General features: G+C 42.1%; 1 protein-coding gene across 1 annotated transcript; it reads left to right on the forward strand.

The window, feature by feature from the left end:
• The first annotated feature begins 67,503 nt into the window (after positions 1 to 67,503).
• On the forward strand, positions 67,504 to 193,028 carry LOC126273055 (retinal homeobox protein Rx2-like). The gene is made up of 4 exons (XM_049976461.1): positions 67,504 to 67,686; positions 144,021 to 144,250; positions 180,782 to 180,872; positions 191,575 to 193,028. Exons 1-4 carry the CDS (start codon positions 67,536 to 67,538, stop codon positions 192,096 to 192,098), a joined length of 996 nt encoding a protein of 331 aa, XP_049832418.1. The 5' UTR covers positions 67,504 to 67,535; the 3' UTR covers positions 192,099 to 193,028.
• The last annotated feature ends 95,330 nt before the right edge of the window (positions 193,029 to 288,358 follow it).

The following is a 288,358-nucleotide window of genomic DNA, read 5'->3' on the forward strand; positions in this document are numbered from 1 at the left end:
GAAATAAAATTGTCTTGTAAATTCACGTCAAACTTACCATACCTTAGTAACATACGTTAGGGTATGTTAGCCTAACTCTAAGGTATATAAAACCCAACTCTAAGGTATATAACACGAAAAATGTGGCTAGACAACGTGACAGGCAGTGTGATGTAGAAATTTACGTGAAATTTTACACAATCAAAAGGTAAAGATGTCAGCGCTTTACAGGACAGAAAGATAACAAAACATGTGCTCGCCTACTTATAAATTATGAGGGTTTGCAAGTTGTTATCAGCGTGACGTATCTTCTAATGTGCCACGCCAGCCGATCTGGTTGAGCGCGCAAGTATTTGTGGGCACGTAAGACCTAACGGTGCCCATACTAAAAACTGTTTGTCCCACATCCGATTAGTATGTGCTTACTACTGAGAGCGCGTTTTTGACACAGTGCTGTATAGGCTATCACGCTTCCAACAACGCGGTGGAGATATCCGGTCTCCTGAGTGTTAAATGCTACGGAGGGGCTAATGAGTAAGTCCTGTGAACTGCGAATAAAATTTCATATCACCGGTACCGGTTATCGTAAGATGAGTACTTAAAAATTATAATTAATGTTAGTCTGGTTGGGAATTTAGTAAGCTAGACTGGATACCCGGTGAAACAGTTGCGCAGTAATGCAAGGTTAACGTCCTCAGATAGCTCACAGCTTTTAACCCACTTTTGTGGCCTTGAATATCAGCACCGCTTTCAGAACAAATTAATGCAACAACATTACACGCTGTTTTCAGTTTTGCTGAGTGTATAATGTAGCAAGACTGGCACGCCTGCTTTTTTATACAACTGAAGACCTTAATTTAGCACGGGCGAGATCAGTAGGAACTTGGATCAGGGTCGCACACCGACAACGTAGTGAACACATTCTCACCATGTGACTTTTTTTTGTAATACCTATTCTGGCAGTTCAAACGATGATGAAATTGCTTACAGAGATAGCATTATGTTATAAAATTAGCAGCGATTATTAAAAGAGCTGCTTATGATTAATAATTTGTAAGAAAATTGGCATCAGGCAATCAGTATAAACAACGGCAGTGGTATACCCGTAGACAGGAGAAAGGTCCAATATTAAACACAGCAAACAAAAAAATGTTTCATCAGGAAGCATCAAGCTAACACCGTGTCACACCACCCCTAGCGTGATAGTGACCTCAATTCGGTCAGGAAGAAACCCCTTACTGTTATTCAAGTATATCAAGACGAAGCCATTCACTGATGATTGAGTTCCGTTAACTGACAAATTTCTGGGGCGTTGGTTGGTTCGTTTCACTCCCGGTCCTCAGTAGTTCCCCAAGATGCTACTCCAGGCGGTTGTAAAATGAATGTGCACAACGGAGAATAACACACGCTAAAATGAAGAGTTGGCCCTGTCTGACTACCCCCGCTTAATTCTATAAATTACAATCCAAACATAAATGAATGATGAAGGCAACTAATCCCACTAAATGATAAACGTTGTTCCTGGTTATATATTTATTGTAGATTAAAGAAGACCTTTATATTACAAAGTTTACATTTCCTAAGTAAAATTACTGATCAACTGCCCAACTCTGCCCCTTATTATGACTGCGCGGTCGAATATCAATAACGTGAAATGACTGACATCATCTACATACCAAACACTAGAAGACACTACTTTCAAAGATGATCTATGGTGGTGTGGAACCTCAATGGAAATAAAGTAACGTGATCATAGCTGTTTAGCTTTTATAGCCTTTACAAGCCGAAGAAATTTGCGATGTCTCCGACCGTACTGCGTCCGGTGCGTCGAAGTGATGGAAGAATCCAGCCACAAATAAACTCTTTCAAACACTAGGACGGCAGAAGGCGGTAATCTGACTAATATACTCTAATACTGTCTTCTCCTCTCTCAGTTCTGCAGAAGAGAAACGCTAGATGCTATTTTTCTTGACTTCCGGAAGGCGTTCGATACAGTTCCGCACTGTCGCCTGATAAACAAAGTAAGAGCCTACGGAATATCAGACCAGCTGTGCGGCTGGATTGAAGAGTTTTTAGCAAACAGAACAGAGCATGTTGTTATCAATGGAGAGAGGTCTACAGAGGTTAAAGTAACCTCTGGTGTGCCACAGGGGAGTGTTATGGGACCATTGCTTTTCACAATATATATAAATGACCTAGTAGATAGTGTCGGAAGTTACATGCGGCTTTTCGCGGATGATGCTGTAGTATACAGAGCATATTTACAGCATTAGAAAATTGTAGCGAAATGCAGAAAGATCTGCAGCGGATAGGCACTTGGTGCAGGGAGTGGCAACTGACCCTTAACATAGACAAATGTAATGTATTGCGAATACATAGAAAGAAGGATCCTTTATTGTATGATTATATGATAGCGGAACAAACACTGGTAGCAGTCACTTCTGCACAATATCTGGGAGTATGTGTGCGGAACGATTTGAAATGGAATGATCATATAAAATTAATTGTTGGTAAGGCGGGTACCAGGTTGAGATTCATTGGGAGAGTCCTTTGAAAATGTACTCCATCAACAAAGGAGGTGGTTTACAAAACACTCGTTCGACCTATACTTGAGTATTGCTCATCAGTGTGGGATCCGTACCAGGTCGGGTTGACGGAGGAGATAGAGAAGTCCAAAGAAGAGCGGCGCGTTTCGTCACAGGGTTATTTGGTAACCGTGATAGCTTTACGGAGATGTTTAACAAACTCAAGTGGCAAACTCTGCAAGAGAGGTGCTCTGCGTCGCGGTGTAGTTTGCTCGCCAGGTTTCGAGAGGGTGCGTTTCTGGATGAGGTATAGAATATATTGCTTCCCCCTACTTATACCTTCCGAGGAGATCACGAATGTAAAATTAGATAGATTAGAGCGGGCACGGAGGCTTTCAGACAGTCGTTCTTCCCGCGAACCATGCGAGACTGGAACAGGAAAGAGAAGTAATGACAGTGGCACGTAAAGTGCCCTCCGCCACACACCGTTGGGTGGCTTGCGGAGTATAAATGTAGATGTAGATGTAGATGAACTCCCAACCACAAGGACGGAGTTCAGATGACGTCTCAACGTAAGTATAGGTAGAGGAAGTGCTCTCAATTACTGAACGCTGCGTACTCAACGACGACTTCCAACCTGGAGGTGAAGTCCAGAAGCATATAGGTTAGCAACAGTACAGTGCCTAACTGTTCTAACTATAAATTCTCCAGTTGGCCGGTGTGGCTGAGCGGTTCTAGGCGGCTCAGTCTGGAACCGCGTGACCGTTGTGATCGAAGGTTTGAATCGCGCCTCGGACATGGATGTGTGTGATGTCCTTAGGTTAGTTAGGTTTAAGTAGTACTGATGACCTCATATGTTAAGTCCCATAGTGCTCAGTGCATTTTTTTTATAAGCTCTCCTGAGAGCTTGGTCATTAAGTGTGTCTGTATCAACAAAGCTGTTATCGAGCGACCGTCACACACTGGCGCACACAACTGATGACCATGTCTCTCTACCGCTGGCCTCCCGGCAAGGCTCGGCTTCCCACCCTCGTAATTCCGAAAACGAATTATATTCCCGAATATTCTCCTTCTCTACAGATTCTTCCAAACGCCGACTAACCATATTTTAGTCTTTCGTCGTCAAGCGCGGTAAGTACGCGAGGAAAAACCTATACTCCTACAATGGTGCGCTTCTGAGTAAAAATCCTTTTAAATAACCCAGCCTGTGTGGTTCCCAAGGTGATGCTCCCTCGTTCCTCTGAGCTGCGTCGAAGATTTTCTTAGTTCCCGAAGTGTAATCCTTCCCGTCCAGCTAGAAACTGCCCGGTCGCGACTCAATTATTGTGCCCCAGCGCTCAGCTGTCCCAATGACCGCCTTGCTACTTCCTGTGTTTAAACAGAACCAACACATCTGTGTGGGCCTTCCACCCAGGACCTGAGTTCCGTCTGCCGTTTCATTTCCACTGTCGTTCCAACCTCTACCAGTATGATAATAAAGAGACTCCGTCACCTTTCATGCAATACGCGTTAAATGTGACCATGTCAGTCTCCTTTATATATTCATATATACGACGTACAACCTATCACATGACGTCTAATTGTGTTTGGATGGGTGCTTATAAGGTGATAAATTATAGCCACCTTACAGTTCCACACATTTTCAATAGGATTAAGATCTGGTGATCTAACGGCTGGTGGTAGTGCGATAGGGTGTCTAAGTGTCCTTCAGATCTGGAACTTAAGCGTGCAGCCCTGTGAATATGGCTGTTATTTTGGAATATGAAGAAGAAAGGGGACACCAAGAACGTTGAAGAAACTGGTTTATGTTCTCTGTGAACTAAATGAGCGGCCCCAAATCGTAATAGAAAACATACCACCAACATTCCAAAAAAAAAAAAAAAAACACTCCGCCCTGAATCTCATCCGCTACACCCTGCAGATTAAACACCTCGTTGTGCATGTTGGTACACTCAGCATGTTATTTAACACGACTCGTTGGACGACACTAATCGCTTCAATAGCTACTGTCCATTTTCAGTGTTGTTTGGCCCAATCAAGAAATGTAGCTGTAAGGCTTTTTTTCAGGTAACTGACTCTAAATGTACGGGGAGCATTCAATAAGTAACGCAGCACATTTATTTCTCGTCCAGCTTGGGTTAGTGAGGACTGTGTTGAGGGACATCGTGGAATATTCCCGGTTCAGCCCTTACAGTTCCAGGAAATTCCGATAGAAGGAGGTATTGCAATAGCCTTCAAAATGGCGTCTGTTCTTCCTCATCCACCCTACAGCCGCAGTATCACACCTTTCGATTTCCAATCACGAATGCACTCTGCGGGAGGCAGTACGTGGATGATGGTGAGATTACCGATGCTGCAAGACGTTGGCTCCGACGTCAGCTCAAACGTCGACCAGTAGAGTGTTAGCATAGAGGCCATCCCAGTAATGTGGCATAAGGCCGTTGCATTGAACGGAGGTTATGTTACAAAACAGGATTTTGTAGCAAAATAGGGAATAATATTGTGTGTTAGAATCCTGAATAAAACCAATCTGTCTTCAGAAAAAAGAGTTGCCTTCGCAATGCTTGCTCGGGATCTGGTTTAAACTGACAAGCATTTACTGACAGCAGTAAGAACATGAAACCTATTCACATCGACAAGGCGTCCCTGTCACTTAGGGTCATTTACCACCACTGCGAGTTGTAGGTACACCATCCTCGTAGAAACGCTGGCCTCTACACGATCAGACATCGGCACACCGGGCCAATTAATTCACTTTGTGGTGACGAACACGGTCTGTCGCGACAGGTTCTTCCTGCAGCTCAGACACGTTTCCATGTTGACCCGTCTTAGCTTGCTTATTCTATGCAATCGACCAACACGTGCCACTACTTCACAGCCATGCAATATATCAGAGGTCAAGAGTCACACGTCCACCTCGTGCCAGCTTTGCATCATATATAGTGCTCGAAACGCACGTGTGCTCATTCAAGGGTGATTTATATTTAGTCCGGTGAGCTTATTTAACTGTTTCCTCGTCGAAACTAGTAACAGCTACAGTAACTAAAACTGGAAGATGATTTAATCATCAGGGCTGTGTCATAGAAATAAAATTTTTTATGAGAGATGTCACAGGAAGGACAAAGAGTTTCGATTAATGGTTAAGTCATGGAAGGTACTTGTTAGTCCCACCTAATGCATACGATTTGATCATGAACATAAAATTAGGGAAATGCTAGCTTGCACGGAAACGTACCGAAAGATGTTCTTTATGTTCACTATGTGTAAGTGGAATAAGACAGGGGCAAAATGATAATAGGTTACTCACTTTTTGTCACACACCATACGGTGACTGGCAATTCTCGATTTACAGGCAGTAAATCCTTAAGGGGGAAGTCTCCTATGAAAGTTTCGAAAAATAGCCTTTTATTTTTTGCTTGGACTTAATGTTCTCTGGGATGTCTACTTTATTGTGGCGTTCGTCCCACGTTCGCCAGACACTCGAGTTACAAGGCGATTTGTGAAGAAAGGTTTCCGAAATCATTCACAGCGAGGAAAAAATAGTCGACTTGTAATTTCAGCGAGGGCCTAACAAGCATTATGGAAATTACGAACGCGCTCGAGGTCGACAACTACAGGGTGGTCCATTGATATGCGTTATGCCTTTGGTTGTTAAATTCATGCCGTTTTATCGAAATCTTCGAAAAATGCATTCACTCCCCAAATGGCCAAAACATGAAAACACGTATGCAACATGTATTTGCATGGAAGTCCAAGCTCTAATTATGAAATATGAAACATAATTATGTTCAGCTGAATACCAATTAATAAAAAGATTTATTGCAACTGAGACGAGCTTTTGGAGGCAGTTTGTCATGGATATCCAGGTGACAAAGGGTCAGAAGCGAAGTTGTCAAGTATAAAATGGGTGTCATAACTTCCAATATTGTTTTGTGGAAGAAAAACTATCTACGTGGTACGGGTATACAAAAAAAGTGTCAGTAGAGAGATTTCCACGACGAATTGCAGCCACCAACACGGAAGAAATGACGGATAAATTCAGATATTAACTGCAAGAAGAAATATTGAAAAAAACAGATAGGCACAAAAGAAGAATGAAAATTATATTTGATGTATGATCCAGGGTTATCGTAAAACGTAAATACGTTGTAAAACCAGGAATAATAAAAATAAAATAATAATAATAACAATAGTAATGTAAATTGAAACGATAGTATGGTGTTATTGGCTGCGAGGCCCCATCTGAGGACATTCGTCCACATAGTGCGTCTTTTTTTTTACACCACTTCAGCGACTTGCCTGTCTATAAGGACGAAATGATGATGAGGACAACACAACAACAAGTCCCCAAGTCGATAAGAGGTCTGAACCGACCGGGAATCGAAACCCAGGCCCCACATGGCAGTCAATCGCACTGACCACTCAGCTACGTAGTCAAATACTGTGTAATAACAGTACTTATACTAGAATTCTGCTGCACGTAGAGCACATGAGGAGGAAAATACCATACCAAACCATTCACGAACCACCAACGAATACCGACCAAAAAGAAATGAGATCTCTTGAATTTGTCGCGGCGAACTGGTGCACAATTGTTTTCGGACCTTGAATTGGGCTCTTACGACATCAGCGTAGGAAATTATCTTAGTCTGAACCACTAAAATCGAACAAACACTATTTTACTATACGGGGCTGTGTCTGTTTTACTATTCACCGAAGTCAGTTATCTGTACAACTCTGTATTAGTATACAATCAAAGTTTGGGGGTTAACGAATCAAATGACTACGTAAATAGAACTCGCTGAAGAAACAGTGCAGATTCACAAGAGATATAAGTGAATTATTATGTGGCAAAAAGTCAAACACTTGCGCGGAACAATATATCTGATACATTAAGTACCTACAGAGTCATATTTGCCAAAATAGGAGTTCCTGTGCTGTCGTTCATTCTTCCTTTACTTGTCTGCGAAGGCTAATCTTTATTTTCGATGAAGTGATTAAATCATTATTGACTGGAACAGAATGCGATTACAAGAAGTTTCTGCTTTTCTTCTACTGCAGGGCGGATACATCGAAAACGATATTATATAGGGTGGTCCATTGATAGAGACCGGGCCAGATATCTCACGAAATAAGCATCAAACGAAAGAACTACAAAGAACGAAACTCGTCTAGCTTGAAGGTGGAAACCAGATGGCGCTATGGTTGGCCCGCTCGATGGCGCTGTCAAACGTCAGACGGATATCAACTGCGTTTTTTTTTTTAAATAGGAGACCCCATTTCTTATTACATATTCGTGTAGTACCTAAAGAAATATGAATGTTTTAGCTTAACCACTTTTTTCGCTTTGTGATAGATGGCGTTGTCATAGTCACAAACGTATAAGTACGTGGTATCGCGTAACATTCCGCCAGTGTGGACGATATTTGCTTCGTGATACATTACCCGTGTTAAAATGGACCGTTTACCAATTGTGGAAAAGGTCTATGTCGTGTTGATGTATGGCTAATGTGATCAAAATGCCCAACGGGCGTGTGCTATGTATGCTGCTCGGTATCCTGGACGACATAATCCAAATGTCCCCACCGTTAGCCGGGTAGTTACATTATTTAAGGAAACAGGAAGTGTTCAGCCACATGTGAAACGTCAACCACGACCAGCAACAAATGATGATGCCCAAGTAGGTGTTTTACCTCCTTTCGCGGCTAATCCCCACATCAGTAGCAGACAAATTGCGCGAGAATCGGGAATCTCAAAAACGTCGGTGCTGAGAATGCTACATCAACATCGATTGCACCCGTACCATATTTCTATGCACCAGGAACTGCATGGTGACAACTTTGAACGTCTTGTACAGTTCTACCACTGGGCACAAGAGAAATTACGGGATGATGACAGACTTTTTCACGTGTTCTATGTAGCGACGAAGCGTCATTCACCAATAGCGGTAACGTAAACCGGCATAATATGCACTATTGGGCAACGGGTAATCCACGATGGCTGCGACAAGTGGAACATCAGCGACCTTTGCGGGTTAATGTATGGTGCGGCATCATGGGAGGAAGGATAATTGGCCCCCATTTTATCGATGACAATCTGAATGGTTCAAAAATGGTTCAAATGGCTCTGAGCACTATGAGACTTAACATCTATGGTCATCAGCCACCTAGAACTTAGAACTACTTAAACCTAACTAAACTAAGGACATCACATAACACCCAGCCATCACGAGGTAGAGAAAATCCCTGACCCCGCCGGGAATCGAACCCGGGACCCGGGCGTGGGAAGCGAGAACGCTACCTCACGACCACGAGATGCGGGCAAGCTGAATGGTGCAGTGTATGCTGATTTCCTACGTAATGTACTACCGATGTTACTACAACATGTTTCACTGGATGACAGAATGGCGATGTACTTCCAACATGATGGATATCCGGCACATAGCTCGCGTGCGGTTGAAGCGGTATTGAATAGTATATTTCATGACAGGTGGATTGGTCGTCGAAGCACGTTCACCGGATCTGACGTCCCCGGATTTCTTTCTGTGGGGAAAGTTCAAGGATATTTGATATCGTGATCCACCGACAACATTGAAAACATGCATCAGCGCATTGTCAATGCATGTGTGAACTTTACGGAAGGCGAACTACTCAATGTTGAGAGGAATGTCGTTACACGTATTGCCAAATGCACTGAGGTTGACGGACATAATTTTGAGCATTTATTGCATTATTGTGGTATTTACAGGTAATCACGCTGTAACAGCATGCGTTCTCAGAAATGATACGTTCAGAAAGGTACATGTATCACATTGGAACAACCGAAATAAAATGTTCAAACGCACCTAAGTTCTGTATTTTAATTTAAAAAACCTACCTCTTACCAACTGTTCGTCTGAAATAGTGAGCCATGTGTTTGTGACTATTACAGCGCCATTTATCACAAAGCGAAAGAAGTGGTCCAACTAAAACATTCACATTTATTTACGTGAAACACAAATATGTAATAAAAATGGGGTTCCTATTTAAAAAAAACGCTGTTGACATCCGTCTGACCTATGACAGCGCCATCTAGGAGGCCAACCACAGCGCCATCCGGTTTCCCCCCTTCAAGCTAGAGAAGTTTCGTTCTTTGTACTTTTTTCGTTTGACGCTTATTTCGTAAGATATTTGGTCCGGACACGATCAATGGACCACCGTGTATTAAATTTCAGCATATCAAACTTGATTCATAACTAAACTGGTGCCTTATTTAGGATTGTCAAAATGTGAGTTTGTAATCTTACAGAACACATCAAATAGGGTGCCAAGATTGGGAGACTACATACAACACTGCATTCACAAAATAATACACGAAGAACGTTGAAACATATCCAAGAGGAAATTACCCACAAATAACCGATTCAATTTTCACCCAAGGACGTTACGTTCGTAGCACAATCCTGTCCGTCATGAAATTACCACACACTGGTATAGTTAATTCATACTAACTCTCTGTGAAATCCTCCCGAAAAGAATAGCTGAGGGCTACTTTGATGCTTACATTACATGCTTCAAGTGGTCAACTTGGTTTACACAAAGAGTGTAACTACACAATAATTTTGATAATTAAAATAAACTACATCGAAACGCAATTTACAAAAGAAGAACCTCGAACTGGTTACTATCGTCTTACTATTAACCTGATGGGTCAAACAGTTGTATAAGCAAGTGGTACTGGTCTCACAAACTACACCCTACGTGGGTTGAACATAAAGAAAAGTTACTATATTGAAAAATACTGTCAAGACGAGACGTTATAATATCACGCACATTCGCATTTAAGATTGGTGATCTTAGTTAGAATTACTGATCAACACGTGGTTCCATTTTTCTCACAAAGTAGTGACAAAGCAACTACCGGAAAATATTCTGAACTTCACACTCGAATTACACTGTGTTGCAAATTAAGATAACATTAGATATTTTAGAGCTAGACCTGAGATAAAGGTGATGAAATTTTCAGTTGGGCTGAACGTACGAAATCCATTGTCGTACGGACTTAGCAGACATGCGCTTAGCCGGAGATCTTATTACCACTTCAGATGCTCGGCGCAGACAGAGTGTCCTGGGCCCTTACCGAGCGTGCTTAACAGATACAAACGGAACTGACCAGAGAGGCAGCTTCCTATACCAACATGACAAGGGACGGACAGGACAATACTAAGAATAGAAACCTCTCTGCTTTTAGAAAGCGTAGCTACCTGTTCTGACGTTGGTCCTACTTTTCTCTAGCAGACAGGCTTGTCTGCTAACATCAAGCATGCAACTAGAAATACATTTGCTCATTCATCCTTTCACACAGAAGGGAAGGGGGATGACAGTATCTTACCATATACAGTATATAAAAGAAAGCGGATGTAGGTTCCGTATGAGACTGTGTGGCATGAATTACATATAAACTGTGCTTTAAAGCGTAGTAGTGTGACAGATCGTTCTTGTTTATGTGTAAAAGTAACACGTTTCACTGCTTAGTCTCCTCCCAGATAGTCAGAAACACCACAGTAAGTTTAGAAGAGGAATTTATGCCGTAAATGACAACAGATTTATGAAATTAACATGAAAGGAATCCAACAGGGACCTTTCAAGCGCACGCAGAAGCAAGAAAGGTGCAAACACGAAACTTTGCAATTTAGCACTGTGAGACCAGATATGCAAAGAATCAAAGTTCGTTGCCAATGTGAATGCCCACAGACCCTGCAATGGCACTGCAATCGGGCAGGGAGCCCTATTTAAACGGCGTATAGTGGACGAGTCATGTGCGTGATGATCTCATCACGATTCAAAGAGTACGTTAGCAGGCGCAGAATGCAGGTAGACGTGTTGGATGAGATTTCTCACAATTAAGCCAATTTGAGAGGAGCCTAATCACCGGGCTGGTCGATACACCGTGTGTCTCGCCACGTCGACCGTTCGGAGTGTTCCGTCAGACGATAATGGGAGCAGTGGACAGGAGATGGCACCCACGTGTGACGTATAGGGTCTGGAGCGACCAGGAAGACTACAGAGCGAGAGGATATAAGGATAGTGCGGCAAGCGTTTAGGGATCCTACTGTGCCACGCTCCACGATACAAGCAGATGTAAAAGTGCCACTTGTTCGACATATCATTTCCAAACGCCTTGCTGATGAGAATTTGCAATCCAGGAGCCCTTGTGAATTGCAGTTAACATCTTGTGCAGTGGTGTTAAGCCATATCGACACGGAAGCCATATCGACGTGGACTACCACATATTGGTAAAACGTGGTGTTTGGTGATGAATTACGATTCGTTTTGGGGACGGACAAAACCGCATACGGGTGAAGAGGTAGCCTAGCGAACAGTTTAGCTCCACACACACTGGCGCGCGCCATACCGCCCGCACAGCCTGCTTAATGGTTGAGGGGGCCGTAGCCTAAGACAGACGGTCCGCATTAATTGAGGTACTTGAAACATTAATGAGACAAAGTTATGTTGATAACAATCGTCATCCCCATGTGGGACATTTCCTACATGGTAAAGCAGGGGCACTTTTCCAGCAAGGTAATGCTTGTCTGCATACAGCCCGAATTGCTCAAGACTGTGTCATGTGCCGACTCTTCCATGGTGGGCCTATTCTCCGGACCTGTAGCCTATAGAGCGGATCTATTCCTCGGAAGGCCAGATGCCTCCGTTTCACTCTATGCATGATCTGCCTGTCCAAGATTTGTGGGCCAATCTGACTCAGGACAACATGGGACGCCTAATCAACTCAATGCCGTACCATGTTGCGGCATAAACTGCACCAAAAGCTGGTCCAACACGTTACTGATGCTGCGCTGTGCTTGTCTACTTGCACTCACTGTATTTGTATACATGCCTTGGTTTTGAGATCAAATGAATCTCTCATCTAGACCACTGTGTCTAATAAATTTCAATTCGATGCGATGCCCTATTTTCAGTGTTGCTGAGCTTATTAGTCTAAGGATTTAGATTTTAGAAAATTAAATGCTTGTAACATTGGATAGATTCGTTAAAACAATCCAACTCGAAACTTTTCACAGTTCACGAAATTCTCTCACAACTCCGCATTTGGTTATCGGTTCAGATTGTTTATGGAGTGTTTATGGGACCTTTGTGACCCATACCAGATAAATAATTTACAATTCTCTTGTCCAGTGATTGCAGGAGTCTGCCATTTCAAGCGAAAAAGAATCTTTACTTAAGTCTCCACAATGTGATTTTATTGTACAGTATAAAAGGGAAACGTAATTGTGAGACGCCCTTCTATTATATAATATCACCGTTCACCGCCCTTCGAAAACGATCATAAGACATGACCACGTCTTTGGAAAGTCAACAGTGAATACTCTTTCCATAACAACATTGTTGAATCGCTAAAAAACATCGTACTCATGGCTTTACGGAACAAGAACTTCTCAATAAATGATATTTGTCAGCACTGCAATATAATGAAACAAGCATTTGGGAAGAATTAACGCGGAGGGCGTAAAGAGATATGCCACACCAACAGCATGTAAAAGTTGCTTTCATAATGACATCTCCTAGCATTAGCCGACCTGTGTGGCCTTGCGGTTCTAGTCGCTTCAGTCTGGAACCGCGCGACCGCTACGGTCGCAGGTTCGAATCCTGCCTCCGGGATGGATGTGTGTGATGTCCTTAGGTTAGTTAGGTTTAAGTAGTTCTAAGTTCTAGGGGACTGATGACCACAGATGTTAAGTCCCACAGTGCTCAGAGCCATTTGAACCATTTTCTCCTGGCTTTAAAATTTCCACACCCAGAAGAAACAAACCTGTCCAAATTCAGAGGAATTAATATTACATTCGAGCCAAGAAAACAGAAAACTTTACTTAGTGAGTGAAATTTTAATGATTTATAACAACTAGTTAAGTTTTGATTATTGCGTGAATGGGTATAAATATATGAATCTATGGGTAATTTATAATTTCGTCGTAATCGGAAGAAGCAATTTCTATAACGCTGAGGCAAATGACTGAACTACTCGAAATAACGAGATGCTGCATTGTATGACACTCTTGACTCACATATCGAGGAATGTAGTTCAAATCTCTGTACAGTCATCTAGATTAGAGCTTTGTGAGGATTTACTAAATCTTTTAAGTCGAATGCTGACACAGTTCTTTTGAAACGGATACACACGATTACTGTCCCTTTTCTTTATTCAAGTTTGTCTCGAATGGACTCATCGTCATCAGAATAACAAACCTTAATATTCCTTCCTTTTCCTTCTAAGTTTCATTTGCCCTTGCTGTTTTCCTCCTGCGTTATTCCATGAGGAGATAAGTTGACTATTTGGGGATGCCGTAGCAGATGACACATTAGCAACTTCTTCTAGTTAGTATATACTATACACTAGTTTATCTATTATTTTTAGAAGCTCTTTGTTTTTTAATTATATCCAACCATTTAATTGTAACATTCTCTTACGACTTTCTTGGATGAGATTATCTTTGTCAAAATATGGAAAGATAAGTCTGGAGAGATTAAAATCAGGCCATTGAGATTTATTGTAATGCTTGTGTTATGGTTGTGATCTTTCGCCCGAACACTGGTTCGGCGCTGCTCTCCATGAAAGTCTAACCTTTCCAAGTTTCTACATCCTTCTGAATCTGTTTGCTGTGTTCATTTCTTGGTCTCTCTCAACAAATTTTACCCACCACACTTTCTGACGTTTCGTTTGTGCCCCAGGACGTGTCCTGTCAACCGATCCTCTCTTTTAGTTAAGTTGTACCATAAATTTATTTTTTCGCCAATTCGGTTCCGTTCCTTCTCATTAGTTATTCAGTCGACCCATTCAATTTTCAAAATTCTTCCATAACATCACATTGCGAAGGCTTCTATTCTCTTCTTGTTTTAATTGCTTACCACTCAAGTTTCACTTCCGTCGAAGGCTAAACTTCATAGAAAAATCCTCCATAAAAAGTTCCTATTATTTAAGTTTATATTCAATGTTACCAAACTTCTCTTTTTCAGGAAATCTTTTCTTCCGATTGCCAGCTTGCGTTATACATTCTCTCTACTTCGACTATCGTCACTTATCTGGTTTGGTTTTTTAACTCTGAGCCAATTGGTGTAATTTGTATGGAATGAGTTCTTATAAATATGGACGGTCTAAAGTCCTTTACCGATGTGGCGTTTTACTCTAATTTTTATTACCTCAGTACTGCTCCTTAAACATTGTCACAGTGGTTTCACTTTTCACCACTTCCAAAAGTCGTATTTCACAACATACTCATCGCAAAAAATCGAACACTAAAAACAGAGAAAAATAAATGAAAAACGCTCCACTTTATACTAGACATTGCTCGTGTACAATTAAAGCAGTTTTTTTCTGATTTATTTTTTATAATCTAAAGTGCTTTGTGTAGTTGTGCGGGTGATGCCAAGACTGTAATGGAATGAAAGGGAAAATACTGGAAATTGTGTTAACATTTTCAGTATCTTAAGCTTTCCGCGATGATGAGAACTTGGAAATCTGGCTACTTTCAGTCGTTAACGTCGTTTCCTCCATACGGTCGAGCGTAAATTCCCTTTACCTGCTACCCATTATCTCGGGGATGTCATGTTGGCGGCTCGCTCTTCCGAATCTCATCGGCAAACAGTAGCTGGTCGCTCAGCATTGCAGGCTACCTACGCCAGTGTACCGTTAGACAGGGCCCATTTCCAGCGGCTTGATTCATCTTCTCAACTGTTGGTTTCATCACACCTAGTGTGACTCAGCGGCTGAATGGGTAAGTCACACACGACATACCTGAAGGTTCGACATCTCCAGTTAGTCGTAAGATTGTTATACGTCCCATATCGCGCTTTGTGTGAACATTCCAAATTACACTTAGGTTCGGATTTCGCGTAGAACTATAGGTCCTTTCCTAAGGGATAATGATTATCGGCTTACAGGTGAAAGACAGGCATGCCGTTTATGACAGGAAATAACTTCGATCATACGAGAGGGAGCTATGAAGAGTAAAAACTGTAGAGAAAGATTTAGATTGGAATAAATCCAGCAAATAATTGAGGACGACTGCGCTTATAACAACCTTCCGTATTCACTTTTTTTTCTCTTGTTCGCGGGCCTGCCGAGAGCAGTGTGCATCGAGGACTACACAATACCACGCCGTCGAGGATTATGTGCAACAAGAACAGAAATTGGCACTCTGTTCTGTTAGACGTACTATGCCCGTGTCGGACAACACAAGGGGTGAACGATGACTACGGTTTCAACATCTTGTAACGTGGAAGACATTAGGGACGGAACATTAGCTGAAGTGGTCTAGGGATGGGAAGGAAATCGCACCTGGTGTTGTTGGAGAAACCACTCTCGCAATGATTTAGGGAAAGCAAGGATAAAGAAAATCACGAAAACTGGACGAGGGTCCGAACACTACTCATTTAGAACTCGTTTCCAAACAGCAATAATTAGTAAACACCGAGAAGTAACTTTACACTATACAAATTATTGCAACATACTGAGAAAAGTTGTCAGAAATTCAAGAAATATGTATGTTACAGATGAAATTAACAACACTGGCAATAAAATCAAATCAATATGGAATGTTGTCAGAAGGGACACAAGAAAAGTAACCTCTGGTGTAGGTAGTAATACTATTAAAGAGATTGAGACCATCTTAACCAACAGTATACAAGTAGCTAATGTATTTATCAACCATTTATTAACTGTAGGTGACATCTCTAGCAACATATTAAAACAATGTGGAGCAATATCAGCTGATATCCTGAGTCACATATGTAATGCAACATTACTAGCAGTTTAAAACATGCCAGTGTCAAGCATCTCTACAAAAAAGGGACACCACTGATGTCAATAATTAATGGCCGGTATCCTTACTTACAACATTTTCAAAAATCGTCGAGAAAGTAATATACTCATGAGTTGCAATATACAATTTCACTGCCCACGTAACAGTGTCTTTAAATAGTAAATTGTAACCAATTAGAATTTTCTGTGACTTATCCAAAGCATTTGATGTGTGGACCATGACATTATGTTATAGAAATTACAATTTTACAGTATAAATGGAACAGCAAATGAGTGGTTTAAGTCATATCTACAGAAGAGGAAGCAAAACGTTTCTTTGTATGCATTAAGTGGTTTACTGAAGTTTTCCACTACATCTAAATGGGGTGAAATTACATTAAGTGTTCCACAGAGTTCGAACACGGGTTCCCTTCTGTTCTTGATACATGTGAATGACGTCCCTTCTTATCTGTTTGCTTATGATACAAGAGTCATTATTAATCCAGTAAAAGAAACTCCAATAGAAAGTGATACAAATAATGTCTTTGCAAACGTTATTGATTGATTTTCTGCGAATGGGCTTGCTCTGAACTTTGAAAAAACACAGTACTTCCAATTTTCTGCTTCAAGGAGTACAGTTCCTTCAATAAATATAACACATCAACAAAAGTCAGCAGCCAGGGTGGAGCATACTAAGTTCTTGGGTGTAAACATGAATGAGAATCTTAATTGAAAAATTCATATTTTGGATCTGTTAAAGCGACTAAGTTCAGCAACTTTTGCAATCAGTATAATTGCAAATTTTGTGGATATATAAATTAATAAGCTCACATATTTTGCATATTTTCACTCTCTGATGTCATACGGAATAATATTTTGGCGTATCTGAACACTTAGGCAAAAAGTATTCACTGCTCAAAAACAAGTGGTTAGAATAATGTGTGGGGGTCATAGTCGCACATCTTGTAAGGCATCTGTTCTTACAAGAGCCTCACAGTACATTTACTCAGTAATTAAAATTTGTTCTCAACGACTTCGACTTGTTTAAAAACAACAGTGGCGTTCATGATCAGAGGAAAGAACGTCTTGCACTGTCCTCTACGTAACCTATCTTTGGCATAGAAAGGGGTAAAATGTGCTGCTGCAAAACTTTTCGATAAATTACCAGATGATATAAAATGTCTGACAGACAACAGTAATAGAATTGAAAATAAATTGAAATTATATCTCCTTGACAACTCCTTCTATAGCATAGACGAATTCTTGAACAGGAATAAATAAATCTATAGGTATAATATATGCATCTTGTGCCATTTTAGGAAAAGGGGTAGATAATAAAAATTTTAAGCTTTAAAAGAAAAAAGCAAGGAAATGATTCTTGATTCATGTTTGCATTTCTTATGCACTTGATAAGTCCCACATCATAGCGGTTACTGTGAGACTGATCAATGAAACACGTAACTAACTAACATGAAGACAGCATCATCTAGCTCCACCCCTGAAAACATCTGCGAGCTCCTGTCTTGGCATGTGAGTGCCAACCTTTACATCTCAGAATATCTTTTGTATTCCAAAGCCTATCTGTCTCTACAGTTTTTATACCCTTCTCACCTTCCTCTAGTACCATGAATTTATTCCCTTGTGTCCTATCATCCTGTTCCTTCTTCTTGTCAGTGGTTTCCATATATTCCTTTTCTAGCCGATCCTACAGAGAACCTCCCCATTCCTTACCTAACTTTCATTCTTCTTCTGCAGCGTCACATCTTTAAGGCTTCAATTCTCTTCTTTTTCGGTTTTCCCACAGTCCACGTTCCACTACCATATAATGCTGTTCTCCAAACGTACATTCTCAGAAATTTCTGCCTCGTATTCCTGTCTATGTTTGATTGTCTTTGTCACCAATGACCTTTTTGCCAGTGCTGTTCTGCTTTTTATGTTCTTCTTGCTCCGTCCATCATGGCTTGTTTTCATCTGCTTCGTGATCACCAATTCTGATGTCAAGTTTCTCGGTATTTTAATTTCTGCTATTTCTCGTTACTTTCGTCTTTCTTCGAGCTACTCTCAATCCATATTCTGTACTCACTAGTCCGTCCATCAAATTCAATACAGCCTGTAATTCTTCTTGACTTTCACTGAGGATACCAATGTCATCAGTGAATCTTATCATTGATATCTTTTCATCTAGAATTTTAATCGCAAACTTGAACCTTTGTTTGATTTCCGTCATGTATCTATACTGTTCAGATTGACTGTTATGAAACTTAAAAGATAGAGGGATAGAGAGACTATTGCAATACTTAAATTATATTTATGTAGCTTCGTCTAATATTAGTCCATCATGGACTTCAAAATTGCATTGTCAATACTGAAATTAACGATTCGTAGACGACAGGGTAATTAGAGACGGGAATCAAGACCTGACTAGGCAGAATGTTGAAGGCTATCGTGTGACATTATCACGTGATGTAATTATGCTAGATTATCTGCTCTCTTCCAGCATCAAATGACTATTGCAAGCATTGTAACTATGCTTCGTCGACTGCTTGAGAAGTAAGGCCACTATTCGTAATAGCCGAAATTATCGCATCCACTTTTATCTGCTTAATCAATTATCATGGTGTGATTCAAATTGTATTATTTGCTTTCCCTTCCAGAAATTATCTCCAAAATTACTAAAATTTGTTGGAAGTCAGAACAGTTGCGTAATAGGTTTTGGGATGACAGTTTCTACGAACCAATTCAACAATCTCCATATGACAGTCGATGCATGAGGTCGTAAGGTCTCGATACAGGTAATTTCTTTCAACTAAACAACGAAATGGGTCTATAACTTTGCCAGATTTGTAATTTTACTATAGTGTGTTTTTACTCCTTCTACGTGCTGATTTGGTGGGCAGTGCACTAGACACCAGCCCCAGAGATCCCGGTTCAGCGATGCACCCCCTCCCCTAGTGCCGCAGTGAAGAAAGGCTGCGCTCTACCAGCAGTCAGGCACGGGCTCGGTGTTACACCACGGGCTTATCCCTTGTTAGGCCCTCCAACCACCAACAAGCGCTGCAACACACTTTTTTCTCGGCCAGTTTCGACTGAAAACTATTCGGAGCTTGTGGGATATCAAGGTATATTCGCGCTTCAGCCCCTATAGTTTCGTAAAGTTCTGATAGGTGGCGCCGCTGTACGTAGCCTTCAAAATGGCATCTGTGAGGTGCGTTCCGAGCAGAGAGATGGAGCAAATCTAGACCACAGACAATGATCATAAGCGCTTGCTGAATGTCTGCAGAGACCTGGTAGCGAAGAAAAGCACAGTTGGACGAGACGGCTGTCACCATCAGAATAAGTTCGCGCCATCCTGTTCGATCTCCCGCTTGCCGGCCGGCCGCACGCAACTGTGACTCCTGCAATGTTGGAACGTGCGGACACTCTCATCAGAGGTGAAGTCATGACGACGGTCTTCTGGGATTCTGGAGGGTTTATTCCCTTAGTTGTCCTTCCTCATGATGCAAGGATCAGCTTTGACGTTCATTTTCCTATCTTCAGGAAATTCAATAAGGTACTTCAGAAGTTCGCCACCGCAAAAAGCAAACGAACTTCTCCATCTCCTTAAGAACGCAAGTCGTCTCCGCCCACCTGAAGGAGCTCACTCCACTGGACTGTTCTTCTTCATTCACCCTCTAGCCTGGATCTCGCACTTTTCGACTTCCATCTGGTTGGTCCGTTGAAGGATTACACTCCTCAGGAAGCAGTAATTGGATGAAGGGAAGGGTACTGATGCAGCAAGACGTTGGCCAGTGGATCAGTGCAGTGGGACCATGCGGGTATGCAGCCTCTGCCGGTAAGGTGGCACAAGGCCGTCGCATTGAAAGGAGATTATATTGAAAAATAGGGGTTTGTAGCGAAGAGGGTGAAGAATAATATCGTGTACTGGAATCCTGAATAAAACTAACCTCCTCTCAGGAAAAATATGTTACGGTACATATTGAACGCCCCTGGTGCCATAAATATGGTTTTGAACCGAACTGCCTTTCCATAGGGGACCCTGAACTCTACTTTTATTCCCTGAACCATACTGACAACTGGCCATTAGTGTTGTTTGAAATGGCACAAATAATAATTTCATACTTAACATAGTACCGGTATTTCTGACACTGCGCATGCCTGAAGCCATAATAACGATGTGGAAAATCATCGGAATGGAAAAAAGCTGCGGTAGTTCTGAGCGACAGCCTCAGATAACACTGGTCTCTTCATTTCGATAAAAAGTAAAAAAGGAGAAGCAGCAATAGTAGAGTGGACAGCTCAGTAATTTCGAAGGTGGGCTGGTCGCTGAATGTCACCCGAGTAACAGATCAACTGGGGACATTTCAGTCCTTCAAAAGCTGTCCTGGTCGACTGTTCGTGATGTCACTGCGAAGTAAGAACCACAGATAAACAAAGGCCATGCAACCGCGTGTACTGACGGGCAGCATTGAGGAGGGCGATTGTAAAAAATCATATGAAATCAACAAAGGAATCATTCTGGATTTACAAAAGCGCTTCCAGCAGTCCAGCTAGCCCCATGACTGTGCGTGGGGAGCTAGAAAGAATGAAGTATAATGGTCCAGCATCTGTTGATCAGGCACACATTTCTACAGTCACGTTAAGAGACACTCCAGTTGGTGTAACACGGTGGCGCCACTGGGCAGTTCATGACTGGAGAAGAGGGTTTTGGAGTAAAGAATCACGCTGCACCCTGTGGCAGTCCGATGGAGGAGTTTGTGGTGGGATAATTCCTGGAGAACCTTAGCTGCCATCATGCGTAGAGGCAATAGTGAAATATGGAGTAAGTGGTGTTACGGCATGGGGGTGTTTTCGTGGCTGGGATGTGACCACCCTATCACACTCAAGAAAACGCCAAATGCGGAAGCATATGAACACATTTTATAGCGTTATACACTACTTATAGCAAAAAAACAGTTTAGCCACAATGATTGCAGAAGTGGGTCAGTGCATTGTGCCCCAAAGGACCATGTGTGAGGGACTGGCTTGTGAACAATAACATTTCTTAGACCGGCGTGCCCAGAGTCCCAACTTGAACCCATTGGAACATATTTTGGATGACTTCGCTCCAGACCCCTGCAGCCAACATAACTACCTGCCCTGGAATCGGCGTTTGAAAGAAAAGGGTGACCATTCCTCAACACACACTCAGGGACCTCACTGAAAGTGTTCCCAGCAGAGTTCAGGCCGTAATGAAGACGAAGTGTGGATAATCCCCATATTAATGACCACTAATAGGTGTCTGGATACTTCTGATCAGTGTATATTCACTGGAATGTTCACTTGAGAGACTACTGAATAAGACTCTCGCATTTTATGCTAACAAATAGTAAAACGTAAGTTGATTTCAACCTACTGTGTCATTTTCAAAAGAACCATTCAGACATCTGTCGTAAACCACTTAAAGGAATTGCGGAAATCGTGAAACAGAATGCTCGAAGGGGTCTGAAGCTCCATGCTTCCGGATCCAAGTCTAATGTGTAAACCTCTGGAACACTGCCCTCGGACCATGAGATAAATAAATATTCATATGTGTGGATATGAGTAAACTTTAACTATATTAAATTTCAGGCTCAAGTTGCATAAACAAAGAATCTTTAACTAGGATTCGGCTATAATAATGTAGCCTTCTTCAGAAATGTTACAATAGAAAATTAAAATTAAAACATGCCAGATACTGACCTTGTCAAACTTAAAATGTTTCTACTACAGTACATAGTCATAAGACTGTATCACTTCTATTAATGTTTTGTGGATAGGCCACACAAACCGGAAGAGACAGGTAGATCGCTGGCGCTGAATCGACGACTCATTATCCTGGTATCTAAATTAATCACACACGTTTTTGTAATTTTATGTTCGTGTTACTGGTATTGTTTGAAATTCTGGTATGCCTAGGTAATGTATATAATACCTGATGGTTTTATGCAAGCTATGAAATATAAGTGTCGGCTGTTGTGACCGGGCTGTTCTAGGCGCTTCAGTTCGGAACCACGCGACCGCTACGGTCGCAGATTCGAATCCTGCCTCGGGCATGGTTGCGTGTGACGTCCTTAGGTTAGTTAAGTTTAATTAGTTCTAATTTATAGGAGACTGATGACCTCAGTTGTTAAGTCCCATAGTGCTCAGAGCTATTTGAACCATTTGAAATATAAGTGACGACCGCTGTGGCCGAGTGTTTCTAGACGCTTCAGTCTGGAACCGCTGCGGTTGCAGGTTCGAATCCTGCCTCGGGCATGGATGTGTGTAACGTCCTTAGGTTAGTTAGGTTTAAGTAGATCTACGTCTAGGGGACTGATGACCTCCGATGTTTAGTCCCATAGTGCTTAGAGCCGTTTGAACCGTTTTCAAATATAAGTTTTTCTTGAAAATGTTACTGAGCCATCGCTGCTCATGTTCATGCCGTTTATTGTTTGGCATCTTGTCATTGCGGTTATGGCAGCTCGCTTCTTATTCTATTTACTGGCTTCACTAAGTTGCTGGCTTGTCTGCCTTTGAGTGGCAGCACCAGCGCTTATCGATTGCGCATCATGTGGTACCATGCCTCTAGTTTTTCCGTGTCGTCATGTGTCGAGCGAGTTAAGATGAGACGGATTGGCTATGAGGTCCGGATAACCAGTACTCCCCCGACTGCTGGCGACACAATGCACTGTCCGACAGACAGATGTGGTCGCGAGAGTGCACGACCACGTCAAGGACCAGATTCAGCGAGTTCTAGTTGAATGGACCGTGATATACGAGTAGCGCAACTTTTACCTGTATGTGTGTCTTGTGGTTTTGAATGAGCAGTTATTTTAATGCTGTCTACATACTGGATTTGGTGAGGAGTTGCGAACAGACATCAGGTCAGTTGGGGACACAGCAGCGAGCATGTGCATGCAGCGTGAGGGCAAGCCAGGGCCGCTGGCAGCGTTCTGCCACTGCCGGATCGAGGACGGTAGCTGCGAGAGCGATGACTTCGTTGCACACCAAACCATGGACGTTTGAGTGAAGAGTTAACTGATTATGCAACCTCGACTATTCTGAGATCTCGCCTTTGGTCAGCGGGTTGTTGCTCCCAGAGCCACTGTGCCAGGAGGCAACGAGTAAAGTGTTTTGAGGTGGTGAAATTTTGCAGCCGTATTTCCTTATTTGTTATTCGTCATTGAATTTAGTATTATTTTTATTAGTGAAGTGCCACCAGCGGTATTTTCTGCCTTGTGGCCGCTAACGCCCCAGTTACCTGCCCTGGAGGTTAGTGTCCCTTTCCTCGTGTTGAGGCTGTCTAGCATGGCGTGTAGTTCGACGGCCTCTTGTATTGTACTGTGCATAGTTTTTTTTGGGAGGTCTACCTTGGTTCTAGTGTTTCCTTCGGCATTGGGTGTAGTGCTGTCTGTCTCTTCACTCTTGCCTAAAAATATGCCATCATTGTACTGGTGATGGGACGTTAGGCGGATTGGTTAGTCGGTCGGTCGGTGCTTAAGCTGTCCCTACTTTGAGTTGCCATCCTGTCATGTGAGTATAACTCTTGGCTGCGTGTCTCACCTTATGTTTGAGTTATATTCCCAGGCCGACCCTTGGAACACTTGCTGAGAACTGCTTGTCCTCATTCCATATATTGTGATGTTTGTTTTAAGAATATTTGTAATTATCTAATTATTGTTGGTATGACCTTCAAACGAGCAATAATTTCACTTTTTTTATCATAACGCCTTCAGCCGAGTTACAGTTTGTTGTAAAACGAAGTATTTATCTTAATATGTGCTATTTGGAATTTTTCTTCTGATTCACCTCTTTCAAAAAAAGGCCTTCGTCCATGTTGCAAGAACGTTTTTGTAGGCAAACTTGTTTTAAAAGCAAAGTATTTGTTGAAATTTGTGCTACTTCTAATTGTTCTTTTGACTTCTAATTGAGGCCTTCAGCCATTTGTTGTTTGAAGTTGTGTGTGACCTTCAGTCGAGCAATAATTTCACTTCTTTGGTGATAAGGCCAAGCTTTTAGTTCGGGAGAGCCAGACGGCACGCTGGTCCCTTCAGAGGACGACTCAACACCTATCTACGTCGGCCGATGGCAGCCGGTAGAGCAGACAGCGTTTGCCCGAGTGAAAGGAAGAAAGACCCCATGTTCGGCTTAAAAGCAAATTCCGCTACATTGTGTGGGAGCGCCCAGCCTACGCATTCTTTACAGACAGCATGCAGTTTCAGAGGTTTTCACAGGGAGACAGCAAACGCCAAACGCCGATGCTACAGATTTCCGGATTGGTCGCCTTAAACAAAACGTCATTCTCCCGTTTTAGAAGAGTAATGCTGATTGGCAGATGATATCCTGACCCCTTGAGCTGAAGGAGTAATGGAAGAGACGGAAAGATATACCCCTTCATGTCTGGCGTGGAGAGGGGCCATTCCATTGTCGCTCTTGGAGCGAGAACACGTAACGAGAGCGTGTGTGCTTATATGTGTACTCAAAGAGCCAGGAACAAGTCTCTCCTCAGTACATCACTGGGAGAGCACCTCTGTCGAGAGCGAATCGGAGTGCGACTCTATATTGAGTCCTTGCGATTAAGCGTTGTTCACTGTGTTGGCCGCCACACTTATTGTGCGGTGTGAATGAACAGAGTTAAACGCCTGCGAGCGAATTTTTGAGTGGCATCGCGATGGACTGGTTATCTGACCGGTGGACCACGCCAATAGTTACACTAGGGGCGAATAGGAGTCCTTGACTTCATCAAAGCGTACGGAGAGTTTGATTGGCGAAGGTCAATCCAGATAGGACAAGAGTTAGCTATTTGTCAGCAGGGAGCGGTACAGACAGCAGTCATCGCAGCTTACGGTGTCGTTCGCTACAGCTCTTGTGAGCCCCATATTTCTCTCAAAACAGTACACTTCACTGCGTTTCACAAGCGACAGCCTCGACCGTACCTAGCAACATGCTAACGGATAATTATTCGAGTAGGCGCGGTTCTCAGTGATTCTGCCAAGCCAATAACAATCTTAAACTTTGTATAGAAATTTCGTTAGCAAATCCCTATCCTTAAGAGGTAACTTCACATTCCGAAAATAACCTGGAAATAACTTGTTCAATTCATAATTAAAAGTGCCATTGTGATTTCTCAGAATTTTTGCAAAATAAATAGTAATTTTCGTTAGTTTCATGTTTTTTCTTACACTAATTACCACTACTCTAGTACCCAAGTATCCCACTAGTTATGTAAGAGTTACATAGTTGGGGCGGCTGCTAAAAATACTTCTTGATCGCAACAATCAAATTTTCAACAATTGTGACCTACAACAGAAATCACCATAACCACTTACAACTTGAAAAATCATGATGGAATAAGGAAAAAGATTCCCACTACCCCAGGCCCCAGTGAATTTACTGGATTTTCCTGGTCATCGGATTCTGTGGGTCCAGAAACATCATGAAATTGCGAAGAGTCGGAGCTTCTCGAATCTTATCGGAAACACTAAACTGGCACACTCAACACCAATACACTGATTAAGATAGGCAAAATTAAGCAGCTTACTGATGTACTTGAAAAATTTCACATCAAAACCCTCGCAAGAGACGCGTTTTACTGACGAGAACCATTTCAACACGGAAAACTACAGGATATACAAAGGAAAACCTGCTGTCAGGCAGGGAACACCAACAATGTTTGGCACAGGACTTGCAATACATAAATCTGTCACAGACAACATCATAGATTTCAGTTCAATATCAGATCTCCACAATAACCGTCAAATCAGGAAACAAAAGATACACAATCCTAAACGCACTCGCACATACAAATGATCACAGCAGGAAGAGATCATAAGAAGTCGAAGACTTTTGGGAAGACATGGAAGAAATGACAAACAAAATACCAGAAAGACTCGTCAAAATTGTGCTATGAGATTTTAATGCATGACTAGGCAAAGAAAAGAAGTACAAGCAAATCACAGGCCCACATAAACCACACAAACGCACAAACCAGAATGGGGAGCATTTCATAAAGTACTCTCAAAATTTCAACTTAAATGTTATGTTTACACAATTTCAGAAAACAAGACGAAAACTTACAACGTGGAGAACGCCCAAAAACATATGAGGAGAATTCCAAATAGAACACGTAGCCATAACAAGTAAAAATATAAGTGAAATTCTAAATGTGAGAACTCGAAAAGGATTCTTCGAGTCTGACCATCACTTGCTACAAGTAAAGATTGGGCCACTTCCAGGGAATTGAAGGACAACACAGAACAAAATTATAAGACCAGATCCAGAACACATAAAGATAAACAGATACAAAATTATCGAAGAAATTAATCAAAATACAACAGACCTGGCGAAGAAAATTCAGAAGGTAATGCGAGGGGGTCAGCCTCCCAGGAAACACAAACATAGATAGTGAAATGCAACTTGTGATATGACAGTGGAACGAAGAGTTAAGGCATGGAAGAAGTTTAGCAGCAACAGAACAATAAAAACATGGCACAATTTCCACAAAGTTCAAAAACAATTCTCGACAGATATTAGAGCGGTGAAAATGGCATACGACAAAAACAGACTAAATGAAACTGAGAATGATTTCAAAGAAAATAATACGAGAAATTTATACAGAATATTCAGGGAAAATATAATGGGTTATCAGTCTCAAATTATCTGCTTCAGAAGAACAAATGGATCTCTAGAAACAAACACTAAGGAAAATTGGAGTATTCTTAAAGGATACATTGATAAACTCCTCATCTATGAGAAACCCAAAGAAAAATTATCCAGACTCGAGGCCGCTTACAGTTACAGAGATAGAGGAGGTAGAAGAGGTTATAAAACAATCAAAGAACAACAGAGCACCAGGGGGAGACGGCATTATCGCAGAGATATGGAAACTCACAGTCCAGAATATTACAAACAAAATTCATAAAATTCTCTTGGGAATATGGATGACAGAGAAAATTTCACGGGAATGGAAATGCGCACTGATTCACCCATTCCACAAAAAGAGAGATAGGGCAGACCTAACAATTAGAGACGGATCTCATTATTACCGATCACTTTAAAATTCTTCAAAAAAGGTGTTCCTGAACAGATTGGAACCACAATTGGATACAAAGATATGTGAATACCAGTCAGGGTTCGGAAAAGGAAGAACCTGTAATGAACAAATTTTGAACCTGCGCAGGCTCTTGAAGATCAGCCAGGCGAACAACACTGTAATTGCATTTGTGGACTTTAAGAAGGCCTATGACCCCATTGACGGGTAGACTCTCTTTGACACACTAGAACAATAACGAACAGACAGACAAAATAGGACACTGATAGAACATACGCTCAGTGCCATCACACCCAAAATAAAATTTATGGGAGAAATCTCAGAGCCATTTGAGATACATACAGGGGTCAGACAAGGGGATGGTCTCTCACCACTTCTATACAACATGGTCCTGGGCAAAATTATCAAGCAGTAGGAAGAAGAAGTAAAAGGAATTCAGTTAGGAAGAACACGAACAAACAAGACAGTCAGAAAATGACTAGCATTTGCATATGACTTGGCAATACTCAGCAACAACAGAGAAGAATCGTAAGGAGCCTTGTGTTATTTACATGAAGTCTCTGCAAAAACGGGGTTACAGATATCATACGAGAAAACGCAACATATGGAGAGAAAGAAAAACAATACGCAAGTCATGCACACAAAGTACGGATTGGTTACGGAGCGGAACAATTCAAGTATCTTGGAGAATACATAGAAATAGGAGGATCAAATAACGCATCCAATACAGGACGAACAGAAAAACTTCATAAAGGGTACAAACTCACATGGACGCACTGCAACAAAAGCAGCATCTCAATACAGGAGAAATTCACGCACTACAATACAGTTGTTCTACCAGAAGTCCTCTATGCATCAGAAAAGAACACAATCGGGACATCAGTCATCACAGAGACAGAAAAGATGGAACGTAAAATCCTTGGAAAAATTTTTGGAGGAGTGCATAGAGAGGCCAACCAAAGAACTACACGAACTTACTGACAGACTCACAGACATAATCAGAAAACGTCAATTAACATTCTTCGGACATATACACAGAATGAACAACACCAGACTTACAAATACTTTCTTTGATGTAGTAAACAGCTCAATCAAAAAAACCAACTGGTTTCATGAAATAAAAGACCTAAAAGAAGCAGGAATCAATAAATAAGTGATAGATGAAAGAGACAATTACGGAAAAAAAAATTATGAACACGAAATTTGAAGTAAAAAAAAAGGATGAGATCAGAAAAAATATGGACAAAACAAAGAAAACACGAACACAGTCAAAGAATGAAGAGATTTTGGGAAGAGAAGAAAAAGAAGAAAACATGAAAAGAAGGGGAAAATTGAATAATCATCCAAGTTCAATCACTATCTTAAGGGCAAAATTGTATAATAATAATAATAATGCTGTGTAGAGCACTAAGTAGCTGTTATGTAGCTACCGCTGCGTCGTGATTTTAATCAATTCATATACAGGGTGTAGTCTTTAACACTGGTAGCATGCCGCGACAGCGTGGACGTGAACCGTATGCGCAGTTGACGGACTTTGAGCGAGGGCGTATAGTGGGCACGTGGGAGGCCGGATGGACGGACCACCGATTTGCTCAACACGTGGGGCGTGAGGTCTCCACAGTACATCGATGTTGCCGCCAGTGGTCGGCGGAAGGTGCACGTGCCCGTCGACCTGGGACCGGACCGCAGCGACGCACGGATGCACGCCAAGACCGTAGGATCCTACGCAGTGCCGTAGGGGACCGCACCGCCACTTCCCAGCAAATTAGGGACACTGTTGCTCCTGGGGTATCGGCGAGGACCATTCGCAACCGTCTCCATGAAGCTGGGCTACGGTCCCGCACACCGTTAGGCCGTCTTCCACTCACGCCCCAACATCGTGCAGCCCGCCTCCAGTAGCGTCGCGACAGGCGTGAATGGAGGGACGAATGGAGACGTGTCGTCTTCTGCGATGAGAGTCGCTTCTGCCTTGGTGCCAATGATGGTCGTATGCGTGTTTGGCGCAGTGCAGGTGAGCGCCACAATCAGGACTGCATACGACCGAGGCACACAGGGCCAACACCCGGCATCATGGTGTGGGGAGCGATCTCCTACACTGGCCGTACACCTCTGGTGATCGTCGAGGGGACACTGAATAGTGCACGATACATCCAAACTGTCATCGAACCCATCGTTCTACCATTCCTAGACCGGCAAGGGAACTTGCTGTTCCAACAGGACAATGCACGTCCGCATGTATCCCTTGCCAGCCAACGTGCTCTAGAAGGTGTAAGTCAACTACCCTGGCCAGCATGTTTGGGACTGGATGAAGCGTCGTCTCACGCGGTCTGCACGTCCAGCACGAACGCTGGTCCAACTGAGGCGCCAGGTGGAAATGGCATCGCAAGCCGTTTCACAGGACTACATCCAGCATCTCTACGATCGTCTCCATGGGAGAATAGCAGCCTGCATTGCTGCGAAAGGTGGATATACACTGTACTAGTGCCGACATTGTGCATGCTCTGTTGCCTGTGTCTATGTGCCTGTGGTTCTGTCAGTGTGATCATGTGATGTATCTGACCCCAGGAAAGTGTCAATAAAGTTTCCCCTTCCTGGGACAATGAATTCACGGTGTTCTTATTTCAATTTCCAGGAGTGTACTTTGTTACCGGAAATGTTCGAAATGTCCTCCGTTAGCGAGGATACATACATCCACCCTCCGTCGCATGGAATCCCTGATGCGCTGATGTAGCCCTGAAGAATGGCGTATTGTATCACAGCCGTCCACAATACGAGCACGAAGAGTCTCTACATTTGGTAACGGGGTTGCGTAGACAAGAGATTTCAAATGCCCCCATAAATGAAAGTCAAGAGGGTTGAGGTCAGGGGAGCGTGGAGGCCATGGAATTGGTCCGTCTCTACGAATCCATCGGTCACCGAATCTGTTGTTGAGAAACGTAAGAACACTTCGACTGAAATGTGCAGGAGCTCCATCGTACATGAACCACATGTTGTGTCGTACTTGTAAAGGCACATGTTCTAGCAGCACAGGTAGAGTATCCCGTATGAAATCATGATAACGTGCTCCATTGAGCTTAGGTGGAAGCGTAGGTGACGAAACTAAAATGAGCTCTAACGTGGAAATCAAGCGTTTCCGGACTCTTGTCCACATAACATCTTTTCTTTATTTGTGTATGAGGAATGTTTCCTGAGAGTTTGGCCGTACCTTTTTGTAACACCCTGTATATATCTGTTTCAAAGCGCATAGTAAAGCAATCTCTGAACTACTGCAGGTACTACCAACTACTTGAAGAAGACATTTTCTTGAGATATTTAGCATTTCTTACGCATATCTCTCATTTTCATTATTAGCAATGTAAGATATAAGGCACAACATACGTGTGTAGTGTGTGGACTGTGTGAGGAACCTGTAACCTCCATCGCATTACTGCTACTTATTGAGAAAAAGTAATTACTGATAACTACATAATCAAAATTAGAGTCTTACAAAATTGTGATCATATTTTGAAAATAATTTAGTTTCGTGGCTGAAACAGGATCTAATTTCATTTTATCCCTCAGGGGGTAATGACCCCCAGATTGGGAACCACTGTTCTGTAGGACATTGCAGAGTCTGTGTTGCTCAGAAGTTGCTTGCAATACTCCTTCTTACATGCATGCACGTCCGAAGGAAGAGGCACCGCTGTGACTGCAGCCGTTGTGGAATACATTCAACGTATTCGCTTTTGCGAATATCGACAACAGCAACTGTATAATTGAATGACGACAGTGAAAATTTGAGCCCGACCGGGACTCGAACCGATAAGTGGAAAATTCGGGTTAGAGTCCCGGCTTGGAACAAAATTTCAATGGCACCTTTCCATTATACAGATAATGGTTGCTCATATTCGCAACTGCGAATACATTTTGTGTGGAAGAATAGATTGGTTGCAAATGGGTAAGGAAAGTAATTTCAGTTGTATTACCCACGGTTGCATTCGGCTATTTGCATTTTATTTACAGAACACACGGGAAAAGTATAAATAAAGGTGACCGAATGGTTTGACCAACAGATAAGGATTATTTCCCGTTTAATCAGTTAGTGTCTTTCCAGTCTTAATTAAATTCCTTTCGCCGTTTAGCGCTGAGAGTTATAACTCCAGTCTTCCTATCACACATTAATAAAAATCGAAAAGTGGGGCACGGACGCTTGAGATGGGATTTTCAGAGAATTCGTTTGCATTTCTCAGGCATTAAATGTTTCTTTAAGAGCTTAAAGCACATACATTTTGAAGTACTTCTATATAAAAAAACTTGGTTCTCATTTAGGTACTAACCAGAATTTTTTCACGAAACAACGCCGAATTTCAGTTACAGGTGCAAACGCTACCCGTCTCGTCGGGGGAAGGCTTAAGCTTTTATTAAATCACTCTCGTTAAACAGCGTTTTCCTCTCTGGAGAATCCCTTACGTGGCCCGCGAGCACGCGCTCCCGCCGATGCGCGGCTGTGCAGCTAAGCAGCTTACGATCGGATTGACTAGAAGCTTAACGCTTCCCAACAATAAAATTTCTGCCAGTGTTAAAATTTCAGCGTCCGTTTTCTCCCCCTGGACCCATTTAAAATCTGTAAATCGCCGCTCTAGCAGCTTGGAAGCAAAACAATTGCAAATCGAAACAGTTCTGCTGTTATTTGTCGACATCACATTCGTGAAGTAAAAGTACACTTGCTTTAAAGTCTGAGAGCTGCCTCATGCAACCCAAGTGGTTGGAGAAGTACGACTTTACTATAAAGGAATATTAAATGGCAACTGTCAGAATATTAGAAGAGAGATTATTTTAAAAATGCGCTTACGGCGAGAAAATACATATCATAGGACGTTCTGTGCAACGGACTTCATGCCTCATGGTTTACTAATCGCTCACAGGGTACGTGGCCAACAACGTCCTCTGCGACCACTGTGTTCTCCAGCGGCAGTGGTTAGAACCATCTGTCCCATCAACCGGACAGACTTTGTTTCCTTGCTTCCGGAATGGGTCTCGAATCAAGAAGGTACTTTACTATCTACTTTCGAAGACTGGTGCAGAAACACCTGAATAGCTTTACGAAGCATCACTGGATTTAAAGGCGCTTAATGTGTGGAAAAGAGAGAAATGTTCTTAAAACATTTATCAAGCAAACACAGTATGGACCACTTACGAGTGGTTAAAATCGCATTTTCCACCAGGAATCGATTGGAGATCTTGGAAAATAGGACGTGCTGCACTAAAAAAAATAAGTTGTTGATACACGTCATATTTCAAAGTCGTATGGCGAGGTTGCCTGGTAGCACTAAAGGAGTTCATTCAGCCATCCAACTGGAAAAGTTTTTCCACCTTGGCGCACAATGAAATCTTCCCTACGCGTCGTGTTGTGAGATTCGTGTCTTAAGTTTATCTATATGAAATGCATTCTCATTTGCGAGTCACCTGTATAAGGGAATGAGGATAATGAAAATATTTGCCGAATCGGGACTCGATTCCAGGTTGCTCGCCTCACGCGAGGGATCACCTTAAGCTTTTTTATATTTTTTACCATCTTTTTTACTATTTTTTTCAATATTTTTAGGAAGATAGGAGAAACAAACCTTTATTATCCACAGAACCATAGTATGTCCTTACAACATTATAACTGTCCTGGAAGGACCAGTAAAGCAGGGAACAAAGTTTCCACAGGCTACCTAAACGAGCTCAGAACTGAGTCACTACAGGTAGAGCCTCCTGAGTAGGCATAATTTTCGTCAGGAAATAGCCCTCTGACCATCTCTTCACTCGTTGGCCCCGCTTCAGTCAAAACAAAGAACCAGCGCTGAGCTTCTCTTCTTAATGCAGCGTCTAGTAAACGGGGATGAATCTTAAACAGGCAGGAAGAATCAAAGAGATGTTACACTCAAGGATATAAACCATGTTCGAACGCATTCTTGTTAACACGCATAACCTCTTGTTTGAGCGAGCAACAATTTTGGCCTTCGTTTCAAAATACTGGTATTCAGCCGACAATAGAGCTGTGGAGATGAGAAGATGCGTTAATAACTTTCGCATAGGTACTCGTTAGGCATCCAGCTGTACTCGAAGACGGGTGCTAGATACGGAGAGACGATGGAACAATATGGCTCACACTTTAGAGATAAATGTAAATTGCAATTTTCAGGGATAAAGTATCGCTGCGGCCAGGATGAGCTCTGCTCACGAGGGAAACCTCTGCTGGTTTCACATTTGAGTTTGTGTTATCTAACTGAAGCTGACCAATTGTAAGCGGGGATCTGTCAGAAGAGAGAGATTCCATTTGCTGAATGTGATACGATAGAGGTTAAAACTGTAGAAAGCTCGAAATTTCATCCGAGTTTCAACCGTTAATTTACCCATGAGGTTTTAATTCGTGGCAGAAATTTATATTTGTGAAAATGGAGCATTAATTTTGTTTGGTGTCCACAGCGTAAGTCAGATTAGAAAACACCCTGAGGTCATACTGCTTAAATGACACAAGGATTCTGTGTTACTATAACGCTGACAATGAGATTGTATTCTAAAACAGTTGGTTCAAATCTCTGTCCATAGTGCTCTTTTCAGGATCTTGTAAACCATCGAAAAATGAAGCAGTGGTCCCCGCATGCGTGAAACTTTATTTATCGATTGTACAATTTGGGCACCATACATTAAACAATTGCAATAGCGTGCTGTGGACACAACGCTGCCATTTAGAACGAGATAGTATCCGTTTAGAGAACAACAGTTTTGTCGGTAGTAGAGGCTGCCATACATACAGTCTTATTTAATACTACTTCCTGCTATAGTCATAAATGCTCGAGAGATTCTGCTAGCAATACAGACCAAGTAATATCTTAATATACATAGAAGTGATAAAAGTCATGGGTACCATCTCTTGTTGCCTGGCGTACTGCAGCAGCTACACGTGACATGGACTCAACAAGTCGCTGGAAGTTCTCCGCAGAAACATTCAGCCATGTTGCTTCTATAGTTGTCCGTAATCGCAAAAGTAAGCTAGTGCAAGATGTTGTGCACAAACTGACCTTTCGATTATCTCCCATAAATTCTCGGTGGGATGCATGTCGGGCTATATCGGTGGCCAGACGGTTAGCTCGAACTGTCCAGAATGTTCTTCAACCAGATCGCTAACAACTGTGGCCCAGTGACATGGTACATAGCCCTCTAGATTAGCTTAGTTTTTCGTTCCATAGATCCGTGTTCAGGATATCCTCGTTGATGTGGAACATATCAATTTTTTTTAAAGTTGAAATAACAATACTAATATTATGAGTATATACATCATTGTTTTAAGCTGAAATAACAATACTAATATTATGAGTATATATAATACAACATTTGTTTCTATTTAAAAAATCGTCAATAGAGTAGAAGGAGTTGGCCACCAGTAAGTCTTTCAGGCTCCTTTTAAACTGATCTTTATTTGTAACTAAATTTTTTATGTTTGCTAGCAAATTATTGAAGATGAATGTTCCTGAGTAGTGGACCCCTTTTTGAAGTAAGTGCTTTTAAGTCCTTGTGCAGATCATTTTTGTTCCTGGCATTGTATGTATGAACTGAGCTGTTTGTTGGTAAAAGATATATATTATTTAGGACAAATTTCATTACGGAGAGGCTGTAGTTAGTAGTTAGTATAACCAGTTCTTTGAAGAGGTTTCTACAGGAGGTCCGTCAGTTTACTCCACAAAAAATGCGTATTACACACTTTTGGCCTCTGAAAACTTTTGTTTGACTTGAAGAGTTACCCCAAAATATTATACCATATGACATGGAATGAAAGTAGGCAAAGTATGCAATCTTTTTCATTTTTATGTCACCCATGTCTGCTAACACTCGAGTTGCAAATACAGATTTGTTAAAGCGTTTCTGCAGTTCTGTGGTGTGCTCCTCTCAACTGAATTTATTATCAAGTTGTAATCTCAGGAATTTCGTACTTTATGCATATGCTGGGTGGAAACCTCTTACAGGTTCTGAATTGCATATAGTGAGTCTTTTCAAATTTTAATGTCAGTGAGTTGGCTTTAAACAATTTATTAATATCCATGAAAATATCATTAGCAGATCTTTCTAGAACTACTCTCGATATACTATTTATTGCAATACTTGTGTCATCTGCAAGCAAAACGAACTCTCCTACTGGCAGTGTAACTGATGAGGGATCATTAATGTACACAAGAAAAAACGATAACCCTAGGTTGGATCATTTGGGGAGACCACATGTAATTTCTTCCCATTCTGATGATGACTGATGACTTAATTCACTAGTCCCTTGCACTGGCACCCTTTGTTTCCTGTTAGCGAGGTATGACTTGAACCATTTTGCAGCACTGCCGGTGACACAGAATTCTAATTTATTTAAAAGGATGTTGTGGTTCACACAATCAAATGCCTTTGACTAATCACAGAAAATATCTGCTGCTTGTAATTTGTTATTTAATGAATTAAGTACATTTTCACTGTAGGTGTAAATAGCCTTCTCGATATCAAAACCCTTCAGAAATCCAAACTGTGTTCTTGGTAATATGTTATTTGTGGTCAGATGGTTGAGAAGCTGCCTGTATATTACTTTCTCTCAAATGTTTGAGAATGCTGCCAAAAGTGAAATCGGTCTGTAGTTTAATGGTATCTCTTTATCCCCTTTCTTGAATAGAGGCTTAACATCTGCATAGTTTAACCAGTCAGGAAATGTCCCTGTTATAACTGACTGTTTACACAAGTAACTTAGAATTGTACTAAACTCACAAGAACATGTCTTAATTAACTTTGTTGATATTTCATCGCAACCTCTAGAATGCTTTGTTTTTAAAGCTTTTATTATGGAAGTTATTTCTTTTAGTGGAGTGTGTGACATACTCATGTACCTGAAGCTATTTGTAAAGGCTAGTTTCAGATATTCAAGGGCATTATTTACCTATCCTGACAATCCCATTCTATCAGTAACAAAGTACTTGTTAAATAGATTTGCCAAACTATGCCCATCGGTTACTAATGTGTCATCTGCCCTTAATGCTATTTGCTCCTGTTCCTTATTGGTTCTACCAGTCTCCTCTTTCACTATATCCCATATTGTTTTTATTTTATTCCCTGATATTGCTATCTTCTTCTTGTAGTGTATTTGTTTGGATGTCTGAACTACTGTTTTTAATATTTTACAGTATTCCTTGTATTTAGCTATATCATCAGCATTGGAGATATTCTTGGTCGACAGATAAATTTTCATTTTTGTCTTACAGGAAATTTTTATTCCTTGAGCAATCCATGGTTTTATTATACACTTGTTTTTAATTTGAGTAGCTTTTGGTGGAAAACAGTTTTCAAACATGGTACTGACATTGTTCATGACTGTGTTATATTTTTCTTTCATGTCATGAGCACTATAAAGCTCTTTCCAGTTCATATCTTTGAGCAATTTTCTAAAACAATCGATTTTTGGTTGATTGACTACTCTCCTGTACTCAGATTTAGCATTATCTGCTTAGAATTTACATCTAAAACAAGGAGCTGCATGTCATGATCTGATAGTCCATTTATTACAAGTTTTATGATTTTATTTCGTTCCTTTGATTTGTCTACAAAAATGTTATCAATAGCTGCTCTTGAGAATTTGGTGTTCCTACTAGGAAAGTTTACAGTGTGAGTTACATTGAAAGACAACATTACTAACTGCAGTAAATGTTTACTGGAATACTGCATTAGGAAATCTGTATTAAAGTATCCAACAACCAAAATTTCTTTGTTTTTTTCCTGTTAAATAACCCAAAAGAGCTTCTAGATGATTTATGAATATATTATAATTTCCTGCAGGTGCTTGGTAAATAGTTACTATTACATAGGATCTGTTATGGAACTCTACTTCTGTTGCACATGCTTCTAGATGCTGCTCTAAACAGAATTTATTAATTTCAATGTTCTTGAAGTTTTGGCAGTTTTTAATAAATGTGGCAATTCCTCCTCCATCCACATCTACTCTGCAGAAGTAGGAAGCTAGCTTAAATCCTGAAATGTCTAACATATCCATACAAGTGGTCACTCGATGTTCAGAGAGGCAGATTATGTCAATTTGGTTAGATGAATTCATTTCATCAATACAAATGAGTAGTTCATCAACTTCATTTCTGAATCCCGGAATGTTCTGGTGTAATAAAGATAACTGATACTGCATACTAATGGGATTATAACTGCTTTGGCGAAGATGAACTGGCAGTTTCTGATTATTTTCTGTTAAAACATTGTTTAAATGGAGGCTGTATGCTAAAATCTGACTCCTGTTCATGTGTTTTCTCAAACTGAGTGTGTCTGTCAATCTCTCTTAAAAACTCGTTATCTTTCCTCCTTCCCTATCCTAAAAACGGCATCCTTCTGACACCTGTGACCACTGGTATTTTACCACTTGTGACAGTGTCCCCCCTTAAGTTTTCTGCAATCAAGCAAGACAGTTTTCCCTTCCCTTTCCTATTGAGGTAAAGACCACGCCTAGTGTAGTCCCACCTATCGATAGCATCCACAGGAATCAAACCAATATGGGACCCTATATCCGTCCTAAGCAGCCACTCTAACTCCAAGTTCACCCTCCCGACGGAAGAGTTCAAATGAGGCCGATCATGGCGTCTCAACACAGACACAAATCCCACACTCGTATGCTTCGTTGCTGATGCTATCCTCACCAGGTCACTCTCTATGGAATATTCAGAGTCTCTGTCAATGCTATTTCTTGGACCACCCACTATAACCACGCCATCCTCCTTTGTGAAATCCTTGCATAAAGAATTTACATCCTCTTTTACCTGACCCAGATCTGCACTAGGATTGAAAAAGTTTGTGACCTGGTACTCTGGACCTAGATTTTCCTGCAGTAGTTGGCCAACACCTCTACCATGGGAACTACCTAACAACAGAACTTTCTTTCTTTTTAGAAATTTCTCTACCTTTTTCAAGTCCTTGAAAACTTGTTGTGCCCTTTCTACATCTTCGGCTACACGAGGCTCATCTGATTCTGACGCAATAGGTCAAATATATTTTCAATATTTATGACAAAGCTGTCTGATGCTCTCCTTTGCCTGTTACCCCTATTAACTGTTGCCGCTTCACACCTCTGTTCACCCTTCTCCCTCTTTAACCTGTCCAGATCCTCCTTTGCCTTGTCTAAGTCAGCTAGAAGAGCTGCAATTTTCCCTTCCTGTTCCAGTATTTTCCTATCTCTACTACAGATCCTACAATACCACTGGTGAGCCTCATTTATGTCCCTATTTCCCACGCCACTACATTCGCCCCAATGAGAGAAACTACAGCACCCATCACACCACACCCCAGAACTAACGAGCCTACGTCATGTCACACACTTCTCACTCATGGTAAAAACAGAAATCGTATAAACTGATTTAAGTACTTACTAAAACGTAAACAAAGGACCCTATAAACTATTCAGGCAGATATAAATAAAGTTAAAGTGTACTGAATTTAAAAAAAATTGATGATTTCATATAAGTTTAAGTCGCTGTTTACTTACGATACGCGTGCATGAAATTAAGCCTAAAATCGGTGCTATAGACGCGAGAAGGAAAATAAACTTCTTACCCCGTTAAATCTTCTTTAACACTTCACTAACATTTCCACTAATGTAACAAAACTTATATTATATTTATACCAAATGGAAACGTTTATCTATATGTTTAATTCACTGCTTATTTACGATTCGCTCGTGAATTTAGGTCTAGAATCGTGCTACAGGCGCGAGAAGAAAAATAAAAATTACATCGTTGTTTAGATAAATGGAGTCCATGACTGGCTGCAGATGGTCTCCAAGGAGCTGAACATAGCCATTTCCACTCAATGATCGGTTCAGTTGGACCAGAGGACCCAGTCGATTTTATGTAAACATAGTGAGTGTGTGTGTGTGTGTGTGTTAGGAAATTTTGGTGTTACGTAATATCAATGAACGGATCGAGATAATCTGTTTACTCACACTGTGGCCATAACAGCACCAAGAGGAAGATCGCAGAGAGAAGGCTGAAATATGGAATTTCGTCTTCCGGAACTATGACCCTCTAAAATATTGAAATATTGAATTAGGATTTCAATGACTCCTAAATGAAACAAGAATCGCTGTTAATTCGGTTTATTACGATAAGGTGACTCATAAATCATCTGACTAGCACTAATAATACTACTAATAATAAAGTACAGCCTTTTTACGTCTGATAAAGGGGTATGCAGTAAGATTCTAATAATCGCGTATTAAAGGGAACAGCTGTAGTCATAAAGTTGTACGGTGATTGTCGTGATGTTAGTATAACAGACAGATAATATTAGAGAAGGGAACGTGTTGCATCTCTGGCCAGAGGTGTAAGGAAACTAGATATCTGAATCTGAAAGCAAGACTTCAGAGACAAGCTTGACGTTACAGAAATTCTACAAAAATTAGTTTACTGTCCCTATGCATCATCTCTCGGTTACGGTTCGATCTCAGCATATCAAATGGTAGATGGAGGCTGAAGCAGTTGCAGAGCCAGTCATTGGCGCCACTTCAACGACCCTCACCAGCGTCCAAGTCACAGCTAAACTTTTCTAAGTCTCTCAGCTCATCTGCTCGGAGATGGACCCTGGTGGCATCGCTAGCTGGTGGAGACGAAGTCTGACGATGGAGAATTCAAGGGAACCAGTGATAAGAGATTTTGCACCAAATGCTGACTAGAAGGAAAACTCGTATTCCTGCGTTTTGCTTTCTTTAATCTGTTTAGACTGACTGGGGTTCAGATATTCTGAGCTCCGACAGGTAAAAACGACTCTTAGAAAATTGTGGTCCCCTTCTCTGAGTTTTTCTTCAGGCAAGTAACCAGTAACGCATGTCCTACCATTCGATTCCCGGCTGGGTCGGAGATTTTCTCCACTCAGGGACTGGTTGTTGTGTTGTCCTAATCATCATCATTTCATCCCCATCGACGCGCAAATTGCCGAAATGGCGTCAAATCGAAAGACTTGCACCAGGCGAACGGTCTACCCGACGGGAGGCCCTCGTCACACGACATTTCATTTACCATTTAGTGTTGTAAACAGGCATCTCAGTCTCTTTCTATCTCACTATGTGACCAATGGGGCTGGTCCTTGGCAGCACAGTCGAGTTTCTCTCTCTAGCTTCCACTTTTACATTACTCAGCTCTGGCAGCTCTTATATTGCATAAACATTTAGTTTCTTTGAAAACAATGTTCGGCAGCATCACGTGATTTCCATGGCGCCTCGAACTTCATTTTCTAGATGTTATCTGTAGCATCTTGTTTGTTTCAGTGAAACACAGCTTTCTATATTTTGTGCACATTAGCCTTGCTAAAAACAACTTTCTTTCTTTTTGCGATTCTGAGTTGCATAACAGTCAGCTCTGGAAGCCTTACGCTACAGGAGATCGAACTTGTGTTACCTGTGATGCTCCCGGCGTCCAATTACGGCAATATAAATAGTCCAGTGGGCTGCGTGGCATTGACCTGCGACCCTCATGGCGTGTCCCTTTAAGAACTGCCCCGTGCGTAGTCCCTTTCTCCACCTACGTGGCGTTGCTGCTCATGTGAGCACTGTCACCTCATTCAAATGTACTTCCAAATTCCTCTTACTTAAATAAAGGATGCAATTTAAATTAACTGTCAACAATCACTGGTACTAATATGCATTAAATTTCTCGGTGTTTATTAATTATTCTGATCTAATGGGTCTTTATGTTCTGATTTCGTATTGGTTATGGGGCAGTTTCGGAAAAAAGTAGTCACTTGCTATATGACTGTGGGGGATTGTACTACTCCCCTCCTTTCACTCAAGAAACGAATGCCGAAATGACAGATATTCAGGGAAATGTTCGTGGAATAGGAAAACGACAACAATTGCTTACTATTGGAAAAACATCAGGACAAGATGAGATATCTGTAAGATTCTACAGAGACTGTGAGAAAGAACTTGCTCTCGTTCTAGCAGCAGTTTATTGTAGGTCTTGGACTAATAAAGGAAACCTAGCAACGTGAAAAAAAACTCAGGTCATTCTCATTTACAGGAATTTTCGTAGGACAAATGCACATTATTATATATCAATACTGCTGACGTCAGTCTGTTGTAGAATGATGGAACAGTTTTTATGCTCACGTATTATGGTGTTTTTGGGGAACGAAAATCTTCTCTATAAAAGTCAAAATTGATTCTTCAAACAGAGATGTTGCAAAGCTCAACTCACTCAGTTCCCCAAGAGAAACACAGCTCTCTGGACACGAGCACTCGTTTCAGACTACGTTCCCTGATTTCAGGAAGGCAGCTGATACAGTCCCGCAGTTTACGGGAAAAAACCAAATACCGGAATAGTTTTGTGACTGGATCCAAGACTTCCTTGTAAAATGAAGCCAACACGCCGCTCTTAACGGATCAAAATCGACAGGCGGAGAGGTAATTTCAGAAGCACGTCAAGAAAGTGTAATAGAATATTTACTGTTTACAATATGGATATATAAATGATTTTTGTGGGTAACGCTGAAAGCTCTGTAGGGTTGTTCAAAGATGATGTGGTTGTGTGCAAGAAGGTAGGACTGTCAGAAGACTATAACGAACTGCAGAAAGACCTGCAGGGGGTTGATGAATGATGCAGGGACTGGCAGTTAACCCTGAACGTAAAGGAATGCAACATACTGCATGCGCGTGGGAGAAGAAATCCACTACTATACAATTACCCAGTTCGTGAAAAATTCCTGGAAACAGTACCTACCGTAAAACCATCCGGAGCTACTTAAAGTAGAATGACCACATAAACAAAATACCAGGTAAAGAAGATGTCAGACTGAGGTTCATAGGAAGAATCTTAAGGAAATGTAATTCATCTACGAGAGCAGTGGCACACAAAATATTTGTTCTACGGATTCTTGAGTATTGCTCGTCAGCCCACATCCAACACCGGGTTGAATTGATAGAAGCGACCGCTAAGCTCCAATGATGAGCGACGTTGTTCGTCTTGGGATCGTTTAGTATGTTCGAGATCATTACAGAGATGCGCAACAAACTCCAGCGGAAAACGCTACAAGAGAGGTGTTGGACATTACGGAGGGTTTTATTACTGAAATTACGAGAGACTACACTCCGTTAGGAGTCGGACAACACATTAAAAATGGTTCAAATGGTTCTAAGCACTATGGAACTTAACATCTGAGGTCATCAGTCCCCTAGATTTAGAACTACTTAAACCTAACTAACCTAAAGACATCACACACATCCATACCCGAGACAGGATTCGAACCTGCGACCGTAGCAGCAGCGAGATTCCTGACTGAAGCGCCTAGAACCGCTCTGCCACAGCGCCAGGCGACAACATATTACTTCCTTCCGTATATGTCTCACGAAATTACTCCAAAGAAAATGCGAGAAATTAGAGCAAATACGGAAGTGGGTGACTGTCTGTTGTTGTGAAACATGTTGAAATTAGAATATTTGTTAGCTGTTCAGTTATATGTCTATTCTCTACCAGTGTCAATTATTACAACCAAGTTTACCGGAGAAAACCACCGTACATTAATTGATGATGATACATTTTCGTTAGATATGACGCAACGAAGTTTAGAACATACACAGTTGTCATTAGAGTCTGCCTAACACATCCATATAAACGTGCTGTACCTTGGCACAGTTACAGTATCGTACCTACCCCTGGTGAAGATGGTTGTAATAACTAAAAGTGGCAGAGAGGAAACGTACAGTTGCACAGCTGATGGCAAAAGTATGCTTTTTCTAGTACGGAAGGTTATCAACAATCACGCTGCCCAAACGCTATTCGCGAATGGTACAGGGAAGGGGGGATCAGACAGTGGTACAGGAAGAACTGTCGCGTGGCTTGCAGCTTACAGATGTTTAGCAACGTTGTCGATGCAGTATATGTAGCAGGTCAGGACTTCACGTGAGATCTCGTACTGGTCGTCAGCGGTACAGACGATCAGCGCATGAGCAAAACGCGCTGTCGTACTGCGTGTGGTATAGGTCATGGTGGCCGGAGTGCAGTGACCAGCTTTCGTCCAAAGAGCTGGGCGAGTTCATTTGCTAGTTGAGAAGGGGAGGCTGACAAGCTTTTTCCGCTTTTCGGAGTGTCGGCAATGACAGAATCGACGTGCACGCCCTGAGATCTTTCTCAAACGATTTTACAAAAACTATTCAGTAAAAAAATTCATTTTAGATTTATTTGTAGCTTTATATGTCAGGTTCGTTACTCGTCATGGTTACTGTGATATTTACGTGGAAGACAGACACTGCGCGAAATTCAAAAAAGTTTGCAATGAAAAATAGGGGGCGCTATGATTTTGCGTCTATTGCTTATTACATAATATGCTGTTGCGTATGAAATTTAGCTAACATATTGAATTTTTCTTTAAACCGGCGTCTTTGTCAAGATTTTTCCCAAGTATAGGTGGAAAACCGCTGCGGCGAAAATTGACTGTCGTGATCGTCAAAGAGATCTCCATCGACGATCGCGGATTACACTCCAGTTCCATACCGGATAACATCAGGTGGTGAGCAGCTGTACCACCCAGTACCACCTGACCAACGCTGATGCAGAAAACACCGCCCCGCACATGTACTTCTGCTCACTTCGTGTTTCAGGCCAATGGCACAGTCTGATGCCAAATTCTACAAAGCTGCTAATGTGTTTCACATCAGAATTACGTTAGTCAGAGAGTTACTAAACTCTGAGGCTAGCAATGATATTCGCATATGATTTAATTTTGAGTATAATTCGCTTTGTTGCGAGGGTTGTCGAAAGATATCAGACAGACAGTAAGCATTCCCTGACGTAGATATATTGTTCATAATTTTTGCTTTAAAAAAGATAGATAGTAACAGCTGTAATGTTATTTAGTTACTATTTTCGGTGCCTCGTTGGCGCCATGTTCAGGACCTAATACTCGAAACCAAGTAAGTCATATGTGTTATAGTAGCGATCATCAGACTTCTTCACGGTAGATGTGGATCCTTCTTACCTCTAATGACAACTCCCCAGAGCGATGCAGTAATCCACTGCCGACCTGGTGCAAGCATTTGTTCCCTTACAGCATGTTCACTGGCGATTGCAACTTCCGCACAACAGAAAATCGAAGTTGAAGGTTTATGCATACCTCCTACACCCGTAATTTTAGTGACGCTTCGGCCCGCAAAATTATTCAGAAATAGTCATTTTCGCCTTAGTAATTTCATTAATAAATCAATCATTACAGCACACTTTCTTCTAATGTGATATGTAGTTCAAATTCTAAATATTTGTACAGTTCGAAAGAGTTCGTAAGGATGGACGAAGTATTAGCAACTGCGAAAGCTCCAGATACAGACGATGGTACTCACCCCTAATTTTGACCTCTACTATATAATTAATACCGATCAAATCAGCTAAATGGCTCTGAGCACTTTGGGACTTAACATCTGTGGTCATCTGTATGCTAAGTCAGTCTTTTAAGGCAAGTTGAAAAATAGAGGAAGGGAGATAGGAAGATATATACGAGTGTATGAAACTGAAATTGGTGGTAAAGTCTTATGGGACCAAACTGCTGAGGTCATCGGTCCCTACGGCTACACACTACTTACTCTAACTTAAAACTAACTTACGCTATGGACAACACCCATGCCCCAGGGAGGACTGGAACCTCCGACGGGGGGAGCCTCGCGGACCGTGACAAGGCGCCTCAGACAGCGCGGCTTCCGTCGAAAATTTCTCTCCTTCTTATCTCCTCTGTTCTAGCACAGATGATGGGTGAATGATCTCATTTGTACTAAGCCTGCAGTACACGCGAGATGCCTATCTGCTTCCACCGCCCTGAGCAGAATACATAAGTTCTAATAAATGTTCACCAATCTGCAGTCTTGTATAGTTGTTGTCCCCTTGGCGGAAAACAGCATGTAGGTCATGAATCGTTTATCTTGAGACTGTAATAAACTTTTAGCGTGGAACAAATGCTCTAGAAATAATTAAATTTCAAATTAGCTTGTTTATAAGGGATGCACTCGCTTTTCACTAGCAGATCACGAGAAACTGCACAATTACATTCCATTTTTGAGTCACAAATAGTTTCCATTCTTCAAGTTACGAACTGCGTATTTCCGTAATTGTTATCGCGCTAATACCAACTACATGTCCAGATAACCAGAAGTTGCTAATAACGTCTTGACTGACGTCCACGCGGCAGACAACATGTCTGTCCTCCGACACTGACAAACAAGCTCTGATTTACTAACTAGGCATAGCTATTTAAGTCTTAACTGATACCGAAGGTGATAGACAACATGTCTGTCCGCCAGGACTGCCGAAGTAGCTCTATCTTACAGCCGAACCACTTCGCCCGCCATCCATATTAGGCGCGGTCCGAAGATCACCTAAGTGCTTCGTCTTCATTTTCGTTTAGCAGTTGTTTATTATTCTGCTAGTTATTAATACTTGTGAAATAATCGAATGACAACACGCTATTGAGAGATGCTTTAATATGAAATGCAATAAATACGCTGTTTAGTTTTTTCTAATATTAATAACAGAAGATTATCATATCGGTGCGCAACTTCCGAATGCAACAGCCAATCGCGGGGAAGGACCACAATTTAGGCGGTCTTTCTCACTATACCCGTACCGAAAAAAAAAAAATCTGTCATCGGTACCTCACACCACATTGTATCATAACCCTCTGCTGCCCTCTCTATTGCTCTAAGAAGAGCTACTTGTAGCTCAATACGACGGCTACAAAGCCGAAAATATTACATCTTCCTCCCATCACATGTTTCATGCAGCCATTTGCCTTAGCTTCCCTGCGCTTTCTACACTCCTGGAAATGGAAAAAAGAACACATTGACACCGGTGTGTCAGACCCACCATACTTGCTCCGGACACTGCGAGAGGGCTGTACAAGCAATGATCACACGCACGGCACAGCGGACACACCAGGAACCGCCGTGTTGGCCGTCGAATGGCGCTAGCTGCGCAGCATTTGTGCACCGCCGCCGTCAGTGTCAGCCAGTTTACTGTGGCATACGGAGCTCCATCGCAGTCTTTAACACTGGTAGCATGCCGCGACAGCGTGGACGTGAACCGTATGTGCAGTTGACGGACTTTGAGCGAGGGCGTATAGTGGGCATGCGGGAGGCCGGGTGGACGTACCGCCGAATTGCTCAACACGTGGGGCGTGAGGTCTCCACAGTACATCGATGTTGTCGCCAGTGGTCGGCGGAAGGTGCACTTGCCCGTCGACCTGGGACCGGACCGCAGCGACGCACGGATGCACGCCAAGACCGTAGGATCCTACGCAGTGCCGTAGGGGACCGCACCGCCACTTCCCAGCAAATTAGGGACACTGTTGCTCCTGGGGTATCGGCGAGGACCATTCGCAACCGTCTCCATGAAGCTGGGCTACGGTCCCGCACACCGTTAGGCCGTCTTCCACTCACGCCCCAACATCGTGCAGCCCGCCTCCAGTAGCGTCGCGACAGGCGTGAATGGAGGGACGAATGGAGACGTGTCGTCTTCTGCGATGAGAGTCGCTTCTGCCTTGGTGCCAATGATGGTCGTATGCGTGTTTGGCGCAGTGCAGGTGAGCGCCACAATCAGGACTGCATACGACCGAGGCACACAGGGCCAACACCCGGCATCATGGTGTGGGGAGCGATCTCCTACATCTCTGGTGATCGTCGAGGGGGACACTCAATAGTGCACGGTACATCCAAACCGTCATCGAACCCATCGTTCTACCATTCCTAGACCGGCAAGGGAACTTGCTGTTCCAACAGGACAATGCACGTCCGCATGTATTCCGTGCCACCCAACGTGCTCTAGAAGGTGTAAGTCAACTACCCTGGCCAGCAAGATCTCCGGATCTGTCCCCCATTGAGCATGTTTGGGACTGGATGAAGCGTCGTCCCCGCGGTCTGCACGTCCAGCACGAACGCTGGTCCAACTGAGGCGCCAGGTGGAAATGGCATGGCAAGCCGTTCCACAGGACTACATCTAGCATCTCTACGATCGTCTCCATGGGAGAATAGCAGCCTGCATTGTTGCGAAAGGTGGATATACACTGTACTAGTGCCGACATTGTGCATGCTCTGTTGCCTGTGTCTATGTGCCTGTGGTTCTGTCAGTGTGATCATGTGATATATCTGACCCCAGGAATGTGTCAATAAAGTTTCCCCTTCCTGGGACAATGAATTCACGGTGTTCTTATTTCAATTTCCAGGAGTGTATTTATTTCATACCTAAGTGGCTTTTATTCTGTATTCCTGATTTCCCTTAACATTTCTATACTTTCTTCCATCGATCAACTGAATTATTTCTTCCGTTACTTATTGTTTCTTCGCAGTTACCTTCCTTGTACCTACATTTTACTTTCCAACTTCTGTCATTGCCTGTTTTAGAGATGTCCATTTCTCTTCGACTGAAATGACTAGTTATCTATTCCTTATCACTGTATCTACAGCTAAAGAGAACTTGAAGCGTGTACCTTCGTTCTTTAGTACTTATGTACCATTCTTCTTTGCCCACCGATTCTTCCTGACTACTCTCTTAAACCTCAACCTACTCTTCATCACTACTAATTTGTTATCTCAGTCTATATCTGCTCATGGCAATGCCTTACAATCTAGTACCTAATTTCGGTATTTCTATGACGTAGTCTAACTGAAATCTTCCCATATCTCTCAACATTTTCCGAGTATACCTCCTCATCTTATGATACTTGAACAAAGTATTCGCTGTCACTAGCTAAAATTTATTGCAGAACTTAATTAGCCCATCTCCTTGCTCGTTCCTAGTATCAGGTTCATATTCTCCCGTAACCCTTTCTTTCATTCCTCCCTCTAAACGGCATTCCAATCCGCCATGACTATTAGATTTTCAACCTCCTTTACGTATCGAATTACCCATTCAGTATCCCCATAAACTTTATCTCTTCATCTTCGGCTTGTGATGTCAGAATGTAGACCTGAACTACGGTTGTCAGTGTTGGTTTGCTGTCGATTCTCATGACAACAACGCTATTAATGAACTGTTGACAGTAACTCACTCTTTGTCCTTCCTTCCTACTCATAAAGAATCCTACTCCCGTTAGACCATTATCTGCTGCTATTGATATTACCCTACACTCATCTGACCAGATGTTCTTGTTTCCTTTCCATTTCACTTCACTGACCCCACTATATCTAGACTGAGCCTCTGCAATTCCCTTTTCAGGTTTTGTAGCTTCCCTATAACGTCAAACTTCTGACATTTCACGCCCCGACTCGCAGAACGTTATCCTTTCGTTTGTTAATAAACTGTTTCTCACGGTCACTTTCCTCTTGGCAGGCCCCTTCTGGAGAGCGGAATGAGGGATTAGTCTGAAATCTTTTGCCATTGGAGAGATCATCATGGCACTTTTCCAATTACAGGCCTCAAGTCCTGTGGATACGCTTTATATATATTTCATGCACTGCTTTCCATTGCATTCTGCATTCTCAAGCCGTTGATCATTGTTTATTCTTCCGCCTTTAGAGGCAGTTTCCCACCTCATGGCCAGAAGGGTACCCCGTAGCTCTGTCCGCTCATCCACCCTCCTCCACAAGGCCATTTTCTAAATGAGGTTGACTTCTTTATTCAAAATGTAATCGGTGGCGGTGTTTGAGAACATTTTGATTACTAATCGAACATCCTGCCCCTGGATCACGGGTGTAACTCCCACAACGTTCCTAAGAGTCATTAAAATACGCGATTAACAGGCCTGATGGTCCCTTTCTCACATACCTATGTGAACACAACACAATCACTGACATACGCCGCGACTCGCGATATGTTGTGCATAAAAACATCACGTGTTGTTAACTACGACTTGTAGCCAACATTTAGGGACCAGCATCAGCGGTTCAGAATGGCTTTGGATCAGCAAGCATCTAGGGACTTCACCTGAATTGATGGAGAAAATCGGCAGTTGCCTGTGCTATTTCAAAAGACACTTTGGGTTTGGATTGCTGTTTGCTGAAGTATCTTGTACTATTTTGGGCTGCACAGATAGCCTACGAACTAGTGCACTTGTTGTTACTGAAATATGAATATTCGTTGAATACTGCGTGTTCCATTCCTTCGCTCACAGGTTGGGTAATAATACGATGGGAGTTCAATAACTAATCCAGCACATTTTTCTCAAAGCGCGTTGGTTATATTCAGAATTCCAATACACGTTATTGTTAACCAGTCCTTTGACTACAAAACCCTATTTTTCAACATATCGCTGTTCAATGCTACGACCTTAAGCCATCTTACTGGGAGGACCCGTACGCCCTCATGGTACCACTCTACTGGTCTACTAGCGCCCAGCATTGCTGTCTCTGGATCACGGGTTCCCGTTCGATTCCCGGCCAGGTCGAGAATTTTCTCCGCCCGGGGACTGGGTGTTTGTATTGTCCTCATCATCTCATCATCATTCGGGAAGAGGCGAGATTGAAACTGGTAAGATTGGGAACTTGTACCGGCGTTTATAGCCGCGATGTTGAGAGCCTCACAAACCAACATCATCTTCATCATCATCGTCTACTGGTAGACGTGGGAACCAACGTCTTGCTGCATCAAGAACCTCCTCATCATCCACGTGTTGCTTTCCGTGGAGTGCATTCTTCATTGAGTCAAACAGATGGAAGTTGCGAGATCCGGTTTGGAGGGTGGATGACGAAGAACAGTCCAATGAAGTTTTGTGAGTGCCTCTCGGGAGCGCAGACTTGTTAGAGGCACTGAGTTTTCATGAACAAGGAGAAGTTCGTTTGCATTTTCAGTATCGCGAGGGCAGCACAATACACTTCCCAGGTGGTCGTTGCGCCATTAGGGAGGACATCAAATACAATAGCCCCTTCAAAGTCCCAGAAGACCGTGTCTATGATTGTACCTGGAGAGAGTTGCGACTTTCAACTATTGCTTCGGAGAAGAAGTGTTGTGGCGCCACTCGATAGATAGCAGTTCTTTTCCGGTTCGAAATGTTTCATCACCTGTAACGGAATTCGACAGTAAGTCACCATCCGCCTCCTAACGCGCAAGCAATTCCGCACAGACAGTCCTTCGTTGCTCTTTAAGGTTTGTTAGGCTGCGAGGGACCCTTACGGACACACTTTTCATTAACCCAACTAGTGAAGCACTACCGGCAGAGACGTCCAGTTGTACAGCGAGGTGTTTGATTGGGATCCGTCGATTGCCTCGAATGAGAGTGTCCGCGCGTGTCAGCTTCGCAGGAGTCACAGCAGCACGCGGTCGGCTGACATGCGAGAGATCGGACAGGTATGCTCGTCCTTGTTGCAATGACGCCAGACGCCTCGCCCACCGACTCACCGTACTTTTGTTTACTTCCAGGTCTCCGTAGGCGTTCTGCAAGCGCCTAGAAATATCTGCGATACTCTGGTTTTCCGCCGAGACAAACTGTACAACAGTCTGCCTGGAATGTATCTGCCACGCGGGGTAGCCGCGCGGTCTCAGGCGTCTTGTTACGGCTCGCGCGGCTACCCCCTCGGCCATGGGTATGTGTGTTGCACTTAGCGTAAGTTAGATTAAGTAGTGTGTAAGCTTAGGGACCGATCATCTCAGCAGTTCGGTCTCATGGGAATTCACACACATCTGAACATCGGAACGCATCTCCGTTACAAACACCATTTTGAAGGCCACGTATAGCCTCGCCAACTATCGGAGCTTCATGAAACTACTTCATGAAACTATAGGGGCAGAAACGGGAGTATTCCATGATGTCTGTCAACAGATTCCACTTTTTTTTTTCAGCCGAAACTGACTGAGAAAAAAGTATTGCATTACTCATTGAACGCCTGTACTAGTTTGAGAAACACTCCACAGAGGAGAGGGTGGTCGTATGGCCTAGATCACCTAGCCTGTGTGCCACTGACCCTATCAGGTACCCATCGAGGGAGCTTAGAACACTTCTCTGATTAATCTCTGCGTTTTGTGAGCGGCAGGTGAGGTAACGTAAATCAGGATGGCTTTTGAACACTCTCGATAGCTTTGGATCCAATGTTAACTGCTCTGTAAACCATTGTGAATTGCATGGAAGAGGAGACTTCCATCGTACATCATTTTAAGATCCACTCCCGCTCAGAAAGTGTGTCTAATAATAGCTCTAATCGTATCTCTGTCGTCTCTACGGGAGCGATACGCAGGGAGTTGGAGATTCTTCGCTTGTTATGTCCCATAGTGCTCAGAGCCATTTTTGGAACCAAATTAAGTTGTATGCAGCTAGAAACTAAAGCGTTGTGTGGAACCGAAGGCATTCTTGCGCAAGCCGACCAATTAAAAATGAGAGTGTCGTGTGTAACCATAGGCATTCTTGTGCAATCCGATAACTGAGAAATGAAAGGGTCGTATGGAACAAATTAACTTGTGTGAACCCAAGTACATGAGAAACAAAATAAAAGGCCAGGCAGCGGAATAGCTAGAGGCAGAGATTCAGATGCAGATTCAGAGCCAGCGCCGGTAGTTTGGAGATTCCGCAGAGAGACGCCAGCGGGGGCCGAGTAGGCTCATAGCAGCCGAAACAGCTGATAAAGACTTCAGCTACGAGAAGACGGTGGACACTCAGGAACTGCAGGTCAAGTAGGATTTTTAGAGTTTCATCGGAATAGTGTTAAACAGAGGCTGTCAGTCTTTGTCTCAATTACTTAGAGAGATTTCAGTGCTAACCAAGAACAAGTGACTGTTTTGTACTTGTTTCTTATATGCGCTGGCAGTTAGCTTTGAAGTAGCAAGTCCAAATAAATAGACTGAATCTTACTAAAGGGATTATGGTCCAACACTTCACACAATTATAAGTGAGAATAAACTTGATAGAAGCTAACCAATCTTTTCTGCCTGTTGGAATTCTGTAACCTAATTTCAGGAAACTTATTTGCTTCAAACCAAGGAGATTCTCTCCCTCTCATCTCCCATATAAAGGTTGACAGCAATTTATAACTTACCCATTGCCGTTAACGTCCCGATTGCGCTACACAGTTCGCACTTACTTCATTCTGGTATAGTGAGGCTGTGCCAGGACGCGACACCATACAAATTCTGTCAGTCAGTTATTTTTAAGGGTTCACTGATTCCAATTGCGATTCGTTGATATAGCGTCTTGTGGTCAAAGAACAAAACATTTTGTGTTTCGTGTAGTGCATAATTTTTCACGGCCGGCCGCGGTGGCCGAGCGATTCTAGACGCTGCAGTCCGGAACCACGTGGCTGCTACGGTCGCAGGTTCGAATCCTGCCTCGGGCATGGATGTATGTGATCTCCATAAGTTACTTAGCTTTAAGTAGTTCTAAGTTTAGTGGACTGATGACCTCAGATGTTAAGTACCACAGTGCTTAGAGCCATTTGAACCATTTATGAACGTTTCACTTCTGTATATTCAAAGGAAGTGGCCAGTCTTTGCACCACTTTGAAATTTTGTTGAGTTCTGACTGAATTTTGTGTACCTTGTTTTAGACGGTATTTTAAAGAGGCGTTCAGTAAATAATGCAACATCTTTATTTCTGAATGCATGTTTGTTTTATTCAGGATTACAAAACACCATATGAGTCCTCACTCTATTTTCCAACATAATCTCTGTACAATGCGATGGCCTTACCCCACCTTATTGGGAGTGCCTGTATGCGTGGTACGACTCTACTGGTAGACGTCGGAACACACGTCTTGCTGCATCACTAACCTCTCCATCACCAACGTACTGCTTCCCGCGGAGTGCACCCTTCATTGGGCCAGACAGATGGAAATCGGAAGGTGCGAGATCCAGACTGTAGGGTGGAAGAGGAAGAACAGTCCAATCATATTTTTTTTAGTTCCTCTCGGGTGCGCAGCTCGGCCAACAGAGGCGTGCAGTTGAGCAGCGGGATTTAAAGGAATCACAGCTGTGCGCGACCGGCCGGCCGGCACACTAGAGACGTACAGGTATGAGCGACTTTGTATCGGTATTGAGAGACGCCTCGCCCAACGGCTCAACGTGCTTTCGTTTACTGCCACGTCTCCGCAGTCATTCTGCAAGCTCCTATGAATATCTGGAATGATCTTGCTTTCCGCCAAAAGAAACGCAGTAACAGCTTTGTGCTTGGAACGCACCTCAGATACAGACGTAATTTGATGGCTTTGTGTAGCGCTGCCACCTTTCGGAATTTCCTAAAACGATAGGGGCTGAAGCGGGAATATTCCCGCTCAACAAATTCCGCATTTTTCAACCGAAACTGGCCGAGAAAAAAGAAAATGCGTTGCATTACTTATTGAATGTCCCTAGTATTACAGATAACTGCATCATTTGAAAAAAAAATGAAGTTACTGTACTAGTGTCTGCAAGCTCATTAGTATACAACACGTACGACAAACGTCCCAATAGACATTCCTGGGCCACGCCGAGATTCTTTCTACTCTTGTCGATGACGTTCCATCCAAGATAACGATCTCCCTAACGAGAAATACTCAGTCCAATCACTTATCGCTTGCATCATCCGGGCGAAGGAGAATGCTTTGTGCCTCTAATTAGGTGCGTCTCGTCCGATTCCCAACTAGTATGTTGAAAAGTAGCCACACCTACGGCTGAGCTCGTTTCAATCTTTCGAACTTCAGGTGTGCTTTCAAGTACCAGCTTCGAATCGCCCCGCTTTGGTTTTCTGAATTTTAATCCTGCACAAGTTCAGTGATATGCCTTGAAAATTCGGTGCTTAGCGAGAGCCGAACTTTGCTACTGATAAGTTGGTTTCCGGTTAAATAACTACAGTATCTCCATACGACGAAGCACTGCCTAGCCCACGAGAGGTTCGAGATTCCAACAACAGATAGCGCAGCGAGCTCTTCGCCCGCTCCCCCTGTTCGCGCAGTTCTTTTCTGAGCGCAACGGCTGCTGAGGGGGTTGGGAACGTGGAGGGGGACGAGGCAATTAAGGCAGCGTAACCTACCACGTTACATCTCAGTAACCAGGTTCTGAGCTTGGTGGAGGGGAGAGTAACTCATGTTAGAGTCGCAGAATAAGGATTTCACGGCGCTTGCTACTGATCAGTATCCACTACACGTTCTGGCAAACCAATACATGTTTGGTGGGGGAAGATGTGCCTATGGTTTTCGTAACCCTTTGAGTTGTGAGGAAAGACAGCTGCCTCGTTGTCCCTCGCAGGTATGCCCTAGTGACTACCTTTGTCACTCTCTTTTCACATCACTGCGAGAGTGGAGTGGCTGAAAGGATGCCTAGACGTTATGACTTTGATCCTACGAAGAGAATAATAGCTTCAACTGTCAATGTTCTTTATTTTGGACGAAGATGACCAAGGACATGATTTACTGCTTGATAAACTTCTCATGGTCGGGGTCCACTGTCACGTTAATTTTTTAAAGGACATCGTATTCGCAATTTCCGTCTTTGAGCCATTTTAAAATGGTACCGCAAAACATTTTGCTTTAGCACATGTCAGATTTTAAAATTCTCTGACAACCGTCAAAACTAAGCCCTTACACTGAAAAAACACAGTAACTACGTTCGAGTGCGAAGTTCCGTATACCGTGAAGTGATACGTATTACATAAATTGGTACCAATGATAAGATCCTTCACATAACTCGCTAAAAGCCAAAGTTCTAACACACTGTTCACATGTGAACAGCGGTAACAGTTCAAGTAATTTACACCATTTCAAGATGTACAGAGCCTTGCATTCGTTTGATGTTACTGTATTTCTACATTGGAAAGGCTTACTTTTGATGATGACATGCGTAGCATGTTGAACTATGTTGTTCTCCAAACGTACATTCTCAGAAATTTGTTCCTCAAATTAAGGCCTACGTTTGACGTTAGTAGACTTCTCTTGGCCTGGAATGCCCTTCTCGCCAATGCTAGTCTGCTTTTGATGTCCTCCTTGCTCTGTCCGCCAAGGATTATTTTGCTGGCTAGATAGTAGAATTCCTTGACTTCTACTTCGTGACCGTCAATCCTGAAGTTAAGTTTATCGCTGTTCTCACTTCCGCTCCTTCTCATTACTTTCGTCTTTCTTCGATTTACTCTCAGTCCATATTCTGCACACAGTAGACTGTTCATTCCATTCAGCAGATCATGTAACCCTTGATTTTCACTGAGGACAGCAGTGTCATTAGCGAATCGTATCATTGATGTCCTTTCACCTTGAACTTTATTCCACTAATGAAACTTCCTTTTATTTCCGTCATTACTTCCTCGAGTGAACAGTTGGGGTGAAAGATTACATCCTTGTCGTAACCCTTTTTAATTCGAGCGTTTCATTCTTGGTCTTCCACTCTTGTTATTCCTTCTTGACTCTTGTACATGTTGTATATTTCCCGTCTTTCCCTATAGCTTACCCCTATTTTCGTCGGAATTTGGAACATATTGCACCATTTTATATTGTCGAACGCTTTTTCCAGGTCGACGACAAATCCTACGAACGTGTATTGGTTTTTCTTCAGTCGTGCTTCCATTATCAGCCACAACTTCAGAATTGTCTCTCTAGTGCCTTTACCTTTCTAAAACACCCTCAATTTTCGTTTACATTCTTCGGTAAATTATTCTTGTCAGCAACTTGGGTGCACGAGCTGTTAAGCTGACTGTACAACTATTTTCACGCTTACCAACTTTTGCTGTCTTCGGAATGGTGTGTATGATATTTTTCCTAAAGACAGATGGTGTACCGCCAGACTCATACATTCTACACACCAATGTGAATAGCCTTTTTGTTGCCACTTATCTCAATGATTTTAGAAATTCTGATTGAACGTTATCTATCCCTGCGGCCTTATTTGATCTTAAATCTTCCAAAGCTCCTTCAAATTCTGATTCTAATACTGGATACCCTACCTCTTCTAAATCAGCTCCTGGTTCTTCTCCTATCACATCAAACAAATCTTCTTCCTCGTTAAGACTTTCAACGTTCTCTTTTCACTTATCCCTTCTCTCCTGTGCAATTAACACTGGAATTTCCCTTGTACTGCTAATGTTACCACCCTTGCTTTTAATTTCACTGAAGGTTGTTTTAATTTTCCTAAATGCTGAGTCAGTCCTTCCGACAATCATTTCTTTTTCGATTTCTTCACATTTTTCATGCAGCCATTTCGTCTTAGTTTCCGTGCACTTCTTATTTATTTAATTCCTCAGCGACTTGTATCTCTGTATTGCTGAATTTTCGTGGACATTTTTGTACTTCCTTCTTTCATCGATCAACTGCAGTATTTCCTCTGTTAACCATGGTTTCTTCACACTTACTTTCTCTGTACCTCTGTTTTTATTTCCACCTTCTGTGATTGACCTTTCTGCAGATGTCCATTCACCTTCAATTGTACTGCCTACTAAGCTATTCCTTACAGCAGAATCTATAACCTTCGAAAATTTCAAGCGCATGTCTTCATTCCTTAGTACTTCCGTATCCCTCTTCTTTGCGTATTGATTCTTTCTGATTAGTCTCTTAAACTTCAGGCTACTCTTCATCATTATTAAATTGTGATCTGAGACTGTATCTTCTCCTGGGTACGCCTTAACATTACCAGTACCTGATTTCGGAATCTCTGCCTGGCCACGATGTAATCTGACTGAAATTGTCCCATATCTCCCGGCCTTTTCCAAGTATACCTCCTCCTTTTGTGATTCGTTAACACAGTATTCTCAATTACTAGCTAAAATTTACTATACAACTCAATGTCTTTCTCATTCCTAGTATGAAGCCCCTATTCTTCCTATAGCCACATTCCCCTTCCCCAATCCTATTAGATTTTCATCTCACTTTCACGTACTGCATTATTGGTTCAGTATCCTCATAGACTTCCTTTATTTCTTCATATTCTGCGTGCTACATTGGCATTTGCATCTGAACTATTGTTGTCGATAGTGGTTTGCTGTCGATTCTGATGAGAACTACCCTGTCACTCAAATGTTCACAGCAAATGTTGTGGTTGGCAGGAGAGCCAACACCGTGTTCCTAGAGGAAGCCGAAAGGCACGCGATTTAGCTCACGCAGGCTGGCGTGAGGTCTGGAACAGGACCAGGAAATTAGAATTTAGAAACAACGGACGTAGCTGGTGGAATACTTAACTTTAATCAATTAATGACGAACGTCGGTATGGACGGTACAAATTTCACAATATCAATAGCAACGGATAATGGCGCCTTGCTAGGTCGTAGCAAATAACGTAGCTGAAGGCTATGCTAACTATCGTCTCGGTAAATGAGAGCGTAGAAGTCAGTGAACCATCGCTAGCAAAGTCGGCTGTACAACTGGGGCGATTGGTAGGAAGTCTCTCTAGACCTGCCGTGTGGCGGCGCTCGGTCTGCAATCACTGATAGTGGCGACACGCGGGTCCGACGATACTAACGGACCGTGGCCGATTTAAAGGCTACCCCTAGCAAGTGTGGTGTCTGGCGGTGACACCACAGTAAGATACTAGCTGACTATTCATAACGAGTCCTACTCCTGTTACACCATTTTCTGCTGCTGTTGATATTACCTTATACTCATCTGACCGGAAATCATTGTCTTCTTTCCCTGTCACTTCACTGACGTCCACTATATCCAGATTGAGCGTCTACGTTTCCCGTTTGAGATTCTCTAGCTTCCAGACCACGTTCAAGCTTCGGAAATTCCACTGCTCGACTCGTAGAACGTTATTCTTTCGTTAGTTATTCAATCTTCTACCATGATCACCTCTCCTAGATATCAGAATGAGGGAGTATCCTGAATCTTTTGCGAATGGGGATATCAACATTAAGAATGTAAATATTTAGTATTGGGAAAGGGAGTTATCTTGGCACAGATAGGTGGATACATAAAAACATAATTTGCAAATGTCATGATATGGCCAACGATTGTGGGAAAGGTTAATGATTTAAGGAAAATTTTCTAAAAATGCATGAACGAATACTAATACTCTTTCCTAAGAGCATGATGGGTTCAACTAGCTGACTGAAAATTTGATCTGCAACATGAGCAGGCCAGGGTGGCCAAGCCGTTCTAGGCGCTACAGTCTGGCACCGCGCGACAGCTACGGTCGCAGATTCGAATCCTGCCTCGGGCATGGATGTGTGTGATGTCCTTAGGTTAGTTAGGTTTAAGTAGTTCTAAGTTCTAGGGGACTGATAATCTCAGAAGTTAAGTCCCATAATGCTCAGAGCCATTTGAACCACTTTTTGCAACATGACACCTTGATGCATCCCCTTCATTTCATTGACTTCAGCGATGCCCCATGCTCACCACTTTTAAGCTGTATGAGTAAGGAAGACGGCTGCAGTAACGGCCGAAAATTGTAAGTCCAGCTCGGCCGCTGTATTTTGGTATGGAAACTTCATTCTGAAGCTCTTATACACAGCATGCTGCCTCAGGCTCTGGAACAAGCATAATCTATGGTGCCCCCAAACCAAGGGTGTTCTACGAAACTTAGCTGGTTCTCCCAGTGTCAGGATCCTGCTCGCCAATTGCAGCAGTCCTTGCTGATTCTGACCAGTGATAATTTTGTAAACATGCTTAACCATTTCCTGCTCTTGAAAATGTCTCTTAGTTAACCAGTAAGATGTGGCATGGGGAAGAAAGCAGAAATTCTCTACCACTACATGACTGATTTTCAGTCACGGCCAACCAATACCTCTGCACGCACACACGCACATGATCCCAACCCTTCTACCAAAATGAACACAACGAGCCAACCAGAGACTCCCATACTACAATCTGAACAGACATTCCAGCAGGTCACGCCTGACCTTATCGGCTTCTCCCTGGCCATGAAGGCTTGCATTTTCACCTCCCTTCAGATCTCTACATTAACTAAGAAATATTTCTTTTCACTTCTCGCACAGTGTAGTTTTTTGTGGCACGCTGCATGGCCTCCTCAATGCTAGGCGGACATGGTCGACTGTGTTTCCTCTGTTCTTTACCTGTGCGGAGATCGGTGTTCAGCACCAAACCAGTTTTGGACTCCCTGAGCTAATTTCCCTTTCATGAACAGCCAAAACCGCCAAGGCTGCTGAAGTAGAGAGGATGCAGAAATAATTAACAATGCAGTCAGTGTCAGTAATGAACATAATATGCAGTTTTCATGCACCCTCAATCATTTGACTTCATTGGCTATTGGGATCTGCATTTAAACTTATAAAATAGTGTAGGGACAGTTTGGGAATAAACTGCCACGTAAAAAATCCTTCCACTCATCTGCAAACCAGATTAATACGGGGTTAACCAAACTCTGCCTTTGTGATGGCTTGAATTCTTCTGGGGGTTCATTCAGTGAGATGTCTGAGGAGAAATGTCAGTCCACCCTCCCTCAAGAGCCGAAACCTGACAAAGAGGTGGTGTTGGGCACTGTGGTCTCGAACGAAGTCGTCGTTCTAACTCATCCCAAACCTCTTATGATGGATTGGTGTCAGGATTCTGGACAGGCTAGTCCATTTCAGGAATGTTATTGTCCACCAACCATTATCTCACAGATGCAGCTTTACAGCAAGGTTCATCGTCATTGTCGTGGTGAAACAATAATCATCTCCGACCTGTTTCGCTACTTTATGTGGTACACCCTATTATAAAACGTGTTCATATCCTATCGCAATAAATTGCAATAAGAGGACCACATCCTGATCACGGAAAATACCCCCATATCGTAACACACCTCTTCTATACTTCATTGTTGGCATTACATAAGTTTGCAGGAACGTTCTCCCGGCATTCGCCAAACCCACACATCTCCATCGAATTGCCACAGGCTACATCGTGATTCATCGCTCAAAATCACTGGCGTCGCTCTTTGCACCAGCTCAAACTTCGCAGTCACTACAGAAATGTGTGGCTTATGAAGACCACTGTGTCCCGTTCCTTTTAAAGTCCTATGCACAGTGATGGTGCTAGCTAGACTGTTGGCATGTTGTTGGACAGCGCTAGTCGATATCTTCCTCTGACTTCATGCGACGTCCTACAACCACCTCCCACAATGGTTGACAGTGTCAGTTAGTAAGCCTACATCAGATATGGCTGGTCTAGTGCAGCTAGGGTTGCTCCTCCACACTTAGATTGCCAACAGTCCACTTGGACAGCTTTAGAGAGGTTGTTACTCAGGTGACACCTAATGTCTGGTCCATGTAACTAGTCACTTAGCTCTCCCAATCAACTTGTTCTTCGTTACAGCTTTTTTAATGAAAACACGATATTCCCTGCCTCCTTTTTTACTGGTGGGTGCACCTCCTGTGACATCTATTGGTCAGTTCTGCGTTAGACAGTGATGTCTGGACACTTCTGATCGGATAATGTATATAACTGCCTTCATCAAATGTGACATTCAGGCTGACGTGTACTGCGTTTTGCAGCTCGTTGCATCCAGTAGGTCCAACAGCACACCATAGCATACATTGAGCGAGACATAGTGACTAGCATATTGAGTGCCCATAGCCTTCCTTAAGAGTTCCTGCTATATCCTTGACGGGCTCCATTACCCCCTGAAGTTGATGTTCCACATATCCATCTCCGGTTGTGTCTGGACATGGGAGGAAAATCGACCACAGGCTAGAAGAACCTCATGCAGACTCTGAGTCATCATCCGTCTTTTTGGATGTAAAACTCGCCGAGCATCAGGTATCCTACGTCGATTTATGTGAAGGAACAGGAACAACCTTGCGTTACTACCAAGTAATGAATGTACGAGGGTTGGAACTTGAATAGTGGCAACTATTTATTCACAACCTATACAAAAGAGTTACATGTTTGGACCTGTTACTGTCCTTCTAAGTAGTCACCAGCGTTGTGTAGAACCCGTTGCCAGAGATGTGGAAGGCGTAGTATACCGTTAGCAGAGCCTGTTCTATTGATGGTGCGAATGGAGCGGTATAAAGTTATGGTGATTCTCGTGTACGGCTGTGATGGTGTTATGCTAACGCATTACGTTCCTCCGCGGCGGATCGTCAATGCACAATATTAATGTTCGCTTTCGGAGCATCAACTGCGACCAGCATTGCGAAAGAAGCGGCGACACTTTCTGCGCAACCCACCCATTATCTGGCAAGGCAATGCGCGAGCGCATACAGCGCAAGCTGCGACTGCTCTGTTCAGTCGATGGAACTGGAAAGTACTGTGGCATGCACCATACTCCCCGGACTTAAGTCCTTGTGACTTTGATTTGATTCCGAAGATGAAGGAACCACTTCATGACATTCGCTTCAGAACTGTTCCATAGATTCGACAGACAGTAGGCCGCACCATTCACACCATCAACAGAACAGGCTCTGTTAACGGTATACTACGCCTTCCATATCTCTGGCAATGGCTTCTACACAACGCTGGTGACTACTTTGAAGGACAGTAACAGGTCCAAACATGTAACTCTTTTGTATCGGTTGTGAATAAATAGTTGTCACTATTTTAATTTCAACCCTCGTACTTATAGTACATATCTGCCTCTGAAGAATTGAAAATAAAAAATAGATAAATGGTTCAAATGGCTCTGGGCACTATGGGACTTAACTGCTGAGGTCATCAGTCCCCTAGAACTTTGAACTACTTAAACCGAACTAACCTAAGGACATCACACACTTCCATGCTCGAGGCAGGATTCGAACCTGCGACCGTAGCGGTCGCGCTGTTCCAGACGGTAGCGCCTAGAACCGCACGGCCACTCTGGCCGGCAAAAACTAGACAGCATGGTGAACTGTCTCTAATTCTATTTGGTTGTGCTACAGAGAGGATTGTCAGAGAAAGAGAAGATGAACGTGGCAGGAATACTGGGCCAGTCACATTAGAGGTACAAAGGACGGTATTAAGATGAAATGTCTTGTTTTTCCTGATGAAGTGTCAGTTCTTTCCAGAAAGATAGGAACAGCAGTAGAAGGGGTAAAACTGCTAACTGAGCACGGAGGAAGAGCTAGACTCTACAATTTTAAAAATAGATAAAAGCACGAAAAAACGTTTCATAGCAAATGTCACATCAGCGCGTTGATAGCACAGTAAGAGGGGGCGCTTTAAACACGTGTGGGAGACTGTGCAACGTGGACGCTGTGAGAAGGAAGCCAACAACGTCACCCCAGACCAGGCGGCTGATGCTTTTCATAGATCTATTTACAAATTTTAACTAAGAACACCGTCTCTGGACAAATCCAGACATTATAGAGTATCCGTACGCAAGCGAAACCTTCCAATTTTGGGTAAAGGCATTACCAGAAGCCGGCCGGTGTGGCCGAGCGGTTCTAGGGGCTTCAATCTGGAACCACGCTACCGCTACGCTCGCAGGTTCGAATCCTGCCTCGGGAATGGATGTATGTGATGTCCTTAGGTTAGTTAGATTTAAGTAGTTCTGAGTTCTAGGGGACTGATGACCCCAGATGTTAAGTCCCATAGTGCTGAGAACCATTTGAACCATTACCAAAAGAAACATAGGTGGTTGAAACGAAGATTCTTCGGCTAATAATAGTTCCGAAGGCTGCAGATAACTGGTAAAAGCTGTCAGGAAAAAATTATTTCTACTAGAATAACGAACATAGTTCAGTTAACATACTTAACTTATATGGACAACTCTACAAAACGGATAAGATGTGATGGAGAACACAAATTCCAGATATTTTATGAAAAGCTTCAAATTGTTCCGATAGGTTCGAAAAGAGTGTAGCAAGATCGGATACAAAGAAGGCATCTCAAACCGAAAAGAGTTGGGGTTATTTGTATTTTTAATTATATGTTTCAGAGGATTAGCTATATATTTAGGTTTAACTTACATTAACCGAAGCTTTGCACCTTGACCAGGTGAAGGAGTTGTACTTGAAATGGGTTGTTATTGTAAAATAAGTGGTGAGAACACACGAACCTTAATTTAAAAGCAAGGCATTTTTCTATATTTATAACAATTTGTCCATTTTATTTGGACTGTTGAGCTCCGTGGCCGTGGATAATGATATTTTACTATAAAAATACAGCGACCAGCCACTTTTTTATATTTTTTATATTTGTATTTTGATGACATTGCTCCATACTTTTGGCGCAATAAGTATTTTTATAAGTTACTGTTTAATCTTTAGTGCATACATAACAAAACCACAAACTTAACGCAGGAAAGTACTGATCACTGTGATACTTATTTTAGTTATTCAGTAAATGTGATTGCAAGAAATTTATCACAACAATTTATGTGTGTTATGTTTATCTTTTTCTGCTTCACATAATTTTAACTTTGCAATATTTGTAAATACATTCGCTGTATCGCCAATTGAAGCTTCGATTTATGTTGTTTGTTATCAGTTCTTTAATAAAGGACTTGCTTTCATACCGTAGTATCCTTAACAGTATAACCGATTTAAACAAATGTCTTTGTAATTAGAACGCCCTTGCTGTCAATGCTTTCGCGGATCTTTACAGCTATAGATGTGCATCTATAGATGAAATAACGTACTTCGCTTACGTTAAGGTTCATGTTATTTAGCTACGTTCTCTCCTCTGGATATGAGTGGTAGTGACATTGGACAATGGAGGAAAGAGGACGTTCTTATTCATCCTAAAGAAGCTCCATTGGGCTCAGACAAAACCATTTCAGGAATTTTACTGTAAGGAAATTGATGTCTCACAGATGCTGCTTTATAGCACAATGTATAGTCACGCTGATAGAAACAGTTTTCGAACTGTTCCTGTACAATTACAAGATGCTGTCTCCGCGTTCGTATTCTTCCGCATTTAGCGTTTTAGTAACCGTAATAAAGTTGCCACACCCCAAACATGAAAAAGCTACCGTAACACCATCCCCGTCGTATTTCACAGTTGGCACTACACGTCACACATTTTCGACTGCCTGCTCTTGGCTTGGCTATGGTGGTTCCTTCGAGATTCGTCTTTATAATCACGTCAATAACAGTCGCCTTCGGCAGGTTTAGAAGAAACTTCCCTCGTGGATTTGTCAGTAGGGGAGCATCGAATGACTTCCTCGTTCCAAGTCAATCAGCTCCCCTTACAGATTATTTCGGCTGTTACTGCTTCTCTGGTGTTAATAGAATACACTCCGCCTCATTTTACACTGGCGTGACATGTACTGGCTAATTCCGTACTACATAGGAATGTGTGGATTCTTTTTAACTGATAGTGTAGAACACAACAAAGTTCGGAGATATGCAATCCTAGTATGATCACATTGCAGTGAAGTGCTAATCAGATCATCTGAAGTCCTGCTGATGAAGCTGTGACTTTAACATGTACTTAAACGTAGTAAAAGGCTATTAAAAGACAATAGACGGAGTTTACTGGCGACCTTACCGTTGCTTTCACTGTATTGGTTTTTGCCAACAATAGCCACTATCGGTGTAGCTACTGGGAAATAATATGTATTACTAGTAATGAAAATATGTATCGTCGACTGTGAAAACTTTCCACTTGCAAGAGGATGGTGGTTGGACAGAGAAATAGGAGAAGTGTGGAGTGATAGAAAGTAGAAACTCTGGACAGCGAAGAAGATCTCCAACAGCACAAAATTGTGGCATCGCACGAGAAATGATCGTCTAGGCCGTATGTGGGTCGCATTCTTCGTGTGGAAACGCGTAAATAGAGGTGTAGATACAGTCTGAGCGATTATTATCGGCTTTTTAGTCGGCCACAATTTTATTGAACCTGTATGTGTATTTGCTTCAGGCGAGTAATTGTACGTTTTTATCACGGTATTTCTCAATGACACGCTTGAACCATTTGACAGTATACCCACAAATATCCTGAAAGCATCTACAGGGCTATGCGTTTTCCTTAATCACTGATGTACTTGTTTACTGTAAAGTCACCGCGTATTTCCCTTAACTGTCGCGTGGTCCGAGGCGTCTTGTCACGGTTCGAGCCGCTTGCCCCGTCGAAGGTTCGAGTCCTCCCTAGGGCATGTGTGTTTGTGTTGTCCTAAGCGTAAGTTAGTTTAAGTTAAATTAAGTAATGTGTAAGCCTAGGGACCGATGACCTAAGCAGTTTGGTCCCATAGGAACTTACCACAAATTTCCAATTTTCGATAACTGTCGCGGGAGGCCAAGTGCAATATTATCATGGTCTGGTAGTACACGCCAAGTTGGTATTCCGATGTTCTCCAATCGGACGTTCACTTGTTCTTCTATCGTTGACTTGAGCTTATTTACAACCGCCCAATGCGAAAAAAGAAAGAAAGCTATACTTTTTAAGGTCGAATAACCAGTACACTGTATTCTACTGATTTTTGTATATTTCAGACTTCAGGAAACAACTGACTAGCGCCTGAATGGGACACTAGTTCTTAGATAACCTAACTTTATAGGCAAAGAGTGCAACAAACTTGTTTTTTAATGTTGAAATTACAGTTTCGTCAATGGACAATGTTAAGAAGAATGAACAATTAACTACACAATATCACAGATTAAATAGTTATAATGTTAAATTTTGTAAGGTCTTGACATTGGCTGAGAAACTGTTTAACTAAGCACTCTTCATTTATGTAGTGCAATAGACGTGTTTTTTAACATTGGGAACTAAACTTCAGGCAATGGGCAGCATTATACACAGCAACTAAAATACAAAATGTTACAGTATTACCGGCTACGATACCATAGTTTATGTGGTCATGACATTGGTCGAGAACTATCTAACTGAACGCTAGTGATATACGTTGTCCAAAAAACATGTTTTGCATTGTAAATTAAATTTTTATGCGATGGGCAATATTAAACACAGTACATGGTTAAAATAATAGTAAAATATTACTAGTTATTGTTATGAAATTTGTGGGCGAGTAAGGTAAAGGATAGAAAATTTTATCGTGTTTTAATTTTATGTAGCAGTATATTTATGCAAATTAAACAGAATAGAATTTGAAACTTCCTGGCAGATTAAAACTGTGTGCCGGACCGAGACTCTAACTCGGGACCTTTGCCTTTCGCGGGCAAGTGCTCTATCAACTGAGGTACCCAAGCATGACTCACGACTCACGCTTTACTTATGCCAGTATCTCGTCTCCTACCTTCCAAACTTTACAGCAGCTCTCCTGCGAACTCTGCAGAACTAGCACTCCTGAAAGAAAAGATATTGCGTAGACATGGCTTAGCCACAGCCTGGGGGGATGTTCGAGTCTTGGTCCGGCACACAGTTTTAATCTGCCAGGAAGTTTCATATCAGCGCATACTCCCCTGCACAGTGAAAATCTCATTCTGGAAACATCCCCCAGGCTGTGGCTGAATTTTCTATCCGTTACTTTGCTTACCCAACGAACTTCAACGATGTAAATTATAATACTATAATGCTGTGTATATTAACAATGTACTGTGTATAATGTTGGCCATTCCATTAAAATGTTAGTTACAATGTAAGACAATGTAAGACGCGTTTCTTGCGCAACATAAATGATGAGTGCTTAGTTTAGCAGCTTCTCAGCCAGCGTCAAGAACTCACAAAAATTAGCATTATAGCTACTTAACTTGTAATATTGTATAGTTTTTATCATATCTTGTGCTTAGCAATGTCCATTGCGTCCATTTCAGCGTCAATAAATAAGCTTCTTGCACAACACTCTACGCAAGTGGTTGTGTTTTTGCCTATACTGTTTGGTTACGTAAGAACTCGTGTTCATTTCAGACGCTAGTCAGTTGTTTCCTTAAGAAGGCCTAATGGGCCGAAAATTAATTTGAAAATCAGTAGAACACAGCGAACTTGTCATTCAACAGTAGATATGGAATTGTTTTATCAAGAAGTAACGGATGAATCCATAAATAAAAAAAAAGAAGCGGTAGTTGTTCAGAAGCTTGTTTACACCTGTTGCCATGAGGACGGGCGGTTAGGACCCGTCACAGCGGCAGGTCGCGTCGCAGACCTAAGCGGCGCGGCGCGTCCCGCCAGCGTGGCAGCCGCAGCCGCTTCCTGCAGCCAATGAGACGCGGGGCGCGGGCGCCGGCTCTGTCAACAGCGCCCCTCCCCTGCGCCGGCACGCGGTCGCTCTGATTGGGCGCGACAGCCGCGCAGCGGCTTCCCATTGGCCGGAGCCGCCGCAGCCGCCGCCGCCGCTGCCGCCGGCGAGAGGGAGTCAGTTCTTACCGATAGCGCGTGATTAAAGAGAGACGGCGGCAGCGGCCACGGCTACGGATCGGCGACGCGGCGAGGGGTGAAAGGGTGGAGGGGAGGGGGACAGCGAGCGGTTCATTATCTAAGTGAGTGCGCGCCCGCGAGGGGGGAGGACGAGTCGGCGGGCCCGCAGTGCTGCTTGGGCGACGGTGCAGCGATGATGGACCACCACGTGCAGCAGCAGCAGCCGCCGGCGCAGCAGCAACAGCAGCAGGCGCAGCCGCCGCCGAGGACTTCCGAGGAGCCCGCCAGGCCGCGCGGGCTCTACAGCATAGACCAGATCCTGGGCACCGCCTCCGTGAAGGAAGGTCAGTCCGCGCGCAGTACTTACTTGTCGACACACCCTGCAACACTTGCTCTGTTCTGCGGGGCCTATTGGTGTTTGATAATGGACAAATAATACAGTTTTCAGCAACAGTTTCATTGTCATTGCATTACACTAAGCGTGTAACTTACCATTTCATCTTCATCTGGATTACCAGTCCTTTACCTCCTACGCAATTGTTCACAGACGACTACTACTGCGAAAGCAGAATCTTTCGTTTCAACGTCAAAACGCTGCTTTTTCTGCGCTCTTCATGTTCGAGTACTTCACACAAGTTTTAAGAGAAATTATTCTTGTTGTCATGTACGATTTCTTGCTAAATGTTTACTTCTTAAGGGTAACGCTTTCTGTGACCATAAGACACGGAAAAAAGTTCAGTTTAATACGTCAACAGGTAGCAAGAAAGCATTTGTCAAAATGGAATTATTTCTCGAAGCACTTCGTGTGTAACAGCAGTTAAATACATAAAATTGTGGTAGCCGCAGCTAAAGAATTGATCTTGAGAACAAAACCAGATGGCTTACTGGCATTGTTAAATTTAGAGTTTCATTTGTGGCAAGTAGGCAACCAGGTTCGTCCTGAATATAACGTCTTAGATATGCCACTGCCTACCTGTAAATATCGCATGTACGTGACAGATGTGACACTCAGAACCTGATACACCAAGTATCTACCAGAGCTTCAATTCGTGAAACTAGGAATTGTTCACTCGCCAACCACGATATTATTTCTTAATGTGGAAAAGTTGAGTGTAGCGTAGATACATTGTTAGTCTCCATCAGCCAGTGTGCTCCAAAATTTAGTTGTGCCACCTAGACATCGACGCCTGTTTCTTATTTTTCTTCTCGCGGGAAGTATTTGCTGACTTACAAATTCCGCAACCATATATGGAGCCAGAGAAGTGATGGATACGGTTCTCGGACGACATCCGTTGCTGTCTGTAGCAAACAACTGCGCATGTCCGTGCATGCAAGCAGCTGACGGCTGGCGCATAAGGGTTGATGTCAAATATTTTGATGCCAGCGCCTTATGTTCCGTCTTACACCGTAATAATGCTTTCACTGGCGAATGCTTTGTCTTTATCTCTACTGTCCTGCTTTCAGCTATTTACTTTCTTTTTGTCTTCAGTAGCGTTGTAAAGCATACTTCGAGATAAGAGAAGGCTGAAATGCTACCGTTGTATTTCAATACTATGGCATATTTTCGATCATAATAAAGTATCTCTATCCCACCTGCGATCAACTAGACAGGAGTAAAGTGCCTAATCTTTTCACGGAGTCTCATTTAATTGCTACATTCTGTTGAAGGTTACATTAGTTGTGGCATCTAAGACTACATCTCACTAAGAGAAATACGAATAATTTTGTGCTCGTTAAAAGGAATGTTGACATTATTAACGTATGTTACTCCATGGAGGGAATAAACCGTGTAACACTTAATTTCAGAGATGTATTTTTTCAATTTCAATTTCCCAATATTTTGATAATCACTTGTCGACAGCGTGAAGTTTCATTAATTTACTAATTTTAGTTGCTTCTAGCCGTATACTGAAGTGAGTGGACGTACAACGCTTGCGGGTTTCATAAATGACTCTATTTCTAATGCTAGCTTCCATCACAGTTACGGGGTTGACTTTGTCTTTTTTTACGCAACTAGTCGCATGTTGAGATTGCAATAGCTATTTTTGAACGTCCTGCTTATGTGTAGTCACTTGATTTCCTCCATTGTTTAGGAACATCAATTCAACTGTCCATGAATTCTTTCCCTGATGACATACTGTTACATACAGTACCCGCCAACGGTTTTCATGGTTGAAACCATTATTCTGTTTGGAATTTCAGTATAATTCGAAAGATGTAGGTCACTCTACAGGACGCTGTAGTAATATCTATTAGTCCTAAGACAGTATTGACTACTCGTTTATACACAACATTCGCGCTGTATGAATTGCAGAAACGATCGAAATTGCACCAGAGGACGTCAACCAACATTCGCGTGCTGTAAATGGGTGTCTTAAAAGATCTTCGGAATTCAGTTTCCTAGCAAAGCTCTAATCTATTTCTCGAAATGAGACGCTGAATATTGATGAAATTCAGATTTCTTCGCGAGAAGTATGTTCTCCTTCGTGCGTTATTCATAGATGTGTAAAGCTTGAGGCAGCAGGTTACTGCGGACTACTACAGCTACGTGATTACTCTGCTTTTCACAATAAAGAGACTGGTAGAGGGTTCAATGACAAACGTGAAAGCTTTTGTGGAATGTAAATCATCCACTGTTGTTCCATTTGGCCGGCCGGCGTGGCCGTGAGGTTCTAGGCGCTACAGTCTGGAGCTGAGCGACTGCTACGGTTGCAGCTTCGAATCCTACCTCGGGCATAGATGTGTGTGATGTCCTTAGATTACTTAGGTTTAATTAGTTCTAAGTTGTAGGCGACTAATGACCTGAGCAGTTAAGTCGCATAGTGCACAGAGCCATTTGAACCATTTTTTGTTCCGTTTGTGTACTTTCTGACATCCTTAGCCCTCACCTGACTAGACTAGTAAAGTTTAAACAAGACATACAAAGACCTGCTCCGGAATTTTCACAACATTCTCTGCGTGTCTGTTACGGAAAATATGAGTCCGCTTTCCACGTTACCTTGTGGTTGTCCCCGTAATGGTCTGTAATGTCGATCTTGTCTTCAGAGAAGGTCTAGGATTTCTGGTTAAGAATGACGAGGACTGGCGGAACACTGTCATTACAACATCCAACTTTCGGATTTTGGATTCCATCAGTTTTACATCATGTGGAACTGTCTTTCGGTCATATGTTTTATGAACTATTTGTCTTCTTACCATGTGGCTTTTATACACTCGTGTAATGTATATAAAGCTAGGGCACAGTGTTTGGTAACCAAGTGCTTCAGTTTACATATATAAACACAGACTGAAAACAAAGCGGATTACTCTGCCTGCTTAATTAAATGTCGGGTAGGAGCCTAAGGTGAATCAATCAGTCTATAGCTTCCCGTTGCCACCAGGCATCATCTTTCATAAAAACAGTACCATTTAAAATACCCTCAACTGTATCTCCCGATAATTCCTGAATTTTGTGTGACGTTGGTGTTTGAATTCAGTATTTTCTTCTGCCAGCTATGTTTCCTTATTAAATCTAGTTTAAGTAGTTATACGAGTTTCACTCGTTAAAACAGATCTTACACCTGTAGATTCGCCCTCACCCTTGCCCATCCCTTCAAAATTCAGTAGCCATTATCTCCCACATATCATTAGAAATGATTTTGATAATTGCTGACCGCAGACCGTTTTAAGAAGTTAACATGTCCTAAATAAATTTCCTGGAACACAGGTTGTTATACTGTAATGAACGGCCATTAGATAAGTTCTTACCTCTTGGCTACTTATGTAATACCTCCGAGACTTTAGCGTCAATGGTCTTAGCTCATTCAAGCTGCTTCTGAACAAAAAGAAACACTTCATTTCTTGATTATGCCGTTTTAAGCTTTTCTATTCGAAAGTAGTCACCATTAACCCAAATTGTCAGTGCAACTAAGAGTAAAAAATAAAGAAATGACAAAGAAGAAACCGATGGCGACTCTTTTACCAACAGATTGTCGGGGTTCTACGGAAAATAATTTAGAATAACCTATACTTCCCTAACATGTTGGACCAGGACGGTAAATTGCTTAAAGTTGGCTTTATGTTAATAAATGAGAAACATTTGATTCAAACTATTCTAGTGCGCTCATAATTATTCTACCACGTAATACGAAAGTATATTCAAATGGGTCGGGTGCTCGGATGTTTCCCCCTGGTAGTGTTCTTAGGATTCGGCTTGCAGATGACTTCACAGCCTTTGATACAGATGTCTGTGAGATGCTAAAGGCATTGAAGCAGATGAGGTTCAGTCGACGGAATAATTTTGTCGTCTGATCTGATTCTGTAAGCACCCTACAAACTAGTTATTTAGTGCGTCCAGCAGGCAATGTAGTCCAATACGTGAGAGACACGGTTCAAACGCTACAGAGGCAGGAGTATGAAGTATCACTCCGCTGGGTAGATGCCCATGTGGGAATCGAGGGAAATGACCAAGTGGACATGGCAACAAATTAAGCTTTCAAAGAAAGAAATTAGCTTCCCTGTACTGCCCTCTTGTGTACTACTATCTCGTTTCTGTGTAGTAGCTGTGTGTCAGTATGAAAGTAAGTGGATGGAGGTTCCAAATAACAAAAATTAAGGACGGTGAAGCCCACAGTTCCATCGTGACGAACATGTTCCGTCACACAGTCCGAAAGAAGTGGCATTTATGCGACTATGAATATATCACCGTCCTCTAACACGCAGGCACCTTCTCCGTCGAGACGACCCAACGGTGTGATGTGCTTCCTGGACTGCAAGTGTCGGAGTTCAAGATTTCATTAGATTGCATATTACGTTTTTGACGCGACGACAGCGGTTTTTCTTGCTGGCGGCTTTTCTACTTCTTTAAATAGCATAGACAGGATGGTGAAGAGGAATTTAAGGTTTTATGCCTTGTTCACAGTAGTACCTATGTTGCCGGATATGATATTTTATTCTCTCTTTAGTCAATGATAGAATCAGCCTCGATTATCTGTATCATAGTTTGACAATTTTCACTGTGTCCATACCTCTCTTATTAAATGTATTTTTAACTGACACTAAGATTTTTATTTAAGCATTTTTAACATCCATATGAAGAACTTTCAACAATAACTGACTCTCCTACTATTTCTGTTAGTGGTTAGCCAACCACATGCACCAGAGGATGACTTTCAGCATTGTTTTTTCATTAATTCTCATTTTATTTATAATTTTGTCCTAAGTCCATCACAGTTTCATTAAACCGTGAGGAAAGAGCGCAAATGTGCATGTAGACACGCAATTACCAATTTATTTTCATTAGCCATTTTAATATTTTGATAATTAACTGTTGCCTTTGTTATTGCCACACAGTCCCAAATTTCTATGGTGTGTCCACAGGCCAGGATGAATTTTTACGTGTACGACTTCGTTCGTCTCACTAAGAATTTAAACAATGTTTGACAAAGATGGTGGTAGCAATGTTGTTGAGCGCCCGTCAGTTTTCCAAACCTGATATGAAATGTTCCATCGAAGAGTCCCATAAATGGTCGTTGCGAGGGCAGTCCTCTTTTGAAAAGATGTCCCAAAACATCTCAAGTGACACACACACACACACACACACACACAGAGAGAGAGAGAGAGAGAGAGAGAGAGAGAGGGGGGGGGGGGGGGGAGAAGCGAGTTAAGTCTCGCTGGAGACGCTGTTTTCGTTCACAAGAATCACGTTCCTAATCCAGTTGTTCTGTATGGCGAAGCCCGAAACATGTTTAGCTGTGTGCGCCCTGCAGTAACGGGCCTCAAGGCGCGCTCCCCTGTGACCCTGGGCTGTGGAGGCCGCGCCTGGCTTCGTGCTGTCCCCTCCTCTGCACAACTCCTCTCGTCGTCTACTACTGTAGGAATCGACATGGATTCCGGAAACAGCGATCGTGTCAGACCCAACTCGCTTTATTTGTTCATGAGACCCAGAAAATATTAGAGACAGGCTCCCAGGTAGGTGCTATTTTCCTTGACTTCCGGAAGGCGTTTCGATACAGTTCGGCACTGTCGCCTGATAAACAAAGAGCCTACGGAATATCAGACAAGCTATGTGGTTGGATTGAAGAGTTTTTAGCAAACAGAACACAGCATGTTGTTCTCAATGGAGAGACGTCTACAGACGTTAAAGTAACTTCTGGCGTGCCACAGGGGAGTGTTATGGGACCATTGCTTTTCACAATATATATAAGTGACCTAGTAGATAGTGTCGGAAGTTCCATGCGGCTTTTCGCGGATGATGCTGTAGTATACAGAAAACTTGCAGCATTAGAAAATTGTAGCGAAATGCAGGAAGATCTCCAGCGGATAGGCACTTGGTGCAGGGAGTGGCAACTGACCCTTAACATAGACAAGTGTAATGTATTGCGAATACATAGAAAGAAGAATCCTTTATTGTATGATTATTTGATAGCGGAACAAACACTGGTAGCAGTTACTTCTGTAAAATATCTGGGAGTATGCGTACGGAACGATTTGAAGTGGAATGATCATATAAAATTAATTGTTGGTAAGGCGGGCACCAGGTTGAGATTAATTGGGAGAGTCCTTAGAATATGTTGTCCATCAACAAAGGAGGTGGCTTACAAAACACTCGTTCGGCCTATACTTGAGTATTGCTGATCTGTGTGGGACCCGTACCAGGTTGGGTTGACGGAAGAAATAGAGAAGATCCAAAGAAGAGCGGCGCGTTTCGTCACAGGGTTATTTGGTAAGCCTGACAGCGTTACGGAGATGTTGAGCAAACTCAGGTGGAAGACTCTGCAAGAGAGACGCTCTGCATCGCAGTGTAGCTTGCTGTGCAGGTTTTGAGAGGGTGCGTTTCTGGACGAGGTATCGAATATATTGCTTCCCCCTACGTATACCTCCCGAGGAGATCACGAATGTAAAATTAGAGAGATTCGAGCGCCGACGGAGGCTTTCCGGCAGTCGTTCTTCCCGCGAACCATACGCGACTGGAACAGGAAAGGGACATAATGACAGTGGCACGTAAAGTGTCCTTCACCACACACCGTTGGGTGGCTTGCGGAGTATAAATGTAGGTGTCATGCGGGAGAGGAATCCTCGTCGTGGAGCCTGTGTCCCAGTCTAGGTTACCCACAATGTCGCGAAAACAGAAGCTTGTTGAATAATAGCATAAGCAGCGACGCCAAACTGTGATTACTTTGAATTACTGTCGTACTAGAATTCCAGACGGTAACATCATTGCAATTTGCGATCGATAACTTTCAGCCAAAACTCTACAAAGACAAACGTTTAGGGCTTTGTTCTGGTGGTTCGCGATAAGCCAGATGCAGATACCACGAAAAGATAATTGTTACTTCCCGGGAAGTGAATCTTGGGTGGTTTTACAAACATAAAGCAGTACTTTGCACACAGCGTACCCGTTGCCATGATCCCCAATCGGTTCTTACTAACAGACCATGTACGGGAAGAATGACTACACAGTACTATACGGGTTCGAGTTTATCCAGTTTACTTATGTGTTCAGGACACGACATAGCTGTGTTAACAAGTTATTTTTATTTATTTAACCTGATTTGATTGGAGCCATCACCCTCTTCCTTATATCGCCCCAGCGTTCCACACATACAGTATCCATTACATCGAAGTTACTTAAGAAATAACAATTTTAATGTGACAACTAGTATTGAAATGATTTGAGTGCCTGATGTGACATTCTGAGTAGATTGTACCATGAACTAATAAGGTTAATATTGGCATTACTTGTACTACTGCAGCTGTAGTCACTAATAACGATAATAGTAGTAATAACGAAAATAATAATGATGGTGGTGGTGATGATGATGGCAATAACTGTGACGTTAATAATAATAGTGATAGTGACAGATACAAGACGAATTTTCAAGTCTACAAAAGAGGTGTTTTAAGATAAAGTGAGTTCTGGATACTACATCGGCTATGGATACTGAGAAAAGAGGGAGAAAAAGTTGCAAAGAGGGATATACAACGGTAACGGATATGTACAGCAACAATGGTAGTCTTATGGTTGCTTCAGTATATACGTCATTACCTGTCTTCTGAAGCTGGAGATGTTATTTAGTTCTGTAACATAATGCGGAAGGTTGTTCCAGATTTGGGTTTTCGCTACTATGGAGGACGCAGGAAAATTGTTTTTTGAGGGGATACGAGATTCTGATGATCACTTCTGTGATGACATTGTACTTCCACGAATTCGCCCAGTGAACCACAGTTTCCTATCAGTTTGCCCAAGAATGTCGATGCGAGGTTCCCTCCCAAATCCAAAAGATAATGGCTGAAGATTTTACTCAGTATACGTTCAGACATTGTATTAAAATTCAAGCCGAAAGGATACCAATGATAAGATTTGCTGATATTGCTATCGACATTGAAAGTGAGGAAGAACTGAAGGTCCTGTTGAATGGAATGAGCTAATGAGCACAAAACAGAGAGTAAACCGAAGGAAAAAATGGTTCAAATGGCTCTGAGCACTATGGGTCTTAACATCGATGGTCATCAGTCCCCTAGAACTTAGAACTACCTATACCTAAGTAACCTAAGGACATCACACAACAACCAGTCATCACGAGGCAGAGAAAATCCCTGACCCCGCCGGGAATCGAAACCGGGAACCCGGGCGCAGGAAGCGAGAACGCTACCGCACGACCACGAGCTGCGGAGAAACCGAAGAAAGACAAAAGTAATGAGGACTAGAAAAATCGAGATTCGTGATAAAGTTAAACTGAAAATTGTGGACAACGAAGTGCACCCTTGAAAGAACTCTGCTAACTTGGGAGCAAAATATGTTGCGGACACGGCAAGGAAGAGTAAAACACAGACTAGAGGAGGGAAAGAGGGCATTCCTGGCCAGAAGTCTGCTAGTTTCAAATACCGGCATTAATTTGAGGAAGAACAATATGAGAATGTATATCTGGAGCACAGAATTCTGTGGAAGTGAGTTATGGACTGTGGGAAAATTAGAAAAAATGAGATTCGGGAATGTTTGAGACGTGGTTCTACGAAAGGATGGAGAAAAGTGGACTGCTAAGATATGAGGATGTTCCCCGGAGAATCGGTAAGGAGAGGAATGTGTGGAAACCGTTCACAAGAAGGGACAGGATGATGGGACTTGTGTTAATGCATCATTGAATAACTTTCATGGCACTTTACGGAGCTCAAGAGGGTGAAACTGTAGAGGATGACAGAGATTTGAATATATCCAACAAATAAGAGGACACTGGCTGTAAAAGTTACTGAGACGAAGAGGCTGGAAAAGAAGAGGGACTCGTAGCGAGCAAAACCAGTCAAACTGACATAAATAAAAGGCGTTTCGCAGGTCATTTGTAGAGTTCCTGTTACTGACGTGGAGTTGTTGCATTAGGTTCCCGGTGAGTGTGGCAGAAATTTCTCTGGTGGGAACCTGAGGGGCGGCGACCACTCACCCTCGTGGGACCAAACGCGTAGTTGCTTCTGTAAAATAACCATCACCATTGAAACGCGGATCCCGAACAGCCGTCCACAACGACAGAAGTCATACGACATTTCATAGATCAGTTCTTTCTCCGTTTCCTTAAATGCGTCGCCCATAGAAATGCGCTGCTAACATTATGCGCTGTACCTCCAGCACGCATTGAGAATAGCGGAAATCCCAATACTCTTTCAGTGAGGTACAGACGATGCTACTTTAGCTTGTGACATCGCTCCATCCCTAAAATGAAAGTCATAATTCTCAGTCGGAACCATTTTTGGAGTATACATTTGAGTTATTTTTGGCTTGCAGCCGAAGCCACACACAAAACAAAGCGCAGAACGTGCTTCATTGGAATACTTTCTGTAAGGTACACTTTCAACACGAGGCGTCAACCTGTGGGTAAACTTACAGCCGTCCCTTGCCTGTTGCTAGTCTGTCTGGAGGCATTATCAAGAGGAAATTATTAGCAGGAATTTAGAGTTCAAAGATAAATTGTACGATTTTTTACTGTTTTATTCACTCTATGTAATTGATTTACAAGTAATTTACAAATTACAACGGGTAATTTACAAGATAACAGTGACAAGTCGGACAACAGATAGTTCTAGAAACATGTTACTCCCTTCCGCCTTGTACTTAGAATAAGGACTTGGCTCACAGTGGTAACTCTGGAGGAACGTTAACTAATACAGTTTCTTTTATTGTGTATAACATGTATTTGGGATAGTAGGGAAAAAGGGTGTCAAGAACAAAGGCTTTTATGAATGTAAGAGCATACAAAAATTAAAATTTGCTTATTCCCGGTGTGGATCCGAAATGCCAAAGTGAAAATCGTATTTTACAGAAAAAATTCAAAATTAAAAGCATCTGTCAAATAACTGACTTCCATTTGTTCGTTGTGCTCATTATAAGAGGTTAACGATTGTTTCAAATACATTGACAGTTGACACTAGTTCACTTGTAGTTACAAGGGTGCATCAGTAGTGACTCCACCCAGGAACAGTCTTTTCATTCTCTACAGATGTGCCTTGTTAAACAGATGTAATCTATATTCGTACTGTAGCAGTCCTGAAAGCCGCATTATGCTTCATACCTCACTGATTTCGTTTACAGCGAAACCTTTTTCTCCATTACTGCGTTACAGCCAGAAATATTTTTAGATGAAGCAACCAGTCATACTTGGAGGTTTTTGCCATGCATATATTCACTAATTCTATGCTTTTTACATGTAATGCTTATGTCTGGTCTACGTATTTACATGAAGGTCATATGTACTACATTCAGACTTTGCTTGGTATGTTGTTGCTTTCAACATAATTTTCTTCGTGTATATATTAATACAATTATTTGAAAAACTGACACCATGGATACTCTAAACATTCTCACACAGCATTTCTTTAATTTTGCGTAGAGTTGGAATTGCACAAAATCGTTTTCCAACTCTCGTTGATGCTTAAGATATTGACATGTTCTTCGTAGTATTCATAATTTCTATTCTTTTAAATTTTGCGAGGAATTTTATTATGATAACATTTTGAGATCCTGTACGCTTGAGAGAATGTACTAAAATCGTGAACAATTGATATTGCTACCTCTACTTTTTTGAGATTGTCCTAATTCTGAAGATTTGTGTTTTGCAGCTCTCCGTAATTGGCTGTCAGGGACAAGCCAAGCACAAATATTGCAGCTTATGTCCAGTTGAATCTACTTACTGTATTCGAGCCTTGGTTTCGCTGTACGGTTATTACGATACCCACACTTCCTCACATCACAATACTGACGAATCTTCCAAGTCTCATGATGTGTCCTGACAACTTATCCCTTCCTTTAGCCACGTTGTGCCATAAACTTTTTTCGCCCAGTTTGATCCAGTACCAACTCATTGGTTATTCGATAAATGATAATTTTCAGCATTCTTCTGTAGCACCACATTTTAGAAGCTTCTGTTTTCTTTTTCCTTAAATTATCGTCGACGTTTCATTGCTGTACAATGATTGTTAGCATGCGTTTGATAACCGATATACTGAGGTCATAGATATTTTGTTGCCTAAATAGCACAACTCATCTACTATTTTTGTGTCGTACTTCGTAATCTAATTGCCTCGGCATTGCCTCATTGTATTAATCCTACTCCATTATCGTCATATTACTTTATTTTTACGCCTGTCTTATAACCTCTTTTCAAGATACTATCCATTCGTTCAGCTGAATTACATCATCGGTTAACCGTAAAGTTCTCGCTGAAATTTGATAATCTCTTTCTCGATTTATCTTCGGTATTCTTGACAGCTTGCTAGTGTGCAGATAATATAATATTAGGGATAGGATACTACCTTATTTCAATCCCTTCAAACTACTACCGACCTCTTATGTCCTTCTACTCTTATAACTACAGTTTGGTTTTTGTACATATCTGTACAGATATCTCGCTCCCTGTGTTTTACCCCTGCTACTCTTAGGATTACATTAGTAATAGAATGTTGGATATTTGCGAGGTAACATTTGTAATAATTCGCGCAGACTCACGGTCATTGGTAAAACAAATAGTTACAGTGTAATTTTAGGAACTTCTACGCTATATCGTGCATGTCCTCACAGCACTGCCTGTGTTTGTTTACTATTATATACATATCCACTACTGTTGGAGACTACTGAACACTTGTCGCAATTATTATTGCAAAGGGGAGTAATCATGTGTACTACGTCCTCCGTATAATCTTGTTGCTACGTCTCTAGGCCAAAATCATCTAGAGAGCGGCGACTTTCGACGCTACTGCTTCGACTAACCTTCTCGTCCCCGCACTTTGCCAAAGCGTTTTAAGTGCTCTGAAAAAATAATGGGACACAGAGCTTATCATCAGCTCAGATCGAAAGCAGTTCTCCCGCATAGGAAATGAGGGGTTGGCGCGGAATCAGGTAATGGCAGACAGCGCGGCAATCACTTCACACTCGTGCACGCACGCGGAAAATAACAGCAGGGTTGCCACAGAGGAAACAAATAAGCAGGCTGTGGTGATAAATACCACGTCGCCAATAACACCTTCTCGTTTCAGACCAGGCAGTGGGCTGTTTTAGCGAACGCATGTTCTACGTCCAGGGAAATGGGAACAACATATGACGAATAGTGCTTTTCCATCATTGACACTGTGTGTGTGTGTGTGTGTGTGTGTGTGTGTGTGTAGGAGCTTCTTGCTGTTAGTAGCCAGAATTCTCACAATTATCATGTTTTAAGACTCAAGAAAGTAATATAGCCCAATTTGGAAACAGTTTCTTCGTATCTGAGTAGTTCGTGTGCCGTATCTAATGACACTGTGAGTTTGTCCTAATATTAACGCGAAGACTTATTAGCACACACTTGCAACAACTCCTACATTTTTCAATACATATATCTTTCGGTATTCACGTTTAGTCTCATCCTAAACTAAGCTATCGTATGATGGACCTAGTGGTATAAAATCTCTTCTCGCTATTTACAGTATCCCGATGTGAAAATGGGTTATGGGAACGATTAATACCGAAAGTGTCCCTATTTACGTAAAAATCGATACGCCAAGAAAGAAATTAACCAAGAAACTTTCCATTGATAACTTTCAGACCTAGCAGGTCTTTTTAAAATCAACCACCGACTAGGAGATACATCAAAGTATGTCTGCACTAAGGCGTCGCGGATATGGTGTACGGTTTTCCTTAGTGAACTTACAGATCCTGCCTGCCTTTCTTGCGATAACGTAAGGGCCCAATCATCCACTCTAACGCGAACTTGTCATACCGTATGTTCTCGCACTTCCAGGTAGTAAGTCGTAGTCACCTGTAGTCCAGTCTTCGGCAGAAACAGACAGCTACTGAGCAGAAATGTATTCTGCAAAGACGCACTTGTATTAAGCTACGAAGCAATTACTGACATTGTGTAAGGCTAACTGCTTTTGTATTGAAAACTACTACACGTACATGCTTCTAGAAAAGAAGTCGCCACGAAACTGACGCTGGAATTCTCTCCAGTGGTGTATATTGATACCGCCATGTCATTAGTGTTAATTAGTGCCCATTTCAGAAAAGGAGACCTTGCTCAAAATTTAATGTGCAGCTTATAACATTGCTTTCATTGTTGGTACAACTTACGGGAATGCGGCCAGGCGACGTCGACAACAGCCGACATTGCGACAGGTGGCCAAAGCGACATTTTCAACAAAAAAACTTCAGCTGCTGTCGACGACGTCAGCGGGCTGCGTGCCCATAAGTTACTTGAACACTATATACGACGGAGGAAAGCTGGCTCTCATTACTTTCATTCTTATACTCGTACTTTGCTTAGGGTTTTCTCAGAGCCACTTGTCCAAGACTGTCATTTTCCCAGAGTCTGACAGTTCAAAATGAAACAGAATATGTAAGGAACACTATATTAGTAAGAAATAACTAAAATTTGGTTCCTCTAATAAGTTACAAGGAGGATCTAATGGATCGTGACATTCCATATGAATCACTGTAAAGCTGTTTGCATATCAGATACATAATTGATGTTTTCCAAAGATCTCATTAGATTTGAGTTCGTTACCTAGAAATCAAAATACATTACTCGTACTCAGGCTTGGCTCTGCTGCTGTGAAATGTAAAGAATTTGGCTTGCAACCTGTATTACGTACATTGGTGAGTTCATAGGAGTTTCAATTATCGTTTCCAGAGTATTTTCGATACCGTAAAAGTTAATTATTAATTCGTCATAAGTGGCATTTCCAAGCGAAAAGACATATAACCTCAATGCTCTAATCTTCTTTCAGGGCTCACTGGAATCCGAAAGGAAGCATATATTAGCTACTTGGCTTGTATCTGAGTGAGAGCTACCGGACGCTACGTAAATATTCAATGAAAGGACCTAAGGACCCACCATTAGAATGTAACTACACATGTCTTATACTGTAAAATGTTGGAGCAGAATCGCACTTGTTCTATTATCTAATTTATTTATAATGTAATGTTCCCCACAAGTGCACAAAGAAATCACATTTGAGGACAACAGCTGTCAAAACTGAAACAAGAGAGGTTGCTTTAGATAGTCTTGCCAAGATCTGATGGGATATTTTATTTTTTTTCTGAAAAACCCTTATAATGAAATTAGAAATCGGGGCCGAAAATAACAGCTGGGGAAAAATTCTTTGGTAGCAAAGAGTACAAATGGTACAAATGGCTCTGAGCACTATCGGACTTAACATCTATGGTCACCAGTCCCCTAGAACATAGAACTACTTAAACCTATCTTACCTAAGGACATCACACAACAACCAGCCATCACGAGGCAGAGAAAATCCCCGACCCCGCCATGAATCGAACCCGGGCGTGGGAAGCGAGAACGCTACCGCACGACCACGATATGCGGGCAGCAAAGAAAACAGCTGAAATTGGTTACTTACGAGAGCTGAGTGAATATCCTGAGACTGTTTCAGCAACAACCACTACTATCCTTAACCCCTGAAGGAGACAATAAAGAATAATAGGAAAAATTCGTTAATATGAGTAGCTACTTTTTCGTTTGGTGCATAGGTAATGCAGAACGTAAGATTCGTGCCATTTTGGTACTGGTGGTAGTATATTCGATGCAGAAATATCCAGTTTAGCTGTCTTTATTGAATTTATCTGACGGAAGATATTGGAATTCAAAGAAACACTGTTGCACATAGCAGGTCGGTACCGTTTCCACTAAACTGTAAATGAAATACTCAACGAAGTTAGATGACAATTTTTGGGTGAAAGTGTCCTCATTTCAGTAAATCTAAGGCTTTTAGAGGTAGACGATACAGCAATCCTACTTCCGCAAAAATAATAGTTTACCGTGTGTGTAATCTTAGCAAAACGTGGTCTACACTTTACTCTGAATTGTGGCATGGCGAATGTCTTTGTGGATTTAAATCGAAGTGGTGGGATTATTATAACACAAACAGCTACCCACAATTCTTGTGGAGTTAGGATAAGGGAGCAGCTCTGCAGACTACACACATGCATGTGGGAAATGTGACAGGAGTAGTTACAAACCTGCTCAGACGGTTTCGTCCCCAACAATTAGTTTGGCTGAATGCAACGGAAAGTGTGAGATGACTGAGGATTTGCGATCTGGTGGACCATGGTTTGAACTGTTGTTTGGCTATGCAGGTTAAGTAAGTGTCATTTCTTTCTATATTGAGAACATGCCTTAAGTTTTGCTTTCGAGCTGACTCGAATGATTTCTACGCCGAAACACTCGCACTGTATTGTTCAGTTTATAGAAATTTTTACGTTACCTCGAATTGAAAAATTCATGAGAGCTCTGTCGTAAACAACTGACGCTATAATTGAGTTGGAGCAAGTAGATCTCTGAAAATTGCACTGGACTAGGCGCTGCAGCTTCGCGCGACTGCCTCAACGATTTTGAAACGTCTCTATGGCAATGCCTCAGCGTTCTCACACCTTGATTACTGCTTTCGCCTACAGCCGCTCTCGTTTCGCAGTTGGAAGCTGGCAACAGCACTGGGAGCTGTCAAGGATTTTCTTACGCCGTCTCAGGCACCGATCTAAATTGCTTCCAGATGACTAATTTGAATAATCAGTCTCTTTGCACGCCTATATGAACTCGGGTAGAGACGAGGGTCAAATGAGTCTCGTTTTCTTCTGGCTTGCTTTGTCTCATAAAGTACGGTCGGAGAGAGCTGGGTCTCATTTCCACACTGTTTTCTACCTACTATTCGAAGTATGCATACAACTGCTTCGAAGCGGATCCTCGTGTTTCCTAACTTCTTGATAATTGAATATTTTGAGCTGTAATGCGGCCCGCGTGCCTCCACATAACGAGGCCATCCTTGAAGCGTAAGTGACAAATACGTTGGACACGTACGAGCCTGTTCCCGTGATCGTTATAGCCCCATTATCGTGTTTGGGCACCGTTACATAAAGTCAGCCAGAAGGGGTGGCAGCATGTAAATACGGCTGCGTTTCTTTCTCGGATAATAACTCTAGCCTAATGCATTAACTGCTAGTGTTACTGCGACAAGGCTAACCAAACTGTTTCATGCTCCGATCGCAGCTGTCTATAGATGTCGAGGGGAGTAAAAGTGTTGGGTAACGGCTTTTGTCTTACGTACAGTAGTTTCGCAATTGCCTTGGAAAAATCCTGATATCAGTTGTGTAGTAAACTATTAACACAAATGACTCTTCAGGGAAGGTGGCTAACGCACGCTGGTGAGGTAGCCTTCGACCGGAGGGTAGCGTTCTGCTTCTGGAAGAAATTCTCTCCACCTGTTTCTTTGGTGGCGAGTTCTTAGAGATGTGGTCCACAATTGACATACGACAATGTCTATTATGCGTGTTCCATTAGAATTATAAGACACACATCAGCAGAAGCTCGGCATCTTCCTCTGTGCTGTTCTATAGGTCATATCTCAGCAAAGGCTTTTCCTGCCCCTCCAACATCAGTGATATCATGCTTTAATGACTTTGTCATAGCAGTCTACACTATTTACTCATGTTTAAGGGATAACATGCTCCTTAGAAGCGGAAATAATTAAAGTAATCGAACGAACATTCCAGTCGGAATATATCAACCAGCAGTGCCATTCAACGCCAACTGAAAATCTTGCGTCTATTAGGAGAATCAAAAGTAAAACAAAATTCCGTAATGATAAAGTTACATTACTGTTTCAGATGTCTAGCTGTGGAAGATAGATGAACCCGCAATAACAGCATTTGTAGTTTTGGAAAAGGTTTTTGACACTGTTGACTGAAATATACTCTTCGAAATTCTGAAAGCAGCAGGGACAGATTGGTAGCAGGGACAGAGAACGAAAAAATTGTTAACACGTACAGAAACTAGGCAGCACTTACAAAAATCGAAGGTCAAAAAGGAGAGTGCCGGCCGGAGTGGCCGAGAGGTTCTAGGCGCTACAGTCTGGAACCGCGCGACCGCTACTGTCGCAGGTTCGAATCCTGCCTCGGGCATGGATGTGTGCGATGTCCTTAGGTTAGTTAGGTTTAAGTAGTTCTAAGTTCTAGGGGACTGATGACCACAGCCGTTAAGTCCCATAGTGCTCAGAGCCATTTGAACCAAGCCATTTAAAAGGGAATCAGTTGTTGAGAAAGGAGTAAGACAAGGTTGTAGCCTCTCACCTATGTTATTTAATCTGAGCGAGCACTAAAGGAAGCAACGGAAAAATATGGAAACAGAAATACTGTTCAGGGAGAAGAAACAAAGATCTCTCCGCAGCACAATCCCATCAACCTCATTAATCGAAGGTGTCCAAGTACTGTTGCCACATAAGGTTGCCAATGAAAAATAACGCCCATTGCCACCAAATGACAACACTTGTTCTTAAATATTGGAACTGCTGCCAATACTCAGCACTCTCGAAAGTGGACGTAACTGCGACAATATTGTAACCTTCCGTACGTGTAATTATCTTAATCAACCCCTGAGGACCACAGTCTTACCTTCGTAAAATGTAGTCCCAAAGTGATGATTTCGTTCTGCGTGCAGCAGTAAGTAGTCAGTTTCGCAAGTTTTAGTCGTCTGAGCGAACGTGCAACATTTTGTCCATGCGGATGTTCAGCGCCCTAGTTATCGAGCGACGTCTGTTGCCCAGTCACAGGTAACAGCTCTCATTCTGCCTTTTCCGCTGCTGGCTGGAGCTCTCTATCCGTGCTGTTTGTGGTTTGACACCTCCTAATGTCCAGAGAAATTTGTGTGCGGTAGTAGACATAATATTTCCCAGAAACTCTCGCAGTAATATTCTTAAAGTTCTGGAAACCTCGCACAGAAAATTCCGGTTAAGTAAGCTCAACTTTTCAGCTAATGGTTGACGAAAAAAACTGTATTTCAGTCCACATATGGTCCGGACGTCTCTCTTCGAAATCTGGGAGATTAAGTGCAGATACTTTGGCCTTCGTACGGTTGCTAATCTTGGAAACAAACGGCTCAGTTTCCTAATAAATCTTGTTCACTTTCACTCATTACTCGCCTATGGTATAATTTTCTAGGACAACCAAGCACTGAGAAAAAAAATTGATTACACAAAATCTAACAGTAACAATATGTGTTGTTTACCAGAAATCGTCTTCTAGGTACCTCTTCAAGAAGTTAGACATTTCCAATTGCGCCTCCAAAGTTTTACAGATACATACATTCACTAACGAAATTTCGTCATACATAATCCAGTATGAGGAGTACAGCGATGTCCACACCTATAATATTAAAAAATAGTTGCTCTTTATTATTCATTATAACGGTTGCCAGTAGCTCAAAAAGTAATTCACTACACGTCAAGGAAAATTTTTGATGATCTGGCTAACATCATAAAATATGCGTCAGGTAACGCAAGTTTTAAAACTAGCCAAAATCATTTCATCTGGACAACATTTTTAAGTCACAGTGGAATTTACTGTAAACTGGAAGCCTGTAAAAGAATCCTAGTTTTGGTGTAGTTGGGTAAACAAGACTTAAAAATAATACTTTCATTAGCGTTTAATAGGCCAGTGCCAATTAGGAAATTGTAACTGACCAACATGGAGTCATCTACTGATGGTAATCATGAATACTCATAAAAAATTGTTAAAATGACCTACGGAACATGTAACTAGCCTACGCTCGTGTCTACGATGTAAAACTCAATCCAATCTGCGGCACAAGTAGAATGTTTAAAATCACTCCTACAATTCGACTTTGGGTCAGATAGCTATGACAGGTCATTTCTTTAAGCTCAGAAATTAGTTGCTACAGTAGGTGCAAAATCATGCATTGCTACAAATTTGATCCTCGACGCTTAATACATTTCCCCAACTCTTTTATTGCAACTTTTTATTCTGCGTCACACTATTGATCTGTTAGGCAAAATTATATTCCTACGTATTATAAAAATGGATGTCTGTATGAGTGTGTGCGTGTTCCATATCTACTCCTAAACCACTGAACCGATATGAACCAGAGTTGGTACACATATCCTTTTGTCAGGCAACAATATTTGTCGCGGTAATAACCGTCTACCTATCATATTTCTGGAGATATGTCATAAACAATGAGATACGTGAAAAATGTTGCATTATGCATGACGTTTAAATTTATTACTTTCGTGCTACTAACTCTGTTCGCAATAAATTTCGCAGACACTAGCCACATATGCCGCTACATCGGCTAAAAAGTACATCATGATACCACACGAAGTTCAGGAGAGACGATGTCATAAACACTGAGACATGTGAAAAAGTGTCGCATGATACATAAAGTTTTAATACGTTCGTTTCTACTAATACACTCCTACAGCCGACTCAAAGATATCTCTGACATCTGGCAGCGTTGTTGACAGTTTTTAACTGCTAAGCGCAAACGTGTGTCGAAGAAAAAACAGAGCTTCTATAGAGCTATGAAAAAGCGTTGGTATAGAGACGTCGAAACAAGGCCCCGGGAGTAGACCACATTCCATTAGAACTACTGACAGCCTTGGGAGAGCCAGTCCTGACAAAACTCTACCAACTGGTGAGCAACATGTATGAGACAGGCGAAATACCCTCAGACTTCAAGAAGAATATAGTAATTTCAACCCCAAAGAAAGCAGGTGTTGACAGATCTGAAAATTACCGAAATATCAGTTTAATAAGCCACTGCTGCAAAATACTAACACGAATTCTTTACGGACGAATGGAAAAAACTGGTCGAAGCCGACCTCGGGGAAGATCAGTTTGGATTCCGTGGAAATGTTGGAACACGTGAGGCAATACTAACCCTACGACTTATCCTAGAAGCTAGATTAAGAAAAGGCAAACCTACGTTTCTAGCATTTGTAGACTTAGAGAAAAGCTTTTGACAATGTTGACCGGAATACTCTCTTTCAAATTCTGAAGGTGGCAGGGGTAAAATACAGGGAGGGAAAGGATATTTACAATTTGTACAGAAACCAGGTGGCAGGTATGAGTCGAGGGGCATGAAAGGGAAGCAGTCGTTGGGAAGGGAGTGAAACATTGTTATAACCTCTGCCCGATGTTATTCAATCTGTATATTGAGCAAGCAGAAAATGACACAAAGGAAAAATTCGGAGTAGGAATTAAAGTCCATGGAGAAGAAATAAAACCTTTGAGGTTCGTCGATGACATTGAAATTCTGTCAGATATAGCAAAAGACTTGAAAAAGCAGTTGAACGGAATGGACAGTGTCTTGAAAGGTGGATATAAGATGAACATCAACAAGATGAAAACGAGAATAGTGGAATTTACTCGAATTAAATCGGGTGATGTTGATGGAATTAATTAGGAAATGAGACACTTAAAGTAGCAAATGTGTTTTACCATTTGGGGAGCAAAGTAACTGATGATGGTCGAAGTAGAGAGGTTATAAAATGTAAGCTGGCAATGGCAAGGGAAGCGTTTCTGAAGAAGAGAAATTTGTTAACATCGAGTGTAGATTTAAGTGTCAGGAAGTCGTTTCTGAAAGTATTTGTGAGGAGAGTAGCCATATATGGAAGTGAAAAGTGGACGATAAATAGCTTAGACAAGAAGAGAATAGAAGCTTTTGAAATGTGGTGCTACAGAAGAACGCTGAAGATTAGATGGGTAGATCACATAACTAATGAGGAGGTATTGAATAGAATTGGAGAGAACAGAAATTTGTGGCACAACTTGACTAGAAGAAAGGATCGGTTGGTAGGATATGTTCTGAGGCATCAAGGGATCACCAATTTAGTACTGGAGGGCAGAGTGGGAGGTAAAAATCGTAGAGGGAGACCAAGAGATGAATAGATTAAGCAGATTCAGAAGGATGTAGGCTGCAGTAGGTACTGGGAGATGAAGAACCTTGCACAGGATAGAGCAGCATGGAGAGCTGCATCATACCAGTCTATGGACTGAAGACCACAACAATAACAACATAGAGACGTTTACAATATCGCGTTGTAGACGCGCGAAACAGCTGCGCCCAGGGTGCAGAGACTGTACGGGAATACGTGTGAGATTTTTATTTTTAGTAATAGAAAATTGGCAAAATACGTGCACGGCCAATGCTGTGTTTGTCAGTTAATATATATGTAGTTGCTTCTCTGTAAATATAAATTAATTATATTAAACATACTGTAAAAAAAGTTCGCTCTACGCTTTCGAATTTTACGCGAGATCAGCTTTATTTGAGATATTTCGTAGTGTTCATTTTAATCAGTGGTTACTGTCAGATATCTCTGGAATTCGGCGATGCTATGTTACGTATGTTTGGAGGAGTGAGCTGGTACACGTCCTTTTTCGTGTCGGTGCACAGCTTCCGCCGCGATAGGTGGCGGTCGACGAGGATGCAATCATGCGGCTCCTAATTTCGCAGGCGCGGGCGAAAAATGACCTCGGAATCTTCCGAAAGATTTCCCATTAGTGGCATATTACACAGAAACTCCATTTATATCTCATTCCGCCTTTAATTCGTTTTGTATTAAGTAATGGAAAAAGTTAAAGCGAAGATTGGCCAGGAGAGAATGGGGGCAGGGCGAGGAAGGCGCGGCCGGCGTTTTATTGGCTCCACCTGCAGCCGGTCCGCCTCATTAGCGCCCAGACACAGACAGCCGGACGGCGGGCTGGATGCTGCGCACGCCGCGAGCATTCACCGCCGCTCCGTCCCGATGCCGGATTCGTACGTCTGCGCACTAAACGCACAGGGGCTCGCCAGAATCAGCAGTGCAACATCTGAAATTCATTCTTGAGCTATTCTCGTTGTCATTTGTGACTTCGTCACATCTCTCGAAAAGTTCAGATAATTTTCGGCCCTGTCTCACCCAATGCATCCAACAGTTCCACTTGATAGACAGCGTCACAGCCGTTTGAGTAGGCATACATGACAAATTAAACTTACAGCCCAAATGATACCATTCTCTACGAACACTTGCCTTCAACTTTGATTCGCTGCACCAAAACCTTACAGGTATTATAACAATCGCCAGCCATATTTGCAGGCTAGTGCCACGTGACCATGTTCTAAGAAAGGACCTCAAAGTGATACACTGTTTTAGGATAATTAACCTCAAGAATTTATTAGTGACGTGTTTTGAACCACTAGTGCTCATCATGAGACATCTATGCATTAAATTCACTTTAACATAGCTAATAGTATTAGTAACATACAAATGATTTGTGTGCCTTGATGCTCGATGATGAGCACTAGTAGCTAGAAACACTTCGCTAAAAAACATCGTTACTGGTAGATATCACAATGTTTATCGTGCGACAGGTTTCGAGCCGCTGGTGCTGGCCATTGGACAAGAACAGCTGTATAGAAAGCCTCTATTCGTCATAGCTTCGTACACCACTTTCAAAAAACTAGATAATCTGATGTTTTGAAAAATGTTGGTACAAACTGTTCAATAAAAACTCAATGGATATTATTTTACCCAGGAAACTTTTTTAACTTGCTTTTCCACTTTACCACATCTGCAAGGCTACTGGAAAAAAGTCAGTGATAGTCGGCCTGTGTCGACTGCTCTTCTTACGGACAGTGGAGAGCTAGCCAGGTTTAATTCTATGTAGAACCCTAACATTAGATTACCGTGAGATAAGTTACAGAGACGGTGACCTATATGTGAAATATGAATCTAAAATGTCTCCCTATTCGCCTTCGTGTTTTATGATTAAATGATACCATTTTCTAGATAATCACAATTACAAATTGCAGTGGATTGATTAAGAAAACCTACAGTCCTTGGCAAACATGAAAATTGCGGCAGGTCTTGCCTTAACGACCCCAAAGTGTACCGAACCACAGGAAGATTTACCCTATCGAAAAGATCTACATCTACATGATTACTCTGCGATTCACAGTTAACTTCGTGCCAAAGGGTACATCGAACAGTCGTTTGTCTACTGTTCCATTCTCGAAGACCGCGCAGGATAGATGAACACTTAAATCTTCCCGTGTGAGCTCTGATTCATTTTATTTTATTCTGATGATCATTCCTCCGTATGAAGGTGGGTGCCAGTAAAATATTTTCACACTCTGCGAAGAAAGTTGGTGATTGAAATTTCACGAAAAGGTCCTGCCGCAAGGAAATACAGCCCTATTCTGATGATTGCCACCTAACTTCGTTTATCATATTTGTGGCACTCTCTTCTCCTGTTACGCTTTACCTTCTGGTTTGGGGTATCCATCAAGGATATCTTGTAAAATAACATTACTTTACGCAGAGGCTGATAAAATTATCATTACAGAACAAAACTTAATTAATTAAAGTAAGCCATGCGAAAGATTTATGTCGGAATTATATGCTTAAGATGTGTCTGGTACATCTATGACTGACAGCGTCACACTTACTATATTTCTTAATTGCTGGAAAGATAGGAAGGCCGCCCCCATCCTCATGTAAAGCTTACTAAAACGTATTGCGGATGCAGTAGTGGTGCATTTAACGCAGAACACGCTTTCTAGCTTAATCATACTGCCAAAAGCAAGTGCATGGATAAGTGCTGAAATGAACAAAAAAATTGAGATCGTGGTTCCTTCGTGGGTATGCGATGAACAACTGTACGTTAACTCAGACGATGTCCAACATACCCTTTTGCAAATTACGTATGACTTCAATAATATGATGCCAAACAACCGTAAAAAATCAAATCTATTTAAAACCTGTGCGAAAATGTTCAGCACTAAGAAAAAATGAATGTGGCATGTGTAACTAACGAAACAGATATAAATTACTCACAGGAATTGCTTATGCGCAATTATGTTCATAAGAAAGAGCGCCTGAGCAGAACATGAAGAAGAAGAAGAAGAAGAAGAAAAAGAAGAAGAAGGCTACTGCAACTACCGGGATATGCACTCACGGTAGGTGAGGACGCTAAGAGCAGAACGAACTTAAGTCATTAGATGGAGTTTTGTGGAATTCGTAAGAAGTGTCAGATTCCAGGACAAATATAGAGACGCAGATGTTGAACAGTTGGGATGGGAAGGTCGTCCGTTTAAAATTTCTGTAGCTATTAAAAACGACTTAGCAAAATTATATATATAATCTTAGGCAAGTTATTCCAGACATGACGGCTTTACAGAAGTTTATACTCTACAGAATTGCCTCTGTTCTTTGAGACCGATTTGTTTCTGACGAAAATATCTGCACGAAAAAAGTGAACGTAAGAATGCTAAAGAATATTTGTACACTTAAATACAGGTAGTTCTCCAAACTTTGAGGGAAATCTGTACTCTACCACAAATGCTTTATTACTTAAAGCACTTCCATTTCACATCTTTTGGTCTCATCGTTCGGTAGCGTTATTTGATTTTGTGTAAAATTCAACCTCCCCATTTACCGTATCTAGTCTTGCATCAAATATTTTGCCGAAGATAGCATCTGTTTCATAACTCATTGGTCGGATGTATCCCATTCCAAACAAAATATGTGGACTAAGCTTAGAAAATTACTCTACCTTTTTTTTGTAAGTGTATTAGGTGTGGAGACGTGTTTGTAACTGTCGTTCCGCGTCACTGCTGCCAGCTGCAATTTCTTGTATCTAAATGCAGTCAGAAGCATGGATCGATAGTTCTTCCCCACGTTGAGTAATATAGTCGTCTATTTCAGCATCCAGTCCGGCAGCTGAAGAGTACGAGAGAAATCGAGGTTTCACCACCTGCAAGACACGTGACCGTTACTTGGGTGTTGTTGATCCTTCATTGCGTTCCTCGCTCAAACAGTAGGCAGACCGACCAGGTGGGAGACAGAACAGCAACGGACAACTGCGCTGCCTGTAAACACCTATGATAATCTCAACAGAGACGTTTAAAGAAACAGATTACAATACACGGACGTATACCACATAGGCTCAGGTATCTATCATACTGAAATGCAAACAAGAAGTACATTTACTACTCCAAATCATGAAGCTTGCCAAACTGTGCACTAAAAATTGTTTTAAATTACGAGAATCGGATAATGCTTGGCAGCGAGTAATTACATAAAATGAAGGAACCAATGACAGAATTGCGTTCGATAAACGTCATCATGAGATTATATGTAGGAAGATAAGCGGCAACATATTGATATATAGATCTGTACGTTCCGATATAAACCGGAATTTTCAGTTACTCTAAAGATGTTTCCTTAGGTCCCAACATAACCACCACCACCACACAATTCGGTACGTAACCTGATAAAAAGAACTGAACGCCTACGTTATCCACCACTTAATGTCTCACTGCAAACCAAAGTTATTACATTTTTATTGAAAAAATATCCCAACAAATCGCATAAATTTTCCGCTAGAGGGGCTGCATTTGCGACGATTCTAATCTAGCTCGTGTGGAAGAGGCGCTACCTCAACCATTATTTATCTTTGCCAACCTTCATTCCGTTCGGCCTAATAATGTTTAGCTTTATCGCACGATGGCTGCATATGGTTTTAAAGGACATTATGTACACGAACATAAAAATAAAATTATTCTTACCGCAGTAGTCGGCAACTGAAATCTGTAGACTGGATGCTCCCCTACTGGTTGTTCATTTTTACCAGTACCAACTTCCTTCCCAAGTATGACTGTGCTTTACAAAAATCTGAATTTCGAATTCCATTTTAAGTCTCGCAATTAAATGAAATAAGTCCTGCACGTCAACCAATATTCAAAACAATTATTTTCTTTCAAGAGTCAATAAAATTTACACTACTTTTCATTAAGTTACTATACATAACGATGGGAATTAATGGAAGCACTGACGACCTAGCCAAACTCTGAAGTCCATTGCCAACCACACACCGACTCGTCCGGCATATCTCCGCACTGACGCAGATCACTACATATGTCCACACTGACACAGATCACTATCTTTGCGTAGCGTCTTCCTAGAAAGCCTCTTATCTATGAATTATTAGCCACACCCATCTTTGCCCGACACAAAGCATACTCCATCCAAATTTAATCCTCCTCCTAAATTCGCTGGACGGCCTGTATAGCCGAGCGGTTCTAGGCGCTTCAGTCTAGAACCGCGCAACCGCCACGGTCGCAGGTTCGAATCGTGCTTCGGGCATGGATATGTGTGATGTCCTTAAGTTAGTTAGGTTGAAGTAGTTCTAAGTTCTAGAGGACTGATGATCTCCGATGTTAAGTCCCATAGTGCTCAGAGCCATTTGAACCGTTTTGTAAATTCGCTAGTGTAAATGTGTGAATGCAGTTCGATAATATTACTCCGGATGCTTAAATGAAGATAACATAAATCATAAAATTGGGCCGCACGACAACTGAATTCGGTTATTTGAAATAAACAAAACAACGAAAAAGGCCCAACAGGTGATAAATCGTTCAGTTGTTGAAAACAAGTGTCAGAGAATCATGTTGCTTGCATTAGAGCTAATATTCCGCTGATTCCTGACATTCTCACTTATAGCTCGTCACATGAATGTTCTCTAGCATATAATGCAACACAAAGAACTAAAATCAATTTTTAATCGTTTAAGAAGATGATTCTTGCAGAAGCCCCAATAAGTCGCGGTTTATTGCGTAAAATATTTATTTGCCCGTAAATGAAGTTTGTCTACAGCAGGCTTCCCTCAACCCCGTCTCTCTCTCTCTCTCTCTCTCTCTCTCTCTCTCTCTCTCTCTTTTGTCCCTCCCTCCATCGCTCCCTCCCTCCATCGCTCCCTGTCTCTGTCTCCTGATTGAAAAGTCCCGCAACGAGTTCCTCTGTCGTACCGACCTCTTTACATCGGAGTAACACTTACAACCAAGATCCTCAAATATTTGTTCGATACATTCCAAGCTCCAATTCCTTCACAGCGTTTACTGTTTTCAGATCCTTCTGATACCACGGGAGCTACCCCGATGTCTTAAAACATATTGTCATTCTGTCCCTTCTTCTAGTTAGTGTTTTTCTTCATACTCCTTCCTTCGCCGATTCGGCGGGAAACCACCCATTAGTTCCAAGTCCCTCTGTGGCACATCTCAAACGCCTAGATTCTCTTCTTTTTCGACATATATTCTCAGTGATTTCGAACACCAATTAAGATCTAAGTCTGATACCAGAAAACTACTTTTAGTGATAGGTGCATCCTTTGCCCCTGGTAGTCCGCTTACTTCGTCAGACTTTAATTTGCTTCCAAGACAGCATAATTCTTAACTTGGTCAACTTCGTAGTCCGTCATTCTGTGATCAATTTGATCGCTAATCTCCTTACTGCTACTCCCTATTACTTTCGTCCTTTATTGGTTTCCTGTCTATCCATATTCTGTGCTTTTTACACTGTTTACTCCGTTCAACAAATCCCGTCATTCTTCCCCAGTTTGACTGAGGATAGCAATGTCACCAGCGAATTATCGTTTATAGCCTCCCCCCCCCCTCCCAAATTTTAATCCCACTCCTGAACTTTGCTCTTTTATTTCCGCCACCGCTTCACTGGCTTATGGATTGAACAGTAGCACACTTCCTTCTTGATCTTCCATTCTTATTGCTCCTCATGATATCTCTGCAGTTTGTATGTCGATCCGTGTTTCTTCAGAGGTTATACCTAATTTTCTGAAAATTTTGAGTATTTTACGTTGTCGAGTGTTTTCTCCAGGCTGAGAAGTCCCACGAAGGTGTCGTAATTTTTCGGAAGTCGTGCTTCAGTTACCACCCGATTCCTTAATCCAAAGTGGTCGCCATCTATCAGCTCTTCAGTTTTCTTTTCCACTCTTGTATACGCAATTCTCGTCAGCAGTGTTTATGCATGAGACACTAAGAGATTTTGTCAGTCTTTGTTATCATCGAGAGTGTCTGCATAATGTATTTCCGAGCGCCTGATGATACGTCTCCAGTCTCATAGATTCTGCATGCCAAATTGAAAAGTCGTTTGGTTGCCACCCCCCCCCCCCTTCCCCCATTATTATTATTATAGAAATCTCGAAGGAATTTTTATCTACCAGTATACTTTCTTCATTGCTGTTCAAAAATATTGCTAAGTTCTGCCAAACTCAGGCTTAGTTTCTAGAAACACTCATTTCTTCTGTCGCGTCAGCACACATTTCATCCAACTCTGAGACCTTCAATCTACTCAGTGGATCTACCCGCTTTCTCTTCTGCGCTTAAAAGTAAAATTCCCCTTCTACTCTTAAAGTTGTCATCAACGCTTTTAATTTCAATAGGCTGTTTCAACTTTTCCGTAAGTTGACCATTTCCCTTGTAATTTCTTCATATTTTTCCTGCAGCCATTTCATTTGAGCTTTCCTGCACTTCTTATTTATTTGATTTAGACGTGATGTATATTCAAGTATGCTTGAATTTCCTCGAAGAGTTTTGTAGGCCTACTTCCTTCCATCGGCTATAATTTAAGTATTTCTCCTGTTACCCAAGGGTTCTTTGAGTTACCTTTCTCGTAACTATGTTTGCTCGTCAACTTCTGTTATTGTCGATCTTAGGGATGTCCATCCCTGTTCAACTGAACTGCCAACTGTTTTAATCATTGTCGCATTATCTAGACATTCAGAAGTTCAAAAGTTAGTTACCGTTCCTCAATAATTTATTACGAACACATTATGTTATCAATCACGTGGAAATTTTCGGGTTACTGCTGAAAGCTGTAAAATTGAGAAACAGTCTGCCAAGTTTTTCAACATTTTTTATTTTGTTTTAATTACGTGACATAGGATGCAGAATTTTGTGCAAAATTTGTCTTGAAGAGGCACTATAGAACCCATTAGGTAAGAGATCGGTTGAATAGCGTTGAAAATGTGTATGGTTTACTATAGTATACACTTCTGCTTCAAGGCTTTGGAGATGACATAAGAAAATATCGATACGTCAGAATTTCAGTCGAATATTAGATTTCCTACTGCTAGGTGATAACTTACAACTTCCCTTACTTCAAGTATTAGTAAGCATTATAAAATGAAGCAAAATATTCTGCTGAATGTTTACTTTAACTTTTGTTGGTATTATTGTTAATGTTGCTGTATTTAAATTTTGGTATCTCGTAAAGGAACGTTTTGATATTTTTGGCATATGTTCTTACAATAAGTTCTGAATCTGTAACGACGTGTGGTACAAATGATTGACCAACAGAATAAAACTAATATGTTTCAGTGTTAAACAATTTCCAGAATAGAAAATCTTTAGGTGTATGGTACTTACATTCAGGAGCTGTGTACTTCCAATGCAGATATTCTGTCGAAGGTGGAGACTTTAAAAAGTGAGTTACACATCATTAAGGTAGGCCGGGTAACTTATATTGAATGCTGCACTACACATCAAAGAAAAAGAGATACATGATACTATTTTTCGATACGGTCACGTTTAAAAACAATGGTACGTACTTTCTCCCAGTCTTTAAAATTTTCGGTTGTTGAAATACGCTCCTTGGTCATAGAGCCAGCCATTCCAGAAACTGTGTGAATGTCCTCGTTGTTGGAAATTCTTTCTCCCAGATGCTCTCCCAGCTTTCCGAATAGATGGAAATTAGTACGGTGCAAGATCTGGACCTCGGTGACCATCAGTCGCAAGGGTGCGGCATTGGTCAAATTGTTGGCTCTTTTGACTGCGGCTGGGTGCGAAACTGCGTTTGGTCCATATACTGCCAAAATTTCACTGTGAACGTGTCTACAGTTTCCACCTCTTTCCCCCAAGACTCATACTGTACCGCGTACTTCAGCTTTGGAGTACGTTTCCAGTTCCCGCATCCTCTCTATCGCACACTGTGCTACACCTATTATTCGTACTACACAATAACTTTGTCTGCGCGAAACCTGATATATGGACACTTTTGTTGCGCATTGTTTATAGCGTGGGGTAACATGTAACATCCTCTCTGAATTCCCAATGTAGGAAAAACTGGAGTGGAGCATTGAGTAATATATCAAGTCCAGAAAGTCTAGCGCGACGTAATTATGAACATGCTAGCGATTGACCGTTTAATTATAGAAAAATTTGCTGAATTTCTGACAAAACAGGCGTATTTAGTATTACGTACAGATATAGAATTGATAACTGTTGGATATGATAAAGATAAACCATTTTTTTTTCTACTGACTGGTTTGATGCGGCCCGCCACGAATTCCTTTCCTGTGCTAACCTCTTCATCTCAGAGTAGCACTTGCAACCTACGTCCTCAATTATTTGCTTGACGTAGTTCAATCTCTGTCTTCCTCTACAGTTTTTTGCCTCTACAGCTCCCTCTAGTACCATGGAAGTCATTCCCTCATGTCTTAGCGGATGTCCTATCATCCTGACCCTTCCCCTTATCAGTGTTTTCCACATATTCCTTTCCTCTCCGATTCTGCGTAGAACCTCCTCATTCCTTACCATATGAGTCCACCTAATTTTCAACATTCGTCTATAGCACCACATCTCAAATGCTTCGATTCTCTCTTGTTCCGGTTTTCCCACAGTCCATGTTTCACTACCATACAATGCTGTACTCCAGACGTACATCCTCAGAAATTTCTTCCTCAAATTAAGGCCGGTATTTGATATTAGTAGACTTCTGTTGGCCAGAAATGCCTTTTTTGCCATAGCGAGTCTGCTTTTGATGTCCCCCTTGCTCCGTCCGTCATTGGTTATTTTACTGCCTAGGTAGCAGAATTCCTTAACTTCATTGACTTCGTGTCCATCAATCCTGATGTTAAGTTTCTCGCTGTTCGCATTTCTACTACTTCTCATTACCTTCGTCTTTCTCCGATTTACTCTCAAACTATACTGTGTACTCATTAGACTGTTCATTCGGTTCAGCAGATCATTTAATTCTTCTTCACTTTCACTCAGGATAGCAATGTCGTCAGCGAATCGTATCATTGATATCCTTTCACCTTGTATTTTAATTCCACTCCTGAACCTTTCTTTTATTTCCATCATTGCTTCCTCGATGTACAGATTGAAGAGTAGGGGCGAAAGGCTACAGCCTTGTCTTACACCCTTCTTAATACGAGCACTTCGTTCTTGATCGTCCACTCTTATTATTCTCTCTTGGTTGTTGTACGTATTGTATATGACCCGTCTCTCCCTATAGCTTACCCCTACTTTTTTCAGAATCTTGAACAGCTTGCACCATTTTATATTGTCGAACGCTTTTTCCAGGTCGACAAATCCCATGAACGTGTCTTGATTTTTTCTTCATCTTTGCTTCCATAATTAGCCGTAACGTCAGCATTGCCTCTCTCGTGCCTTTACTTTTCCTAAAGCCGAACTGATCGTCCCCTAGCGCATTCTCAATTTTCTTTTCCATTCTTCTGTATATTATTCTTGTAAGCAGCTTCGATGCATGAGCTGTTAAGCTGACTGTGCGATAATTCTCGTACTTGTCAGCTCTTGCCGTCTTCGGAATTGTGTGGATGATGCTTTTCCGAAAGTCAGATGGTATGTCGCCAGACTCATATATTCTACACACCAACGTGGATAGTCGTTTTGTTGCTACTTCCCCTAATGATTTTAGAAATTCTGATGGAATGTTATCTATCCCTTCTGCCTTATTTAACCGTAAGTCCTCCAAAGCTCTTTTAAATTCCGATTCTAATACTGGATCCCCTATCTCTTCTAAATCGACTCCTGTTTCTTCTTCTATCACATCAGACAAATCTTCACCCTCATAGAGGCTTTCAATGTATTCTTTCCACCTATCTGCTCTCTCCTCTGCATTTAACAGTGGAATTCCCGTTGCACTGTTAATGTCACCACCGTTGCTTTTAATGTCACCAAAGGTTGTTTTGACTTTCCTGTATGCTGAGTCTGTCCTTCCGACAATCATATCTTTTTCGATGTCTTCACATTTTTCAATGGCTCTGGGCACTATGGGACTTAACATCTATGGTCATCAGTCCCCTAGAACTTAGAACTACTTAAACCTAACTAACCTAAGGACATCACACACATCCATGCCCAAGGCAGGATTCGAACCTGCGACCGTAGCAGTCGCGCGGCTCCGGACTGAGCGCCTAGAACCACAAGACCACCATGGCCGGCTTCACATTTTTCCTGCAGTCATTTCGTCTTAGCTTCTCTGCACTTCCTATTTATTTCATTCCTCAACGATTTGTATTTATGTATTCCTGAATTCCTGATTTTCCCGTAACATGTTTGTACTTCCTCCTTTCATCAATCAACAGAAGTATTTCTTCTGTTACCCATGGTTTCTTCGCAGCTACCTTCTTTGTAACTATGTTTTCCTTCCCAACTTCTGTGGTGGCCCTTTTTAGAGACGTCCATTCCTCTTCAAATGTGTTGCCTACTGCGCTATTCCTTATTGCTGTATCTATGGCGTTAGAGAACTTCGAACGTATCTCGTCATTCCTTAGAACTTCCGTATCCAGCGTATTGATTCTTTCTGACTAATGTCTTGATCTTCAGCTTACTCTTCATCACTACTATATTGTGATCTGAGACTATATCTGCTTCTGGGTACGCCTTACAATCCAGTATCTGATATCGGAATCTCTGTCTGACCATGATGTAGTCTAATTGAAATCTTCCCGTATCTCCCAGCCTTTTCCAAGTATACCTCCTCCTCTTGTGATTCTTGAACAGGGTATTCGCTGTAAACCAATACAAAGATGATTAAGCAGAGTTCGATTTCTTATAAAATTTCACCACATCTCCTCCTTCCCCACAACCCACCTACCCAGAGCGGAGATTGCTCCAATCAAGAAACTGGTCCCATGCCCCTAATAGCGCCTTGTCTTGTTGCTGTGATATAAAAACCTACTCTATCAGTAGAGCTGATGCATTACTTCTTTTTTTGGTTCGAGGAGGAAGGTATGTATGACACCGCCCCTTATTTTGCAGACACGGTGTGCAACAAATATAGAAGAATTTAATTAATAGAGATCTGATGTAACTACATTGTCCTGGTGACATACTGAGTCGGACGATTGAAAAAGGACAATCAAGATGGACTGAGGTGTGGAGTTAAGTTTGTGTTAGAAAGGGCATTTGACTAGTATATTCCGTCCAAGTGTGCTAGTCACAATGCCAGGATGATGTACTGAATGGTACACGTGCATAGTAAACAGGAGACTGAGTTCAACTCCCGGCCCTTGCACAAATTTTAATTCATTACTTCAGCTTCTATTCTTTTCGAAGATAATTGATATAACTTCATGCATGATGTAGCCCAGTGATGCCTGTTCTGTATTAGTTTGTTCGGATGATAGCGACCGAGTTGAATGCACATTATTTTGATACGCTTCCTCATTGCTAGGTGCCAGTATTCCCGTTAAAATTCGCAGAACCGTTACTTATCATCCTTAAAGGACTCCGGAAGGCCTTTTGCACCCTCAAATATATCCCACCACCTGACAGTACATGTTGTGATCCGTCACGCTTCTAGACCTCCTGTATTGATGCGCCCTGCCCTCTCCACCTCAGACGGTCGCTTGTACCTCCCCATGTCTTTGATTATTTGTCAGATGTTTTCCAGTTTGTGTATCCCTGCAGTTTTTGGCCTCTGCGGCTCCCTCTGGTGGAATCCTATTTTTGATATCTCGCAACATGTCTTGTCATAGTGTCTCTTTCTAGAAACCCCTTTCCTCTTCACTGTCTTATCATGCCAATTCTTGTGTAACTCGTCGTTGAGAAAAAAAAAGTATTTGTTGCACAAAAGCGTCTACTACGGGTTATGTGAGGATAACGAGTGCTGTCCACTCCAGAACCTCTTGAATACATCTCTTCAAACAGCTGGGCATACTGAAAACAGCCTCACAGCAGATTTACTCTCTTACAGTCACTCACAGTTTGAAAACAACACTAACATTAATAAATATAATACTGCAAGGAGAAACGATTTATACTGCTCATCACTCAGTCTTAGTTTAGCACAGAAAAGCAGTCAAGAGAAATCATTCCCCACCTACCTAGTGGTGTAAGGAATTTAATGGGATAATAATATAAAACTGAAACCCAAACTGAAATGTTTTCTGCTTGACAACTCCCTCTACTCCATAGAAGATTACCTGATTCCTGGATGTGTACCAGTATTTGTGTGTGTGTGTGTGTGTGTGTGTGTGTGTGTGTGTGTGTGTGTGTCAGATTTCCTCGGATATACAAGAAATAATCAGGGTACTTCAGTTACTTTATTTACTTACCAAAACATGATTGCAATTTAATTTTAATGTTTGCATGCAGTAATGTTCGTCTATTACCCTTTTGATGGATGATGAATGCATTGTATGTTGTAATGGAAAAAAAGATATTTTTTACCTCATATAATTACAATTGAACAGTTTCGTGTCCCTTTTTTTACTTTACATGTACTGTGAAACCTTGATTCTTGAGGAATTTTAGGATTCTACAGGTTTTGATGAGTGGGTTGGTGAGTTTCAAATTATTTTACACAAATGGTCGTATCTTTTTGCTGGATTGACTCACCTCACAATTACTACATTGCCAAGAGACCATAAACCGTAAGATGTGACATAAATTTGAAGCTGATACGTCTGTCCGTTGCTTAGAGAAACTGTTCTTAATGGTCGAACAGACACATAACAGTGCAATCGTGTAAGGATTGAGTTTGTACAGATTGATACACACAACCATAAAAATCCTGTTGGTGGTCAGATGTTTTTATATTTCCCGCTACGAATATGTACTATAAAAGTGGAACTGACTCGGAACATATCTTAGCGAGAGGTCGCAGTTGTGAGTCACGGCACGTGTAAATAACAAGCAAATACTTGTGGACTTGTGAATGCGGTGCGGATACCACTTTTGTTGTCCGCCCAGACCTGTATCCGTACGTAGACTGAATGTACATTTTCGCTATGGCCACTACACACTGTGCGTCATTTTCCTGTAAGGCCTTGAGAAGAGTGAATACGTTTGCGAGCAGACGCTATTGCCAGGGAAGGGCGACAGTTCCTCGCAGTAGCGCTTGCTTTCTAAAGACGTCTTTGTGGTCTGCAAGCCAGTGTCGGATTCATGGCAGCAGGCGAGCCTGCCGAAAACACCTGTAGGCATGCAGCGCTGTACAAGAGGAGGACACGCCGGAAGAAAGGCCCTCAGCCCTGCGGGCCAACCCTTTGTGGCCCAGAGAGCGCCGGACGGACCGCGCCTCGGGCCGCTGGGGCCCTCTGCTGCAGCCCACCTCTACCTGCCGTGTAGCCTGCGGGCGCTGCCTGTCTGCTGCGGTCTGCAGCCAATGAATGCCAAAGAGCTGAGCAGCCAATACGTAACGGTCCTCCTGCGATCCGCTTTTAATATGTTGCTTGCCCTTTACCAGCGCTGCCATTGTCCGGTATGTGGAGCTTCCCGTCCTTTCTCTGTGGATTGCGGTTAGTGAACTATAGCGGCATATTGCCCATCACAAGCGGTAAGCTACCCCTTCCTCCACGGACTGCAGCCACTACCGACAGTAGTATCTTTGACGGCGAATGCCACTTGTAAATGCAGGGCGTGCTTGAAGTCTAATCCTTGTTACAAAAATTTCTTTTCTAAGGAATTATCCTAAATACATCTGTGCGGTTTGTTGCAAATGGTAACTAAACTCATAAAATGTTAAGATCTCCACATTTGCTCAGTTTGTTGCCCGTAGAACGTCTAGGAGATAAGTTCTCTCCGTGTCTTTGCCAACATCTCTTCAGTCACCGTCTCTGGAGCGTCTTCGTATTCGTGTCGTAACGGTTTGCACACCAGAACTGGTGAACTGAACAATTCATCCTTGACGTAACTCCACAAAACGATGTCGAGAGAGGTTACTGAGACGTGGGACACACGCTCAAGGATACAGCAACTGAATAAAGACTACACAATAATTACTAATCAAACACAAACTCTGGCTTGTAATTTCCAACAGATTTTATTTAACAATTGCATGGAAATAGCAAACTGTTTTTACCCCAGAATAATATACATAACTGACCTAGAATTTAAAATATTACTAAACAGACGAAATGTCTACGGGCGTCAAAGCCTGCCCCAATCATCATCTGCATCGATTCGTTCCAGCATGTTCCTAGCAAACTCCGTACCTGTACATGCAGATTGAAGTCAGCTGATACGTGTGCCTGCTTAAAGGAAGTCCCTCTAAGTAAATAATCCTCTTCAGAGGGCATCAGGTTTCTAAGTAGAGAAGGAATTAGCATATTTCATCAAAATATGACATATTTGAGATAAAGTTAGTGAACTGCTTGTAGATGTTGACTCGGACATTATTTGTATAACGGAGTTTTACTTGAATAATTTGACAGTTCAGAGGCTTCCTTTACCAGGATACAGGTTAGCTGGTTGTTTTTCAAGCAGTTTCTTGCAGAGTGACGGAGTGGCCATGTATGTAAAAGACAATATTCCGTTTGAGTCCATAGATGTATCACGGCACTGCACTGAACACATACTTTACCTCTGGACCTAGGTTACAAGGCTTGTAGTTGTAGCACTGTGTGCGCGTAAAACTTCGCTACAGTGGTCTGTGGTATCCCACCTCCTCTGGAAACACGGCGCTTCGATTTTCGCGGACTGAGATGAAATCGTGTACACACTATATCAATAGTGCCGTCACTCACTCCCGTTCTACCGCGTCTTGCTTGGTCACTGACGTTGCCAGTCTGTCTCTAAATTCTTTCGTAAGGTCCTTCGATGGACATATCGCATAATGACCTTAGGTACTTCGGAACTTTCATTTCACTGTGATATGCGACCGTGTTTCATGAAACCACAAAACACACTGTGCTTTCTCCTGCATTGACGCCATTGTGACACCAGTACTCCTAAATTACGTTAACTGTAACGACAAAGAGAGAGAGAGAGAGAGGGGGAGAGAGAGAGAGAGAAGAAAAGAGAAGAAAAGAAATCAGATGCTGTCAAAGGCCTTGTGGAAGTGTATTAGTAAAAAGCTTTGAGTTAAACTACCACTTATAAGAGCCCACACAGCTGCATCCGGCATAGTTCCTTAGAATTCTTTTGCAATCGGGTAAAGACTTTCTGTTATCTCTGCACGTCATCACAGTCTGCCTCTACGTATCTCGTCTCCTGCCCCCTCCGCTTACATGCTTGTCTTAGTTTAATTAGAACTGCGCAATATCATAATACAGTAATGTGGTACACTTTACTATATTAAGCGAGATCAGCCTAACAATGGAGGATTACCTTTCCAAGAAACTCTTGAACGGTAATACTACACTGTAATGTAGTAGGTCAAACAACACCTACTGTATTTAATCAATACTAATTAGAAGCTTAGTGAAGTTTATGACTTGTGTGTTCCCGCCTTGATTTTCGGTGTCAAAGTACAGTGCTTGGAACACATCTCTCAACCTGGGCCACTGTGCTACAGTCCGGCCTTCACAAGCAGCAGGTAGCGGCTTAGCGGCGCTCTCGGGAATCTGACGTCAGCTGTTGGCCCGAGGTCCGGTGGAGTGTCGCTTGGCGCCGCCTCCTGTTTGTTGCACCTCGCCGAGTGCGGCCTGCGGTATTTCCCTCTCCGACCCTTTCAGAACTTCGCTAAGCCCCTCGGGTGCCAGACGCTTTCATTCCCTGTCAGAAATAATTAACTGCCTTTTGAAAAGCTCCTGCCACTTCTTATAAACACACGAAATTTCCGAGAAGGAATTCTGTTCTTAGAAATCTATCCGTTGTTTGCGTGGGTGAAGTTTTCCAGAAAACGCAGATACCAGATTGAAAAATATATACAGAAATTTTTCATATACAACATGACAGTTACCTTTCTGTAATAATGTATAGAGGAGAGAAGTGATAATTTTCAAGACATAGAAGAAACAATACAATTAAGTGACGGATGCTTCCAATCCCGGGAAATCACATAAGTGTACGGCTGTGGATAAAACGAATTAATGCATCGGAAAGGCTTCATAGATATCAGAGCATAATAAATACATGTACTGAGGATGAACAAGTAAAAATTAGGTACACTATCAGAAAATTGTAGTTAAGATACAGTAAGTCTTGAAAAAAAAAAAAAAGGTTCAAATGGCTCTGAGCACTATGGGACTTAACTTCTGAGGTCATCAGTCCCCTAGAACTTAGAACTACTTAAACTAACCTAAGGACATCACACACATCCATGCCCGAGGCAGGATTCGAACCTGCAACCGTAGCAGACGCGCGGTTCCAGACTGAAGCACCTAGAACCGCTCGGCCACCGCAGCCGGCCAAGTAAGTCTTGAAGTCCAGAAACCTTTCAAGAAGGAAATTCTAGAATTGCTCTGTGTGTAATGTACGAATTCCTTAGTTAATAATGTGTGTACAGCTACACATGTTAATTTATTGAGCCAGTTAGGTCGGGGTCCCATACTTCAATACTTTTCTTTACTTTAACCCGAATTTTGAGCCAGCTACTTACCCATTCCATTTAAGAGTTCACATCGATCGTTCTGAGCTTAATACGAAATGACTTGACATTATCTTCTCTCTTTCTATTTGCATTCTTCTGCTAACCATTTTAATTCACTTCAAGTGTCTTTCACCTACGCAAGCTAAATCAAAAAGTGACGAGATAAGTTTCTTTCTTGTTAGCAGCAGCACATTTTTTTATGATATCAGAATCGCTTACTGCTTGTGTATGACGCAAGTGTCACTATGATTTACGTGGGATTTAGGAAATAGCTTAGTGCATAACCAGAGCACATGACATCCGGAAAACAGACTGTCGATCAGTAGTACATACGAGTTTTCGACAGTGGTTTCTTCCAGAACTATCACACGTTTTTGGCGTAACATACGCTCAATACTTTCCTGCTTTTGGACTGATGGTTATGGTCGTCAGAGAACTTGGAAGAGATTATTCTTGATTTCATGTGAAAATTAAGAAATGAACTATAATGTAGCACTAATTGTTTTATATTTGAAAATGTCCGTTAACAATGTTTTTGAAATACAAAAAAAATCCCAAATGACTCTGTGGTAAAATGTGAGTACATATTTCAAAATTCAAAAGGGGATTGTGTGCTACAAACTTCCGAATGTGTTTTGCATTTCATGTTACAGCAAGTATTCATAGTCTTTACAAATGGTAAAGATCAGAATTTCTTCTTGGATACCATCTTCTTCTCTTATTGCCTATCGCACTTCTGCCGTCTTTCCGAACACTTCTTAGTAATGTTAGGTTTTTTATTTATTGATTTATTTGTCCTGGCCAGATTACGTCTAGTCAGACATTCTTCAGATTTTGCCGGCTTGTTTATTACGATACATGTGACTACAGATTTCGTACATAGAGCTTAGACATATTGACAACAGAAAAAATAATGATTCGGTAGGAATAAATGAAAAAAAGCCTAACTGGAAATAGTATGCTTCTTTGCGTCACTATTAAACTAAAAGAACATAATTGGGAGAGTAATTCCAGAGACGTCAAAAGCGCTTCAGCTTATAGCGGCAGTAGTGGAAGGTAGCTTGTTTCAGAGGCGGACTGCACCAGTGGAGATGATGAATGCGAATGTTTTTGGAGTTTTCACTGCTCGTACCATGATGATGGATTACCGAGCTACTGTACAGACTCGACAAACCGAAAGACTAAACAAGTTTTTCTCTATGATTTAACGGTGTGTTTGTTTAGACCACAAATATTTTACTGCTTTCCTGACACGTTTGGCTACTGACCATCTTCAAACGTACCATTTGTACCGACAGTCGGAAATCAAAGAAATATCTGTGGTCACAAAAATCGCACAGTTAAATTGTGCAAGGGCAATTGTGACCTCTGCACCTCATTTTGCGTTGATGTAATGCAATTCAAAAGGAAGGTTTTGTTGTATAATCTGTGCCGATATTTATGAAAAGACAAGAGAAAGTATTCCTGCAAGTATTGCAGTGTTTCCGGCTTAGATACACGAAGAGTCTTCGTTGTTAAATGATACGATTTTGGTGTACTATCAAGAACAATGAGGGTGCCAAAGGATGACATGTTTGGACTCAAACTGTGCGCAATAGGCAGCGTGATGCGCAACTTCACTCTCGACGTCCGTGGCATGACCCATCTTTCCAACCACGACACCATGCAGCGCGGTACAGATGGACCCAACAACATGCCAAATGGGCCACTCAGGATTGGCATGACATTCTCTTCCTGGTGAGTCTCGCATATGCCTTCAAGCAGGCAATCGTTGGAGACGAGTTTGGAGGCAACCCGGTCAGGCTGAACGCCTTATACACAATGTCCAGCGGGTGCAGCGGAGGTTCCCTGCTGCTTTGGGGTACAATTATATGGGGCCGACGTACTCCGCTGGTGGTCTTGGAAGGCGGCGTAACTACTGCACGATACGTGAATGCCATCCTCCGGCCGACAGTGTAACCATATCAGCAGCATATTGGCGAGGAATTCGTCTTCATGGACGACAATTCGAGCCCCCATCGTGCACATCTTGTGAATTACTTTCTTCAGGATAACGACATCGCTCGACTAGAGTGGCCAGTGTGTTCTACAGACATGAGCCCTAACGAAGATGCCTGCGATAGATTGAAAAGGACTGTTTATGGACGACGTGACCCACCAACCACTCTGAGGGATCTACGCTGAATCGCCATTGAGGAGTGGGACAACCTGGACCAACAATGCCTTGATGAACCTGTGGATAGTATGCCACGACTCATACAGGCATGCATCAATACGAGAGGATGTGCGACTGGTTATTAGAGGTGCCAGTGTGTACAGGAATCTGGACCACCACCTCTGAAGGTCTCGCTGTATAGTAGTACAACATGCAATGTGTGGTTTTCATGAGCAATAAAGAGGGCGGAAATGTTTATTTTGATCTCTCTTCCAATTTTCTGTACAGACTCCGGAACTCTCGGATCCGAGATGATGCAAAACTTTTTTTTGGTGAGTATATTACACGTTCCGCTTATCGTCCATTTTAAGGTTTCACCTATTCGAGCAGTCTGTGCGCGGTTGCTGATTCAACTAATGCCGCAAATTCAATGTAACGGCTTTCAAAATACGGTTTACAGCAATTTTGGTATACATTTTCGAAATAAATGCACTTGCTTCAGATAATGAAGCGAACTCTTCTAATTTTGCTTATCGATCACTTAGACCAGAACATAAACCAGTTACTTTGTCGCAGGCAACATGGCATTATACCACGAACGGGCATGTATCTGTATTGTTCGTGCCATGCGTACTCGAAGTTGTACATATTTTATGATACAACGCCTGGCATGTCATTGTAATGCCTAGACTTTTTTATGCATATTGTATAGTCCTCCTGTGAAACAGTGTGTACATCGTATGATGTAACTAACACTACCGGCTTTATGGACCTGAGGATGGAAATACATGCTGCTTAATCTAGTAAACCAGTAATTGTGTTAACATAGCGATCTCGGTGAATAAATTGGTGTTGAAAAGCATCATTTCAGGTAACTACAAAACATAAACAATTTAGTCTGAAAGAGTGGACATGCGAAAAGAAGTTTTTACTAAATTGTAGCTGTATACACTGGAGCTATATACAAAAATATTGGAAGTGATACAAAAAGATAGTGCAGTGCTGCATATTGCTACAAGATGACAATGTTTCCATCAACGCCATGAGCTGCTTCACTGCTATATGTGCCGATACCGTCTTCCTGACAACGTTAACAGACATTGCTATAACCTGACTTAAGTGCTCTTGTGTTGACTTTACTGCATCAACTGAAACTGAAAAGGTGCTGCTAAAAAAGAAGACATCAGCAACAACAGACAGATACAGTAACCTTAGGATATATGTTATTTTGTAGCATATAAATGTGTTTAATTTTATAATTAAGCAAATAAGGCACCAGGTGGTAGACGAAAGTAAAAGACAGGTACTCTTATCCTCATATAAGCAACAAGACATTTGAAATCGTAATATTATGCAGCCAGAAAATTAAGCTAAGAATAACCGCAGACTTTCTAACATTAACATTTAGGCGGATGTGCTTGCTGCGCATGTTTGAAGAATCTGAGTAACGCCAATGTTACAACCTTGCCTCTCGCAATGCAGAACGACAATGAACTGGGGCCTACGGTTGGATTTATCTGCTCTCAGTAGAAGAGCCTACTCTAGTTGGGCGCGATCGATGTCCAACGGATAACAAGTCAACATTTCCCGCCAACCCACGCGCGGTCCCTTCAGTGTTATCGGAGTGTTGACCTAATGTTATCGCTCGCGCGTACCTAATTTGCAGAATATTGTGTTCACACGACTCGATTAAATTTGACGCGGGATCTTGGCTGAAATAAGGCTCGCAAATCCGCGAGGGCAATTAATATTTCCGCCGGCGGTTTAATTAAGCACGTGTCGCGCGTCGGTTGTTTCGAACCCGGCCGGGTCGGGGTAATTATGTGCGCGCCTATCGGGGCCTGATAAGATTACGCGCTCCGGCACTCGCCGAAACTAATTACATCAAACTATTTGACGGCTCGGGGGCGCGGGGCCGGCGCCCACTGCGCGCGTCGTAAATCAGATTTCCGGGAAGGACTTGGCCAAATAAGTCAGACCTATCAGGTACTGTTGTACGTCGGCGATAGGCCGCCGTGATGGTAATCGTAAATTAGTTTATCTGCGGTGATGCTGTCCTAGTAAATCAGGGATTGCAACATCCATCGTTTTTAGACAGTTTGGACTGTGGAAACGTTCCAAGAACTATGCTCCGTCTGCGCAAGAATGTAATCCTCCTCTCGTTGAATTGTTATTGACTATTACGTCAACCAATCTTTATCAACCCGTTTGAGAGTTTAACCACATATTAAGCTGATGCATAACTTCGTAGGTCCGCAGCTCGTGGTCTTGCGGTAGCGTTCTTCCCGCGCAAGGGTCCCGGGGTCGAGGATTTTCCCTGCTTCGAGATGACTGGGCGTTGTTGTCTTCATCATCATCATTCATCCCCACTACGGTATGAGGAAGGCAATGGCAAACCACCTCCACTAGGACCTTATCTATCCAGCAGTGCGCGTCTGCCGCACTTTCCCTACGCTTCTCGGAGTATGGGACTTCATCATCATCATAACTTCGTAGCGTTTTTACTTTGCATGTTGGTATTCCAGTTGCTGTGGGTTTACTTGTCGACTCATTTTTTTTATTTGCAGTTCGGTGGTTCTATTTGAGTTTACATATTGCCATTTAGTGATTTGTAGTTAGAGTGGAGCTGTGGAAACTATAAAATGAACTTTTGCAACATAGCCTAATGTTTGAGTTTAATAGAGCGGTGATAGCAGCGGGAGCAGCCAGAAACATTTGCACCATATATGCCACTGGACAGAGCGCCGCAAGAAAATGGTTTTTTCGTTTTAAGGAGGATCCTTTTGATATCAGTCACTCTCCACGCCCAGGAACATCTTCCGGCTTTTAAACGCATTAATCCGCAGTGATCCACGTTACTGTTCTCGAGAAATGGCAAATGCGATGAACTGTGATCGTTCCACGATCGTGTGACAATTGTGTGCAATGAGGAGGGTTCAAAAATCAGGTGAATGGGTGCACTAAGGCAAAAACACTAAAATCGGCGAGAATTGTTTCACTGCTGAAATTTACTGTCAACAACTGAGAAGTCTTCCAGATGCAACCCGTGAACAACGCCTAGAAAAACTGCGTAAAGTGATACTACTCCACATTAACAACCGCCCGCATTCTGCTAGACTGACAAAATACACAGGAGTTGGGTTGGGAAGTCATTCCGCATCCACCGCATTCATTTGACCTTCCACACACGCACACTGTCACCTTTTACGTTCTCCAACGATCACAACCTTCTCGTCGGAAAAAAAATTCGCTCCGAACGTGATGAGTTCTTCAACTCAAAGCCACGTGATTTCTACATTTGCGGAATCGAAAACTGACCTCAGTGTTGGCAGACTATTGTAAATAGCAAAAAAGAATATATTACTAACAACAAAAATCGCTGTTATGAGCATGTGCTCTGTTTATGGAAGTTATGGAAAAACACTACAAACATATTCACCAACTCGATACATCCGACGAGTTCTTAACTTGTCAGAATACAGTCAGTTATCATAAGTTCTCGTAATTGGACAAGGTGATATGTATTTGAAGAGTCATATTTCAGAACCCGCTTTTTCCGAGCGATTCGTGTGTATTGTTCATCAGTCTGAGACTCTTTCCAGTCAGGGCTGATTGGGGGGTGGGGAGGGAGGGAGAGAGAGAGAGAGAGAGAGAGAGAGAGAGAGAGAGAGAGAGAGAGAGACGATCCAGCGAAGAGCGGCGTATTTTGTCAGAGGATCGTGTTCAAAAAATGGTTCAAATGGCTCTGAGCACTATGGGACTCAACTGCTGTGGTTATCAGTCCCCTAGAACTTAGAACTACTTAAACCTAACTAACCTAAGGACATCACAGACATCCATGCCCGAGGCAGGATTCGAACCTGCGACCGTAGCAGTCGCACGGTTCCGGACTGCGCGCCTAGAACCGCGAGACCACCGCGGCCGGCAGAGAATCGTGTAATCGGTCCTATAGTGTAATGGCCATGCTCAGTAAATTCCACTGGCAGATGTTACAGGAGAGACGTTATGCATCAAAAAGATTTTTGCCAATGAATTTTCATAATAGTACTCTCCGGGAAGAGTCGGGCAACATGTTACTTCCTCCCACAGGCATCTATGGATTAAGCAGGATGACAAAATTTTCGAAATTTAAGCTAATAAAGAGATATATCGACAGTGATTCTTCCCATACGCCATTCGTGAGTGAAACAGGGAAGGTAGGATCACCGGAAGTACCCTTCGCCACTCAACATCAGGTGCCTTGCGAAGTACTGATGTAAAGGTACAGATTAGCTACCCTACCTCAGCTTTATATTATAGAAAATTTAACATTAGAGAAAGTTAACATTACAGAAGGTATCGTTGATAAAATGTTATTGCCACTGCCAATTGCTTACGACAAACATGACATTGAAACCACGATGGGCAGTCGCAAACTTGAAGTAATTTCTCATATATAAAAGACTAAGGATGAATCAATTTAGCCATCCTTGGTCATAGGATAGCGTCGTTACGATGTAAAGCAGATTCCGTTTTACAGTCCTGTCTCGACTTTAAAAGCGATTTTGCTGGACACGTCCTATATGTATACCATGATCGTCACAGGAATTACAGTAAAAGTACACATTTTCTAAAGGTGTTGTACATCCTGAGTATGACCTTCCATAATTTCCGTTAACAATCTACGGACTTGATTAGCAAGGCTAAGCCGGCTGGAGTGGCCGAGCGGTTCTAGGCGCCACAGTCTGGAACCGCGCTACCGCTACGGTCGCAGGTTCGAATCCTGCCTCGGTCATGGATGTGTGTGATCTCCTTAGGGTAGTTAGGTTTAAGTAGTTCTAAGTTCTAGGGGACTTACGACCTCAGCAGTTGAGTCCCATAGTGCTCAGAGCCATTTGAACCATTTTTGAGCAAGCCTAACATCCAATCTCGAACAAATAATCCTACCACCTGAGCTATTTATCTCTAGCAACATCGATGTCGACGGGACGTTAAAATATAAAATTTCTTTTCCTTCTCCCTCTCACCCACTAAAGACATCTAAATATGGAAAATGTGAAGAATAAAGAATTCGTAGGAAAGTGAAGGCTTGTACTGTAAGAATCGAACGAATCGGGAGGCAGAGAGCTTGGATAAAGTAGCGGTGCAATGATTCACACGGGGATCCATTCCATGTTTTTTTTTATATAACACTAGAAATACTTGAACCCATTTCAGTACAATGCGTTACAGCACTATCACCAAATATAAATATTTATGAACATCTCCTATCATTGAAAGGGGAGTTGAAATTTCTGTGTTCATTCTACTGAAACAAAAGGATTATACAACAAGAGATCCGATCCTATATACCAAAGATACAATATTGTACTGAAATCAGAATGTTCGTGACGAGACTTGGCTAAGAGCAAAAAATCTAAAATTGGAAATCAAAAGAAAGATAGCCTGATAAAAATGTAGGAAGCCTCAAAAATAAAAGCTAACACAGGAAGAAGGCTACCATAGATCTGTACAAGAAAATCGTGCACTTAGATTTAAGCTGGAGAGCAGAAGCTAACACAGGAAGAAGGCTACCATAGATCTGTACAAGAAAATCGTGCACTTAGACTTAAGCTGGAGAGCAGGTCTGTTCTTTTATCAAAGTTTGATCCAAACGAGTGAAAAAATTATGCAACAGGATCTTTGAGTTTTCCTTGGTGCGGGTGGATATGAGAAATTACAATAGATTAAAATAAAAATGAATATTAGAGATTTATATCCCCCCATATAGCACACCACATAAGTAATTTAATTACTTGAACATGGAAAAATAACACCCTAAACAAAAGAATAAAATACGGTAAAATGTGGTGGTGAACGAGAGGCTAAAGTCGGGAACTAGACATAAAAAGGGACAGTTCCAGACAACTAGCACATACAAGCGTCGGAGAAAAATGAGTAGAAAACGGATTCTTAGTGTTTGGTGGAAGGGCAAATGTTAGGATTGATGCGGAAAAGCATGTGATGAGGAGATACTGATGCCCACGTAGGCTGGGCATTGTGTTAAGTGGTAGCTAACCGTCCAATATACTACCAATTACTGCTAATGGCCTCTCTTTCAAGACAGGCTGGGGCCGCTCGCTTAATCGCGCTCTCTGTCTCTGGCAGAGATAAAGTTTCCAGTGGTTCACGCCTGCTCTTTCCCCCAACTGAGGAGTTCCCGGAACCAGGAAGACAATAGGCACGTCGCTTCCGGTGTCGCGGACGAAGCAACATCTCATCGCCGAATACTTGGAACAGAGGTCTCTGCCTCTGCGTTTTCGTACTTTGTTTCAGTAATGAGAGCGCAGTATATTAAACTAAGCACTTTACGGGAGCCAGACTAAATCTGAGTGACTGAGCATTTTAAGCGAAAATGACTGTGAATTTAGGAATTGACTTAATGAAACAATTTTCTTTTACTGTGGCCAAAAGTTCTACATACTAAATGAAATGAAAGGGATTCTGGGAAACACTTGACAGGCAAAAGTGGAACGTACAATTTTAAGAGGCCTTTACCGTATTATTCCTACTGCTTGCTGTTGCGAAATGGAGCTCTCCTATGGTGTCGAGTTCATACATCTACCACCTCTCTTTTACAAGTATCTAAATGTTAGGTAATATTTACAGGCTGCAATACATTTAGATACGTACATCGACTGAAATATTTAGAGGTTCAAACCAGATTGCACATTTTATGTAGAGCCAGGCCGTTTAACCATCTGATTCATACATAAAACGATATTATTTCCTATATGACGTAATATTCTGAAAAGTAGTGAGGTAGGTGCTTCATTATTCTTATATCTACTACTCAAGAGAGTACAGTATTTGCAGTAGCCGAATGGTTCATAGGCAGACGATGTGTACGTAGTAATTGGTGGACAATATTGCGTTACATCTGTTTGACATAAGGGTTATGAGGTTATTGGCGTGTTCCTGTGAGCCATTTGAGCCTCTTTACAAAAAAGGATTATCTTCTGTGTGCTGTGGGACAGTGGAAATAGGAGCACATTTAACGGCAATAATACTTGAAACAGAATTCTATAGGAGCAGGATCGCGATTGTGTTCGCGATCGCGTCGATAGTAGAGTGGAAACCGCATTTTAAGGAAAGTTTTTCTTCATTAAGATAATTTCCCACAGCAGTAGGGTAGCAAAGAAAGAAAGGGTGAAGATTCATTCTTAGAGATAAAGCTACCAAAACTACGTTCCGGATCATGTCGATGCATCAACTGAGTCCGGTTGCGACTAAGTTTTGTAGCGTTTGAAACTGAAATATTTCCCTCTAAAACCTAGTATATTTTCATCAGTTAATGTTCCTCAGAGCACTGCTATACCGAGCACCACTGGTTAATCGACATATTTTTCACCAGTTAGGTTTGCTATCCTGTGTCCCGCAGCTTACGTAGATTCTAGCTGATATGCTTTCTACCATGTGTCCCTTTGGGCAGTGATCGACAAATAACTATTGTCTGTCGACAGATATTCTTGGATTACTGGATCCTTTACCTTTCAGACCCCCTCGGTAAACCGTCAGTTTGGGATATTTCACGTTGTAACTAGCTCCGATCTTATCCTGCGCATCAGAGATTTTCCTAGTACGTGGCCTGGGTATTCATGTCGTTCTATTCTTTTCAGCTCATCTTCATCACAAAGACGTTTACGTCGACTAAGTGACGTCAAATTAAAAGACCTGAGCCCGGCGGTCCAGAAACCCAGAAGTGTACGTCCGCATTGATAGCCGCGCTGTCACTACGGCCGGTTGTTAACCTAGGGGCAAGGGATCGATTCCCGGTCGGGTCGGGTCACAAGATGTGAGGTCTGGAGACCTGGGTGGCCACCTGCGATGAATTCCATTAGAGAATTCCTCTAAGCACTTCCGACGCTACCTGCATTATGTTGGATTAGAAGAGGAGGAGCAAAAGATGAACTTCATCCCCGGTGGCCTCCCAGCTCGCCTGACCCCATACCTTGTGACTTTTATCTGTTGTGTTATTTAAAGACCGTTCTTTTAGCCAAGCTATGCCTAACATTGTTCAGAATCTGTGACATTGCATTGTTGAAGCTGTGAATTCGATAATAAGAGACCAGCTGCTTCGTGTGTGGCAGGAAATGAGCCTCCGTTCTGATATTTATCGTGTAACACGTTGTGCTCACATCGAACGCGTAAAAATTTGAACTTTTCTCTTTCCAGGAACGTTTGAATTGTTTCCGTCTATTGTAGTTTGTAAACAATAAATATTTGTAACATGTCGCTTTTTCTGAATAGCTCTGCATACTGAAACTGTTATTCTTTAACAATGGCAATCAACTAAACAAAAGTATTCTTTTATATAAAAATTACGACTGTGTCATGAAATTAATTATTGATATGATAAAGGAGTGGCAAATCTTAACTTCTGAGTGCCAGCCTTGTGAACAGATAATTTTACTTATTCAGATTTGGTCAATGAAACTAACGTCAACCGATAAAGAAAAATTCCACTGAAACTTTCCGTTTTCCAAACATAGCATAAATTAAGTGCAGGCAAACAAAACAGCAACAACATTACACACTTCTCAGATTAATCTTTAGCAAATCGTTTTTCCAAAATTCAATATCCTCTGTATTTTTCTCTCTATGGTCTGCAAGCTGTTTCCGGACCGATCAGTAGAGTGACCAACACCCGTTTCATTCAGTTCTGTCTTACAGAACGCTACTGCAACGGCAATGCTGCTGACAACCAGAGAGCACAGTGCTTGTCCTCAGTAGCTCTGTGGCGTAAGGTATTGATAGATGAAACATACTGTTTGAGGAATGTCCAGAGTAAAAATATGAATTGAAACATCGAATGAAAATATAGAGCTTATATCAAATTGCTTGAATATTAAGACATTCACGTGGACGTTATTTTAAACTGGTTTTGGTCTCAATTGAGATAGTAGTATTGTGGCAGGTCAATATTAAGTTCTGCTCTGGAGGGCATAAGGTCAACTAGCACACTGAAGCTGTGTGGGTAGCGTTCACATGTGCCATGATTTAGTTCGTTACACGAAATTCAAATCTCAGAGTTTGTGTCCCTAGTGTAGCCCATAATTTGTAATTACGCAATCAATTTTACTGTTTGAGTGGTAAACGTTCAGAAACTGCAACGGAGTGACGAGTTATGTTGTGTGAAATGTGCAAAGTTCACCTTTCTGCAGCACACGGATGTTACCTCCGCCTAGCGACGGGTTCGAATTAATCGATGGGTGTCTACTATCATCCACACAGTAGAATAGTCATAGAAATAGTATGTATCCATGAAGAAACACTACGTGAATCGTAACCGGAAAATTAGTGCTCCGTTAAACGTGCTGCTGGATCACAGGAAGTACACAGTAGTATTGTGAAGTCTAAATTTTGTTTGTGTGTCGAACTGTTTTCTCTTCCTCGCATTTACGCGTTAGGCTGTGAATGTTACTTGCTCGTATTACGTGAACCTAATGACATCCCCTCAGATACGCTTGAAGGCTGAAGAAATTCTGTAGTCTTATCTCCTGCAACGAAGACTGCAAGCTAACAGGAAACTTCTTTCTTTTCGTGTGGATAAACAAATAACATTTTTAAAATATAGGTTAGCCAAACGGAATATTAATAATTTCCGTGACTATTGTATGTAAAATGAAGAAGATTGCACTTAAAATTACATGCATTAATAAACTTATCGTCTCTTTACAATTACGAAAGTAGATTTGGCGCTCTCTAGTAAATTGTTACGTATGTTAGTCATACTGAGCAAGAACTATTAACGACAACTGAAACGCAGTACTGCAATATCACACAAATAAAAATAATCTGTTACCAATCATTAAGGTTGTGTTCTCAATATCTAAGAAATACGAGTACTATGTTCAGTATGAGTCTCTTGGATGTACAGAGCTGTTGAAATGTAAAATATAAAGCAATATACATACAGCCCGTAACAAGAAATATCTCTGAATGTCGACTTTTTCCTCTTGAGAAGCGTTTTGATAATCGTACTTATCTTTTGTATATCAATCTTCCACAATTCGGCTGTTTAGCAGGAATGCAGTATAGCGTAGAATTTTCGCTACGTTCTCGGCATGGTGTCAGCACAGTGCTCGTGCGAGCTTTGCAAGTAATTAATTAAATACAGTCCCAGCCGCACTCACTGCTCACAGCTGTCGTTGCGATCTATGTAAACTTCTCCTCCCACTTTATCATACCTTTAATTTAATTAGTCCCATTCATCCTCCAGCTGTGTTCCATACTGCCTCAGCTTAACGAGCTTATGCAGTTCATTTAGTACTCTCTGTGAAGCTCCTTTTGAACCATAACGTCTGTGCTGCTGCTCAGACATCTGGTACACCACTTAACTTCTGTTCACTCTCGTGTAGAAAAATTATGTGACAGGTTGTGCACATTACCTTACTCGGTTCTTAGTGAAGGTAAGGCTGTATAAATCAGAAACGAGTCGGAAGAAAAGAGAATTGTTGAAATGAGTGCAGTTCTAAAGTAAACACTTCTATTGATGAAACAAATAGTTATTACCTTTTCCAACTTTTTTTTTTTTTAGCAGACAATCCTGTAAAAGCTATGAATATATGGATGGAACGATCTGCAGCAGTGAGCAAATACAGATAATATACTTTAAAGAAGGAATTACAAAGGAGATTCATCGTACTAGGGCAAGTTAATAAGTAAAGACAATTATTTTTCACAAGGGATTAGAAGGAATGTCTTTGCTGTCAAATGCATATGCTTAATCCAACATTTCTGCCTTTCCTCTTCGCCAAAAGTAGCTTACAGAGTAGTCGCCCGAAACGCTGGAACAAGCCGTAAGTGTTACTCGGTTGCTGGCCGGAGTGGCCGTGCGGTTCTGGCGCTACAGTCTGGAGCCGAGCTACCGCTACGGGCATGGATGTGTGTGATGTCTTTAGGTTAGTTAGGTTTAATTAGTTCTAAGTTCTAGGCGACTGATGACCTCAGAAGTTAAGTCGCATAGTGCTCAGAGCCATTTGAATTTTGTTACTCCGTTGATAACAGATAAGATTTTGTGAACAACATATCAAATCGCTCCCAATTTCCGTTTACAGGAATGACCTTAATTTTAAACATTTCCTTTATCAATGTTTTCTGACTAACTTGTCCCTCGTCCTGCCCTGAACAAATTACAGTGAATTTCTAGCTCCTTGTCTCATCAGATCTCAGAGACGTTGCTAATCTCCAGTTTGTCAATAAGTGTTCTTTACTTTGTCGTAATCGTGTTACAGAAATCTCAATATATTCATGTGAGCCGTAACACAGCATTCTGTTAGAATGGGTTATGTCTCTGTGTACCGCATGTAAACTGAATGCACTGTAATCTGATATTTTTCAGTTAAATGATACAATAAAATGGTTATTGCATTGATATACAGTCTGCTAAAGTATAGTTTCTGAAATGTATCTTCCCTAAGGAAATAAAAAATGTAAGATCGAGAGCAGTGTTGTAACAAATCTGACGCCGGCAAATGTGTGTGTATTTAAGTATGTTTCGCGTTTGGTCGAATGTTTGTAAGTTGCTCCAATCTTTATATAACCAACATTCATATCCACCTAATGCGTTGAACGAATCGATATAAACTTCCTCGTTCAGTTTTGTTGTAGCGTCAAGTAAGGTGATCACCGGTACATAGTAAATTATGCAAGTACTTCTTATATGGTGAATTCGATGTAGCTGACTCACAGTTGTCTAGACAATATTCTAAAATTAATTTCTTGGTCTACTTCAGGATATATGTACCTCTTCCTGATTTGTAAGGTAGCGGAAGCGAGTGTTGCAATGCATTCTCGTCCTCCGCGTATTGCGACATCGTGTCTTATCGTGCCTGATAGTGGTTGTCATTGGAAGACTCCAGTGACACGCCATAGCCTTTGTTTGCTGATGTTTGCGGCGTCCAGGTAGGAAATCCTTTCGCCACAGTTTGCATGCTACCGTGTCGTGTGAATCAGGCGACTCATTAGTCCCCGTGCACACTGTTGCCTTATCGGTCTCGGAGAAGCCGAGATTTGCCATAAACTGTGCGTTTGTCTTAAAGGCCAAAGCGAGTGAGGCCGCGTAGCGGCTAAGGCACACACACTGTATTTAGGAGGAATAGATACCAATTTACTTTATTTCGTGGTTCCCTTAAATTACTCAAGGAGTATCTCCTGGTGGATACTCCAGCCAACGTCTCAGTAGACTTTCTATCCGTTTCATGTTTGCTCCGTCTGTTGAAACAGCTACGTAGCAAGAAGGCTCGTCTAAATGCTCCTTTCCATATCTTATGTGCTATTGTCCAAACAAATTGGTCATAAAAGTGAAAATTATGGAAGTCCGTAATGTCTAACAAAGAAATATAATGTATTGAAAGTTTCAGTTCAAAAGGTGAAGGAAGTTTTCGAGACTGGTATTCCTACGGGAATAGAAGTAATTTCAGCAACAATTAATTTTGTGTTTTATTGTTACATTTTATCGTATACATTTTAGAGAAATTTTCCTGTTATTATCGGATTGAACACGTCAACTCTTAAGGTCCTCGCAGAAAATTGACAGGCTTTTGTTACTTAAGAGTCGTATAAATGTAGTAATTTCATTTTTCCTTTGCTGGTCGGATTGTCACCATTTACAGCTGTACTGACAAAAAAGGGAATCAGAGAGAATTTTGTGCACATTTAGCAAATTTTGGAGTAAATTTAATAAAAATGAAGCATTATCGAAATATATCAGGGAGGTGAAAAATAATGAAAAATATTACACACAACAAATTAAAAATACCATTGTAGAAACTGTGTAAAGGCTCTAAAAAAAATCTGCCATTTCTTGTCTGGGAACTCCTGAACAGTGGTTTCTAAAAATGGTTCAAATGGCTCTGAGCACTATGGTACTTTACATCTGAGGTCATCAGTCTCCTAGAACTTAGAACTACTTAAACCTAACTAACCTAAGGACATCACACATCCATGTCTGAGGCAGCATTCGAACCTGCGACGGTAGCAGTCGCGCGGTTTGGGACTGAAGTGCCTAGAACCGATCGGCTACTGGCCGGCTACAGTGGTTTTAGTATGATTTATAAAAAAGAACAGTTTCTATTTGCTCTTCATAAATTGTGAAGTCCTCAATCGACATATGTCGAAAAAAATACCTGAAGCCGTCGGTTGTTGAACATGAGCTATTTGTGAGGCGTCAGTTGTGTGAATCAAACGCACTGTTGCCACAGAGGCAATGTCACCAGGAGGCTTCGGTATACTTGTTTCTTTATGCTACTTGTACAAAACGACACTTCAAAAATGACGATGTGACAACAGCGTGCTTTCACGGTCGTGAACCGAGGAAAAGGCTTCTTTTCGTAGGCAGAAGATGGAACACGATAGGTAGGACGAAACCTTGTTCCCCTCCCGATTAATTCTGAAACCGTCTCTCTTTTTTTTTTCAATCTCCTGCATGCACCTCGGTGGGGGCGTATTTCGCCGCCCCTCGGTGCGGCTCTGGAGCTAGGAAGAGATTTTTTTCTGAAAGCAGGTTAGCTTTAGTCAGGATTCCCCACTCTTGTGGCAACAAAACCCCGTTTTTCAAGATAATCTCCGTTCAGTGCGACGGCCTTACGTTAACTTGCTGGGAGGGTCTCTATGTCCGCCTAGTACCAGCCCACAGACCGAAATTATAGCCAACGCCTTGCTGCATCAGTAACCTCCCCATTGTCCACGTTCTGCTTCCTCGGAGTGCATCCTTCATTGGGCCAAACAGATGGAAGTCGGAAGGTGCAAGAACCGGGCTGTAGAGTGGATGCGGCTGAACAGTCCACTGAAATGTTGTGAGCCCCTCTCGGGTGCGCAGATAGTGTGAGGCCTTGCGTTATCATGGAGAAGGAGTAGTTCGTTTCATGTTTGTGGCGACGGACATGCTGAAGTCGTTTCTTCAGTTTTCTGAGGGGAGCACAGTACACTTCGGAGTCGGTCGTTTGCAGCAGGAGGATGGAGCACATCAAACAGAATAGCACCTCAGAGTCCCAGAAGAATGTTTTTACCGGCAGAGTGCGGCTTCGAACTTTTTCTTCGGAGGAGGGTGGTGTGGCGCCACTCCATGGAGTGTGGTTATGTTTCCAGTTCGAAGTGGTGAACCCATGTTTCATCGCCTCTGACGATGTTCGACAAAAAACTGTCAAGATCAGTCTCGTAATGCGCAAGCAATTTCGCACAGATGGTCCTTCGTTGTTCTTCATGGTCTTCTGTTCGGCGGCGAGGAACTCAGCAGGCACACGCCTTTGAGTACCCCAGGTGATGGACGAGTGTGTCAGCACTACCAACAGAGACTTCCTGCTGAGGAGCGAAGTGGTTGATAGCGATACATCAATCACCTCTAATTAGAGTGATCGCACTTTTCAACATTGCAGGAGTCAGAGTTGTGTGCAGCCGGCTTCCATGCGGGAGATCGGACAGGCTTGCGTGACCTTGTTGCGATGATGACGGGTGCCTCACCCAACGACTCACTGTGCTTTTGTTCTGTCCCTAGAGTTATATGAATATCTGCTGTACACTGGTTTTCTGCCAAAAGAAACTCAATGACCGCTCTGTGCTTGGAACGCACCTCGTTTACAAACGTCGTTTTGAATGTTGCGTACAGTGTTGCCATCTATCGGAGCTTCATGAAACTATAGAGACTGAAGCAGGAATATTCCATACGTCCCAAAACAAATCCCGCTTTTCTCATTAAAAAAAAAATCGAAAGTTGTGGTATGGTCTTATGGGACCAAACTGCTGAGGTCATCGTTCACTAAACCTACGTAATCTAACTTAAACTAACTTACGCTAAGGGCAACACACACACACACACACACACACACACACACACACACACACACATGTCGAGGTAGGACTCTAACCTCCGACGGGGAGTCAACCAAAAATAGCAAATAATGAAATGTATTCATTATTTACTGAACGCCCATCGTAATTAGGTAGCACTAAAGCCTTAACGTGAACTCCTCTAACATTGCGTCATGGTGTAATATTTCAGGTTTTGTCGGGGCGGTTAATTAATGGTGTGTTCCAGGGCGTTGAGCCGAGCCCCACTCCTTTCTCGCGTCCGCCCTGCTGTCCCCCCACCCCTCCCCTTTTTCTGTGCTCGCTCCCTCCATCGCCTCCCCCCCCTTCCCCCCTCATCTGTCCGGGTCCTCCTTCGGCCTTCCCCCTCCCATACCCGTATGCTTTAGTACTCTATAGTGCAGTGTTTTGAATGTGTGTTCAGTGTTGTGCGTCCCCTTCTTAAAGTGTTGCGAACAGAAACCAGACTGTCACCGTGTTTAATTGTGCCTGTCTATTCCCTACGTGCTTTCGATCAGCATCACTGAACTCTTTGCTTTTTATGTTTTCTTCACAACTTTTTTGCCATGTACCAGTTTGAAACAGACACCGTTTTATCACCTCTTTTTATTGTTATATCTCCTCATTATGTTTCTTTAACTTTATCTGTAGGCTGCTGCCAGCCGAGTTGTTGGCTACATTCTCTCCACAGTATTTCCATGACCGATCCAGCCTTCATTAAAGTGCTGCGAGCTATGCTGTTACTTGTACTCCCTGCCTGGTCTCCAACCTGTATGACGAAAGACATCTGGGTCGTCCGTCGAAATATTTTTGTACAAAATGGAAACAGCTCGGCAGAGTATCCGGAAGCACGCTATTAACGGTGTGATTCAATATAAAATTTGTTATGGGCGTATTTGCTAGAAAGAACGAAAGAAGAGGTGTCATCGATTTATATAAAGCTTACTCTGTCGACGGCGATTCACACTGTATTTATAAGTAAGAGAGTTGGGAGTTGTAACGCTATTGTACGCTTTCACAACAAAACCGTGCGTTGTGTTAATTAATGTAAATGCCGAAAGGGTTCCTGTGAAACGAACACAGTCGAATTTCTTCGACAATCTTGTCCTATCCGAGTTATGTTTCATCCCATGCAAACGAGTCGGGTGACGCGTTAGGTGTGTAACCAATTTATTGGTGATCAGAAACATTCATCAAGAAAGTTTTCCTAAAGGAAAAGTTACAAATATGGTGTCTGTTAGACACTCCATCATAGTCGTGAGAGTCCTTAGTCTTAAGTGATTTAATTATTGACTCAATCTCCCTCTTGTCTGCATCACAGAGGAGTATTTCAGACATCAATCCCGGAAAGGCATTTGCCAAGACAGTTATATGAATTCCTGTAGAAACTAAATTTTTATTAATTCACCAGCAATGCTCAGAAAATGATTGTTAAATATATCTGATTTATCAGTAACATAAATATTTTTACTGCGAACTGACTTTATATCGTCCACTTTGTGCTGCTGACCAACATTTCCTTCACAACTGACCATATGGTTTTAATTTTATCCTGTGAATTAGCTATTCTATTTGCATACCACATACTCTTTGCCATCCTGATAACATTTTTAAGCACCTTACAAAACTGTTTGTAATGGGCTACTGTAGATTGATTGTGACTACTTCTAACATTTTGATATAATTCCCGCTTTGTTCTACATGATATACTTATCTCACTAGTCAGTCACTCGGGCTACCCGTTACTGCTAGTACACCGTTTAGAGTGTTCTAATGGAAAGCAACGCTCAAAGAGCGTGAGAAATGTGTAACGGAAATCATTGTATTTTTCATCTATGTTATCGACACAATAAACATCTTCCACTCTTGTTCCTTGACCAGGCTTCAAAAACTGTTGGATTAACTTTCCTATAAAGTTTGGAATTAAATGACATTGGGTTGAGTTCAAAAGCCTTTTAATGTTAAAATTTGAGCATCATGGTGTGAAAGGCCATTCAAGCTTTTACTAACAGAATGCCCATCTAGTAATGAAGAATGAATAAAAATATTGTGTATGGCTGTGCTACTGTTCTCCTGCACCCTAGTTAGAAAAAACAGTGTCTACATTTGATCATATGAATTTAGGAGATCTACCAACATCCTTTTTCTTGCACCATCCTATAACAAATTATATTGGAGTCACCACATATAACAAGTTTCTGGTACTTCTTTTTTTTTCTATTGTTCTGTGGGACCAAATTAAGGAGAAGTCTCCATGGTCATGCAACAAGTCAGTACATGAAATTATAACACGATATTAGAAACAGATAAAATGAAATATAAAAAACATAGTAAGTTTAAATAAAGAAAATCAACACTGTAACACAGGAATTTACTTAATTTTTTAGATCTTCCAAAAGCTCCTCGACAGAATAGAAGGAGTGAGCCATGAGGAAACTCTTCAGTATAGACTTAAAAGTGTTTGGGCTACTGCTAAGATTTTTTAGTTCTTGTGTTAGCTTATTGAAAATGGATGCAGCAGAATACTGCACTCCTTTCTGCACAAGAGTCAAGGAAGTGCATTCCACATGCAGATTGGATTTCTGCCTAGTATTAACTGAGTGAAAGCTGCTAACTCTTGGGAATAGACTAATATTGCAAACAACAAACGACATTAAAGAAAATATATACTGTGAGGGAAATGTCAGAATTCCCAGACTATGGAAAAGGGTCGACAAGAGGTTCTTGAACTTACACCACATATAGCTCGAACAGCCCGTTTTTGAGCCAAAAATTCCCGTTTTGAATCAGAAGAATTACCCCAAAAAATAATACCATACGACATAAGCGTATGAAAATATGCGAAGTAGACTACTTTTCGTGTTGAAGTGTCACTTATTTCAGCTTCTGTTCTAATGGTAAATAAAGCAGCATTCAGTTTCTGAACAAGATCCTGGGCATGTGCTTTCCACAACAGCTTACTATCTACCCGAACGCCTAGGAACTTGAACTGTTCCGTCTCGCTTATAATATGCCCATTCTGTCTGATAAAAATATCGGTTCTTGTTGAACTGTGAGTTAGAAACTGTAAAAACTGAGTCTTACTGTGATTTAACATCAAATTATTTTCTACAAGCCATGAACTTATTTCATGAACTACATTATTTGATACTGTTTCAATATTACACACAAGATCCTTCACTACCAAGCTGGTGTCATCAGCAAACAGAAATATTTTTGAATCACCTGTACTACTAGAAGGCATATCATTTATATATATAAGAAACAGCAGTGGCCCCAGCACCGACCCTTGGGGAACGCCCCACTTAACAGTGCCCCATTGGGACTGAACATCACTACCACTGTCAATATTGCGGAGTAAGATTCGAACCAGTTGTAAGCTACTCCCCTTACTCTATAATGGTCCAACTTCTGCAGTAATATTTTGTGGTCAACACAGTCAAAAGCCTTCGTTAAATCAAACAAAATTTCTAGCGTTCGCAACCTTTTATTTAATCCGTCCAAAACCTCACAGAGGAAAGAGGATATAGCATTTTCAGTTGTTAAACCATTTCTAAAACGAAACTGAACATTTGACAGCAAATTATGTGAATTTAAATGCTCCTTAACCTTGTATATACAACCTTCTCGATAACTTTAGCAAACACCGATGGCGTAGAAATAGGTCTATAATTGCCAATATTACCCCTGTCTCCCTTTTATAAAGTGCTTCACTTCCTACAAAGTGAAGCAAGAACCCTCTCTAGCTTGAGCAGAAATGCTCTGAAGTTGGAGTTAATGGACCTATAAACAACAACAATTAGAAGTTTAGTTACACTAAATTCTACTCCCGCTGCACAGCATTCAAATATCTGCTCTGTGCAATGACGTGATGTGTCTATGGACTCAAATGGAACACGGGTTTTTACTTACAGAGCCAATTCCCCATCCCGCAAGGAACTCCTTGAGAAACAGCCAGCTAATCTGTAGCATGGTAAAGGAAGCCTCTGAATTGTCAGATTATGTAAGTGGTGCTCTGATATATTAACAATTTCATAGCCAACTTCGATAAGCAGTTCACTAACTTTATCTCTAATACCTTTTATGTTTTGATGAAATACGCTAATTCCTTCTCTACTTGGAAACATTACATCCTCTGAAGGTGAGCCCTTAGTTAGAGGAACTTCCTTTAAGCAGGTATACCTATCAGCTGACCAGCCTAAAAAAGGTGGACCTCTAACACCAACTACTACAGGAATTTTTCCATGAGTGACACCACCACCACCATCACCACCACCCACTACAGTGTCACTGAAACGTCCCCTTAGAAAAATTAATGAATTACTATGCTGATAAACCTCTTACATTATTTGATTTTCAAACAGCTCAGCAGAGCTGAACGTACTCAAACATTTCGCTCTTTACCCATTCTGATCAACAATAAACTGACATACAAAATTTTTAGCGCAACGCAGTCTGACTTTCAATAATCCCTACAAAAGAATGGGCCTGATTAACAACAACCTATACCTTTCACAAATCACTTACCTCAAAAAACTGTTCGTTACTTGAACTACTGCAATACAGCGAGCGCCACAACTGTCAGCTAAATAAAAGATTCTAACTACTGAAGTCACCAACTAGGCATAGTTAGCAAAAGAAAGATTTTGATAAATAACAAACAATGTATTTACCTTGGTAGTGTTCAAAAGTCATTATCTCTATGTATATAATCAGTTCATGACATCCAGTCTTACAAATTTACTGTCTGATGGACATACGTCCAGATTATCCGCTCTCAAAACTCCACCATATCTCTACCCACATCCACCATTGCTGGCGGCTCACCTCCAACTGCGCAACGCTACGCGCTGATAACAGCCAACTGCCCAACACTACAATAGCGAATATTGCAACAATGCTAACCAGCCACAGCCTTCACACAGCACAGTCAGCGATTTTCATAAAGAGCGCTACGTGGCGTTACCAACATAAAAAGCTAAACAGCCTACTTACATCACTTATAATCTAGTGTATTCTGCGCCACATTCGAACCGTACCGTCAGCTCCTACCAACTAAAATCTGACCAGACTACGGTAATCCCGTCATCTAGGGTCAAACCGATATGGGCACGAGCCCAGGAGAGGCGCTGCAGGCGATGTAGTGCTGTTAGCAAAGGCACACGGGTCGGTCGTCTGCTGCCATAACCCTTTAGCACCAAGTTTCGCCCAGCTGTCATAATGGGTCTCTCATTGACTTCTGCGGTTATTTCATGCTTGTCTGTCAGCAAGGACAACTCTACACCTGAAATTCGGTATTCTTAGCCAATCTTGACGCTGTGGATCTACGAATATTGAATTTCCTAACGATGTCGAGTGGGTCTTTTAGTCGTCTCCTGATACTGCAGAAGGACACGACGCCTTAGAGGACAGACGCTGCCCCAGCTTCCTGAAGACCGACCGCCTCCCCCGGCAGTCCGACGCCCCACAGGGGCGGCGGCGGCGGCCGTGGCGTTAGGCACACGCTGTTGCGCCCATTCTCATTCAGATGGAGGCTGCGTAATTGGTCGCGCCTCTGGCGATGCGCCGTCTCGCGGGAACCGCACGCAGGCATCGCAGAGACCGCAAATGCAGAACGACTGCGACTCTGCGGTGTTCAGCCTGGATCTGCAGGATGGTAACCCACAGACAGCCCGATAATGGTGATGATGATGATGATGACGATGACGACGACTATATGCAATTGATGACAGGAGACCCTACCTAGGGAAGTTCGGCCGCCGAACACATTGGGCAGCTTACAAATCGATGATAAAAAGATAAAACGATAATGAGGACAAAGCAACACCCAGTCCCCGTGTCGAGAAAATGTCCGACCCAGGCGGGAATCGAATCCGTGCCCGCTGAATGGCAATCAGACGCCAAAGCTGTGTGTTACGTTAATCATTTGTTTTCGAGAACAAACAAGATATCTGGGAATACTGGCACTTGCATAATACGCTTACGTTTGTGAAAGTTGTGACATCCCGATGTAATGAAGCGAAAATACCCAAGATCGAAAGTTGTGTTGTATCAATAAACCGCTGTGAATATCAACTCATATTTAAATAGTACCTCACGTTCACTAAGCGATTCTATGATGAGGCGCCTGGATCTTTCTGAACTTGTCTGACTCCTCTACTGATCCGACCTGGTAAGGACCCCACACTGGTAAAGAATACTGTAGAATCAATTGAACGTGTTTTAGAAGAGATCTTTTTGCGAGTATATTTTATCAGTATTTTTCCCGTGGAACATCAGACGTCTGATTTTCCTGCTTGACAATAAAAAGTGAAGCATCCAGAAGACATTTTCGGAAGTCAATGTAACTTCGTAAACATACACACAGTCGGCAGATAAGCAGATGACTGAAGGAGGTGTTGTCTGTCACTAGTAGAGCAGCTAGTTAAGTTAATTAGCTAGCCACATGTTCGATAGATCATCTGAACGACTCTTTCATCGAAGTATTTTGGAACGACTCAGTTTACAGGATATTTGTATATGATTAGTGTTAACATTAGTGAACAAATTATCATTTTCTTCCTACTCATGCAACTACACTTAATTTTTTGTATTGCTACCAGTTTTTACGTAGAAATTTGTCAGTGGAGCGGGAGGAGTCGTCGACGAGAAATAATTTTAAATTGGAATTAAAACTTGCTTCGCGAAGTGTCACACATTTTATGTTGTTGGCCAAAAGATCAAAAATTTTTATTACTGTATATTGAACTCTTCTGAGCCGCTGACAGCTTCAACATTGGATAATAAAAGTCATTTTATGTTCTAGTGTTGTAGGTATGTACATCACTGCTCTTATCAAATTGTGGTGGATTATTTATAAGAAATTTCACTAGCGAAAATATACTGTAAAGGCGCAGTTGAAATGCCTAGCCCCTTACACAGGTACCGTACATGAAGTCCGTGGGTGAACACCACGTATTATTCTTACTGCTTACTTTTGTGCCATCAATACCTTCTTCCTAAGTGATGAATTGCCCTAGAAAATTATTCCGTACGACATTATTCAGTGGAAATATGCAACAAATATCAGGAGTTTTGTATTCTATTTTCCGAGATTGGCAATTATACGAAGACTAAAAACGGATGAACTTAATTGTTTGAGAAGGTCAGTAACATGATTCTTCCAGTACAAGTTTTCATCTTTACGTACACCTAGAAATTTGGATCATTCTGCCATACCTGACTTCTGCTCATGTGTTACGTCAATTGCTAGTAGCACTGTTTTTGTTTTACAGAGCTGAATGTAGTGTGTTTTCTTAATATTTAGGGAGAGTCCATTTTGAGAGAACCACTTAACAGTTCTTTTGAAATAACTATTTACTTCCGTTGCTTTCTTTCTAAAGGGATTTATTATTGCACTAGTATTGTTCTGCAAAAAGTACCCATTTTTCTTGTTGAATGTTAAGTGGACAGTCACTTACATTTATAAGGAATAGGCGTGGTCACCAACTTGAACGCTTTGGGGACTCTCTTTATAATTTCAACTTAGTCGCTAAAATATTCTACCTTTCCTACACTGTCTGAATTATTCAGAACAACTTTTTGCATTCTGTTTGTCCAGTATGATTCAAACCAGCTGTGCGTAAAGCCATAATAAATAAATAAATAAATAAATCTGTGTTTGTCTAAGAGAGTATCACGATCTAATAATCGAAGTTCTTTGATGGCTCACAAATAATACCATCTGGCGATATATGGTTATTATTTAAGCTTGTACTGTTTGATGAGTGAATGTCTAAATAGCATTTTCAGTCGAGCAACCTTTCTGGAATACCATCTGTGGTATGGTAAGTAAATTGTTTCGACTTCAGTGTGCGACTGTTCTTGAGTACATTATTTTTGGAATATTTCGGAAAAGATGTTAGTATGGAAACTGGACAATAATTGTTTGTCTGTCTTGCCAGCAGTTCAGGCGTGTACATAAACTGGTGTCGAATGATCACTGTATCAGAGGACATAGGCTTGGGGTTTGTCCATCCTTCACTTCTATCAAGACCATATAGCAAGTCAGTTCATCACTGTGTGCAAACGATTGTCTCACAGATGCTACTCAGTGACAGGATGTTGTGTCGTACTGATACAGTCGTGATCACCGAATTGTTCCTCTGCTGTAGGGATGATGATGATGATGATGATGATGATGATGATGATGATGATGATTATGATGAGGGCGGGGCGCTCAACTGCGCGGTTATCAGCCCACGTACAAATTTCCAACTTTTTCTCAATCCAAACTCGCCACAATCATGAATTATGATAAAATGATGAGGGCAATACAAACACCCAGTCATCTCGAGGCGTTTGCTGCTGATTCTGTACTGTACGGGAAGGTGTCGGAGATGATGACTTAGCCAGAATTTCTACTTTGTGTGATGACTGGCAGCTAGCTCTTAATGTAGAAATATGCAAGTTAATGCGGATGAAAAGCACAACACTATTAATGTCCTCCTTGACACAGTCACGTTGTTTAAATATCTGGGCCTATCGTCGCAAAACGATATGAAATGGAACAAGTGTGAGGATTAGGAAAACGGAGTGATCGACTTCGGTTTATTGGAAAAAATTTCGGGAATTGTGGTTAATCTGCATACAGGAAGAGAGTACGATATATTCTTGAGTTCTGCTCTAGTGTTTGAGATCCGCACAGGTAAGTCTAAAGGGAAACGTCGTAGAAATTCAGAGGCGGGCTGCTAGATTTGTTACTGGCAGATACGAACAACAGGCAAGTGTTACGAGGTGCTTCGGGAACTCAAATGGGAGTCCCTCGAGGGACGCCAACGATCTTTTCGAGAGAAACTATCGGGAAAGTTTAGAGAACCGGCATTTGAAGCTGACTGCAGAACGATCCTGCTCAAACCAACGCGTAAGGACCACGAAGATTAGATACGGGAAATTAAGGTTCATAAGGAGGCATACAGACAGCCGTTTTTCCCTAGCTCTATTCGCGAATGGAACAGGGTACCCTCCGTCAAGGACCGTACGGCGACTTGAGGAGTATTTATGTAGACGTAGATGTGGAAATGACGTCTGAATTTTCTTGTAACGTACCCTTTCGAAACTGTAATTTTAGTCCTCCGTGCTTTCTGAATCAAACCATTATAAAACGCGTCTCTCTTATTTGTATTTTCGTTGTCTTGTCTATTAATCCTAGCAGATAAGGTTCCAAGATTGATGAGCAATAATCAAGAATCCGTCGAATGATCCATGCACAGTCCCTTCAAAAAAGTACGGTCCATACAGGCGTTGTGACGTCATCGCTGCCCTTACCATTTCTAACTCGAGTCTATAATGAGGATTCTCTTTGGCCCAAACGATTATATTTCTAGCACGTGAGCTGCTATAAATGGCAGATTCATCAGAAAACATAGCTTGGGTTCAGTTTACTGCATTTGGACATAATTAACAAAGCACGGCTTGCTAAAACGCCCTTTTTCCGTTTACGAACGTCGGTATAAAAGGTCTGAACTTAAGGTCTTTCTTCATGTGATCTCTCTTTGTTGCCCTGAATTCCGAAGCACGTTTCATAGGATATTGTCCAGTCGAAGAAGACACTGCTTCCACTCCGCGGCCTGCCTTTAACACTGACAAAAGCAAAATAACATCTTTCCCAATCCAGAAACGTTGCCTTTCGATGAGGAGCCTTATTAAAGTTTTCGTTCAATGCTCTCATATGTCTCATGGTGTACCCTGTGTGTTGTTCGTGCACCCACTCACTTACCACAAAGAGTTCCTCAATAGCGTGATTATGACCACTCACATCTGCCATGGCTAAAAATTAAAACTCGACTGCGACTGCGGAAACATGTAAACATGAATTCTAACAGTCCATGAGAAGTAATATAGTTTCCAAGCTGCATAATATTTTTTACTACACAGATGTTAGAGGGGTATGGTGACTTCTCTCCCATCCTGTATAACGACCCCACAGTAATCCTTGCAAATATTTGACTTTCGGTCTGTATTTTAAGATTCACAGTTTCTCCTCGGGGCAACGCCTAACAATTTGCAGGTAAACTGGTAACGACAAATACGTTTCATAAAATTATATACTTTTTCAAGTTGTTCATTCGTACCTGATTTTCGGAAAAACAATTTCGGGTTAAAACGTGAGTTATATTTCATAACGTCCCACTGCAATGGAACTATTTAGTAGTAAGAGATACCATATAGGGTTAACTGGATAAGGATTTGGGGATAGAGGCCTCAAGATATTAAGTGCAACTGAAAACATGAATCAAGATAGATGACTGGATGGTGTAATGGTACTTGAATTACGCAACCATTAAGGCACCTCATCTGAACCTCTCGATACCAGTAATATTTTACTGTGTTTCTGTTAACTACTTAACATATTTCTGAGACAACATTCAGATTTTATTTTATTTGTGATACATCGATATGTTTATATTGCAATGATATTATTCTTATGTGGATTCTTTCTTTTGTGACTATGATCTTTGACGTACTTGTAACTCTGATTTTTGGGCGCGTAAGCGATTATTTGTTAGTTGTTAGAGAGACGGACCTTGAGAAAGTCAAGTCTTAGACGTCATGTTGGAAAGACGCATATTGTAGTCAGCTTATAAAATGTGAACTTTAACAGTGAGGAAGATGTTTTCAAGTATGTTTTGTACTGTCAAGTGATGTTTTGTGTGTTACGTGATACTGCAATAAAAGCAATTAAAAGGAAGTGTAACTTAAATTCTGAGTGCTGATTATTTTTTTACATCACTATTGTACTAACTTTGAAAGGTTTCATCTTCAAGAATGGTTTGTGAAGCACATCTACAAAACTTTTGAATATAGTAGAATAAAACCTCGGCCTCTTTGCATCCGAGCTTGGAATCCCCACCATCTAGATTTTCGACGCTTGAGCCATGATTTTACACAGAGACCAGCATGGGAAACACGAAAAGATCAGTGCCTAGTTTATTCATTATTACATGAAATGACTTTATTAACTGTGCTCTAATGACACCTGCCACATAATAACTTTGTTGTTGCCCGAAAATGCAGTATTTAGCAGCGTGAGCAACACCACAATCATTATTAAATTTTGACCTTTGTTGTGGGAGGGTTCGTAGAATGGGAATGTGAACTCCATTGATGACTGGCACAGCATTTGTCTTAGGCACTGAGCCACTTCGTTGGATTCAGTTTTGACTCCATTTATTGAAATCGCTGAATTCTGGTGTGGCTGGTAAGTGGACTCCCTGAAACAGAGATTATCTTGAGCTGTGTCGCGTCTGAATGAAAGTAGGAACTGTCGAAAACTTGGAGGTATGTGCGACCTCATACGCTGGAACTGGAAAAAATTACCTTTCACAGAAGTTCTCCAACAGCCCCCATGCGGTTTTCTCAGTTGGCTGCACAGCCTCATTACACATGTAACATAGCCAGGTAGGTCGTCTGCAGTCGGTCGCACACAATAGCATCTGCATATCGTTTCCAATTCGCTTGCTACTTGAGAGTACGGATTTCTATACGTGTCGTGCTTTACAATGGCTGTCAGAAAGATTATGACACAACGAGAGTTATGCAAAAGCAGCGGGTGTGGTGCGGAAGGCAGTACGAGCTGCTCTCTTGGGACGCAACACCGCGAGGTTTCGCCAGCAGCGCATGCTGGTTTCCGAGCGTAAACACGAATGGAGTCATGAGAGCAAGAGACAGGGAGCCCAAAGTGCAGAATGAGTCGGTCTCTCACAAAGGACAGATGGTCACCGTTCCAGCGACAAAGTAGCGGACAAGTACTCCACTACAACGTGATACTTTGTCGCACACAATCGGCTGATCAGCCCGCTATTGAATTACCGGTGTAGAGAGGGGGGTGCGCTGTGCGCTGCACCCACCCATTCTGGTTTAATGACGGATAAACGCCACGGGAGCGACGCTGTTGCGAATTCGGTGCCTCTCTAGTCCAGCGTACGGCCACCAGGCGTGGTCACCCTCTAACCGTTACCCCCAACAACCCCCCCCCCCCCAACCCCACCCCCTCACGTCAACCATTCCCAGAACTGCCGGGCACTGCGCATGTCCACGTAATGCGACCGTAATGGGCTAATATGGCGGTAATTATACAGCGACGTCTACGTGGGAGGTCGTGGCCCGAGGACGCAATGAGAGAACTAATCTGGTTGAGCAGAGGAGGATTGCAGGGTGCGTGAGGGCTGTGCGGGGGAGGGGGAGGGGAGGAAGGGAGGGTAGAGAACTGTGCCATTGTGGGTGAGCGTGCGTCCTGCCCGCCCTTCTGTTTCTGAAAAAGGACCGCTGAGCAGAAGTTAAGCTGCCTCCTGTTCTCTGCTATTGACCTGCTTTCTTGTCGTGTATTAAAACGTGGCTGCCGTTCAGTCGAAAGTGTGTGTGTCTGTGTGTGTGTGTGTGTGTGTGTGTGTGTGTGTAGGGAGGGGCGAGCTCTCTTTTGTCCTTCACAATGATGCAGGTCGCGCTGCACAGAAAGCCTAGAGCTTTCGCGATGAGCGCATTGCTGCTTCATTAAGTGGAAATTTGAATGCCGACTTAACGCAGGTAAAAAGCTTCCCTCGATTGTTGCTGTTGCAATATCTTCTCTATTGGCCACGTTGCTGGCTGGAGGAACGGGCGGAGGGTGAATAATTAACAGACCCTTTTCTCCATTGCTCCGGTATTGAAATCTGCGAGACGCATACGATATGATTGTTCTCAAAATTAAATATACAGCTATGGATAGTGTTTTACCAGAAAACCGACAAAATTATGATTTATCGTGGAAATGAAAAATACAACTGTTATTCATTTATTGGAATTAAACATGAAAGGTGATACTGGGAAAACAGTAAAAATTTATATGATCAGTGTGAAAACGCAGTTCTGGTAAATCTGTCCATAATTTGAGAATCAATAAAGACTTCCTTAGTATTCGGTCGCTTCCAGTTTATCGGCCCTTTAATATATTGATTCTGCACCAGAAACAATACCAGTCAGTTGCACAAGAAGATAATTTTTGCACAAAAAGAAAACTTCAGTCTCACTCAGGAGCACAATGTGTACTATATTGTGCAAAGCACAGCACAAAAAAAATTAATGCTCAAGAAAAGTATCATAAATGGATACTATCAACAATTTGGATCCAAAAGAAAGAAGTTTCTGTTAAGAAGACAACGACGTAGAGGGTACGACGGCCTGCTCATATGAATAAAGATTGGATGTGGGAACACGGGCCACCTAGTATTTTTCATGTAGTGTGACTTACGGAAACAAGAGGCTTGAAAACTGTTCCCTCCAAATACGGAGATAGAATCTGTGGACAAAGTCATCCACCGGAAAGAATGCGTTGCTGGCTGGGAAGAATTTGCGTATAGTCACTTGCCTGCCCATTTCGACAATAAATTGAACTTAATAATTACTTGTATATCTTCATGATGACATTATATTCAGCAGAAACTGCACATGACTTAATAACTTCGACTGTTTACAGCTGCATTTTTTTCATCGCTACTTTCTACAGAACTTTCATATTTGAACATGAAATTTGGCTGTTGTATTGACGTCGAACAAGCTTTCGACATCAAAGAGCATCGTTGGACAGCAAGTGACTGTAGCTACAGACACAATAATAAGTAAGAAAGGATCAAAATAAAATACAAAGCTTACATATTTGTTTGAATTGTTGTCTGCTTAGTTTTCCCTTTCAGGGCGATAGCGAAATTTTGCTCCATGGTAGTTCTGTGAGGTTCCAAGTTAGCCCGGAAGATAAATATCAAAAGAATATTCACCATTCAAAATGTTAAATTAAAGCTAACGCATTGTAATGTGAGACGCTTAAGGGAAAATTATCACTTTGAAGCAATTCAGATTCAGATAACTGTTTTCGTTACTTGTTGCTGTCAAAAGGTGCTTTAGTAACTTAACCTAGCTTTCTTTTACAAGAGTGAGCTTGCTGTTCTGGAGCCTTAGGGTGTTGGAATTACCAATGAAAATTGCAGTGCTGTCTTGGAATCCACAAATAATGCTTCTGTCCTTTCGGAATGCTAAATATAGAACTGAATAATAGAGAAGATGGCTGCCTAGGAATGCTGCAATCGGCTTGCCACTTCTTAACTGGGTAAACATACTTCAGAGTTCCTGCTACAGGGTATAAACTTGTAATCTCCCCAGTCAAATGCGATAGGTCTAGCTTCTCTCTTTCTTGTTGGTAGCTGTAATACCATCTGTTTATAAGCACGTATTCAATTCACTGATTTTTGTTGTATGTTAATATTTCCATACTGGAGGAATATACTAAACTGCACTGTTTACGTGTCTTGCAAAGACGTGATTGCATTTTTTTTTAAAATGCAGTTAATCTTTAGGGAGACAATAAATTTAATACATTTTATTCTCGCATTAATGTTAAGTGGTTTCAGCGATGAACTCATCCTTTTGTAAAATGGTGTTCTTACAGCTATGAACGGTCGCAGGTTCGAATCCTGCCTCGGGTATTGGTGTGTGTGATGTCCTTAGATTAGTTAGATTTAAGTAGTTCTGAGCTCTAGGAGACTGAAGTTAAGTCCCATAGTGCTTAGACCCATTTGAACCTTTTTGTTTTGTTTTTTGTTGACTCGTGTTGCCAGTATTGTCCTATTTGTCATAGTCTGACGTTATCTGCCAGATACTGCTGTAGGTCGTCGGACAATATTTTATGTGTTAATATGGTCGTGTGTTGTAATCGTCATCAGCCCTCATTATTTGGAAAACATTATTTTGGAGAAGACTCCAGCTTTAGTTTCTGACACATTTCCAGACGATGTGATTCGATATGCTACATTATCTGCAACTTCAAAGCTCTGAACGCCGTCGTCTGCCTTGTAAATACGACGAATAACCTTTAATTAGCATTATAAAAAGTCATTAAGAATTTCTTAAATATTTCTCACATCTCCCATCGCTTCTGTATTTAAAATTTCCTCCCATTTCCAGTTTCTAAGCTTAAATACCGTTCCATGTTTTGTTCTAGCATCAGTATTTTTTTCTATTTGCATAGTGCTAGACAATAAAGAGTTTCTCCATCCCTCCAATTCTGTGAATTGTAGTAATGTGAGCTACACACGCTGAAGACCTTACGCCATCTATTTCTCATCTCGGCAACTCGGAATAAGGTACCTAAGACCATTAGTTCTGCTACCCTTTTGTATCCTGAGCTATTTCTCATCCTTGCAATTATAGAATAAACGTTTTGTTTCGAGTTTTTTAAATGTATATCTACGAATTAGCCTGAATTAAATCTCGATAAACAGTATCAAAATTAGCTGTTCTTTTCAAGGTGGTGGTCTACATCATTACTCTGCAAAAAACACTCGAGTGTTTGGTAGAGGCTCCCCAGAATCTGTAGACCGTTCCGTTCTCGAACAGCACGTGTGAAAAATGCACCCCTAGCTCTTTCAGTGTCGACTAAGGTGCTCTTAATTTATTGTGATAGTCATTTTACCTTATGTAGGTGGGAGTAAAAAAATAGTTTTACATTGGTTGGTGGTTGAAATTTCGTGAAAAGGCATCGCCGCAATGGAAAACGACTTTGTTTCAATATTGCCAACGCAGCTCTCTTGTTACATCCGTTACACTGTTTCCCATATTTTCCAGTAACACACAACGATCTGTCTTTCTTTGAACATTTCTGATGTAGTCTGTCAATCACATCTGTTAAGGATCCAATGTCACTAACAGCACTCGTGAAGAGAACGGACGAGTGTAGTGTAGGCAGTCTCTTTAGTAGCTTTACTAAATCTTCCATGGTTTTTGCCAATAAATTGTTCAACACTGAGGTTCCTGAATAAACACTGTATCGTTCTTCTTATCAACACAGGCGGTGCAATATCGTATTTATCTGCCGATACGGATCAGCGACTTTCAATTAAATTAGTCCCCCCCCTATATGGGACTTAAAGAGTGTGGAGGTACGAGTACAGGTTTTGACACAGGAACGACGACATGTGGAAGTTTTTAAATGAACACACTGCAATTTGACTGTATTGTTGTTTAATTAATTACGACCCAAGTGTCGGCCTTTTATGCCATTTTCAAGTGACTGAGTTTACGTCGTTAACATATATTGGAGGACATCAAGCTCAAAAGTGTCTAAAAATTAAGAAAAATATTCGCTCCCCTCAAAGTGTCGGATGCAAATCATAATCTTGTGAAAAGATCAGGAAATAATAGGTAATAATTTCCCACGAAATGTCAGATGTCAAATGATTCCCAACGAAATGCCACATGTAAATTCATTTTCAATTATTTACTGATCTTTTTACAATATTATGATTTTACATCTGTCGTTTCGTGGGAAGCAAATATTTTTCTTAATTTATGGCCAATTTTGAACTTGACGTCCTGCAATATATGTTAATGACATAAACTTGCAAATGGCATAAAAGGTATACCGGGGTCATAGTTAAATGGAGGTGTGTTCATTTAATAATTATTGTATGAGTTGCTCAACAACATCAAAAACTGTGGAAGTTTATGTCCGGCCGATAGTCGTGCACGAATAGCCTAAACTAATAAGGTGTCCGCTAGCGTAAAGTGGGAAATCCAGGTTCGAGTCCTGGTACAGGACAAATTTTCATTGTCGTCATTCCCTTATAAATATGATGATTGTTCGTATTCGCGACTGAGAATACACTTCATGTAATAAATGGTTCACTTTACTCACATTATTTTCTTTGTAGTGATTCTAATGTACGTTTTTCGTAATTGTGGTCCCTAAGTATAGCACCGCTTGCACCAAGTAGATACGTTGTTTAAATCACTTATCAACTAGTTTTGATCGCATGGTGACTTTAATGGAAGGGAAACGACGGCATCGTCCGCAAGAAAATCTAAGAAGGCTGCTCAAATTGTCTGCTAAAGATTAAGATTCAAATGGCTCTAAGCACTATGGGACTTACCATCTGAAGTCATCAGTCCCCTAGACTTAGAACTACTTAAACTTAACTAACCGTAGCAGCAGCGCGGTTCCGGACCGAAGCGCCTAGAACCGCTTGGCCACAGCGGCCGGCTGCTATAGATTAAGACTAGCGGAGGGAGTATAATACTTCCTTGGCCACTCCTGTTATCACATCGCTTTCACAGGATAACTTCGCTTCAGATACTACAAACTTCACATGTCTGACAGGAAATCGAGAGTCCTGTTGCACAACAGAGACCAGCGATCTTGAAACTTTGAAAGTTTTGGAATGAATCTCTCGAGTATGATCTAGTTCCAGAATGCAGAGCGCGTCGTGATAACCTCATCCACTTACTGTTTTAAAGTGCACAGTGAGTAGTTACCGTAAACACATAGCAGAAATGAATTTTGCTACACTCTCAGCCTAATGGAAGCCATTCGGTTTCATCTCACTTCAGCAGCTTGCTCGTCACGTTCGTAGGAAATTTATTCAGGCGTTTTTCGTTTTGGCATCACAACCTCTCCACGGCAGAAAAATCATAGTGGACACTGTGAATCGAGTTCGATACGTCCAGTATAAGTTGCTGATAACTACATTCACTAGATCCTATATATATCGTGGTCCTAAACTGTATGTCAGAAATGTAATGACAGGTAGAGGGGACCGAAATAAGCGGATGTCGTATAGGAATGTGTGGTAATGCCACCTTGAGTCAGTAGACAGCTGATGAGTGCGACGTATAAAAGCGCTTCGCCAGCTGGATTCATAATTTCCCGCACGGATTCGAGCAGCATGCATCGTTTCACCAACGTATAACTGGACGACATGAGTTTCATGTATGCGGCTGCACAAGGAAATGGATTAGTTGCGCAAAGGATATACAGGGAGCGAATCAGCCGGATCGCCGAACATGCCAGCGTCTTCATCGGGAGCTCCGCACGAGTAGATCGTTTTTTATGTTTCCAGCCATGGAACGTGCTGGGTCTCCCCCACTCGTCTCGGATAGGGTGCCTCAGGGTTGCTACGTTCTCGGCATGCTATACAACAATTCAAGCAAATAATATTAGTAGTTTTATTCTTATAAAGCAGATTGATAATACTTAACTTTAATGTACAAAGGTGTCGCAAGCAATGGGCGACGTGCAACATAAATCTGAATCCTTACTATACACAATGTTCAAACAGGCAGTGGATATGGACCGCGCGGGGTAGCTGCGCGGTCTCAGGCGCCTTGTCACGGTCCGCGCAGCTCCCCCCGTCGGAGGTTCGAGTCCTTCCTCGGGCATGGGTGCGTGTGTTGTCCTTAGCGTAGTTAGTTTCAGTCAGCTTAAATAGTGTGTAAGCTTAGGGATCGATGACCGAAGCAGTTTGGTGTCATAAGACCTTACCACAAATTTCAATTTCAAAAATGTATATGGGTCACTACAATACGATGTCGTAGCACAATCTGCTAGGCCGTGCTAATACTCCACTGATGTCTGGTCGAGGCTGGCAGGAGCGGAGCTTATATTCACGTGTCGCTCCTGTTATGGCGCGGTTCTAATCATCGCACCATTGGCCGACGTCGTTTCACCGCCTTCTCTGGTCTTGAGTTGATCATCTTCGTTCCGGCGCTTGTGATTACGCCAGAACAGAGCTGGCATTGGAAGATATCACAGAATTCATTCAATGGAAGAAAGTATACTAAAGACAGTAGAGGATAATCCTACGAGAAGCTCGAGAGCTGTAGGACGTACGCTAGGTGTGAACCATCATATTTTGAGGACTTTACATGAGGAGGAAATGAATCCGTGTAATTTACAGAGAGTGCAAGCAATGATCCCTGACGATTATCTTCCACGTCTCAGCTTTGCTCGTTGGTATGTACAGCATAACTGCAGCCAACGAAACATTCCCTACAGATGTTTTATTTACTGATTAAGCTACCTTTACGCTGTCGGGTAAGTACACCATCCGCAGTTCTTACCTGCTGGATCATGGTAATCCACATGGCATAATACATACGTCTACCAAAAAAATGTTTTCCATTAATGTGTGAGAAGGCATTGTGCACAGTAACTTAGTAGGACGGTACATCCTACTTAGCCGTTTAACTGGGCACACATACATCATCTTTCTGCTGGAGGCCTTATCGGATCTTCTGGACGATGTTCCCCTAACGGTTCACAGATGAATGTGCTTCCAGCACTCCCGATTTAACCTGCTTGGATTTCTTTTTTGTGGGGTCGTACGAAAAGCCTGGTGTACGAGAGTCCCACAACATCTGAAGATCTAGTTGTTCGCGCATCTGTTACTGCTGGACACGTGGTCGACATATCTTACGTCTTTTCTAATGTACGCCGGTCCATATGCCGTCGCTGTGAATCGTGTATCACTGCTGGTGGCCGCTCTTTCGGGCACCTCTTGTAAACTATTAATAAATTTCTAATGGCAATTCTCTTTACATACCTTTCCAGTTCCCTGTGATTCATACAGCTGTACTCGCTAGCTGTGTAATGTGTCACTACCGTACACACATTACTAAACGAAATTCATTACACTACTGCCCCTTAAAATTGCTACACCACAATGACGTGCTACAGACGCAAAATTTAACCGACAGGATGAAGATGCTGTGATACGGAAATGATTGGCTTTACAGAGCACTCACACAAGGTTGGCTCCGGTGGCGACACCTACAACGTGCTGACATGAGGAAAGTTTCCAACGGATTTCTCACACACAAACAGCAGTTGACCGGCATTGCCTGGTGAAACGTTGTTCTGATGCCTCGTGTAAAGAGGAGAAAAGCGTACCATCACGTTTCCGACTTTGATAAAGGTCGGATTGTAGCCTATCGCGATTGCGGTTTATCGTATCACGACACTGCTGCGCGCGTTGGTCGAGATCCAATGACTGTTAGCAGAATGGAATCGGTGGTTCAGGAGGCTAATGCGGAACGTCATGCTGGATCCCAACGGCCTCGTATCACTAGCAGTCGACATGACAGGCATCTTATCCGCATGGGTGCAACGGATCGTGCAGCCACGTCTCGATCCCTGAGTCAACAGATGGGGACGTTTGCAAGACAACAACCATCTGCACGAACAGTTCGACGACGTTAGCAGCAGTATAGACTATCAGCTCGGAGACCATAGGTGCGGTTACCCTTGACGCTGCATCACAGGCTGGAGCGCCTGTGATGGTGTACTCAACGACGAGCCTGGGTACACGAAAGGCAAAACGTCATTTTTTCGGATGAATCCAGGTTCTGTTTACAGAATCATGATGGTCGGATCCGTGTTTGGCGACATCGCGGTGAACGCACAATTGAAGCCTGTATTCGTCATCGCCATACTGGCGTATGACCCGCCGTGATGGTATGGGGTGCCGTTGGTTACACGTCTCGGTCACCTCTTGTTCACATTGACCGCAATTAGAACAGTGGACGTAACATTTCAGATGTGTTACGACCCGTGGCTCTATCCTTCATTCGATTCCTGCGAAACCCTACATTTCAGCAGGATAATGTACGACCGCAGGTTGCAGATCCTGTACGGGCCTTTCTGGGTGCAGGAAATGTTCGACTGCTGCCCTGGCCAGCACATTCTCCAGATCTCTCACCAATTGAAAACGTCTAATCAATGGTGGCCGAGCAACTGGCTCGTCACAATACGCCAGTCACTGCTATTGATGAACTGTGGTATTGTGTTGAAGCTGCATGGACAGCTGCACCTGTACACGCCATCCAAGATGTGTTTGACTCAGTGCCCAGGCGTATCAAGGCAGTAGGTGATTGTTCTGGTTCCTGATTTCTTAGGATATATGCACCCAAATTGCGTGATAATGTAATCACATGTCAGTTCTAGTATAATATATTTCCCCAATGAATACCCGTTTATCATATGCATTTCTTCATGGTGCAGCAATTTTAATGGCCAGTAGTGTATTTAGATCCCCTATACCAGGCTTTGCCTTTTTGACGTATGGTTCAGGTCCACCCTGTATGTTGTCTGTTGTGGAGGCCAGAGGCCGTTCCCTGTTCTCAGGGATGAAAGCATCCTCTTGCCCTGTGGAGGTCGGGATATCAAGCCGTCGGATTACTACTGTATGTCGGGCTGAGCGCTCCCGCTTTGTGTTGCAGAGACGGACTGCGGCCGCGCGGAGAGCGGTTCGACGACTTCCGGAGACCTGGACGCGGCAGAGGCGGACGCCGAGGAAGCCAAGCCCCGCAAGGTGCGCCGCTCCAGGACCACCTTCACCACGTTCCAGCTGCACCAGCTGGAGCGCGCCTTCGAGAAGACGCAGTATCCAGACGTGTTCACCCGAGAAGAGCTCGCAATGCGGCTCGACCTCAGCGAGGCGCGCGTCCAGGTGAGCCTCTAAAAGTTCCGTCACATACACCCGTCACTGGAAAAATGTTCCTGCTTGATTTTTCAGAGATCTGTAATTACATACTAGGTAAAATGTTTCAGTTTGTGGTTACGTTTGTACAGCGTCCGTCCATAAAGTTCCGAACCAGTTTTATTCCTGGCGTTCACAATGTATCTCACTTCCGTTACGACTGTTCGTGTGAAATTCTAAACTGCAATGCTATCTCATGACAAGGTGCAGTGCTCGATTCTTGGAGTCTCAACTACAGCGTGTAGATGAACAAAGCACTAGCACCGTTGCTGTAAGAGTCCTAGCCTCGAAAGTAACACTACACGTCTGCCACTCGGAGGTGGAGCAGCGAGGAAACACCAAGTTTAGTGCTAAGTTGGGTGTCTGTGGGCGAGAATTCGCAGATGCTGAGAGGCAGGTACCTGGTCGCTCCTCCACGACAATGGAGGCAACGAGGTCATTAGAGACGAAGCAAAAGCTCACATTACGAAAGGATGGTGACGGAAAAAAGCAGTGTCCTCTCCAAGGAACCGACCGCGCATTTACCTTATGCGTTTTGCGGAATCAACGAAAACCTTAATCAGGATGGGCGGACGCGGGTTAAAACTATCGTCGTCCCAAATTCGAGCCCAGTGTGCTAACCACTGCACTGGTACGCCTGGTCCCCCAACAGTGCTGCAGTCCACAAAAGGAAGATCGTGTGTGACTTTTTGGCCAGCACACGGATCACAGTTCAGTATCACCCACCGTATTCGCTTCATATGGTTCCAATTCACTTCTGGTTGTACCCCAGACTCAAGCTGGGAATGGGAATTCACCGTTACGATGCATTTGAGGACATCCAAGCACTAAAGGAAATTCCAAATAAGGACTACAGTGACTGTTTTAAAACACTTTTAAAACGATTTCAACTCTGTGTTGATTCAGGGCGAGACTGTTATGAATAAATAAGGCGATTTCATACATCTACACTGATACTCTGTAAATCTCACTTAAGTGCCTGGCAGAGGGTTCAACGGAACACCTTCACAATAATGCCCTGTTATTCCAATCTCGAACAGCGAGATATTTCCATAATTAAATAAAGAACTGCATCATAAACATCCAAATTCAATGTGTCTTTACCTACAAATTCTTAGGAATTCTAGACCACAATACGGTGTTAAATGATTTATTTGGGTTCTGGAAGGGCAAGGAACAAGTGAATGTAGCGTGCGAACAGGGCAGCCAAGTGTAGGCACGATATGTTTCACCAATCAGCAAATTAGGTTTTTGAAGTTGGAAAAGTTGTCAGAAGGCAAAAGGGGGCGTGGCAACATGTGCTGCCCTTAAAGTAATTGAATATTTAAAGCCTTTAATGGCTAAAATGCCCTTAGAAAACATACTTCTCTAGTAAAATACACACCAAGGAATGTTTATGAGCCAAAATTTTTTTTTCTGTTTTGCCCCCTACGAAGGTACAATCTCCCGTTTAAGGTAGTGGAGAGTATTGTAGGCACGAGAAACCATTCGGCAGAAATCTGGAAACAGGGTCCACATGCTAAAATACAGCGGTGGAATCTTTCTCCTTACTCATGTATCGGAAAATGTTGAACATTTCGTAGTTGCATATCTTGCAGCGACTTCTACGTTACATACATACCCTTCCGAGAATATGTCCTCGACTTCCGGATATTGTTATATAAACATCGTCGTTATATATGCTCGACAGACCGTCAGACGCAGTCTACTGCTACAAAAGGTCGCGAAGTTAGGCGAATGTTCTTTTATGAGTAGTGTGTGCGGATCCAGCAGCAAGTGACACTTTTACAGATAAGTCTCGGTTTACACTGGAGAACGAGTCTAGCCGTTTGATCATCTGATACAATCACATATGCTTTATAACGTTGAGAATACTAGAGAAAGCAACCAAAATGGCATCGTCAGTGTTCTCGTACACCCACAGACACATTACAACACTGACAATAGTATGGAAAGAGACCGATATGACATCACCATTATTTGTTCGCAGCTCAAGGTGTAGTCGCTAGCGTTGCTGCGGATCACGGGGTCCCGGGTTCGATACCCGGCCGGCTTGGGAATTTTCTCCGCCCGGGGACTGGGTGTTTGTGTTGCTCTCATCATTTCATCGTCATTCGGTACGGTGGCTAGATTGGACTGTGTAACAAATTGGACTGAATAAAAATTGGGACTCAGTACGGGCGCTGATGACCATCATCATCATCATCATCATCATCATCATCATCATCATCATAAGCGCCATTATTCTCGTCTGGGGCCAACAGTATCTTAGGCGCATATAAATCACTGTATGAATCATCAAAGGCATTATGGTAGGTGTGTAGTCTGTAAGGATAAAATTCTACAGGGATGTGGACCTGGTTTTCCTCCGACGGACGACAATTTCCATCCGCAAAGTGAGTCCTACCCTCCATATTCGATTCCTAATGAGTGGACGTTTCGCTGAAGTACGCTGCATTGGGTTAAGCAAGCTATTCCATTCATTGCTTATTCTCCCTAGTCTGAGGACGTGGTGCGCTGCTGGCCTCACTTGAGTAAAAATGTGAGGGACCTCAAACGACACAATTTTCATCTCCACTGGGCACCTTTATCTTGAGGATTAACAACCACATACGCAAATGTTGTTGAATAATCTGTCCACTGTTTTCCATCGCCAGCAGTGCTTTTAGCAATCTCTGTTATTTACAGTTTGAACAGTTACCTAGGGATGTATGCATATTTAAACACGAATGTAAATTTCATTCGCTAATTTGGTTGCAGAATCATAGATTAACGAGTAATGTAGGCAGTGACCAATGAAATATCGCACGAATCTATAGATGTAGGGAAAAAATTTTCGCCGACCGATTGTGATGCTATTGCCACTATTGACCAATGAAAGAGACTATCTATATTCACACGGGCGCATATAATAGCGGACAGCATTCAGGCGTGAAGAGGCGTGTTAATTTTAGCGCAAAATTGCCCGCCTCCATTCATAAAGCGTTATGGTGTCCCCGAGCAAAATGTGATAGGGGCACTTGCGCCACGCGAACCGATTTGCGTACAATAGATTTCACGAGCGCTCTTTCGAATGACAATTGCATCATTAGCACAGATGAAATCAGTAACGACCCTTAACAATCCAATCCCGGCGATCCGGCCTGTGTCGCCGTCCTTATTACTGCCACATTGAGATCGCCGCCCACCGGGTGTTGCGCTTTGCAAAATAATCAGTGCACCCTGATGTTCATCGCTTATGGAAACTCGCCGCATCAGTAATTCGGCGGTTTTGTTGCACATATTTAGAGATCGAATTGTGGGCTCGTCAGTGAAGACGCAATCTTAATCATTGCTGTTGGGAAATAAAAGTGTGCTATGCTAAGACCTAAACGTATTTCTTCTGAGAAAAGAAAGACAAGGAACAAAGACGAGTCGAAATAGAACATTGAAGCTCTATGGAAGAAATCATCTCTAATTATCAGAAATAGTTCCTGAATAAAGCAAACGAAACGATATAGAGAAAAAAAATCTTTGTGACTGAAATAATACACCGAGAGAGAAAGAGAGAGAGAGTGGAGGAGGGAGAGAGAGTGGAGGAGGGAGAGAGAGTGGAGGAGGGAGAGAGAGAGAGAGAGAGAGAGAGAGAGAGAGAGAGAGAGAGAGACGTACATGAAAAAACAGACAAATATAATTTCAAAAGATCTGGATGATTTATTCAAAAGAGCCGCGCGGAGTGACCGAGCGGTCTGGGACGCCATGCATGGACTGCGCGGCCCCTCCCGCCGGAGGTTCGAGTCCTTAAGCATAAGTTTGTTTAAGTAGTGTGTAAGACTAGAGACTGATGACCTCAGCAGTTTGGTCCCTTAGAAATTCAAACACATTTAAACATGGTTAAGAGAAAGAGCTTCACAAACAGAGCAGGTAAATAACGCGTTGGATCACCTCTGGGCCTTCTGCAAGCAGCTATTCGGCTTGGCATTGGTAGTGTTGTTGGATGTCTTCCTGAGGATGGTGGTGGTTAGTGTTTAACGTCCCGTCGACATCGGGTCATTAGAGACGGAGCGCAAGCTCGGGTTAGGGAAGGATTGGGAAGGAAATCGGCCGTGCCCTTTCAAAGAAACCATCCCGGCATTTGCCTGAAACGATTTAGGAAAATCACGGAGTCTCAAATTCTATCCAGCTGACCCGTTAGATCTTCAAAACCCCGAGCTGGTTAAGGGGCTCTGCCCATAATGCCTCAAACGGTCTCAACAGTGGAAAGATCCGGAGACCTTGACGGTCAAGGTATGGTTTGGCAAGCAAGAAGACAAGCAATAGAAACTTTTGCGTAAGCGGACGGGCATTATATTGCTGAAATGTAAGCCCAGGATGACTTGCCATGAAGTTAAACAGAATGGGGCGTAGAATATCGTCCACATGCCGCTGTGCTCTCAGGGTGTAGCGGATGACAACCAAAAGGGTCCTGCTGTGGAAATAAATGGCACTCCTGGCCATCAGTTCAGGTCGTCGGGCAGCATGGCGGGCGACAGTCAGTTTGGTATCCTGGAAGCGTCCAAGCGTCTCCAGACACGGCTTCATTGGTCATCGGGGCTAAATTCGAAGAGGAACTCATCATAGAAGACAATTCAACTCCAAACAAACCGACTACCGCCCACCGTATGGCAAGAGAACTGGGAGTGATGGTCTGTGGTGCCACTTCATAGCAGGACCACTTCGGTACAGTGGTACGTCAACGATATTCTACGCCTTGTTTTGTGTCCCTTCATGGTACGCAATGCTGGGCTTACATTCCAGCATGATAATGTCCTCCCTCACACGGCAAGAGTTTCTACTGCTTATCTTCGTGTTTACCAAGTACCTACCTTAGCCAGCAGGGCCTCTCGATCTCTCCCCAATTCAGAAAGTTTCGAGCATTATGGGCGGGGCCCTCCAAGTCGATCAATCTATGCCAAGCCGAATAACTGCATGCATAAGGGCCAGCGGTGGAACACCGTATTATTGATATGTTTAGTTTCTGAAGTTCCTTCTCTTGAATAAACCATGCAATTTTCCAGATGTTATAATCACCTGTACATGTACTCACACCTATAGATTTCCGTCCCATTCGGAGATAATTCCTTTCATTCTTCTGTCTTACATATTGAACACAAATTTGTAAGCATATTTCATCTGTATGTGTAGCTAATTTTGCTCTACAGTTTCATCTGCTTTATGAGAACTGGTAATTTTGCCAGTGAATGATTGTCTGTTTTCAGTCAGGAACCGCGCTGCTGCTACGGTCGCAGGTTCGAAGCCTGCCTCGGGCATGGATGTGTATGATGTCCTTAGCTTAGTTAGGATTAAGTAGTTTTAAGTCTAGGTGACTAATGACCTCAGATGTTAAGTCCCATAGTGCTTAGAGCCATTTGAACCATTTGTTTGTCTGTTGGAGAAACAGGACCACCGTTGGCAACTGTCTGTTTCTCCGCTACTTTACACTATGTGTTTCCAGAGGAGACATTCGGTGCGTCGACGGTATTAAGCTGTGTGCCATAATCTTTGGCCCGAAATGCGCCGGCAAAATAAATGGCTCGCTGCAGTCCCCATTTTCACAATTTGATTGATGCACTGAACAGCGTAAATGAGACAGATTGCGCTTCATGCTTTTAAAGTACTCCAAATCAATTACTTACAGCAAAGAAATATAATACCGACTGCCCGTTTTCGGAAGTTTAAACATGTTACCCATTCACATCGTCCCCTCCATCCCTCGCTAGTGGGGACGTCATACTCTGACACTACTTTTACGCAAAGAGTGAGTCATGTTTATACCAAATTTGATTGAAGTTGCTCCTGACGTTTCTAATTTACGTTGCTATATTACCTCTTTTCACCCCGATGCCTCTGCCATAGTGATATTAGGGGTGTCTTACTGTCACAGTAATTTTTTTGCGGATTACAAGTGATAGTTGCGTCAGTTTTGGAAGATATTCCTTCAGGGGAGATATTGACATGTTACTCGCTTGAAGACCCCCTACCGAGCACACTCCCCCCCCCCCCCCCCCCCCATCCATCCGTCCCCAAGCTGTAGGAGTGAAACGTGATCGATACTGTCTCCAAGAAGTCTAGCGGTCCCTGAAACTATGGAACTGGACCTAATGTCGGTCGTTATCGAATATTTTTGCATGGCACATATATATCCCACAATAATTTGACGCAAATAAAGAGTCAATACGAGCAAATTTTTTTTTTTTTTTGACATTCCTTCAGATGTTCCTCACTTAAGTTTCTCTGTCGTTCCCCTTTCACTCCCATACTTATGGGTTGACGGGGTTCGTATCCCCACATAAACTTTTCTGGGCGTGTGCCAAAGCTTCAGTGTAATAGGATAAATGGCATAGGAACGCATAGAAGAAGCACTAAGAAGCACTCATTTTTTATGTATTAGTTTAGATACTTGCAGCATTTTTCCTCAGTTGATACTTCAATTATGCCTCATAACGTAAATAGGAAAAAAATCGGTTTTTTACAACTGAATGTTTTATAAGTGCCTACCACATCTGTTTTGCTTATTCATGCGAAGCATTATTTTTATATCTACGTATTTTTCCGTGTGTACTAGGTGTTCATTCGGCACCGACCGACCGCTGTGCCATCCTATGCTTATGGTGTAATGGTACGCAGTATGGCGGGGCTTGGGGACAGCAAATCACTCTCTTGGCAGCTTGCAGCGTAGCCCTGTTTACCTGTGTGGCCCACAATGGCCTTAGAGGTTGAATGAACTACCGTTTATGGCCAGCTCGAGACATTATTATTATTATTATTATTATTTACGCACAGATAAGCGGTTAGCCGCATACTCCACTCCTTTGCTGCTCTATACTGTGATGATGACTGTTAGAGTACAGTAACCTAACATTGGAGTGACACAAAAGATCACGTGTGACAAACGAAAGATTAACACCGTTCTATTCTTCTAATTTATTGACTTTCGAGTGGTGCCCCTTAAGTCATCTGAGTAGTAAAGTCAGTGATGACGGTAGGAAGGTAATGACAAGACACAACACGCAGTAATCAAGCGGACAGACTCTCCAACCCGGCCGGTAATCGTACCCGATCCTCTTCGGCCCTTCGTTTAGCATTCCGCCGTGCTGTCTTCGCAGCTACAGAGTCGGAGAAACACAGTTCTTGAATCGCTGTCCTTGAAGTGTATCAGTCACATCAACACGAAAGACGAGCACATTAACTATTGTAGGTCATACAGTTCGTAGTTATCACAGTGAGCGTTATTCAAGCTTAGCACAGTTCCTGATACAGGTTACATACTACCTGTCCAATCAATCGATGAAAAGTCACTAAATTATATAATGATCTTCCAGAAGCGAAATTTAGTTAAAACTCAACAAAATGTACGGCCTGTAATGTGTGCCAAATCGTCTGCGGTATATTTTTGTAGGCAGATCTTACTCGTTTCATGGCCTCCCGCAGACCGAATAAAATCCTCCAGCAGTCTCTCTTTTATAAGTTTCAATAATTAAAATTATAGTTAGATGTTGTTATTTGCTCCATTTTCGTAAGTTGCAATCAAAGATTTCTTTTTCTGATTAACTGTGTAGAGGAGATATATTCGTTTTAGCTACTTTTATATACAGCAATAAGTTCTATTGGCCAATGGTTTTGCCGCAGTGGTAACATCTGTTCCCGACAGAACAGCGACGTTAAGCGCTGTCGAGCTGGGCTAGCACTTGGATGGGTGACCAAACGGTCTGCCGAGCGCTGTTGGCACTCAGCCATTGTGAGGCAAACTTCGGAGCTACTTGATCGATAAGTAGCGACCGGGAGAGCGGTATGCCGACCACATGGCCCTCCTTACCCGCTTCCAGTGACGCCCGCGGGCTGAGGATGACACCGCGGCGGTCGGTACCGTTGGGACTTCATGGTCTGTTCGGGCGGAGTTTAGTTTTAATAAATTATATTGGCCGGCCGCTGTGACCGAGCGGTTCTAGGCGCTTCAGTCCGGAACCGCACGACTGCTACGGTCGCAGGTTTGAATCCTGCCTGAGGCATGGATGTGTGTGATGTCCTTAGGTTAGTTAGGTTTAAGCAGTTCTAAGTTCTAGGAGACTGATGACCTCAGATGTTAAGGCCCATAGTGCTTAGAGCTATCTGAACCATCTGAAATCCTATTGAATTATTCTGTCTCAAATACGGGATTCCGTTTCAGTAACAATGTTTCAGTTAAGAAGGCTGTTGGGTAAACTGGTCGCCTGGTGTAAGTCTTTCTAGTTTACGTCACTTCTGAGTCTTGCGTCTCGATGAGGAAGAAATAATTGTGAAGACAACACAACACCCACTCCCCGAGCAGCGAAAATCTCCGATCCTGCCGGGAATCGAGCCCTGGCTCCTCGCCTGCCATTCTGCTGAGCTGATCACTCAGCTATGCAGACGGACAGATGCACGTAGAACAAGTTTCCAATTGATAAGTCACCTGTACATTGGCATACTGATTGCACGGAGCTGGGCATTCGCGACGTATGGCGTACAAGGCGACGAAAGTGACGTCACCGAAGCGGCCAGGATTTGTTTCTCGGACGGGTCAGAGATTTTCTCTGCCGGGGGACTAGCTGTTGTCCTCATGTGCGTATCGTCGTAACTGTTGAGACGGCTGTATAGGCAGGTTCCGAAAGCCGAATAAGCGTACAAAAAAGTTTGTTGCGGGTTTCATTACAGTAGCATCACACGCGTCTTGGACGTAAGGCTTTCTGCCTCGGGCCTCAGGTTTCGCATGCAGGGAGCGCCAGCGATAAATCGACAACAGCGGTCAGCAGCGCCGCCTCCTCGCTGGCGCCAGTGACCGCCAGCTGCTGGCCGCCGGCTCCATTGTCCGGCTTGCCCCGTCTCCCCAGGCGGACCCTTACCGACCTGGAAGGCCACCCGCTCCCGAGCTGTAGCTGCCTTGTTTGCAGTTGGCCGAGCGCGCCCAAGAGGATTAAAATTGCACTAATGCCCTGCTAATTCACTGTGCGGCGGCCCTTGGCAAATTACCCTGAATGCGCGACGCGACTCTCGGCCCCGGGGTCTGGCTGTAATTGCTACAAGAAGGCCGGCTAATGTGCGCAGCGCGGGGCGTTGTTGTGTGCGCTAATGCCCCCAGTGTGGAGGCCGGATTACGTAATGGCGCCAGTTAGCGGCGAAAGCCGAAAAGCTGCCTACCGCTGCCCGCCCCCACCCCCCCCCCCTCCTCCCACACAACCCCTCTCGCGCTCTTATTAGTCCAATCTCGTAGTCGGCCCTTACCGTCCGACTCGAGGCGAAAGTAATCCCGTCCGACCCGCACGGAACGTTGAAAAGAATTTTCTTCCTGCTAGTTCCTCTCCCTGTGTGGAATTACCTTGTTGGACGCCCTTCCACTGCTGAGAACAGTGCTCCAACATTCGGTACTGTCGGAAACCGTTACTGTGAGTGCTGCTAAGATGGTAAGTGTTCCGAATTTCACTTACTACCACCTATTATGGCGCACAAAATGGTTCAAATGGCTCTGAGCACTATGGGACTTAACATCTGAGGTCATCAGTCCCCTAGAGCTTAGAATTACTTAAACCTAACTAACCTAAGGACATCACACACATCCATGCGCGAGGCAGGATTAGAACCAGCGACCGTAGCGATCGCCTGGTTCCAGACTGTAGCGCCCAGAACCGCTCGGCCACTCTGTCCGGCCCGTGACGTTGCAGCATTGAACGGAGGTTATATTGAAAAATAAAATTTTATAGCCAGAAGAATGATGAATAGTTTTGTGTTTTGGAATCCTGAATAATACCTACTCGTTTTTATAAAAGATATGTGCTGCATTACTTATTGAACAGCCCTCATATCTTTCGGAGAAAGTTTTTACTGTCTCACTTAGGGTCATTGTTGTGCTCTGCGTGCTGTTCTCAATGACGCCCGAGTCAATGTTCCAGCTAAACTTGATACCACACTGATACCGTGGTGTCACCGCCAGACACCACACTTGCCAGGTGGTAGCCTTTAAATCGGCCGCGGTCCGGTAGTATACGTCGGACCCGCGTGTCGCCACTATCAGTGATTGCAGACCGAGCGCCGCCACACAGCAGGTCTAGTTTAGAGAGACTCCGTAGCACTCGCCCCAGTTGTACAGCCGACTTTGCTAGCGATGGTTCACTGTGTACATACACTCTCATTTGCAGAGACGACAGTTTAGCATAGCCTTCAGCTACGTCATTTGCTACGACCTAGCAAAGCGCCATATTCAGTTACTATAATTACTATGTATTCTGAACAGATAATATTGTGAATCATGTACCGCCAAGAGCGACGTTCATCACTAATCGATTAAAGTTAAGTATCAAACTAATTACGTCCGCTTTCTGTATTCTCATTCCTTGTCATCCTCCAGACCTCACGCCAGCTTGCTTGAGCTAAGACGCGTGCATTTCGGCCTTCACTCGTAACACGATGTTGACTCTTCTGCCAATACAACATATAATTTATGGAATTCCCTGACGTTTACATGATACCAGTCGCATGACAGTCCGTGACAGTTTCCGATAGATTTATGGCCACCCTGTCGAACCTGAGTGTAAGCTAGGAAATTTTCTTGAGCGTATGCAAGAACTAAATGTGTGCTCCATAGCCGGCCGTTGTGGTCAAGCGGTTCTAGGCGCTTCAGTCTGGAACCGCGCGATCGCTACGGTCGCAGGTTCGAATCCCGCCTCGGGCAAGGATGTGTGTGATGTCCTTAGGTTAGTTAGGTTTAAGTAGTTCTAAGTTCTAGGCAACTGATGACTTCCGATGTTAAGTCCCATAGTGCTCAGAGTCATTTGAACCCAATACTGGAACAACAAACACGTATAGACGAGGTCTATCTGTTGTGCACTCAATCACTGTTCACGTATTATTAAACTCGTAGTTATTAGCGATTCAGATCTGACAGAATTTTGTTGCACAATGAAGTTCCATCGACAGGCAAGTATTTTCCCCGTCAAAAACGCGTTAACAACAGATAGGATTCGAAACCGTAGCTTCTGGACATCGGATTTACTACTGAGCCACTTTACTCGCGCTGTTGCGGCAGGAGATACCGTGTGGGGTCCAGTGGTGCTGAACAGATTTCTGGAAAGCGATCGCGGAAATGGGAGGCGGTGCGGCCCGGCGTGGCGAGCAGGCGAGGTCGAGAGGCGCAGCTCTGCCCCCGCCGCCCCCACCGCCGTTCCGCGCCCTGGTGTCAGCTGGGGCCGCCTCGCGTCCGATTACCCGCAATTGTGGGCTGCGCGACAATAGTCCCAATTGCTCCGAACAAAACGCTAAATGATCCCTTAGCGCAGAGCAGTAGCAGGGGGGCAGCTCAAGTGCCGCGGACGCTCCCCACGCGGGAAGCCGTGCAACCCGGGGAAGGAGCGAGGCGACAGACACTGCCCGCCCCCACCGCCGCAGCGCCCGCTTTCCACCGATTTGTGCGGATTAATTGGTGAAATTGTTTCCAATTAAGTCGCGATTCACGGAGCGCGCCGGATCGCCCAAAGTGCTGCTGTGTGCCGGCTAGGGGGCGGCCAGCGCTAAGTGGCGGCGCGGCTGGCTGCGCCCGCTTTCAAAGAAGCAGTAATGCGTAGCAATTAGCGGGCCCCACCAGCCACGAGAGGCATCGCCGCGGCTTCAGACGACGTGTGCCGCGAGGGCGCCCTCTCCGGCTGCCGACGGCCACACACCGGCAGTGCGTTACTGCTAGCACGCGGGGCTGCTGCTTGGACGCAAGAGAACATATTGGAAACACCATGCCATATCGTCTGTTCTTGAGAAGCCTTTCGTTGCTCTTAGAAATTCAGTTCTGCACTTTGTATTTTACCTCATGTTTTTTTGCACGTATCCAGCATTTATTCCCTTCTAGAAGTGCTGGAACAGTCACAGTATTATAAAATTTGCCTGGTCTTATTTTTAAATACAGGTTGGGGCCAGATACACTACGTGAGCAAAAATATCCGGACACCCCTAAAAACATACGTTTTTCATGTTACATGCATTGTGCCGCCGCCTGTTGCCAGGTACTCCATTTCAGAGACCTCAGTCATTAGACATCGTGAGAGAACAGAATGGGGCACTCCGGAACTCACGGACTTCGAATGTGGTCAGGTGATTGGGTGAAATTTGTCATACGTCTGTACGCGAGATTACCATACTCCTAAACATGCCTAGGTCCACTGTTTCCGATGTGATTGTGAAGTACAGCACAGAAGCATACTCGCCGACCTTGTCTGTTGACAGACAGAGACCGCCGGCAGTTGAAGAGGATCGTAATGTGTAATAGGCAGATATCGATCCAGACCATCACGCAGGAATTCCAAACTGCATCAAGTTTCACTGAAAGTACTATGACAGTTAGGCGGGAGGTGAGAAAACTTGGATTTCATTGTCGAGCGGCTGCTCTTAAGCCACACATAACGCCGGTAAATGCCAAACGACGCCTCCCTTCGTGTAAGCAGCATAAACACTGGACGACCGAACAATGGAAAAACCTGGAGTGACGAATCACGGTATAGATATGGCAATCCGATGACAGGTTGTGGGTACGCACCTTTGGGATGTTTTGGAACGCCGACTTCGTGCCAGGCCTCACCAACCGACATCGATACTTCTCCTCAGCGCAGCACTTTCTGAAGAATGGGCTGCCATTGGCCAAGAAACCTTCCAGCACCTGATTAAACGTATGCCTCCGAGAGTGGAAGCTGTCATCAAGGCTAGGGGTGGGCCAACACCATAATGAATTCCAGCATTATCGATGGAGGGCGCCACGAACTTGTGATTTTCAGCCAGATGTCCGTATACTTTTGATCACATAGTGTAAGTAGGAAGTGCAGGGAAGCTAAGACGATATGGCTGTATGAAAAATGTGAAGAAACCGAAAAGGAATTGAATAAATTTTCTTTACTTTATGTCTGTCAACAGACTATCTGTTTCGGTCTATAATGACGGTATTCAGTTTTGTTCTATAAAAACATATCCCAATGTACTGTAGCCATACTGGCATCGTCAAAAGTAAAACACAAAATTAGCACCAGCATCGTCAGATATATGTAAATAACAGCATATGCAATGTCATCTTGCGATCGGCATTTGAGTGCTGCTCGCAAGATGACCATTGCGTATGCTGTGACGTCCAACTTTCTGCGTGCGACTGGAAAACTTCTGGCAACGCGCTCCTGCACTTTCACTTATTTTCACGGAGTCGTTAATATCTTGTGGTACTTTATCTATCTCGTCCAAAAATTGTATTTGCGGCACCAGTCACAATATACAGGTTGGGGAAGATGGAAGTGGCCCGGAGAACGGAGTTCCAGGGTACAAAGAAACACAGTAGAACAACGGAAATAAAATACCAATCTAACTTCGGCAGATGCTGAAAGTGGCGACCATACATCTCTTGGCACTTCTGGGCTCTGGTCAGCAAGCCGCTGAATGAGAATCTAACTTGGACTGCTGGAATTGCTGCAGTCTCATTCGAAATGTTGTGTTGCAGTTGCTACGATACATGTTAGACTTGACGGGTCCCTAAGTAATCGCACACTAACATATCGGGTGACTTGGGTGGCCAGCTATGGTCGCAATCAGAAAAGTAAACTCTTACTCATTTTCTGCCCTACCTAGCTATTCGTAAAAAATCTTACTTCCTATCACATTCAGACTTAAATACACGCGCCGGCTCGTAGAATGTCATCTTTTCGTTGGTTATTCAATATAGACACCGTCAAAAGATTCAAATCCATAATGAAACAAATTATTTTTGGGTTTTCAAGGTATGTAATATGAGGAAGATCATGCACATCGAAAACGAAAGATATACCACATGTGTCTCGTCCCAGAACAGAATTTCATCTGTCTGGAATAGTGGAGCGCCATGCCTCTGTAATACCGTTATCCCTGTTATGAATGTTCCATTGTCGACGACAGACCCAGTGATCACTTTTGCTTTATCAGTGTATCATAGTTATCCTAATTACGCTAATTCTCCTTTTCAAACCAGACCCATTTAACTCCTAAAGGCATAGGGCTGGATTCTGAATGGTACGCTAATTAAATAAAACTCAGATTAAAAAGGTAACATGCGTGTTTGAGTTAAAAAGCGTATATATCTGCCAGCCAGGAATATCATTTATTGCGGTGGGATTAAATTTAGTTGACATAAAAGGTAAATTCGCTTACGTCAAGAACTGATTATCCTTTTAAAAAGTACACAAAACCGATCTTTTCCCGGAACGTATCCAGCGAAAAATCGTTTTGTGAGTAAGCTCTTTATTTCATTATGTTTGTGCCGGTAAATCTATTTAACAGGGAACATACAGAAATTGCAAACTAATACTAACTGCAACGAGGTAACTCACGAAACAAAGACGGGACTGCGACGGATAAATTGAGCGATCAAAAATCTTCACGTTGAGAGTGATCCACGAAATACTGGAACATGGGGATTTCACTGATCTTCAAGGTGTAATAAATTATACTTCACCAAAGCTGTCTTAAAAGGTAGTTAACGTTGGAAGCAAGGATCTTTCAAGTTTAGGTAAATCTCCCAGGTATCGCGGAACTGCTGATATGTAGTAAATAGTTCAACAGCTCGATATTAGACTTTAGTCGAGTGAGAATGTAAATGAACAATAAAATATTTTGCTCTGTACTTACTACTCCTAAGCTTTCTTGAATCAAATCTATAGCTTCAGAAGGTAGCAGTGTTGCCCTATAAATCCTCTCAAGGATTATAAGGAAACTTGCCTTTCTCACGCGCAGAGATTAAGATGCCGAATTTGTGCACCTCCAGATTCAGTGCCACAGAACAGCGTACTGGGCTAAAAAAACATTATTTTTCAATAATTTCTAAATAAATGCAAAGAGACGAATAGGATGCAAACCGAATGGAGATAATCATTCACCATTTGTAATCTGTACACACATTTCCTCCAATAACGTCATTTTTAGTGGTAACTTCATTGAAGAAAAAGAAATTAACACAGATGTTACTTGTCTCAACAAAATACTTCCAGGTGTTCTGTCGCTTCATCTTACAAAATTACTAAATTAATACAAGTTTCGACCACGTTGCTTCGGCCTTCCTCTGAATACCTCCACGGAAACGTCGGTTACTTTAGTAATTTTGCGTTTCAGGCAGACGCGATAGTATATCCAGGTAGGTTTCGATGAGGCTGATGCTGGCGGCAGATGCATACGTACTTACATGTATGTTTACAGACGTTTCGGTGCTTAATCGGTGAGTACAAAGACATGACATGAGGTAATTGTAGTTAAAACTGCTGTTGTTGCAAAGGAACACCTGAAGTGACGAAAGCGAGGCCACTGCCGCACGTGTTGGTGAACTTCTGCTTCGTAACAAGCAGTTCCCTGGCACATACTCGGTGGTGGCGATGCCTTGATAAACATTACACTGCTGCCTGTCAACCGGCCAGGGTGGCCGAGCGGTTATAGGCGCTACAGTCTGGAACCACGCGACCGCTACGGTCGCAGGTTCGAATCCTGCCTCGGCCGTGGATGTGTGTGATGTCCTTAGGTTAGTTAGGTTTAAGTAGTTCTATGTTATAGGGGACTGATGACCTCAGAAGTGCTCAGAGCCAGTTGCCTGTCATGGAGCTAAGCTATTTACAAGTCGTTAGTGGTACTCGAACACGGAGCATTAGAGCGCTGCTTGGCACAGGAAGATACTGAGGTTAATTTAATGCTTGGTGCAGCATGGTGGCGTACACAGAAAACCGAAAGTGTGGACACTGAAAATTCCACAACATGGGTCACTCTGGAAAAAATTTACAAACGTGGATAGAAGTAAAATAGAAAGAAAGAATTAACTGGAACTTAGTTAGTGATCAATGTGGCGTGATATAAGAGAAAAGGATGAAGGAATTTTGGAAACATTAGAAGTACACAGAAAAAATGAAGTTCGTTGACATTGTCCACCAAGAGGTATGCGATCTGTTTTTTCTTACATTATGGATTAAAAACCGATGAAGTCAAGATCGCACAGAAAATATTTTTTGCTTCAGTTGATTATTAGTTTTGGCTAGAACAACATTCTTGATTAGTGTTGGTGTCATTACAGCTTCAGACACCATTAAATCGCCCTTAAAATGACAACATCCATGTTGTTGTTGTTGTTGTCTTCAGTCCTGAGACTGGTTTGATGCAGCTCTCCATGCTACTCTATCCTGTGCAAGCTGCTTCATCTCCCAGTACCTACTGCAACCTACATCCTTCTGAATCTGCTTAGTGTACTCATCTCTCGGTCTCCCTCTACGATTTTTACCCTCCACGCTGCCCTCCAGTGCTAAATTTGTGATCCCTTGATGCCTCAAAATATGTCCTACCAACCGATCCCTTCTTCTAGTCAAGTTGTGCCACAAACTTCTCTTTTCCCCAATCCTATTCAATACCTCCTCATTAGTTACGTGCTCTATCCACCTTATCTTCAGTATTCTTCTGTAGCACCACATTTCGAAAGCTTCTATTCTCTTCTTGTCCAAACTAGTTATCGTCCATGTTTCACTTCCATACATGGCTACACTCCAAACAAATACTTTCAGAAACGACTTCCTGATACATAAATCGATATTTGATGTTAACAAATTTCTCTTCTTCAGAAACGCTTTCCTTGCCATTGCCAGTCTACATTTTATATCCTCTCTACTTCGACCATCATCAGTTATTTTACTTCCTAAATAGCAAAACTCCTTTACTACTTTAAGTGTCTCATTTCCTAATCTAATTCCCTCAGCATCACCCGATTTAATTTGACTACATTCCATTATTCTCGTTTTGCTTTTGTTAATGTTCATCTTATATCCTCCTTTCAAGACACTGTCCATTCCATTCAACTGCTCTTCCAAGTCCTTTGCCGTCTCTGACAGAATTACAATGTCATCGGCGAACCTCAAAGTTTTTACTTCGTCTCCATGAATTTTAATACCTACTCCAAATTTTTCTTTTGTTTCCTTTACTGCTTGCTCAATATACAGATTGAATAACATCGGGGAGAGGCTACAACCCTGTCTCACTCCTTTCCCAACCACTGCTTCCCTTTCATGCCCCTCGACTCTTATGACTGCCATCTGGTTTCTGTACAAATTATAAATAGCCTTTCGCTCCCTGTATTTTACCCCTGCCACCTTTAGAATTTGAAAAAGAGTATTCCAGTCAACATTGTCAAAAGCTTTCTCTAAGTCTACAAATGCTAGAAACGTAGGTTTGCCTTTTCTTAATCTTTCTTCTAAGATAAGTCGTAAGGTCAGTATTGCCTCACGTGTTCCAACATTTCGACGGAATCCAAACTGATCCTCCCCGAGGTCTGCATCTACCAGTTTTTCCATTCGTCTGTAAAGAATTCGCGTTAGTATTTTGCAGCCGTGGCTTATTAAACTGATAGTTCGGTAATTTTCACATCTGTCAGCACCTGCTTTCTTTGGGATTGGAATTAGTATATTCTTATTGAAGTCTGAGGGTATTTCGCTTGTCTCATACATCTTGCTCACCAGCTGATAGAGTTTTGTCAGGACTGGTTGTCCCAAGGCCGTCAGTAGTTCTAATGGAATGTTGTCTACTCCGGGGGCCTTGTTTCGACTCAGGTCTTTCAGTGCTCTGTCAAACTCTTCACGCAGTATCGTATCTCCCATTTCGTCTTCATCTACATCCTCTTCTATTTCCATAATATTGTCCTCAAGTACATCGCCCTTGTATAAACCTTCTATATACTCCTTCCACCTTTCTGCCTTCCCTTCTTTGCTTAGAACTGGGCTGCCATCTGAGCTCTTGATATTCATACACGTGGTTGTCTTCTCTCCAAAGGTCTCTTTAATTTTCCTGTAGGCAGTATCTATCTTACCCCTAGTGAGATAAGCTTCTACATCCTTACATTTGTCCTCTAGCCATCCCTGTTTAGCCATTTTGCACTTCCTGTCGATCTCATTTTTGAGACGTTTGTATTCCTTTTTGCCTGCTTCATTTACTGCATTTTTATATTTTCTCCTTTCATCAATTAAATTCAATATTTCTTCTGTTACCCAAGGATTTCTAGCAGCCCTCGTCTTTGTACCTACTTTATCCTCTGCTGCCTTCACTACTACATCCCTCAGAGCTACCCATTCTTCTTCTACTGTATTTTTTTCTCCTATTCCTGTCAATTATTCCCTTATGCTCTCCCTGAAACTCTGTACAACCTCTGGTTCTTTCAGTTTATCCAGGTCCCATCTCCTTAATTTCCCACATTTTTGCAGTTTTTTCAGTTTTAATCTACAGGTCATAACCAATAGATTGTGATCAGAGTCCACATCTGCCCCTGGAAATGTCTTACAACTTAAAACCTGGTTCCTAAATCTCTGTCTTACCATTATATAATCTATCTGATACCTTTTAGTATCTCCAGGGTTCTTCCACGTATACAACCTTCTTTCATACTGACATAGTTAAAACAGCTTCTCATCGTTCGTGGCCAGACAAATAAAAATTGGTCGTAAAACAAGAGCGTTACGCCATTACCTGACGCAATCAAATAAATGATTGTGTAAGGTACAAACACTTCTGTTTTATGACCATCGTACAATTACATTCGCCACGGAAGATGAAAAGTTGTTTTAATTATGTTACGTATAAATATTGACACTTTAAGAAATATTTTAACTATGTGTGAAGTTTAAATAACACCAACACTAATCAAGAATATTTTATGATCTGAAGGCGTCTAGATTTAGGTGAAAGTAGAAACCAGTTCAAATAAAGACGATTTCATGTGCGATCTTAATTCCATGGGGTTTTTAAAAAATTAACAGAAAAATTTATTTCTAGGTTATTGACCTAGAAAAGGCATTTTCATATGGTTGATCGGAACTTACTATTTAAAGCAGTGTGTAAAGCAGGACAGGCGACCAAATTAGAGTATATACAAAAGTTCAAATAATGAACTGGGTATTAATGCCCAAAAGAAAGAAATTAAAAACAAAAGGTGAGTTGAAACTTGGGTACACTGTATAACATATATCATGGAAGAGGCAATAACAACGAAAAAAAGGAAGACTGGAATAAAATTTAGTGGTAGGCATATTCATTGTATTAGCTTCGTCGATTACGTTGCAATAGTGACAATCTCAGAGAAAGAAGGAATTAATTACTTAGGGTCTTAAATCAAACAATAACATAATTAAATTCAAAAATAAATAACAAAAGACAATAGCCATGAGTAAGGAAAAGTAGGGAGCATGAGTTAAGACTGACATAAGAATAGGAAGCGAGCAATTCGAGGAAGTAACGGAATTTCGTTCTATCTCGTTAGCAAGGTGGTGGGAAACCATAGATGCCTCAAGGAATTAGAGAGAACAGCTCGGGCCAAGAAAGCTGTCCAAAACAAAGAAAACTTTCTGCTGAACAATCACATCAACTTCCGTACTAAGAAAATATCTATAAAGACATTTGTAAAGAGTGTCCTGGCGCATGAATCTGGAATCTGGATGTTAGCAAAGCAGGACACAGCTCGCCTCGAAGCTACGAAAACGTTTGTGGAGGAGAATCAAAAGATCTAGCTGGACTGACAGAAACATAAATGGTTCCACAAGAGGTAGCATAGAACCAACTACTGAAACGTACAGACTAACGCAAAGCTAAGCTCGTTGGACACTTAACTGGACATGATATTTTTTCCACATTATTTTCAGTGGCAAGATCTTAGGGAAGAAAACAAGGGGATGACTGACGACATCGTAGTTAAAGGATAGGGTCAGTGAAATGCATGTTCCTCATAATTGAAGAGGCTATTCGAGAGAGGAAGCTGAGGCTGCGGAGACTAAGCTTAGGCTTTTTGAAAGAAGAATGGGAAGAAGAAAAAGGAGGAGCAGGGCGAGGAGTTGGATGAGGATAGAACTTTTGTTGAACCTGCCGCTGTCAAGCCACAAAGACGTAGACAATGTTTTCGAGAATGAACTGTTCGGGCAGGAGGATTTGAGGGTATTGTATAGGACCATGTGGGGGAAGGTTTATCAATAAGTATCCGTCAGCTTGATCGTGAGATGCACACTTGGAGGAATACAACGTACAGGGTACTGATGAATCAGCAATTACGTGTGTTTCATAAACGACGTGTGCCTGCAGTGGGGCAAATGATTCCACACCTATAAGTCAGTACTGTCTGTGGATCACTTTGTAATGCATGCATTGAGACTTGCGATCTTTATCTTTAACAGCTGTTATGAGCTTCATTTGTTTCTATAAGGTGAGATCCGTCCACGACAGTGGTAAAGATAAAGCTCTCATAAACTCGAAAGTTAGTTTGAACACCACACTGCTTTGCTAGGCATTGTGTATTGGAGGTGTTATGCTGGAACCTTCCTCCGGCCTTTGAGCTGACTTGCTCTTCCCTTTGTAGAGGGACCCACAGTTTAACAGGGACTCCGAACGCCAATGCAACGCGCTATTTTTCATATTAGCAAATACAGGCATAGGTAAAAGAAGTGATGACTGTCTGATACAAATCCTAGGACTGACTGGAAATCAACCCTTCGGATCAGTAGAAAGAAGGCGCAGATTTCGACATACAAAAATTAGTAGAAATTAGTGTGTCTGTAAAAAGATCGATGTGTGAAGCATAGAACATCCACCGTCATACTTTAGCAAAAGATCTATCTGAGAACCCGAGAAGATTTTGATCTTACGTAGAATCGCTGAGTGGGTCGAAGGCTTCTTTCCAGTCGGTCATTGACGGGTCTAGTGTGGTAATAGAAGACAGCAACAGAAAAGCTATATTTTTAAATTTCGCTTTAAAGAAACCTATCGCACAAGCATAGCGTGGCTTGACTGTCGTACAGACTGGCTTATAGAGGACATAGTAATTGATACCTGTAGCGTACAGAGGGCGTTGAAAGAGTCAACAGTTGCCAGATCAAATTAGCTTTTGCAGATAGTACGCTGCACTGGCTCATTACTTACATTTCATTTATTATCCAAAGCCCCCCAAAGTTACATACCAATATCTTTAACATCGTTTTACTGCAGAATGCGTCTGAGTTCAAATATCCTCAAGACGGAAGGAAAAGCTCCAACCGACAAACTAGCAGGGCTCGTTCGAAACTCGGCTTGCTCTTCTCTACCATGATATCCTGCAAACCATGCATGAACGGAAACATATTCTATATTTTTGGAATTCTAAAAAGCCTTTGACACGATGTCTCACTGCGGACTGTTAACGAGGGTCGAGCGTCCGAATTAGGATCCCAGTTATGTGAATGTCTTGAAGACGTCTTACTTTATAGAACACAATACATTGTCCTCGACGGCGGGTGTTCTTCAGATACAATAATATCGTCAAAAGTGCCTCATGGAAGTGTAACAGCACCACTCTTACTCCATGTATACGTAAATGATCTGATAGATAGGGTGAACAGCTGTCTGTGGCTGTTTGCTGATGCGGTTTACGGACAGATGTCGTTGTTGTGTGCCTTTAGAACGATACGACATGACTTAGACATCTATTCTAGTTCCTGCTATTGCAACCTGTTCTAAATGTAAAAAAAAGTAAGTTAATGCAAATGAGTAGAAGAAACAGTTCTGCAATATTCAAATACGGTACTGGTTGTGTGCCGCTTGACACTATCACTTCAGCCGGCAGAACTCAATAGCCATCTTTGAGACCCCATATCAATCGACACTGTTCTCCTAGAACTCTCTAAAACGAATATTCATGGACTAGGTGTTATACCGAAACCATTAGTGACGACAATCATCGCAAAGAATCGTAAAACATGGTGTCAGGAGCAGAAGTCCTGGATGGCTGCTCAGCGAAAACATGTCATATGGTCCGACGAATCAACGTTTTCGTTATTTCCAACATCGGGCCGGGTTTACGTCTCGAGAACGCCAAAAGAAACCTACAATCCGGATTACTTGATTCCAGCGGTTAAGCATGGAGATGTAAATGTTATGGTACGGGCAGCCATGTCACTGTATTCTGCTGGTCCCATTATTACTCTCAAAGGCCGTGCTACAGCCAACGATTATGTGAACATTTTAGGCGATCAGGTGCACCCCATGATTCAAATGTTGTTCCCTAACAATGCCATATTTCAGGACGATAATGCACCCATTCATACAGCCAGGAAAGTACAATCGTGGAGGAGTATGCAACTAAACTGGGCAGCACAGTCCCCGTACTTGAACGTTACCGAACCATTCTGTTGGAACGCAGACTTGGGACCAGACTTCCGCCTCCCTCGTCACTACAGGATTTAGAAAAGGTTTGACAACACCCAACTTGTATTTAGTTTTTGGTGGTATACCTCCACAGCCTATAAGGTTCCTGGCAGATTTTAAAAAGTATTTTCTATGAAAATAAGAATAACACCCTCTTAAATACATTATATACAGTTATAAACCAAATTAGTTACACAATCTACAATTTTTTTTAGAAATTACCTAGATACGGAACACTTTTCTTTTGCACAACGATTTACAATGGGCATAGCAAAGTAAAATTGAATTTAAGGGGAAGTTAGCAGTCGTATAAGATCTCACTCAGCATAAACATGTGCAAAGCAACGAGGCATATCACCTCGTACATGCAGTGGGAATGTGAACCGAGTCTGTTAGAATAACTCGCAGATACAAGATATCAAATAAGCACATTTTCTACAGAATAAAAAACATCGTGTCAGACAGCTGTGTCAACATCACACCTACTTTTCGTGCTGACAACCATTTGGAAAAAAGTAAAATAGAATATTCGCAGTGATTACTTCCGTTGTTGATATCAATTTCAGAAGGAATCCCTAAAAATTCTGCAAACTGCTGAACACGGATAGCATGTTTCATATCAGGTTGTCACGTTTCACCTCAAGTTGTCACTTTTCAAATGCTGAGCGCTGTTCAGCATTTTTTTTTTTCTCCAGTCATCAGACTGGTTTGATGCGGCCCGCCACGAATTCCTCTCCTGTGCTAACCTCTTCATTTCAGACGAGCACTTGCAACCTACCAACCTACGTCCACAATTATTTGCTGGATGTATTCCAATCTCTGTCTTCCTTCACAGTTTCTGCCCTCTAGAGCTCCTCCTAACACAGTGTAAGTTGTTCCCTGATGTCTTACCAGATGTCCCTTCTCCTTGTCTTCCACATATTTCTTTCCTCTTCGATTCTGCGCAGAACCTCCTCATTTCTTATCAGTCCACCTAATTCTTAACATTCGTCTGTAACACCACATCTCAAATGCTTCGATTCTCTTCTGTTCCAGTTTTCCAACAGTCCATGTTTCACTAACATACAATGTTGTGCTCCAAACGTACAGTCTCAGAAATATCTTTCTCCAATTAAGGCCTACGTTTTGTAGAAGTAGATTTCTCTTGGCCACGAATGCTCTTTTTGCCAGTGAAAGTCTGCTTGTGGTGTCCTCCTCGCTCCGTCCGTCATTTGTTATTCTGCTGTCTAGGTAGTACAATTCAACTTCATCTGCTTCGTGACCATCAATAATCATGTTAAGTTTCTCACTGTTCTCATTTCTGCTACTTCTCCTTACTTTCGTCTTTCTTCGATTTACTATCAATCCATATTCTGTACTCATTAGACTGTTCATTCCATTCAGCAGCTCCTTAATTCTTCTTCACTTTTCTAGAACTTTGCATTTATTTCCGTAATTGATTCTTCGATATATAGGCTGAACAGTAGTGGTGAAAAAACTACATCCTTGTCTTACACCCATTTTAATCCGACCACTTCGTTCTTAGACTTCCTCTGTTACTGTTCCCTCTGGGTATATTAGCCGTCTCTCCCTATAGCTTACCCCTATTTTCCTCAGAATTTCGAACATCTTGCGCCATTTTACATTGTCGAACGCTTTTTCCAGGTCGACAAATCCCAGGAAAGTGTCTTGATCTGTCTCAAGTCTTGCTTCCATTGTCAACCGTAACGTCAGAATTGCCTCTCTGGTGCCTTCATCTATGCTAAAGACAAACTGATCGTCATCTAGCACATCCTCAAATTTCTTTTACGTTCTTCTGTATATTATTCTTGTAAGTAACTTTAGTAGATAACCCAAAAGGCAGATGTTATGTCACCAGACTCATACAATCTACATACCAAGAGAAATATTAATTTTGTTGACACTTCCCCTAATGACTTTAGAAATTCTGATGGACTGTTATCTTTCCCTGCTGCCTTATTTGATCTTAAATTCTGATTCTGATACTGGATCCCCTATCTCTTATAAATCGTCTGCTGTTTTATATCAGACAAATTTTCCTCCTCATAGAGGCCTTCAATGTACTCTTTCCACTTATCAGCTCCCTGCTCTGCATTTAACAGTGATACTCCCATTGCACTCTTAATGTTATCACTTGTACTTCTATTTTCTGCGCACGTTGTTTTGACTTTCCTATATGCTGATTCAGTCTTTCCGACAATTACTTCTTTTTCAATTTCTCCGCATTTTTCGTATAGCCATTTTGTCTTAACTATCTTGCACTTCCTATTTACTTCATTCCTCAGCGACTTGTACTTCGGCATTCCTGAATTTCCCTGTACTTAATTATTTCATCGATCAAATTAAGTATTCCTTCTGTTACACAGGGCCTCTTCGCATTACCTTCCATTTCCAAGTTCTGTGACTCTCACTTTTACAGATGTCCACTCCTCTTCAACAGTATTGCCTACTGAGCTATTCCTTAACGCCGTATCTTCAGCCTTAGAGATCTTCAAACTTATCGCGTCATTCCTTAGTACTTCCGTATCCCACTTCTTTGCATAGTGATTCTTCCGGACTAATATCTTAAAACTTCAGCCTACTCTTCATTACTACTACATTGTGATCTGAATCTATATCCGTTCCTGGATACGCCACACATCTGATTTCGGAATCTCTGCCTGACCATGATGTAATCTAACGGAAATCTTTCTTTATCATTCGGCCTTTGCCAAGTACACCTCTTCTTCTTGTGGTCCTTGAAGAGAGTATTAGCCATCACTAGCTGAAATTTTTACAGAACTCAATCTTTCGTCTTTCTCATTCCTTGTTCCCAGCCCATATTCTTCTGTAAGCTTTTCTTCTACTCCTATCCCTACAACTGCATTCCAGTCCCCCAGATTATTAGATTTTCATCTCCCTTTACGTACTGTATTACCCTTTCAGTATCCTCATATACTTTATGTATTTCGTCATCTTCAGCTTCTGACGCCGGTATGTATATCTGAACTATCGTTGTGGGTCTGGGTTTGTTGGCGATAAGAACAAACCTATCACTGAACTGTTACGGTAAAACACACTCTGCCCCACCTTTCTATTCATAACAAATCCTAATTTCGTTGTACCATTTTCAGCTGCTCATGATAATACCCTACATTCATCTGACCAGAAATCCTTGTCTTCTTTCCATTTCTCTTCACTGATCCCTACTATATCTAGATTGTGCCTTTGCATTCTCCTTTTCAGATTTTCTAGTTTCAATACCATGTTGTAGCTTCTGACATTCCACGTCCCGACTCACAGATCCCTATCCCTTCGTTGATCATTCAGTCTCTTTCTCGGGGTCACCATCTCCTTGGCAGTCCTCTCCCAGGGAACCGAATGGAGGACTATTCCGAAATCTTTTGCCAATGGGGAGAATATAGTGACACTTCTCCAATTACAGGCCACATGTCCAGTGGATACACGTTGTGTGACTTTAATGTAGTGGTTTCCGTTGCTTTCTGCATCCTCATGCCGTTGATAATTGCTGATTCTTCCGTCTTTAATGGCCGTCTCCCACCTCAAGGACACGAGAGATCCCTGAACCTCTGTCCGCTCCTCCGCCCTCTTTGACAGTTCATCTAAATAAGCAAATGAATGGCACGGAAAACTGATCTGAAAAGAAGATTTGAATGGAAATCCATATAATTGACTCTCAGAAAGCCAATCCGTTACATTAGCACGTGCAATATAAGTGCTCAGAAAGCACGTGGCACACAGTTTGCAATACGTAAGAAAATCGAGATATAACCCTTAAGTCACAAACTTTTGGCTAGGTTCATTGATGGGGAGTGTACCAATGTTGCAAGTGTGCTTTCCTCGTAGCATGTCACCTCACACCACCTCACCATGCAGAAAAACAGTAGCAGACTCCAAAACAGGCCCCATCTCCAGCACGGCAGAACGCAGAACTCAAGTCCTACCATTCTCACCGTGGTCGCCTAAGAGTTCACTGGCCGGCACAGCCTCAGTTCAATCAATGCTCCCTGAATATCGCACGAGTTGATCAGGAGATAAGTTGTTCGCGATCAGTAACTAGGTGCAGAATTAATGTTTTCAGTGAACCTGCAGTAACCAATACACGAAAGTACTGAATAGTAAGTATCGAATTCAGTACTGAAAGTTCCAACGTACCAGCCACCTTTCACGTTGATCGGAAATGTTCGATTCCAAAGAGGACGTGATTTGACCATTGCGCTAATTCAGAAAGACACTGCATTCTTCCGGTTGTTCAGTGTCCCTACGATCGAAGGTCAAAAACGTAGGAATTCCTCCTGTGTAAATTATGATATGCTGAGTTAGCGATGTCGTGCAGTAGCGAAACTCTCGCCACCTGAAACGCAATTGACAGCATAATAACGAGAAGTCTTCTCCTTTTGTCTCTCGGCTAAATATTAGGCATAACAATTCCTACCCCATCTCTAATCTTATTGTCTCTTCCCTTTCACCATTGATGAAGAAGAGAGCCGAGAAAAAAGGAGAAACAAAAACCGAGCGTCGAAGGCCCACAAAAGCGCCATTTCTTTATTTATGGCGCTTATTGCAGAAAATAATAGCTACTTACGGCAACAGTTGCATTTGCTGCGGTAAACGTAACGAGCATCTGTCAGGCACGTCTACGTGGGCAGAACGGAGTAGAAGGTTGGGGGGGGGGGGGGGGGAGATGGGGGAGATTTGTGACGCCGTTGTATGGACCTTGCTGGTGGGTATTTTTCATACGAGTCATTACGCAGCCAGATGACATCGAGTAAACAAAGTGAGCGAGGGACAATGGCGTCGCCACGGCAACAGTTGACGTCTCTGCCACACCCCGTTTCTCTCTTCTCCCCCCCCCCCCCCTTTCCTCCAACCCCACCCACCCATGCTTGCAGCCAAACGAGCCGAGGCAGTCGCTCACCCCCTGTCGACTCTTTGTCGTTTTCATTTCTGCCATTTGAAGTCATTCCCCAGCCCCCATTACGACAATAGAGACACAATAATGTTATTCCAGAGGCTCGGCGACATCTTGACGTGACAATTGTGCGCCTGTGTTGCCCGTTCTCGATCGCTTCTCTCTCTCTCTCTCTCTCTCTCTCTCTCTCTCTCTCTCTCTCTCTCTCCCGTTCTCCAGGCCGTAATTGGAAATATTTAGTAGATTGTATAACGGCCCGACTTTTTACCGATGGGTAGGCAGTAAAAAAAGTGTTTTCGTTTTCTTTAGAAAGTGCTCCGTAACGAGACGTGAGCTAGTGTGCTTTCGTCATTATTGTGTTGGTCGCTCGAGGACGTTCAACGTGGAGCTAATTCGCTGTTCTTTTCATGCCATCACTCCCATTCCAGACAATTTCTTTTCGCGGACGGGGACGAGAATTGCATTCGTCCTTCGCCTGAATAGCGGCAATGCCGCTGACATCGCTTTTTTGCGGCAGCTGTTCTTTCTTTAACACCGCGATTGTGAGACCCGTTTATGTGGGACAGGCTTGGCTGCAGCTGATGGTAAAGCAACGCAACAATGCTTCTTGAATGAAGGGTCGAACGCAACGTATCCAGTTTAGAAGCAGAGGCCAAATAACCATTTTACCTCCGGTCTCACTGTTTGTTAACGTTTACTTTATTGTTTCAGAGCCTAGGTCGTTGCTCTCTACCACTTCTGTACGACTGAAAGAAGGTTTCGTATGTAACGAAAATGTTTCAGTAACGTTACCTACATCCTGCAATTTCTGTTGTTTCTACATTGAACAGCTATCCTCTATTCCTGCAATAATCATGTTTTATTTCACTCCTAATACATTTCTCATTTCGTGTATGTCTGAACTCGCGTCTAACTATAGCTATCGAAGAGGTTCCAACAATATAGCAAATATTCTCTCTACTTTCTGTTTTGCCTCGTCTAGGTGCAGCTTTATGTAGCTCGCTGTTACACGACGCACAGTACAAGAGGTCGAATTGCCAGTCAGTTTCTGGTACAATTTTGGTTGCGTAGGACTTTCAGGTCTTAGCGAATCTAAGCTGCCGTCGAAAGGAACCTGTAAAACTTTAATTACAAGTATCTTATCCCATTACACTGAGTAGCCAGAAGTCACGGAATGGCACTGGGTTAGGTGTTTGTGTCCCTAGACCCCTGGAAGAAACGGCCTCCTAACGCCCCACATTCAAATTGGAGGCCAGATAACTCACGGTCAACCGTCGATCACCCTTGTCGTTCTGCGGAGGCGACGAGATGTTCTCTCATCAAACACTTATGGTCTTCCTATACGACGTTTTAGGAACGTGAAAACTTCTTCTCTCATGTATTAAGATCCTCCTCACATATTCCGACCTTGAGAAATCGAATTCTTATGGCACGTCGGATATGCTGTTACCCATTAAGGTGGTCTTTCAAATAAATCTCAAATGAATACGACGTATAGAGTCTGTCATCAGCGATAGTACGATTCCATTTCTGTGTCACCATACATGGAACATAGCTTTCTTGATTTGTACCGGAGTAACAGGACCAGGAAGGTGTCCAGTTGTCTCACCACGTCAAAGCAAAACGATGAATTTCTCAAATGTCCAACTAGATTGAGTTTTCACATAGAAAAAAAACACTCAGCCTACAGGCCACAAGTGGCCCATCGGGATCATCCGACCGCCGTGTCATCCTCAAGCAGGATGCGGATAGGAGGGGCGTGGGGTCAGCACACTGCTCTCCTGGTCGCTATGATGGTATACTTGACCGAGGTCGCTAGTGCTCGGTCGAATAGCTCCTCAATTGGCATCACGAGGCTGAGTGCACCCCGAAAAATAGCAACAGCGCGTGGCGGCCTGGATGGTCACCCATCCAAGAGCCGACCACGGCCGACAGCGTTTAACTTCGGTGATCTCACAGGAACCGGTTCACATAAGTAGCACGTAAATCTTGAGTCCGTAGCTCTTTGCTGCAAAGAACAACCAAGGAACAGGCAAATAACCTCTTTTACTGAAATAATAAGGACGTTAGTTTAAAGGGATGTTAGTTATTATGGTTCAAATGGCTCTGAGCACTATGGGACTTAACTTCTGAGGTCATCAGTCCTCTAGAACTTAGAACTATTTAAACCTAACTAACCTAAGGACATCACACACATCCATGTCCGAGGCAGGATTCAAACATGCGACCGTAGCGTTCGCGCGGTTTCAGACTGTAGCGCCTTGAACCGCTCGTCCACCTCTGCCGGCATCAGCTATTATTATTAGACTTACAACTTCGTAAAAATACTGAATAATATTATTGCGTGGTAGTGTATAAGTCTACAGGAATCACATGTTTAATAATAATTCTTACTGACCAAAATACAGTTCCCACATTCAAACAGAGTAGCAAATATAGTTCGCCGGCCGGTGTGGCCGTGCGTTTCTAGGCGGTTCAATCTGGAACCGCGTGACCGCTACGGTCGCAGGTTCGAATCTTGCCTCGGGCATGGATGTGTGTGATGTCCTTAGGTTAGTTAGGTTTAAGTAGTTCTAAGTTCTAGGGGACTGATGACCATAGATGTTAAGTCCCATAGTGCTCAGAGCCATTTAAACTGTTTAGCTAATATTGTTAACATTTCACAAGCGAAATTACACTTTTCTGAACTTGGTAATCTATATTACTCGCAGATTCGTGATCTTACACGACCATTGCAATCCATCTGACCTAACTGAACTCCCTAATAGTTATGGTTGACTACTTGGAGAGTATCTGCAGCCATTCACGTTCCCAAACAACAACGGAATTTTTATGGATGAAAGTGCGCCATGTCACCGGACAGCTACTATCCATAGTCGATTTGAAGTACATTCTCTACAATTCGAGCTAATGATTGGGGCATCGAGATCACCCGACATGGGATACACTCGAGAAAACAATTCGTGCCCAAAATCCTGCACCGGCAACACTTTCTCAATTATGGACGGCTGTAGAGGCAGCATGGCTCAATGTATTTGCAGAAGACTTCCAATGACTTCTTGACTCCTTGCCGTGTCGAGCTGCTGCACTAAGCCGGGTAAAATGAGGTCCGACACGTTATTAGGAGGTCTCCCATGCCTTTCGTCACCTCAGGCTATGCCATGTATTTCAGTGTTTCATCATTCTGGAGGAACCGCCTTTCTGTCGTTACTTTCTGGTCTGTGGCAGTCAGTGTGTGAGATGGCGCCTTCCCCACGTGGACGGGACGTTCGGCAAGCGCGGCTGCGTCCCACGCGGCCGTGCGCATTACGTAATGAGCATGTCTGGCCGCTAAGCGGATCACCGCTGCACTACGCTCGGCTGCGCCGCGCCTGGCTTGCAACACAGTGTAAGCCCGTGGCCCGCGTCTTTGTCCTTATTGTCGCCCTAATGAGCCGGTAGCCGCCTAATTCGATTACCTAAGTCGATTATTACCGCCACTACTCTATCGATAAGCGCGCCACAGTGCATTTGTATCTGCGTGGGTGCCTCGGTGTTCACGTTTGTGTGGCATTACGGACCACCGGACACGCCTTCGCATACGGGCGTTAGTTCTTCATTCACTTTCTAATCAGTGGTATTATAGTTGAGCGGAATGACTTCCGTTGCTTCCGAAAACGAAGTCTCTAACATCGAATTTTGTATCATTGTCTTCTGATTTCTCACCCCGCATTCAGCCACAAAATTCAATGTTGCCTGGATAGGTTATTGCTCTCGACTGAGGTAGTTACCGGCGGCGGCTAATAGTCAGAATTTGCCTCTTGATGTAGGCTTCCGACTAACTTTTAGGCATATGATATCGTGTTTTTTTTGTTTTTTAAATTGTTGTTTATACACTGAAGTGCCAAAGAAACTGGCACACGCATGCGTATTCAGAGATATGTAAATAGGCAGAATACTACGCAACGCCTATATAAGTTGTTAGATCAACTACTGCTGCTACAATGGCAGGTTCTCAAGATTTAAGTTAGTCTGAATGTGGTCATACAGTCGGTGCACGAGCGATGGGACGCAGCATCTTCGAGGAAGCGACGAAGTGGGGTTTTCCCGTACGACCATTTCACGAGTGTACCGATAATATCAGGAATTCGGTAAAACATCAAATCTCCGACATCGCTGTGGCCGGAAGAAGACCCTGTAAAAACGGGACCAACGACGACCGAAGAGAATCGTTCAACGAGACAGAAGTGCAACCCTTCCGTAACTTGCTGCATATTTCAGTGCTGGAACATTAACATGTGTCAGCATGTGAACCATTCAACGAAACATCATCGATATGGCCCATTGTCGGCTACCAGACACAAAGCTTTACGCCTCGCCTGGGCCCGTCACCATCGACATTGGACTGTTGCTAACTGGAAACATGTTGCCTAGTCAGACGAGTCGCGTTTCAAATTGTATCAAGAGGATGGATGTGAACGGGTATGGAGACAACTCCATGAATCCATGGACTCTGCATGTCATCTGGGGATTGTTCAAGTTGATGGAGGCTCTGTAATGATCTGGGGAATGTGCAGTTGGAGTGATATGGGACCGCTGATACGTCTAGAAACGACTGTAACAGGTGACGCATCCTGTCTGATCACGTGCATCCATTCATGTCAATTGTGCATTCCGACGGACTTGGGCAATTCCAGCAGGACAATGCTACACCACACACGTCCAGAATTACTACAGAGTGGCTCCAGGAACACTTTTCTGAGTTCAAACACTTCCACTGGCCACCAAAATCCCCAGACATGAAGATTATTGGGCATATCTGGGATACCTTGCAACGTACTGTTCAGAAGAGATCTCCACCTCCCGGATTTATGGACAGCCCTGAAGGATTCATAGTGTCAGTTCCCTCCAGCACTACTTTGGACATTAGTTGAGTCCACGCCACGTCATGTTGTGACACACTTGCGTGCTCGCCGGGTCCGTACACGATTTTAGGCAGGTGTAGCAGTTTCTTTGGCTCTTGAGTGTGTGTTTCCTACGTTCCACATAAACTGATGTGGCTGAAAGTGTAGCGAACAAAACTGCACCTTTTTGAGTAAATATACGACGTCTTTCTAGTGTTTACGAGCAATTTTTTGTTATTAAAGAAAAACGAAACTATTCAGTACACATCTGTACATTAGGAGAGAATCGTAAATAAATTGGTTTGTAATGTACCGGTTCGTAACTCTCAAGGTTCTTAGGAAACAAAGGAATGGAAAATTTGATGTCACTTTTCAGTTACTGTCAATTTTTGACACTACACCCAAGTCCTTTTATAGAACTATGCTAAAAATCATTATAAACGTTAGTTTCCCACTCCGATATCGTATTGGTGTAACAAAAACGAGACGGAGTGTCGCGACTGTTATGTTAGCCTGTGTTGAATACGTTTCAAATGCGGTATTTATGTTCCATTTTTATGTTCTATTTTGAATAATGTACGTTATATGTTTTCTCAGTGCTTCTGTACGTTGGACTGTGATGGATTTCTGTAGGATGGTTACCACCAGGACAGAGGTCACCAAACTCTTTTCACAGCAGGCCAGATGAGTAACGAATTGACGAGCGCAGGCTACATCTTCGTTATGTACAATACTTGCATTTCAGAACGAAAATTGTGGGGACGAAAGACGAAGGGTTAATGGCAGGCAACACTCCATATGACGGGGACAACCAACATCTTTATTTACCAAAAAAGTTATCAAAGAAAGCCACGATAGCAAAAAAAGTTACTCGTACTTCAGACCTAGTGCGCACATATCCGAATCTAACAAACTAACAAGTAGCAAAAAACGTCAGTGGAATTAGTGACGTTTGGCCTTCAAGATATCATCAACGTCTGGTTTGGTAGCGCTGCACCAAATCTAGAGTATCGCTCTCAGATATCCATCAGTCAATCTCGTTCGATGTGCTGTCTTCACATAGGTCATTTTGGAGAATCTTTGCTCACAGACGTAAGTTCTTCAGGAACTAAAATCATAGCAGATGCAAATTACCTCAGTTTCGGAAACTTAACATGAGGTAAGCAGCTGTAAAATTCTACAAATTTTGGTTCTATTTCAACAAGTTATTTGTGCGATTCAGGAACAGAATAATGTCACTCTTCTCTCCAAATAATGCTCCTTGTTTTGCGGAATATCAACACTGACATTTTCGGGTACTGTAGAAAAAAAAGACCTCTTTTCAACCGTGTAAATAAGAGTAGTTTTCTCCTTCGAGTTGTGCTTCAAACAAGAACAGCTTTCTTCTAAATCCTTTGATAATTCTGTAGAGATCATAGACGAAGTTATCCTTCCCTGAATTTTCAAAGTTCGGTGTTCATTCATGTGAGATGTGATGTCACTCAAAAATAACGATTTTGACAGCCAGGTAGACTCTGAAAGTTGTGGACCAGCTGTGTCATTTTTTTCCCTTGAGCAAAACAATTATTTCCTTTCGGAGTATGCAAAAAAGATAAAGGGATTTACCGCAACTGACCCACCTCATTGCTCAGAGATAAGGCAAGTCTCAGAATTTAGACCCAGTGTATTCAAGAAAAGTAAGGAGGTGACCGTGATTGAGTGCATGTCCCCGAATGTTCACAGCAGAAATGGCTTATTTCACTACACAAGAAATATCTGTTTCTTTCCGTCAGAGTACTTGCTGACGAATGATTCAGTGTACGAACAGAGCCCGGAAGATTCAAATCTTCCATCTGAGTCCTGTTGTGTCCCAACAGAACTTTCCTCACGTCAGCCATATTGTTTCCATCATCAACTGTAACATCTCGATATTGACACCGTTGATGAATGTTATATTGCAAAGGTTTTTGCACATCTATGAAACGGCTTTCTTTTCAGCTGTTGCTCGATGCACGCTGCAAACTGATACTAACCCATCCGTTGTCTGAGGGCCCAAATTGACACTACTGATGACCACGAGAAGTTGTGACTTACTTAGAGAGATCGATAGTCTCACCCAACACCAGAGAATGCCACAAGAAGTTCCCAGCATTCTCCCGTATGTGTAGCACTATGTTCTCTGGTTTATTCTGTTCTCCGCACAACTGAACTTACCAAAAGGCTGTTACTCCAAAACAAATTGACTTTCTTAGGACACAAGTCCATTTCTGCTTCTATCATACACTCTTTGATGAAGTTGCCATCGGCTAATGATTTTCCTCTTTCTGCCCATCGTCGCGGCGAGACCTTTTTACGAAATTTCAGTCACCAACTTTCTCTTCCGAATGCGAAAATATTTTGTTGAGCCCAACCTACATAGGTAGGAATGATCATCAAAATAAAATAAGAGAAATCAGAGCTCGAACAGAAAGGTTTAGGTGTTCGTTTTTCCCGCTCGCTGTTCGGGAGTGGAATAGTAGAGAGATAGTATGATTGTGGTTCGATGAACCCTCTGCCAAGCACTTAAATGTGAATTGCAGAGTAGTCATGTAGATGTAGATGTAGATGTAGATGTATTTTGTAACTAGTACGCGTGACCGATTCACTTACAGCAAATTTTCTCGTGAAGAGATTTCTTTTGGTTTCTACATTAAGTTTCATCGGCTCATATTTTTCAGGCCGTAATTTTGCAGGGCACATTCAGTATTTTGACAGATGTTTCGTTCCTTAGTGACGCGGAAGATTGTATTCCTTTCGCTGTATATTACGCAAGAAGTTTTCTGGTACTTTCTCTGTTGAAAATGCGACTCGGCATCCATCTCTCCATTGTTAGTAACCGTAGTGAACAGCGCAGTAAACATGGTCCGAAAAAGAAAAATACTTGTAAATATAATTAAATCTCTGCACGTGCCGTGATCATCTAGTATTCTAAAAATATTTACCTGTAAATTACATCACGGCGTCTTGTATTCCACATGTTTTACCAGACCCATTAAAGCACCGCCGGGCCGAATGAACTGACTTCGCGGGCTGGATACGACCCGCGGGTGGAGTAGGAAGTGTGGACATAAGCCACGTATGCATCGAATATGTCTCAATTGAATAATGAGTCTGCTGTCTGGGTTAGGTGATTCCAGCTTAGTCACCACATGCAGATTCCAAACTCTTTAGAGATTTACATTTCGCTGTGACAGAAAATGTCAAAAATTTAGCATTTGTGAAAAATCATAGAGGGATTTACAGTACCGACAAAGAAAAACATCGTGCGGAACATGGAACACGGAACAACCTACAAACGACATCGCACGCCACAGGGGTTGTATCAGTACCACAAACGTCACATGTGTTGCCCGTTTGTATACAACGAATGACACAAAGCATTTAATGGTATGAATGCAGTTGATTGCGTTGCAGAAATTATTCATCACTATAGTTGTCAAGGCATAAGTTCTTTCATGTCGCGGATATTGTAAATGGAATTACTAGCATTAACATGGAGATTTTTTTTCGCCACAAACAATGCTCTTTTTCTGAAAACGCCTAAAAAGTGTGACATAGAGTGTACTACATCGTGCGCAACACAGCTGGAAGTTTTCAAGCCAATCTTTACGTCCCCTCTCACAAGAAGCCTACTTCTTATCGTGTAGTTGGTATACCACACCTCTTAACTACGACCATCTTTTTAATAACTGCAGAACACCATATTAGTGTTAGTTGCCATTCGTGTCAGAGCTTGCTTCTGTCAGAGCTTATCTCCTACATTCCCATGAGCATGCAAGGAACACACACAGGACTCGGAAGGAAGATGGGAAATAAGAGGACAGACTATGAGGATTCAATGATTCATCGATTAGGAGGTGACTAAGGGCAAAACATTTTATTGTACTGCACGAGGGTGTGGGGCAGGAAATCGGAATGAGAGCTCCACACCTAGTGGTTGCGTAGATAAGCCGGGTGAGGCGACTGGACTTCACTAGCTTATGAGTTGTCCATGTTGCCACTCATATCAGCTAGGTACTGCACAAAACCTTTTTGCCTTTTCAGACAAATGTTTGTGGTAAACTCAGAGGTAAACCTCACATTGCCAGCAATGTGATGGAAAGTGAAGAAAGACAAATGAGTTAATTTCACATTTTTAACTGAAAGATGGCAAAAATTTGCATCGCTGAATGCTGTTATCACAATTAAGATTTTGTCGCGAATAACATTTGGTAACGTCACTAAAAATGTCGCGTTGCGCTGATGAATTGAACAATAGTTAATTTTTGAAATATGAGATGTAAAATACCTACTAAGCTACTGTTAGAAAAAAATGTAGTTCAAAATACATACTGGCCTTTTTACAGTACAATAATTTTCATTTGTAAATTTGAAACTAGTTTACTCGAATAAGTAAAGCAGTAATATTTTTTGTAGGAAGGAAGTGTAGTACGTAAGGTCTGAATTTTAGAGGTTAGCAGCAACTGAGACGAGTTGTTGTTGTTGCAGGTGTGGTTTCAGAACCGAAGAGCAAAATGGCGCAAACGGGAGAAGGCGCTAGGCAGGGAAACTGCCGGCTTCCTACACGGCGATCAGCCAGGTAAGGGCGGACAGTACTGTAGTCCACACCATGAGTAGTAGCTAGCTGTCCTGCTTACATAAACAGTACGAAATTCTACATGTTAAGGAAACCGTCGACGAGGTAGTTTCATGTGTATGGCTGTACTAATTAGTTCTTAGTTGCAAATCATTAAGTTTTCCAGATTCCCATTGCATACCACCTACTGTGTCTTGATGTCCTCGTTTGGTAACGAAGCCCGCCGCCATTATCGAGTAGTGTTGAACCATGGTCGTGGGCACCTAAGTACATTGCTAAAAAAAATTCAATATCTCAAGGAGTAAGTCATTTTATTGACAAGTGAGACTACGGCTAGTCCATCATTCTAAGAGTATATGATAACATATTCAGACCCAATGAAACACGTCACAGTCGTCAGTGCCCAAACATTCACATCAAAAGACGCAGTATACCTCCGGCTGGCGGCAACGCAGGCGAGTAATCTCTTATGGAAAGGATCATAAAGATGCCGAACGGCTTCCTGCGATATATATTATCATAAGCACTTTGCACCTTTTGTTGTAATTCCTCCTTGGTCTTGCATGTCCTGAGGAACAAGCAAGTTCCCGCTTAATCATGTAACACACGTGTACCACTGGCGAGAGATCTGGTGATCTTTCTGGTTCAAATGGCTCTGAGCACTATGGGACTAAACTTCTGAGTCATCAGTCCCCCAAGAACTTAGAACTACTTAAACCTAACTAACCTAAGGACATCACACACATCCATGCCCGAGGCAGGATTCAAACCTGCGACCGTAGCGGTCGCGCGGTTCCTGACTGTAGCGCCTAGAACCGCTCGGCCACCCCGGCCGGCGATCTTTCTGGCCAGGGTAGTTATTCTAGACCACTAAGAGCACGTTGCGTCGCAGTGGCCGTATGTGAACGTCCACTGTCCTGCTGAAACAGCACACCAGCTTCCTGTCGAAGAAATGGCAGCAGCCCTAATACAAGAGCCTGTGCAGTGTAGCAGTCACTGATCAACCCATAGAAACATCAAATGTGATCTCGAACCTTAACACGGAGGCCTTCCCTCACCCCCCCCCCCCCCCCCCCCCGCCGCCCGCCTCCCTACCTCCACACCACGAAGCCTGGGATAGGATTGGCAGGTCATCAGGTCTGTAATAAACGCGTACGTCCATCACTCGCGTTTACCTCACCTTGTCTCTGAAGACAACTCTCCAGTGAACTCTTACATGACACAAGAATAGCCACGTTTGGCAGTGTCGTCGTGCCAGCGGTAGCTAGGCAGAGGCTTATGTGATATTAATCCTGATGAAACAAGAGGATTCCCAATGGTCTATGCTGACACAATACGGTGCAAAATGTGCACGGATTTCGTTTCTGGGTGATGTTTGGCCGGCCACTGCTGCTCACACAGTGTGTAGATCTTTGACGTGTGTCTGCTCTACGCGGATGTCAGTAACCTCCTCTGTTCTACGCGGATGTCCATAACCTGCTGTGCAAGTGTGGCAATGTCCCACAGACCACCGTTGAAAGCAGTGACACACCACCCACACATTGTGCCCAACATATGCCGCAATCCGTCGATACGCAAGTCCAGCTTTTCAGAGGCCCAGAGTGCGACCATTCAAATGGCTGAAGCTGTTAAATAGGGTATTTACTCGTCTTTTGGCGGATGGTTGTACCCTAGAATGAATGTTACAAACACTGTTCACGTCTAAACTCAGCGCAGTTACTGCTTGCACACTCAAAACCGAGGGTATCTAGACGGGCCTCCTGAGTGCCATCTGTTCGCGGATAACCGTGATAAATGAAACATTCTCTTAGAAAAATTAATGAATTATTGTGCTGATAAACCTCTTACGTTATCTGATTTTCAAACAGCTGAGCAGAACTGAACGTACTCAGATATTTCTCTCTTTACTTATTCTGATTAACACTAAACTGACACGCAATATTTTTAGCGTAACGCAATCAGACTTTCAATAATCCCTACAAAAGAATGGCCCTGACTGACAATACCTATACCTTTCATGAATCACTTACCTCACAAAAGGTTTCGTTACTCGAACTACTGCAATACAGCGAGCGCCAATACTGCCAGCTAAATAAAAGATTCTAACTACTGAAGGCACTAACAACTGATAGGCATAGTTAGCAAATGAAAGATTTTGATAGAGAACAAACAATGTATTTACCTTAATAGTGTTCAAAAGTTATATAATCAGTTCATGACATCCCGTCTTACAAATTTCGTTTTTTTGATGGATACACGTACAGATCATCCGCTCTCAAAACTCCGCCATCTCACTCCCCACATCCACCACTGCTGGCGGCTCACCTCCAACTGCGCAACGCTACGCGCTGTTCACATCCAACTGCCCAACACTACAGTAGCGACTATTCCAACAATGCCAACCAGCCACAGACTTCACACAGCACAGTCAGTGATATCCTTATAGAGCGCTACGTGGCGTTACCAACATAAAAAGCTAAACAGCCTACTTACAAACACTAACACTTCAGCCTCTCTGTATCCAGGGATTATACCCTGGTGAGCCTGAACATATTCGTTGAAGCTGTTCTTTTTTTTTCTGCTCGCATCCTGGAGAATTGGTTTCGCAAATTTTCGTTGGTAAAATTTTGCATAAACTAAGGTGGCAACCAAAGAGCGCCACGAACCAAGGGAATCTCTTTTAGTTCCTCATTCTTCTGTGCCTGGCATTGGACGCAACCTACAACGAACTTGTTTAACTTACTGTGATTTTAAGTGGAGATGAAGACAGAAGAATATATTGCAATAATTGTTGGATCTGTGCTCTGCATATACAAACATGTACGAATATTTATTAAGAAATCTGCTGAATCCTGGAGTCGTTGACCGATGGTTACCACAAAAAGCGTCAAATAGCGAAAAATAATGGTGGGAACAGCAAGATTGGTTCATGGATCAATTTATAGTTATTTAGAAAGCTTCGTAGCATTCAGTGGCGACATGTGTACCAAATACTCGCTCCGAAGCACCCTATCACCTAACTGCAGTAAAAGAGCTAAGATAGGATAGTATCGAAAGAAGATGCCGTGTTTACTTCAAACGACAGTGTACTGGACACAATATTTCGTGATAAGTGTTTGATATACTATCAACGTGGAGATGGGAAACGTCTGGACATTTTCGAGTGTCTTTCGTGAAAGAGGAAGAGTCCACGAGCTTTAAAATAACTATGGAAGTGTCGTTCTTTTGATTGGCCCACGTCTCGTTGATGCATTAGAAACTTTCAATGAACACCTAAAGTCGAAACACATTAGAATGAAATCGTTACTCAATTTAGGTAATATTCTGTCACTTGCATTCGCTAGGATGTCCGATTTCTTATACGTTGCCTGTAGCTTTTTTATCACCCCGACAATTATTTTCTCCATTGCTTAAGAATATTCGACGTCAGAGCATCCTCAAATATAAATATGTATTGCCAACTGTAGAATACATGAGCAAGTCAAGGGTCAAGTTCATGTCTCGATTTTTATTGTTTCGTTCAAGCAGGTAAAAAAGTAGAGTACATCGACATAAATTATTCAGTACATGCGGTTTATCACCAACTGATATTCATCAGCCATCACTGGAGTGTGAAATGCTGGACTCATATTAGAGAGGTAGGTGTTCCAAACTCCCGTCAGGTCATCCACATTAAGTTTTTTCTTGATTTCCCAAAACCGCGAATGCCGGGATGGTTCTTCCAAAGGGCACGGCCGATTTTCTTCCCCGTCCTTCCTCAATCTGAGCAAGCACTGTGGCTCTAATAACATCATCGACAGGACGTTAAACCCCAACATTCTTTCTTTTTCTTATATTCATCAATTTTTTTTTAGTGTTTTAAGGAATGTATTCCTGTATTTTCAACAGTTATGAAATGGATAGGCCCATGGAAACGTGCTCTTACTTCTCTTGTAGGTAATGCATGTGAAGGCAAAATCGAAACACCGCAACCGCAGATGAAATAAGGTTTATATAGTGGTACCAGACGATCGACTGTAAAATGTGTGGTGAATAGTCGAAGCCGTAGATATATTAGGAGGAAGGAACAGTATAATTAAAATGAACAATTAACTATAAGAAAGCTTTGTGAACTTGAACGCCACATTCGTGTAGCAAATAAGTTTGTTAGGAATACTTCTACAACGAACATAGTCCTTTTTTATCGTCAGAAGGGACTGTTGATGAGAGGTGAGTACACAGTTTCACATCATAAACAATTTACAAACGAAAGGATGGAATGAATATTGGTTTTCCTTTACCAAGAAAAATAAAATAGACCTTTTCTTCTTGAAAATATTTTGGGAAAAGGTTTGTGGTGAAATAGGTTCATAATTATAGAGCAAAAAATGTAATTGTCGAAAACTGTAATTCAGAACTAATTGGTTGAACTAATCTAGCAAAAGAAATAAGTCGCGTTTCGTCAAACACTTTGAGGTACTTTGACAGTGGAAAAACTGAGGTATTTGATGTATGAATAGTCAAAACATGCACTCGAGTCACACATTTCACTCCACGAGCTTGTATCCTTTTCCCACATCTGAATAATATTCTCTGAAAAATAATTTATATTCATTGAAATTGTAACTGCTGTTACAAGAGAGAGTTCTTCAGAATATCTAGAATAGAACTGCAAAGTTGAAATGTAATATGGCTACGAAAGAAGTGGCTGAGAAAAGACTTGTAAGACAATTTCTTGAGTGTTTCTCATCAGTTCGTGGCTGTTACAAGCTCAAGTTAGTAAAAAAAAATCCAATGATGGATGGCCCCTGGTGATCGTTTGCTGAACGAGAGAGTGTTTCGAATATGCTCAATAAATTCCGGTGGCATATGTTTCAATAAAAGCTCTGTCCACCACGGAGAGTTTTGCTGTTGAATTTTCAATTCTTTACATTCCAAGAAGAGTAGTGCGACATGTTACTTTCTGCGATGAAAAATCAAATGAGAGGAAGTAGAGCTCACACGGAAGTTTATCGACACTCGGTTTACACCATACAATGGAACGGCAAAAGGGAAATGATAGTGGTATCATGAGTACCCTCCACCACACACCTTTGTTGGATAATTAGGCCGGATGTTAGCATACAACAAACGTTTTATTACCGTAGTCTTTTTATTTATGCCGATTTATGAATTTTTATATATTCTTGGTTAATATGTACGCTGATGAGCTGAAACATTATTACCACCTGCTTAATACATTGTTTGTCCGCCTTTGGAACGAAATACAGCAGTGATTCTAGGCACAGGGATCCGACAGCTTGTTGGTAGGTTTGTGAAGTATGTGGCATTTACTTGTCTACACAGGTCGTGCAATTCGCGTTAAATAACGGGTCTCTCGTTGGCTTACGCAATGACGGCGCCCAATAGCAATACGTATGGAATCCAAAATATTTACATTAGGCGAATTTGGTCGCCGAGGCATCAACGTCAGTTCCCTAGAATGCTCCTCAAACCACTGTAGCAGTCGTACTGCCGAATGATGATCTCGCAAGTCGGGGAAGACATGAAGCATGAAGGGATGCGGGTGGATCGCAGCTTTCAGCGTGTTTTCGATTACTGCGACAGGTCTGCCATAGCATAATACTGCTCCCATAGGCCTGCGTCCGTTGCGTGCTGCACATTAACCTCGATGGCTGCATTTGTGGAGACGACCATTGACGAAGTGTAGCAGAAACGTGATTCACCCGAAGAACCGACACGTTTCCATTGATCTACGGCCGGATCCCGATGGTCCGGTGTACACTGCAGTCGTAACTGATAATTTCTTTGGGTCAACATGGGAACCCGTAGGGGTGGTCTGCTTCGGAGTTCCATGTTCAACACTGTACGATGAACAGTGTGCTCCGAAACACTTGTGCGTGCTCCAACATTGCGCTCTTTCGGCATAGATGCCACAGATCACCATCTATCCTACTTTACAGTGCAGATAAGCTACCGAACAACCATTTAACTCCTTATGGTAGTTTCACTGTCCTTCTATCTCTTTCCATAGATGCTCACGACAGTAGCACGTGAACATTCGACAAGATTCCCCGTTTTAGAGGTACATGCTAGTTTGCAGCCTATCCAGTAAAGGTGTGTGGTAGAGATCACTTCTGGTACCACCATCATTTTCTCCATCTCTGTTACATTCCCACAGTGCAAAGCGGACTATCTATTTGTGTGTGCGTGGAGGTGGGGGAGAGGGGGAAGGGAGGCACGCGCCTCTAAATAGCAAATACAGATTTGGGTGCTGAAAAACTTGGGCAGAAAATATTAATCTAAAGGGGGACTTCAAAGAAAATCATCGCGAAAGCTGTTTTCAAGGGGCAGGTAGGGTATTTGTCGACTTGACCTCGAGTAGTGCTGACAACACGCTTCGACAGTCCCTGTACAGAACAGCACGGAGCGAGATGACGTGCCACCTCATAGACACTTGCTGCCAATGTGAATGTCACACTCGGAAGCTGTCACAACGATATGTGCATCTCGCGGTACGCAACAGCGAGGACATGTGTCACGAGGGAGGCGGCACCGGCTTTTCGCCGCACGGATACGGTGGCGGTCGTCTTCATTAGTGTTGCTGTACGCGCTTTGTGGCTGGATCCGGCGCACGCTCCTCGCCGTTTGAGTCGTGCTTCATAAAAAGGGCGCGTGCGGCGCGCGCCGATAAGCCGCTCTCAATGACCGCCGCTGGGAGTGGCTGGAGCCTGGAGCCTGGAGCCTGCAGGCTGCCCCAGCCCCCATATCGCGGCTGAGAGGGAGGGGTCGCCAATCTCGGATACCGCGTGCCGGCGGAAACGCGACGGGAGTGCACTCTACCCACATTTTTTTTTTTTTAAGTCGTCACTCTTTCGACTGGTTTGACCACTCCTCCCGTCTTTTCCTTTCCACTAATCTTCTTATCTGTGCATACCACTAAATCTACTAAGATCCTCAGACTGCTGTAGATACTACAACGTACATCTGGTCATCCAGTAATCCTCGTGTATATCTTCCCTCTTAGCCAGCTCATTCCTGGCTACCTATATATGTAGTCGAGGTCTCTCGCCCACACCTGGGCAATGGAATACTGCTCAAAAGTAATGGGTTCGAATATTGACGGTATAAGATGTATTTGACCTGCAAGTGGACTGGAAGTGGAATAAAGTTCCTGATAATCAGAGTTTCCCCAGTGTCCTGGATGAAATTCCTTCGTACAGAGTGGAGTGAAGTGAGAGCATGTGACACTGTTGACATTGATCCGCCCGTCGGATGAAAACGTTGAGCACAGAGGCCTGTTTGATGCTGTGAGGGAGAAGTGGTCTATATGCTGGCCTCATTGTGCGAGAGCGGTTCAAAAAGTAAGTTACGTACGTTGCATTTTGCTAAGGGCATTCCACAACGAGAATGGACCATTGTCAGAAGAGAGTACATGCTCTGGGTTACCTGCGTACAGTATTCTGCTACGGTAGTCACAATCGGTCGAAGAGGAGCACCTTCCTTGTGGATCTTCGGGAGGCCCTGTAATCTAGGGGAAGGGTGGGGAGGGGGGGGGGGGGGAGGGGGCCGCGACACCACAATAAGAATCAAGGCACTTGATAAATCTCTTGTGACAAGAAGTTTTTCTTCCGAAGATTGCTAGTATTTCCCCCCACACTTTTGTTGGGTAAGCGCCAATCCTGTGATGCTCTGAATCAGATTGTAAACAATGCATCTTTTGAATGTAATCCCGTTTTTCCTACACCACTGTAGCCCTTGCTACTCTGTTAAGCCCACTACTAGGTCAGTGTGATCATCACATTCAGAGTTCAGCGGACTTCCTAGGTCGATTATAGAGACTGCATTTGTATGATCCTGATAAGTTTGTAAGATTTGATTTGGCCTCTCTCTTCACTCTTATTCGTCTGATTAGTTATGGTTAATTGAGGTTCAAAATAGTTCAAATGGCTCTGAGCACTATGGGACTTAAAATCTATGGTCATCAGCCCCCTAGAACTTAGAACTACTTAAACCTAACTAACCTAAGGACATCACAAAACACCCAGTCATCACGAGGCAGAGAAAATCCCTGACCCCGCCGGGAATCGAACCCGGGCGTGGGAAGGTTAATTGAGGTTAGGTTTGGTGTTGGTTTAAAGAACCTATTTTGACATGTGTTGATTGACATTTACTTTTTTGAAATGACCAGTACAATGAACTGACCGACAGAGTTGCAATGGCAAGGTCGTTATCACCAAATATTGCCAAATTGTTTCTGGAAAACTTCATCGAGAGTGTCTTTGAGTCGGCATCATTGAAACCTGCATGCCTCGTGGTACGGAGCATTTAAACGGGATTGAGAACGCCTGAATTAAATCCACCAGGATAATCATTTCGCGATGAAGTTTGAAAATTGTGGCTGCCTTCCTTTCCTTGATGGGTTGGTGAAGAGGAAAATTGAAATTACGTTGGAGAAGCCAACTCACACCAACTTATATCTACAGGTTCGTAGTTGTTACCATCAGGGTCAGCGTGAAGGGGTGCTTCGTACTGTGATTCACAGGGTCCGCGTCATCTCAGATCCTGAGAGTGTGTCAGCTGAAGTAGCCCACACTGAAGTCACCTTGGTTATAGTGAATGACATATCAGACGTCTGTTGCGCTATCTCCAAATCGTGCAGGGAATCAAATGCCTTTAAGGGATAACACCCTGGCCAGGCAAAAACTGTGATTAATAATAAAGTAGAAACACTTTAGCTATTTAGACTGAGACGTCACATGTGACGAGGTCATAGCGAAGAAATTATAGAAGTTTCTGACTATACGCGAAACAAGAAAACTATGTCTAAAAAATAAGACGAGGAAAAAACAATGGTAGTCCCAGTGCTTGTTTATGAAAGTGAATCGTGGGTTATAAATATATGCAAGGCAGTCGCATACAGGCAATAGAAATGAGATTTCTATGAGCAAGAGATGCACCAGAACTGACAGATTTAGAAATTTCGATGTCAGGGAAGTACTGCTTGGGGCCAATAAAAGTAGTCCTGAGAACAGAGTACCAGGGTACAAAGAAACATAGCAGAGGAAAGGAAATACAGTTCTAAGCTGATTATGGCGGATGTTGAAAGTGACCACTTGTGGGTCCTGGTCAGCAAGTTTCTGAAGGCGGACCAAGCTGAGCTGCTGGAATTGCAGTAATCTCATCCGAAATGTTCTGCTTCAGTTCTTGAAGACTCGGAGGGTTACAGCAACACACCTTAGACGTCAGGACTCACCACACAAAGTAAACGCACACTGACGGATCAGATGACTTGCGCGTCTAGCTATGGCCACAACCAGACTGGCCTTTGCTAACAACTCTATCAGGTATGAAGATGGTGTAGATGCGCTCCAAGGAACCGGTCTGGATCACGTAGCGGCAGTCAATATGGTCTGGACGTCTCGATGTATGTTACATGCGTACATGAACGCCCAACCGTAGCCTCTCGTCCGGGCCATTTATGATTGCACGATATTGCATTTCATACCTTCATTTTTTTTTTAAGTCATCAGGCCCCTGACTGGTTTGATGCAACCTGCCACGAATTCATCTCCTGTGTCAACCTCTTCACTCAGGGTATCACTTGCAACCTACGTTCTCAATTGTTTTCAGGGTGTATTCCAGTCTCTGTCTTTCTCTACAGTTTTTACCCTCTACAGCTCCCTCTAGTACCAGGGAAGTTATTCTCTGATGTCTTAACGATGCCATACCATCCTGCCCTTCTCCTCGTCAGTTTTAAACTTAGCCTATTCCTTGCAGATTCTCCGGAGTATTTCCTCATTTCTTTCCTTATCAGTCCACCTAATTTTCAACATTCTTTTGTACCACCACACTTCCAATGCTTCGATCCCCTTGTGTTCCGATTCTCCCACTGTCTTTACTTCACTACCATGCAGTGCTGTGCTTCAAGCGTACAATCTCAGAACTTTCTTCGTCAAATTAAGGCCTATGTTTGATATTAATAGACCGGAAATGCCCTTTTTGCCAGTGCTTGTCTACTTTTTGTGTCCTCTTTGCTCCGTTCGTCATGGGTTATTTACTTCTTAGGCAGAAGAATTCCTTTACTTCATCTACTTCATGATCACCAATCTTGATAAGTTTCTAGTTGTTCTCATTGATACTTCTCATTGCTACTACTTCTCCTCATTGCTACTACTTCTCCTCATTGCTACTACTTCTCCTCTTGCTACTACTTCTCCTCTTGCTACTACTTCTCCTTATTGCTACTACTTCTCCTCTTGCTACTACTTCTCCTCATTGCTACTACTTCTCCTCATTGCTACTACTTCTCCTCATTGCTACTCCTTATCTTCATTGCTACTACTTCTCATTACTTATGTATTTCGTCGATTTACTCTCAAAGAATACAAAAAAATTTAAGAAACTGGAACAACCATATTGAAGGAATGTGTGTAAAATGTTTAAGTCTCCAGATAAGATGATTTAACCCAGGTTGGAGAAGATGCCATGGGAAACCGAGGAAGCGAGGAGTACCATAACAGAAAAAAAAGTGCAGTGGTGATCCTGATAATGGTGGTGGTGGTGATGGTGGTGGTGGTGATGTGCCTCCCTTATGACTTGTTATATTGCAGCTATAAGATATAAATTTAACATCGTCGTATTTCGCGTCTGGCTAGAAGAGTTCATAGACCGCAAATGATGTTGGAGGGCCATTCGTTGATGGGTATGGTGTTGTGTGTCACAGGTCTGGCTGACTTCGTGCCGTCGCCGCTGGGTCTGCCGCCTCTGCCTCCGGATCCTTTCTGGCCGGGGGCGGCGCTGGGCTTCACCCCGGTGTTCGGGCTGGGTCTGCCGTGGGGGCCGGGCGGCAAGGCCGGCCACCCACCACCGCCGCTGCAGGCGCTGCTGTCGCAGTACATGCTGGCCGGAGGCGGGCTGCCGCTGGCCGCCGCCTTCCCGCTGCCGCCCCCGCTGCCGCACGCCGCGCAGCAGCACCAGCACCAGCAGCCGCCCCCGCAACCGCAGGAGCGGCCGTCGCCCCCGCCGCCTCCGCAGGCCCCGGAGCGCGCCGCCTCCCCGCAGCCGTGCGCGTCACCAGAATCCCGCAAACACAGTATCGAAGCGCTGCGCATGCGCGCCAAGGAGCACCAGGTGGCGCTGCAGCAGCGCCTCGCCGCCGTCGCCGCCGCAGCCGCCTCCGCGTCTTCGCCGCCCCCGCCGGCACCGCCGGGCGCCGCCTCCACCCCGCCGGTTCCCGCCAAGTCGTAGGACGGCCTGCTGACTAGTCTCGACAGCGTGGCGCACCTTCTGTTGGAAGTAGAGGGAGATCGCTCGACGATCCAGCCCAGCTCTACAAATGTACACTCAGCAACAAACTGTGCATCGAATTAGAAACGTAGTGAGTGAAACAGTTACCGGATCTATGCCGAAGACATAGATCTCGGCTGAAAGTAATATCTAAATGGAATTCGCAGAGTGCCTTGTGCACTTTCATGCTTATATACTAAAACCAGCAAGTTTCATTGTACTCCAGAGTGCAGATTTCTTAACTTTATTTACTGCTAACAATCTTGTACTAAAAACTAAGATGTAAATGAATACATTGCAAATACTTCTGTGACTGAACTCGGACTATCCCGAGGAAAACATAAATATAAGGCTAATCCCATAGAAACAGGTCATTGGAAAAATTTAATAGAAGAGAAAATATTGACAAGTGTAATCTCAGTGACCTGATCATTCCATCTCTTGCGTGGCTTGAGAGAATTTACTTCTCTTCCCGATTTGCTATGAAAAACCAATGTCATGCCAAAAACTCATATACGACCTCTGAGATGCATAAATCTTAATGTTTTGATGGGGTATGTGTCTAGCTTTGATCGTCGATGATACAAAAACATAATCTGTAGTTGATCTGATGTAATTACATTTTCGTGGAGACACATTGAGTCTCAACTTTATTTTCGATAAGAACAAAAGCAGAAGTGCTGCATTAAAATTCGTGGCAAGGCTGGGACTTGATGACATGCTATCCACTACCCGACCATGGCATTTTGGCTAATTCAGCTGCACGATTCAAGAAGGGAAAAGATCAAGCTGGCCTGAGGCGTGAATTGAAGTTTGTGTTAAGGATGGCAATGGACTAGAGTATCCTGTGCTAAGGTGACGTAGTGAACACCACATCCGCCTAACAAGCAAGAGACCTAGATTCAAGTCCCGGTATCGCTCCGAATTTCATTTCATTACTACTTATCGAAAATAATCTGGAGTGTATCGAGCATCGTGTGACATGAGGAATCGACTGAATGGGTTATATACCCAACATCTACTTAGAAATCTCAGAATGCCTTGTGCGTTTTCATTCTCCTACAATTATTGACTGCAGTTTCATCCTTATTAAGACGCAAATATCCATAGTTGCTGTTTATTGATGGTTCCCTAAAATGTGGGGACTACTTACTCGTTTCTCATACTGTTCGAAAGGCGTTACGAGTATTCCCGATCTATTTACGTGACATAAACTCTCTGTGGCACTCAAATACCTGTGATCGGACACGGTTACTCTGAATCCAGATAATACTAATGGCAAATACGTGTTTGTTGATAAAATAAATGCCAAGTCAACTTGCCCGAATGTAAGGTCACTCTCAGAGAAAAGCGTCATTATTAACAATCCCTAGTGGAACAACAAAACTGGGTTAAATTCTCCCGAGCAAAAATGCATGTGACTGTCAGAATTCGGACATCTGCCTTTAAGAGGAGACTTTATATTTCTACGCCATATTTGCTAATTTATTAGGTACCTGAACAATAGGAACAATTTATTGATCTGTCCGTAAGATGTAATGAAATCGAAATCTAACATGCTTTTATAATCGGTACATGTTAACTGTCGGTGTGACCTACCTGATGTCCACTACCGCAGCGTGCGTTTGCATATAATTGAGAAACAATATTGAATCCTTATAACAGCAGAAGTTTTACGAACAGGGACGTTTACTTCGTTGAACCATTCGTCTCTCATTATTTTAATCCATGACTCGTTCTGCTCTATAAGTCTGCTATTCTGTCTATGGCTGGCACGCATCCTGTATGCCATATGGCTTCCCCACCACCCCCTCTATAAATGACCTCACGTTGTCAAGGGCTGTAGCTTATTATCGCCTGGATTAGTTGGTTACATAGCCTTGAAAGGGCGGCGTGTTTGAGGTGCGCCTTGCGCTATACAGAGCTCATCCACTGACCTAATTGATGGACGATTAAGCCTCAATGGACATTTTGTTAGCTTTATTGGAGCAATCTACAGCCAGACTACGTGTTTGCTTTACATGCAAGCGTGGCCTAGTCAGAGAGTTAGCGCTCATAACCTCATATCGTTCGGTCGACTGATTATTGAATAGCTAGTGACTAATATGCAGACTGGAAGGTCAAAAATGTTATGATACAGCGATTTCTTTACTCCTTTTTGTTTCTTCTAGACACAGCCAGAGAACAGGTTTTTAATGACGGCCAGTTGCGGTTACACAGTGACCCTCTTCAGAAACCATAAGCCTTAGGCAGCACATGGCGAATCTAGTGGCCATTACATTTGTTATCGTGTAACATGACATATCATGTTCGTAGATGATGCTACAGAATATGTTTCCCTTCAAATTAAGTTGCTAAAATACTCATTGAGCTCAATTATTGGAGCTACACGAGATATATTAAAGTGGATCAGAGTTTTCCGGCAAGTGTCTAAAACGAAGCTGCAATCTGAAGTTATGCAAAAGATATTGTCAGGAACTTCTATTGGGAGGATACTGCGTCTCAACAAGAAGTTTTCTTACGTCTTTTGATGTCATCCAGTAGATTATTGCGAGAATGAGTTTGTGGATGAAGAAATTCCTGCAACAAGGATTGCCCGCTATGAAATTGTGCTACAAATGGTACAGGAATGTAAAAAATTGAAACGATTAAAGGAACTATTGAAATATATATTAAGATTCAATAACATCTCACTGAAAATTGACGACTCGTTATAAACACAAGCTATTTGCTTTGCAATGCCACTAATTCCAATTTGTGGTTATTTTAAACAAACAACGAAAAATGAAATTTCATGAAGTATCTAATAACGGCGATGATTACTACCGACATGTAAACGTACCATGTACACATAGTTGATGATACTGACATGTAGATAACTAAACTCCTACTATGACAGCTTTCCGAATATCTTTTTAAACTGCAGGATTGAATGAAGATGTTATGTCAAGCTTTCAAGTGATTTTGAGGTTCTACATTTCCTGATAAATAAATAAGTGAAAGTACATCGTAAGATGTTACCGCTTGACCGGTCGATGCCACATCTTTTTGTTTCTCTTATGCGTTGGAAAGTTACATCCCAGAATTAAAAATGAAGAGTTCATAGTATTAATGACATATTATATGCCTGTGCTCATTTCGTATATGATTAAAGTTACTGCTGGACAGAAACATTAGGTTGAGCTCCTCGAGATATCAGAAAACTTTCGTGAAGTTATATTTCGTAGGTGTTCTTTGATAGGGTACATTATGTAGCACCAGACTGATAAACTACAGAGATCAAAATAATTTAGTGGCGTATAGCCACCCTTACGTAAGGTGTGTTTAACATTTATACAGACGGACTACAGACATGGCATTATGATCGTTGGCTTTCTGCTGTGTCATACTACTTAATCCCTACTTAACCACCAAAATGAAGTAGAAACCGGAAAAAACAAATTGTGTATCTGTAGTGTTATCTTAAAGATTATAAAGTTTTGTTTGGAATTGTTGCAACATAAATAGTATATATTTGCATAATAATGACCTTGCATTTATTTATTTGTACATGTAAAATATGAAGAACTTACTGTAATTGTTATAGATGTACATAAATGATTAAAGTACTGTGAATATTTAAAATTTTCCTTATAATATCTTAATTACACTTGCTGCACTAACTTAATAAGACAGTGAAATACATGATAAACTTGTCACCAAAAGAAGGAAAAGATCTTGCATTTGCTGTCCTAACATTGAGTTATATTATGCAGTAGAAATATTAAGGCCAAAGAGGACCACAAAGCTTCATAATAACCGCCGAAGCGAATGATGCACTCACAAACACAGTACAAGAATATGGACCTCACCAACATATACGTGCACATGTTTTTAAGCATATTTTTAACGTTAACTTCATTGTTAACTTAATAAATTCACTTATGTACATATCTCTCAGCAAAAATTATCAGGACACTAACAACAAACACAGGACACCATTATGCTTTATAAACTCACAGACTGAGAAATGGCTATATTACCCTACTTCATCACATGTCAAGACAATACAGTATTCGAAATGGACTGGAACCAAGATATGCATATAGCTCAAAGCAATCTCCTTCATACCTGAAATAGGGAATGGTGAGCTCTGTGACTAAATTTGCTGTTAAATGGAAGATTGTTCATGTGTATCAATCACTATAGTTTATTTGACACTCAATGTCATGCGGGATGTAGGCACTGAGTTACACCTGTTAATAATATTTACAATGATTTGCTTCGCATGAATTGATAAACATGAGTGTATTTCGAAAGGAAAAGCTCAGTATAAAAATAAGTGCTACGCTGGGACTTCAGACCAGGCACAGTGAAATGATCTTGTTCTGTCCAACTTAATCGACATGCAGGGGCCAGACAATTTCACCTAATTCATAGATACAAAAACACACTTATTTACGAGGAGAAATACAGCCCTTGTAGGAACTACGAGAGTCATTTCATATGCTACATCATGACTTACAGATATGTAGGAAACATTTGGCGATCCAAATGTTGAAGAGTTTTATTTCACATATTATAATTTACGCTTGATCTTCTGCATAAAGCATCTAGTTTTTAAAACAAATTCTTGCTACTGCCTTTATTCATTCTAATTATATTCTTGGACCAGGAATAGATTCCAGTATGGAGCGTTAGGAGCAGTTAAACCTATTACTACCACCGGATGTCAGCTTTGCCCGGTGGCGTAACGATGTCGAGATATTTTATGTCATAAGTATGCAATCACGTGTACAACACAGCACTGACAATATTTAAGTACTTCTGTATTATTTGTTGATGTACGTCTTTATGTAGCGTTAGGCAAGTGATGTAACTGACTGTTTGTGAATTTGCAAAGTCGATGAATGTGATGCCGTGAGTATATTTATTGTTATGGCCAGTATTTTATCCATACTGGAATTCTATAAGTGGTTTGTTCCGTCGTTTTAGTGATCCATGTGCCATATCAATTGGGTGGTGTCTATTACTTCATTATTTTATTAAAGCTGTCTTTCTGTAACGACGATATAGGAAAACCTCAAGATAATGCAACCCTACACAAGAAATATTTCATAGTTATCGGCAAACCTGTTTACTATATGCGAGAAAAAAATCAAATTATAGCATCTAATGTCTACATTGACACACATGCGCAGACATACCATACTTCATAAAAAAAGATTGTGATGGACTTTTCAACGAGTCAAGTAGTGTTTCGTAGATACCTGCAAAGCCTGCCCCCAACACAGCATCCTGCCAGTCAATAATTATTTTACTCGGCCTATGTGTATACTAGTGAACAAAGTCCACCTCGACGAATACAGTCGTCCGCTACACTAATCTGTATTCTTTGCTACTGCGTGTTTTCGAGTGAAATCTTCCCAGTTTCCATTGGATCGTGGGCTCCATCTCCAGAAGGAAAGATCGCCCATTTTCCGTCCTTTTCGTTGATAATTGAGAATACATATGCCCACTTTATAGTGAGGTGGAAGACTTGTACAGAGAGTTACAGAAGCTAATAAGTGACAGTAAATCCCACTATATGTTGTTGTTGTTGACGATGATGATGATGATGATGATGATGATGACGAGTGATTTTAATGTGAAAGTAGAGAAAAAACTAAAGAACCATTGTTTAGTCGGAAACCTTATGCGCGATACGAAAAATGACATCAGAGAATGACTTCCATGGTAGTAGAGGGACCCGTAGAGGACAAAAACTGTAGAGGAAGACAAAGATTGGAATACATCCAGCAAATAATTGAGGACGTAGGTTGCAAGAGCTACTCTGAGGTGAAAAACTTAGTACAGGAGAGGAACTCGTGGCAGACCGCATCAAATCAGTCAGAAGATTGATGACTCGAAGAGAAAAAAACTCTCCCTTGTCCTACTATGCCTAATATTCTGGAGCTGTAACCGATGCTTACCATAGTCTTCCATGTGATGGGAGCAGAGTGGAGACATGGCAGCTCCCTGGACTGAGGTTCAGCGCTACGATATTGGGCAGTTGACAAAAAGAACATTGGGTCCCAGACGATTTCGCGACTTGAGAGCGCAGACGCCAACTCTTTCCGTTGTCTCCTGTCTGTGACATCTGCGTAATATTTTCTAAGTCGGCAAAAACAAGAGTGCTCATTACGTCCTACCGATAAACTACATCCACCAGTCCTCTCAAATGTTACTATGGCCTCACCAATGGCACAACCCTTTCTTCGAAAAAAATACGATGAAACGTCAATAGCTCATTAAATTGAATTTCTTCTCCTCTTTTCTTAAAATTTCCTGTGAAGTTACATCATCCTGATGTCACTTCCAACACACTAATTGTTGTGCTCATTCAGCTACAAGCTAGCATCTTATTAGAGGACCTATGAAAATGTCAAAAGAAAGAAGAAAACTGTCCACAAGGCTAGTGGTCAACTATGCAGGTACTTCTGAACGTTAAGTAGGCCAGAGCTATTTGTGATGTTCTGCAGATGTATATCTGCTCAGGTATTTCCTTTAACAAGCATACCACGAGAGATCCTATAGGCTGAACAATAGTCTCTGCCCGTTCACCGCTCAGCAGAGCTTTCATGGCTCGCCCCCTCCCCCCCCCCCCCCCCTTCCCCCAGCCACCTTTATGACAGGGTAATGCTACACCAAACTCCTTCTTCCTATTGTTCTGCAAACACCGGTGTGCCAACAGCTCCCCAAGGCTCGTTTCCCTGTGTCTTGCTAAAAACTGCTCGTCTCTTAATCACGGCACTCCTCACTTCCACAGCTAGCCCATAAAGCAAGCTGATTTACCCAGTACTGTGTCGGTTATTGAAGGTTAAGAAGAAGAGGTGAACTCAGGTCACACAATGACTGTAATTCGGTGACTCCGATTAAACTACGATTCCCCTCCAGTTGCATAATTAAACGTAAATAAATGTAAAGACGCAATCCAAGGGGCTTGCCGCCTTTCAGATTGTAACACATAATATGAGGCAAGTGAAGTAACAGGTTCATATTAGGAAATGAGGTTGTATATAGAAGAAAGTTATTTAGAAGTGGTACAGGAAATTACATAATAATTTTGACCAAGGTCTGAGTAAAGGATTTCTATTTGGATCAAGGCAAATATCTACATTGTACATACATACATTAATTAAAATCTCTCACCACTGTGAAACGATGCCATGCTATGTAGCGGTGATTAGCAGAACTCTTTGGTATAATCCACACATTTATGGAAATTGGCATAACACTGCCTGACTGCGGCACCAGGCTTGTACGAGCAGCTGCCGACTTCATAAATGGTCTGCGATGCAGGATGTATCGTTTGTTAAGCTGATAAGAACAAATTTCTTGCTTAGTGATGTTTCAAGAGTGTGAAGGACAATGTGGAAAAAGGTCACACAGAAGTAGGTTGCGCCGGATTGATGCTAGAATTGATTGGACGAAAGTTGTTCTTTGAATTTGAAGAATAACGCATGCAGTAGTCAATAAACAAAATTAACTGTATAGCAGACAAATCTCTAGATGGTCACTGCTACCAATGTGACGCTGGGATCGCTAGATTAGATACAGTAACAGTCTGTAGCACTTCGTTAATTTTATTCTTCTGGCCCCACAAACGACAGTCTCATTAATTATCACAGGCTACAACGTGTTGCACAAAATTTTCCGGAAAGACTGAATCATATTCACAAGAAGAAGTAGATAAGAGACACCTGGCTTTTAAAGAATCGATTCAAAAGATTTTTCTGAATTTATGAACATCAGACCACATTTGCGGTATTACAAGCGGATCTTTCTTTCTTTAACTTGAATCCAACGTTTCACAGTGTGGCTGGTGAAAATTTTGGCGCCGTTCTGTCGTTGATATTTTCTTCATTTACTCCAAGTATCTGAAGATCGCAGGCGACCTGACCGTTCTGTCCTAAGGTCTTTGTCCTGGGTATTTGTGGTTCAAATGGCTCTGAGCACTATGGGACTTAACATCTATGGTCATCAGTCTCCTAGAACTTAGAACTACTTAAACCTAACTAACCTAAGGACATCACACAACACCCAGCCATCACGAGGCAGAGAAATGGCGAGCTCCTGTCAGTCTTCTTGTCTGCAAAATCTGTTTCATTATATAACTTCGTCACTTCCCTGTTCGTTCTTCACCATTCTCCTCCCTCACAAATTGGTCCAAACGTTTTCCGCTGGTTTCTATTTTCAAAAATTCTTATCTTTCACTCTGTATACGTATCTCCTCTCTCTCTATTTTTGTCCCATATAGGATATTGGCCTGATTATAGTTTTATGTACCCTTACTTTGTTTTCACTAAAAAAATTTTGATGACAGTAATTTTTTGGGCAAATATGACGCTATGAATACGGCCTTAATACTTCGTTCTATTTCTTGTTTCTCATCAGTTCAATTGTTCACTAGCGGCCCAAGTGACGCTATGAATACGGCCTTAATAGTTCCTTCTATTTCTTGTTTCTCATCAGTTCAATTGTTCATTAGCGGCCCCAGATATTTAAACTCAACAGCTTTTTTAAACATGTGGTTATCAGTCTTCAGGGTTATCCGCCTTTTTTATTGTGATTTCTTTCTACCCTAATGAGTTACTGCTCATTATTTACTTCTGATCCTACTTCCTTTGATTTTGAAATAGCTTTCTTGTTAGTAGTTTTAGCTCATCAACTTTTTCAGTGATTAATGCAATGTCACCTGCAAAAACCAGTGCACTAATTGCTATTCTTGTCTTAATTCCATCTTTTCTTCACATGCTGTATTCATTGCGTCCTGTGTTAGTATTACTATTATTATTCCGTTGAACAAGAGTGGTGAGATTCCATTCCCTTACCTGCTACCTATGTTTATTTCAAAACCCTTGGCATATTGTCCGTCCATATTCAGTATGCTTTTTGATGCTTGCAGTGGTACTTTGGCATGATTTGTAATCTTCTTTTGTTTTGCGAACTTCTGCAGTTTCTCTCAGAACTTCTCTCTGTTCATGTTATCCTAGGTCTTCTTAAAATCAACAAACAATATTGCCGTTCTTTTGTTGTATTTCCCATATTTTGATATGGTTTCTTTTAGTACAAACATGTTGTCAGTGGTGGATCAATTATTCGTAAATGCCAGGTGTCTCTTATCTACTTCTTCTTGTGAATATGATTCAGTCTTTCCGGAAAATTTTGTGCAACACGTTGTAGGCTGTGATAATTAATGAGACGCCTCTATACTTTTTAAGCCCTTGTCGCCCTTTTTATGGACATACTATTACCGTTTGTTTCCGCTCGGTTGGGATTCTTTCTGCCTTCCAAATTTTGGCCACGAGTTCCTGTATTTGTTTCGCGATTGTATCTCCTTCCTGTTTTAGTTCATGTGTTACTCCAGCTCTCACTGGAGCTTTGTTTCTACTTGGTATTTTGATTGCCTCTGTTATCTCTTTCACTGTCGTCAGTGTAATAAAAATAATTCCATTCTATGCTTACAATTCGGTACTTAGGTCTTCAGGTTTTCGGAAACTAAAATCTATTTTGAACCTTAATGATAAACGAAAAAGGGCAGATTAGGGTTGATGACGAGGCGTTTAGAAACTGGGCACAAACTCAGGTTGGGGAAGGATGTATCAGAAAATAAGTCGTGTCCTTTCCATAAAAACCCTTCCGCCATTTGCTTTAAGCGAATTAGGGAAACGAAGAGAACTAAGATCTGGACTTCCGGTTCCACTACGAGTTCAGTGTCTTTAGCACGGTATCACTTTTCAGGGCACGAGTAAAACTAATAAAGTGAAGTAATTATTTTACTTCATAAGAAAATACATATTAGATAGACGTACTGTAGTTTCCTCTCTGCAGTGTGAAATATCTCTCATAAAATTTTCACCAGCCACACTGTGAAACGTTGGATTCAAGTTAAAGAAAGAAAGATCCGCTTGTAATACCGCAAATGTGGTCTGATGTTCATAAATTCAGAAAAATCTTTTGAATCGATTTTTTAAAATCTGTACTAAGAGCCGTTGAGAAATAATCTAATGTAAGTGTACTGAAGAATTTATGCAGCACTTCTACGGTGTCCAGTAGATAGTGAGAAAATTCAGAACTGACACAGGTGGCAGGTGATTTTTCTCAGCAACGCTAGGTGAAGTTTTCAGACGTGTAAACTGGAAAAATGACTAACTTGGGTGATAATGGAACTGGGGTCATAATGGAACATGTCTGAAGCACTTCGGTTTCATGGGGGTCTTCCTTTTTATTGTTTGGCTCTAGTGAAGGTCAACCATTATAGACTATAAGAACTCGATAGTGCAGATTCGTAGTAGACCTGCTTCTCATTTATGTTAAGACTAAACACTGTGCTACGATCACATCAGTTAGAAAATTATGCATATTAACTATACAGTCAAAGAAGGTGATAAATTTTTTTGTCGTAAAAACAGTAGAAGCCAACGATTGTGATGTACGTAAAAGGAGTGAAAAGAGTGGCATGGAGTGGTTTTCAATAAGTAAGTAGCTTTAAAAATCAGTTATGATGTCTTTCAACGCAAAGTTTAAATTTGGCGTGTGTCGCCAATTTTGACATACGACCGCGAAACTGAATTCAAAACGTGAAAACCATAAAAAAACGGAGAGTATCTCAACAAACAATTCAGGCGCCTATTGGGGACGGGGACGAGAAATAGATGGATCAGGGGACAGAATGAGTTCGTAAATGTAAACGTGTCTGTTTATAATGAAAACTGAATGGAGGTAAACGCCTCACGTCCCAGTCTATGTATAGTAGATGGCTTATGGAAACTTTCCGCAGATGATGCTGTTGTATACATATAAGTCGCAACGCTACAGAATTGTAGTATAACACATCCTTAATCGCGAGTTCTGTCTGATGGTACGCGGAGTAAACCAAATTGTCTTGAGTGATATGCAAAGCAAACATTTAATCCTTGAAAACTAATTCCAAGTTGCAGATGCTTAAATTCGCCATAGGGAAAAAAGACAATATGCCGATTTAACAAGAAGATCAATCAGACGGAAAACTAAATGCTCCACACATTAAAATTATATCATTTTCACTTCTGTCATCCTGTGATGTCTAAAGATGATTTACTTAATTCTTTCATTTAACCATCAATGACTGAGGCTGATTTACTTTATGTAGCTGAGTCAAATTATTTTAGTTAATTATTTCATTTGCTTCGTAAGCACACAATATAATATCAGTGCCTATTGCTTCCTAGTACCTCAGCACAAGAATAACTATCAAAAGGGGTTCTCTAATTGATGAAAATCCCTTTTATTAAGCCTTGTTTCAGTGCTACAATCTGTAATAGCGTCAGAGACTTTCAGTCCATGCATACAACACATCCGGCTTCTTATGCGAAAGATCAAAGAGAAAGATATCGCAAAGCATGCGATCTCAATAAGATACAAACAAGATCTACATGAGGCACATACAATGTCCCGAATGCCAACAGACTTTAGCTGCAGAGTAACCAAGCTGATACCACCAGCTTTTGGAATTATTTACAGTTCTTTTCTTGTTTCTTTGTGTTTTTTAGTTAGTTTCTTTCCATTGAGGCTTTAGTCTTTGTTTTGTTTGACATGGGGAGGTTAGTATCAGGGTATCTTTGGTTACAGATTTTTTTCTTTTGTTACGTTGCATTCTGTGTAGTCCAAAACTGCTTGTTGACTTCGAATTTTTTCTTATTTTACGATTTAATAAAGTTTAGTTTTTACATGTTATATTGAGATCTTTATTCCACTTTTTTACGCAGCTATTTTGTTACATTTTCGACTATTACATGACATCAACATTGTTGCTTTCTTTTTCCTCCTCGTAAAGTTCGATTTCTTTCTTGCCCTGGGTGAATATATTAATTATGCCTCACCATTCGGTCAAATTTCACGAGAAGCCGTGGTAAAAGCGGGGAAAAGGCCTTCAACTTGAGAAGGCGTTCACTGAATTACATGGAATTAGTTTTTCTTTACTAATAATTTTTTCATCTGAATTGACTTTTGGATGGCACCTTGTATTACAGCAGGTCTCTCCTCAGATACGTTGGAACAACTTAACAAGATATCAGTTAAGTTTGCACATTGTTCATCACATATGTATGCGTTGATTCCTTTGCTTTATTCGTTAGTTGCTTTTTTATGGTGGTGGTGGTAGTAGTAGTAGTAGTAGTGCCCACAAGTTGTTGCCAATTTAAGCCATGTGTCTCACTGGCTGCTTATAAGTCCCACCTTCCGGCCTTGGCAGTGTTTACAACACCTGTACCTAATACACTTATGGTTTGGAATAGTTTCAACGTACGTCTCTAATGCGCAATGTGGCTGAATGTCGCTGCCATAGTGGCGCCAGAGTACAGGTTATCTGGAATGTCACATCTGCTTCTACCTCCACTTCATCAATTACTAATATCCATTTCCCCATGCAATTGTTAATACTGACCTTTCTGTTGCAAAGGAACTCCATCCGTATAACACAGTCTGCAACCAGTGACTCCATTATTAGGATTGTTCCTGAAGATTCCACATATCCTATTTTAATTGATATGCAGGCTTGCTTCCTCACATTTCAGGATCTTGTGCCTGATGCTCCCTAATCCAACAATTATTAACGGGCAGGATGAGAACGTCTGTATCTTAACACATTTTTTGCATAAGTGAGTCGAATCCACACTGACTGCCATACCTGTACCTAATACAATTATGGTTGGAATAGTTTCAACGTACGTCTATAATGCGCATTGTGGCTGAATGTTGACTGCGGTAGCGGCGCCAGAGTACAGGTCATCTGGAATGTTACATTCTTTAGCATACCTAATCAGTTGAAGAACTTGACTGCTGCCTCTATTCCATCCCTCGACCATGATTTCAGTTCCTGTTGTGGTCGCATTTAGTTTTCCTTGAAGCTGATGGGCCAATTCACACTGTCTGCCACATTCATATCTGGAATCGTATCTCACCAATTATTGTTTACTTGGTAGCTCTGTGATTGACTCTGCCACTGTGATTCATATAACCCAGATTATACCAGTTATCATTGTGTTTGTATTTATGTCTATTTAATTGATTATTGTGGCTGTGATTGTTGTTGTTATTCTGAGTGTTACTCTGCTGTTCTCCGGCATGGTATGGTGACTAGTATGATTTGTGCAGTGGTTTTGTTACGTATAGTGGTTGTTGTTGTTGTTAGCTCTCACATTTTGCAACACCACTTTTATGTTTTCGTGTATTAAGTCAATATGATATGGAACATATATGCATCCCTTCTCATTCTGTTCCCTCACATTCATAATTTTTTAAGTGTCCTCAGTAGATCTTTGTGCGTTATAAGACTGTCCCGAAACCTAGTCCTGTTGAAACATGTTGCTGGGGCTGCCTTAGCCTGACTGGGGTAGTTCCAGTTTAGAAATTTCTTTTTGTAGCCATTCCTGCACTCTAGCAGACCTATATTTGGCTAGAATGCATTCAAATTCTTAGTATTTCTTAAAATATTCTGCGACCTCTGTAGCTCATGAACTAGTGTTACGCTGGATAAATCGCTTATGAATGTCATTCTTTGTGCATCTGACCAAGGTTGTGGCATTACACCATGAAATGCTTTCATAATCGTGACCAGGTGGACGTTTCTCTTGTCTGGAAACAACACTTACAATTGTGGTTCACCATCAAAGAAGCAGAGAGAATATATATATATATATATATATATATATATATATATATATATATATATATATATATATGAAAAATGTCGAAAAAGTAAATATTTTGGTGGGCCACTTGGCAACAGAATCAGAGATTGATAACACTATTATAATAACATACGTTGAGCATTAAATACCTGAATAAGAGCAGCATATTGATATATTTGAGATCGATCGGATGAAACATTATCATTTCTATGCATTTTTATAGTTGCGATGTAGTCATATCCGGAACAACACTAAGGGACCACAAGATTTATAGACTTTAAAAGAAATGCAACACTACAAAATTAAAAAAGAGTTGATTCAGAAATATAGGAAAACGATAATGTTCCTTCTGCCTCATGCTGCGTTCGGCCCATCAGCGTGAGCATAATTTCTGGTGATGAAGTAACACAAAATAATTATCATTCAAGTAAATAAGGAAATGGAAATCATCAACGTTAATTTACTAAAATAAGCACACTTTTGATATATAACAGTCAAAATGTCCTCTTGATGCTGTCTGTTCGTAATCAATTACAAGAAACTACGTGTTTTCTGACTGGAAAAATAACAACTGGCGTATTCACTCAAGATTTTCACAAAAAATTTATAATACTGTTGCGGAAGGCAGCAAGCCCACCTCCGCCTTTCATGGAATACAAACAGTAAACGGTGAGGCGCCAAATGCCTCATTTGTCTTGAAACAACAGAATTCTTTTTTACATCATTAATCGATACATGTACATACAGATTTACAGGCACCGCGCAAGAACGGAAAAGATAGAGAATAATAGATTATGTCGCTGCTATGCGATGTTTCATTTCTTTCACTTTACAATTGTTCGATAAGTTTAGGCCATCAGGCGTTTACTATTGAGCGTATATTAATGTTTGTGAGGCGAAAATTACTAATATTACAGTAGAAAATATGGAATAACGGAGTTGACTGTACCGCTTGCACGCACTTTCTGTGTAGTGGCCTAGGTTCATGAGAAAAACTGTTCTCAGAACCTCCTCCAACAGATTTATCTCTTGCATTTCCATTAAGCCTTTCTTTAGTTTGCTCACTAACAGCCTGCTGCCATTGTTATGTACCTTGGTTCAGTTCTTCTAATGATTTAGACATTAGTTTCACAACCGGAACGACACGTTCATTAGAAATTGTTCATGCAGCTGAATGAAATTTTCACTCTGCAGCAGATTACAACTGTGTGCCGGTCCGAGACTCAAAATCTGGACCTTTGCCTTTCACGGGCAAGTGTTTTACTTACTGAGTTACCCAAGCGCAGCTCACGATCCGTCCTCACAGCTTTACTTCCACCAGTACCTCGTCTCCTACCTTCCAGACTTCACAGAAGTTCTCCTGCGAAAGGTAAAGGCAAGTTCAAGTCTCGGTCCGGCACACAGTTTTAATCTGCCAAGAAGTTTCGTGTTCCTATTGGTTCTTGGATTTTATCATCGGCTAACAAATAGAACTGTGTGTCCTTTCCAGATATCCAATAAATAAAATCTGTTACCACATGCCATCTTTGCAGCTCGAATCTATCATTTAACGATTTCTCTTGATCAGAAATAATATTATCTACTTTATGAGATAGCTATTGAACAGTTCCGATAGGACAGTTTCTTCTTTTTTAAATCTCATTTACTTCATCTGATAGCTTCTGATCAGTCTCCAGTATACCAAAGAATTCTAATTTTAAAGCCACTATATCATCAGATAATTCGTTTTTTAAAGCGTCGTACCTTGACGAAAATGTTCCTATTTCTAACAAGGTTTCGCTGTGTATCATAACTATTTCCTTCCTTAAACAGTGTGAAATCTCATTCTTTGCTGTAGACTTCACTACTCGTGCCTCTGAAATTTCTCTTACGTGATTCCTTAGATCAGCCATCGTAGAAGACATTAGTTCCAGTTTTTGAAATAGAACTGCTTATGGATCTGTCAGTTGGTTTTCCTGAACGGCCGCTACTGCTGCCTCATGGCTCTATATAAGTGCATTATCTTCGGTAGGATCCATGTTTAATGTCTGCACTCTTGTCTTTACCATACTCTGCATTTAACACCGTTTTCATTAAAATAATAACTTGTTCCTGGATTGAAGTAATGAATTACAAAGTTATAAGCACTATACGTTGACTTTTAACAATGGTGTTTGCATCACATAATGGCTACCAGGAAAAGCAACCTAATATCGCCTAATGTAATTACTGTACAAATGGACGGAGTTCTCTATTTCACTACACCAGATTCCTGAAAACTGCATAAAGCTGCTATTAACCTACTATGAAACCACTCAGCTGGATTCTGAGCTTCTTTTATTGGGTACTTGATACAAGCAAGCCAGTACGCAAATGTATAAACTGTAACTTGTGTTTACTGCCCTCGTGATGAGCATCCATCTCCTGACGTTATCAGACTGGTTTTAGTTTCTATATTGGTTTGTCTCTTTTCTTTCTCCAGTTACACTCAGACAGTACACATTTCATGGAACGAAGCATATTGCAGGTACTTTAGGACATCAATAAGCATATAATCATAAGAAGTGCTATCATGTTAGCCTGTTATAATAATGTAATGCACTGTTAAGCAAAATACACGACAGTATTTTTACGTGTTCTGTTTGACGGTAATCAACACAATGCAAATTGAAATTAGCGGTATGCAAAGTAAAACTTTAATCCTTGAAAATTATCCCGGAATTGCTGGTTCTCAAATTCACCGTTATAAAAAAAGGTCATATACCGATTTAACAATAAGAGCAACCAGGCAGAAACCAAAATTATCAAATATTATACTGTACTGCTTTCACTTCTTCCATGCTCTGACATCTAAAGATCATTTACTTAATTATTCCACTTAGGTATCAAGGATTGAAGTTGGTTTATTTTATGAAACTTCCTGGCAGATTAAAACTGTGTGCTCGACCGACACTCGAATTCGGGACCTTTGCCTTTCGCGACCACGTGCTCTACCAACAGTTTTAATCTGCCAGGAAGTTTCATATCAGCGCACACTCCGCTGCAAAGTGAAAATTCTCATTCTGGAAACATCCCCCAGGCTGTGGCTAAGCCATGTCTCCGCAATATCCTATCTTTCAGGAGTGCTAGTTCTGCAAGGTTCGCAGGAGAGCTTCTGTCAAGTTTGGAAGGTAGGAGACGTGATGCTGGCAGAAGTAAGGCTGTGAGGAGCGGCCGTGAGTCGTGCTTCGGTATCTCAGATGGTAGAGCACTTGCCCGCGAAAGGCAAAGTTCCCGAGTTCGAGTCTCGGTCGGGCACACAGTTTTAATCTGCCATTAAGTTTCATATCAGCGCACACTCCGCTGCAGGGTGAAAATCTCATTCTGGTTTATTTTAGTTAATCATTCCATTTATTAGGTAAGCGCACAATACATCACCAATACCTTTTCCTTCGTAATGAGACAGTCCAAGAATATCTACCAAAATGGCTTTCTGTATCGGATGACAATCCTTTTATTAAGTATTATTTCAGCGAGTAGAATATGGAACGGCGTCGAGTTTTGGATTCTTACGAGCTCTCAGTAAGACATAAAAACTGTCTAAATAAGGTACATTACACAAGCGAAATTCAGGAAGACCTGGAGAGGATCGGCGTTTGGTACAGGGATTGGCAGTTGACCCAGAATGTATTAGGAGTAAATAAACAGATAGACGGACTATGGTATGATCACTCGACTGCAAAACAATCACTGGGAGCAGCCACATCGTTAAAATGTAGGAGAGTATAATTAGTGAAAGATGCTACAAGAGAAGAAAAGCGTTGGACATTCCTAGAGAATACGTTCCTAGAAGATTAAGTCAATACATTACTTCTTCCTACGTGCATCTCGCGAAACAGAGATACGAGCTCACACGGAGACAGACCACCAACGGTCCTTCATTCGCAACTGGAATAGGAAAGGCGGCAAGTGACAATGGTAAACGAACTACTCTCTGCAACACGCCACAAGGCAGCTTGTGAAACGTAGATGTATATATGGACGTGGAAGCTGTACGCTGAATACCAACAGATGAGATGAGGTACCTTCAGGTTTTCTGTCGTTTCCCTGAATCTATTACGACTGCCTAGACGTCACAGTATGAGAATACTAAAAATATACTGAAACCAAACGAGTCTACGAATTATCATTGTAATACCTATGAGGAAGAATGGGATAACCATATTGAACTAACGCTTTCTAGACGTACTTTTGGAAACAATGTTTATTCAGTAACAAGGCGTTAGCTACGATTTATTCCCTATTAATTGTGATGCACGGAAAGTGGACACCTCCATATATGAAAATATAGTTATTGGTAAGTAAGGTATCATTAATAATTGTACGAATGACGCTCATATGGACTCATAAAATTATATTTTTTCAGTTTTAGTCACGGTTTTACTCCAGTACTTATCGGAACAATGCGTTTCGGAATCATTCTGCCACAAAAAGTACCTATGAGTGAATTATTCATCAATTTTTGTGTTATACATTCCTGTGAGGTGCCAGTGGGACTTTGTTCCGAAACATTGTTGGCCCTGTCCAGTAAGTGTTAGTATACACCATTCTCTGTGTTTTCTTATGTAAATTATCTGAAAGAAGATTCAACATCACTTCGCACTTTGTCATAGACACGTTTATGGTGGAGTGGCTAGAGCATACAAAAGATTCTTGAACTGGTGAGATAATACATACACGCATACAGATGTTTTTTTATTTTATTTATACAGGCACATTTACATAGTGGCACACGTTATATAATGTGACTTTCAGTATATATTAAAGGAAGCTTCCTCGAAAACTATTAATAGGATAAGTTCCCAACAAGTATCTTTAGCACTGTTGGATAAGATTTCGTTTAGTCTCTTTATAAATTTTGGAAGAAGCATTCAGTATTGCTGAAGTTTTTAAGGGAATTTACATTGTCACTTTGTAACCTATCTCTGAACAATCTTGTTTCCATAAATTTTTGTTTACCTATTTGATATATACTCCTGGAAATAGAAATAAGAACACCGTGAATTCATTGTCCCAGGAAGGGGAAACTTTGTTGACACATTTCTGGAGTCAGATACATCACATGATCACACTGACAGAACCACAGGCACATAGACACAGGTAACAGAGCATGCACAATGTCGGCACTAGTACAGTGTATATCGACCTTTCGCAGCAATGCAGGCTGCTATTCTCCCATGGAGACGATCGTACAGATGCTGGATGTAGTCCTGTGGAACGGCTTGCCATGCCATTTCCATCTGGCGCCTCAGTTGGACCAGCGTTCGTGCTGGAGGTGCAAACCGCGTGAGGCGACGCTTCATCCAGTCCCAAACATGCTCAAAGGGGGGCAGATCCGGAGATCTTGCTGGCCAGGGTAGTTGACTTACACCTTCTAGAGCACGTTGGGTGTCACGGGATACATGCGGACGTGCATTGTCCTGTTGGAACAGCAAGTTCCCTTGCCGGTCTAGGAATGGTAGAACGATGGGTTCGATGACGGTTTGGATGTACCGTGCACTATTCAGTGACCCCTCGACGATCACCAGAGGTGTACGGCCAGTGTAGGAGATCGCTCCCCACACCATGATGCCGGGTGTTGGCTCTGTGTGCCTCGGTTGTATGCAGTCCTGATTGTGGCGCTCACCTGCACGGCGCCAAACACGCATACGACCATCATTGGCACCCAGGCAGAAGTGACTCTCATCGCTGAAGACGACACGTCTCCATTCGTCCCTCCATTCACGCCTGTCGCGACACCACTGGAGGCTGGCTGCACGATGTTGGGGCGTGAGCGGAAGACGGCCTAACGGTGTGCGGGACCGTAGCCCAGATTCATGGAGACGGTTGCGAATGGTCCTCGCCGATACCCCAGGAGCAACAGTGTCCCTCATTTGCTGAGAAGTGGCGGTGCGGTCCTCTACGGCACTGCGTAGGATCCTACGGTCTTGGCGTGCATCCGTGCGTCGCTGCGGTCCGGTCCCAGGTCGACGGGCACGTGCACCTTCCGCCGACCACTGGCGACAACATCGATGTACTGTGGAGAACTCACGCCCCACGTGTTGAGCAATTCGGCGGTACGTCCACCCGGCCTCCCGCATGCCCACTATACGCCCTCGCTCAAAGTCCGTCAACTACACATACGGTTCACGTCCACGCTGTCGCGGCATGCTACCAGTGTTAAAGACTGCGATGTGTTACAGATGGAGCTCCGTATGCCACGGCAAACTGGCTGACACTGACGGCGGCGGTGCACAAATGCTGCGCAGCTAGCGCCATTCGACGGCCAACACCGCGGTTCCTGGTGTGTCCGCTGTGCCGTGCGTGTGATCATTGCTTGTACAGCCCTCTCGCAGTGTCCGGAGCAAGTATGGTGGGTCTGACACACCGGTGTCAATGTGTTCTTTTTTCCATTTCCAGGAGTATATAAATATTAGACAAAGAACTTGATTAACGACATCGATAGACTTGTAAAGAAGACACTCATAGTGTGGCACTTTTTGATATTTCCAGTTAAGTATTAATGAAAAATAAACTGCAAGTCAGTTAAATCCGAGGTTCACACCTGCCGAGGAGCGAAGAATCACATACAGATGTGGTGAATAGTTTGGAATAATCAAGGATCCCGGAAGTACTAAGAAAAAAAAGATAAACCGTAATCACGAACAATTTCGCGTACAGTAGTTAAGAAAAGTGTAATTAGAAAAAAACCTGAAACCGAGGATATGCCTTAAAACTGGTTAGCAGGAAGACGAAACGGGTAAACTCTTCCACAACATGAAATCAGACCTTAGCGTGTTGGAGCCACAACTCGTTTGCTGACAAAACTAACTAAAAATTCCCATTTTAAATAGCAGAGCAATTAAACAACGTACAGTAGAGTTATAAAGCAATGAACCTACAAAGAAGAGAGTAGACTACATATTGAATGAGAACCCCATTTCATTTGCACCATCTGCTAAAGAAGTAAAGGACAAGGCTGTGAATTCGCTGGAAATGAAGCAGACAGACAAACAGAAATGTGTGTTTTCTGAATTTATAAACCACATGGACAAGCCTGCTCGAGATTAGCTTGCACTGACATTTTGAGATTGTACCAAATCTTAAGGCACTTTCAACTACTCGAAATAATTTTCGTCCTAAATTCGGGGAGGCCCTGTGAAGGCTAATCAAGTCACCGCCCAATAACGATCTGAATATTGCGTGATACACTGCTCGTGTTGGTTATCTAGACTGGTGTGCAAAACTCAAGAACGAAACTAACTTTAACATGGCGTGTTAGCACCAGGTAATACAGCCTGATGAAATCTTGACTATGCGTGGAAAGAACTGCTGCAGTACAGTACAGAAGGTAACTGAAACTGATGCTCAGTGAAACGAACAGAAATGACTCTGTTGTTCAAAGACATAATTACCCGGAAGTCACCGTGACTTATGATACATTCGTTTGGTACATTGACCTAGGTTTCGACACCTACTAAGGGTATAGTAATCAGAATGAAATTTTGAGAAATCGTAAAATTACATTGCGCGAAAGCAATGGTCAGAATTTAGAGCAGCGATGCTCAAGTCAAAAATAGAATAAAACACGTTCCAGCCTTGTCACTTATATCCAGCTAGGAACAATATCTAACAGCAACTACCTTATCAAGAAGGAAGTTACAATAATTAGTATGAGTGAGATTATGTTGTTCGTCCAGTTCATCTGAAGTGACGTTTCAGGGTAAGTTTATTCATATTTTTGGAAGAGTGAAGTGTTTTCAAATGATAGTGATTATTTAATCATATTAACCATTCGGGGCAATAAATATACCTTTTTTACCATCCACTCAATAGTTCGGGAGGTTACCATTTAAAAAGACCGTAAATAGGACACTGTAAGTCTACAAATAGTTTGTTTCTACAGGCTTTTTCAGTGCGTTTAAAATAAGGGTAATGCTTCAGAAGACAGACTCATTGGAAAAATAGTTTAAGAGCAGAAACGTGAATTCAGAAGCTAATATTTCTTGAGAGAAGCGATGGATGTGTCTGAAGACTCCACAGAAGAACTGGCAGTTCTGGAGTCTGATTCCATTAAAACTTTCAGGATTGCTTCTGACAGAGCAACTGAACTTTTTCAACAGCTGGGTATCTCAGTCTTGGTTCTCCCGGTGGTTAAGATCTAAAGGAACAGACCAAACTATTTGTTCCGTAACCGAAATCTTGAAGAGTACTAACGAGAGGCGGTCTTTATTCCAATTTCTGATTGTTTTATAGTCAAAGTTTACAGAATATAACAAAATGCTGTCTGGATTTTCTTTACTGTTCCCGATTTCAGCCAGAGAAGTATTCTTAAATACGAAGAACGAGAAGAGTTTGTGGCCTTAACTGAATTCTACTTTGTAGATATGAAATCTGTAGTCGAAGACATTCTTTTTGAGCTACATTTATGGAGGACGAAATCATTAAAAGAAGATTTCAGACCTTCGTCTGCGACGAAAGCACTAAAATAACGCAAGAAAGACACGTGTCGAAATACCATGACCTTCTGAACACATTGGCCACACTTTCTGTAGCTAGAGACACAGCAGAGGGGTCATGTCAACTTCGAAGAGAATAAAAACATACGTACGGAATTCAACAGGACCGGTAAGTTTTAATGTTTATTGTCTAACATTAAATAATATAAGGGTTATTAGATTATTATTTATTAATATTTACAAGTTATAAAAATAAATAATTTATATTGCTGTGTCAGTTGACTTAAGTTAGTAATTCTGTTTTTATCGTTTCAGAGAAAACTAAATTGATTACCCCTCTTGTCCATCAATCGCCCCACTGGAGGTGACAGACACCTCGCCAGAAGAAAGAAGAAACTTGATATGTCAGTACAGCCAAGATGCATATTATTTCGTCGTACTTTTGTTCCACTTTTAATTATTTCAAGCCGTAATTGTTTATTTGTTCATATGTAGAACAATACACACGGTCCCAGTCATATCAACGTGATCACCGCCTACGTTCGACGTCAACCGGCAATAACCACTCACAGACGGCAGGTTGTAGCACTGGCCGTGGAGGGCATATAAAGCCTGTCGGGGAGGACACGAAGACTGCAGTCGTTATCGTAATGTGGATGTTGTTGTTGTTGTGGTCTTCAGTCCTGAGACTGGTTTGATGCAGCTCTTCATGCTACTCTATCCTGTGCAAGCTCCTTCATCTCCCAGTACCTACTGCAACCTACATCCTTCTGAAACTGCTTAGTGTATTCATCTCTTGGTCTCCCTCTACGATTTTTACTCTCCACGCTACCCTCCAATGCTAAATTTGTGATCCCTTGATGCCCCAGGACACATCCTACCAACCGATCCCTTCTTCTAGTCAAGTTGTGCACAAACTTCTCTTCTCCCCAATCCTATTCAGTACCTCCTCATTAGTTACGTGATCTACCCACCTAACCTTCAACATTCTTCTGTACCACCACATTTCGAAAGCTTCTATTCTCTTCTTGTCCAAACTATTTATTGTCCATGTTTCACTTCCATACAAGGCTACACTCCATACAAACACTTTCAGAAACCACTTCCTGACGCTTAAATCTATACTCAACGTTAACAAATTTCTCTTCTTCAGAAACGCTTTCTTTCCCATTGCCAGTCTACATTTTATATCCTCTCTACTTCGACCATCATCAGTTATTTTGCTCCCCAAATAACAAAACTCCTTTACTACGTTAAGTGTCTCAGTTCCTAATCTTCCCTCAGCATCACCCGACTTAATTCGACTACATTCCATTATCCTCGTTTTGCTTTTGTTGATGTTCATCTTATATCCTCCTTTCAAGACACTGTCGATTCCGTTCAACTGCTCTTCCAAGTCCTTTGCTGTCTGTGATAGAATTACAATGTCATCGGCGAACCTCAAAGTTTTTATTTCTTCTCCCTCGATTTTAATACCTACTCCGAATTTTTCTTTTGTTTCCTTTACTGCTAGCTAAATATACAGATTGAATAACATCGGGGAGAGCTACAACCCAGTCTCACTCCCTTCCCAACCACTGCTTCCCTTTCATGCCCCTCGACTCTTATAACTGCCATCTGGTTTCTGTACAAATTGTAAATAGCCTTTCGCTCCCTGTATTTTACCCCCGCCACCTTTAGAATTTGAAAGAGAGTATTCCAGTCAACATTGTCAAAAGCTTCCTCTAAGTCTCCAAATGCCAGAACCGTAGATTTGCCCTTCCTTAATCTTTCTTCTAAAATAAGTCGTATGGTCAGTATTGCATCACGTGTTCCAACGTTTCTACGGAATCCGAACTGATCTTCCCCGAGGTCAGCTTCTGTCAGTTTTTCCATCCGTCTGTAAATAATTCGCATCAGTATTTTGCAGCTGTGACTTATTAAACTGATAGTTCTGTAATTTTCACATCTGTCAACACCTGCTTTCTTTGGGATTGGAATTATTATATTCATCTTGAAGTTTGAAGGTATTTCGCCTGTCTCATACATCTTGCTCACCAGATGGTAGAGTTTTGTCAGGACTGGCTCTCCCAAGGCCGTCAGTAGTTCTAATGGAATGTTGTTTACTCCCGGGGCCTTGTTTCAACTCAGGTGTTTCAGTGCTCTGTCAAACTCTTCACGCAGTATCGTATCTCCCATTTCATTTTCATCTACATCCTCTTCCATTTCCATAATATTGTCCTCAAGTACATCGCCCTTGTATAGACCCTCTATATACTCCTTCCACCTTTCTGCTTTCCCCTCTTTGCTAAGAACTGGGTTTCCATCTGAGCTCTTGATACTCATAAAAGTGGCTCTCTTTTTTCCAAAGGTCTCTTTAATTTTCCTGCAGGGTGTATCTATATTACCCCTAGTGAGATAAGCCTCTACATCCTTACATTTGTCCTCTAGCCATGCCTGCTTAGCAATTTTGCACTTCCTGTTGATTTCATTTTTGAGACGTTTGTATTCCTTTTTGCCTGCTTCATTTACTGCATTTTTATCTTTTCTCCTTTCATCAATTAAATTCAGTATTTCTTCTGTTACCCAAGGATTTCTACTAGCCCTCGTCTTTTTACCTACTTTATCCTCTGCTGCCTTCACTACTTCATCCCTCAGAGCTACCCCCGCCTGAGGGACCGCTTTCTTGTGTGTAAACTCTGAATGACGTTTACAGTTGTCTTCCACGAGAGAAATATCCTCTTTTGCACATTCACGCGGCCAAAGTTATGTCAATGTTTGGTTCCACATATATTTGTGAGCCCTGTTTCTCTCTGTTAAAGCTTGCTAATACTAAGAACCGTTCATTACTTGGCGATGAAAATTTGACTAATTCTTTGAGGTTAGCAGTCTCACGGAACATTATACCAAACGTAGAAAAAATCGTTTCTTCGAAGAAGAAAAACATATAAAATGTTAATTGTCTTCTTAAACAATGTTGACTGTAGGAATTATAGAGCTTTATAACGTTATTTCTATTTTTAATAAGTTTTAAAACTTGGTTAGTTAAAATTATTACGTACAAAACAGCAAACTACGCATCCGATTTCTAAACTCTGAAAAGGGATACAAAAAGCTGAAGCACGAAGTACAACAAAAAATATTTACTTGTAACTACTAACAGTAGGAGTGAGACTCTATATCCTTTACATAAAATTATTTGTAAAATAGAATATTTATGACTCTGGTTCATTTGAGAAACTGATGTATTTTTCAGAAGACGCCTATTGTACATACGACAAGTGTGCATGTGCAGTACTTGTAGAATCAACCTGTAGTTCAGATAATTACTAAGTTGTTCTTCGATTCTTGTTTTCGATATTGTTTTCCAAAGCTTTCCGCAGTAATTTTGCCACATGAACACCAGTTTTTACCTAAACAGAAAATGGTTTGCTTGTTTTACCACTTATGGACCACTTTTACAGAGCTGCGCTTTCTCTGTTATTTTGTTTACGTTGGATCAGACCGCGGGACAATCCAGCGCAGAGCAGTGCGGTGCGGCCTCACTCACTCCGCAGCTCTCTCTCTCTCTCTCTCTCTCTCTCTCTCTCTCTCTCTCCTATGGCGACACTAGCGACACACGGTCGCGGACGGGGCGCTGAAGTACACTGCCTTGCGCCCGCGGGGCGCGGGCGCGCCCGCCGGGCGCAATTCTTGGATGAGCCTGTTCTAGAACCTCACTGACTCTTTTCTTGCATGTCTCTCAGCAGTTCCTGCAGCAAAATGTGGCTGTTCAGGCGTTGACAAGCGGTCACGTTAATGTGACTGGACATTGTACTTCATGTGGGTGTCATACATACACGCACAGGGCTTTTTATATGTAGCTGTGAAAAACTTTTTAAAAATATTCATTCTCAGGCTGACTAATTATCTCCTCCTTTATTCGGGTTCGTACCACATTTCACAAAGTACTTTCTTTCCAGATTAACCAACTGAGAAAGAGAGCATTTGAAGCGAGCTGTTGCATGACGTTCAGTTTACAGACGCTAAATATACGCGATTTACATTAACAGTAATACGACGGAATATTTCTACTCCACTGGTTTCATTCATTTGTATCTGTGACGCTTCAGTTACGTCATCCAGCCATCTGAACACCCGTCAAACGGCTCCGGCACGTCCTGTATGTGCCGCTGGAGAAGCATGCACTGTACTACTAAGGAGGCGTTCTGGCGGAGTGGCTTTCAGAGAGTGGTCTTGCCTGTCGCGTGGTCAGACACAAAATATTCTCTGTCATAACGCCGGCGGCACATGGGTTGAATTTACCACGTGACTCAAGCTACCGACGAGATGCACTTACCAACAAGATCTGCTGCCACCATGTTAACCTGGGTTGGTGTCAACTCAGTTTGTCGTACATGAAATGGGGCTCAAGTGTATTGTAATTTTTGCTTGCTTGTTGAATATGGACATCCTATGAACTTCGCATTTGACGAGTCAAAAGTGATTGTGTTCTTTATTTGTACATATGTTTTCTATCCATTACTGACTTGACAGCTTCTGTATTAAGTTACATTACCTTTTGAATGGCAGAGTTGAGTTTTTTCCTAAGCGCATCTGTGATAATTGGTAGCCATCCTTATTCCGAATGTTTTGAGTACTGAGTATTTTGGATTGCCCTATTTTGACAATATGTGCTTCTTAAAAACTCAGGTGATAACTGTTTTAGGATTTTTTTAATGACCTAACTGGATTTGAAATAATCATGCACATTATGTAATTGTCTTAAAAGAGGCAAATGTAAATGGCGTACCAGCAGCGGTGGCCGAGCGGTTCTAGGCGCTTTAGTCCGGAACCGCGCGCCTGATACGGTCGTAGGTTCGAGTCCTGCCTCGCGCATGTATGTGTGTGACTTCCTTAGGTTAGTTAGATTTAAGTAGTTCTAAGTTCTGGGGGCTGATGACCTCAGATGTTAAATCCCATAGTGCTCAGAGCCATTTGAACCATTTTTTTATTGCAAATGGCGCCCTGAGATTTTAGGGTATTTTAATGGAGTATTGACAACTGGCTAGTGTGAGAATTCAGTTTAATAGATTTCCGTATAAGTAATTCCGTAGCTATAAGAAGTGTATTATATTGTGTGCTTAACTGTGAGGGGGGGAGTAGTATCTTGATTTTGATTTGTCAGATCCTATAATATTAATAAAAAGTATTTTCTGAATGTTGTTGTACACCTCTCAACTCAGTAACACCGCTCCTAACTACAACCACAGTGTTTGCAATATATCCAATATGAGTTCCAGTCCTCAGCGTTAAAACAGTTTATGAAAATTTAGCTGCTGGTATTTTGCAACACGGGTGCTGGTATGAATGAAGGTCTTGAACAGAACTGATCCCCCCTCCCCGCCTCATGAAGAAAATAATAACTACTCTCCTGGAATTTATAGTGTCATGTGATGCGCTGAAGAATGCTCTCAGGTGCATTTTGAGCGAATAGGTCACTGGAAGAGAGCACACAATTGCTTTTGCATTGAGACAACTGTATAGAGCTGACAGAAATTATTCTACTACAGAGAGGGAAAAATTTAGTCTTTATGGGAGAAAATTTAAAGTAGTGACTGTTCAAGCTGCTTTTCAGCGGTTGCTAGGTTTGAAGGACCAATCTAGTACACTGATGAGACGTGCATTAAAGCTCAGTGAATTCGAATATGAAGTAATACACAAACTAAGGAAGAAGCACAGAAAAGCAGAGACATTAAGCAGGAAAGTAGTGGTGATACCAACACTGTGTAAAGAACATACTGGGTGGCAAGCAGTGCAGGGCACTTATGAATAATGTAAGCGATACAGTAAACAAGTAAGCAAGAGCAGTTCAGCATGTGTGATAGGTTGTTAGGTAAGGAGACAAGATTATAATCATATGTGGTAGTATCAGTGAGGGTAAAGAAAGAAAAGCTTAAGTAGATGCATGATCAGATTTTGTCCACCCATGGTGGGTGCAAAGCAATGAATTGGAGAGTGGCATAGAATTATTGGTGGAAAGGAAGAAATGTGATGTTGACCACTACATCAAGAATTATGTGCAGTGGGCATAATTTGCAGTCCTGAGTCAAAAACAAGTGTTGTTGCATGAATTCTCAGAAGATGTGGAACGATTTTTGATGCTTGGGTTGGATGTGGTAGAGCCGATTAGCCGACCTCCGACAGGAATAGTTTTTTGTTGACTATAAAAGTCCATTTCTCTCGTTATATCGATATGTTCCCAATAATGGACTAGCAAGCAACTGCAGTCCTCCAGGCATTGGTGAATAGACGGGTGCTGACGTTTGGGGTGCCACAGAAAATAGTAATGGATCAGGGGACAAACATCATGTTGGAGACGATGAAGGAGTTACGTCAGCCGTTGATACTAAAGAAATTAAAAACTAGCCCGCTTCATCCTCACTCAAATGGATGGACAGAGTGAGTTCATCAAACAGTGAGGAGGATGCTCAATTATTACAACAACTTCCACCACAGGAACTGGAGTACATATTTACGTTTTGTGATGAGTGCGTATAATTCGAAAGTGCACACTAGCATGTGACTGTCGCCATTCAAGTCAACGTATGGTACAAAGATGCCGTCAGCATTTACTATGAATTAGTAGAAAGGGAGAACGGATGGAGAGTCAGTCGGACAGTTTGCGAGAACTGCGAAAGAAGTTTGGAAGAGGATTCAAAAAGCGTTGGAGAGGCAAGAGGAGTAATGAAGTGCACAGAAACCCTACATCAGTGCAAGGTGGGCCATTGGCTGATGTTTCCCAGTCCTTACTACTCCGAAAGCAAAACCAAAGAAGGTTATGACATGATACCAGTTCCCATACCAAGTGATTGGAACCATGTCATGTGAAGGTACAGTTACCAAAGAAGTCAACGATTATGTATATTGGATGCTTATGACCATTAAAGGGTGTGCCATAGTCGATACCAGGAAGACTATCAGTAGCACGAAAGAAGAAAGCACAAAATAGTGTGCAACAGGAGGAGGAGGTGGAGGAGGCGGGAAGGAGGATCATGTATCTTGTATACCATATTCATTAAGTGCAAGAAGGTAGTCAATGTTTATTGTTTATCTGGGGATATTTTTGTAGGATATTAAAGTAGTGTTGGGCTTGACTGTATGCACGTGTTAGGGAAGAAATACAAGAAGTGGTATGTGTGGCCCTGTGGAAGAGGAAGAGGGGATGGGTGGACACTGTAGGAAGGATACTCAAGACAATACTGTGGCGGTGGAAGCAGACGACGTGAGTGAGCTAAATAGGACAGTAGGAGTTGCGAGAGAGTTGACACTGAAAGGAACAGAGCTATCGTACAGTAACATTCCATACGGACTGTGAGATTGAAGAGTGGGGTTTTCAGCAATACATGTGTGCTTTGACAGCTAACTCGGCAAGTACTGAATTACACCAGAGCATCAGCTAGCATTCTAAACCAGTTTTTAGTGGCAATTCAAGCACGCATGAAAGTACTGGATGTGAGAATAAGTCTAACAACTTTTGCAACAAGTAGAGGATATGTATACGCAGGCTGAAGCGCAAATAAAATTTTTTTCTATGCCTAGGATTCGAGCCCCTGTTTCCTGCTCGCTAAGCTGATGCGCTAATTAATACGCCAACCTGGCACAATGGCTTTGTCTAACTTCACGGACTACCATAGTATGCCTCCCTCAATCCAAATCCCAATCACTTCTCATCGCGCTTGGTATTCTCTCTAACTTCAAACAGCATTGCAGAGGTTCTCCAACTTTATTCGAACAGCACCTCAGCTTCGAACGAAATGTGAGATCCTGCTCAGGAGGAGGCGACCCGAGTTTGAATTCTGGCCTTAGTACAAATTTTCATATTTCGCTTTAGTCTCTGGGGCACATCACTAGGGAACAGTGTCTGGGTCGCAAGAGCGGAGTTAACGAGGTTGTAGGAGGCCATTCATCAGGCACTGCACGGGACTTGAGTCCTGTGCTATTGTCACCTGACCAATATCTGAAGAGTTTCAGAAAGGTGCACAAAGAGCTACCAGCAAAACTACAGTTCAGAGCCTAATAGCCAGAACCTGCCTTCCTGCTTTCATGGAGGAACTACGGTGGTAAGGACAGATAGTGCACAGTTGCCCGTATCAGTGAAAGTACTAGCGGTGCACAAAGACACTATGTTCAAATATTATACGGCACACACCAATCCAGTAAGATTAGAGACAGTGAGGAAGTTTCTGCAGATAAAAGAGAGTGGTGTGTTACTAATAGCAGAAGATGAGGATCAGCATGCCATAATGACTGAAGAAGAACTAAAGCAATATCAAAGTGGGGTGGTCCCGATATGTCCTACTAATGACGCCTGGATGGGAGGAAATACATGGGCCATTGAATTTTTTAGGGGCAGGGCATGGGGTCAGCCATACTTTCAGCGAGTGGGTGTAGACTGGGTATACTTGTTGTACAATGATGTAATGTTAGTGGCGACTTGTTATGGCGAGGGAAACTCGCTGATGAGAGAAGCATGGAGCTGAGGCAATAGGTGGTTAGTTAATGGAACGGTTTGCGATATTACAGGATCAGCGTTTCGTTTACCAACTACTTTGATGGTAGTTACACACTTGAACGTAACACAACCACAGCTCTACTTTCTGGACAAGCCCTTCAGTAAGTCTGCTAAATAAAACCTTACTTTCATAAATGATACTTGGGAACCAAGTGTAAGTCATTCTCTGAATTGCATAATAGCCCCATAGGAGGTATGAATCTTCGATGAGCAGCTAAATCAGCATTTTGGACAGAATTGGGATGGTACATAATGTGTTACTCTGACCTCGAGTGTCGCAATTCCTATTTCTGTAAAAGATGAATTTGTTATTAGACTTAAGAACGATTAGAAGCATGGACAAAGCCATGCACTGAGCTAACACTTGCAGTGGACATAGGTACAGATATTCGGCGCCGCCAGCTGCAGTCATGGGTTCAAGACCGAGATGGGCAGCAGCCTCTCACACTAAGTTCATCCTGGTGACGCAGAGCCGCAGATCTACTGTCTACGCCAGTCGCCACCAAATTCCCACCCGGAGGTAGGGTGTTCATAAGGAGTTACAAGGAAGCAGCTATAATGTCTAATGTGGTATAAGAAATGTGTAGTATTTAAGACTCATAGCGTATTATAATCTTGGGTGCATGTTAATTGTTTTGTAAATCTGTGGTAGAAGTGGCTCACGATGGGGAAGCCGTCCTAAGCAAGACCTGAGGGTCACCGTCTTTTCCCTGGAGGGGCAGTGTAGTGCCGCTACCTGGTCTTAGGTGAAATTAGTAAGAACCTGCTGTGGAGTGTAGCGTTAGCTACTTTTGGGAGATAGTGCAGCAACGTGTATGTTATAGCAACACATACACGAAAGGATTGCAATACAGGCTAGCTGTGTTCTGCAAAGCCTGCACTGCACTGCGGTATACTGGGGAGGGGCTGGATGGTGTCACTGTACCAGGGTTGGAACTATATTGTGAACTACATGATTAGAGCTGTCCAATAGTGCAACAAATACGACTCAGAGCAGTAGAAATAACTGTGAATTTAAAGACTGCGGCTTTGGAGCCAAACAGTGCTACCAAGACGTCAGGGCTACGCTAGACAATGAGATAACAGGGCGCTAAAAGCTTCAGTAATGGGTTCAAGACAGAGACGGGCCAGCAACCCCTCACACTAAGACCTTTCTGGAGAACTTGGTGCCATTGTGCAGCAGACCTGCCGTCTTTGCCAGCAAAAACCAGACTCCCTCCAGGAGGCAGCTGGGTGTGCATCTGCATCACTGTCATCCCTCATCCCCGAAGAAGACTCGAGCCACCGCCGTCTCGCTTCCCAGAGCTGGTGTCGGCACTGCAGAGCGCCAATGCATTTGGAGTCCATATGGTATGGGAGCAAGCTAAATGCTGTCGCAAGAGTGATGTAGCAGAGTGGGGCATGGCAGACTAACATTGACGATAGAGGAATTCTGTTATTAAGTGCAATAAAGTGTTTCTTCGCCCCACAGTCCGTCACTGGGCCCCACCGGCTCAACGCTCAGTCTCACCTCTGTCATCCAGCCCATACACAACCTAAATGAGTTTATGTGCATTGTAACTGGAACACTGAAATTTACACTGACACCTTGGTTCCAAATTCTTGCTGACATCCCTCAAACAGACCTGAGATAACCAAAGGCCATCTTTTAATAATAGAACGATTTCACACTCTGAAAGTCTCAAGAGTACTTCCAGTCCACATCAAACTTGATGAAACTTCATGCTCCCACCAGCTGTCCCGCAGACCTGAGTAGGAAGACAATATTCTGTTGTAACGTCGAACCTTTAACCTGTAGAAAACATTGAGAGTTCCCATCGAAACTGCTACGAAGATAGCACTCTACCTGCTCCTGTGTCCGAACTACTATCTATACAGGACCCGAACAGGCCATGCCATACATACATGAAGCATCGTTGACAGGTAAGATATTCTAGGAAATGGATGTTCAAATGTGTGTGAATTCCTAAGGGCGCAAAGACCAAACTGCTGAGGTCATCGGTCCCTAGACTTACATACTGTTTAAACAACTTAAACTAACTTAAGCTAAGAACAAAACACACACCAATTACCTCCGGTGAGAGGGGCCGCGCAGTCCGTGACATGGCGCCCTAAACCGCACGGCCACTCCACGCAGCTCTAGAAAATAGAATGTTTTGCAAGAAGCCACAGCTAAAGCGATTAACTGGATACCGAATAGTGAGACAGACAAAACTCAATGTAAAAATTACTGTTTTCTTAGAGAATGCGTTTTCCGTTTATATATTTGTTGAATTTGTGATATGTAATTTTTATTTGTAAAATTAGTGATTTGTAAGGCGTTTTTTCCTTTGTAAAATTCGTTGGTTCAAATGGCTCTGAGCACTATGGGACTTAACATCTGAGGTCATCAGTCCCCTAGAACTTAGAAGTACTTAAACCTAACTAACCTAAGGACATCACACACATCCATGCCTGAGGAAGGATTCTAACCTGCGACCGTAGCACTCGCTCGGTTCTGGATTGAAGCGCCCAGAACCGCTCGGCCACAGCGGCTGGCGTAAAATTTGTAATTTTTAACTTGTATATCCCTTCTTTCTACATAATATATAAATAAATAACCTTCACATGAGAATATTATCGTAGACTGCGTCCATATTAATTCTTTGTTCTTAGCATTTTATCATGTGGAAACGCTTTTATTCCATCTACAATTAATTCTCTCTTTTTTCTTCGACTCAAAATGTCAAGCACAGCATAAAATTCATCGCGATATATGCGGTGGTCGGAAATCAAGAGACTTGCTGAGCTGGTTGGGCACCTGTTGGTGCTTGAGACAAACTAACTAACCTGGCTCTTGCTTGTAGCACGTAGTCAACTCTGACCATATTGTGGTTAGATGTATCCTTCCTCCCGGCATTTTCTCCATATCCGTGAAATAACACTTAGGGCAGCATTAATCTACGAGATCACCTCGAACTGGCTTTGCTGAAAGGAACCAGTCGTATCTTTTCATCATCTTTCATGTTCTTACATCAACCCAGCAATTTGGTAGCCTGTTCTACCCCACCCACCCCACCCCATCCTGTGAACTGTGAACCTTGCCGAGGTGTGGTGGTAATTGACCGATGGTAGATAATTGACTGATACAGCATAGCAACATTAACCATAAAGACCTTGGTGTGCTAGCATATGCGAACACCTGAAAGCAAGGGGAAACTACAGTCATGGGTTTTCCTGAGGGCAAACAGTTCCTCTGTATGGTTAAATGATGATGGCATCATCTCGGAAACAGATTTCGGAGGTAATGTTGTACCCCATTCGGATCTCTAGATTTGGACTATTCAGGACGATAAGTTCACACAGACTCAAAAAAAGTTGTAGCGTTTTGTTGGTCGGAGAGGAAAATTAGATTCCTTAAGCAGATAGTGAAATTAGAGAATTTAAAGAAATGTATGTGGATAGATTGAAATTACTTTATTTTACAGGTCCGTCTTGATCACATAATTTTTTTTTTTTTTTTTTTTTTTTTTTTACATTTCACTATGACCGGTTTCGGCTACTTACATCTTCAGATCATAAAATATTCTGATGTAGTAGAATATTTTATGATCTGAAGATGGCAGTAGCCGAAACCAGTCATAGTGAAATGTAAAAGTTTATGTGATCAAGACAGACCCGTAAAATAAAGTGCCAAAAATATGATCACGGACTCAATTTCAGGCTTTATTTCTTCAATTAATAGATTGAAATTAGATATGGTGAGAATTAGTGACAAGTAATGTTAGAAAGAACAAGCACGTGAATACAGGTTTATCAACACAAGATCGAAAAAGGGTAATGCAGAAGTAGGTCTAACAGTGAATGGAAATGAGCGTTTGGTGTCACTGGCCGGAAAGCCCCTTGCGGGGCAGGTGCGGCCATCTTGGTGTAGGTCTTATTGCATTTGACGCAAAATTGGGCGACCTGCTCCCGGATGTGGATGAAATGATGATGAAGACAGCACAACACCCAGTCCCTGAGCGCAGAAAACCCCCGAACCAGCCGGAAATCGAACTCGGGCCCGTAGGACGGATATCCGTCACGCTGACCACTCAGCTATCGGGAAGGACTAATAGAGCTTAGAAGAATAGGAATGTGGATAAGCTACTATGAGAAGCATAGTGAAACCACTGTCGTAGCAAAGGTAGAAGCGAAGCCAGCACCCACCACAATCCTACAAGTTTATATGCCAACTAGCTCCTTAGATGACGATGAGAATGAAAGAATGTGTGATGAAATAAAAATACATTAATAATTTTAACTGTGATGGAGGACTGGAATTCACTAGCAGAAAAGGTAGAGAAGAAAAAAAATAGTATAAGAGTGCGGTTCAGAGGAAGTGAATCAAAGAGGAACCCACCCGACAGAATTTTGCACATATAATAATTTTATAATCGATAAAACTCGTTGTTTAAGAATCAAGTTAGAATCACGAGAAGGTAGGGTGTGGATAAGGAGTTACAAGGAAGCAGCCATAAACTCTAATGTGGTATAAGAAATGTGTAGTATTTAAGACTGATAGTGTATTATAATCTTGGGAGCATGATAATTGTGTTGTAAATCTGTGGTAGAAGTGGCACGCCAGAAGACGAATGGGTAACTTTGAGAAATGGAAAGACAAGACTTCGTAGAAATCCTTGGATGTCACAGAAGATATTAAATTTAATTGACGAGAATGAAAATTCTGTATAAAATGTGGCAAATGAAACACACGAAAAGGAATAGAGAAGTCTAAAAGCTGATGGCAGAAAACCCAAAATGCTAGCAGTATTGGCTAGAGAATAAATGATAGGCTTTAGACATATATACAAATAAGAGAAATCTGTATGCCTCCTGTGGGATAGTTAACGAGACGTTTGAAGGAAAGAGAAACGGCTGTATGAATATAAACAGCTCATGTGGCAAGCCAGTACTAAGAAACGAAGGGGAAACCAAAAGATGGAAGGAATATATAGAGGGGTTATAGAAAGGAAACTAACCACAAGGCAGTATTATAGAAGAGGAAGAGGAGGTATGAAGACTTAATGGGAGATATGATAATGAGAGACTGTTCGACAGATCACTGAAAGATCTAAGTAAGTGGAAACAAGGCCCCTGGAGCAGACGACATTCTGTCAGAATTAGTGAGATCCTTGAGAGATCCAACCACGATAAAACTACTTCATCTGGTGTGGAAGATGTATGAGACAGTCAGAATAACTTCAGACTTTAAGAAGAAGGTAATAATTCCAATTCCAAAGAAAGCTGGTGCAGATATATATCAGCATTGTATAACTATCGGTTTAAGTCATCATTATAGAAAACTTACATGAGCTGTTTGCAGACGAATGGAAACCTGGTGAAAGTCGACCTCGGAGATCAGTTTGGGTTCCAGAGAAGTTTTGGAAGACGCGAGGCAGTACTATGACTAATCGTAGAAGGTAGGTGACAGCAAGGAAAATCAAAGTTTGCAGAATCTGTAGACTTAGCAAAAGACTTTGGCAGTGATGACTGAAACAAACTTTTTGAAATTCTGAAGCTAGGAAGGGTAAAATATACAGAGCAAAATCTTATATTCAACTTGTACAGAAACCAGACAGCAGTTCAGAGTCAATGGGCTTGGAAGGTAAGCAGTGATTGAGAATGAAGTGAGACAGGGTTGTAGCCTATACCCAATGTTATTCAATCTGTACATTGTGTATGCAGTATATGAAACCACCGAGGTATTTGGTGAGTGAATTAAAGTTCAGGCAGAGGGAATAAAAACGTTTAGGTTTGCAAATGGAGACGACTGAGGACTTTGAAGAGCAGCTGAACGAAATGAATAGTCTTGAAAGAGATTATAATACGAACATCGACAAAAGTAAAACTAGGGTAATGGAATGTAATCAAATTAGATCAGGAAACGCTCTTGAAAGAGATTATAAGACGAACATCGACAAAAGTAAAATTAGGGTAATGGAATGTAATCAAATTAGATCAGGAAACGCTGAGGGCATTAGATTAGGATATGAGACGCTGAAAGTAATAGATGAGTTTCATACTTAAGTGGCATATAATTGATGATGGCTGAAGCAGAGAGGATGTAAAATGCAGATTAGCTATAACAATGAACGTTTTTCTGAATAACAGGAATTTGTTAATATCGAATACAAATTTAAGTGTTGTCTGCAGTGTAGCATTGTAGAAAGTGAAACCAAGACGATATCAGTTCAGTGAGGAAGACAATATAAGCTTTTGAAACGTACTGCTATAGACCTACACTAAGGACGTGATGTGTAGATCGCATGACTAATCAGAAGGTGCTGAATCGTTTTTGGAGAAAAGAAATTTATGACTCACTTTGACTAAAAGAAGGTATCTGTTGATAAGACAGACTCTGAATCATCAAGGAATTGTACTGCGGAAGTGGAAGGGGGAGAGTGGGGGGAGGAATTGTGAAGGGAGAAGAATACAGCGAACATGTTCAAATAGTTGAAGGCTGCAAAGTTATTCGGCGAGGAAGATGTTGCGCAGGATACAGTAGCGTGGAGAGTTGCATAAAACAATGTTCTGAAAGAAGACCGCAAGACAGATTCATTCACTCTTTGGGCTTTTGAATATCTTGACACTGGCATAGTAAGATTATTGAAGTGACAGAGCCACACTGTGGCCAGATGACTTTTATGCCATATTTTACAGGTGTTTCTATGGAAGTGATTCACATGGAGCTGAAGAAAGATTCTACTCCGACATAGTATTCTTCCTGTATTCTACGGCGCAGAGGAATATGCATGCATTCTGCCCTGAGAACCAGCTCTTGAGGTATTGTAAGTATGTTCTCTTGAGATATTACACTTCTTTGTTTTTAGTCGGCACTATAGTGTCGCTCCCCTGGGAGGACGGTTTCACTGTTCTTACTGCTGTTACTCCACCCTCGTGATGATACCTTACTGAAGCACCGTCCCGGTGGAAATCAAACAAGTATTTTGTAAGCAATCTTCTACACAGGGTGTTTCAGGGGTAATAGCAAATATTTTAGGAATTGCTGGTCTAGACTAATTCGAATAAAACATTCTATGCAATATGCGACAAATTTACAAGATATAGGCTGGGAACATAAGAAGCTATATCAGAATGGAAGCACAAGGTATAAGGCTGGGCCACAACAAGGACAACCTGAACGTGATTCCTTAGCCTTCGCTGATGACCCTGACTGAAAGAGACCAGCTAAAAACGCTGCTACAAAGACAATATGAAATAGCCCAGAAAAAAGACGCAAAATACAAAGTGATGGATGTGGCAGTCGACTGGACAACTTCAGTCAGCATAACCAAGAAGGAAGACAATTTCAGATATCTGGATGAGTGGATAAAGTAAATAGACAAGACAAGGAAGGTAATACAATAGATTTAGGAAACTGGTATTAGCTTACGAGCCCCACGCAAGACATTTAGGATTAGAAATCAGTATCCATCAGAATTAAACTGTAGCACTGCAACACTATGGTGAGGCCTGAAGTACTGGATGCATGAGAATGCCTAACCAACAACAGGAATAAAAAGAGCAGATGGGAAAAAGGAGATAAAAACCCTTAGGAAGAAATTGAGCCCCAGAAAACGAGGTGGCGTTTACAAGGAAGGGCAAACATAGCTGATTGAACAGGAAGTTCTAGGAGTGCGCTAAGAAATACAAGCGCAAAACTAAATTGATGATAGACGTTACATAAGATTTAAGAGCAACGAGTTCTAGCTACAGAAGACATGATGGACAGGCACGCTTACAACGGAGTAACAGACATGCACAAAGAGAACAGGAAATCCGAGAAACGGCACAGGACATTGAACGACTGAAGGAGGCTACAAGTTAGAACATGAGGAAGATCTGTGCAAAGGATAAGATAAGAGACTGAAAATCAAATGCTAAACGTGGTTCACAGAAGGCCAGAACGGACGTTCTAAAAAATACTATCCACCAATACATTGACACCGGGAAGTTATAATTAAGGTGCTGCTACCCCCAGAGGCCCAGCATGGGCAGTAATTACCAAATGGCAGCGAATCTTGGTACATATTCTCATGAGTTAATGCGAAATCGATTTACACAAGGAAAAAAATATAGTTCCAATTTTGGCCACCATGTGCAAATCTGGCGTTGCGAATGCAAAAAAGACGTATAGAAGTGTTTCCATGTGTAATTGATTGGCATAAAAGTTAAACAAATGAGAAAGGCATAGTGTCGGTTGTATTATTAACTGCCACTTACAATACTTTTCCTGTATGAGCACTGGAGAAGTCGACGAAATGCTGCACACCGCCAGATCTTCACCAGGTGGCCAAAATTGGAACTAATTTCAGTTCCACATTAACGCATTAGCATATCCACCAAGTTTCGCAGCCATACGGTAATTAGAGCTCACCCTGGACCTCGGTGATTCATGAACTTTAATCCTTACCACCTCTTATATGAAATGGATCATAATAAACCAATCACATGTCTCTGATTAACATCACACATGACTTCCATACAGAAATTCAGACCACCTATTGAAGATGATGCATGAATATGTTTTAATGAAAGCAGCTGTAGAAACTGGGAATTCGTTGAATGTTATGTAGAGTTTTTAATTTCATATTGTTGTCGCTTTGGTGTATAGGCTAAAGACCGGTTTGATGTGGGTCACCACAGTAGTCTATCGTCTGGAAGCCTCTCATCTATGGATGACTACTGTATCCTATCTGCTTCCTATACTGAAACCTGTGTCTCCCTCTATACTTCCCTCCATTACCAACCTGACGATTCCTTGATGCCTCAGAATGCGTCTTATCGCTAGATCCCTTCTTTTACATCGAGGGATGTGGCGCAGTGGTTAGCACACTGGACTAAGATTCGGGAGGACAACGGCTCAATCCTGCATCCGACCATCCTGATTTAGGTTTTCTGTGATTTCCCTAAATCGCTAGTCGGCGGTTGTGGCCGAGCGGCTCTAAGCGCTTCAGACCGGAACCGTGCGACTGCTACGGTCGCAGGTTCGAATCCTGCCTCGGTCATGGATGTGTGTGACGTCCTTAGGTTAGCTCGGATTAAGTAGTTCTATGTTCTGGGAGACTGATGACCTCAGATGTTAAGTCCCATAGTGCTCAGAGCCATTTGAACCATTTTTGGACCTAAATCGCTCCAGGCAAACGTCGGGCTGGTTGCTTTGAAAGGGCACGGCCGACTTCCTTCCCTAAGCCGATGAGACCGATCACCTCCCTGTTTGGTCTCTTCCCCCAACGCAACCCATCTCCTTTTACTCAAACTGTACCATAAATTCATTTTCTCCTTCGCGCGACTGAGCACCGCCTCAATAGTTATCCGATCTACACATCTAGCCTTCAGCATTCTCCTGTACGATCACGTTTCAAGAGCATCTATTCTCTTGTTGTCTGGTCTGTTTATGTTGTGTCCTCGCCAATGGACGCACCCGGAGCTGGCTCGCTGAGACAGTTTCTGACAGACGTCACGAGGGGCGCTTTGACGTTCGCCACCAATCACAAGCTCGGCCCAATCAGCGACCTCTGCGCCTCCGCCAGTGAGATGAACTTCCACGTTGTGACAAGCGGCGGCCACAGGCAGCAACGGTCAGCTCATGTTCGGCGTTGGCATACGACAGTTTTAGTACAGAGTTGTAGGGTTGCAGTTCACAGCTACACTTCGCACTGGAGATCAATGTGCGAGACTCAGTCTACAAGTGGAGTCCCCTGTAGCCTTCACATAGGAACAAGTGTTCACTACAGCGACTGACAGCTCGGTGCCCAAGACATACATAGTCTTGTTGACATTGTATTGAGTAACGCACACCTAGACAGGCCACTGATTAGTCGTTTCTGTCCACAAGCACATCCGATGAGTTGCCATACAACTTAAGAATCACAGCACAATAAAGAGTACATTTGTATGTCACTAAGTTGTTTTGTAATGTGACGTGTGCCAGCCATTCAATAAAAAAAAATGGGCCCTGTGCACTATTGAACTGAGGTCATCGGTTCCCTAGAACATAGAACTACTTAAGCCTAAGCTTAGAACTCCTCGGCCACTGCGGCCGGCAGCCGTTCAATCGAGACGACCATCCATATCTGTTTAATTACCACATACAAAGTTACGATGCAGGCAAAAACGTTCAGAAAACTTTATTTAAAATTTGTTCAGTTAATTTTCTTCTCAAACAACAAAAGTCACCTACAACTTCCGGTGCGGCGGTTCTTAATACAATTCCTTTAACATCTCCAGACTTGATACCACTGCACTCCATTACCCCAGATATAATTTTGTCGATGTTCATCTTATAACCTCTTCCCAAACTCTGACAGAATTTCAATTTAATCGAGAAAGCTCAAAGTATTTATTTCTGCACCCTAAACATTTTTCACGTTCCATATATCTTCTTGGTTTGCTTTACGGTTTATTCTGTATACAGACTGAATAACATTGGGAATAGGCTAAATAATTCTCTTAATCCATTTTCAATTACTGCTTTCTTTTCGAATCAAAAAATGGTTCAAATGGCTCTGAGCACTATGGGAATTAACATCTGAGATCATCAGTCCCCTAGATTTAGAACTATTTAAACCTAACTAATCTAAGAACAACTTGACTAGAAGAAGGGTTGGGTGATAGGACATGTTCTGAGACATCGAGGGATCACCAATTTAGTATTGGAGGGAGGGTGGAGGGTAAAAATCATAGTGGGAGACCAAGAAATGAATACACGAAGCAGATTCAGGAGGATGTAGGGTACCGTAGGTACTGGGAGATGAAGAAGCTTGCACAGGATAGAGTAGCATGGAGAGTTGCATCAAATCAGTCTCAGGACTGAAGACGACAACAACAATCTAAGGACATCAAAGACATCCATGCCCGAAGAAGATTCGAACGTGCAACCGTAGCAGCAGCGCGGTTCCGGACTGAAGCGCCTAGAACCGCTCGGCCACAGCGGTCGCTTCCCGAATCCCTATTCTCTTATAGTTGCAGTCTTGTTTCCGTACAAGTTATGGATAAACTTCCGCGCGGCATAGCCGAACCGTCTTAGGCGCCTCACCACGGTTCACGCGGCTCCCCCACCGGAGATTCTAGTCCTTCCTCGGGCATGAGTGTGTGTGTGTGTGTGTGTGTGTGTGTGTGTGTGTGTGTGTGTGTGTGTGTTATCCTTAGCTTAAGTTATATTAAGTAGTCTGTGAGCTTAGGGACCGATGACCTCAGCAGTTTGGTCCCTTAAGACCTTACCACAAATTTCCAAATTTCCGATTCCTGAATTTTATCGCTATAGTCTCGAGAATCTGAAGGAATGTGTTCTTGCCAACACCGTCAAAAGCTTTCTCCAATATGCAAGCGCTCTAAAAGTGGGCTGTCTTTCTTCAAATTACTTTAATAGGTACATCGTAGGGGTGGTGTTACTTGCTCATCTTCCCCGAGGTTTGCTTCTACATCTTTTCATTTTTCTGTAAATAAAGCGTGTCAGTATTTTTCAACCATGATTTATCAGACTGATGATTGGGTAATATTTGCAACTATTACCACCCGATTTCCTTGGAATTGGTCTGTTATTGTGTGTTAAGATGAAACATTGTTTATCAACGAATAAAGGATTAAGGAACTATATGGTTTCTTGAAGCAAAACATTTTGATAAGCCACCATACACTCCCTGGAAAAAAATGGAAAAATAAAAAATTCGAAACGTTGAAATGGAATTTCGGAGTCCATGGAGTGACGGGCAGAGGGGTTGGCGAGCTGAAGTGCAGCGCACCCCCTCCCTCCCCTTTCGCAGCGGGGTTGGCTGAGTGAGATGTAATTGAAGGTAATTGTAGGGCTAATTACTCATAATTGTGATCACTTGAGCGCGGCCTTTTGTGAGGTAATTATCGTGCAGGACCCAACAGCGCGCGGCGCACGGCTCCAGAAATTAACGTCAGTTCTTTCCGTAATTAAAACACAAGCGCTGCCTATTATTCCATTCATTTAAATTGGCATCCAAATCTCTCTTTTTAAAGATTCTAAACAATAAAGCTGTCTGCCTCCATGAGTAGCCTCTCTTTGAGACCTCCAGTTCAGTCACGAAATAAAGGAGGTTCATTATCCTACGAACGGATGGCGAGTGGCCCCTCGCGACTGCTCTCTGTCGTCTGTGTGAGATCTGATACTTTTTCGCCGATGGCTTCTTTGCATAGGCCGTCATTTATTATTTGTCAGTTGAAAAGTGCTCCTATGTTTAAAACAATATACACGAAAAGTTCTGAACCACGAGGGGCGTGTAATAAGTAATGCAACACGTTTTATTTCTCGACCAATTTCGACTTTAAAAATGCGGAATTTGTCGTGGGACATTGTGGAATTGTTCCGCTTCAGCTCTTATAGTTTGATGGAGTTGCGACAGGTGGCGGCGCTACATGTAACCTTTAGAACGACGTCTGTGGCGGAGAACTGTCATAGAGTTGTTTTGGCGGAGAAGCAGAGCATCACAGGTGTTCATAGGCGCTTGCAGAATGTCTACTGAGACCTGGCAGTGAACAAAAGCATGGCGAGTCATTGGGCGAGGGGTCTGCCACAAGGTCGCGCAAACCTGTGCAGTCTCCTGCGTGTCGACCGACTGCACACCCCTGTGACAATGTTGGAACGCCTCGTCTGTCCCTGCGTGTAGTACAAATAAATTCGTCCACCAGTTGGCGTACTCATAGGTGTGTGCCCACTCGGTTCCTAGCGGCGGAATCGCTTACTTGATTCGAGCTCTGCGTGACAATTCTTTCTCGAAATCGTCATAGGTGATGAAATATTGGTTCGTCACTCCTAACCGGAAACAAAACGGCAATCCATGGAGTGGCGCTACTCCACATCTCCTCCGGTTAATATGTTTAAAGACGCATCCTCAGTCGATGCCAATATCACAAAGGAAATGTTATGCTTCTATTTTGTCAACAAAAGAAGACAAAAAAAGGGCTAGTTTTAAAGCCAATTATCCATTCGGAAATAAATAACACATGCTAAATCAATTTGATTGATTTCCAAACACAACCACCCAGGAATTTAAAATTCATTCTAGTTTACCGAGATCATATCACAAAATTTATTCTCCTTCGTAAGTTAACATCAAAGAGAGCTTAAGAAGTGGCTTATCATCCGAATGACGTATTCCTAACTGTAAGGGCGCTGTGCTTTCTTCAGTCTGATAGTGGCAGAGAATTTGTCAATAATGTTATAAGTGAACTCGCAAATCTTTGGTCACAACTGAAAATTGGGCATGGAAGACCAAGGCACAGACGAAGTCAGGGTTCTGTTGAACGTGCCAACCAAGATATTGAAAATACGATAAGTTCTTGATTAAAGGGCAACTATTCGACGAAGTGGTCGGCAGGATTAAGGTATGTCCAATTCATGAAAAATCGAGCTTACCACCCTGGCATAAAACAACCACCATACAAAGCACTATTCGGAATCGAACCTAGAGCAAGAATTTCCACATCCTCGTTGCCTCAAGAAATAGAAAATGATAGTCAGGATGTAGATGACCTAAAGTAGGCAATCGAAGGTGACAGCAATACTGAACATCAAGAAGACAGTGATGATGAAAACATTGTGAAAATTGACACAAACGACATTCAAAATGCTAGAAAAATTGCGACAGAAAATTTACAAAAACAAGCTAAAAGAATGAAAGCTTCCTCTGAAAATCCCATCCACCAGCTGACATTGGAGACAATGTAACCACACCTATTCCATATGTATAAAAGCAGAGGTGACCTTGGAAACATAATTGGACTCATACTTTCAAAAGACTGATGAGGGCCTCTACAAAGTTGGCACCAAACATGACGTACTTCGCCGGCCGGAATGGCCGAGTGGTTCTAGGTTCTACAGTCTGTAATCGCGCGACCGATACGGTCGCAGGTTCGAATCCTGCCTCGAGCATGGATGTGTGTGATGTCCTTTGGTTACTTAGCTTTAAGTAGTTCTAAGTTCTAGGGGGCTGATGACCTCAGAAGTTAAGTCCCAGAGTGCTCAGAACCATTTTTTTGACGTACTTCAGAAACGTTATTACAGGTTTTATTTTTGCTGAAATTTTCCATAATTTTTTGTAACATTTATTTTAACTTCTTTTTATTTTCTTTTAGAACTGATTTTGTCGTCTGCATTCAAAAATCTTTAGACGTGGGTGATTTAATCCAGGTTATTGAAATATCTTTAAGGACTGCAGCCACAAAACATTCTGATGAATCAAGGCAAGGCTTCGCGAAACGCAGTTGCATAAAAAACTGCACAACAAACAAACGAAATTGTAAGAAAAACAAAGTATTCTGCAATTCTAAGTAAATCTTGCAAAAATACGTAAATAAGCAAATTGCAGATAAAGTGAGGTCTGTGCATTTCTGTTCCGAGACTGACAATGTTGAGTGTTTATCGAAAAAGTTCAAGGCAATTGTAAAATGCGTTTTACACAAGTACGTGCCGACTAAAACTGTGAGGGACGGGAAAAACCGACCGTGGTACAACAACAAAGTTAGGAAACTACTGCGAAAGAAAAGAGAGCTTCACTCCAAGTTTAAACGCAGCCAAAACCTCTCAGACAAACAGAAGCTAAATGATCTCAAAGTTAGTGTAAGGAGGGCTATGCGTGAAGCGTTCAGTGAATTCGAAAGTGATATTCTATGTACCGACTTGACAGAAACTCCTAGGATGTTGTGGTCTTACGTTAAATCAGTAAGTGGATCGAAACAGCATATCCAGACACTCTGGGATCATAATGGCATTGAAACAGAGGATGACACGCGTAAAGCTGAAATACAAATCTGTTTCACAGATGAAGACCGCTATGCAGTTCCTTCTCTAAATCCTCGCACGAACGAAAAAATGGCTGACATCGAAATAAGTGTCCCAGGAATAGAAAAGCAATTGAAATCACTCAACAGATGAAAGTCCACTGTACCTGACGGGATACCAATTCGATTCTACACAGAGTACGCGAAAGAACTTGCCCCCCTTCTAACAGACGTGTACCGCACGTCTCTAGAGGAACGGAAGGTTCCAAATGATTGGAAAAGAGCACAGGTAGTCCAGTCTTCAAGAAGGGTCGTCGAGCAGATGCGCAAAACTATAGGCTTGTATCTCTGACATCGATATGTTGTAGAATTTTAGAACATGTTTTTTGCTCGCGTATCATGTCATTTCTGGAAACACAGAATCTACTCTGTAGGAATCAACATGGATTTCGGAAACAGCGATCGTGTGAGACCCAACACGCTTTATTTGTTCATGAGACCCAGAAAATATTAGATACAGGCTCCCAGGCAGATGCCATTTCCCTTGACTTCCGGAAGGCGTTCGATACAGTTCCGCACTGTCGCCTGATAAACAAAGTAAGAGCCTATGGAATATCAGACCAGTTGTGAGGCTGTATTGAAGAGTTTTTAGCAAACAGAACACTGCATGTTGTTCTCAATGGAGAGACGTCTACAAACGTTAAAGTAACCTCTGTTGTGCCACAGGGGAGTGATATGGGACCATTGCTTTTCACAATTTATGTAAGTGACCTAATAGATAGTGTCGGAAGTTCCATGCGGCTTTTTGCGGATGATGCTGTAGTATACAGAGAAGTTGCAGCATTAGAAAATTGCAGCGAAATGCAGGAAGATCTGCAGCGGATAGGCACTTGGTGCAGGGAGTGGCAACTGACCCTTAACATAGACAAATGTAATGTATTGCAAATACATAGAAAGAAGGATCCTTTATTGTATGATTATATGATAGCGGAACAAACACTGGTAGCAGTTACTTCTGTAAAATGTCTGGGAGTATGCGTACGGAACGATTTGAAGTGGACTGATCATATAAAATCACTTGTTGGTAAGGCGGGTACCGGGTTGAGATTCATTGGGAGAGTCCTTAGAAAATGTACTCCATCAACAAAGGAGGTGGCTTACAAAACACTCGTTCGACCTATACTTGAGTATTGCTCATCAGTGTGGAATCCATACCAGGTCGGGTTGACAGAGGAGATAGAGAAGATGCAAAGAAGAGCTGCGCGTTTCGCCACAGGGTTATTTGGTAACCGTGATAGCGTTACGGAGATGTTTAGCAAACTCAAGTGGCAGATTCTGCAGGAGAGGCGCTCTGCATCGCTGTGTAGCTTGCTGTACAGGTTTCGAGAGGGTGCGTTTCTGGATGAGGTATCGAATATGTTGCTTCCTCCTACTTATACCTCCAGAAGAGATCACGAATGTAAAATTAGAGAGATTCGAGCGCGCAAGGAGGCTTTCCGGCAGTCGTTCTTCCCGCGAACCATATCGGACTGGAACAGGAAAGGGAGGTAATGACAGTGGCACGTAAAGTGCCCTCCGTCACACGCCGTTGGTTGGCTTGCGGATTACAAATGTAGATGTAGATATGGATGTGAAATTACTGATTAGTTAATAAATAGCTTTAATGAGTCATATTGACTATTTTATTTCTATTCCTTTATTGAAATTACTTTAAAACGCTTATAGAAGATACAAAATAGGTGAAATTAGTTCAGACTAGGATGTACCAGTTTATCCTAAAGCATGTCAATTCTAACTAGGATAAACTCGTTCAACCTAGGCTAAACTGTTTTACCCGATCGGTAACAGGATGAACGTGATTGACCTATTCGAAACTAGTTGATCCTAAAATCGGGGTTTGGCCGGTAACATATACATAAAGCTGCAAGCAGTCCCTTTTTCTGAAATAGTAATTTATTACTGCAAGAACCGGTTTTTGAACCTTTTCAGGCTCATCTTCAGATGGTTTTCCGGGAGTTACATATCTATTTGTGGCATAATGCTCAGTGCTGACTCTGTGACAAGAAATGGGACCTCTTTTAATACATCACAATGAGTATTATTTACTTGTCCACTTGGATCCAAAATTTAGTTTTGCACTTACTACGACAGTAAGGACCGCTTTTTTTTGTTAATATCCATCTGCCTGGATTCGTTGTAATGGTCATTTGGCACGGCATCACACACTTTTACACAGCACGTATGCATATACACCATGATAGCGAAATTTCGCCCGCATCCAGCATGTACTATACAAGTGTTACTTGTTACAAAGATGTTGACACAGAGATATGACATCGCCCTAATTTTCCTCAGAGACATTATTTGTTTTTTTTTTTTTGCATGTATTAAAGTTGATATATGGACTAATATTTGAATCAAAACGGACGTTAACATGAGAGCCCGCAATAAAATAAACAAATAAATAAATTACTACAAGAACAAACTTCAAGTGATCTGGTGTCTTACTTCTATTCGTATATTACTGTACAATACAGTCAATTTATTAGCAAGCACTTTAATCAAGTTTGTCTTTAACATGAATGTCAAAAAGTGAAATTAAACACAGTTATAGTATTTGTAATGAACTGCAGCTATTTGTAAGACCATGAACTTTACACTTAAATTTAAAACTGGAACAAAACTTGAAAATGAACTGCTGACTTATTTCTGTTCTTACATTAACATGATCTGGAATACTAGTAAAGGCAGGTTCTGTTTGTTTCAGCTAGAGATAATATGTATAAAAGTTATAGTATGTGTAATGAACTAAAGTTGTTTGTATAACCATGAACTTCATGTTTAAAAACAAGAACAAAACATAAAATTAACTGATGAGTTACTTCTGTTCTTACATTAAAGTGACCAAGAGTACTAGTAAAGGCAAATTCTGTTTATTTCAGCTAGAAGCAATATTTATAAAAGCTATAGTATTAAGTTCTCGAAATTCTGAAGGAAAAGTTTGTTTCTCAGCCCAGTTTGCTCATTGAGAAAGTAGTCAGATGTTGTATATGTGTTGAGAAAGATTTAAATTTCTTCAAGAAGCTCAAGTATGATGCCTCTGTTTCAAAATTTCATTATTTGAAGGTTAGCTATTTGTTGTTTGCAGAATGATTGTGTTGGGTAAGTGTGAGGCAAAGTTGAATTCGCTCAGGTTGTTTAGACAGAGTGCATCGATGTGTTCTTTAAATCTTGTTGTGAAGCTTCCACCAATTTGTCCAATGTAGAAGTTTGGACACGATATGAAAATGAGTTTGTATACACCTGAATTTGATACTTTTGTATAGTGGTTTTGCTACTGTCCATAATTTTATTTTGCATTTTATTATTGATTAAGATGCTTATTTTAATGTTTTATGTCTTGAAGAGATTGACAATTTGGTACGAAATCTTCCCTGGGAAAGGAAGGCTTACAAACGTGGGCTTCATTCTTGTGGGTGGCCGCTCAGCAAATGGTTAATTTAATTTTGTTGCGTGGATTAGTTTATCTACTATAGTAGGATTGTGCTCTTTGCTTGAGGCAACTGAATTAATAATTTTTGATCCTTTATATCCTTTACGTGTGTCCATTGGGATTTTAAGTAAGTGATTAACCATTGTCCTGAAGAACGCTTTTTTATGTTGAAATTAATGACGAGGGAAGCTATGTATGGTAATGTTAGTGCTTGTTGGCTTTTTGAAAATTTTAGAGTTATACTTTTGGTTTTTATTTAAGATTGTTAAATTAAGAAAGTTAATGCCTTCTGGTGTTTCATGTTCTACAGGGAACTGGATTTTGTGGTACAATTTATTAAGTTCTTTCGCTAGATTTTCTATTTCTTTTGTTGGTCCATTGCACAGAATGAGAGTGTCATCAACATAGCGTTTGCAGTAAAGCGGTTTATCTTTCAGTTGGGTTTGGAATCTAAAACAGTTGTTTTCAAGATTATTAATATTCATTGAAGAGCTAAAGAAACTGGTACACCTGTCTAATATGGTATAGGGCTTCCACGACTACGCAGAAGTGTCGCAACACGACGTGGCATGGCCTCGAATAATGTCTGAAGTAGTGCTGGAGAGAACTGACACCACGAATCTTGCAGGACTGTCCACAAATCCGTAAGAATACGAAGGGGTGCAGATCTTTTATGAACAGCATGTTGCAAGGTATCCCAAATATGCTGAATAATGTTCATGTTCGGGGAGTTTGGTGGCCAGCGGAAGTGTTTAAACTGAGAAGAGTATTCCTGGAGCCACTCTGTAACATTCATGGACATCCGCTATATACAATCTGCGACGAGACTCGTCCGACCAGGCTACATGTTTCCAATCATCAACAGTGCAATGACGGTGTTTACGGGCTCAGGTGAGGCATGAAGCTTTGTGTCGTGGAGTCATCAAGGGTAAACGAGTGGGCCTTCATCTCCGAAAGCCCATATCGATGATGTTTCGTTGAATGGTTCGCACGCTGACACTTGTTGATGGCCCAGCACTGAAATCTGCAGCAATTGGCGGAAGGGTTGCACTTCTGCCACGCTGAACTATTCTCTTCAATCGTTCTCGGTCCAGTTATTGCAGAATCTTTTACCGGCCGCTTCGATATAGGAGATTTGATGTTTCACCGGATTCTTGATATTCACTGTACACTCCTGAAATGGTGTCATGGGAAAATCCCCACTTCATCGCTGCCTCGGAGATGCTACGTCCAATTGCTCGTGCGTCGACTATGACACCATGTTCAAACTCTCTTAAATCCAGAGTACCTGCCATTGTAGCAGCTGTAATCGATCTAACAATTGCACCAGCCGCTTGTCTTATACAGGTGTTGCCGACCGCAGCGCCGTATTCTGCCTGTTTACACATCTCTGTATATTAATACGCATGTCTATACCAGTTCCTTTGGTGCTTCACTGTATATCTCTGCTAGCAAGCCTGCAAGACTACTAACCTGTTGAACAGGAAGTAGTTGTGTGATAATATAAGCTCCGTGATCTCTCTGAGTTCGTAGATTTCAGCTTAACACATAATTCCACGTTGGAGTTATTTCTTATTATACTGATTGTTTCCTTGACAGGTAAGTTTGTATATAAGTTGGCTATGTCAAGAGATGAAAATCTTGCTGGGGTTGAGATAGAATTATGTTTTATGATACTAATGAGCTAATAACTGTTTTTGATGGAGAAGTTATTTTCAAATATATATATATTCAGATTATGTCATTAAGTTTCCTAGTGATTTTATAACTAGAACTGCTTATGGAGCTCACTATGGGACATATTGGGCATTCTAGTTTTTGGATCTTAGGTTGTGATCTCAATTTTAATACTGATGGGTTGATCACTGCTTTGCTTCTGATGGTGTCAACAGAAAGTTGCAGTTTTAAAGTAACTTTCTAATTATGTCTTGGAACTTGGGAGTAGGGTCATATATTGTGACAACCAACAAAAATTTGTATACGTTTAGTATGGCAGTGATTTATACTGAATCTGTTCCATTAAAATACGTTACAAAACACTGTCTCATGCAGAAAAACATAGATACGCACAAGAGATTGAGAACCTGCATAAATTGGAGGAAGTTAATCAGACTGCTATGTATAAATTTTATCTACATATGAACATAGGATCGATATGTAGATACTGACTAGCTGTTTACTCAAACACACTTGCTAATGTATCTAGCACTTGTCGTATAACCACATTCCTATAAAACCGCAGAAATTATTTTTGCAAAAAAGGATTTTATAACACCGTTTCTCGATATTTTCCAACGTAGAAAGTGCCTAATATCAGTGTGGTATTTATATTTATACATTTCTTGTACGCATATGACTGTGGGAGTAACTGGTCCTCCTTTGGTTCAAATGGTTCTGAGCACTATGGAACTTAACATCTGAGGTCATCAGTCCCCTACACTTAGAACTACTTAAATCTAACACACATCCATGCGTGAGACAGGATTCGAACCTGCGACCGCAGCAGCAGCGCTGTTTCGGACTGAAGCGCCTAGAACAGCTCGACCACATCGGCCAGCGGTCCTCCTTTCACATACTTATATTTACATCCGTCGCAACGACAATACTGCAGCGCATTACTAAAAATAAAACAAGCAGAAACATTTAGGCTGTTCAGAAATTCCCGTTACAAACTGCTAGCACTTGAAGAGGGGAGTGAGTATATTCAGGGATTTCAGCACCGTTTTGGTTTTAGCGTGTGGGCAGGTGTTCTGGACGGACATATGAATGGGCCACACCTCCTTACACTCAAGTTCACTTTTCCTGCGTAATTAACCTTCCGATAAAACGTATTGGACCCATTCTTGGAAGCTGTGTCACTGAATGTCCGTCAGGAAATATGGTTCCAGCCTGATGGTGCACCACCTCACTTCTCAAGTGCGGCTCCGAAACATTTCTAAAGACGATGGTAAAAGATGGACAGGCCGCGGTGGTCCAGCTGTGTGGCAGCCCCGATGGTCGGATTTAACTCCTACGGACTACTTCTTGTGGGAATGATGCAACGTTTAATTACGAGACTCCTGTAGAGATGAAATTAGATCTGCTACCTCGACTTCTGGCCAATGCACTAGAAACTGAAGAGAAACCATGTGGGATGGAGAGTGTGTACCAGAGCATGCTTCGTAGGTACAATGTCTGTAACAACGTTGGTGGTCGCCACATCGAACCGCTGTTTTACTGCATCAGTAAGCACAGGATGCTGGGTTATTTTTGCTTTGGAACAATATAAACACATAGTGTTGAAGTGTTAGTATAAATAAATATGCTTAAGTGATAAATGGATAAATCGATATGTTTCCCTTCGAACTGTTACGTAACATGTACTCGTATCTACTTTACAATCCTAGAAGTTTGTAACGGGATTTTCCTAACATCCTGTATAAAACAAGGCAAATAAGTATAATATTCCAATTTATCTATTACCAAAAATTGTAGACAAGCAGCGCTGTACCAAAATCACGTGACTAGCCAGGTTTGATGTTGAGAACATAGGCAGTAAGCTATACTCATTCTATAGATATACAGGGTAACGAACAATTCGTAGCGCGATTCCTCACTTACCAGCAATCAAAAATGTCCCTCACAAAATTTCGCCCTGCGCATATTTCCGACAGTAAATGGACATTAAAGACTGACAAACTGGGAACACTCCAATCACATGTACGGCAACTACCTCTGTCAGCGCGTAATAGTAGTGCTGTTCAGTTGGTACAGTGGCTAGAGTTTTGGGTTAGCATGCAGGAGATCAAGGGTTCGATTCTGGGTCGAGGTGTGTTTCTGTTTATTTGCCAAATGTAGTCTGCGTGGTACGGTATATGGTGTCTTAATAGCCACACAACGATTACGGTGCGTCTTCACAGAACATTTGCTCTTACATAATACGCACACAGACATGGAAGTAGAATCGCTGTCACTGGTCAGCTTTTGAAGAACCCTTCGCAACTCCTGGTCGCGAATTATCTCACACCAATGTATCTACTAGATTTCAAACCTGTCTTCTGTGCTCCCTCCCCCAATGGCCTCATCGGTTGGTACGAAACATTAGTCTTACCATGTTCACGTCCATTACATTTTGTTATGGCGTTACATTAGTATGGCTAACAAAGTACTTTGAAAAAAAAATTTCCAACTGTGTACTACGTAAATGTCGGATACATGTGGCTCAAAATATGGTTTATAGGACATTATTATAAGGCAGAGTGAAACTGGCAAATAAAAACAATACTGCTCGACTCGGAGTCGAACCCTCGCCTTCCTGCATGCTAACCCAAAACGCTATCCACTGCGTCAGCTGCACAGCACTACTGCTAGGGGCTAAAAGAGGTATTTACCGTACGTATGATTACACTGTTGCCGGATTGTCAATCTTTAACGCTAATTTAGTGACAGCAATATGTGCGGGATGAAATTTTGTGAAAGTCTACGTGAGGAATCGCGTTGCAAAGTCTGAGTGTGTGAAATTTTCTGCACCCTGTACATACTGTATGGTTGTTACTAGGGGGCAGGCGGAAAATGCGAGAATACAGAGTGCGGGAGCAGAGATATCTGGAGACCGTACTCTTCAAGCTGTAAGAAGCGGTAGAGCTTTGGTCTGCAAACAAGCTAAGCGTCGTGTTCGCGGCAAGAGCGCTCAGCTGTGCTTCCAGCTTTGGCCTAGTTTAGGAGAAGGTAGTGCAGCTTGGAGACTGTCTTCAAGTTTTGACTGAGGGATGGCCAAGAATTCGGCTCGCAAACCGTTCCATGGTACGAGTACCATAGAGCTCTGCCTCGCAGGCACATTACCCCACTGCCACACCACACCGTCCGAGCACGACAAGGGGGAAACCGCGAACGCGCAGCATCAAAATGGCAATGCAGTTGCATTGCATACGACTTGATTTTATATTCCACATCTCCCATTAACACAGATTGAAAACATAACAAATTTTCGGTATTATTCAATTATTTTAGGCGCCCTCAAGGTATGATATACTTTCATCTGATACAAAAAAAAAAAGAAAAAGTTCAAAGGTGTGTGAAATCATATGGGACTTAACTGCTAAGGTCATCAGTCCCCACTCTTACACACTACTTAACCTTAATTATCCTAAGGACAAACAAACCCATGCCTGAGGGGGGACTCGAACCTCCGCCGGGACCACCCGTACTGTTCATGACAGTTCATGACAGGTGGCAGCTCGGCTAATCCCGCCCTGCCATCTGGTATAAATTGCCGGCATGCGTTTCACAGACTTTCGCACTCAGTTTGCCTCGTAACCGTAACTTACTTGGTTTCACAATCGAAAAAAGTCTTTCATACTAATATCTTGGTCGAAATATTTTTCCATATTTGCAATCTCATTATGGAGACGTGGAAAGCAATGTAGACTTCCTGGAAAATTTTAATGTTAAAGGGATTTGTCTTTAAAAAGGGAATTACCTTTCAAATCAGCCAGTTACTTCCGTACATGTACAGGGGCGCTTTCAACTGGAACGGCAAACGGGCTCCAAAACAGCCCTAAAAACTGTGTATGACTGACAATCTCCTTGTAATAGTTGTAATTCTTCCAAGGAAACAATGAATTATTCAAGACTCACTTTTTCTTTAACGCCAGTGAGCCCAGGGAAATGGAGTGTGTTTGTTGGATTCTGTCCCTTCTACAACGCGATATTCTTTTTTAAATACATCTCCATCAAATCGGAAAGAACTTGTTTCTCACCTTGCAGTGTCTTACTGAGGGCAGTGTGCAAACAAGTTCACTAAAATTGTAAATTGCGACGTGCAGTCAATGCCGGATGTTATAACTTTTGTTTCTACACTCCTTTTTCCTTCGTAAATTCCACAATAGCGAGTTTTAAATCGAAAAATCGTTCCAGGCATGCCCCTTGACCTAAACAACGTACTTTGCAATAATATTTAAAGCCTCCATGCTCCTCGTTCAGTTTCTTCGAAAATTGTTGCAACTGACAGTTGAACAACGCGTGGGGCTTCAGAAATTTTACTGTTCGTACCACCAGTGACTACTTATGCTCCATGCCGGTAAATTTAGCACAAACTGCGCCTTGACGAGCAGAACAATCGACAACATCTGTCGATCGTTGTTATTTTTTGCTCTTTCATTGGCAGCTAAATCTTTAAATTATTTCTGCATGGTATTCAAATGTCGCTCCATAGCAAATATGCAAAAATCGTCGATTGTGCAACTAAATAATAGGTACTAACGTTTCTCGTCCCTCTATTCTGTCATTCCGATTCATTTTAAAGGCTTGTGACGACAGATCTCTATATTGCCTCTTTTCGTGCAAGCAGCCACTGTGCCTGTGAAAGTCCTTCAGACCACGAGCAATTATAGAACGGTAAATGGCGCCCACACCACTATTCTGCCGAACTGAAGAGAGTTGTGGCGACCGAACAATGCCACATTGCGACACCCAAAGAAATTTTGCGCTGCTCCGGGTACTCCTGAGAAGGACCGAGGTCGGTGTTTGGCCCGCACGTGTCACACATGCTGCGCGCATGAAATTTATCTCGTCGTCGCCGTCTCTGTTTTACGTACTTTCGCCTGCAGAAGTGAGGACAGATTATTTTACTGTATGTGTGCTAATTGTGTCCGGGCTTATTTATATTTAGTGTTTTACAGAGAGCTCAATTATTTGCTTGACCTACTCCAACTTCTGTCTTCCTCTACAGTTTTTGCTCTCTACAGCTCCCTCTAGTACCATGGAAGTCATTCCCTCATGTCTTAGCAGATGTCCTATCATCCTGTCCCTTCTCCTTATCAGTATTTTTCACATATTCCTTTCCTCTCCGATTCTGCGTAGAACATCCTCATTCCTTACCTTATCAGTCCACCTAATTTTCGACATTCGTCTATAGCACCACATCTCAATTGCTTCGATTCTCTTCTGTTCCGGTTTTTCCACAGTCCATGTTTCACTACTATACAATGCTGTACTCCAGACGTACATCCTCAGAAATTTCTTCCCCAAATTAAGGCCGGTATTTGATATTAGTAGACTTCACTTGGCCAGAAATGCCTTTTTGCCATAGCGAGTCTGCTTTTGATGTCTTCCTTGCTCCGTCCGACATTGGTTATTTTACTGCCTACGTATCAGAATTCCTTAACTTCATTGACTTCGTGACCATCAATCCTGATGTTAAGTTTCTCGCTGTTCTCATTTCTACTACTTCTCATTACCTTCGTCTTTCTCCGATTTACTCTCAAACTATACTGTGTACTCATTACACTGTTCATTCCCTTCAGCAGATCATTTAATTCTTCTTCACTTTCACTCAGGATAGCAATGTCATCAGCGAATCGTATCATTGATATAGTTTCACCTTGTATTTTAATTCCACTCCTGAACCTTTCTTTTATTTCCATCATTGCTTCCTCGATGTACAGATTGAAGAGTAGGGGTGAAAGGCTACAGCCTTGTCTTACACCCTTCTTAATACGAGCACTTCGTTCTTGATCGTCCACTCTTATTATTCCCTCTTGGTTGTTGTACATATTGTATATGACCCGTCTCTCCCTATAGCTTACCCCTACTTTTTTCAGTATCTCGAACAGCTTGCACCATTTTATATTGTTGAACTCTTTTTCCAGGTCGACAAATCCTATGAACGTGTCTAGATTTTTCTTTAGCCTTGCTTCCATTATTAGCCGTAACGTCAGAATTGCCTCTCTCGTGCCTTTACTTTTCCTAAAGCCAAACTGATCGTCACCTAGCGCATTCTCAATTTTCTTTTCCGTTCTTCTGTATATGATTCTTGTAAGCAGCTTCGATGCATGATCTGTTAAGCTGACTGTGCGATAATTCTCGCACTTGTCAGCTCTTTCCGTATTCTGAGTTGTGTGGATGATGCTTTTCCGAAAGTCAGATGGTATGTCGCCAGACTCATATATTCTACACGCCAACGTGAATAGTTGTTTTGTTGCCACTTGCCCTAATGATTTTAGAAATTCTGATGGAATATTATCTATCCCTTCTGCCTTATTTGACCGTAAGTCCTCCAAAGCTCTTTTAAATTCCGATTCTAATACTGGATCCCCTATCTCTTCTAAATCGACTCCTGTTTCTTCTTCTATCACATCAGACAAATCTTCACCCTCATAGAGGCTTTCAATGAATTCTTTCCACCTATCTGCTCTCTCCTCTGCAATTAAGTGTGGAATTCCCGTTGCACTCTTAATGTTACCACCGTTGCTTTTAATGTCACCAAAGGTTGTTTTGACTTTACTGTATGCTGAGTCTGTCCTTCCGACAATCATATCTTTTTCGATGTCTTCACATTTTTCCTGCAGCCATTTCGTCTTAGCTTCCCTGCACTTCCTATTTATTTAGATAGTAGTAGATAGTGTAGATTTAAATGTCAGGAAGTCGTTTATGAAAGTATTTGTATGGGTGTAGCCATGTATGGAAGTGAAACGTGGACGATAAATAGTTTAGACAAGAAGAGAATAGAAGATTTCGAAATGTGGTGCTACAGAAGAATGCTGAAGATTAGATGGGTAGATCACATAACTAATGAGGAGGTATTGAATAGAATTGGGGAGAAGAGGAGCTTGTGGCACAACTTCACTAGAAGAAGGGATCGGTTGGTAGGACATGTTCTAAGACATCGAAGGATCACCAATTTAGTATTGGAGGGCAACGTGGAGGGTAAAAATCGTAGAGGGAGACCAGGAGATGAATACACTAAGTAGATTCAGAAGGATGTAGGCTGCAGTAGGTACTGGGAGATGAAGAAGCTTGCACAGGATAGAGTAACATGGAGAGCTGCATCAAACCAGTCTCAGGAGTGAAGACCACAACAACAACAACCTAGTTTTGGCTGGGTATGTACTTATTCCAGTCTTCTATTAGTCCACATCTTGCTTCCGCATCTCCCTCCGTATCTCCTCACCGCAACCTTCTCTATCCATCTCCTCTTCCCATTGTCTACATCCATCTGCCCCTCCCCCTCTGTCCATCTGCTCCTTCCCTCACTGTTTAACTCCTCCTCCTCCCTCTAAGTCAATCCTCCTTCCCCTGTATCTCGTCCTTTTCCCTTTCTCTGCCCATCTCTCCTCCTCCCTCCTCCCTCTCTGTACATTTCTTTTTCTTCCTCCTCCTCTCCATCTCCTTCTCCCCTTCTCTCTGTTCTCCTCTATTTTCCTTTCTCTGTATATGTATTCCTTTCGCCTCTCACTGCCTGTCTCCTAACTTCATCCCATTATTTATGTCCATCTCCTTCTTTCATCTCTCTCTTTGTTCAGCTCCTCTTACTCCTTTCTCTCTCATCGTTATCAGCCCCACCCCAACAAAAGGTTGTTGGCTCTTACCCCCACAGTATTTCTTTCCGAAAAGTAAGTAGTATATGTACCAAGTTTGTTTAAAATTGATCCATGAATTTAGGAGGAGTTTTATACCCAAAGTTTCTCCCATGTACACACATGCCACATATATTTAACAAAAGTCACACATATTTGTATATATAGTTCACCTGAATCTCTAAAGATTTGGTTTCACGCATCTCACTGTTTATGACGTTCAAATTTTTCAGGTATATTTGGCGGCATATGGGGATACCGTTTGCGAAAAGTGTCGCGAATACATTTAGTAGCAAATAATTAATAAATTAAAACGACGTGCCTGATGCGGCAGTTTTACTGCATGAACATCGAAAATGTAGTACGCGACCAACTTTGTTTCTTTCATCGGTTTGTGGAGGTTGTCAGCGCGAAAAAGTTTTGTAAAGGTTTGAAATATTGTGTTAAGTTCCAAGTCTCTACGTGCTCTCAGTGTCAAACAAAATCTGCATATTTGTATGTAATGGGCTGTACTACGTTTCCAGCCCCACGCAAAGCCCTTTGATTTTTAGGTAGTTTTTACCTCCTGAGCGATTCTTTCCAGGCAGGTTGGTTGAAATCGGTGTTATGGTTTAGGAGAACGTACATACATACATACATACATACAAATACAGTATACATATACACACACATTTTTATAATATGTGTGGATGTAACGACCTGGGGAATTGAGGAACATATTTAAAATCTCTGGCTTTGTTACAACAAATTGAGTGAGAAATTCAAATTCATAAACTATGACAAGGGCTATATTATTTGTCGTGGTAATACTGTACAAATAAAAAAGGTAAAACTAAAAAAATGAAAGCTAAAAATAAATAAGAAAGGAACACTAAAAACAAAAGAATTTTATAAAATATAAAAAGCATTGAAAGATGCCTAGGTACTGTTATGCCGCAACGATGTTTGGGGTGGAAGTGATAAATTTTCAAAGTTTCCCCAGAGTCGAAGCCAAGGCAGACTAATATGCAACATCTAGGACGGAATGCCAGCAAGGATGAACAACCGATACTGCACGTAGAATGGATAGACTAAGCAGTTAATTTCCATACAGCACATGAACGGGACGACCAAAGCGCCAATGCAGCAGACTGATATCATGGAGAAGGGAGTTTAACGTCATTCTGTCTACAAAGTACAATGAAGTATCAGCGCTTAAATCGTATGCGATAGTGACTTTTTAGGCCACAGACATTGCAGTAACCAAACTGAAAGGTAGAAGAGTGGAGTTGGGACACCGTGGTACGGCGCAGAGCGCTGATGGTTTCAGAAAACTTGACCCTGTTTTGTCATTCTTGCCACACAATAAAGTCATGGGCACAGACTGCCCAGTACAAATACTCTTACTTTCGAAGACCATTTCTCAGTTAGCAGCTAAGTAGTTGTAAGGAGCAAGTTGTGACATGCCATCCGTGGGTCACCTTGATGACTTCTATCTATGATGCAACAGCCAACTCAGCCAGAAGGACTTGTTTACCAATGGCTGCTGCTGCCACATCTTCGCATTCGCTGGAGGCCTAGCTGACGGTACATTGTGAGCCGCTGAAGTACCATCGTCCTGGGGCAGCACAGTAGTGCCAACCTTTGACCTGCGTCTACGAGCAGACACCGGTATCACCGGCCGTCCTCTGGCTGACAGGCTGTGACGTAACTCCTCATAACTAATTATTTCGTGTATATCTGTTAGGTGGCTTTGTGGCCGCAGTCTACGTCGTCAATGAGAGTGCGTTGGTAACCTGCTAGCCATGCTATTGGTCGCCAGAGGCAGTGTGGGCAAAACCGACTGAGCTGCGGTCAGTGAGCTTTGACGTCTCGGGACACTGGGAAAACTCCCCAATGCACTCCCCTCAGATTGCGATAAGATGGCCAAGTGGATAGTACGTCAAAAACTGAACACTGATGAAGCATAAAAACAGGACGATAGTGTACTGAACTTTGAAAAAAGAAGCAAAACAGAAACAGTGAAAGGTCCAAGCTCAAGGTGTGCAACATCGCCCGACTTCGAATACCCATGGTGTCGGGGCTATGTGGTAGAGGGTGATGGACTGCGCAGTCACCCTCCTGCACCTTTCTTTTTTTTCACCAAATTGTGAACTGTCCGTCTGGTCATTGACTTGCCTGTTAGCTATATTCAAACTTGTGCCTTTGTAGTGGTGTGATGTCCGTCTGCAACAGTGAGGTGTGAGGTAGGGACCTCAGATGTACGTACCTCTTATTTGTTCTACACAAGAACCACATGTTGTGACTATTGCATTCCGTTTTGGAAGTTCTGACTCTTCACTTTCTTTGTTGTAACATAGTTCACAACCGTTTATTCGTTTAATTGTACTTTTCATTTCTGTGAGAGGTTTAAATGCCATCTCGCCGGTCGGCCGCAGTGGCCGTGCGGTTCTAGGCGCTGCAGTCTGGAACCGCGAGACCGCTACGGTCGCATGTTCGAATTCTGCCTCGGGCTTGGATGTGTGTGATGTCCTTAGGTTAGTTCTAAGTTCTAGGGGACAAATGACCTCAACAGTGCTCAGAGCCATTTGAACAATTTTGCCATCTCGCCTGCTCTTGCTGTGAAGGTAATATATTATTATCACAGTACTCATATTCTAAAACCAATGCATACAATGACAGTTGGCATGAATACAGAAGGAGAACAGAAGCGTCAGCGACCGGACTGACAGTTCATAATTTGTTCATGGAAAAAAAGGGGGCCTGAGGAAAATTTGAACAGGGATCTCCCGCTCTGTTGTCCAACACCGTGGCCACACAACCACGACGCCGTGGTGGAGGGGTTTAGGTGGCGAGTTTCCCTCCTAGCCGCAGCAGCTGACCTAACGTAGCACGTGCAGGTGTCATTTCATTCCAGCATGACTCGTGCCTTTCTGTCCGCCGTTTCTGCTGGCAGCTATAAAGGAATACGACTGCGTATCCATGAATAATGAATGTGTATTCTGTTAACAATGCCTCATTAGCTCCTTCGGGTGCTCGACGGATGTTCATCGCCACACTCCACTCCTTGTCATCCTGAAAATCTTACAGGCCACATTGAGCTCCCTGTGTTGGTGTCAGGAGCTTGTATTTGTTATCGGTAATGACTGGCATCTGTAGAATGTCTACATCTGATGCCATGTCTGCATGTCCACAGCAGCAGCCGACATCGACTGTGCAACTCCTCCTCGAGCTCAAGTGCTACAGTCTGCAGCCCACTGCTATGGAGTGAGTGTATTTCTCTTGTTGGCCTTTAATGTTTAATTTGTTTACGGCCATGGTGAGGCATCGTTACTATCGTTTGTTAAATCCTAGGGGCCTGCAGATCTGCCTCGTTTCTGTGACAACTGTAAGCAAGTCTACCTGCGGCCAGTGAGGTAACAATTTTGAAATTTTACTGGGCCCAAGTTGCCATGTATGCAGTCTGTGGTAGTTATGAGTAGCACTTGTGAAGGGTTTGCCCAATGCGCACAGTAGAGCACAAAATCTCATTGGGGCACTGTACGGCGTAAGTATTTATACAGTTTGTTTCTTGTTGCTATGTTGTGGGTACAGTTTCACCATTCTTTCTACTGTAACAGAATATGGGGGTTACACAAATGCCGGAAACATGTGGAGTGACTTTTCGTAAGGATACTGAGAGGGCAGATAGCTGCATCATCACCTAATGCAGAACAGAAGGAGACAACGATACGCTGCAAAGGGAAGTAGAAGCATTGCAAGCCACTAGTGAACATGTGCAATCTAATTTAGAAAAGACAGAAAACAAGTTGACATATCTGTTCCTTTGACTGATCCCGTAACAGCTAATCTAGTGACTCCTTTGTTGGAGAGAACAACCAAAGATGTACCTGCATTTATTAGTGATATAAGGACTGCATCTAAACTGGGCTACTGGTCAGATAAGACTTGTTTAAGTATGACGAAGTTACGCTGAGTGGGTGCGCAAAGATATACTTTACGTACCATAACACTTCCAGTAAGGCCCACTTATCACGAACAGAAAATAAGAGAGAGAGGAATATCGTCCTTAAAGAGAAACTCTGGTGTAATCATTCTGAGACAGGATTAAGAAAGTTAACACACTGACGTATTACCTAACGCTGAATCTAGAGTCATTCTGCGTGAGGGGGAAAACAGGTCTTTCGATCTTTTTGTGAGTGGTATTTCTACCGACATGTCGTAAAGAGTCAGAATGGAAAATCAAAGTGATTTGTCAGCTACCCTAAGGATTGCCACACAAGTGGAGAAAACTAAGATTGCTACTTAGTGATGGAATGACCGTAGCACTTTCTCCTGTGAGGTAAAGTGTTATAAATGTGAGCATATGGGCCACGATAGGAAGCCATGCCGCCAGTCAGATTGTAATGAGTGTGGGGAAGTGATACATAGGGCTTATGACTTCTGAAGCCAATAGCGAGATAAATAGGACCTGGGCAGGTATATGAATGATGGAAATATGTCAGTCACTACGCAGTTCATCCTGTTTCGGCACATTTCTCATCCCTGAAAAGCTTTGGTGAAGTGTCATTCTCAGAGAATGTCATTATTACTTGTCCTATGTTGGTGAATGCAAGAAATGCAATATCCTTAAACGAAAACGGTTCACATTTGTCATAGAAACCTTCAGCAGCTATCACAATGTTCACACTTGGAGATTTCAACGTGGAACGCTTTCGACACAATACAACACTTCTCCCCAGTAACAACTCGCTGTACAATCGCTGTGAGCAGTGAATATTTAATGACTGTCAATCAGCAATGAAGTATGAGCCATGATGTCGAAAAGAGCGTTTGTTGAAGATTAAAATTCTATTCTGACATTTATTGCTTTCAACTCAAGTTTTACCTTCTGTTATGGGCTGTCTGTTATGATGACCAGCACCAAGTCCCTAAATTTCTCTGTGGTGAGCAGACAGCCTTGCTTTTCTTTAAACGGCCTCATAGTAAGAATGGCAAAACCTTGCATACATCTCGTATGTAATACTATAATATGGATAAAACTTTGAGTTAAGATACACTTTACCGTAGTTAAAGTACAGTTGTTAGTACGGTAGAATCTTTTCCTAGGTTTCATCTGCACTTGGTCTGGAAAGCCAAGATAATAAAGCGTGGTATTTCTATCTGAATAAAAGTTTTAACAGCTTAGTCTTGCTTGGATCTGATAGGTAGTATGGTATACTGAAAGACCTTCCACGAACGGAAAGTCGGGGGTAGATGAACAGATTCATTCAGAACATTCAAAACTCTCAGCACTCCTCGTTTACTCCAGTTACATGAAGCATTTTCCATATAATCGTACTAATGGCAATCTCATCTTCTTAGGCACCTCCTTGGGTTTTTCAGCAGCATTTCTTAGTAGAATAAGTTTTCGTTTGGAATGCATAATACCAAATCTCTTGTCTTCTAAAGCTCCCGTCCGAATCTTTAATGGTGCGCATGCACTAAGACGTCTGCTGCACTGTTGTGTCTGTCGATTCACCTATGAACCAACTAGCAATTTACACTCCTGGAAATTGAAATAAGAACACCGTGAATTCATTGTCCCAGGAAGGGGAAACTTTATTGACACATTCCTGGGGTCAGATACATCACATGATCACACTGACAGAACCACAGGCACATAGACACAGGCAACAGAGCATGCACAATGTCTTCACTAGTACAGTGTATATCCACCTGTCGCAGCAATGCAGGCTGCTATTCTCCCATGGAGACGATCGTAGAGATGCTGGATGTAGTCCTGTGGAACGGCTTGCCATGCCATTTCCACCTGGCGCCTCAGTTGGACCAGCGTTCGTGCTGGACGTGCAGACCGCGTGAGACGACGTTTCATCCAGTCCCAAACATGCTCAATGGGGGACAGATTCGGAGATCTTGCTGGCCAGGGTAATTGACTTACACCTTCTAGAGCATGTTGGGTGGCACGGGATACATGCGGACGTGCATTGTCCTGTTGGAACAGCAACTTTCCTTGCCGGTCTAGGAATGGTAGAACGATGGGTTCGATGACGGTTTGGATGTACTGTGCACTATTCAGTGTCCCCTCGACGATCACCAGAGGTGTACGGCCAGTGTAGGAGATCGCTCCCCACACCATGATGCCGGGTGTTGGCTCTGTGTGCCTCGGTCGTATGCAGTCCTGTGTGCCTCGGTCGTATGCAGTCCTGATTGTGGCGCTCACCTGCACGGCGCCAAACACGCATACGACCATCATTGGCACCAAGGCAGAAGCGACTCTCATCGCTGAAGACGACACGTCTCCATTCGTCCCTCCATTCACGCCTGTCGCGACACCACTGGAGGCGGGCTGCACGATGTTGGGGCGTGAGCGGAAGACGGCCTAACGGTGTTCGGGACCGTAGCCCAGCTTCGTGGAGACGGTTGCGAATGGTCCTCGCCGATACCCCAGGAGCAACAGTGCCCCTAATTTGCTGGGAAGTGGCGGTGCGGTCCCCTTCGGCACTGCGTAGGATCCTACGGTCTTGGCGTGCATCCGTGCGTCGCTGCGGTCCGGTCCCATGTCGACGGGCACGTGCACCTTCCGCCGACCACTGGCGACAACATCGATGTACTGTGGAGACCTCACGCCCCACGTGTTGGGCAATTCAGCGGTACGTCCACCCGGCCTCCCGCATGCCCACTATACGCCCTCGCTCAAAGTCCGTCAACTGCACATACGGTTCACGTCCACGCTGTCGCGGCATGCTACCAGTGTTAAAGACTGCGATGGAGCTCCGTATGCCACGGCAAACTGGCTGACACTGACGGCAGCGGTGCACAAATGCTGCGCAGCTAGCGCCATTCGACGGCCAACACCGCGGTTCCTGGTGTGTCCGCTGTGCCGTGCGTGTGATCATTGCTTGTACAGCCCTCTCGCAGTGTCCGGAGCAAGTATGGTGTGTCTGACACACCGGTGTCAATGTGTTCTTTTTTCCATTTCCAGGAGTGTATAAACTTTTGCCGGCGTTGATTGCCGAGCGGTTCTAGGCGCTTCGGTCTGGAACCGTGCGACCGCTACGGTCGCAGGTTCGAATCCTGCCTCGGGCATGGATGTGTGTGATGTCCTTAGGTTAGTTAGGTTTAAGTAGATTTAAGTTCTAGGGGACTGTTGACCTTTGATGTTTTCATGTCCATGGCCAATGTGGAAACGTACGTATTTAGGGTTGATGTCCCTAACTTTCTTATGCTGTCAGTCCCAACCATGTTCAGTTCACATCTTATTTCCGAAAATAGGAATGCTAAATCATTATGTGGTAGCTTTGATACCACTGTAGCACCGCCATCCTTCTACCGAAATCTCCCGTACAGAAATATAAAACGTTTGGGCGTAATGGCTAAAGAATCCTTGTTATCAGTGGAAAATCTGATTCCATCATTCTTATCAAACATTGCCGAAGTACATGGTTTGTGTGAGAACTATTCTAACATATAATCTGGTTGTAGTTTCTATGATTGCTGTTATACTAAGTGATGCCACTGCGAGGTTTCAAGACCACCAGTTTAAGGAACTGCTACTTATTCTGTGTTATCAAGCTGTGAAGCTTTCTGTGAAGCATTATAGTGTGTGTACTGGTTTTATACCTTACGCCCATGCTCCTGGTTTAAGTGAAGGCATATAATGATTTCTTCAGCAAGGAAGTTGATTGGGAACCCCTCTTGATCCACTCTACGCAGTTTGAGATGGTCCAATGTCAGGAAGGTAAATTGGGTTGTTGGGCGTCTCTACAACCTTATATCCTCGACAGACCGCAGGGAAGAGTCCACAAATTGTATGGATCAATTTTGTTATTGAGACATGCGTTTATTGCGATATTAGAATCGATGAAAATTGTACTGCTAATCGGGATCCTTACCCAAAAACTAGACATTTTGAGAGACCTAGAACGGCCCTTCTGAACTTTCCTGGCCAAAGTACATTGTCGCCAGTGTTGTCTCAATTTTTAGTTAAGTGTGTGTATGTCTTCACATAACACAATCCCTTATGCTTCCTGTTTTAAAAGTGGGTATAAATCATCAATATTATCATCCGTTGGCAGAAATTAGCTCGCACAAACATACGACGATCATTCTTTCAGACTCAGAGTGTACGACGTATTATCTGAATCTCACCAATACAGTGATCTGCAGTATCTGCGTAATTCTTCTGGGACCTCCAAATTACCAGACGAGCCAAAATAGTATATGTTCTTCCAGTTTTTTTAGATACTTTACCCTGTAAGTTCCAGGTCCTTCAGTAACATCTAAATTCATAATCCCGCATTCTACAGACTTTCGCACGTCTGGGGCCATGTATTATGCATAAACACTTCCGAAACACTTGAAATGTTGAATTTTTTGGTTAATTAAAGCAGATAAATATTTATAAGTGATATTTTGAACAATATGGCTAGGTGTTTTAATGAATAGTCCAAGCCCTTTCCTGTGCGAGCTTAGATAAAGTTCGTTCCCAACAGCCATTGCTTCTATCATCCTGTTAAGTCTTTTCACCTCATCAAGCTATTTCTGCGCGTTTCTCGCATTTTTCACTGTCCTGGCAACAGATGCTACCCCTCCAGCCAAAGAACCAGTCGCTGAAAGACCCAACAGGACAGAAATTAGAAATGAAATAATTCCACCAGATGTCTTAGTATTAGTAGAACCCTAAACATTGCAATCGATCTTCTTCTTCTTCTTCCTCCACCTTTATGTTTTATTTGCTAAGAGCGCTAAGTGGTTGCATTTTTTAAAAACGTAATCACTGGTTTTTTCTTCATCATGATTAATGTGCCAAGAGTAGTAATTGTAACTTTCCAGAAATTTTCCCCCGAACGTAATTTACGTTTGATGCACATTGTTGTATTGACTTCAAATTCTGCAGTATAGTGCCCTATACTAATGTCTCTTATTCGACGTATTTCTTTCGCTTCAACAGCCTAAATTTGATTAGTAATGTGATGTGCTCCCAAACATTTATTTGTAGCGTATGCAAAATTATGTTGCTTGTACACCTCATCAAGTAGATTAATTCGCTTATCACCATGTGCTAGTCGTTTTCAAGCTAGCAGTTGAACAATGCAATACGGAATTCCAGTGTTCGCTGATAGAGCAGACCACCAGCACCGCTACCACCGCTACCTCTGATGCACTTGTACCACTCAGTTTGTGGTTCTGCATAGTCTTCTGTATGCACAAACTTTTATACACCAAATCACCCAACTGCTGTCCTGTTATGGGAAACTGAGTCAGTTACCATTAGCCCGGTTCCTTCCACATCTTATGAGACATACTATGAGAAATACATTTAATTCAGAGCATCTCTGTAATTTCTCTGTGTAAAAATTCCCAGAAATGTATTCATCTTCAGACTCTTTTAAGATGCAAATCATTGAGTTTGTTCTCTGCACTTTGGAAAGCGAGAATATCTGTATTGACCAGAACGGTAGGTAAGATTTCCCACACCCCATATTATACTTTGGAATGTGTACTAACTAACCTACATTAAATTTCTGTTTGCCTGGATACAACATTTTAATATGATTGTATACTATTTTTTGAAGTGCACTACCAAGGACATCATTAGGCTTCATTTTTGCTGTATGATGTTCAGCATGGTTACACTATCCCGTTATTTGCGGGAGAGTATCCATTCATTTGTATGACCCTCAAAGATTAAAATGGATCCAGTTGTGGTTTTTTATCGTTCTGTTGAGTTGTTCCAAGATACTTCCTTTCATGTGGGTCTACGTTGAGTGGCAGTGTATTCCACATCACTCAAATACAGCCGTCGAATACATATTACAAAAATCCCCACTATGAACAGTTTGAAGGCTATTTGGAGAACACTTCATCCCAGTCTGCAGTACTTCTTCAAACACTGGTGCAACTTTTTCCCTCATTTTTGTTTTCATAGGTAGAGTCTAAACGATTTTGGAATATGTCTTAGTAATAAACCCTTATCCTTACATGAATATGGCTTCTTATCTACAAGATATGCTTGTAACAAGTCATCCAAGGCTTGGGTCACAATATGTCTACGCAGGAATGTTTTGTATGCTGGCCTGTGTGGTTCCTGGGCTACTGTATCCATGATTATTTCATGATGCATCTTTCTCTAAGCTCAGAAATGACTGATATGATATTCTTTGAGAGAACTGTATTCCTGACCATGGCCAGTGTTGTGCGTAGTCGTAGCTGATCAATTATTTTATTGAAATCTTCATAGTACTCTAGCTGTTCTCAGCCACACTGTGGCTCAGTCTGAATAAATGGAAAAGAAATCAAAGAGAAAGCACATGTTTGTAACACGTAAGGGAATTGAACATACATCGTAAGCTCCTTCTCTCCCCAATCTCTGTCCATTTCCCCCTTTCTTTGTCCATCTCCCCCTCCTTTCCCCACTCTCTCCATCACCTCCTCTCCCACTCTCTGTCGATCTTCTCCTCTACACTCTAACAGTCCATCTCCTCCTGCCCCCTCTCACAGGCCATCACCTCCTGCCCCCTTTCTCTGTCCCTCATTTTCTCCCCTTCGCTCTTCATCTCATCCTGCCAAACTCTCCATCTCCTCCTTCCCATTTTCTATGTTCATTTCCTCCCAACCCTCTGTCCATCTCCTCTTTCCCCTCTCTCTGACTTTGCGCGTTGTTTACTGATACTGCAAAGTCAGATTCTGTTGTACTATTCTAATTCCAAAACAATAAGCTATAAATACAACATTCCCATTTGCTAACAACAATTTACTATTGTATATTTTGTCTATATACTTATATATTAAAAAGTATAGAGTTCATATGTGTCCAAACATTTATTACAGTAATATGTAAGAATTAGAAGTAAATAAGAAAGGTACATTTTGAGATTTTTTGGTAGCAATACTTTCCCTTTATATATCACGTATATATTTCTATACTGTGCATATTAAAATATGTATATATTCAAGAATTAGGTACTTAGAAAAAATCCATATTACAATTTAACGTTGTGTCGAAATTTCAAAGCAACAAATAAAGACTTTTGGAGATTAACGATTCTGACCAAACCAACATTAACATTTTTGTAACGTTTTGCCTTTTATTACATATATACCAGATGCATTCAAGTGGGCATATAAAAAGAGCTGAGTATTCATATGCAATTTTGTGACAAAATTTCAAAGCAATCTGTGAAATTTTGACACAATGCTGTATTGAAATACTTGCGTGTCTTTATATCCCTGTTTTTAATATATGCAACACCTTCACTGTTGCTATGCCTACCTCCTAATGGCGCTTTAATAATGGTTTTGCGTTTCACACTACCTGTGTTTCTTGGGCTTCTTTTGGCTTTCTTTTTCACATCATTCAAATATAATATTTCGCCTTACACTTCTGGATAATTCGCGAGTCGAGTTTTTGGGATCTTAGGAGTACTGCATTCGGGAAACCCAGTCTTCTTTCCAATTCTTTACCAGCAATTTTTATTGTTTACTGAGTTAAACTTACATGTAGTGTGCTCAACATCTATGGTTTTCCTCTGCTGACTCCATGTATTTTGTCTTCTCGGTGTGTTTACTGAGTTAAACTTACATGTAGTGTGCTCAACATCTATGGTTTTCCTCTGCTGACTCCATGTATTTTGTCTTCTCGGTGTGTATTAATGAAACTGGTGACAGGATGTTATTTATTTTTCATCTTTGAGAGCCATCTGAGTGGTTAAGTAACTAGTTTAAACGTTTTTCTGAGAGATCTCTTTCCAAATGCGCTAATCTGAGCAATCATTCAAGTTTTGTCGATGTGCTATTGTGCTCTAAACGGCTTCAATATGATAGGCATTTTATATAGTCTTGAAAACTTATACATGTTAATGAACATAATTCTTGTCACATATGCAAAACTTTTTCAATCTTTTCGACTTCTGCATTTACCGTATTAATTAATCCCAGATGGATTTTAATGATTTCTTCCTGATATTTTCTTTAATTACTTTTCTTATCTAAAAAAAGGTCATCCTATATATCTTGTAACGTGTTTTTTTTTTTTTTTTAATCAATTTCATGAGCCTTTACAGCAACTGTATTCATGTGATCCACAGCATGTCCCAACGTTTTCCTTTCCACAGCTTACAAGTTTCATTGATATTTTCAATTTATGTAGTACAGATTTTAAGACTCATTTACTGTTTCAGTTTTCACAACCACCTATGGCTTATTCTTCCCCTACCTCTTGAGTTGAGAACTTGACAAAGAAAAAGTACACTGGGTTCTACAACCATTTCATTTTTGCCGCTTGTCAATTATACTATAAAAATAAATGGAGTCATGATACTCAATGTGAAACCTGATAAATGTAGTGTAGTAACACTACTAGTTAAATTACGTCACGCCAGGGAATTCATAGTTAAAGTTTTCAGCACAGAAGCATCTACCTATACTTTGGCCACTAAGCGATGGCGTGCGATTTTTCGATTAAGATTGTAGCGAGTAAGAAATATTTTATCTTGATCGACAGGTGGCATGTGTGGTGGGTGTCACCAGGGGGCAGCAGAAGATGTGGGATGCAGCGGCACACGTGTGCAGGTAGTGCTCTCTGACGACAGCGCTCTTAGAGTGCTAACAAGCAGCAATGCTTCAGTCTGCATGGAGTGTGTGTGTGGTACGTTTGTAGTGAGAACGCTCTTCTGTGTTTCTAGGTTTTGCAGAGTGCAGGAAGCCAGTGCAGCATGGAGTGCAGTTGATAGCTGGAAGTAAGCAACAGGGTTGAGTCCCCCACAAAGAGGCACGATTCTTTGAGAGGATTCCCTAGCCAAGGGCAGAGCAGATCTGTTTACTTCTACAGTGGTGTGCTTTGTGAGCAACAATTGCCAATACAACATGTCAGATGATCCATACATTCGAATTAGAACATGGCCTCACAGTGGTTCCAAGTATGGTATATGACCAGCTTACTTTGAGCAGGTAATATTGGTTTTAGAACGGTGAGCATCTGCATTACTACATTCTGTAAAGACATTATTTTGTTTGTAGTATGTAATGCAGTATATGTTCCACTGCCTTACACATAATAAAGCGTTGTCATTTATCAAAAGTTGCTGTATGCTTCTGATGCTAGTGACAGGGCAGTACAGTTGCCATTAACTTATAGTAGACTAATCAGTACTTCCTTGTTTTGGCTTGTAAATTTCCTGAGTCGTTAGAAAACTATTTTTTCAGTAAAGGACCCAATCTTTGGTAGTATATTCAGCTATGATTGTTGTGTAAAGTTTATTTTTAAGATTTAAGTAATTTCGGTTGTTGGAGTGAGGAGGGGTTACTTTATTGTGTTTGTTCATTGTGCTCATTGTTATATACATTTTATGTTTCAGGTAGCTGATTATTGTTTGGTAAAAGCCTTGAAACCATAAGGAGTTACATGGAGGCCATGGCATACGCTGTAGTACACTGATAGTTTATTGCAACCACGTTGCCACTGGGTCTTCACTTTGGGCGTGAGAGCTTGCATGGCTGTGGGTTTTGGAAATTACAATTGCAAGCCTGTGTTTGTTTTTAAGAACATTTTATAAAGATTGAAGTTTTATTCTGTTAAACCTCATGCGCTATCATTCGCTGTAGAATTTATTTAAATAACTTAAGGTTTTTAATAGTGAGTTGGTTGGCACTGTTTTTAATTAAATACTTTCTGATCAAAAATTTTATTTTCTGTTATCATAGCTGTTATGTTTTATTATATGAGTAAAAGAAAGGGTCAGATCTGTTTCCACACTCTGAGTTTTTAAATAATTATGTTAAATAAATTTCTTAAAAATATTATGGTTATTATTATAGCCCAGCACCTTATCACTCCACCACCTGGCTCCCTACCATTTCAAACACACCCATTAACTAACTACTAAAGGAAAATGGCGACTGCACAATATCGGTGTATTTAACAAGTCTACTAACCTCAGGGATCCTAAGGAGTTTGGGGCTAAGTATTCCCAAATATTTCATGGCATTGGAGTTGGTAGATTATGGGTTCCATAAGAATAAATACCTCTCCCCGATGTTATTCAATCTGTATATTGAGCAAGCAGTAAAGGAAACAAAAGGAAAATTTGGAGTAGGTATTAAATTCATGGAGACGAAGTAAAAACTTTGAGGTTCGCCGATGACATTGTAATTCTGTCAGAGACGGCAAAGGACTTGGAAGAGCAGTTGAACGGAATGGACAGTGTCTTGAAAGGAGGATATAAGATGAACATCAACAAAAACAAAACGAGGATAATGGAATGTAGTCAAATTAAATCGGGTGATGCTGAGGGAATTAGATTAGGAAATGAGACACTTAAAGTAGTAAAGGAGTTTTGCTATTCAGGAAGTAAAATAACTGATGACGGTCGAAGTAGAGAGGATATAAAATGTAGACTGGCAATGGCAAGGAAAGCGTTTCTGAAAAAGAGAAACTGCTGTCCTGTTATGGGAAACTGAGTCAGTTACCATTAGCCCGGTTCCTTCCACATCTTATGAGACATACTATGAGAAATACATTTAATTCAGAGCATCTCTGTAATTTCTCTGTGTAAAAATTCCCAGAAATGTATTCATCTTCAGACTCTTTTAAGATGCAAATCATTGAGTTTGTTCTCTGCACTTTGGAAAGCGAGAATATCTGTATTGACCAGAACGGTAGGTAAGATTTCCCACACCCCATATTATACTTTGGAATGTGTACTAACTAACCTACATTAAATTTCTGTTTGCCTGGATACAACATTTTAATATGATTGTATACTATTTTTTGAAGTGCACTACCAAGGACATCATTAGGCTTCATTTTTGCTGTATGATGTTCAGCATGGTTACACTATCCCGTTATTTGCGGGAGAGTATCCATTCATTTTTATCGTTCTGTTGAGTTGTTTCAAGATACTTCCTTTCATGTGGGTCTACGTTGAGTGGCAGTGTATTCCACATCACTCAAATACAGCCGTCGAATACATATTACAAAAATCCCCACTATGAACAGTTTGAAGGCTATTTGGAGAACACTTCATCCCAGTCTGCAGTACTTCTTCAAACACTGGTGCAACTTTTTCCCTCATTTTTGTTTTCATAGGTAGAGTCTAAACGATTTTGGAATATGTCTTAGTAATAAACCCTTATCCTTACATGAATATGGCTTCTTATCTACAAGATATGCTTGTAACAAGTCATCCAAGGCTTGGGTCACAATATGTCTACGCAGGAATGTTTTGTATGCTGGCCTGTGTGGTTCCTGGGCTACTGTATCCATGATTATTTCATGATGCATCTTTCTCTAAGCTCAGAAATGACTGATATGATATTCTTTGAGAGAACTGTATTCCTGACCATGGCCAGTGTTGTGCGTAGTCGTAGCTGATCAATTATTTTATTGAAATCTTCATAGTACTCTAGCTGTTCTCAGCCACACTGTGGCTCAGTCTGAATAAATGGAAAAGAAATCAAAGAGAAAGCACATGTTTGTAACACGTAAGGGAATTGAACATACATCGTAAGCTCCTTCTCTCCCCAATCTCTGTCCATTTCCCCCTTTCTTTGTCCATCTCCCCCTCCTTTCCCCACTCTCTCCATCACCTCCTCTCCCACTCTCTGTCGATCTTCTCCTCTACACTCTAACAGTCCATCTCCTCCTGCCCCCTCTCACAGGCCATCACCTCCTGCCCCCTTTCTCTGTCCCTCATTTTCTCCCCTTCGCTCTTCATCTCATCCTGCCAAACTCTCCATCTCCTCCTTCCCATTTTCTATGTTCATTTCCTCCCAACCCTCTGTCCATCTCCTCTTTCCCCTCTCTCTGACTTTGCGCGTTGTTTACTGATACTGCAAAGTCAGATTCTGTTGTACTATTCTAATTCCAAAACAATAAGCTATAAATACAACATTCCCATTTGCTAACAACAATTTACTATTGTATATTTTGTCTATATACTTATATATTAAAAAGTATAGAGTTCATATGTGTCCAAACATTTATTACAGTAATATGTAAGAATTAGAAGTAAATAAGAAAGGTACATTTTGAGATTTTTTGGTAGCAATACTTTCCCTTTATATATCACGTATATATTTCTATACTGTGCATATTAAAATATGTATATATTCAAGAATTAGGTACTTAGAAAAAATCCATATTACAATTTAACGTTGTGTCGAAATTTCAAAGCAACAAATAAAGACTTTTGGAGATTAACGATTCTGACCAAACCAACATTAACATTTTTGTAACGTTTTGCCTTTTATTACATATATACCAGATGCATTCAAGTGGGCATATAAAAAGAGCTGAGTATTCATATGCAATTTTGTGACAAAATTTCAAAGCAATCTGTGAAATTTTGACACAATGCTGTATTGAAATACTTGCGTGTCTTTATATCCCTGTTTTTAATATATGCAACACCTTCACTGTTGCTATGCCTACCTCCTAATGGCGCTTTAATAATGGTTTTGCGTTTCACACTACCTGTGTTTCTTGGGCTTCTTTTGGCTTTCTTTTTCACATCATTCAAATATAATATTTCGCCTTACACTTCTGGATAATTCGCGAGTCGAGTTTTTGGGATCTTAGGAGTACTGCATTCGGGAAACCCAGTCTTCTTTCCAATTCTTTACCAGCAATTTTTATTGTTTACTGAGTTAAACTTACATGTAGTGTGCTCAACATCTATGGTTTTCCTCTGCTGACTCCATGTATTTTGTCTTCTCGGTGTGTTTACTGAGTTAAACTTACATGTAGTGTGCTCAACATCTATGGTTTTCCTCTGCTGACTCCATGTATTTTGTCTTCTCGGTGTGTATTAATGAAACTGGTGACAGGATGTTATTTATTTTTCATCTTTGAGAGCCATCTGAGTGGTTAAGTAACTAGTTTAAACGTTTTTCTGAGAGATCTCTTTCCAAATGCGCTAATCTGAGCAATCATTCAAGTTTTGTCGATGTGCTATTGTGCTCTAAACGGCTTCAATATGATAGGCATTTTATATAGTCTTGAAAACTTATACATGTTAATGAACATAATTCTTGTCACATATGCAAAACTTTTTCAATCTTTTCGACTTCTGCATTTACCGTATTAATTAATCCCAGATGGATTTTAATGATTTCTTCCTGATATTTTCTTTAATTACTTTTCTTATCTAAAAAAAGGTCATCCTATATATCTTGTAACGTGTTTTTTTTTTTTTTTAATCAATTTCATGAGCCTTTACAGCAACTGTATTCATGTGATCCACAGCATGTCCCAACGTTTTCCTTTCCACAGCTTACAAGTTTCATTGATATTTTCAATTTATGTAGTACAGATTTTAAGACTCATTTACTGTTTCAGTTTTCACAACCACCTATGGCTTATTCTTCCCCTACCTCTTGAGTTGAGAACTTGACAAAGAAAAAGTACACTGGGTTCTACAACCATTTCATTTTTGCCGCTTGTCAATTATACTATAAAAATAAATGGAGTCATGATACTCAATGTGAAACCTGATAAATGTAGTGTAGTAACACTACTAGTTAAATTACGTCACGCCAGGGAATTCATAGTTAAAGTTTTCAGCACAGAAGCATCTACCTATACTTTGGCCACTAAGCGATGGCGTGCGATTTTTCGATTAAGATTGTAGCGAGTAAGAAATATTTTATCTTGATCGACAGGTGGCATGTGTGGTGGGTGTCACCAGGGGGCAGCAGAAGATGTGGGATGCAGCGGCACACGTGTGCAGGTAGTGCTCTCTGACGACAGCGCTCTTAGAGTGCTAACAAGCAGCAATGCTTCAGTCTGCATGGAGTGTGTGTGTGGTACGTTTGTAGTGAGAACGCTCTTCTGTGTTTCTAGGTTTTGCAGAGTGCAGGAAGCCAGTGCAGCATGGAGTGCAGTTGATAGCTGGAAGTAAGCAACAGGGTTGAGTCCCCCACAAAGAGGCACGATTCTTTGAGAGGATTCCCTAGCCAAGGGCAGAGCAGATCTGTTTACTTCTACAGTGGTGTGCTTTGTGAGCAACAATTGCCAATACAACATGTCAGATGATCCATACATTCGAATTAGAACATGGCCTCACAGTGGTTCCAAGTATGGTATATGACCAGCTTACTTTGAGCAGGTAATATTGGTTTTAGAACGGTGAGCATCTGCATTACTACATTCTGTAAAGACATTATTTTGTTTGTAGTATGTAATGCAGTATATGTTCCACTGCCTTACACATAATAAAGCGTTGTCATTTATCAAAAGTTGCTGTATGCTTCTGATGCTAGTGACAGGGCAGTACAGTTGCCATTAACTTATAGTAGACTAATCAGTACTTCCTTGTTTTGGCTTGTAAATTTCCTGAGTCGTTAGAAAACTATTTTTTCAGTAAAGGACCCAATCTTTGGTAGTATATTCAGCTATGATTGTTGTGTAAAGTTTATTTTTAAGATTTAAGTAATTTCGGTTGTTGGAGTGAGGAGGGGTTACTTTATTGTGTTTGTTCATTGTGCTCATTGTTATATACATTTTATGTTTCAGGTAGCTGATTATTGTTTGGTAAAAGCCTTGAAACCATAAGGAGTTACATGGAGGCCATGGCATACGCTGTAGTACACTGATAGTTTATTGCAACCACGTTGCCACTGGGTCTTCACTTTGGGCGTGAGAGCTTGCATGGCTGTGGGTTTTGGAAATTACAATTGCAAGCCTGTGTTTGTTTTTAAGAACATTTTATAAAGATTGAAGTTTTATTCTGTTAAACCTCATGCGCTATCATTCGCTGTAGAATTTATTTAAATAACTTAAGGTTTTTAATAGTGAGTTGGTTGGCACTGTTTTTAATTAAATACTTTCTGATCAAAAATTTTATTTTCTGTTATCATAGCTGTTATGTTTTATTATATGAGTAAAAGAAAGGGTCAGATCTGTTTCCACACTCTGAGTTTTTAAATAATTATGTTAAATAAATTTCTTAAAAATATTATGGTTATTATTATAGCCCAGCACCTTATCACTCCACCACCTGGCTCCCTACCATTTCAAACACACCCATTAACTAACTACTAAAGGAAAATGGCGACTGCACAATATCGGTGTATTTAACAAGTCTACTAACCTCAGGGATCCTAAGGAGTTTGGGGCTAAGTATTCCCAAATATTTCATGGCATTGGAGTTGGTAGATTATGGGTTCCATAAGAATAAATACCTCTCCCCGATGTTATTCAATCTGTATATTGAGCAAGCAGTAAAGGAAACAAAAGGAAAATTTGGAGTAGGTATTAAATTCATGGAGACGAAGTAAAAACTTTGAGGTTCGCCGATGACATTGTAATTCTGTCAGAGACGGCAAAGGACTTGGAAGAGCAGTTGAACGGAATGGACAGTGTCTTGAAAGGAGGATATAAGATGAACATCAACAAAAACAAAACGAGGATAATGGAATGTAGTCAAATTAAATCGGGTGATGCTGAGGGAATTAGATTAGGAAATGAGACACTTAAAGTAGTAAAGGAGTTTTGCTATTCAGGAAGTAAAATAACTGATGACGGTCGAAGTAGAGAGGATATAAAATGTAGACTGGCAATGGCAAGGAAAGCGTTTCTGAAAAAGAGAAACTGCTGTCCTGTTATGGGAAACTGAGTCAGTTACCATTAGCCCGGTTCCTTCCACATCTTATGAGACATACTATGAGAAATACATTTAATTCAGAGCATCTCTGTAATTTCTCTGTGTAAAAATTCCCAGAAATGTATTCATCTTCAGACTCTTTTAAGATGCAAATCATTGAGTTTGTTCTCTGCACTTTGGAAAGCGAGAATATCTGTATTGACCAGAACGGTAGGTAAGATTTCCCACACCCCATATTATACTTTGGAATGTGTACTAACTAACCTACATTAAATTTCTGTTTGCCTGGATACAACATTTTAATATGATTGTATACTATTTTTTGAAGTGCACTACCAAGGACATCATTAGGCTTCATTTTTGCTGTATGATGTTCAGCATGGTTACACTATCCCGTTATTTGCGGGAGAGTATCCATTCATTTTTATCGTTCTGTTGAGTTGTTTCAAGATACTTCCTTTCATGTGGGTCTACGTTGAGTGGCAGTGTATTCCACATCACTCAAATACAGCCGTCGAATACATATTACAAAAATCCCCACTATGAACAGTTTGAAGGCTATTTGGAGAACACTTCATCCCAGTCTGCAGTACTTCTTCAAACACTGGTGCAACTTTTTCCCTCATTTTTGTTTTCATAGGTAGAGTCTAAACGATTTTGGAATATGTCTTAGTAATAAACCCTTATCCTTACATGAATATGGCTTCTTATCTACAAGATATGCTTGTAACAAGTCATCCAAGGCTTGGGTCACAATATGTCTACGCAGGAATGTTTTGTATGCTGGCCTGTGTGGTTCCTGGGCTACTGTATCCATGATTATTTCATGATGCATCTTTCTCTAAGCTCAGAAATGACTGATATGATATTCTTTGAGAGAACTGTATTCCTGACCATGGCCAGTGTTGTGCGTAGTCGTAGCTGATCAATTATTTTATTGAAATCTTCATAGTACTCTAGCTGTTCTCAGCCACACTGTGGCTCAGTCTGAATAAATGGAAAAGAAATCAAAGAGAAAGCACATGTTTGTAACACGTAAGGGAATTGAACATACATCGTAAGCTCCTTCTCTCCCCAATCTCTGTCCATTTCCCCCTTTCTTTGTCCATCTCCCCCTCCTTTCCCCACTCTCTCCATCACCTCCTCTCCCACTCTCTGTCGATCTTCTCCTCTACACTCTAACAGTCCATCTCCTCCTGCCCCCTCTCACAGGCCATCACCTCCTGCCCCCTTTCTCTGTCCCTCATTTTCTCCCCTTCGCTCTTCATCTCATCCTGCCAAACTCTCCATCTCCTCCTTCCCATTTTCTATGTTCATTTCCTCCCAACCCTCTGTCCATCTCCTCTTTCCCCTCTCTCTGACTTTGCGCGTTGTTTACTGATACTGCAAAGTCAGATTCTGTTGTACTATTCTAATTCCAAAACAATAAGCTATAAATACAACATTCCCATTTGCTAACAACAATTTACTATTGTATATTTTGTCTATATACTTATATATTAAAAAGTATAGAGTTCATATGTGTCCAAACATTTATTACAGTAATATGTAAGAATTAGAAGTAAATAAGAAAGGTACATTTTGAGATTTTTTGGTAGCAATACTTTCCCTTTATATATCACGTATATATTTCTATACTGTGCATATTAAAATATGTATATATTCAAGAATTAGGTACTTAGAAAAAATCCATATTACAATTTAACGTTGTGTCGAAATTTCAAAGCAACAAATAAAGACTTTTGGAGATTAACGATTCTGACCAAACCAACATTAACATTTTTGTAACGTTTTGCCTTTTATTACATATATACCAGATGCATTCAAGTGGGCATATAAAAAGAGCTGAGTATTCATATGCAATTTTGTGACAAAATTTCAAAGCAATCTGTGAAATTTTGACACAATGCTGTATTGAAATACTTGCGTGTCTTTATATCCCTGTTTTTAATATATGCAACACCTTCACTGTTGCTATGCCTACCTCCTAATGGCGCTTTAATAATGGTTTTGCGTTTCACACTACCTGTGTTTCTTGGGCTTCTTTTGGCTTTCTTTTTCACATCATTCAAATATAATATTTCGCCTTACACTTCTGGATAATTCGCGAGTCGAGTTTTTGGGATCTTAGGAGTACTGCATTCGGGAAACCCAGTCTTCTTTCCAATTCTTTACCAGCAATTTTTATTGTTTACTGAGTTAAACTTACATGTAGTGTGCTCAACATCTATGGTTTTCCTCTGCTGACTCCATGTATTTTGTCTTCTCGGTGTGTTTACTGAGTTAAACTTACATGTAGTGTGCTCAACATCTATGGTTTTCCTCTGCTGACTCCATGTATTTTGTCTTCTCGGTGTGTATTAATGAAACTGGTGACAGGATGTTATTTATTTTTCATCTTTGAGAGCCATCTGAGTGGTTAAGTAACTAGTTTAAACGTTTTTCTGAGAGATCTCTTTCCAAATGCGCTAATCTGAGCAATCATTCAAGTTTTGTCGATGTGCTATTGTGCTCTAAACGGCTTCAATATGATAGGCATTTTATATAGTCTTGAAAACTTATACATGTTAATGAACATAATTCTTGTCACATATGCAAAACTTTTTCAATCTTTTCGACTTCTGCGTTTACCGTATTAATTAATCCCAGATGGATTTTAATGATTTCTTCCTGATATTTTCTTTAATTACTTTTCTTATCTAAAAAAGGTCATCCTATATATCTTGTAACGTGTTTTTTTTTTTTTAATCAATTTCATGAGCCTTTACAGCAACTGTATTCATGTGATCCACAGCATGTCCCAACGTTTTCCTTTCCACAGCTTACAAGTTTCATTGATATTTTCAATTTATGTAGTACAGATTTTAAGACTCATTTACTGTTTCAGTTTTCACAACCACCTATGGCTTATTCTTCCCCTACCTCTTGAGTTGAGAACTTGACAAAGAAAAAGTACACTGGGTTCTACAACCATTTCATTTTTGCCGCTTGTCAATTATACTATAAAAATAAATGGAGTCATGATACTCAATGTGAAACCTGATAAATGTAGTGTAGTAACACTACTAGTTAAATTACGTCACGCCAGGGAATTCATAGTTAAAGTTTTCAGCACAGAAGCATCTACCTATACTTTGGCCACTAAGCGATGGCGTGCGATTTTTCGATTAAGATTGTAGCGAGTAAGAAATATTTTATCTTGATCGACAGGTGGCATGTGTGGTGGGTGTCACCAGGGGGCAGCAGAAGATGTGGGATGCAGCGGCACACGTGTGCAGGTAGTGCTCTCTGACGACAGCGCTCTTAGAGTGCTAACAAGCAGCAATGCTTCAGTCTGCATGGAGTGTGTGTGTGGTACGTTTGTAGTGAGAACGCTCTTCTGTGTTTCTAGGTTTTGCAGAGTGCAGGAGGCCAGTGCAGCATGGAGTGCAGTTGATAGCTGGAAGTAAGCAACAGGGTTGAGTCCCCCACAAAGAGGCACGATTCTTTGAGAGGATTCCCTAGCCAAGGGCAGAGCAGATCTGTTTACTTCTACAGTGGTGTGCTTTGTGAGCAACAATTGCCAATACAACATGTCAGATGATCCATACATTCGAATTAGAACATGGCCTCACAGTGGTTCCAAGTATGGTATATGACCAGCTTACTTTGAGCAGGTAATATTGGTTTTAGAACGGTGAGCATCTGCATTACTACATTCTGTAAAGACATTATTTTGTTTGTAGTATGTAATGCAGTATATGTTCCACTGCCTTACACATAATAAAGCGTTGTCATTTATCAAAAGTTGCTGTATGCTTCTGATGCTAGTGACAGGGCAGTACAGTTGCCATTAACTTATAGTAGACTAATCAGTGCTTCCTTGTTTTGGCTTGTAAATTTCCTGAGTCGTTAGAAAACTATTTTTTCAGTAAAGGACCCAATCTTTGGTAGTATATTCAGCTATGATTGTTGTGTAAAGTTTATTTTTAAGATTTAAGTAATTTCGGTTGTTGGAGTGAGGAGGGGTTACTTTATTGTGTTTGTTCATTGTGCTCATTGTTATATACATTTTATGTTTCAGGTAGCTGATTATTGTTTGGTAAAAGCCTTGAAACCATAAGGAGTTACATGGAGGCCATGGCATACGCTGTAGTACACTGATAGTTTATTGCAACCACGTTGCCACTGGGTCTTCACTTTGGGCGTGAGAGCTTGCATGGCTGTGGGTTTTGGAAATTACAATTGCAAGCCTGTGTTTGTTTTTAAGAACATTTTATAAAGATTGAAGTTTTATTCTGTTAAACCTCATGCGCTATCATTCGCTGTAGAATTTATTTAAATAACTTAAGGTTTTTAATAGTGAGTTGGTTGGCACTGTTTTTAATTAAATACTTTCTGATCAAAAATTTTATTTTCTGTTATCATAGCTGTTATGTTTTATTATATGAGTAAAAGAAAGGGTCAGATCTGTTTCCACACTCTGAGTTTTTAAATAATTATGTTAAATAAATTTCTTAAAAATATTATGGTTATTATTATAGCCCAGCACCTTATCACTCCACCACCTGGCTCCCTACCATTTCAAACACACCCATTAACTAACTACTAAAGGAAAATGGCGACTGCACAATATCGGTGTATTTAACAAGTCTACTAACCTCAGGGATCCTAAGGAGTTTGGGGCTAAGTATTCCCAAACATTTCATGGCATTGGAGTTGGTAGATTATGGGTTCCATAAGAATAAATACCTCTCCCCGATGTTATTCAATCTGTATATTGAGCAAGCAGTAAAGGAAACAAAAGGAAAATTTGGAGTAGGTATTAAAATTCATGGAGACGAAGTAAAAACTTTGAGGTTCGCCGATGACATTGTAATTCTGTCAGAGACGGCAAAGGACTTGGAAGAGCAGTTGAACGGAATGGACAGTGTCTTGAAAGGAGGATATAAGATGAACATCAACAAAAACAAAACGAGGATAATGGAATGTAGTCAAATTAAATCGGGTGATGCTGAGGGAATTAGATTAGGAAATGAGACACTTAAAGTAGTAAAGGAGTTTTGCTATTCAGGAAGTAAAATAACTGATGACGGTCGAAGTAGAGAGGATATAAAATGTAGACTGGCAATGGCAAGGAAAGCGTTTCTGAAAAAGAGAAATTTGTTAACATCGAATATAGATTTATGTATCAGGAAGTCATTTCTGAAAGTATTTGTTTGGAGTGTAGCCATGTATGGAAGTGAAACATGGACGATAACTAGTTTGGACAAGAAGAGAATAGAAGCTTTCGAAATGTGGTGCTACAGAAGAATGCTGAAGATTAGATGGGTAGATCACGTAACTAATGAGGAGGTATTGAATAGGATTGGGGAGAAGAGAAGTTTGTGGCACAACTTGACTAGAAGAAGGGATCGGTTGGTAGGACATGTTTTGAGGCATCAAGGGATCACAAATTTAGCATTGGAGGGCAGCGTGGAGGGTAAAAATCGTAGAGGGAGACCGAGAGATGAGTACACTAAGCAGATTCAGAAGGATGTAGGTTGCGGTAGGTACTGGGAGATGAAGCAGCTTGCACAGGATAGAGTAGCATGGAGAGCTGCATCAAACCAGTCTCAGGACTGAAGACAACAACAACAAGAATAAATACAAAATGAGAGTCCTTAAAGTGTTTGTTGATGATTCTGTCAACAGCAGCAGTATTGATATAAGACAACAAGTATCGAAACTTAAAGGTTCCTTTTGAAGCTTGATTTATACTGTGCAAGAGGCATGAGTAGATTGTGGCATTCATTCTGCGGGCCGAACCGCACAATAACCATGGGTTCGGGGCAGTATGGTTATGGGCCCATACAAACATTAGAGCTCTTTTCCGTCATTCTGCCACATCCCTCACCCCCCCCCCCCCCTTCCTCGACTCATTGCGCCGATTCTATACAGATGACTTATACATACACTCCACTTCTCTGCCAAGACTTAGGAATTTGGTGGAGGTAGATTGATGCTATACCAAAACTACAGTTCGGTAGTTTTGGTACAATACGTAAAAGATGTAGTAAATGGTAGGATTACCGGTAGTATTGGTAGAGAAAGAAAGATAAATGAATGTGTATGAGAGAAACTGGAAGTTGACGACTTCTTTTTTTGTTTGCTTGTTGTTTGTTTTGCACATAGTTAAAAATGCACATCATTCAGTGTTAGTTCATTTTGTATTTGTGTATTTTACAGCCTTGCAGAATATAAATTGCATTTTGTAAGTACTAAAAATTAACTGATCGCTTTACTTTTGAGCTTAAATGTAACAGAGCAATTACTTTTGTTGTAAGAACACTTTACATGCATAAACATGAAAAATATTTTCACTACAACTGACATTCCACGCTACAAATCAACAATTTTGGTACAACACCTGAGCTAAGCAGTGACAGTTTAAATTTTGATATAAATACTGTTTACTTTTAACTAACAGATAAGAGTCTAACGACGTAAAACAAAGATGCTAATAGGTTAACCAGACCTTTCTATATCCTCACTCAGTTTCTAGACGGTTGAGCGCTTCTGGTTTTTAGGGGAATCTAGTAAGGCACTGATAAGCCCTCCCAGCTAGCCACGCGGTCTAGCGCGCAGCTTCCCGAGTGGGAAGGCGTGCCAGTCCTGGGCACGAATGCGCCCGGCGGATTAGTGTCGAGGTCTGGTGTGCCGGTCACCCTGTGGATGGTTTTTAAGGCGTTTTCCATCTGCCTCGGCGAATGCAGGCTGGTTCCCTTTACTCCGCCTCTGTTACACTATGTCGGCGATTGATGCGCAAATACTGTCTCGTCGTACGTGTAAATCATAATTAATCTATTACTCTACCACGCAAGCACGTCGGGCTACACTCGTCTGGTATGAGACGTTCCGAAGGGGGGGGGGGGGGCTGTTGTGGATTTGTGAACCAATGAGGCTAATGTGGGGCGAAGCCTCTCCGTCGCTTCTAGGTCCCCTGTTCAATACACAAGACACTGAGCGCATACGCAAAAACAGCGTTCGTTATGAGGTAACAACCGATAGGTATCCGACCCACGCAGCGTACAAGTAACGCGGGTCCGATCTTAACTGATCAAAGCTACAAGGAATAATAACGCAGTCTACGCTCCGAGGAGTAATACCATAGTGTACCCTTACTTACGCCAGTCTACGGTAGTTCTATGGCAGTTTTACAACAGTAGGTGGAGGGTCATATAAACATCTGGTACCACCATTTACAGCGGTCTAAAGCAGTCAGCGTACGTTTTTAAATGAGGCGATTAATATTTACCGTGGAGAGGCTACGTGACATCAACTGGTCGTGGTATGAGAAAACTAAGCAGAGGAAGCAGGTGAAGGATCTTGAGATCCATAGTTTGTTCGCTTTTGCTCCATGGCTTTTTTGAGAACAGCAGTTTGTAAATGCCTGATTGCGTCTTCGTTCAAGTGAGGAGAATGTCTTCATTTTGTCCGTTGACTGTAGGGAAACTACATATGATTTCTAGCCTCAGTCTTGAACGTAAGGCTGTCGAAATCTTCCCTACTTGCAGAGGTTTCTAAGCTGATTAGTTATGAAAAAACTCGTCATTAAAATATGCTTATATTAGTATCAAGAACTTTCGCATAATCGAGAACAGCCTTACCAAAAGTACGGTTGCAGCCAAAAATTCACTGCAGAGGAGCATAAACAAAAAATCGATAGCTAAAGTGAAACAGACATTTCTTGTAAATTACTAAACAAGTAGTGATTATAAAATAGCGGAGAATATGTCGTTAGTTTAGAATCCAAATGTAACCTATACATGGAAGATAATGTTGGAGGAAGCTTACGAGACCAACGAGAGAGATTAAAGAGACCATTACATTCATGAGAATTTGGTCGAGGCGATAAAGGCGGTCAGTTGCTATGTCTCCTTACCACATGATGATGTCGAAGGTGGCTTGCAACATCCAGCGGGCTCCTAGAATGCTCCTGACCGAAACAGCTGCTCGTGCCGTGTTAAAGGGCGATGCTTTATCACTGGCGTCATTGTGCGTCTTTGTCAGAGGTAATGAATAGAAAAACTGTAACGAGACTCTAGAACTCAGTAATGCCCCAACATCAAACAGTTTGTCTCCTGTCAACTGCTGGGACAAGTAATAGCCAAGTTATACCTGTCGGTTCTACTTGCCACGACACCGAAAGCAGAATACTGTCTTCATGCTACAGATATTTACCATCCTTCCTAGATGCAAACTGACACAATCATATCTCGAAGGGGAAGGAGACACCCAAATTTTCAGTGGAGCCTGAGAGTTGTCAACAGTTTGCTAAGTTCTCTGAGGGTGATCGTGTCATAGTTCAGATTCTGGGAAGTGTTCTGCAGAACGAAATAATTCTGGCTATAAAATTGTGTTTCTGTGAGGATTCACAGAACTGCACACGAAAAGTAGACGTTATATTCCATCCTTACGTTTAGAATGGATTCACATCAACAAGATAATCCCAGTGATTCTGTTTAACAGTGATGCTGTTTAAAACGAAGATACTTCTCGAAAATACACCTGGTGAATAAGAAACCAGTGAAAAGTCTGAAAGTGTAAACTTCTCCTTTTTCTTGTTACGTCGCCTCTTGTTGTTAGGGGCTCAATCTGAGAACATGTAAGTTCTGTAGTTGCCGTGTATTTGGTCGATAAATAGTACTCCATCATTCGTTCAAGTTACCATCATCATTCGTTCAAGTTACCACCTAGTCTCCTTGTCATTCGTTCCATTTAGTTGTGATTAATACATGTTTCAGGGAAAAAGGCGGGCGAGATTAACGGCGGACACGGACGATCAGACACTGTTGGTATTCTTGCGTCAAATGCTTTCCTGTCAAGGCTCAGAGGCCTCTGAAATATTTAAACCGATCATTTCTGTGCTGTGCTGGCCGGAGTGGCCGTGCGGTTCTAGGCGCTTCAGTCTGGAACCGCGCGACTGCTACAGTCGCAGGTTCGAATCCTTCCTCGGGCATGGATGTGTGTGATGTCCTTAGGTTAGTTCTAAGGGACTGATGACCTCAGATGTTAAGTCCCATAGTGCTCAGAGCCATGTGAACCATTTGATTTATCTGCTGTACGGAATACAGTATGGCAAAAGATACGCGGATCTAATAGGCTACTGTTCCCGAACAGTGATATCCTTCAACCTACTCGCTGGTACGATATAACGAAATTAAATGTGTAAAGCAAGAGTATAGGATCCAGTAAGGTAAATTAATGAGCGTATTTCAGGAAACTTCAATATGCTGTACCGCGGCATACAGTTTCTGCACTTGATTGCTATCCTCAATGTGGGCTGCCTCCATGTCGCGACTGTTATGTTTTATTAAATTTCATCACTTACAGATCATTAAATGAAAGTCGCTCATTTGAGAAATGTATTCAATAATCATCTCAGGGAAAGGAAATAACGCCATAGCCGCCGAACAACTCTATACAGATTTACCCGACTAACAATGCCATACGATCATTTCATTTAATTTCGTAGGAATATAAATCTAATTTTAACTAAGTGAAGCCTCCTTTTTTTGTTACCTGACGTCGCGGGAGCGCTCATTTACGCACGGGCCGGGGCGACCGAGTGTCTCAGGCCTTCCTTAATTATCTGCCACTGCACGGTGCCACCATTTGTTTCCCAACACACTTGGCAACATCACCAGGGACTGTCACGTAACGGCTCTTCAGGAGACTTTTCGGCTCCGGCCATTCCATCACCTCTGGACCTCAGAGAATTCGCGATGATCGCCTCATCACAGTGCCATCTGCGGGTGATCTCCTGCCGGAGGATGAGGGCGTAAACCCCTCTTGCAGAGCCCTGTAAGCCTCATCAACCGCTGTACAGCGGCGGGATTAAGCTCCCTTTCTTCTATCCCTGTCGACGTCACCCCAATTCGCCGATAGATGAGGAGGCAAAGTAGTCAGAGCGAGCGTTTGCCAGGGGAGGAGGAAGAGGATGAAGGGGGGAGGGGGGTGGAGCAGTCGTCCGCAGCGGCGCCCAGCAACACACAGCACGGCAGCCGGCGACGCACGAGCCGAGGCAGGGAAGTCGGGCTGCGGTCGCGGGCGAAGCCGAAAATTACAACGATTTGCGGGCGAACACTCGTGAGAGGCGCCGCACGATGCCGCATTGTCCGCGCATTAATCCGCTTTAGCGCCGCGTCGGCGCGGGGGCGGCGGAGGCGGTGGCGGGGAGCCGCGAGCCATTACTCAAGGCAGCCACCAGCGCCACCCGTAATGGATCCGGCGCGGGGCGCCGCACTTGTTTGCGCGCATTTAGTGCCAATGGAATTATCGCTTCTTTCTTTCTTTTCTTTTATTTTTTATTTTTCGCCCGGCCGGGCGAGGTTTTCCACTGTGCTGGGGCCTCAATTGCGGAGAATGACTCTCGAGTGGAAAATGCGACGCCAGCGCGGCTGTCGAGGACGCGGACGCGATCACGGCGGCCGTCTGCTGACGTCACGCTCGCGAGGCGAAGTGGAGAAAGGTGAAGCGGAAAGGAATGGCTCGACCGCGTCGCTGCCCACTAACCTCCACCCGCGTGCCTTCAGACTAAACCTTCTACCGTTAAGAAAGTTCGGTGCCATGCTGGAACTTCTGGACAATGCGCCTCTTCCACTTCCTTCTGTCCATGTATATCCTGATAACAGAAAACATCGTTGTCTTCCTCCGGCAACGAGGTCACCCTTTGTCATACCCACTAACAGACTCTGGAGCTCTTTTGTGGACGTTTTCGCTCCACTTCCCTTTCCAAATATATTTGCGCTTTTCTTGTAGGGTCCAACTTCATTATGTGCCCGTACCTTTGTAGTCTGGATGCTCTGATTCGGTATATAGGGGATATCTTGATGATCGGTATGCAGGGGATATCTTGATTTCTTTCTCACCTCCTATTCTCCAGTTTATCCAGCTTAATCTTCTAGCTGGATGGTTAGTTGATTTGGGGGAGGGCACCAAACAGTGACGTTCAAAATGGTTCAAATGGCTCTGAGCACTATGGGACTTAACTTCTGAGGTCATCAGTCCCCTAGAACATAGAACTACTTAAACCTAACTAACCTAAGGACATCAGACACATCCATGCCCGAGGCAGGATTCGAACCTGCGACCGGAGCGGTCGCGCGGTTCCAGACTGAAGCGCCTAGAACCGCACGGCCACCCCGCCCGGCAAACAGTGAGGGCATCCGTCCTATCGGATTATGGGAGGAAATCGGCCGTGCCCTTCCAAAGGAACCATCCCTGCATTTGCCTGAACCGATTTAAGTTAAATACGGGAAACCTACATCAGGATGCCCGGACGTGGATTTTATTCTTCTGGATAGTGGATCCAAGGAATTTCATTTCTCATACCTGGAGTCTCGACACCTCTTTCTTTGTGAGGGTGCTTGCTTCGATACTATAGTATAATACTGGTTTAGCTGCTGACATCACTGGCTTCCCTTTTCTGGCATCTTGTCGTTCCATAAAAGAGTTATCATTTGCTGGTAGTATTTAGCACCCTCAGCACTCTGTTGGTAACCTTCTTTCGAATTATCATCGGAGACTATACCTACTAGGTACACATAACTGTCCAGAAAGTCTGGCTTATGGTCTCCTACTTTCACACTTGGGAGTTTCCCATCACTGTTGGCAGCCATCACCACTGTCTTCGTCTCACCGATGTGCAGGCTGTTCTCTTGGTAATGTACAAGTTATACTCCTGGAATATAAATATGAGGTATCAATCCAAATCGCCTTAATTGTACTGGCAGCTTGTAATGTCTATGGCTAATTGGATCAATGAGATATGCCAAATCTCAAACTGACTTACTTGCTGGGAGACATCTATTACAGACAAATAAGGTAGCAATTAGAAACGGTTTGTGGAATACACGGTAAAAAATTGACGGTACATACTGCGTCGTAATCACTTGCTGGATATGTGGTCGATCGCGTAAAAAAACTGGCTTCCAGAGCATACCCTTACAAGGAAGCATCACCTTTTCTGGATTCTGATTGGCTACTTTTGAGAACAGAGAATCCAGCAAGGCCAGCACGAAGAGATGGAGTAAATGGAATGGTGGTGGCGTATGCTGAAATCTTGCATAGTTAGGGGACTTGTTTCTCTCGATTTCAGTTGTCTGTCCTTACTTTAAAGTTTGTGGTTACAGCCAGCACACATTTCACAAGGATATTTGTTGCGATGAAGGTAAACTATGATGGCGTCGCAAACCATTCCAGTTCGCATCGTCAGTATCCAATCAAACTATATGAAGCGATCGTCATCACAGTGACGCAGAGTGAAAGCAACGGATCCATGACTGTGCGATCTATTTTGTATAAGTGACGCAACTATAGTAGACGAAAATTGAGTGGAAAGAACATTCACGGCGAGTGCCTGAAGTGTACTTGTCCATCTGCAGCACCCGCGGAAATCTCAGGGATATTTAAAGCATTCTAAAGCTACCCAAATCTACAATTAGTGATGAGACTGCGAAGTCGAAACGCGAAATAATAACTACAGCAAACAAAGTAGAGGCAGACCTCATATATTTACAGACAGGGACCGCCGAGCACCGCGGAATGTGGTTGCAAGAAATCAGCGGAAGGACTCACGTGTGACTTCCAATGTTCCACCCGTGGTCCAGGTAGCACAGTGACTGTGCACAGGGAATTGAAATGAGTACAAAGGCTGCGCAGCTCCTCGGGAGTCACACGTTTCCGCAGTCAGTGCTAAGCGACGCTTGAGGTTCTGCAAAGAGTGGTGCCACTGGACTATGGGTGACTGGACACGAATGATTTGGAGTGATGAATCACGCTGTGACAATACCATGGAAGGGTCTACTTTGGTGATGGCAGTAGAACGTTATCTGCCATCATGTGTAGTTCCAACAGTGAATTACTTAGGAGAAGTTGTTAGATACATTCTACAGCCGCGCGGGCTAGCAGCGCGGTCTGGGGGGCGCCTTGCCCTTCCTCCCTTCGGGCATGGATGTGTGTGTTGTCCTTAGCGTAAGTTAGTTTAAGTTGCATTAAGTAGAGCCGGCCGCGGTGGTCTCGCGGTTCTAGGCGCGCAGTCCGGAACCGTGCGACCACTAGGGTTGCAGGTTAGAATCCTGCCTCGGGCATGGACGTGTGTGATGTCCTTAGGTTAGTTCGGTTTAAGTAGTTCTAAGTTCTAAGGGACTGATGACCACAGCAGTTGAGTCCCATAGTGCTCAGAGTCATTTGAACCATTTGCATTAAGTAGTGTGTAAGCTTACGGATTAGGGACCGATGATCTCAGCAGTTTGGTCCCATAGGATCTTACTACAAATTTCCAATTTCTCCACATTTTACAGCACTAAGTACGGCGTCCAGGAGAGGACCAGTTAGGAGACGAAGATTGTATCTGCATGACAATGTACTGTGTCAAAAATCGGCATCTTTGAGGCAATGGTTTGTGAACAATAACATTCCTAAAATGCACTGGAGTGCTCATACTTCCGATCAGAAAGCAATGAAACGCATTTGGGATAATTTAGAACGTCGGCTTCTCTCCAGATCCTAGTGTCTTGGGGAAAAATGGGCTGCCATTCCTCCATACACACATCAAAACAAGTTCTGCATCACTCCGGCTCCCAGAACTCCAGAAGATAGACGTTGACTGTCGATATTGTATCACAGACACAGTCCCTTAGACTGCTCAGAGATATCAATAAACCCGCCCAGCCGGCCGGTGTGGCAGTGCGGTTCTCGGCGCTTCAGTATGGAACCGCGTGACGGCTACGGCCGCAGGTTCGAATCCTGCCTCGGGCATGGATGTGTGTGATGTCCTTAGGTTAGTTAGGTTTAAGTAGTTCTAAGTTCTAGCGGACTGATGATCTCAGAAGTTAACTCCCATAGTGCTGAGAGCCATTTGAACCAAACCCGCCCAAAGATGTAAACAACCATACATGAGCGGTCCCTATTAGACGGAGGGGGTCCTACAGGCGATCGTTTCCAGTCATTACACGAGGAAGGAGGTGCACGACTTGTGTTGTCTGTAGTTTAACCATACCTAGACGGTCAATACCGCGGTTCGATCGCGTCTGCATTTTTACTCGTGTCAGGAAGGACTCCCAACGAGTTAAGTGTCCAGGCGTCTCCGAGTGAACCAAAGCGATGTTGTTCGGATATGGAGGAGATACAGAGAGACAAGAACTGTCGATGACATGCCTCACTCAGGTCACTAATACTGCAGTGGATGACTGATACCTACGGATTATGGCTCGGAGGAACCCTGACTGCAACGCCTCCATGTTGAATAATGTTTTCGTGCAGCCACAGGATGTCGTGTTACAACTGCAGCTGTGCTCAGTAGGCTGCATGATGCCCAACTTCACTCCGGACGCCCATGGCGAGGTCCATCTTTGTAACCATGACACCATGCAGCGCGGTACAGATGGGCCCAACAACATGCCGAATGGAGCGCGCAGGATTGACATCATGTTCTCTTCACCGATGAGTGTCGCATATGCCTTCAACCACAAAATCGTCGGAGACGTGTTTGGAGGCACCCGATCAGGCTGAACGCCTTAGACACACTGTCCAGAGAGTGCAGCAAGGTGTAGGGTCCCTGCTGTTTTGGGGTACCATGATGTGGGGCCGAAGTACGCCACTGGTGCTCATGGCTGTACGATACGTGAATGCCATCCTCCGACCGATAATGCAACCATATCGGATGCATATTGACGAGGCATTCGTCTTCATGGACGACAACTCGCGCCCCCCATCTTGTGAATGACTTCCTTCAGGATAACGACATCGCTCGACAAGAGTGTCCAGAATGTTCTCCAGGCATGAACCTTATCTAATATGCCTTGTGATAGATTGAGAAAGGTTGTTTCTGGACGAAGGGACCCACCAACCACTCTGAGGGATCTACGCCCAATCGCCGTTGAGGAGTGGGACAGTCTGGACCAACAGTGGCTTGATGAACTTGTGGATAGTATGCGACAACGAATATAGGCATGCTTCAATGCAAGAGGACGTGCTACTGGGTATTAGAGGTACCGGTGTGTACAGCAATCCGGACCACCACCTCTGAAGGATTCCCTTCATGGTGGTACAATATGCCATTTGTAGTTTTCATGAGCAATAAAAAAGACGGAAACGATGCTTATTTTGATCTCTATTCCAATTTTCTGTACAGGTTGCGGAACTCTCGGAATCGAGGAGATGCGAAACTTTTTTTGATGTGTTTACAACTCACTGCAGTCCAAGTAATTGCCGACCATTCAACTTTTATCTATAAGGCTAGCACCATATAGAAATTTATATAATTAAAATAATGAGTAGATAATTATTTAGAAAATGTCGTAGTTGTGAATATTTAAAATAAACTTGAATCCGGTATTCAAGTATGTTTGTGCTGTTAAGGCATTCTATATCACCCCCTCCAACACCTACATAATTTTCCTATATTCTAGCCAAATGTTTGATGTGTATTGGTAACCACCCAAAAGACGTATCTTTCACGTGATCAGTATTTAATTCTCGTACTCCGCAGTCACAAATGAACGCAAACTGTATTCATTACTAAATAGTTATGATTAGTGAGAAATTGCATAATGTAGGTTGCGTCCTCTTTGAAAATTAATTCGTCTAATCTAGTCTGCTATTGATATTCTCCATTACCTGTTGCGATATCTCAGATGGATGACCAAGAATTTCTACTCTAACACGTTTTTCAGTCCTCATTACGATTTTTCTTAGCAGTGTGGAAGCCATCAAAGTAACCGTATATGAAAAAAAACTACAAGCATCGTAAGTTGATGATACTACTCATGAAATGTCACAGAATTCCGAGATAACGCAATTACCTCGCCATCATTATCTTCTTGAAGTGCACAATGTCGCACCACGATACTGTACCCAGCGGTCGCGAAAATCGTGAAAAGTTGTGTACTGGATACAGATAAAGATTGCGTCGTCTTATCGGTTGGACAAGCTCCATCTACTTCGCGGCTGTGCAGATTGGGACTATGAAACGCATCACCGTGGCTACCTATACATCAATGACGGTACTACTTCTTCACGTCAAAATAGACCTCACGTGATATCAAGAGCTGGTCCAGATTTATGGTCTTCGTTTATGTTTCTCTTTGTTTATGGCAGAGTGATACCTGCATCAAATTATCGTTCTCTTGAATAATCTGAAGCGTATACGGATTGAAAGCTTTTACCATCTGATATAACTCCCCTAAGTACAAGACAAATTATGATTCCAGGGTTGATATCCTGAAATTAGTCCCATTTGTACGAAATTTAACCCATAGATGAACAAAAACGCGGTCACACTACAGTTAATAAAATATGAGGTAGTAAGGAAAATTTCATAGATCAAAGAGCATAAAAAGCGGCCTATAACATTAACTATAGGAAGATATACTGCAACGATCCTAATACAGTCAGTGTAATTGCACACAAAATGCCCTAAGATCTAACGACTAGAAGATGGTTCTTACCAATGTAAAGTGTCGAAGCTTTCAGTGCTGCTGCAAGAGTCATAATTACTCTGCCACTCGGACTTACCTTATACGGCAGAAAAATGATGCCTCAAGTAAGAATTACTGTGTCGACTGAAGGAAGTTTAACGCATTGTTAATTCTGCAGACCCCTCCATGAACCATGGACCTTGCCGTTGGTGGGGAGGCTTGCGTGCCTCAGCGATACAGATGGCCGTACCGTAGGTGCAACCACAACGGAGGGGTATCTGTTGAGAGGCCAGACAAACGTGTGGTTCCTGAAGAGGGGCAGCAGCCTTTTCAGTAGTTGCAGGGGCAACAGTCTGGATGATTGACTGATCTGGCCTTGTAACATTAACCAAAACGGCCTTGCTGTGCTGGTACTGCGAACGGCTGAAAGCAAGGGGAAACTACAGCCGTAATTTTTCCCGAGGACATGCAGCTTTACTGTATGATTAAATGATGATGGCATCCTCTTGGGTAAAATATTCCGGAGGTAAAATAGTCCCCCATTCGGATCTCCGGGCGGGGACTACTCAACAGGATGTCGTTATCAGGAGAAAGAAAACTGGCGTTCTACGGATCGGAGCGTGGAATGTCAGATCCCTTAATCGGGCAGGTAGGTTAGAAAATTTAAAAAGGGAAATGGATAGGTTAAAGTTAGATATAGTGGGAATTAGTGAAGTTCGGTGGCAGGAGGAACAAGACTTCTGGTCAGGTGACTACAGGGTTATAAACACAAAATCAAATAGGGGTAATGCAGGAGTAGGTTTAATAATGAATAGGAAAATAGGAATGCGGGTAAGCTACTACAAACAGCATAGTGAACGCATTATTGTGGCCAAGATAGATACGAAGCCCACACCTACTACAGTAGTACAAGTTTATATGCCAACTAGCTCTGCAGATGATGAAGAAATTGAAGAAATGTACGATGAAATAAAAGAAATTATTCAGATAGTGAAGGGAGTCGAAAATTTAATAGTAATGGGTGACTGGAATTCGAGTGTAGGAAAAGGGAGAGAAGGAAACATAGTAGGTGAATATGGATTGGGGCTAAGAAATGAAAGAGGAAGCCGCCTAGTAGAATTTTGCACAGAGCACAACTTAATCATAGCTAACACTTGGTTTAAGAATCATGAAAGAAGGTTGTATACGTGGAAGAACCCTGGAGATACTAAAAGGTATCAGATAGATTATATAATGGTAAGACAGAGATTTAGGAACCAGGTTTTAAGTTGTAAGACATTTCCAGGGGCAGATGTGGACTCTGACCACAATCTATTGGTTATGACCTGTAGATTAAAACTGAAGAAACTGCAAAAATGTGGGAAATTAAGGAGATGGGACCTGGATAAACTGAAAGAACCAGAGGTTGTACAGAGTTTCAGGGAGAGCATAAGGGAACAATTGACAGGAATAGGGGAAAGAAATACAGTAGAAGAAGAATGGGTAGCTCTGAGGGATGTAGTAGTGAAGGCAGCAGAGGATAAAGTAGGTACAAAGACGAGGGCTGCTAGAAATCCTTGGGTAACAGAAGAAATATTGAGTTTAATTGATAAAAGGAGAAAATATAAAAATGCAGTAAATGAAGCAGGCAAAAAGGAATACAAACGTCTCAAAAATGAGATCGACAGGAAGTGCAAAATGGCTAAACAGGGATGGCTAGAGGACAAATGTAAGGATGTAGAAGCTTATCTCACTAGGGGTAAGATAGATACTGCCTACAGGAAAATTAAAGAGACCTTTGGAGAGAAGAGAACCAAGTGTATGAATATCAAGAGCTCAGATGGCAGCCCAGTTCTAAGCAAAGAAGGGAAGGCAGAAAGGTGGAAGGAGTATATAGAAGGTTTATACAAGGGCGATGTACTTGAGGACAATATTATGGA

The sequence above is a fragment of the Schistocerca gregaria genome, chromosome 5 (genome assembly GCF_023897955.1).
Source record: "Schistocerca gregaria isolate iqSchGreg1 chromosome 5, iqSchGreg1.2, whole genome shotgun sequence".
NCBI classification, from domain to species: domain Eukaryota; kingdom Metazoa; phylum Arthropoda; class Insecta; order Orthoptera; family Acrididae; genus Schistocerca; species Schistocerca gregaria.

Coding starts and splice junctions, on each gene's coding strand:
- LOC126273055 (XM_049976461.1), top strand. CDS start 67,536: ATGATGGACCACCACGTGCAGCAGCAGCAGCCGCCGGCGCAGCAGCAA. Junction 67,687..144,020: donor CACCGCCTCCGTGAAGGAAG/GTCAGTCCGCGC, acceptor TTTGTGTTGCAG/AGACGGACTGCGGCCGCGCG. Junction 180,873..191,574: donor CCTACACGGCGATCAGCCAG/GTAAGGGCGGAC, acceptor TGTGTGTCACAG/GTCTGGCTGACTTCGTGCCG.